At 38.1% G+C, this 215517-nt stretch overlaps 27 protein-coding genes and 1 long non-coding RNA gene across 56 annotated transcripts; 7 read left to right on the top strand and 21 right to left on the bottom strand.

Moving 5' to 3' along the window:
- Nucleotides 1–1086: 1086 nt before the first annotated feature.
- Nucleotides 1087–8102, bottom strand: LOC103982732 (cytochrome P450 86B1-like). 2 transcript variants are annotated; one of them, XM_018824572.2, is made up of 3 exons: nucleotides 7776–8102; nucleotides 2534–4257; nucleotides 1087–1659 (listed from the first exon to the last, which is right to left on the bottom strand). In XM_018824572.2, exons 2-3 carry the CDS (start codon nucleotides 3761–3763, stop codon nucleotides 1285–1287), a joined length of 1605 nt encoding a protein of 534 aa, XP_018680117.2. In that variant the 5' UTR covers nucleotides 3764–4257; nucleotides 7776–8102; the 3' UTR covers nucleotides 1087–1284. The 2 variants fall into 2 exon arrangements, with proteins under 2 accessions (XP_018680117.2, XP_064962323.1); XM_065106251.1 differs by having other exon boundaries at nucleotides 2534–4029; nucleotides 7776–7886.
- A 2724-nt stretch (nucleotides 8103–10826) lies between these two features.
- On the bottom strand, nucleotides 10827–15438 carry LOC135611018 (alcohol dehydrogenase-like 6). The gene is made up of 10 exons (XM_065106250.1): nucleotides 15300–15438; nucleotides 15053–15189; nucleotides 14930–14976; nucleotides 14516–14838; nucleotides 13041–13123; nucleotides 12868–12943; nucleotides 12739–12800; nucleotides 11672–11767; nucleotides 11436–11597; nucleotides 10827–11268 (listed from the first exon to the last, which is right to left on the bottom strand). Exons 1-10 carry the CDS (start codon nucleotides 15340–15342, stop codon nucleotides 11152–11154), a joined length of 1146 nt encoding a protein of 381 aa, XP_064962322.1. The 5' UTR covers nucleotides 15343–15438; the 3' UTR covers nucleotides 10827–11151.
- A 5187-nt stretch (nucleotides 15439–20625) lies between these two features.
- Nucleotides 20626–23018, top strand: LOC103982734 (pentatricopeptide repeat-containing protein At1g73400, mitochondrial). Of its 3 annotated transcripts, none has more exons than XM_065106247.1 (3): nucleotides 20626–20734; nucleotides 20970–22473; nucleotides 22635–23018. In XM_065106247.1, the coding sequence occupies exon 2, from the start codon at nucleotides 21019–21021 to the stop codon at nucleotides 22417–22419; it is 1401 nt and encodes a 466-aa protein (XP_064962319.1). In that variant the 5' UTR covers nucleotides 20626–20734; nucleotides 20970–21018; the 3' UTR covers nucleotides 22420–22473; nucleotides 22635–23018. The 3 variants fall into 3 exon arrangements, with proteins under 3 accessions (XP_064962319.1, XP_009398008.2, XP_018680654.1); XM_018825109.2 differs by having other exon boundaries at nucleotides 20680–20853; XM_009399733.3 differs by having other exon boundaries at nucleotides 20641–22473.
- A 1231-nt stretch (nucleotides 23019–24249) lies between these two features.
- LOC135611017 (thylakoid lumenal 17.4 kDa protein, chloroplastic-like) lies at nucleotides 24250–27537 on the bottom strand. Of its 2 annotated transcripts, none has more exons than XM_065106248.1 (4): nucleotides 27331–27537; nucleotides 26416–26540; nucleotides 24949–25195; nucleotides 24250–24618 (listed from the first exon to the last, which is right to left on the bottom strand). In XM_065106248.1, the coding sequence occupies exons 1-4, from the start codon at nucleotides 27440–27442 to the stop codon at nucleotides 24395–24397; spliced, it is 708 nt and encodes a 235-aa protein (XP_064962320.1). In that variant the 5' UTR covers nucleotides 27443–27537; the 3' UTR covers nucleotides 24250–24394. The 2 variants fall into 2 exon arrangements, with proteins under 2 accessions (XP_064962320.1, XP_064962321.1); XM_065106249.1 differs by having other exon boundaries at nucleotides 26416–26581; nucleotides 27331–27470.
- A 4627-nt stretch (nucleotides 27538–32164) lies between these two features.
- On the bottom strand, nucleotides 32165–39796 carry LOC135585889 (uncharacterized). 9 transcript variants are annotated; one of them, XM_065106236.1, is made up of 14 exons: nucleotides 39620–39796; nucleotides 38926–38985; nucleotides 38637–38838; nucleotides 38339–38413; nucleotides 38147–38248; nucleotides 37935–37975; nucleotides 37499–37612; nucleotides 36425–36539; nucleotides 36094–36284; nucleotides 35899–36015; nucleotides 34802–34882; nucleotides 34354–34589; nucleotides 34095–34134; nucleotides 32165–32912 (listed from the first exon to the last, which is right to left on the bottom strand). In XM_065106236.1, the coding sequence occupies exons 1-14, from the start codon at nucleotides 39782–39784 to the stop codon at nucleotides 32322–32324; spliced, it is 2130 nt and encodes a 709-aa protein (XP_064962308.1). In that variant the 5' UTR covers nucleotides 39785–39796; the 3' UTR covers nucleotides 32165–32321. The 9 variants fall into 9 exon arrangements, with proteins under 9 accessions (XP_064962308.1, XP_064962309.1, XP_064962312.1 ...); XM_065106237.1 differs by having other exon boundaries at nucleotides 38652–38838; XM_065106240.1 differs by having other exon boundaries at nucleotides 38926–38990; nucleotides 39620–39710.
- A 2979-nt stretch (nucleotides 39797–42775) lies between these two features.
- Nucleotides 42776–44391, top strand: LOC135609233 (transcription factor LAF1-like). The gene is made up of 3 exons (XM_065102337.1): nucleotides 42776–42911; nucleotides 43194–43323; nucleotides 43644–44391. The coding sequence occupies exons 1-3, from the start codon at nucleotides 42776–42778 to the stop codon at nucleotides 44224–44226; spliced, it is 849 nt and encodes a 282-aa protein (XP_064958409.1). The 3' UTR covers nucleotides 44227–44391.
- Nucleotides 44392–44982: 591 nt separating this feature from the next.
- Nucleotides 44983–47531, bottom strand: LOC103982737 (remorin). The gene is made up of 5 exons (XM_009399736.3): nucleotides 47336–47531; nucleotides 46873–46917; nucleotides 46681–46768; nucleotides 46066–46147; nucleotides 44983–45444 (listed from the first exon to the last, which is right to left on the bottom strand). The coding sequence occupies exons 1-5, from the start codon at nucleotides 47445–47447 to the stop codon at nucleotides 45235–45237; spliced, it is 537 nt and encodes a 178-aa protein (XP_009398011.2). The 5' UTR covers nucleotides 47448–47531; the 3' UTR covers nucleotides 44983–45234.
- Nucleotides 47532–51570: 4039 nt separating this feature from the next.
- On the bottom strand, nucleotides 51571–52891 carry LOC135611016 (heavy metal-associated isoprenylated plant protein 39-like). Of its 2 annotated transcripts, none has more exons than XM_065106234.1 (3): nucleotides 52581–52891; nucleotides 52418–52496; nucleotides 51571–51839 (listed from the first exon to the last, which is right to left on the bottom strand). In XM_065106234.1, the coding sequence occupies exons 1-3, from the start codon at nucleotides 52587–52589 to the stop codon at nucleotides 51670–51672; spliced, it is 258 nt and encodes an 85-aa protein (XP_064962306.1). In that variant the 5' UTR covers nucleotides 52590–52891; the 3' UTR covers nucleotides 51571–51669. The 2 variants fall into 2 exon arrangements, with proteins under 2 accessions (XP_064962306.1, XP_064962305.1); XM_065106233.1 differs by having other exon boundaries at nucleotides 52418–52499; nucleotides 52581–52878.
- A 927-nt stretch (nucleotides 52892–53818) lies between these two features.
- LOC103982740 (uncharacterized) lies at nucleotides 53819–58748 on the top strand. The gene is made up of 3 exons (XM_009399742.3): nucleotides 53819–54094; nucleotides 56619–56673; nucleotides 58191–58748. The coding sequence occupies exons 1-3, from the start codon at nucleotides 53903–53905 to the stop codon at nucleotides 58601–58603; spliced, it is 660 nt and encodes a 219-aa protein (XP_009398017.2). The 5' UTR covers nucleotides 53819–53902; the 3' UTR covers nucleotides 58604–58748.
- Nucleotides 58749–60185: 1437 nt separating this feature from the next.
- LOC135611015 (mitogen-activated protein kinase kinase kinase YODA-like) lies at nucleotides 60186–77515 on the bottom strand. 3 transcript variants are annotated; one of them, XM_065106231.1, is made up of 13 exons: nucleotides 77081–77515; nucleotides 75196–75900; nucleotides 74373–75080; nucleotides 73326–73413; nucleotides 73157–73219; nucleotides 70850–71010; nucleotides 70655–70730; nucleotides 69542–69601; nucleotides 69341–69448; nucleotides 67693–67932; nucleotides 64158–64267; nucleotides 61159–61878; nucleotides 60186–60632 (listed from the first exon to the last, which is right to left on the bottom strand). In XM_065106231.1, the coding sequence occupies exons 2-12, from the start codon at nucleotides 75741–75743 to the stop codon at nucleotides 61359–61361; spliced, it is 2682 nt and encodes an 893-aa protein (XP_064962303.1). In that variant the 5' UTR covers nucleotides 75744–75900; nucleotides 77081–77515; the 3' UTR covers nucleotides 60186–60632; nucleotides 61159–61358. The 3 variants fall into 3 exon arrangements, with proteins under 3 accessions (XP_064962303.1, XP_064962302.1, XP_064962304.1); XM_065106230.1 differs by having other exon boundaries at nucleotides 60186–60621; XM_065106232.1 differs by having other exon boundaries at nucleotides 60186–60621; nucleotides 64158–64249.
- Nucleotides 77516–80392: 2877 nt separating this feature from the next.
- On the bottom strand, nucleotides 80393–81734 carry LOC103982742 (probable xyloglucan endotransglucosylase/hydrolase protein 32). The gene is made up of 4 exons (XM_009399745.3): nucleotides 81511–81734; nucleotides 81314–81414; nucleotides 81013–81230; nucleotides 80393–80939 (listed from the first exon to the last, which is right to left on the bottom strand). Exons 1-4 carry the CDS (start codon nucleotides 81704–81706, stop codon nucleotides 80582–80584), a joined length of 873 nt encoding a protein of 290 aa, XP_009398020.2. The 5' UTR covers nucleotides 81707–81734; the 3' UTR covers nucleotides 80393–80581.
- Nucleotides 81735–87222: 5488 nt separating this feature from the next.
- Nucleotides 87223–92026, bottom strand: LOC103982743 (lysine-specific histone demethylase 1 homolog 3). Of its 2 annotated transcripts, none has more exons than XM_009399746.3 (3): nucleotides 90243–92026; nucleotides 87859–88718; nucleotides 87223–87728 (listed from the first exon to the last, which is right to left on the bottom strand). In XM_009399746.3, the coding sequence occupies exons 1-2, from the start codon at nucleotides 91951–91953 to the stop codon at nucleotides 87985–87987; spliced, it is 2445 nt and encodes an 814-aa protein (XP_009398021.2). In that variant the 5' UTR covers nucleotides 91954–92026; the 3' UTR covers nucleotides 87223–87728; nucleotides 87859–87984. The 2 variants fall into 2 exon arrangements, with proteins under 2 accessions (XP_009398021.2, XP_064962301.1); XM_065106229.1 differs by having other exon boundaries at nucleotides 87223–87716.
- A 321-nt stretch (nucleotides 92027–92347) lies between these two features.
- LOC103982744 (protein PTST homolog 3, chloroplastic) lies at nucleotides 92348–100797 on the bottom strand. Of its 7 annotated transcripts, none has more exons than XM_065106227.1 (12): nucleotides 100439–100797; nucleotides 100256–100375; nucleotides 98504–98646; nucleotides 98209–98415; nucleotides 96875–96912; nucleotides 96741–96791; nucleotides 96567–96620; nucleotides 95794–95913; nucleotides 95258–95382; nucleotides 93277–93328; nucleotides 92749–92848; nucleotides 92348–92611 (listed from the first exon to the last, which is right to left on the bottom strand). In XM_065106227.1, the coding sequence occupies exons 1-11, from the start codon at nucleotides 100645–100647 to the stop codon at nucleotides 92750–92752; spliced, it is 1218 nt and encodes a 405-aa protein (XP_064962299.1). In that variant the 5' UTR covers nucleotides 100648–100797; the 3' UTR covers nucleotides 92348–92611; nucleotide 92749. The 7 variants fall into 7 exon arrangements, with proteins under 7 accessions (XP_064962299.1, XP_064962297.1, XP_064962298.1 ...); XM_065106225.1 differs by having other exon boundaries at nucleotides 92754–92848; XM_065106226.1 differs by having other exon boundaries at nucleotides 92754–92848; nucleotides 95264–95382.
- Nucleotides 100798–101292: 495 nt separating this feature from the next.
- Nucleotides 101293–102748, bottom strand: LOC103983439 (transcription factor MYB8-like). The gene is made up of 3 exons (XM_009400652.3): nucleotides 102423–102748; nucleotides 102136–102265; nucleotides 101293–102012 (listed from the first exon to the last, which is right to left on the bottom strand). Exons 1-3 carry the CDS (start codon nucleotides 102556–102558, stop codon nucleotides 101439–101441), a joined length of 840 nt encoding a protein of 279 aa, XP_009398927.2. The 5' UTR covers nucleotides 102559–102748; the 3' UTR covers nucleotides 101293–101438.
- A 2618-nt stretch (nucleotides 102749–105366) lies between these two features.
- On the top strand, nucleotides 105367–107431 carry LOC135611014 (heavy metal-associated isoprenylated plant protein 3-like). 2 transcript variants are annotated; one of them, XM_065106224.1, is made up of 5 exons: nucleotides 105367–105504; nucleotides 105603–105774; nucleotides 106191–106429; nucleotides 106508–106595; nucleotides 106777–107431. In XM_065106224.1, the coding sequence occupies exons 1-5, from the start codon at nucleotides 105496–105498 to the stop codon at nucleotides 107214–107216; spliced, it is 948 nt and encodes a 315-aa protein (XP_064962296.1). In that variant the 5' UTR covers nucleotides 105367–105495; the 3' UTR covers nucleotides 107217–107431. The 2 variants fall into 2 exon arrangements, with proteins under 2 accessions (XP_064962296.1, XP_064962295.1); XM_065106223.1 differs by having other exon boundaries at nucleotides 106191–106595.
- An 8310-nt stretch (nucleotides 107432–115741) lies between these two features.
- On the bottom strand, nucleotides 115742–141069 carry LOC135611013 (vacuolar protein sorting-associated protein 54, chloroplastic-like). 2 transcript variants are annotated; one of them, XM_065106220.1, is made up of 19 exons: nucleotides 140043–141068; nucleotides 138007–138069; nucleotides 135991–136070; nucleotides 134481–134598; nucleotides 134045–134119; nucleotides 133239–133395; nucleotides 133062–133150; nucleotides 131324–131586; nucleotides 129000–129171; nucleotides 128848–128931; nucleotides 128343–128722; nucleotides 127992–128145; nucleotides 126771–126852; nucleotides 125616–125695; nucleotides 122242–122403; nucleotides 118472–118539; nucleotides 117931–118011; nucleotides 117578–117833; nucleotides 115742–116263 (listed from the first exon to the last, which is right to left on the bottom strand). In XM_065106220.1, exons 1-18 carry the CDS (start codon nucleotides 140871–140873, stop codon nucleotides 117698–117700), a joined length of 3075 nt encoding a protein of 1024 aa, XP_064962292.1. In that variant the 5' UTR covers nucleotides 140874–141068; the 3' UTR covers nucleotides 115742–116263; nucleotides 117578–117697. The 2 variants fall into 2 exon arrangements, with proteins under 2 accessions (XP_064962292.1, XP_064962293.1); XM_065106221.1 differs by lacking the exons at nucleotides 115742–116263; nucleotides 117578–117833; nucleotides 117931–118011; nucleotides 118472–118539 and adding an exon at nucleotides 124782–124832 and having other exon boundaries at nucleotides 122313–122403; nucleotides 140043–141069.
- A 5074-nt stretch (nucleotides 141070–146143) lies between these two features.
- Nucleotides 146144–147415, top strand: LOC135611012 (uncharacterized). Of its 2 annotated transcripts, none has more exons than XR_010486406.1 (4): nucleotides 146144–146276; nucleotides 146411–146502; nucleotides 146607–147168; nucleotides 147260–147415. It is a non-coding gene; the product is annotated as an uncharacterized LOC135611012 (long non-coding RNA). The 2 variants fall into 2 exon arrangements; XR_010486407.1 differs by having other exon boundaries at nucleotides 146160–146281.
- An 850-nt stretch (nucleotides 147416–148265) lies between these two features.
- LOC135580757 (serine/threonine-protein phosphatase PP1-like) lies at nucleotides 148266–156149 on the bottom strand. Its single transcript, XM_065106219.1, has 4 exons — nucleotides 155683–156149; nucleotides 149362–149921; nucleotides 149013–149267; nucleotides 148266–148530 (listed from the first exon to the last, which is right to left on the bottom strand). Exons 1-3 carry the CDS (start codon nucleotides 155858–155860, stop codon nucleotides 149046–149048), a joined length of 960 nt encoding a protein of 319 aa, XP_064962291.1. The 5' UTR covers nucleotides 155861–156149; the 3' UTR covers nucleotides 148266–148530; nucleotides 149013–149045.
- Nucleotides 156150–157289: 1140 nt separating this feature from the next.
- On the bottom strand, nucleotides 157290–159167 carry LOC103982750 (phenolic glucoside malonyltransferase 2-like). Its single transcript, XM_009399757.3, has one exon. It carries the CDS (start codon nucleotides 158828–158830, stop codon nucleotides 157499–157501), a length of 1332 nt encoding a protein of 443 aa, XP_009398032.2. The 5' UTR covers nucleotides 158831–159167; the 3' UTR covers nucleotides 157290–157498.
- Nucleotides 159168–163702: 4535 nt separating this feature from the next.
- On the top strand, nucleotides 163703–164654 carry LOC135609231 (LOB domain-containing protein CRL1-like). Its single transcript, XM_065102336.1, has 2 exons — nucleotides 163703–164074; nucleotides 164158–164654. The coding sequence occupies exons 1-2, from the start codon at nucleotides 163796–163798 to the stop codon at nucleotides 164521–164523; spliced, it is 645 nt and encodes a 214-aa protein (XP_064958408.1). The 5' UTR covers nucleotides 163703–163795; the 3' UTR covers nucleotides 164524–164654.
- Nucleotides 164655–166331: 1677 nt separating this feature from the next.
- On the bottom strand, nucleotides 166332–181030 carry LOC103982752 (poly [ADP-ribose] polymerase 1). Its single transcript, XM_009399759.3, has 20 exons — nucleotides 180803–181030; nucleotides 179681–179730; nucleotides 179305–179485; nucleotides 176977–177163; nucleotides 176494–176797; nucleotides 175334–175529; nucleotides 175099–175260; nucleotides 174857–174917; nucleotides 174654–174717; nucleotides 174288–174545; nucleotides 172133–172370; nucleotides 171933–172045; nucleotides 171776–171852; nucleotides 171499–171659; nucleotides 169308–169499; nucleotides 169111–169219; nucleotides 168289–168371; nucleotides 167279–167416; nucleotides 166938–167120; nucleotides 166332–166742 (listed from the first exon to the last, which is right to left on the bottom strand). Exons 1-20 carry the CDS (start codon nucleotides 180944–180946, stop codon nucleotides 166695–166697), a joined length of 2949 nt encoding a protein of 982 aa, XP_009398034.2. The 5' UTR covers nucleotides 180947–181030; the 3' UTR covers nucleotides 166332–166694.
- A 3599-nt stretch (nucleotides 181031–184629) lies between these two features.
- Nucleotides 184630–190220, top strand: LOC135611011 (protein RMD5 homolog). Of its 4 annotated transcripts, none has more exons than XM_065106214.1 (4): nucleotides 184630–184755; nucleotides 185154–185200; nucleotides 185347–185444; nucleotides 188799–190220. In XM_065106214.1, exon 4 carries the CDS (start codon nucleotides 188836–188838, stop codon nucleotides 189991–189993), a length of 1158 nt encoding a protein of 385 aa, XP_064962286.1. In that variant the 5' UTR covers nucleotides 184630–184755; nucleotides 185154–185200; nucleotides 185347–185444; nucleotides 188799–188835; the 3' UTR covers nucleotides 189994–190220. The 4 variants fall into 4 exon arrangements, with proteins under 4 accessions (XP_064962286.1, XP_064962290.1, XP_064962287.1 ...); XM_065106218.1 differs by having other exon boundaries at nucleotides 185154–185216; XM_065106215.1 differs by having other exon boundaries at nucleotides 185154–185263.
- A 2643-nt stretch (nucleotides 190221–192863) lies between these two features.
- On the bottom strand, nucleotides 192864–197142 carry LOC135611008 (pheophorbide a oxygenase, chloroplastic-like). Its single transcript, XM_065106212.1, has 7 exons — nucleotides 196673–197142; nucleotides 196366–196601; nucleotides 196149–196275; nucleotides 195623–195759; nucleotides 194822–194981; nucleotides 193890–194168; nucleotides 192864–193300 (listed from the first exon to the last, which is right to left on the bottom strand). Exons 1-7 carry the CDS (start codon nucleotides 197087–197089, stop codon nucleotides 193046–193048), a joined length of 1611 nt encoding a protein of 536 aa, XP_064962284.1. The 5' UTR covers nucleotides 197090–197142; the 3' UTR covers nucleotides 192864–193045.
- Nucleotides 197143–199147: 2005 nt separating this feature from the next.
- On the bottom strand, nucleotides 199148–200127 carry LOC135611010 (cyclin-dependent kinases regulatory subunit 1-like). The gene is made up of 4 exons (XM_065106213.1): nucleotides 200031–200127; nucleotides 199808–199873; nucleotides 199639–199699; nucleotides 199148–199525 (listed from the first exon to the last, which is right to left on the bottom strand). Exons 2-4 carry the CDS (start codon nucleotides 199858–199860, stop codon nucleotides 199361–199363), a joined length of 279 nt encoding a protein of 92 aa, XP_064962285.1. The 5' UTR covers nucleotides 199861–199873; nucleotides 200031–200127; the 3' UTR covers nucleotides 199148–199360.
- A 1447-nt stretch (nucleotides 200128–201574) lies between these two features.
- Nucleotides 201575–202162, bottom strand: LOC103983440 (thaumatin-like protein 1b). The gene has a single exon (XM_009400653.2). The coding sequence runs from the start codon at nucleotides 202160–202162 to the stop codon at nucleotides 201575–201577; it is 588 nt and encodes a 195-aa protein (XP_009398928.2).
- Nucleotides 202163–203456: 1294 nt separating this feature from the next.
- Nucleotides 203457–204005, bottom strand: LOC135608806 (thaumatin-like protein 1). The gene has a single exon (XM_065101850.1). The coding sequence runs from the start codon at nucleotides 204003–204005 to the stop codon at nucleotides 203457–203459; it is 549 nt and encodes a 182-aa protein (XP_064957922.1).
- A 686-nt stretch (nucleotides 204006–204691) lies between these two features.
- LOC135611007 (probable pectate lyase 5) lies at nucleotides 204692–209651 on the bottom strand. The gene is made up of 4 exons (XM_065106211.1): nucleotides 209279–209651; nucleotides 208292–209189; nucleotides 208000–208205; nucleotides 204692–205014 (listed from the first exon to the last, which is right to left on the bottom strand). The coding sequence occupies exons 1-4, from the start codon at nucleotides 209428–209430 to the stop codon at nucleotides 204804–204806; spliced, it is 1467 nt and encodes a 488-aa protein (XP_064962283.1). The 5' UTR covers nucleotides 209431–209651; the 3' UTR covers nucleotides 204692–204803.
- A 1768-nt stretch (nucleotides 209652–211419) lies between these two features.
- LOC103982758 (ATP synthase gamma chain 1, chloroplastic-like) lies at nucleotides 211420–213360 on the bottom strand. The gene is made up of 2 exons (XM_009399769.3): nucleotides 212025–213360; nucleotides 211420–211606 (listed from the first exon to the last, which is right to left on the bottom strand). The coding sequence occupies exon 1, from the start codon at nucleotides 213177–213179 to the stop codon at nucleotides 212055–212057; it is 1125 nt and encodes a 374-aa protein (XP_009398044.1). The 5' UTR covers nucleotides 213180–213360; the 3' UTR covers nucleotides 211420–211606; nucleotides 212025–212054.
- Between the last annotated feature and the right edge of the window lie 2157 nt (nucleotides 213361–215517).

Here is a 215517-nt window from a genome sequence, read left to right as displayed (position 1 = left end):
TCACACTTTAGTTGAATATGTTTTCCAAATAATATTATGTGTGGCAAAATTTCTAACCAAGAGTTAATTAAATTCACTATATCCATAATAGCTCACAGTCATTTATTTATATTTACAATAAATGTAAATATATTTATATTTATATTTATATTTACAATAAATGTCTATCCGCTAGTGTTTTTATATACATTTTGTCATATATTACTAATATAGTTAATATTTCAAGCCAATCAAAATCGAAAACAGCATGACCTAAAGAGAAAAACATTTCTCGAGATATTTCTTATTTCACGAATATTCCCTCGTCACTCGGTAGATAAGAGGTCACTAATGTAGGGATTTAGATTCAAAAATCTTAATTTCAATTCTTGCATAAGATCTCGAATCGACTTGAGTTTGGAGTGTTTGTTTATGATGTTGATGACAAAAAGGACTAATATCTATACTAATCTCGGAGTGTTTGTTTCAACTCTGGCCTAAGATGTGGTACCAATGACTAATCTTTATACTAACAATTATCGAAAACTATACACGCTTAGACCAGACATTTGGTGGGTACTCCAGTACATTGTAGAGAGAGAGAGAAAGAGAGAGAGAGAGAGAGAGAGGTGAGTGAAGTTAATGACTAGACAAACGCTAAAAGTGGAAAGGTATGCATGATTAATAGTGGGGGTGATGGTCATTAATTGGGATTTGTCACGATCACAGCTTCCATGCTTGCGTTTCTTTTGACCTACGGATGGCACACACCGAAGGGAACACACCATTTAAAGCCTTTGTTATTTGTTATGTCAACAGTTACCCATCCGTGCCATACAAAATTCTCTATTATCCATCCTCATAAGACTCTTAAGGTTGTGTTTATTTACCCTTCAAAAACCCTTCATTTAGACTATTATTTCGATCCAACGCATTAGCTCTGACTTCATATACTGAGAAATACTATGTGATTGTTTCTCTGTTTGACTGTGCTAAGCCTAAGAGATGCATGGTAGGTTTCAGTAAATAATTAATTAACCATTATGACCACCAAAGCCCTTTGTTTGAACGAGGATAGATAGATAGATATTAAATGGAGTACAGACATTAAAGATATGATATACTTCTTGCTATCACGGTCACTCCAATCTTGGGATACTACAGCATACTTTTCATACTTGCACGCGTCCAATATCGATCGCACAGAAACACACCAATACTACGACATACTTTTCACACTTGCACAGCTACTACGCCATTAGCTTGGCTTAATTCGTCTTCTCCACTCTTTTACTTCTCGGGGAGCTAAGCTTCGTCTCTCCGGCGGAGGGTGACCAGCAGGCCGTGCTTCATGTACAAGGTGAGCGCTATCTTGGGCTCCACGGGGTGGTCGGCCGCCACCTCCACCCGGTAGCGGTGCAGGATGGATGCGGCGACGAACTTCATCTGGTAGTAGGCGAAGTCCCGCCCCAGGCACAGCCGCAGCCCCCCGTTGAAGGCCGGGAACTTGTACGCTGACTCGCTCACCAAGCGCCCATTCCTGAGCCACCGCTCCGGCTTGTAGTCCCTGCAGTCCTTCCCCCATATACTCTCCAGTCTTCCCATGGCGTAGACCGCGTAGAGCACCTTTGTTCCTTTCTTCACCACCGTGCCATCAGGGAACACATCGTCTTCCACAACCTGTGCACACAACGCTGCATTACATGGACAGACAGACTGATAGATAGAGAGATCGATAGATAGAGAAGATGCAGCAGTTATTATGAGAGTGCAACAAACATAGAAGTGATAAGCATGGACTGTTTTGTTGACTTCTCCAAGTGTCATCATTCATGGTATATTTCACTGTCAATAAGTTCAGATTTAAAGGCCAACTCCTCATGTCTAATTTGTGGTTGGCCTCTATCAATCAGCATCTTAAATTATTTATGTCTTAAAAATTAAAATATTTTTACTAATTTTGATAAAAGAGAGAGAAAAAAAAACTCTACTATATTTCTCATTTTTTTTCATCTCTTGTATGTCCTTCTTTTTTTTTTACTATAATATATTTTCTTTAAAAATAATTTTTATGATTTATATTTTTTTTAAAAAAAAATAGATAATCATGTTTTATTTTAAAATTATCAAAAAAATAAAATAAAATTTTGATCTTGTCTGACCGGCTGATCTACTCGTCCAACCAGAGATCCAATGACTATGGCTGGCCTTTGACTTGACTTGACTTGACCAGCTTCAATTCTCGTGATAGACACGCGACTGTAATCTGTCACCAAAAACTTCTGAGAGTCAAAGATGGACACTAATTAGCTTTTAATCGCTTTCGTTCTTTTTCCTTATACGTTTCTTTTAAGCTAAAATGAGACGAGAAGTGAGACCGAGAGACGCAGAAATATATGTGCGTGTGTTGACGATCGACATAGCCGTCAGAGTCGATTTTTGGCTTCTTTTCTGTCGTCGATAGGTGTACGGAATTCTCTATTCTTTCAATGTATATCGTCTGTAAAATAAGACTTCATATATAGATTATAATGTCTTGTAGTAGTAGTCGTACCTCCTTGTGGTCCACTGGCACTGAAGGATACAGTCTGAGAGACTCCCTCAAGGCTGCATGCAGATACTCCATTTTCTTCACTTCCTCTGGCTTGAACACCAACTCACCTTCTCCTTCTCCTTCCCTCTCAGCTATTATCTCCCTTAGTTCTTTGAGGATTCTGTCCTCCACCTCCTGGTGCTGGCTCAGCAGCCAGAAGAACCAGGCCAAGGCCACCGACGAGGTGTCGCGGCCGGCGAGTATGAAGTTGACGCATATGTCTCTCAAGAACTTGTCGGAGTATGGGTTCCCGGTTTCGTCTCTTAGCTTCGTGAACGACGTCAGAATGTCGGATCTGGTTGATTTTTCTGGCTCGCCCGATGCGAGCTCCTTCTTCCTCCTCCGGATCACCTCGTAGGCGAACTCGTCTACGCGGTATATGGACTGCCGGAGGCATCGCTCGATCCCGAAGTCGAGGTAGCGGAAAGCTTTCCATATGGACGTCGGAGTCAGGAAGCGTATGGTGGCTGCCTCGGTGGCGTTCTCGAAGGCCTTGGCGAAAGGTATCTCCGGCAGCCCCGGGCGCAGGCAGCCCGGGTCGGTGCCGAAGGCGATCATGCACACATTGTCGAAGGTCAGTCGCAGGAGCACGTCCTGGAGATCGAAAGGCTTCCGGTGCTCGTGGGCCTCCGCCAGCACCGGGAGGAGCCTCGAGTGGACGAGCTCCAACAGGGATTGCACCGTCATGGACCGGAACGCCGCGGAGTGAAACTCGAGGCTGGCGGTCTTGCGCTGCCCGCGCCAGGTCTCGTCGTCGGCGTTGAAGATGCCGTCGCCCAGGAGATCCCGGAGCGTGTCGCGGAAGTACTCGCCCTTGGGATAGTTAGAGAACTTGGTCTTGAGCATGTGCTCCAAGTTTCGAGGGTCTGCGGTGATGACACAGTGAAGGTTGGTGAACCACGGGCCGCAGAAGATGAACGTGCCGCCCTGACGGTCGACCATGCCGGTGATCCACTCATATATGTCTTTGCGAAGGCCAAGGAGGAGGGACGGCGACATGCCGACCACCGGCCACACCGCAAGGCCACGAACCGTCCCTTGCCTCAGCGAGTGGATGGTCACAAATATGGAGATGGCAAAGAGGAGCTCCAAGACCTGGATCTCCGTCAAGATCCGAGCCATCTCCACATTAGCGGTGGTGGAAGCATTGAAGCTGTAGGAGAAGAGGGTGGTTTGGTTGCCGGAGTTCATGATGTCGACCTCTAGTTGAAGTCCGTTCGTTCTGATGGCACCACTGCCGAGATCAACGGTACATATAGGGGACGGGGGAGCAGGTAGGGAGTTCCTTGGCTTGCCTTCCTTCGTCTCCAGCCGTTCGATTGGTATGACTAAGAATCACCACAGATTAAATGTTGGTAGGAACCTGAAAAGCTCACATATCGGCCTTCTTTAAGGCCAATCGCTGGACACTGTACTTGGAAAAGGGAATCCTGATCTGACCAGTAGAGCGAAGAATCCTGTGGGGCAGCAAAGGAAGCGATGAAGATGGGGTGGGTGAGGCTGTCGCGGCATGAAAATGGTGTCGAGAGGATGGATACTTTATGTGGCATTGGGAAGGTTGTCAAACACAATTGAGAGTTCATGCATTGCCTTTCAAAGGTTGTAGTAGTTTCCTACAGCTCCAGTTCTTTAGCTTTAATTGAGAACCACCCATTTCCAAGTTTTCTTGGTAAGCCATGTAAATTCTGGAATCATGTAGATGATCAAGTTCACAATTTATGCACCTCATAATAAAACCATCTTTTCTTAAGAAATCAAGTTTTTTTTTTTCCTTTAGAAAATAGATAATCATATCGATGCGAGATGAGTCATCAAAATCGAATATCACCCTCAGGCTGACGTAGATGATGGTTGACACTGTCAAGTGAGTCAATGTTGCCTACGTGTGAGCAACCCTTTGCACATATCGAGAGAGATTAGATTGCTTACGCAACGCCAAGCTTCACATCTCAGCATTGATTCGAAGAAGATAGTCAAACCATAGCTACAGTATTGTTGGGAATGCTTCAGTTTAGAGAGGGTTTCTTGGTTGCGAGATGGTTGGGCAGTCACCATTGAAGTCTTGTTGTTAATTCTGGAGGTTGGGATGGTTTTGTGGAAGAGAGAAGGCTGTCGATGCATCCCAAACCGAGGCTATCAAATATCTTTAATAGAGAGAATGAGACCCGACTCCCTAACCAGGCAACAGCGGTTGAGGATGTTGATGTCTTTGGAGTATAGTTTTGGATGACATGTTTAGCCACACAACTTTCACACTGTCATCCATGAAAGTGTTACCTTAGCTGAATTTAGCAGAGATGCTAAATGCATACAAATTCGCCTTACACTCAATTATCAAATGAATGTGAGTAGAAGAAGTGCAATGCCATCTTATTATATATATATATATATATATATATATATATATATATATATATATATATATATATATTATGCATTAGGTATCTGGAACCTTGATCGGTCAAATCGTAAAGACGTAACGTTACCATTATACTAAGACTCGTCCTCTAAAAATTTCTACTATATCAAAGAATTATTAAGAGGTTCATTAGTCGATCGGCCTGCTATTTCTACTTCTAATAAAAAAGTTCGTTATAAAAAAAATCTCATGATTATAGTAGATATGCTCATGAGAATGAAATCAGAATCTTTCTACCTTTTTAGCTTCTAATTCTATACACTACTGAGACATTATGGTGGTTAGTTCACACACAATTAATAGATCACACATTCTGCAAAGATATTTTTCTCACAAACATGATGATAAAAAATCATTCCACATGAAAACTACGCATTTACAGCAGTAGATAAGACATAAGCTGCTATTCAAGTAAAGAATGCCTATATTTCAGACTGAAATATGATGATGATGATGATGATGATGATGATGATGACTTACCACAAACATTTAGGCTGCTAAGATGTTCGATTTGGTCAATTTGGATACTCTTATGAGCAAAAAGAAAAGCACAAGTAATGTTATAAACTACACACACAACAGATGCTTGTTGATACTGTCTTTTTTTATCGTCCTGAACAAATAACTGTTTCTTCCTCTTTTTCTTAGTGATTTCTGCAGAGCTGTGCTCAGGAGTTGACAATGAACAATGTTTCAACCTTTGGTATCACGATAAGATTACTTCTTTATTTATTTTTATATCGTTACTGAAATGATTGAGGCCAATCTTTTTTTTTTTTTAGCTTGCAGGGAAACAAACAATAGGAAAATAGTCAGGAAAAGGAAGTAATAATAAGAAGAAGTGTGCATCAAAAAACTGAAAGAGGATTGAATTGTAGGCAAGGAAAAATTAAGGATGCACAGACAAGATTGGATGTTAGATCTTCAATGACGACTCTCCTTTTCTCAAACCCGGAAGCATTTGAGAGTGGGTTAGCAATATAATTGGGGTGCAGTTTACATGACACCAGCCCTATTGCAGGCAGGAGAACATTGATGGACCAACCAATCCTACTGACTGGGGAGGTGGATAGGCCACATTGAGATGATAAGCTCCATGAAGAGGAAGGATGCCTAAATGTCGATGCTTAGTTTCGATTAGGCCCATCTACTCTCCTTAATACTGTTGGTTATTTCATGGTTCATGAGGCCTAAACAGAGCCACCAGGCTGATGTAGCAACATACATCTTGGATGTAATGGAAGCTCAAGATCAAGATCGCATGCAATATCCAGTCAATGACATTTATACCTTGTGGTTTTGAGCTATTGATGTCTCTGTGTTTCTACTTGGGAATTGATGACTAAGAGAGCACTTTTAACTTTTTTATCAGTATCATTCCATCTAAAAGCCTAAGCATTAGATGAGTCATAACCTATCCACTTGTATTCTTAAAACCTCTTCTCAAGAGAGGTTAGGCTTAAGCCACTTCCACTTGGTGATGCATGATCTATTGATTTTAGATGATATTTGATTCTATCAACTTGTATTCTTTTGATATTTTCAATTTTAGATGATATTTTAGTCATAATCTATCAACTTGTATTCTTTCGCTTTAGGTCTTCCTTAAATTCTTTATCTTCATCTTCTATCATCTAGCTTCAACGCCTACTTCTTGTGAGTGTGTTTTTGAACCAATATAACTCGGTTTTCGATTTGAAAAGAAAAAAAAAAGATTTGTTTGGAAAACTTTAAGAATAATGTATCACGATTAATTAGTTAAGCCAAAAATTTAGGTATAGAAAATTATGTGTTGGTAATTTTCTATTTTTTCCAAGTCACTCTTTCTTTACATAATCACACTATCCTCATATATCCATGCCTTTGTGCGAGCAAAATCAAATCTTCATTAAAATGCTATGCCAAGGTGGGTAGAATGAAAATCCGTAAAAAAAAATAAAAAATTACTAGATTGAAAAACAAATGACATGGAATTTTTTTAGCTTTCTCTCTATTTTTATAGCTTAATATTAGTTTTTATTTGTTTTTATTTGTGGCGGTAATTTTCTATTTTTTCCAATCACTTCTTTCTTTACATAATCACACTATCCTCGTATATCCATGTGCTAGCAAAATCAAATCTTCATTAAAATGCTATGCCAAGGTGGGTAGAATGAAAATCCGTACAAAAAAATAAAAAATTACTAGATTGAAAAACAAATGACATGGAATTTTTTTAGCTTTCTCTCTATTTTTATAGCTTAATATTAGTTTTTATTTGTTTCTAATACTTCAACTATCCACCATCAATCTCTCACTAATTATTACTAACATGCATATATCAAATTGATCCCTTCCTTATGGGTTAAGTATGCTACTATTCAAATGAAAATGGAGTTAATCCACATTAAAATTTGTGACACTAAAATCTTACTGTTTCAAACAAATAGAAGTAATCCCTTTCTAACATGTTCTACAAAGTATGTGATTTAGTGTGGATTCATCCCCTTTCTAATGCTTTCATTTTGGAAAGGATAGCTGGTGTTCTTGAGGGCTTTAGATTAAAATCTCATATCCTAGAAAAGCTGGTGTCTTCAAGAGTCTTCTTCTCCGAACAAGCTCTCATTATTTTTTGCTTAGTGAATAAGAAGAGACGCTAATGGATGTTCTTGAGGGCGAACACTAGTCCGATGGATGAAACATGAGGAGATGAGCTTGATGCCATGCTTCTGTATGATTAACGTAAGAGCCAAGATGACTTGCAATTGGCTAAACTAAGAGCAAGGGATAACTCGAGACGAAAACCTGATACTGACTGTGTGATTGGCATAGGAAAGGTTGTAAGCCACCACCTGCTCCTTGTAGTAGCAAACCCTCCCCAGTTCTTCTTCCTCCTTTAGCCCGAGTCTCATCTCCTTGATGCTGTACCTCGTCGATGCCACTGGCCCCCTCGTCGACTTGATTCATTTCACAGCCCACGCAAGTTGCTCAGCTGAATGCCTGCTTTCATGAGACATTCAATTTGGTGTTAGATGATCTGCATCTTCTTTTTAACAGGAGAACAGCCAGCTATCCATGTGTTAAAGAGACCAGAGATAATTAGGGTTTGGTGGTAGATGAAAGCAAGAAGACAGGGAGAGAAGTACTCGTTAGTAGAAAAAGAATGAAGTGACGCATACATAAAACCAATGTGACAAGGGAAGGAGAAGTTGGTGTTGGAGAACTCGACTGATTTCTGCATGATTGAAGATGATGTGCAGAGAAATGAATGCGTGACAAGATGCCATGAGATCCTGAGATCAGAAGGCCTCGTGTCTTCAATGTGTTTTCTGGAAACGAAATGAAAGAGATGGAGAAAAGGATCTGAACCTGCAAGAGAGTAGCGAGTAAGAGAGATGATGTGCGGAAGTTCTCTCTGTGGAAATTATTCTCCACGTACTCCTCCTTTGCATGTATCTTCTCTCCTCTGACGCCATGACTCCTGAATCAAACCCCAGAAGATAAATCTACTTATGGTTTGCTCGGCCTTCCCCCTTCCCCTTCTTGATTGAAGGACTTGATGCTTTACGCACCTCAAGGCTTTAAGCACTGCATTCTCAGCCTGCAGTAGTGAACGGAATCATTTCAAGCTTGCCGATTAATAGTACAAACCCAACTATGTACGAGAAGTTAGCAGTAATTAATGGCTCTATCGTTTTCTTTTTTATGTTCTTGGAGATAAGAATGAATAGATCTAAACGATCAGTATATATACGCATCAGTGTGTGAAGATATCAGATTACCACGTAGCTAGCGACCAACACCGGCAGGGAACAACAAAAGCCGTGCCTGAGAGTGCAATCTAGTCCTATGATATGCCCTTGAACAGTGATGGGAGGCATTAGGGTAGATCGGTAGCAACAGAGAGCAAAGAGGAAGACAGTCATATCCTCCTACCATCCTGCAATGAATAGATCTATATAATCAATATATATAGGCATTAGTCTTGATCACAACCGGTGCATGACTCTATCACTTCGACAAGTGGTGACTGATACCGGCCCGGATCACGAAATGCCATGGCCGAGAGGGGAATCCGGACTTCTGATGCCCTTAACGTTGATGGGAGGCATCAGGGCACATCAATCGATTAGCAACAAAGAACAAAGAGGAACACAGTACTCATATCCTCCTCAGCATCTGTATCATGATACAACTGCAGGATGTCATGGTAATTCCCAAGAGAATCTTGTCCAAGTGAACATCGGATCATATCATCTCCAAGTGCATTTTGATCTCGTTAAACAAGGTGATGATTTTTCTTTCTTTTTTTGTTGTTGCAAATGATAAAATAAATAGTGAATACAAGATTTGATCCTAATACTTTTTGAAGATGAAGATCTTAATAGCCGCTTATTTTTTGAAAATAATAATAATAATTATGTATTATTATAATTTTTAGAATTTATATATATGCCTTCTTCCATCTAACGAAACAAAAGAAAAGTAGAAAAAAAAGGCCAAAGGCTCCTTTGCTTTGATTTCAATTACATGACTAAAGTTAAAATTTAATGTTTTTGATGGGGAGCGCACAACTAATTAGAAGTTTTTTTATCGAAAGAAACTGAACCGATTTTAATCCCCTCAACTCATTTCCCCCATATTATTATTTTCCAACTTGGCATGCAGATCACGTGCCACATCAGCATTTTTTTTAAAATGGTACAGGTGGCGTGTCAGGAAGAGCAGTTGCCTTATTTCTAGGTGGCTTTGTCAGCACAAACAGGTGGCTCATTAATGTCGGGACTCCAACTACTTGCGATCCCCCGGAGACACTTCATGTCGTTCCGATAAAAGAAGTGACAGCTGCCTTGCCACAGAAAGGTACAGCAGCGTCGAAATCGTCCTATGGTGACTTAGGCCACGACTGCTTATCGCTCACCGTTGATATCCAGTTCACTTATTGCTCACCCGTGACAGCCATGTCAGGTTGTCGTAATTTTTACGTGACCAATCAGCTTAAGAGCCCCATTCGAGGGCTAATTAGTTGTTAACTATTGTCAGTATTTCGGTTTTTAAATTAAAAATTATATTGATATTTTTTAATTATAAAATAAAATATATAAATCTATTTACTTTAACGTCATCGATTTTATCAATAAAAATATAAAAACAAATAATAAAAAAATAACTTTAACATTTCAATTAGTGATAACGAACAATGTCGCTTTGCATCTATGTCGACGTCAACATAATTACATCGATGCAATTATTAAATGACGAAAAGACCACTCGACATATGTATCTACGACTCTTTCACGACTCGACAAATACGTTAGTGTTGACACAAATGATAATGACTATCACAACATCTACGACGAAGATGATGATTGCCTCACTACTAATCTATTAGATGGATTGCTTGACCTCAAGTTGAGGTGGCCAAAGCTCCTATTGCTCTTCTTGTTGGCATGTTAATTTCGACATGGATATATAAAAAAAGAGAGATGGAAGACTCGTTAAAGGAGAAGTTTTATTCACTGCCATTATCGTCAATCAGGAAGGGAAGTAAAGTCTTATCTTAGAGTAGGGAATAGAGAAGCAATACACGCAGTCTTATCTTGGAGCAGAGAATAGAGAAGCGAGACCAAAACCCACTCCTTTAACTAAAGAATGTGGAATTCACGGGAAATAAAAGGAAGAATCAGTGAGAAAAATGTGGAGGGCTTTCATCTCTTTGCACCATTCTCTGATGTACTTGCCATCAACACAGAGCACATACAAGATGAGGATGGACATCGATAGTCAACAGAGCTTAATCTACTGGTAGCTCAGAAGCTGTGTTTTCATAAACAATCTAAAAAAATTTACCAGAACTAAATCCACTGTGAAAGGCAGCAATTATTTCCCATTCCAGATTGGAGATGGGCATTACCAGTTTAATTTACAAATGACAAAACCAGGAGGCAGAATCAGGTTATGAGGATAATTTGAAGGGGAATCATTGAATAATGTTGCAACAAGAGATACTTTTTACCAGACAAGAACAACTTCAAGTAGAAAAGAGAAATATGATGAACAACAAGATGACTAGTTCATCAGCATATGAATCACACAGATCGATGACTTCGAGTTATTGGAAAATTAAAACAAATGGATACCTAAAGGATTGAGACATACCTGCATACTATCATACCGACAATTACTTTGGCATATGAATCACACAACGCAAGCATTTCCCTTCTCTCATCAGGCTGAATGCCTCATTAATATTTGCAAATGTTATATCATGTGTAACAAGTTCGTCCAATTGGATTTCCTGTAGTAAGTTATTTTAGCAACAAATTCAAACAATGAACACTTGCTACCAAAACTTTTAGAAGAAAAACAATGCCAAAGAAACTACCTTGGTAAAAGAAACACATTACCAACTAGTAAGATAACCTTGCTACCGAAACTTTTCCTTAAATGATATCAGAAACTTACGCCTTTCATATATTTGTCGACTAACAATGGAAGCTCAGACTTCGGTTTCCATCCTCCAAATAAAGAACCCTTCAAAGTTCTTCCCATGAGAAGAAAAGCATAATGAGTTGAAACCACAGGGTTGGTTTTTGGTACACCTAGAGTCACAGTCATTCCCCAACCCTGTAAGTTAAAACATGTCAAACATTTACAGCACAGAACATGTGTAACTTCAGACAATAAAGGATGAGAATTACATCACAGCATGATTGTAAGGCTGTTGATACTATACTAGTGTCGCCAACACATTCAAAAGAATAATCTGCCCCTCCATCAGTGATCTGTTTAATAACCTGAAAAAAAAAACATGGCTGTCAATGAATTCCCATTAACCTATCTCAGAATTATCTAAATCTGGGGTATTAAGGTACATATTGTTAGTATCAAATATTAGGTAGTCACAAGCAAACAGCACACCTATCTTACTAAGACAGTTAAATGCCATCAAGAATGTTATGCAGGAACTGTTTAGTAGTTGAAGTCAAGAGATTTAGTGGCTTCACTGCATGTTCCTGTGTGCAGTTCGACCTCTTTGAACTTTTGCATAAGTAGGAGCCTAATAAACTGACCATCTTTTTCTTATATATTAAATCCATAATCAAAAGAATAATAATTAATTTTTTAATAAACCATACAAAATCAGATCTCTTTACCAAATAATACACACAAATAAACAAAACGAACTTCTTTTGCCAGATACATGGAAAGAAGACTTTTCATACGATTACGTCATATCTTAACTTAAGGATGCTATTATGATTGAGGGTCAAAATCAAGCAGTGTCAGATAACTAACCGAATATATATATATATATATATAATATTTACTAAATATACGGTATAACTAAATAATTTACTTAAAAGATTTTCCTGGCACTGCAAAGTTCTGGTAATGAGAGGATATTTTTGGGCACTGTAAAGTAAATATCAGAGACCATCAACCACTTTAATATTGGAGAGAGCTAAATGACTTCTAGAGAACTATGATTAGGCACCAGGGGCAAAATAAAATAGTATGGATATCTAAGTTCCAGCTGGCTCATATGGTCTCTTTGTTTATTTTTCTACTTCCTTTCACTCACTTCAAACAACTCTTTATGTTTCTATTTCCTTGTCACTTGATCGTCTTTCTGCACCTTTATCAGTTGCAGTCATCATCAGAGAGTTCTTTCCATTCTTCGAAACAGATCAATGCATTAGCTGTATGATGAATCTGTATTCCCTTACAGAATCTGCAAATTTGTCACTTAGCTTGCAGATGATACCTGCTGAATAGGCTCTTTGCACTCATCCGGATTGATATATTCGGTTACACCAAAAGCCTTTCCTGCACCAAGAACAGAAGACATTTAACAACTGCAAGCAATACATTTAAGCCAGCAGCCATATAATACCTTTTTCATATTTTTCTGGATTTATGTCCACTCCGATTATCCGAGAAGCCCCTCTTGATTTGGCAGCTTGTGCTACCTGATGAAGGATGATATAATTGAATGCATTTGACTCGGAAAAGACTAATGTATTTGACAAGTCCAGAGACCAGTGCTGAATCTGTCATGGGACTTACTGAAAGGCCAACAGTGCCAAGACCAAAAATTACTACAGTTGAACCTTTTGATATATCAGCAACATTCCAAGCAGCTCCGATGCCTAAAATGTAATTATAGTTCAAATGACATCAAAATCAATTGGACGGAATTAGTATCAGCAAGATGAGACTCAGTAGTGACCAGAGAAAAAAACCATAAGCATTCATCATGACAACGAATGGACACATAAAAGAAAAAGACAAAAATGATATTCATATGATACATTGACTAATGGACGGAATCAGTATGAGCAAGATGAGACTCAGTAGTGACCAGAGAAAAAAACCATAAGCATTCATCATGACAATGAATGGACACACAAAAAAGGAAAAGACAAAAAATGATATTCATATGATACACTGACTAAAATATTAATTACAATTTACAGATGCAATTTCCAGATCAAGATTTTCTAAACGATGACAACTCATGTGAGAGAAATTATATGGGTCATGCGCAAAAAAGTTCCCAAGAAATCAGACAATTCTTGGCTATAATCAATAACTAATGATACTAAAAGCACAAGTAGTTGGATTTAAACTGAGATTAAATTTAAGACCTTTTTCAGCTTTTCTATATCATCATTTCCTTTACTCTGCTTTAGATTAAAAAGAGTCCTTTGCATCAGCTTTCTTTTAGCCAAATTTATAGTCTGTATAAGGTTCCATTGGTTTTAAGGGTCAGCAAGTCAGGTTTTGATTTAGTTATAAGTGACCTCAAGTGGTATCACTCAGACTGATGAGCTATTTCACTATTTCTGTCCATGTGACTGTTCATTTGCCACACTGGCACAGGCCTATGAGTGGCATGACCCAGAAGAGGTAAAGAAAGAGAAATGAAAAGGACATAAGAAGAGAAAAGCTTTTACCTGACATCCTAAACGAAATTTGTAAAAACTTAGTGCCTATTCAAAAGGAGAGCATTTGTGCCAATATCAGCACCCTAGTTCTTCTAGAGCAGTAATTTCTTTTCCTTTTTCTGCTTGCTTGAACAACCATCTATTAATTTGTTTTCTTTTAATCAGCAATAAAACCTTACAGTTTCCTGAAAAAAATGGTACTGGTTCTAGCCAATTTTCACATCTTCTAGTGTATATTTTTGAAGCTGGCATCCAATGTTTATATGTGGGTATCCGTATTGATACATATCATTCAGATCTATTTTATCTCTTTAATTTATGACACAGGGTTCCACTGCATAAACTGGTCTAAAGAAGAATGAACTGTGTTAAGTTAATGGTCATGCTAATGAAAACATTGTTGGTTTGTGAATCTTGCGACATGACATAGTGGAAAGATTTCAATAAAGGGAACAATTAGGCAAATTTAATGCAACCAAATCTTTCTATCAATTCAATATACAGCATCCGTGTTTTAGATTAGGTGCGACAATGAGAATATCACAGATGCAAACGAAGCCACAAGAAGAAACAGCACGGGATGCCGGAGTTTACCTGCAGCCACGCCGCAACTAAGAAGGCATGCCCTATCCATCCTCACGCTGGGGCTAATCTTGACAGCACAACCAGAGTGCACCACCGTGTACTCGCTGAAGCTCGACACGGCGCAGTAATGGTAAATAGGCCTCCCGTTCACCCGGAACCGAGTCTTCTGGTCGCTGTGCATGACGCCCCTCCTCTCTAACCCCAGCTTCTGGCACATGTTACTCTTCCCAGACGTGCAGTGTTTGCAGCTCTGGCATTCTCCGATGAACACCGTGAGCACATGATCCCCCTCCTTGAACTCCGTCACGCCCTCTCCTACACTCTCCACAATCCTGCCCAAGTTAAGCGTTCACAACCGAACATCACATCGTGCGATTCATGGTTGCTGAGCGAATAGGACTGAGATTGAGAGAGAATACGAACCCGGAAGCCTCGTGGCCGAAGATGCGAGGGAAAAGATCGGGCTGCGCCTGCAACCGGCACAAGCAAGAACATGAGCAGTGCTCGGAAGACACACACCAAGAACGATCGGGTGGATTTACCGACCTGAGATTGCCACTGGGTGAGGTCGCTGCGGCAGAGGGAAGTGCAGGCCACCTTCACGCGGATCTCCGACGCCTTCGGCGGGTCGACCTCCACCTCCTCCAGCACCAGTGGTTGCTCTGGTCCCCATGCCACCGCAGCTGACAATCCAAAGACCAGAACAGAGGAATCAAGGAAAAGGCGAGCGATCAAAGCGACAGAGGAGCGATCGAAGGCGTTTCGAAAGCATATTATCACGATGATGGTGAACCTTTGCACGTGATGACGCCAGCAGATTTGATCGAGGAGGACATTCTCGCAGCTTGGAGAGATCTCACCGAACCCAAAGGCTTGTCCTGATGAAGTCAAAGGTGGATCGTTTAAAGAGCGTCCCAAAGCTCGTTGCGGGGACGGTGAGGTGAGGGGGTTGGTGAGTAGGTGAGGGGCGGTAGGTGACGGAGCGAAATTGGACCCGGACCCGGACCCGGATCCGGATCACATCATTAGAATTGCGGGTCGGGTCTGGATCCAGGAGAAGGCCCTCGATCTCCTGGAGTTCACTGGGACCGTGACCAAGCCATTCCCGGCCCCAAGGTCGGACCGAGCAAACTTCCGTGCCTTCTCGCGGCGCCTGTGGCGTGGATGGGTTTGTCTTTCGTAATTGGCTTTGTGAAGGCCCTGAGGAAGTTCACTTCGCCTAGAGCACAGCGCAAGAGATTGGTACGCCTCCGTTCTTGCATTCCTTTTGATTCAGGAACCTTTTGGCTTGTGTTTCCCTTGCATTGTTTCAATCAGGTGTTTTATTGCAGGTAAATAAGAACGTTTTCTTGTTAAACTCGATAGATGAGTTCTTTCTGAAGGGCAAGGATGAAGTAAACAACTCCGCTCTCAAAGATCTTATGCAAAAGGTACTTGCTATATGTTTTTGCCTCTGTTTGATCAGATATACCTTGATGGTTATTTGCGGGAGTTAATTATCTGCTTAGATTACAGGGAGGTTAACTAGACAATATGATTGGATAGTTGAGAAAATTTTATCAGTGAAAGGCTTCAATTGATACCGATGGTTTGAGGCAGATAGCAGTAAAGTTTGCTGAGATATTTTTATACATGCAACCTACCCGGGCCGATAGTATTAATGTAGTTGCAGAAAGCGACTACGTTAATGTTGCCAGGTTGTATGTTGGCAATTGACTCGAGGAATCAGTACAATCGCTTTTGATCCTTTTCCCTTGTGTAACATGTATTTTTCGTTGTGTAATATGCTTTAAACCTTTCCTATCTAAATGTATGGCTTTTGTTCTTTGTTATATTACAATACATTCACAAATTTGAGAGATTCATCATATCTTGGATCTTCTTCCATTCAAATTAAGAAATTTTTGTCTATTTTATTATGCCTTTATTGTTGTCAAACCATTGTTGTGGCAATGAGGTATGTTAAATATGATGCAGAATCAAGTGTGATCATGTTTTCTAATGCCAATTAAGAATCCTTGCTGAAGTTTCTAATAGACAAGAAAATATGGAGTTATTTGCCATGTAATAACCATAAATCTTGTAATAGAATCTTCTGAATTCAGTGTTGCAACCAGGTCTCATTTGTCATGGTATCTAAGTATTTAGAGGATTTTGAGATTTAAGTCAAATTTCGCTGTTGCAGATCAGTAGCTTCTATTAAATTTTCAGAAGGAAATATGTTCAAAACACTAATTGTTGTTCAAGGGAATCATTGTAGATGCTAGATTAAGTGAAAATTTTTGATCAAGAATGCTATAGCCTTTAAATTTACTCCACTTTTCTCTTCTTCTTGAGTAAACGTGGTTTCTTCAATATATTTTCTTCCATGTGATGAACTAAGGACTATCTTTTAACATTCCTTCATGAATGAAAACACAAGCATCACTAGGAAAAGGTGTAAATTAAACCCAAGTGCTGTATTATAAGAGAATTCAATAAATAAAATCAAAACCATTCTTGGGAAGCGGTTAAACCTCCTACTAAGTTTTCAATTCTTGCTTCAGTGATGAAAATCTACTTAAGTGCAGCTATCAATTCACTAGAAATAACAACCAAAAGGAAAACTGTTTTTTACTATCTATATTAAGTTCTCCAATCTCACTTCAGTGATAAAATTTGGCACCTGAATACAGTAGACCAATGAAGAAGACACCTAGACCCATTTTTAATGCTCCATGATACATCAAACAAGAGACAACTCACTGTTGGTTTTGATAATTGAGATATTTATGCATTTAGAATGATGTACATCTACATCAAAACAAGTAATCCTGTACATCTCAGAGAAAAATTTACATTTTTTACTGTATATTTCTAAAATTCAATAATTTTTTAGTTTTCAAATTTCTATAGGATCTAACAGTAAAGTTGCCACTTTGCTGATCAATTATTTCAGCGCGCTGTTTAGTGTACATGAGGCTTTTTATTGTGTGACCACATCTCTTCTACTGTACTTGTCAATGTGATTGGTAATGTAAAAGAAAAGTAAAATGGTTTAGCAGATCATTTTCTTGAGTATGGTTTATCAAGTATGTAAAGTTTTGGATCATTGAAAGTTATTAAGTCCCCTTTATATCTGTATTCAGACGGGTTTCAGCATGGAAGATATTTTAAGAAAGTACATTCGATATGCTTTGAATGAAAAGCCCTTCAACACTGACCTGGTTGTAGATCTCATACATCTTAGAAAATCATCACTGTTGGAAGATGCTCAAGTTGCAGAAATTTTAAATGAGGTCTCAAGACGAACTGTTAAAGATAAAGGTGCTGTCACTACCTTAGTTCTTCTTTTGTGTGATTGTACCTGTATTGTTTCCTACTTGGTAGTGTTACCCACTTGAAGGATGCTTCCTATGGCAACTTCCTGAAATTTGGGTAACTTTGTACTGCATTGTTCTGTACTTTCTTTGTGTTTACTTGTCTTTTTTCCTTTGCAACTTGATCTTTTATTTCCTTTTTTTAAACCCTTTAAGAGTAAATAGGCAAGTTGGAATTCTTTAATCTTGCTATACTAACAAATAATATGGTGATAAATATGATTGACAATTCTGACATCTTTGTTGCAAATACCCAAACTTGGGTTTCATGCTGAATTCCTTCTATCATTTATCACATGATGAATTATGTGACTATTTGGTTACACATTCTGATGAATTATGGTAGAGGTCATAACACCATAGTAACTGGTTTTATATTTGTTTTCTTTGGAATTCCAAATAAATTATAGATATTTGTTTGTAGTCATTCAAGCATAGATTATGGTGCCTGATGTATTCTGTTTTACTTACCATACTTGTAATGAACAAACAAAAGTTCTTGCTGCTACCTGTGCTGGTATGTAGAATGTGGACTAATACTCATGCCAGTACATGGCACAATAATAACCGTGTCAGACCCCTATTCATACAATGCCAAAAGCCAGTTAGTATGCCATGTAACATGGCACCCAAGTCCATGATTTCGATTACTTAACCATAGACAATTTCAATCAGAACTAAATTGGGAAGTCCTTACTGTAGGCTATCCAACTCTCTTCTGTTCACCTATTTAGGTTGAGCGATATATAATCTTTAACAGTCCTAGTTCTCTTTGTTTGACTGTGTTGATATGTAGTTTATTTTATGGTTAATTTAATTTAATATCTCTATTTAGGTAGGTAAAATAATAACAGAGACATGCATCGATTTGAGTGTAAAACCTTTCTTAATATTTGGTTTTAATATTTAATTCTGTTAATGTGCTATTATCATAGTGCAAAATGCATCTATGAGGAAATCCCATGGAGTCGTAAAACTTATTTAACTAGCAAAAGAAGACTTTCTTTATGTTCTCAAATTTCAGTTATCCATGTTTATCCCTTCCGGGGCCTGCTGTAATGGACCTATCAGGTTTCACAGAGAATGGTTTCAAGTGAAAGCTCGCTGTTCAAGCATTATTTGGGAAAATTTTCTACCTGTCTACGGTTCGTTACTCATGAATATAATAGTGTGTTTGAGAATATCAAATTTCTCATCTGACCTAAAGGGGAAAAATTCTCAAACGTCTTTTACATTTACTTTTAATATATGAAATTGGTCATTTTTTATTTTCTTTTTCTCGCATCTTTTACATTCTTCGGTTTCTTCCAATTTGTGAGTTAGTCTTAGCTCTGTTGTTTAATAAGTCCATATTGGCCTTAACTGATGACTCACATGGATTCTTGCTAGAAACCTCAAGCACAAATTGATTTTCTTTTGTATGGTTTTAGTATACCGGTTTACCAGTTCTAAAAAGCTATGCTAACCTAAGCTGGTACCTAAATTTGCACCTTTGTCCAGCTTCCAGAGTTCTGCTCAAGAGACAGCTCACTTATTGTTAAGGAAATATTTGGTGTTACAGAGTATGGCTACTTCCCACATGCATATATGTGTTCCACTTCATTCACTTTCAAAGTTTTTGACATTATTTTGCTCCTTGCAGCGATGATGTAGACACTCTTCGCATGCACACACTTTCTGAGATTGATGACGTTGAATCAATGAAGAAGATGGTTGATGATTCTGTTTTGGAAGGTCACTGTGAAGAGTCACCATCTACTGCTTGAAGTATAAAAACAAGGCACCTGAAGTTTATGAAACAAGGACAGGACAGTTGCGCAACTTTTGCTTGATATAGCTGTTATCATTTCCTAGATAAACCTGTTTTGGGCATCCAAAAGAACATCTTGATGGTAAATAGGCGAAAAATGAAATAGAAAGATCCAAGAGATGAAATTTTGTAGAGTGATATCTTAGCTTTTCAGTACAAATTTACAATAGACATGCCTGTTGTACCAATAAATTTTCTCAAAGGAAGGTGTGATGAGGCCAATTGTGGATCCATCAAGTGTTAATTCTGCATATATCTGCTCCATTATTGTCACATGCCTCTGGTTCTCTTAAAATTGCTCAAAGAATGATAAGAGGAAGCTTCTTCTTGATGATTGGAGTGTTTATCTGCAGACATCTGCTTAACTGTTGCCATTTCTTGTCTTCTAATTCTTTTTTGTTTTTTTGTTCCATCCCAAATCACAATTGCTGTTTGTTTATCTTTTGATTCATCATTTTAAGGTTTTAAAAGCCAATTCGATGTTGATTTCAGTAATTTATCGATCTGTATCATCCATATCATTGAATAAGATAATAATAATAAAAAAATAATGTTGTATGGTTCAGTACTTAATCGGAACAGGAAATATTCAAAATCTCATATTAATATAACTATAAATTCTCAGAGAAAACTCAACTATACATTTCTCTGGATTTTTTACAAGATAACTAAAGAGAAAAATACCTATTCAAAATAAGGCATTATGTTGTGATCTTATGCTAAATAAAAGATTAATAAAAGAATATTAGCATCACAAACTATGCCCATCCATTGGATTGTTATCTGCATCATATGTAGCCATCCAAGCAGCCACAGCCGTTGATTTCGTGGTCCCACCTGTAGCGACTGTGAAACGATCGCGCCGAAACCGTTACACCGACGTCTTTCGTCCGAAACTGTCACAAAACAATCGTTAGTAGCGGCGACACCGGCCGGGTGTTCCTTCAAGCTCCATAAACCCTAGAGTTAATTGGGTTCCTGTGAAGCGGTGGCCGTAAATGAGATCGCACCGATCCATTCCGGCTTCGATTAGATGTTGGATCTTCCGTAAAAATCTTGGTACGAGACCGAATCCCTCAAATTCGATCCCTTTTGCTCGCATTTCCTCGTCACAGATTCATCACCAGCGTCATCTTGGGGAATCGAGTTGTTCCTGCCGTCGTAATTTGCTTGGCGATGTGATTCTTTCACCTAGAACTGATATTTATATCTCATTCAAGTCCCTCTATTCCTCATCTTCTACTGAATCGCTTGTTTCGGATGCATCCGGTAATCGCACATCAATCGATGGTAGTGGAGATGGCCGCGTGGGCTCTGCTTCGAGCAAAGTATACGAAGCCATAATGTCCGCCTCAGGCTCCGGCGAAAGCTTGGGAGCTGCTCTCGATGTGCTGGGCATCGAGCTGACCACCGAGCTGGTGAACGAGGTCTTGCACATGCTGCGCTACGACGAGAAGTTGGCCTTCGGGTTCTTCGCCTGGGCAGGCCATCAAGATGGGTACGCCCACGAGCCTCCGACATACAACTTCATGATCGACGTATTGTCCAGCACAAGATACAAGGACAAGCAATTTGGTGTCGTCTGCGATATCTTGGACCACATGAAGAGGAGCGGCAAGAAATCGGTGCCCATCGGTGCTTTGTTGACTATCTTGAGGGTGTACACGGAGAAGCACTTGACCCATCTCAGGAAATTCGCGAAGAAGAGGAGAATTAAGATGAAGACTCCACCCGAGACCGATGCACTTAACTTGCTATTGGATTCCCTCTGCAAGTGTAGCCTGGTTAAGGAAGCAGATACCATGTTTCACCGATTGAAGAGCAAGGTCGCACCAAATGCGGAGACGTATAACATTATGTTCTTTGGGTGGTGCAGAGTGAGGAACCCGAAAGCCGCAATAAAGGTGCTCGAGGAAATGATTCAGATGGGTCACACTCCTGAGAATTTTGCATATAATGCTGCAATTGATTCCTTCTGCAGTGCCGGGATGCTGTCAGAAGCAAGAGAGCTTTTCAGTTTTATGAGAACTAAAGGTTCGACCATATCTTCACCAACTGCCAAGACTTATGCTATTATGATCGTAGGTCTTGCAAAATTTGATCAGTTGGATGAGTGTTTTAGACTCCTCGCTGATATGAGAAAAATTGGTTGCCTTCCTGATGTTTCAACTTATAAACAAATGATTGAAGGCATGTGTTTGGCTGGAAAGGATGATGCAGCTCATAAGATCTTGGAGGAGATGGCCGAGACAGGTTTTAGACCTGACATTCTTACCTATAACTGCTTTCTCAAGGTACTTTGCAAGCTCAAGAAGGCTGAAGAAGCTTTAAGGCTATGTGAGAAGATGATAGATGCTGGTTGTGAGCCTAGCATTCACACTTATAATATGTTAATGACAATGTTCTTTGAGATGAATGAACCTGATAGGGCAATCCACATATGGGAGGAGATGGACAATAGAGGATGTGCTCGAGTTGCAGATACATATGGTATAATGATTGATGGGTTGCTTAGCTGTTGCAGAGCACAGGATGCATGTTTCCTCTTGGATGAGATTATAGACCGTGGGATTAAGCTGTCATATTCAAGGTTTGAAGCTATTTTGTTGCGGCTATCAGAAATAGGAAATCTTAATGCCATCCATCGGCTCTCAGAGCACATGAGGAAGTTCTATAATGTTGCCATGGCTAGGCGTTTTGCAGTAAGTCAGAAGAAGAAGAGAATCAGCATGAGGAGGATATGATTATGCAAATCTCAGGATCAATGACTTGTTCTTTTGCCTTGTGTCAATCTAAAGGTTCCACCATTTTCTATATTGTGTGCTTCTCCAATTCCTTTGGTTATACCGACTTACAAATTGCTAACAGTACTAATTAATGTTAATACACCAGCGTTATGTATTGGAAAGTCGAACATGGTCATGCCAGACTAATATTCACTCTCTTTTCTATCCTTCAGAATAGTACTGAACTAAGTGATGCTGTTGGTGAGGCCAATTTCAGCCACCGTTGCAAAACCAGACAAAGTGCAAATAAACATGAAGCAAACAAGCGATAAGGTTTGTGGATTTAAGGTTCGGGCATACTTGATGGGCAAATCTCCTATTGCTAGTTTTGTTCTTTAAAAAGACGAAGTGACTGTGTATTTAATACTAGCGAGGAAAAGTAAGAGTAAAATTAAGAGTCTTCATATCAAAATGTCTGTTTTTCAATTTTCTTGAATGGGAATGGGAAAATTAGCCCATTAAAGTAAAAACAATGGAGGTGCGGCAAAGGAAGAATGTAAATGTTTTATTTTCTCATGCTTATTGCTTTTGATAGAATGGTAAAACTATGTATACAATATGGTTTTCACAATTAATTGACGAATGCTCTGGAACAATTTCTATATCCATAGGAAAATAGGTCTTATGTAATTATTAATGATTCTCATACCGGTGACAGAATTTAAAGCATGTTGGTTTTTTACTTAGTACTCAGTAGCTGCATGATCGATATAATCTATTATGCTGAAATTTTATGGTGTTGTCAAGCTTATTGATGTCTGTAGTGATATCAAGGCCTACTTTACAAACTTGAACATAGATTGCTTGGCAAGTCTGGTTAGGTAAATACTAGTGGTGATTTAGGATGTAGTCTGAATTATCTTGTTTTCTACTACCAATAACAAGGGTTTGCATTCTTCATGGCTTGATTTATCTTGCTTTGACTTGTTCTCCTGAAGAATGATGAGGAAAGAAGGGGATAGATTCCTGGTTTTTCCATAGTTGATAACTAATGAATGATAACATTAGAAATGAGCTCCCAAAGGGAACTTTTAGATTTCATATATATTCAATTGGATTAAAGATATTTACTGGACTTTTGCAAGTAATTAGAAACCTATAATTTCTTGGTGTGAGATGTAACTAATGTAGTACAAAGATAAAGAGTGGGATTTGAAAGAGAACTTGTTCTTGTATATTAAATCAAATGGAATATGATAAATCACTAAAGAAAGAGAAAGAGATTACAACAATAAAAACTGTAATCAATACATTATGAATTTTGTTTTTGTGAAGTAAAAAGTATGTTAAGATTCTCCGGTGGTATTTCTTCCAAATGATATCAGAGCTTATGGTTTAGTTCGGGCAAGTGTTTAGATTTAAGAAACAAAGAATATATAGTAGTGGACTAACATTGTGTGGTTGAATGGATGGTTGTATATGGATTTACATGAACCATAAAAGTAAGTTGGTATCCAAAGATCTTGATGTGTTAATGTAGTTGGCACCTAACAATAGGCCACTTAGGCATCTAAAGGAATCTGTATCGTGGATAACCTATGATTAACAACTTCAATTTTGTGATGGATGTTGGAAAACATTCTTCAAATGAACCAATCCAACTCATACCCTTTTATACACACAAATATAAAGTACAGAAAGCAAAGTTGCGAATGAAATATTAGACACCATACATTTTTCCTCTAAGCATTTGATATCAAATCATGTCGATGTGAACTAGATGGTGAGTATTTTCTGAAGTTATGATCTTTTCTCTACATTTTTCCAGCTCTTAACTTTTAAATAATGTATACAAAACATATGTATTTTACCAGTAAGGAGTGCATGGATACATAAATTAGTTTGTTGGCACCTTCAGAAACAAGGCATGAGGAATTTGAACAAAGCAAGAATTAAGACAAGGGAAAACCAAAATGAGTCAAAGCTTTACACATCACTTGCAACCCAACTCAGCTCTTCCTTCTGCACTTATGGAGTTATTTGTGCAAAGCTTTTGGAGATCGATGTAGCCTATTATGGTGTCTTCAAAGTTTGCATCTTCTAGTTGAGCATCATTAAAGGTAGAGCCTGATAAGACGGTGTTCTTGAACACTGCTCCTTTTAGATTTGCCTTTTCGAAATTGACCCGGTCTAGAACCGCATTTGAAAAATCGACCCCTGTGATGATACAAAAATATTGATAAACCGTAGTCAGGTCATTTTTCTCAAGGCGCAAACAAAGAGTAATTCGGTGATGCTGCAAAAATTTGGATGTATTACATGCACAAACATGAAATTGGGAAACTCCAATAAATTCTCAAGAAATACAAGACATAGATAGTTTGTGAGCTGAGGTAATTTCAAATTAAACCATACTTAGATTCCTGATGTGCTACTACTATTATGTCTATGAATTTGCATTTTAGAGGACAAACTATGTAAGAAGGTTATAGATTGCAGTACATGGTACTATGCCAACTAATGCTAAAATAAATGACTTTTTCTCACCCTTGAAGCTTGCTCCAACAGCATAAGCCTTGGACATCACAACTTCTGTCATATCAGCACCATCAAACTTAGCATCAGACATGAGGGCAGCTGAAAGTGATTTCCCTTTGAGATGTGATTTATCATTTGTGTAGTCACAAAACCGCAGATCAAGTGGCTTGTCATATACACCATTTGCTTGACCTATTGTATTCCCAACAAATGCTCGCTCACAACGATCTGGCTCTGTTGAAAGTGGAGGCAGCCTCTACAAGAAGAAGAACATGATGTGACGAAGTTGGCTGACTTACTGCAACGGGTAGTGACCAAATGGACCTAAAAGATGAAGCACTTGGATGTTCCATCAAAGGTTTTAGAGGATCTCTCCTTTTGGCCATCGATTTTTTATCATCAACAAGAAGGAAGATCCATTTTCCCAAAGAAGAGTTCAGAAATGTATATCGAGAGAAACAACATTAGGATCTACACATGATTTTTGTAACACATCATGAAGAGTTAGGTTACCATCAAAACTCAATTAAGCATTTAGATGCATTTGTCTGACTATTGAAGATAAAGTGTACAACATGGCATTCATTTTGACAAATGTAAGAACATTCACGGAAGGGTATCAGTGTTTATGAAAGTATTTATATGGTCCTCTCAAATATGTAAATTAACCAATTACATACTGATGATTGAATACGTTCTATAGGTGCAGTCAATCTAAATGAATTAACTGCAATAATTGATCACGAAAAGCTTCAAATCGAATGATGAAGCCCAGATATTAAAAAGAGACAAAGCAAGACAATGTTTAAGGACAAACATAGCCTCAACTAATTTAGACAAAAATGAACTGGAATACTATAGCACACATGTAATTCAAATGCCTAGGTCTTAGTCTCAATTAAGTTTTAACTATTCAACACCTGGGGATCCCGTGAAATGCTTCTTAATCGGGTTGCCAATGTTAATATCAAAGAATTCATCAACTATTATTATATTTTAGAACTTGCAAAACATGCCACACCAGTGCTAAACAGCAAACTCAATCTCAAATTCCAACTGTATTAAACCCAACATGTCTGGAGGAATCTTCCTTTCAGTACATCCTGAGAACTAACAAACCAGCATGAATTGGAATCTTTATTATATGCCCGCTTCTTGAATCATTTGTGTATATTTGGGAGTTTTCAACCAATTTCTTATCGGGTGGTAGTCACCCTAAAACACCACTTGCAATAAAAGAACAAAGATTAGAATTTTGCCAACAGCCAGGTTCAGGGATATTTAATCACATTTATATAAAAGTTTGAGTTATATTGGCTAATGGAGTCTTTAAATCGACTAATTGTTCATGAAGTTTAGTATCTCATAGGAACATACTATATCATGAGAAGAAAGTTCTACAAGGAAAAGCAGCTGACAAAAGAATTAGTTCACAAAGTAATGTGGTATAAATGCAGCTAGTATCCAAGTCCGAACCTGACTTGCAGCAACAACAGGAGAGGCAGTGGTGATTGCCCAGGCAGCAAGCATACCGCAAGCAAGATTCTTCATTCCTTTTGGGGAGCAAGAAAACTCTAAGAAGATTGTCTGGTCCTCAATTGCTGAAGACAACTAGAATGCATTAGATGATGCATCCAATAATCTGAACCAAAAAAATTACAGCAAGATGAAAACTTTGACTTTGGGCTACATGAGACATTCATCTTAGATAAACATCTAAGAAGACAACTGTAGTCTACATAGTAATTGCTTTAGAAAGCTGAGGAATAAAAGTGGCTCAAGGATTCTTATTCGGAGATTATATTCTGCATTTATTTCTTTGTAGCTACTTGGATGGCATATATTTTTTATTTTATCTTATGCCGTGGAATGTCTCAAGGTAACTGAAAAGTATAATTGTATCTGACCAAATCGACAAATAAGCTTATTCTTAGGACTTTGTAATAACAACTCTCACAATGGTCCCTAAATTGATGCATTTTTTATCCTCTGATATCAACTCTGCAATGTCCACTGGTTCTCCAGAAATTTACCTATTTCAATCGATAAACCTAACAGGAGAGCATATCAAAAGAGCCAAAGAAGCTAAATTCGTCTATTAATGTGAGGCGCCCTTCATCAATAAGATAACATAAGAAAAAGATAACTTTTGGAGACAAATGCCACAACATATACTTTTATCGGATCGATTGAACGCCGTAAGTTGATTCCAAAGGCATGAGTAAGAAACGCAGCAGCCAACTTTATCGACCCAATCACATGCTGATTGATCTTCACAACGCTCTCTCCAAGAACGGATAGTAGTCATTATAGATAGATCCAGAACAAATCGACCACAAGAAGCGCAAGGGAGAAGACGCGAGAAGAGGGAATCGATTCGGCAGTACGCACCCGCGCATCGGATTCGGGCTTGGGAGGGAGGTGCCGGCGCGGCGGCCGGGCGCCGGGAGAAGCGCACGCGTGCTGGAGAAGAGCACGCCCCGGGAAGGCACACCGTCGCCATTCGACTTCCAAGTGCTCGCTCCCTTTCCCCTGATCTCTGCTGCCGCTGCTACGGCTTTGGGATTTCTTCCGCCTCGTTCTTATCCCATCGTCTTCTATCCATCACCCGCGTTTCTTGATACAGTGGGGTCCCCAGGAATAGGTTGATTTGGACCAATGAAGCCTGGTTTTGGGCCCTCATTGGGCCCAATAGCCACTATTTGGTTGCAGTGAAGTTCCTTGAAACCTAAATAAAGATGGAGATCTTTTCATGGCCCAAAATATCCGAGTAATCTTATCATAAGAACACTCTTTCTAAATACATTTATTAAATATATGTATATATTTTTATCATGCTGTCATCGAAAAGTAATTTTTGTGGTGTAATCCATGCATGCAAATGGAAATCTAAAAGTCCTTTCAAGGGGTTGATGAATCCAATTCTCCTCTGATGCATCACCTTTATTTCCTTTTGATTATGTTATAGAGCTTGGGTGTATCGTGTGTATCAAGTAAATAAAATTAAAAAGTTTAAATTAATTAAACAGGTGTATTTTATTAATTAATATGTTAATATTCTCAAAATAATAAAAACTAATTTAAGAATATTAAATTTTAATTAATTATTTTGAGTTTATTGGATAGATATTAACATGAGTGTTATTTCCAAGATCTAAAGATTAAAAAAGATGTATATAAATATACATATATTTATATATAATATAATATAATATAATATAAAAACTATTATGGGGAATGTATGATCGAGGGGGATTCAAGGTGGATTCGTGTAGGTGTCTTGTGAAGCGATTGAGGGGGAACTAAGGCGTTCGAGATAGATTTGAGATGACAGGTGGAGTATCAAGATTCGAGGTGGTCTTGAAGTCAAATTGAGATGGGATTCGGCTCCTTACTAAGTTCTTACCCAAGGTTAGTGTTAGGTGAGAGCTTCTCGACCTTACCCCTATGTCACTTAAATTAATTTTTTTGGAGTGAAATGAGAGGTAAGAGGTTAGTTACCGAAAGATCCGACCGATAGGCTAGTATCGAAGGTTGATTTTTATACTTGTCCAATGGAAGGAATCACTCGTAACAATAGTAATGCCTTTTCCTCTAACGTTTTGCCCAAGAAGGTGATAGCCCTATAACGATTGTAACGTCTTCCCTCTAATGTTTTTTTCATAAGGAAGTAGGCTTGAACCGCTTCCTGTGGACAACACTGAGGGGGTGCAGACCCAAACGGCTACCCTTAGATTGTTGTCCACGGAGGTCGATAGAGCCAACTCGAATGACTTTCACATCATTGTCTCATTGGGGGTGATCCGGCCTTCGTCGTTCACATCAACGCTTTCGTAGCCACGAGTTGTCGGGATGAGAAGGGCTGCTCGACTATTTTCTATTAAAATCTAAAATTTGAGGGGATAGGTGGAGCGGTAAATATGCTATTTCCAGATTTTGAAATGCTAGAAACATAAAACCTCCTTAATTATTTGGAGTATTATTTTTGAATGTGAACAGTGGCTGGCACACAGGTTGAAGAAACACATGCTATGAGATGACTATTCAATGAAAGAGTTCTCATAGTCCAATAGTCCATGATTTCCATCTATTATTTCCTCTAATTTCCCAGCTTCTGTCTTCTGCATCATCCATCTGCTGTTTTCTGGCGGATCAGCAGCTCTTCTTTCTTTCTTTGTGGCAGAAACCACAGTGGTGGTCCATTATCCAGATCTTATCAATATTATCAATATTAATTAATATTAGAAGGTCGGATGAGCAACCCTTGTGACCAATGTCCATTTTTAGTGCAACCAAACAAAGAGATTTAAGAATGTATTCTTCCCTGTTCCTTCTTGAGGAAGTGTTGTACTATGCTGTGCTTTAATCTTCTGCAGCAAAGTGGCACAGCAAGAACTCACCTGAAGAATATTTTGATGAGAGGAGGAACCTACACTAAAGGAGAGTTTAGTATCCAGTGAGTTGAGATATTGCAGATATGAACAGACCTAAAAGGGTAAAATCTAGTTCCACTTCATTGCATGTTTGACTTGTAACTCAAGGGGCTGAGGTTGATATTTCTCATGTTTGCATCATTTCTTGCAGTGGTAATGTTTGATTTGCTGCAGTACATTCTTCACCAAGATGTGTAAAGCTCTCAAGCTTTTCCGCTTGTTCAATGTCTGTTAAAAGTGTCTGGGAAAAATATCTCATGTGGGTTGATATCATCATCATGCTCTTGTGAAGGTGGTATCTGGGAAAAATAAGCCATGGATGGTGCTGAGGGCAAACCTCTCTGTCTTTGCACCTCTGTGTTGACCATTCTTCTGCCATGGTAGATCTCAGTGAGCTGCCCAACACTTAACAGTATTAGGAGGAACAATATCTCATGTGGTGGAAGAAAATTCTGGGAGCTCATGGTAGAATTGGTGCTCACAGGAGATGAGAAAGATTGAAAGAGGAAGGTAAGAGAGAGAGAGAGAGAGAGAGAGAGAGAGAGAGAGAGGGGGAATGAGCTTAAGCCGATCAGTATCATAGGCAGGTGAGGTCTACTTACATGGGTTAGTTCCTACGGTGAGGTAGTCATCTGGAGAAGAACGAGCTCTCAAATTGATACCCAAAAATCAATCGGTGAGATATATCGACAAACCGGTATGCATGTCCATACGAATCTCTTAATTGATAATATGTATCGTCCATATCGGACATTATATCGTGGTACGATGAATCTTATTAGATAATAGATTTTGTACATTTGTTTCAATGCCTTCTATATATGTTATTATGTACGATGAATCTTATAAGACGAGTTCGTGAACAATTTATATTATTATGCTCGTCTGTTTCAATGCCTTCAATATCAGATGCAAAAACAAGGAAAAGAAGAAGAAGGCTCTTAAGCCTTATGATGCTGTAACTATCAAAATGTTGCTATCAGACTTCAAAAATAGTTTGTCCTGTCTAAATTTATTTCTTCAGTTCATACTTTGTTGTTTTCTGGATGATGATCTATGTATGAGTCTTCTGCTCTCTAGCTTAGCTAGTCAAAAAGGTTTCTGTTCCTTTATTAAGCCTTATGATGTGGTAGCCTTTTCCAGGAGTGTCATCAGACATTGAAATTGATTTTGTCTTCGGGTCTAAAGTTTCTCTTCAATTCTGCATCAAATCGCTGGAAGCAGATATTTAGATTAATGCATGCTTAGCTTATCTTGTAAATAACTTAATATCCCCTCTAGTTTTATATTATATCTCTTATAATTAACTACCTTCAATAACTTTACGTATACACTTTAAAAAATTACATTAACATCTTTATAATTACGAAAGTGAAACATCTAGATCCATTTATCCTAATGTCATTAGTTTTACTAACGAAAATATGAAAATAAAAGATAAAAATATAATTTTAATACTTCAATTGATAATGACGGATGACGATATTACTAGGGGTCGCTCTGCATCTACATCGACGTCGACGCAATTATCGAATGGCCCCCCAATGACGTAGTCATCCGTTATCATCAATTGGAATATTAAGATTACATCTTTGTCTTTTGTTTTCATGTTTCTATTGGTAAAATAAATAACGTTATGATAAATGAATCTAGATGTTTCACTTTTATAACTATAGGAATATTAATATAATTTTTTAGAGTACAAAAACTGAAATACTAATTAATCCTTCCTAGAGGTTCACCAACATATTTCTTATAAGCTAAATATGGATTCACCTACTTGTTTCCTGCCCTTTCAGTTTATAACGAGGTAGTCTCACTGCCTTTCTCTGATTTTGACCTTAGTTTTATCTTATCTAAGTTGGGGACGAGAAAACTGATCCTCTCTAGAACATGATTTCATGTTCCCAAGGAAACTAAGAAAACAAAGGAAGATGACAAATGTTCAGTGGCCCAAACTTTCAACACCGATGCAAGTACGTCGTACATATGATATGTGCATGGATTCGACATCATTCTAACTTCCCTTTCTTATATTATAATGAATGCATAAGTTACTGTCATGGTTGTAATCCATCATGGCCAGTATGTTGAAGCAATAATCCATTGGAAATCGCATTATGTGTCCTTACAAAGAGGAACATGAAACAGTCTGTTAATTACAGCATCAACGAAGCAAATCAGGATGCAAGATTGATTTAGAGAGCAATTAAATGATTCTTTCTCGTGCTAATTCAGAGAATTCAGTCTTTAGCAATCAGATATGAGATTCTTAGCATGCTTGTCAATGATGGAGAGTATAAGTGACACAGTATCTCAATAAACTTATCCTATTTTCGAGGAAATAATCAACAAATCTCAGGTATAGGCAAAAAAATTATTCTAGCTAAAACGCCACAGAAGATGCCTCATTCGATTCATATTGATCGATGTGACAATAATGTAATTGAGATGAACTTTACGTAACTCAAGATATACTCATCTCTAGTTTCTGTTGATACATCCAACAATTGTATCATTCAGATGAACTTTTTGCAACTTTAATGTTCATCTTTTGTCATATTTCATATCTGGGCTCAACTATAATCTGAAGATAATGGGAGATTCCTACTCATGCATTACAATGCCCATGGACTCCAATTCAAGTAGGAATGTACTCGGATTCAAGTAGGAAAAAGAACACCACACATTGATTAACCATCCAGCAATGAAGCAACTAAGTTTGAAGGTCTCTTTTCACCAGATTAAGGCTTTCATTCTGCCTCACTTAAAACTCTTCAAGAAAAAAAGAATGCAGCAAGAAGTAGAAATGAGAATTACTTTCAAAGTCCACATAGTTATCATTCCACAAATTGCCATTTGATGCCAAGGATAGATTCAGATTGAATGATATGGGTCTGCTTTAATCTAGCATTTGCGAATACAGATTCAACAAGGCACACATGAAAACTATACATCATCAGTTGTTAACGGAGGCAAGATGACTTCCTGACACAGGATGAGGTCAGATATAGTTTTGCCATGCCGGTCTATCCTCCGGGAACAGTTAACGCCACCATCAAGAATATTCCGTGTGACAACATTGAGAGAGTGGATGCCTGGGACCTCATAAATTTCGACTGTCACCTGCTCCATCTTCTTGTTTCTCTGCTCAATAGCTTCAGCACTGGGGAAGGAGGAGAAATCAAGGAGGGATGAAACCACATCTTTGACCCAACTTTTTGTTATAACTTGTTTAAGCCTATTAATGTCTTTCGGACAATGAGGGATGATGGAGAAGTTCAAGTCATTTCCTTTGTCCCCAGCCCTGCTATGGGCGACTTGATAGAGACGAATCTTCTTGTTGGATGGAGCAGCAGCTGTGAGTGCTGAGGATATCGCACCACTGATAGAGGTGCTGGTTGAGATGAGCAGAACTTTATTTTCTTCTCTTACAGTGTTGATAGGATCTGATCCATCATGTATAGCTTCCTTCTTGGATGGATCTATAAGCTTTGATTTCTTTATTTCAAATCCCCAGAAAATGTTTTCGCGTTCAACCTGGACAACAATACAATCCTTGAGATGCATTGTGGTTACTCTAAAACCAAAATTATTGCCTCAAGAAGAAGATCGAATTCCACTTTATCCACAAGTAAACCAGTAGAAAAAGATTCCTAGAAAATATTAGACTTTGAATAAGAGATTAGTTCTTGCTGATTGGAGAGAAAAGAATCAGTTCAATGTGGGCCTGTTGTTGCAGGTGGGGATAGGGACTGAAAAATAGGTGGAGACAAACATATTTGCTACACATGCATGCACCACTCACCCTTAACAACAGATATAGGTTCGTACATCTATACACGCAATTCTACTGGGAAAATCTCTTGTACTATCAAATATTTTAACAGAAAAAACTTCTGCACCATTGTGTGGCTTAAAAATTTATCCTCAGCTGCAACTACTTATGCATTTAACAGTAGCCAACAGTGCCTGGAATAGGAGGTTTCCAATTATCAGCTAGAAAATGTTTAGAAAAGTACTATTAAATGGAATCATAATGAATCACAAATGCTCTAGAACTCATTCATTCTTGTCAACCAAGCGATGCTGTTTGAAGCCATTATGGAAACAGAGACATTTAGCCAGGAAATTGAGAATATTGCTTTGAGGACATACAACTGCATGCATGATGTGTCATTTATAAATCAGACCTTCATCCATTTTTATATCCCAGATAAAAAGAATTTAAAAAGTGCCTCAAACTTCAAAGTTCATGGCTGATAAAAGAAAATTCACTGAAGGTTGTAACTTACACCTACCTTTTCCCTTGTGCTCCTACCTCCACTGTATAATCATTTCCTTATTTTATCACTGCCTAATCAACACCATGAATCGTGTCTGTCATCTCGTGACCTAGCTATTAAGTATTCTCATCACAAAGAATAAAACATCAGGTTGACTTATTTTTCTTAATCATGGTTAAACATTTAAGCGTATAATTACCCTTTTATATTTATCCATCAAGTTGACTTATTATCTTAACTTCAGGGGTCGATTTTAAGGGAGGATTGATTTACAAATAACCACAATGTGTGAGGTTATATGCTTTTGAAAAACAAAAATTGTTACCTATAAGCAGTATTAGTGACAAACCATAATCCTTTTCCTAACTGTTACCAATATACAGAAGCTATTCAAAATAAGATATTGTACCAGTGCCTTAAACATAGAGAACCATACCAGTTGCTTCTGAAGAACTATTTCCTTCTTGTGCCCGGTGCTGCATTTCAAACAAAGCAACTCAGACATTAAGCTTTAAGCAATGACAGGTGCAAACTCATCAATTCAATTCCAATTAAGAAGAATACCATTTACAATATCCTATACACTGATATATATAATATCATAATAAAGTCAAGAAACCATCAAATTTAATTCATGTTGTCTTTTCAAAAGAACAGTTAACAAAAAAGGAAGAATTTTCATGAGTTAAATTTACCAAATACCACCACCAGCAGCTGGCCCATTTGTATAGAGAGCTGTAAACTCTTGAAGTAAGCAAACTGCATGCTCCTTCAACTTGAACAAACCATCCATGCGAAGCCTAATATCCATTTGCTCCATGGAGAAACTGCCCTCATGGGTTGCAGTTGCTTTCAGGCTATCATGTCCAACAATATATGATTTGATACAATCTCCAATTCCTGGATATACTTCTTCCACCCATGACCTAACCTAATACGGAATTATGAGATAGGCAGCATAGTCAAGTTTCTAGACGACAACAATATGCAATACCATGCAATTAAAAAAATATAAATATTTTGCAGCGATTGAGCAGACCTGGGTTCTGGATTGTTCTATGATCTTGCAATTTTTATTTAGAACCTTCTAACAGTTAATGAAACATGAACTAGAAGACTTATACATATTCTTCAGTAACAGACCAGATATTCTGCAGCCTCGGCGCGTCTTATACATCCAAATCCTCCATACGATATCTCTCCCCAGCCTTTCCATCCACAATCCTGAAAAACTAATAATTCTTTTACATTTTCAAAAATAATTTTAAAAACAAGCTATAAGCATACTAATAATGAACACATTGACACATAACAATGGTATCCTTCAAGAATGCTATTAATGATAAAATGCTTTCATTAACCTAGGTGAGAATGTGGCAACAAAAAGCGAAGTCAAGCACCATAATGTTAAGAGATATTAAATGCAATAATAAAGCACATATATTTGAGATGGCTTCATCTCACTCGTCTCTCTTCAATGCTTTTAAAGTGGTGGTGGTGCAATTTACCCCTCATATACATTTTAGATGGTCTCAATCATTCATGTTGTGCAGAATGTCGACAAGAATTAATTTAAAAAAAGAATGAAGAGTATGAAAAAACAACTGATTAAGTATATGACTTAGCATACTAAAATAATGATCCCTTATGGTACCTTGCATAAAATTTCATGGTGAATAGAGGTTCATCAAGCTGAACCCAGAAATCCTAGCAAGTCATTCTAGAGGTTGTGGTCAAGATTTCAAGTTTTGAACCAAGACCCATATGGATCCAGCGATTCCAGCCAGGCATATCAGTGTATTAATAGGCACAGACCTAAGAGAAAGGAGAGAAAGAAGAGGAGGAGGAGAGAGAAGGAGAAGGGAGGGGGAGGAGAAGAGGAGGAGAGGATGAGGAATAGAGGAGGAGGATATGAGGAGACGGGGAGCGTTGTTGACATTTAACAATTGTTGACAGTCAACAGATTTCACAATGTTTTGACTCTTGATTGTCAACAGCTGTACATATAAAATGATCAAAAAATCAGTTTCAGACCAAACTTCACAAACCTGGTTGCACCAGTAGGTATAATTTGACACAAACTAGTCCAACCAGATTTTTGAACCTTTGTTATATCTATAAGAGAGTAATTGAAACAGATCAATTAATGTCGTCTAGCATATAGCCTCTAGGCGAAAACCAAGCATATCAGATTAACATATTAGCTACATCTCATATAATTATACTGAAGAATCACTTACCACTGGAACCAATTGCAGAAGCTTATCAGGAAATTGAACACTAGAAGGCTTTGCCCCATAGCAGAGAACTTTATCATTCGATAATGGGCAGAAGTAGACATTTCTCAAATCTATAACCTGTTCTATGACATTAAGTTAATATTTGAGCCAGTAACTTTAACAATGAGGGTGGGGGGGACCGTCATAAATCCTTACCACATCAGGAGTTATATAGGAACTAGGATCTCCAACCTCATAAAGAAGCTGCTGGGCACATGTACTGTTGTCGAGAAGTCCTCCGCTACCTTCTGCCTTGGCTACACATACTTCTCCTTTATAACCAATCTCAGCATAAGGAAGTGACAAATTCAAAAGCTGTTCCAAAGAAAATTTTCGATACTTGTCTCCTGCATGAATAATACATAGAAACTATCACTTAACATTATTGACATGATAATATATTTTCATACACATTGAAAAGTTGGGTTTACCATGATCATCTATCTATTGTACCCACTTGTTAGGAAAGCTGTTATATAGGGCATACCTGGATGCATGAAATATCCACCAGTGAGTTGACAACCACACTCTAAAAGATGGCCAGCTAGGGTCCCTTGTGCTAGCAGACTGAAGTCATTCCAGTTCCAACCCAGTTCATACACCTAATCATAAAATTAAATTATTGCACAGGGCATACAACAAATATCCAAATACTCAAATATTGCTTGTTTGCATCTGCCTTGCTACTCTACTCATAGATTTGTGCTCACACTTATTGCAATTTAATGTAACTTATTTGTTAAAAAAATTGCAGGTTTACAGGGTTATACTTGTAGGAGGAAAGTCCTAGAAATTAATACGTGCATGCATAAGAAGAAATGAAATCTAACATAAAACCAACATCTCTAGATGAAATGATCCTTGAGCTGATCAATGAATAGTTAGCAGATACTACAATGTAAGAGTGGTTTCTTTTCCGTAGTACAGCAACTTGACCCACCCAATCAACCCCCCATTCCCCCACCTTCCTTTTCTCATTTCTAGCTTGATCATGCTAATTTGGTTAACAAGGTATATGTCAGTCATGATTTATATTTAAGCTTCTTTACTTGCATTTCCAGCATCTGTCTAGTTGAAGTACATGTTCAAGAATATCAATCCTTTTCATAGCTAATTTCATTAAATCAAGTTGCAATTACTAGCCAGAAAAATCAAATGATGACATAAGTGCACCAAAAAGTTCAGACTAGATCATCAAAATCTAAAAGAAAAAATTGCCCCATCTAAATGATAATACGGAACTCACAAATCATTTAAATCATTTTATTCTATAAAAGATTTTGAGCATGATATGATATACTTTTTCAGCAAAGTATCATATTGAAGATTAAAAAGTGACGAACACTATATTAGCAAAATCAGCAGCCAACAGAAAACATGATATTTCTGGAGGTCTAGAATAATGGATTAATAACCAAATTCATCTCCGCTAATCATAACACAATATTTAACCTAGCAGGATGACATTCACCATAGTAAAAGTCAAGTAGGTGAATTACTAGCTATTTATCAAAATTAGAAAAGGATTAACAAACATAACAATGAGATTAACGATTTATACCATTGGAGCTAAGAATAGTGCAGCATCAGCAATCCTGGAAGTAATGACAACGTGTGGTTTGTGCCTCTCCAAACACTGAACAATTGGAGAAGCGCCTAAGTATGTACTTATGCCCTTCACAAGTCAAATTTAAAGATATGAGGCTATGCATACAACATAATTAAAGAACAACATTTCTTGACAAATTGGATTACAATAGATGTAGAAGATAATCTGAAACAATGTTATAAGATAATATCCAAATATGATACATCTCGTCTGCTGCACTAATACATCAACACCATAGAGGCATCCGATCAACGTCATGACACATACTTGGCACTGACAACAATGGCTAAAGAAAATTGCAAGCATAACTAAGTCCATCATACCCTAATCAATTGTAATTTCAGCCACAATCTATGATGATCTCATATCAAGGCTATCAGGAACTTACCCCTTCCCACAGACCATATCCTTTTTTCGAAAGATGAGGCCCTGAAAAATATATGAGCAGATTGAAGATCATTATCTTAAAATACAGAGCATACAAACTGGGGAACCAGCCACACAAAGAACCCGTGGCTCATTTCAAATTTAATTACATGTTTAAAAAAATGATCATCTTGTCCAACTAGTAATACTAAGAGAACTATCAAAGTCTCAAACCTGATTTCTCCTGGCAAACTTCATATACGGCTGCAGTAGTAATACTTAGTCCAAGTTTACTTGCAATGTCCAGAACTTCTTGCTGTGCACCAAGTGGATCCACTTCCAATTGATTGTTTCAGACATAATGGGATACATTATTAGAGACACTAATTAAAGAACTTGCAGACTGATGATCAAGAAGATTGTTACCTGCACCCATATTAGTAATTAGACAAATTCCTCTTTCTACAGCCAAAGGTAGAAGCATAGACATCCAATCTGATACTGAAAATTATCATGTGTAGCAGCACATTATAAATGAAGAAAACACGTAAGAAGACATTCACAAAGCGGCTGCTGATAACGGATGTCAAACTTCTGACATGTAAAATATACGTTAACCATGTTTTGGCATAAAAAAATGCTTATATCATATTACATCCCTGAATGATTTAACAAATTCTAGAATAAATTGCCGAAAGATGCTAATATGTTGATAGCGTCATACTTCGAGAGTCATAACCTTTTCCCCCAGCCATCATATGTTGATAGCGTTCAGCAAGTGTCCTCTCTGCCAAACATTCAAGCACAAGATAATCAAGTTCTTTGACTGTTTGAAGCAATTTGAGAGCTGCCAGTGGTCTATCCCCGCCAAAGCCTGCTCCACAACCAACATAAACTTTGTCTTTTCTCTTCAGAGGATTCTCCCTCTACAATGCAATCTTAGAAGTCAATTAGTTTCTGCATTTGTTTGCAACTGAAAATGACTGAAGAAAAGGATATTTCATTTAACTGACCAATTTGAACTCACAGCTGTATACTTCCCTCTTCTCTTTTGTTTCCATTTGAAGCATCACCTTGACTTGTAACAAATACTAATAAAATTAGTATAATACAAGCGCCCCAAATGCATAACATGTCACCAACCAATACAATAAGACAACAGGGAATCACCTAATGTCTCAACTACCGAGGTAAAGAATTAAATAACCTGTCCATTTCTGAATAAAACAAAGATATTAAATGGAAAACAGATGCATTGTGTTGACACAGCAATACTGTCTTGCTTTTAGAAGATCAATAATATTAAAGCTAAAAACAAATAGTATATTTGAGATGATCACGTATTAGAATCGGATAAATACGATTAAATTTCAATGGAACAGAAAGCTATAATTCCAATAACTGGGTTGGCGTAACCGAATACTAGAATTCCAATACGAACTGAACCAAAAGAACAAAAACTCTTGTTTTGTTCCCAAATTCCGTGATTCACAAATCTCTACACCAGTATGGGAAAATTCTAGAGTTTCTGGTTGAACAACGCGAAAATTGTACCAAGAAACACTAAGATTCCTTCTTTTTCCTGAATCGTCAACTATCTATCGACAAGTGATTCCCCCTGGGCTGAACGATTGAGGATTCAAGAAGCCAAGGCACAAATCCAGGAAGAGAGATCTGAAGTTTCACTCGGAGAAAGAATATAGATACCCCGCGATTCAAGCACTTCCGGCGCTCGATGATCACTGCGGCGACAGCCCCACCCCTCGATAGTCTCTCCCCGTGTTCAGCCCCTCGCCGACGATTCCATATTTGGTTATTTGCATCCGTCCGATGTGATGCGGGCCACCACTTTGAAGGGGAGCAGCCCATCATCAACCGTCTATGACGGTGGGGATGGATCGGGTCGGATTGACATGCGATCACAAGGGCATTTGAGTCCGACAGAGTTGAGCAACGGATCATGACCTCATGATGGTTTGGTTCAACCCGATTACTAAGCGGGTCGGATCCAGTTATCCTTGTATCTAAAATTCTAATTTGACTAACAAGGCTTAATCATATTTTGTGAAATTAACTATTAAATGCATAAACCCTCCACTGATTTTTATATTTATCTCTTTAAATCTAAATTCAACTTATATAAGTTTCTTCAGGACTGTCTTTATCTATCCAATGAAATATAACTAAAATTATCAACTTATCAGATATATTATTTTCTTATTTATTTATTTAACTCAAATGAACTAATGTCAGTCTTAGCTAAAAGCTTCAACACACATACCTAATCTATCTGAGGTGGAGAGAAGATAGTGTAAAAGGTAAATCTTTTTGTCACAAAGGATGGGTTATGTTGAATTGGTCGAATGTGTATGATAAAAAAAAGAAAGATTTTCTTAAGTTCTCAGTTTTATGAAATATAATTTCTTCCTATTATCAACAAATTTTATTATTTTACAAATATCACCAAATCCAAAATGGATCATTTTGTTTAGGATTTGCTCTTTGATTATTTTGAGTTAAATAAGTTTTCATCCCCAAATGAGAAAAAAGAAATCCTAGAATTCTCAGTAATAATATGCATCAAATGTAGATTAGACATAGTCAACGAAATCTGTATCTGCAAAAGGGATTAGCTATCCATTTGTGTAGAATATCAGTCCATCTAGAATTTAGTTAGGTGAAGAAAAAGACATCAATTCCCCTCCATCTTTCTAAGGTCATGGGAATAAAAAAGTATATACAACAACAACAAAATCATAAAGAACAAAAAGAAAATTCTATAAAAAAGGGAAACAGCAAATGAGGTCTTAAGTCAACAAAGTATGATTTGTGCTAGAAGGTCACCAAGAAAAAATGTTACTAAATCTGCTTCAAGTGTAAAAAAGAATAGCTTGCTAGGCCACATTTTTCTCTATATTGTACAAAGAATGCTCATTATTCCAAGGGGTAGGTGCTTAGTTATTCTTAAATAAGTTAAAGTCATCATATGATTTATTTATAATATCTTCAAAGAGAGCATAGGACCACATGCTACTACAATTTCACAATATTTGGAACAAGTTCTAAATCTTGTGCCATTTGATTGTTGGTCAAACCAATGGATCAATCTATCAGACCATATGTTTACTATAAATATAATATGATTGTATAATATAAATATAAACTAGCAACTTAGTGCTTGATTCTAAGATCTCTTGATCTTTTAATTTTTTTTATTATTTATTACTCTGAAGAAGAGACATATCAATAATTATTAAAACCAGTTTGATTGGGATTGACAGATTCATTCTTCCATTTATATAAATGGGCAAATTGGACCCATTCAATTTTGATAACTATGTGTACTTTTGTGTCCATAAATTAATTCAATGTGTTAGAGACTTGTATGTCAGCTATATCTTATCTTCCTTTAGAAAGACAAACCCACAAGGAATAAGTCTAAAATGTTGGTTGTTGAATCTTTACATGCAACATATTCAAAGTTGAACAGTATGAAAGATCTGTTTGCTGTGTAAAGGAACAGTCATCTCTGAAGCCAATTGACAAAGATGATGAGTCTAAAATGTTAGTTGTTGAATCTTTACATGCAGCAACATATTCAAAGTTGAACAGCATGAGAGATTGGGGAATTAACAGTAATAAACCATCTTTTCTGTGCCTGAGTAAAACCTTGATGCTAATATGTACAAATAAAACTAAGATTAGTGCCCTTCTTAATCACCCAAAACTGGGAGTTCTTCATCTAGTTAGTTAGTAAAAAACTTATTTCCAATACTGAAAACATTGAAGGAAAATAAGAAAGGATTTATTTTCTACCTAATAACTCAGGTTCTTAATGTCACAGAATTTTTTTTTTATGTTTTGTTTTTTTTGTGGCAGGTGATGAGCATTTTTCAATCAGTCAAATCATAATGAATATATTAGTAGTGTACTGTGCACAAATTTATTTGTACTGTAAGTAATAAAGAATGTTTTGATCAAGAACAAATACTCTTTGAATAAACAATATGAAGTCTTACACATAGTTTTCTTGGATTTGCTGAAACTGCTTCTCATGTAATTAAAAAAGATGTTCTTCCTATTAGTCCAAATGTTTCTTTTATGGGCTATTTCCCATCTAATGGCAAATAAATGGTATAATGGAATAACAACACCTTATTAGCACTAAAATGGACTACTTTGCAAGTTCAAAACAATCAAAGGGTCTGAGGTTGGACCATCGCGTTCTTCATAGCCACATGTTGCATGGGTATTTGTGTGGAAAGCTTTTGCTAGATATATATATATAAATTCATTTGCTTCTTATTAATAGTAGTTGGGATTAATTGTACCAATCTGATTATTATTTCTTTCTGTTAAATGAAAAGAGCATTGTGTTTTATATTCTGAATGAGATGAGTTCCTAAAGAAAAGAAATATTTTGAATAATTCTTACCAACAAAGCTGACCACAAGTGCACGCTTGGCTTTGATCCCTTCCCTCTACTTTATTCTGTGTGCCAATGATCTGAAAAGACCATAAGAACATCAATATATGGCTTAAATCTATGGTTGAATGATGAGTCATCAGATATGTATGTTCTCACAATGAATGATTAATGATCACACAAATGCTTCCTGCACCATTAACCAATCAATGAGAAAATTGGCAGTGTTGATTCATTCCAAGCACACCACAAGCTAATCTTCATTACTGTTCTTAAGCCATGCTTCAATTCTGCACAAGTAGTTTAAATTTCAGATTTGTGGCACCCATTGGCATCACAGATTGCAAGAGAAGCCAACAAGCAGAGCTCTTCTGCAATCCCTGCACACTCTGGCAGAAACCAGCCAGTAGCAAGCGGCCTGTAAGGATTGCCTTGAAATGGGGCGCAAGACATGGGAGAAGCCGAAGACGAAGCATAGGAAAGGGTTGTGGTCGCCGGATGAGGACCAGAGGCTGAGGGAGCACATCCTTGAGCATGGCCATGGCTACTGGAGTTCAGTTCCTGCTAAAGCTGGTATCTCATTTCCAACTTCCACATGCCGACTCTTATCTGAAGAATAACTCTAGACTTTATCCCTTCTAAAGCACATTCTGCAACTAAATCACCATTCCGCATGCTCTTGTTGAATCCAAATATTCTTCTGAAACCATGTTTTGATTGTCCATGCACACCATTACCTTGTTTTTTTGTCTGTGTTCTTGTTCATAGGGTGATCATAGAACATTTTGATGATGTCTTCTTCCCTTGGGATGAACAAACAGCTGACAAATGTATCAACTCCTTTTTCTTCTGCAGGCTTGCATCGAAGTGGAAAGAGCTGCAGGTTGAGGTGGATCAATTACCTGAGGCCAGGACTCAAGCTGGGTGTTTTCTCTCAAGAGGAAGAGGAAACAGTGATGAAACTTCATGCCATTTTGGGCAACAAGTAAGCATTCAGTTCGTGCACATTCGATGTTATTGATCCCTGCAAAGATCTTAGAAGTATATGTTCAAAAGATTTATATGACAGTACACATACAATCATTTCATGATGATCAAGGAAGCACATTTATGTTGTATCCTAATTTAACAGCAAAATTTAGTAAGCAAGCAATGGTAAAGATCAAAATCATCTGACTTGAGTGCCATGAAGTGGATTAAGAGGAGTTCAGAGAAGTTAAATTACTGCAAATGATACCAATAGTGCCAAATCCTTTTTCTTCTCTTTGAGTGAGAGCGTAAGGCAATCTGAAATTGGTATTGCAGGTGGTCTCAGATAGCAATGCATCTACCAGGAAGAACTGACAATGAAGTGAAGAACCAGTGGAACACCTACCTCAAGAAGAAGGTGGCAAAGGCTGATGGATTATCTTCTCATGCCTCCATGAGCAAATCTCTGGACTCAGACATCCAGTTCTTGAAACCGAAACAATTATCGGGTGACAATAATAGCCAAATCTCACTCTCAGAATCATTTTCTGTGAGTCAGTGCCAATCAACAGTGGCCAGAGAGAAACTTCTACCTCCTTTTCCCAAAGTTCTATTTGCAGACTGGCTACTATTGTTCAATGACGGTGACCAGAGCTCATCATCTGTGGGTGGTGGGAGAAATTTCGAACATGATTCTACCTCAAATTCTGATGTCCTTAGTTCTGAATTTTTGCAATTTGGAATGGTATCGACTGGTTATTTTCCTCATGAATTTGAAGAAACAAGCATCCGTGGAGGATTTCAGCAGCAGTTTGAGCCTGTAGAACAGATTCCAGAAGTCAGTTTCCATGATCCCTTATCCTTCAGTGAAACTTACACTGATCTTGAGCTGAACTATGACATGTTTACTGACCTATAAGGAAGGTTATGTCTGTCTGTGAATTAGAGCAAGATATCACAGATAAGCATATACATGAATTAATGCATTATTCTGTACAGGTGCTCCTATGATGGGGAAGAACATTTCTTGTTTCACTTTCACTTGCTGTTATTTAAAGGAATCTTATGATTAAAATTGTGTTTTTGTTCCTTTCTTCCACTTGAGTCTTTCTCAGATGAGTCTTTTTCTTTACAGCAAAGGGAGGATCAGTCCAACTCCATATATTCTGTAGGTTTCCATGTTGCACTGTGATTTAACTCATCCTGTCTCACCCTCTCACTTCAAGAACAAAGATGATGTAATAAAATTGGAGGAAAAACATTTTAATATGGTCATGATCTGAGACTAATAGCCAATTTCCTGGTTTTGACTCAACCAAACCGACAACGCCTTCTAGAACACCTAAGCTGTCAAGTAATTTGACTTACTTTCGTTTACATCTACTGAGAGAATCGAATCCAACATGCCTCGTCAACAAATAGGTGCAGCGGTGAGGTTGAATTGAATAAAATTGATGATGTGAAAAGAGTTGGCAGTGGAATTTCTGTAAGGAAACTAACAAGTCATTCAGGACATTAATTGTTCTTGAATATGCCAATTTCTGGGATTGTATCATAGCATAAAACTTGGGAACTAAAGTGTTCTGATGCAAATCAACAAACTTACACCTGTTTGCAGACTTCAAAATGAATCTACACCAAAACCATGATGTTATCTTGACTGAATATAATGATATAAAGACACCAAGTAATTAAATGTTGATTTAAACACACAGGAGAATGTCCACATTGAAGAGTATAAGAGTTGAACACTTGTCTACATGAAACACACTTTACAGATCAAAACACCAGGATTCCAACCAAACCTCTCTAAACAATTAGCACAACTTTCTCATAAAAAGCTCTACCTAAAATTTTGATATAACACACTCAGAAAATACAAGTATCAGTTGAATAGCATCTTCAATTTGTCACGAAAGGTCAATTTTTAGGACTGGAAAAAATCAAAAAGCCTTCTTTGGAGAACTGGAACAAGCTCGGTGGCACGATATTTTGCAGCCTTTTTCTCAGTCTTGAGGACCTCTTCACCGCGCCTAGACTCAGCAACTGCTCTCTTCCCTTCTGCTTCCTTGTGAATCAATGCAATTTTATTCTTCACTTCCTCTGCATACTCTGCTTTCTTTTTCTCGAGTTCTTCCTGTTTTTCCATCAGGAGTATGAGGTTATTAATTCAAAAGGTGTTCTATGAGTTCTTCTCAACCAAGACAGTAGACCAATTTGAACATTTCATCTCCTCAAGAGACGCATTCGTTTAATGAACATGCCGGTCACAACTTTAGAGAACATTTCTGGTCCAGCAATATCTAATCCAACCATGTTATGCGCCACAGATAGTCATTTTTTGAATTCATGATCTTCTGTTCTATGTCTGAATTAAGTTATTTAGCTTTCTAGTTCTTCATATTCCAACTCCCCAAAGTTAATAATTTGTAGAATATATCAATAGTTTAAGCCTTATATTGGAGTTACATGATACAGATATGTTCTTGGAACTTTGTATACTTTTTCATTGAACAAATGCATTATTGCAACTTAGTATAATAAAATCAGCAAGATTTAATTAAACTACATGCATGAACATCATGGCAATTGGCATCTAATCTTACCAGTCAGCTAATTTGCAGCTAAAGTTAATCCTAACTTTTCTTTTGTCTGCTATATAATTGGTTGCTGATGCTTGTAAGAACCAACTAAAACTTGGATGGATGAACAACAAAAACTTACCATGCAGAAACTAATATTACAAGAAGTTACTGACCTCTTTCTTTTTCAGCTCAGCTTCCACCTCTGCCTTCTTTGAGTTCTCCCATGCATTAATAGATGATATTTTCTTGAGTGCCCTGTTTGACATTGCAGGAAGATATGATAAATCATGTATTGACTGATAAATGAAAGATGTCTCTTATTAGTACAAATTAAATAACACAAGTGCTTAGATAAATTCTACATGTTTGACTTTTTCTTTTTTTGAGCAAAAGCATGTTTGTTTATATCTACATCTAAAATTAAGATAAAAATTGATGATTGACTCACTGAATAGAAATAAAAAAACATAACATAATTGAATAAAAACATCCTGTGTCAGATTAAACTTCTCAAACACCAAGTACAATTACAAAAACATAGTATACAAAGCAGGATACAGCCACAGTTCTTCCACCATCATTCTCTTACCCAATGTTTTTTGCTATTCAACTAAGGACCATACCATGTTCTGTGCAAAATCTACTAATAAGCTATATCTCAAACATACACAGTTAGAGGATAAAAAGGAAAAAATAATAAGAATAAGAGAAACACCGAAGAGACACAATAGCCAGTTTGCTTAAAGATGTTCCTGAATTTGATGAATAGAAGCCTTCTGATGTCTTACTTGTTTTCTGCTTTAAACTTTTCATTTTCTTCCCATGCCTTGATCAATGACAATCTCTTCTCTGCTACAATCCTTGCAAGAACAGCATCTGGAAGAGCATTAAAAACATGTTCTTCATCTTACATTTGGAGGCTTATTATACAGAACAAAAGATTAGCAAGTCAGAGATAAAGTTTTTGTGAGACTACCAACCTCTGTCATCTGAATCCCCAGAGCTTTTCTCAGGATCCTCAACCTCTGTATAAAAGAATTCTTGTGCTTCATTAACAGTTTATGCTTGTAGCTTAAGCTTATAAATCCACATATAATACATGAATTTGCAATGGTTTCATACTTGCAAAAGAGGATGTTCTAAAGAAAGAAGAAGAAAATTATGCTTGTTATTGAAAGAAATTATATATCATAAACAAAAAGGATTTGAAATAAATGGCTCTTACAAACCAAAATAATGATCAGTATGAATTATTGCAAAAAAATCTTCTTGAAGTTTCAATAGACAAAGGCAGAATAGTTGTTCAAGAACTGAATTTTTTCTTCTTTTTTTTCCCACAAGAAATTTCATGCACGAAATACCAATCGATCGACCAACAAAATGACTCTTTTTGGAGGGAACCAAAAGAGAAGCTCAAGAGAGCAAAAGATATATGTATCTCACGCTCTACAACGGCGAGAGCCTTGAAGTCGTCAGGCTTCTTCTCCGACGCCGGCACGATGGCCGTCTTCTCCTCCTCCACGTCCTTCACCGCCTCCAGCTTCTCTTCCGCCATCTCCCACAGACTGAGCTACGCACCAAAGAGACCTGGAAAAGGATTCCAGCTCTTAAGTTCCACCACAGACATAATGAAAGAACTGAACTTTCATTACATTTTAAGAACTAGCGGTCTGGAATCTTTTGGCTTTGGGATCCGATGTTGTTGGCATCACACGATTGTAGCAGTGGCCCATACGCGCCGCACTTTTGCGTGGTCCACAACAGGAAAGAAGATTCACTGCATCGTGTGGAAGAGAATGCAGTTCAAAGGAATCCAACCATTCCGACTCTGATTCGATCTTCTCTGTCTTTATTGCACGAGGAATAAACTAAGACAAGGATTGCACTGATGGCAAGCAAGCCTTCTTGATCTCTCGTCAGCAGGAGATGGTGCTCTGCAATCTGCATGGCCCATTGAATCACATCAACGGAGGTCAGTGTTTCTCATTGCGTGCTTCAATGATTCACCTTTTGAATTATCTACAGAGGTAGGTCTTGACCATTGGTATATATATAAATTGAAAGTAATTTCTAGATCAAAGGTAAAGCGCCAAATTTGCACTTAACAATCATCCAAAACTGTTCTTCATGGCTGTTCCTGTGTTTGATGTACTTGATTCTTTACGACTGGGGTAATCAATCTGGACATGAAAGATGAATATAAGGATCTTAAAGTAATCATAAGAGTGGCTTTGTTAGATACGAAATATAATGCTGGTAGGAAACCCTCTGTCGGTAGCTCACCTTTCGCTTTTGTTTTGATTCAGCAGCTGTGTCCTCTCTGTGATCTTTGTTACTTTGCTGTCCCCATCCCTCGTGGATGAGCAGTCTTGGAGCTTAATGTGAGGTACGAGTTGTCTTCCAGCTGAGGCTAGTAATTGGCTTAAAGTTGCTCATTCACTGTGTCTACCAGTTGGTTGTTGATCGCCATTATTCCCTGAGTGTGCCCCAAGCTTCGCAGGTCAAAGAGTTAGGTTCAAGATTCCCTGCTCATCAAGATTGCACTATAGAATCTGATCATGCACAGAATTGTCAGCTGCTTCAAGCTGTGATGTTAGGAAAAAGAAAGAAACAGAGAGGGAGAGGAGAAAATGTTTAGGAAAAGGGAAAAAGACTGAAGAATGGAAATTAGAAAATAATTTTGGGAATTAAAAAAATGATAAAATTGTGTATGCATCTCACTGAAGTCAATGACTTTCATATTTATTCCTCTAAATCTATGTCTAACATTTTTATCACTAGAAATTCTTACTGACATCTGAATATGTGCAGTGATATTAAAATTATAATTGACACAAACAATTCTATTATAATAAAATGAATTAATAGTATTTAAATATTTTACTTTTATAGGTAGATTTTAAATAAATTAGTGACTATAACAATGCTTAGTGGTGTTATATATGTAAAATTTGTAGGGGTAAATATGCTATTTATAAACTTTTTGGGGACAGATATGTAAGAACATGTTTTAAAGCTGCTTTAGTGAAATGGAGATTTCTTGTTGCATGAGATATTATAATAGTATGAGGGAGATTAAATAATTATGTTTGGTCAAAAAGGCCCTTATAATTTAAAAAAAATCAAGATTTTTGACCACAAAAGCTACAAGGATTTGTGTAAATTATTCCAGCTAAGATGGATTCATCAAAAGCAGTGCATACTTGAGGGACCAAAGTGTTTGGCTTTTAATTTTCTATTGTTTCTTTTCTTTTCTTTTTCTTGGGTGCTTCTCCCCCTTTCTTTCTGATCAATATTAATTATTATACCATCAGATCAGTGAATGAACTGTAAAGGTTTCCATAATCTTACAAAATAGCAAATAGCAAAACCATGGTTGAGGTGACAGTATCTTCTCATTAGAAGAAATAAAACTAGATTTTTCCTCTTTGTATACTCGAGGGAAACAGTGAATTAAGAAGAGAATAGGGAAACACATGAGAGAGAGAGAGAGAGAGAGAGACTACTGAGCTGCCCAAAGGCCAAGCAGACCAGCATTCGTTGAGGGAAGCAAAAGGCAGAGAGAAAGCAGCAGCAACTAATCTCTAAATGACTTGACTAAGGGCATTACACTCCATGCAAGTAGAAGAAAATCTGCAGATGGAGAAAGAGATCCAACTTGGCTTAGTGAGGTTCTTCCTCCATCAGCATGCCAAATGAAGCAGATGCATTCATGAGGGCTGAAGATTTCCAGGGATGTTTAGAGTATCAGCAACCATTTCCAATTTCCCAGAAAGAACTCTAACAATAAGGGGCTTCTGATTCATGTTTCGAGCATGTAAACCCAATCCAAGTGCTCCCCTCATGATGATCAGAAGAGTTACAGTTCAAGTTGTTAGTATGATAGATGAAGCATCTAATCAAACATGAAATCCCATACATTTTTCTTTTCCCTACAAAGAGAAGGCTAGTAATCAGACAAGTAATCCCAGTTCAAGTTCATCTTTATGGTTCTACGAAGTAGAAATCCCATCCATAATCTTCAACATGGTCAAACATACATAGAGTTCTCCTAAGAAACCATCAAATAAAGTGGAACTCATTCTTCATATTCTGAAATTAACAACTGAACTTAGTACTGCTGCCCAGTGTTCTGCTTTCCAGCTAAAACAAAGCTCTACTGGTGTCCTCTCTTTATCATTAAGCCAGCTGACAAAGTATGAAGGGAAAAAGCTAAACTAAAACTAGTAGAAGAATGTTTATGTAAGCTTTACAAATGTTGTGTATATAAGTATAATGTCTCTGACATTGTGAGAACTATTGTGCAATTACAAGTCAGCAGAGCACTTTAGATTTCATGAAGTTTTGCAAGTGTAAATTACAATTTGACTGGATGGTGATTGATGTCATATTCGAATTTAGATTTATGGTTACTTTTGTCACATCATTCTTCATCCCCAATCTGATCCTTGGTAGATAGTGGGTGATGACATGACAAAACTGGTCATGTCCTTCTAATACACTCTATGCTTGCCCATTAATGACAAGGTAAAGACAACAATGTCTGACACATCCACACGCACCTTTGATAACAAAAAGTTCATGACATTAATTTGCATAACATTAATTCATTGGAATAATGGGCTTGTAATTCAATAACTTGTTCTTGGATATAATTAAAACATAATTAGCACAATCCATGGATGCATATATGAAGTCATGGCTTCTCTTATTGAGATATTATGACTCTGAACATGGTTGATGATGAGTCTTATGTTTAGTTTGCTTGAAATTTTATATGCTTCTTTTCTGGGCACTGGTGCTTCCTTTCTACTAATTTATGTTTATTAGCTATTTATTACTAATTCTTTGATATAACTCAATAACTTTATTGTATAGTGGTTTGTTGCATTTAATTTGTCATTATATCTCCAGTTCTTAGCTAAGTTCCTAATGAAGGCAAATCTGAGAGAACAGAGGCTCACAAGCTAGTGTTTATGGCCAAGGATATTAATGTGTTTCATTCATTTGATTTAAGAGGTTTATCTACAATAATAAAGTTAACCATACCTTAGTCAAATACTTGGATAATGTTTATTGGCGTGGTTAATGTTTTACCCTATTAAAAAAAGATATTCTACATCCAAGTTATGCCAAGTAAAAAAAGAACCAATTGCATTATATATGTTTATATGACCAGCTGATAGAAAGCAATGGATCTGCAGTAGCCCCCTTGATAGTTTTTGCTGATAATTTAATATATATGCATATGTATGCAGATGAGATGTATACATACATAATTCTTTTCATTCAACTTTTCAACTTGTTGTATTTGTATTTCAAGAAATGTAGTAAACATATAAAAAGATATAAAATCTACTCCTGTATTTATAGACAAAAGGAACTGCACATGTTGACATTTGGCTGATGTAAACTACAGTTTAAATATTGGAATGGATATCAAACTACTGTTCATGATGTTGTTCAAGGGATGAAATTGAACAAGCGTGCACTCAACTAATACATAAACTTGTCTCTGTCTTGCTTTTAGATCCATTGAGTTAATATACTATGTGAGGGTTGTCTGAAAGCTCCTTTTTCTCACAATATGATAATGTGCACAGTTGCTAGTAAATTGAAACATCAATCTCAAGACAGTTTTATTGTTTATTGGAAGAAAGAGCATGAAACTGATAACATTTAGATCAGTAAAACATGTTCTGAAATTTTATTGATGCTGCCAAAGTAAAATACAAAATCAGTTCTCAGTTTAGTATGAGCAGGAGATTTCTACTGAACTATTTCTTCCCTTCTTTCTTCTCCTCTTTCTTCTCTTCTTTGGCTGGTCCTACTGACACTATATCAACCTTTCCTATTTTCTTCAATTTGTTGGCGATTTTTACAGCGTCCATCTCACCAATAATGGTCATCTTCTGTTCTTTCAGGTCTGCAGCTATTGAATCGATTCCTGAGCACATAAACACACTTAAATGTTGAGGATAGATGTTATTACTAATCACCAAGTTTTCTTGAGAATTATATGAGGCAATTTTCCTTGATATCATACAGCTCACTCTTCATTTTTGTGCAAATTAGCAATTGATTAGTTGATGTGAATATGCTGAATATGAGTGAAATGATAATAACACAAACCAAAAGAGATTTAAATGCATTTGATCAATCATGTGCTTGAAGAAGTATCCAACCTGACAAGCAACCATGTTTATTATGAATGAGACTTTACAGCCCCAATATGTATTTGTTTCTTTTTATGCTGATTCATTAGCAGATAAATTTAAAGGAGGAAAAAAAAAAGGAAAAATGCAATGGTCCTCTTTCTGATGAAGCAAAATGACTACCATTTTAGAGCAATTAATTTTGAGTTGCGAAAACACACTAAAATTTTAACATGCTAAAAAACTTTCTTTCATTCATCAGTGAGTTCTGCAGGTATGTTAGATCACAGACTCTTCTTCTTCATTGATCAGAGTTACCACAAAAGTTGAGAGCAACAGATACAAGATCATCAAGTTAGAAAGAAAGTACCATAGATATCAGCAACAGCTTCCATGGCCTTTCGCTTTGCCCTCTCATCTGTCATGGCCAAGACCTTGAGCACCACCTTCTGCTGCAGAAACATTAGCAGATCCACTCGACAATAAGATACAAGAAGCTTTGGAAGTACGTATAACAGAGAAGAAATGAGTACCTGCGCCATCTGAAGAGGAAGGTCTGCGACTCTCTCGAACACTTGTCCACACGGCACGCACAAGGAGTCGGCATGCTTGCGCCTGATAAAGAGATGAGGTTCTGCTGCTCAGGCTGAACAGGTAGGACCTTTGTCATCCCTCAGTAATTCCACATCTCCTTGGACATGTAGGATCTTCTCATTGGAGGATGCAGACAAGCATGGATTGTCGTGGGGGTTGCTCAGGAACACATCACACAACTTCTGAATGATATGATACAGAAGTCCATTCTCAAAGTCCAATTCACACCTCTTCCAGAGGTTTCCCGTTGCCCAGCCTCCACCTGTGAAGATTCTCTTTTTCTAGTCCAAGAAAAGCCACTCAATTCGTACAAAATGTCAGAGCAGACGTTGAAATCTCTCTCTAAACTCTTCACTTTTACTGTTGACCAAAATCAAGGACATAGCCACATAGTCTTCATGGGCATATGGAGATCAGAAACAGGTTATTGTTGTGAATCTTAATGGATTGCTCGTAGACAAGCAGCTGTTTGATATCAATAAGATGATCGCCATGTAGATTCCATCTGATAGAGGTCCATGATATGGATGGAGAAGCCAGTTTCCAGAATCTCTCATCTTTATCTCATCTTGCTTTTTTCTTCCTCCATGACAAAAATAACTTGTTTGGTTTCTTTGTGTTTTCCTCGTTCATTTGGCACTTTGTGCAGATTGATGTGATCGAATGCCAAAGATTAGGAGTAATTAAAGATCCTTCCTTGGCTGGCACATCATGTCTTGATGGTATCACCACTATGAATCCATCCCTCCGATGCATTGAATTTCTAAAGAGCAACAGTTAAGATTGCATCATTGGCTCTTCCTATACCATAGAATAGTATTCATATGATATTTTTTTGGATTTCTTGTGTTTGCTAGTATTTACTATGCTATGTTTTAAAGAATTTGATTAATATACAGTTAATATTCACTAGAGGTCATTTTGATTAAAAGAATTATAAGATAAATTATGTGTTTGAATGGTTAAGAAGCAATATGTATAAAATGATTGTAATGTTGAGGTGGAATATGCGAAATTACTAAGCAATTAATAGAAAACATTATTCTGTTCCTATTGTGGTTCAATTCGAATCTGGATTCCGACGCAATCAAACCCGACCCATTCAGAGCTAGACCGGACCGGGCTCAATAATGAAAGCGTTGTTGGGCTTATCTCTCGATCCATGGCTTTACTATTTGGAGAACCCGCCTTCGTCGGACGCGGTCGAAACCTCTCTCACTCGATTCCTCGAACAGCTTCCCGGCGACCTCTTTCCCAGAAAATGGAGGAAGCAAATCCTCCTCCTTCGGCTCCTCAACCCCCCTCGGTTCCGGCCCCGGAGGCGGCGGCGGCGGCGGCGGAGGCGCCCGAGGCCAGGAGCAAGAAGAGGAAGCTGAACGCCGCTGAGTTCCGGGAATCCGATTACTACAAGCTGCGCCTCGCGGTCAAGAACCTTCGCCCTCTGTTTGTCGAGGTGATCCCGGGACTTGCGTCTTGGTTTGTCTCCAAAGAGCTTGGATTTTGTGTCGATCATTAGGTTTCTTCTTCCTCCACTTCCGGAGTAAAAAAAATCTTATTTTTCTGTTGGCAATTATAAACCCTAGATCACATTCCTAGCATATAGACAGACGTACAGATCTTTTGACATGCTTGATTAGTTTCCTAGTTTGTTTGAACTTGGTTTCACTGACTTCCTCAAATTTAAACCTTTTTTTTTTTTCCTTTTGAGAAATATGGTACAAATCTGTTCTATATTGTCAGATAGTTTCTCTTCCTCCTAGAACAGTGTTCAATGTTAATTGCTTAGTTCCCTTGTGATCTAATAGGAAAATAAGCACCAAATAAATTAATATTTATGCATGCCATGACCATTTCCACCTTGAAGCCGACGGTAGTAATCTATTGGACGTGCATAACTACCGCCTAAACTTAGGCACGGTGTGGATCTTGTCACTACCATAACATATCATATGATTAGGCCTCTTTCGGTTGGATCTCACATAATCAAAAGTGTTCTTTATTTTTGTTTCTTTTGTTTTGTTTTGGTCATTTACGTCAAAGACTCTTTTCTCCCATACTTATCACTTGTTCGGAAGCCATCAATTGCCTTTAGACCAAACGTTTAACATAGAAGCATTTTCTTTTTCCTCTCTTTTGCTTTTGCTTTGAAGGACCAGTTTCATGCCAGCTCCTTTATACTTGTGACCAATAATCTTGTTATTGTATTTTCTTTATTACTTATCTTCAGTCTCAAAAGTTCAGTTTTATACTTGTTATAGTTGTCGATTTGTAAATTCGGAGAAATATTATTCTGTCTCTTCATTGGTTAGGCATAAGGCTCCTCCACTGAAGAATTATAAAGCCTAGTATTCTGAGAGAGTAATAAAATTGATGATCCTTGGGCAACAAAAAGGAAACCTTTCAACAGTTAATAGCAATTATAAAAAGACAACATGAGCAATTTTCTCAGTTATAGCAGATTTCAGCATAATTCTGCATTTCATTCTTTACTTTAGTAATTATTTTCTCATCATCAACTTGACTTCCTGTGTGACCTTTGCACTGAACAAATGATATGGTTACTCCTATTGAAAATTTTCATTTCTGTTCCAAAAAATGTTAAAAGTATTTGATTTTCCACTTGAAATGTCAAAGTAAATTGTATGTTGTTTTAAATCTAGAGAATATACATAGGTACCCTATATAGGGGTATATATGAAAGAATCTAGGGTAAGAACCTTTTATATTTACCACTGAAAAATGATTTATGAGAGTTCATGAGCTTTAGCAGGATAGACAACATATTTAAATGTTTGAAGAGAGAAGTGAAATTAGTCAATTTTCAAGGGATATGGTTATGAAAAATTCCCTTTGAAGTTGAAAAGAAAAAAGTTTAATCTGATGGAGAGGCAGTTGTATCCTTGCAGATAAGGTAACATGGTACGGCCCATGAAACTTTTATATTTTAATGGCATGTGCTCATAAATGTGTGAGCATGACTTGAAATTGACATTAAGGTTTGAAAACCTATCATGACTTACCGGTTTCAGTATTTACCAGTCTGAATGTAAATCGGTTTGCAGACCACCTATATTTGCCCGGTTTTGATTCATTACTGGGCTCACGGTATGGTTGCGTTGCCGAACCTACTGCTTCGTTTTAATTGTTAAAACCAGAGGTACTGAGGTAGCTTTTGACAGCTCTCTCTTTCTCTCTCTCTCCCTCAAGCAATCTCCTTTTCCACTCCTCTGCCTCTTCCTCTTCCTTGTACAACTCCTTTGCCTCCTAGTGGTATGCCTATTCCCTGGTCTCGTCTTCCTCATCCTCCTTTACCTCATTGTTCTCCTCCTTCTCTCCCTCCTCTCTTCTCCTTCATTCTCTCAGATCCAGATAGTGCTAACTTGTCCTGAATATTGATATATTGATTCATTCTACAATCACACTGGTCCAACTGCCAACTGGTACTAGGACTGGATCGAGATTTTAAATCTTTTTTGAAACAGTGTACTACAAACAACTTGCCCTTCACCTTGTTCTTCTCCTCCTCCTCTCCATCCTCTCTTCTCCTTCATTCTCTCAGATCCAGATAGTGCCAACTTGTCCTGAATATTGATAAATTGATCAATTCTACGATCACACTGATCCAACTGCCAACTGGTACCAGGACTGGATTGAGATTTTAAATCTTGTTTGAAACAATATACTGTATCATTGTAGAACAAAGCTACATGTGGATGAGGAAATCAGATTGCGAAGTCAAGTCACAGAAACTACACATTCAAGAAGAGCATTTACACGTTATAAAGAATAATATAATCAGAAGATCATGTTCTATTATTTAATGGCTAACAGTCAAAGGTGAAAGGATTTATGTCACTGAACTTTGTTATCTGAATATAGGCATTAAGATTTTATTCCAAATGCAAATTTAGGTGCTGGAAACATTTTATTCCAAATCCTGTGAATTACTTTCAAATGCTTCTTGATGTGGTTTAAAGGTTCTTCGTACACCGGATTTTCGGAGCAGCAAAGTGGCTCATGATCTTCAAAATCGTAAGTTCTGGATATCTATGCTCTTATGTAGCATGATCATGTACTTATCATGTAGTGAACCTTTTTGCTCCAATCTATTTATTTGATCCAAACTATGTTTGCTATGAGTCATGACATGGCTACGTAATTTATTACAAGAACACAATTCGCCATTACCAGTTCAGTTTATTAAAGTGTGAATTAGGACTCTAATATGCTATCTCTGTTTCTTTCTCGTTCAGTGTAGATAACTTGTCGTGCACATAGGAGCTTCCCATGCATATAAGGAGAAAGATCTTGTTCCTTCTGTACGTTATATTCTCCTTCAAGTTAAAGGAATTATTCTTTAACTATGTTATAGTTATAGTGACGAGGAATTATATTCTCCTTCAAGTTATAGTCACGAGGAATTTCAGTCAGGACTAACGAAAAATGAATGCTGGAAGAGAAATTGCATGTTATATGAATCAAAGAGAAAGATACTCAGTTGTTACAGACATGCTATTTTTGCTATGCATATTTATATAAATTTGCCAAATCCAGGATTCTGGTTACTAAATGTTATTAACAATAATAAAACTATACAAGTACAAAACGTGGTATGTGAAAACAGAGGACCATTTAGAAATCTAAATTTCAAGAGGAAACTTGTAATATAGGAATAGGTGGTGATTTTTTCCTTGCTGCATTTGGTATGACTCCAGACACAAATTGATGCTTCATCTTTTTATTTATGATCATGTTTTTCGCAGAAATTTATTGAGCCCTAGGATGTATTTGTTGTTCTCTTCTTCTGTTTTTTTTTTTTTTTTTCTTTTTTTCACATTGACTTCTAGTCCATATCAGATACTAATATATATGAAATTTTAAGTGATTGTACAGAGGAAGATAACTCTTAAGTTGACATCAAAACATCAAATGCAGAAGACACGACTGTGAAGAATTAGTAAATGAGCTATTTCTATTCATTATCTGGAATCTGGATTAAAACTTTCTACAAGTATTTCCAGTTATCTGGATTGATCTCGAATACTCTGCCATTAAGAACTGCAAAAAGTTCCACAGAAACTTGTGTTCATTATATTCTCAATTGTAAAATTGAACCAACATTGCTGAATACAATTCTTTCATAATTAACTTGTGCTGCTGAGGGCACCACCATGCCCCATCGTGCTAATGTAGAGTCATGCATCATGACTATCCAACTAATAAAGCATTCACAATGCTTTAAGCGGCATTTTTATTATATTACAGATAGTTGGTTCCCTCTTCCTGATATAGCATGTTACATAGCCTATCATAAAATATCGCACTGGTCTTTCATCAGATAGTCATCTTGTCTGTTTGCTTAATTCACTTTTTGTATTTCTTATCAAAGCAGGGTGCTTGAACTTGTCTTTCGTGCACAACTAGCAAACATAATTTTACAGATAACTAATGCCATGCTTAACTTCCGTGTATGAAATTGCAGGTTATTGTCTAATGTTTGTATTCTATAGTCTTATGTGGGTTACTATTATCGTTATAATTTTGTTTAGAGATGAAGACAGTGCTAGAATTGACCCAGAAGCTGAGGGGTGATGTGACCTCATGCGAGAAGTGTAAGAAACCATCTGAGGCAGTACATTCTTTGAAAGTCGAGAATGAAGAACCATTGGAGAAGCCCCCAGAGAACGTAACACCGAATGCACATCCTCAAGCTGGTGATTTCCCGACTGCTCCCGAAAAAGCATCTCAACCTGAGAAAGCCACAAGCATATCAGACAGTTTTCAGGGGACAACAGCTCCAGAAATAAAGGAAAAGGCGAAGCAACTTGACGAAGCATTTCAAGGAACCTATGTGATTGGTGGATCCAAACTCGGTTGGAATTTTCTTGTTTACCCAGGAAGCGAACCAGTCTATTATGGGGTTACAAAAGCAAGTGTGCTGGCACGCAGAGCTGCCGAGTGATTGTTTTTGTTTGTATCTGAAAAGGACCAATGATGAGATAGTAAGACAATTGTTCAACTGACTTTTATGTTCCTAGAAGGTCAAATTCTCCTGTCAGAGATATTTTTGCATGGCCAAAAATTAATGTGGTTGGGTTTTCCATTAATACTTGTAGATCATCAGTTACAGAGCAATGATTTAGATATTCACAAAACAGGTAAAATTTTTCCTGTTTTTACCCATACGATCTCCTATTAAATGCTTCCTTTTCTTTGTTGTCACTCGTTACTCAACTTGTTATCAGTCTTCAACTCAAATGATTGCTTTCCATTATCGGCAAAATACTGGAATAATTGGTGTAGTGTGATGGTGCTCTGTAGGTACCCTATTGTACTTGTTATCAAGGCAATGCCATTACTGTCCAAAATTATTATTCGCTGCTTTACCTCGTTGGATTGGATGGGGAACGAAGAAACGAAGACAAAGCATTCCTTCCATATTTACCTTCCAACAGCGACGATAATTTATCATAATCAATCTCTTTTTCTCTCTCTCTTTTTTTTTTTTTTTTTTGGTTGCACGTTCCTTTCTCCTTTCTCCCTTCTCTCTCTTCTCGGCTTCCCCTTTCATTATAGTACTTATGCTCTCTCATCGTAATCATCTTTGCCCATGTCACGATCTTGCCTCATTAGTTGTTACATTTTTCGTTACCTCCCCTCATGTCTTTTTCCGATCGAACTTCATTTTCATCTTGTCTTTCTTGCCTCATCAATCGTCACGGTATTGCTCGCTCATCTTACCTTGTCAACCATCATAGCTCTTGTTAGCCTACCCCCTCGCCTCACATTTTTCCCATATCATTCCTTGATTTTCCCTCTTCATTATAGCCGCCAACCTCCTAGTCGCATTTACAAATGTCCTTGCCCATCCCACAACCTCACCTCATCAGTCATCGCAACCTCTATCGATCGTTTTGCATATGCTTTCATTTAGTTCTGTTTAAAATATATAAATTTTAATATTATTAATTAGATTTGATAATAGTTTTATTTTTAAAAAAAATTAGAAGGATATGAAAAACGCATAGATTCTTCACCCTCCACCCCATTAGGGATTCCCCCTCACCCCATAATGATCCCTACTTCTCACCATTCTGAAATTTATCTCCTCCAACTAAATTTGCTCAAAGATTTTTTCACCGCACAAGTATAAATTTTCCGTAACTGAGTTTTTGGATCATTCTACGCCATGTAACAAACACTACAGACTGGATGTTGATAAACTTGCCTAGATCTGGTTAAAAGGTTGACATGTCAATATATTCAGCCAAAGACAACACAGTATACGAAGCAAAGGTCCCAAATATTTGTTCCTGCGAGTAACTTGGATTTCACTCATTAAATTCTGCCTTGGATCAGACAGCTCCTGTGGTTCCTCAAATAAACAGTAGGCTTCACTGAAGTAATGGGTAAGAGTAAAATCCTTGAAAATTTAGGGTAAGAATATATGAAAGAAAACAGGCTAATCATAAATCCCGTAGCACCTGCAGAATACCTAATAAAATTTTAAAAAAGAAAGAAATAAAGAAACATGCAAAGGATAATAGAGACGAAGAACAATTAGAAGATGCTTTTTTTTTTCTCTCTTAATTTACTAACAAGTATACATACAGCATTGACAAGGCTCAAAGTGCCTCACCAACATTGCACATCCAATTTGAAAGAGTAACAGTAGATTAGGGTCGATGATTTACAACGTTGGAGCAAAATACAAACAGAATGGCAGAGGATCATTTGACGATCGTGGTGGCACAAAATGCAAACACGGAATCAATTTCCATATCATCTGTACCGGATGGCCTCGCAAAGAGTATACAGAAGTACAGATGGAGCAATTTTCCAGATTGTCTCTGGCTCTTCTAACATATTAAGGTGCTAATATATGGTTTCATCCTTCAACCATCAACCATCAACCATCTCAACTCTTCATGACAAGGAAGCTGCAAGATTTAGATGACTGTCAAAGTCATTCACCTGAATCTGCAATTCAACTTCAAATACAAAGTCAGCACACGAGTGTACTCATTACATACAAAAGAAATAATTTTTTACATAATATGACACCAAGTTTGTGTAAGAGATGCAGCAGTAGATTAAGAGAAAAAAATATAATTCTTTACAAAAAGTCTTGACTACTTGTAAGTGTCCAACATTTTTATTTAGATGAAATAGCAATCTTATAAGACATTAGAAACCATAAAATAAGAATCAGCAAAGATCCCATAATTCCAATAATTGGCAACCTCAACCATCGCTAGGCCCATACAAAATACATTTAATTCAAAAGGACTCTGATCAATGAGATGCATGAAATACAAGGACTTCAGACTGTTGGATTATTATGAGCAAACTGCATGGAGGTTATAAATGACAAATGATTAGACCAATTTCAGAAAAGAAATTGCAGTTCTTACACGCGCACACGCACATGCGCACACACACACACAAATATATATATATATATATATATATATATATATATATAATCATTTTGCGGCAAAACATAAGTCTACTTACCAGCATAAAACTCGATGGACCTTGCACATGAGAAACTTGCATCCACTTCTTATATCTCCAATGAACAAAGAATGATTGTACAGTTGCAACTTCCATTATTTACCATATAAAATTAGTTTTTTTTTATGTCGTTGGGGATGATATAACCATGCCAGAACCAACCAAAAAACAAACATAATCTGGCTGACTAATCCTGTAAGTCAACTAGCATTTGCATGGTTAGGAATTGAAGGACCAGAACTAAGATTTTGTGTTGGCCCAAACTTAATTTGATCTCTCAAGACCTGAAGAGGCATATCAGACAGCATAGGTTGCTTCTCATAAGGATCCCAAAGATTACCGTGTCTGAACCTGCCAAACTGTGAGCTGAGAATGTCAGCTTCAGATGCCATTCTTTCCCAAATTTTTGGTGAGCCTTGCTGTGTTCCAGGTAAATAATTGAGTTTTGATTCATGGTAGATGATCCCACTAGCACAGATATCATTTGTACATTTTGATAAGCAAGTGGATCCATCATGATCACGAGCCCCCTGTTTTGATTGACCAAATGGAATGGCACCATAGCCACCTGTCAGAGGTGTGGATGCACCTGAGGCAGTTCTAGGACTTGAAATTGGAGAAGGGGACATCCTTCCGTTGATATGCTGTGGAGATCTGGAACTCAATAGAGGGCTTCCAATTGGAGAGACTGGACAAGATATGTACCTTGCACGGGCATCGCTGCAATCAGAAGAAAGAAAAAGGAATCAGAAGAGTTATCTTATTTACTTAGAAAATACACAAGAAAATCATGATAAATACCAAGAATATTTTTAAATAACCAGACAAGATGTTTGGTGCAGAGAGCTGTAAATTTGAAAAAATCCCTAAACTATTACTTTCAGCCCTGAAAACAAACCTCATGTAAACCAGTGCTCTAAAGTGCAAAAAATAGTCATATCTCAATCTAATTTCTCCATTCATAAATTAGCTGATTACCAAATTTCACCAAATAGGAATCAAAATAATAATTCTTTAGTTGTAGGGAAAAAAATGAAAAGCATGAGATTGACTGAACTTTCTGAAATTCTGTGAAGACAACATATGCCACAAGTCAGAATGTCAGATCTCAATTTAGTTTCACCAATCATATATTAGTTATTAACAGATTTCTCAAAAAGAGTCTTGGGGATAATAACACATTCGGAGCAAATAAAATGACAACCATAAGATTAAACCAAGAATGTTTTTAAATAATCAGACAAGATGTTTGGTGCAGAGAGCTGTAAATTTGAAAATAAAACCCAAAACTATAATTTTAGCCCTGAAAACAAACCTCATGTGACCTATGCAAAAGCAGTGCTCTGAAGTGCAAAAAACAGTCATATCTCAATCTAATTTCTCCATTCATAAATTAGCTGATTACCAAAGTTCACAAAATAGGTAATAAAAATAATAATTCTTTAGCTATAGGGAAAAAAATTAAAAGCATAAGACTGAAGAACTTTCTGAAATTCTGCAAAGACAGCATGTGCTAATAGTCAGATCTCAATTTAGTTTCACCAATCATATATAAGTTCATTAACATATTTCTCAAAAGAGGTAATGGTGACAATAACACAATCGTATCAAACACAATGAAAAAGCATCAGATTAAACAAGGATTCTGAAGTCCCAAAAAGACAACATATGATTCCTGGATAGATTGCACAACTTCAGGAATTAGCATGTGAAAAAAAGCATAAACAAAATCATTATTTGACATGATTAAAAAGCAGTGCATTTCCTTTAGCTTAAAAAGAAACATCATGTCATCCTTGCAAAACATAGCTCAATGACAATAAAAAGCTGACACCAAATACTTGGGACAATACAGTTTCGTTGTTGTTGTTGTAGACATGTGCAATCAACGGACTATCCTCATTGCTACTAAAAAATTGGTATCAAAAGCATATTAGAACCAGGGATTTAAATAGGCGCTCAGGCGCGAGGCGAGGCGCCGCCTGGGTGCTCGCCCGAATGCAAGCGCTAGGCACTTCGGGCGAGCGCCCGATTCAATTAGGTGAACCGAACCGGTTTAAGGCTGGTTCGGTTTGTAGTTTCTTACCTCAAAAACCACGCTTCACACCCGTGCGACCCCGAGGAACCCTAGCGCTGCTTCTACCTCCGCTACCGACACTTTCTGCCACTATCTTCACCGCAGACGTAGTGGACCGAGCCTTCCTCTGTTGTCGACGGACGAGTCCGACGACCCCCGTAGCTTCTGCTGTCGCTTCCTTCCACTGTCGAGGGAGAGGACCCTAGGTTCCTCCGCCACCGACGGACGCCCTCTGGAACTTCCGTTTCTGCCACTGCTGCTATCTGCAGCTTCCGCCGTTACCACTGCTACTGTCCACAGCTTTCGCCGCTGTCACTGGTACTGTCCACAGCTTCCTTCGTTGTCGCTACTACTGTCCACAACTTCCCCCGCTGCAGGCTGCTGTCGTTCACAACACTGACGCAACTATCTTAAAATAATCCTCCGTCGCTACTGCTATCTCCCTTTGTTACTATTAAGGTTTTTTTCTCCTCTCTCTAACTTTAAGTAATATACTGTTAACAGTATATTTTTAATTTAAGCAACAATCATTGGTTTCCTTCACAATACGATTTAATCTGAGGCAAAAATGTCAACAACTTTTACCAGGAATAAAATGCACAAAAAAAAATGAAGCATGTCAGCTTTTTTACAATCAAGTGAAAACTTTCACCTTGAGAAGCTACAACAATATTCAGATTGCACTAGAATTACTAATTTATAAATTCAACCAAAACCCTTTTTGCATTTAGTTCTGGTAGTGCCGCAAAAACATACAGGGAATGCTTTTAGAAACTGAAATTAATTTTACATCTTATTTCCTGTCTGGAAGATCTCTTTATAAGAACAAACAGAAAAGAACAAGCGGAAAAGTGCATGGACAAATTTATTTGTCTTTTAAGTTAATAAAGAAGGCCAAAACAGAGCAAAAAAAGCAATTTACCTCATTGCTATGGTAGATATTCCAGCTCTTATACGATGTATTGACGTTCCTTCCACGTCCAGAGAAGACAAATTTCTTGCATGGCCAACAGTCTGGAATTTTAATAATAACTTCATGAAGATTGGTAGAGAAAACTTGATAAGGTTTCCGAGAATCATTTAAGATCAAAGCAGATGCAAAATGGAGCAAGAACAGAAACAATATGGAGAATAAAATTATATTCTACAAATCTAACACAAAACAATTCCATTATTACAACCCATGAAAATCATATAACAGGACCTAAATCCAAGATTCATAATGATTGAATCCTCTCATTGCTACCCAAAGAAAGATATAAAAAATAATTATGTAATAGTAATCAGATGAATTTTTTGTTGCATGCAACAAATGTGGACGTATTATCAGCTCTTAAAGGGATCTCCCAGGTTAGTCTAACTGAAAATGTTTAAATCCGGTAGCATACAAATTTGGTAAAACCTATCAATTTGGTGCATAGTCCCCTGTTGGAACAATGAACCATAAATAAACCTAATTGCTCCTGAAAGGCGGAGTATATAGCCTTGTAAAGCCACAGGAAGCTTGCAACTATAGAAGTACAGGCAGCTCTAAATTTTAGCAGATATATGATATTTAAATACTGATGTAATCAACATTCAAGAAATTGGTAGTTACATGTAAAACTCTTAGAATCATGGTAGCAAGTACCAAACATCACTTTTCACATCATCATGGTGGTTGTACATTCTGTTCAATTTGGGAGTGTCCAACAGCAAGCAGGCTCAGCAAAATCTATAATAGAAGAGTTTGGTATTTTCCATCTTATGCATATGCATTCGTGGCATATTTGACACACAAGATGGGGGAGGATATATGAGTCTCTGTAGAACTGCAAGCTGCCCTTTTAAGATCTGGCATCTACTCCTTTTGTATCATTGACATCATCAGATCTTAAAACTAGGAAAATAGTATCTTGTAAACATTTCTGCTTGAATAAAAATTCAACTAAAAAGCAATGATGATAATAGAAGAAAAGGGAATAAAAGCAAAAAGAAATGAAAGGAAAAAGACATTTGAAACAAGTGCATTCTAGTTCTATTTATTTGTTTCTCCAATTCATAGAAGTCTCACACAGTCACACCCCAGCTTTTCTTTATCGAAATGCTCAATCAAAACTCATTTGGCTAGGTAATACAGCTCTCCTATACACAGCGACATACATTAAGAAACACAATAAAATAATTGGCTCCAAATTCTACTAAATAGAGCTCAATGGGACAAATGTCCATGTAACTGGCCCTAAATGTGTGTTTTCTTTTTTTAGCTAAAAAAGTCAAAGGCCTACTTTGTATCCCCCATGCAACAATTTTCTTTTTAGAGTTTTTAAAAGAACTAAATAAACAACTTCATCCATCTAATGTGATAACCCATGTGGAAAACATACTGTACTTTGTCCTGATTTATAGGCAGAAGATCAAAGTTCAATTGAACAATGAAACCCCAATTTTGCAATGATTCATGGAGAAATGATTTGATGTTTGGGAGGAAATTGGTGGGAGATGAGATAGAGGTTTGTGATGTAGGTCAGCCTCAAAGACAGAGAAAGCCAATTAGGGTAAGTCTCAGGTCACTATTACTCCCGTTCCTACTTCCAACATTGATTGCACGCCAAGAGCTCAGAAATTGTTAAGGGAAAAGGAAAGCATGAGACTGAGACAAACGATAATCCGACCTAGCAAACCATGTGGGATGAGACTAACTAACATGGGCAATTCAATAAGACAAAATGGTTTCAATCACAGTTTCCCAACCATATATCTTGCTTTTCTTTTTCTTTTGAAAGACACCAAAAGCATGATCATCATAGAGTCAGTTGACCCAACCAGGATGTGTTTCAACAATGTACCTAAATCCTAAGAGATGAAAAGTACAGGGAAGAACAGCTAAAGCAAGGGTCAGTTCCAAAAATGAATCTTGAAGAAAATAAATTACAAACAATTGATAAATAGTTTCCCAACATCTTGCTTTCCTTTTTCTTTCGAAATATACCAAAAGCATGGTCATAATAGAGTAGGTTGGTTGGATGTGCTTCAAAAATGTACATAAATCCTAAGAGATGAGAAGTCCAGGGAAGAGCAGCTAAAACAAGGGTCAATTCCAAAAATGAATCTTGAAGAAAATAAATTACAACCCAGTGATAAATACTTAGTGTGTAAGAAGGGCAACATATTAAGATGCATACGACTCAATTTAATAAGAATAAGAAGCAAAAACATTTATATCAATCCTAAACTAGGCCAGAAACTTCTTGGGGTTCTTATAGAAAGTAGCAGCTTGCACATGTCGAATCTCAAACTCAGACTTCCTATGTATTATTAAAATTACATAAATTAGACAAAAAAAGGAAGTTCTTCACCTCCACCAGATGACAACTACCATCAGCACAGTGATTTAAAAAGCGTTAGGGTCAAAAGGCACCAAGGTCCCAAAACATCCGAGGCGCTAAGCGCTCATCCGAACGAAGCAAGACGTTCTGAAATATTAAAATATAAATATATATATAATATAATTAAAAATTTATTTAAATAAAAATATGACATTAAATTAAAAATCTACTATTAACAATATATTACTTACTATTAACAGTAGTTAGAGGGGGAGAAAAAAACTGTTAATAGTAACAGAAGGGTATAAAAGGGTCACTGACAGTGGAAACCAACAGTGGAAAGTGACAGCAATAGCGGTGAGAAGGCAGCGATGAAAAGCTAGCAACAACAATGGCGGAGGATTAGTTTAAGACATTTGTAGCAATATTGCGAACAGCAGCAACGGTAGCGGTAGAAGCTACGGGCAGCAATAGCGGCAGCGGTGGAAACTGTGGGCAGCAGCAGCAGCAGCGGTGGAAGCTGTGGGCAGCAGCGGCAGCAGCAGTAGAAGCTCCAGAGGGCGTCCGTCAGTGGCGGAGGAACCTGCGGTCCTCTCTCTCGACAATGGAAGGAACTGCACATCGAGCAACAATGGAAGGAAGCTACGGTCTCTTGTTAAGCCGTCGGACCCGTCCGTCAATGGCAGAGCAAGGCTCGATCTGTTGCGTCTACGGCGGAGGCAGAACCAGTGCTAGGGTTGGCTCAGGGTCGAGCGGGCATGAAGGTGGCTTTTGAGGATAAGAAACTGCATTACTAACTATTTTTGAACCAAACCAGACTTAAAAGTCTAGTTCGGTTGCCTTATTTGAACCGGGCGCTCGCCCAAAGCACCCGGCGCCTAGGTTCGAGTGAGCGCCCAGGCGGCGCCTCATTGAAGCACACCGCCTGGTCCACACACAAGGTGCTCGGGCCTCGCCTCACCTGAGGACCTATTTAAATCACTGCATCTGCATATATATAAATCATCAATCTCACATAGCAAGAGGCAGCTAACAAACTTATGTAACTTCAGTGAAGCCAAACCTTACAAGCATCAAAGCCATTATTTCCTACTCGCAAAGACATTAATAGATGTAATGAAGCACATGAAGGGCAGCGTATATTCATACCTTAGTATTTGCTCCACCTAAAACACCACTTGACAAATCTAAAGGTTCAGAATTAATAACAGATTTCTCCAGAGAAGCTGCATTTTTCACAAATGGGTGTTGTAAAAGCTCAGCTGCAGTAGGACGTTTGGATGGCTCACGCTGAAGACAACGCCTTATGAAATCCTTGCCATCATCAGATAGGTGATCAGGGATTGTTGGAAGCTCCTTACTGTTTCCAATTTTGAACATTGCTGCAATCTAGTGCCACCAGGTGACATGTAAGTTTCTCAAAGATTACAATCGCCAAGACAGAAGCACTGACATGACTATGCTTTATAAATGTTCAGTTTCTTCTTATATGAAATTCAATATGTAGGTAGCTTATATATGTGCAACTCATCTTGTAACTTCAGTTCCCAAGTGAAATAAATGCAGAGGCCATCTCATAAAATAAGTTAACATCATGTTCTGTCACTGGCTGACTGGGTTCACATGAGCCGGCTAGTGCAATCAGGTGAGATATGTTAAAGGTGATAACGTGTTGATCAAACAACCAAAACAGCTATTACCTCAAGAACATGTTGGGGAAAGGACTAACAAATATTTGTCACCAGCATAATACAATTACCAGTGAACATTGTTATGTCATTAATAAAGTTCTCTTGGTAAGTTTACTATCAAAAGCTCTCTAAAAAATTGACATATTGAGAGAGACAAAGGATCTAAAGTCCACATTAGAAGTATGCCCACAGCTTATCAGTTGCAGAGTTGCAGAGCACCCCATAAGAAGCTAAAAGATGTTCCAAAGGTTTCTACAGTGTTCTGGCACCTTAAAGATCCAAGAATTCTACCATACTCCATTATGTGGAGACTTTCATGTATTTTAGGATGAGTTATTCATGTGGACAAGCATCTCAACAATTCTGATGATGAAGCTACATACACCAAATGTGATAGTTCCATATTTTATTAAATGAATATCTCACTAAGCAAAGTTACCCTCTGCATTTTGGAAGAAAACAATATTGGGTAAAGAAGATAAAGGAAGCAACTACATCCAACTCTATTTTAATTGTAAGCACAGAAACCACAACGAGAAATGCTATTATTTGAGACTTCTATGGAACTGCTACTATTTAAGACTCACCATGCTACGAACAAAAAAGATTTTTTTTTTCTCTATTAGGAGATGCTTAATGAGGAAACTTCTTTGCCTGCTGGGGTATTTCTGCATAAATTGAACCTCCCTAGACTTAAAGCAAAAACTTTTAAGTATGTCTGATTCTTATATATAATAATAATATCATTTGCAACAACAGAAAAATCAACTAATATAAACTGAGGTCCCATAGTACATGAATTCAACTAATATAAAGTACAGCAACCGGCACGAAGAGAAAGATTATTAAGTTATGAATTCACTTGATTTACCACCACAAATTTTCAGACATGTACTAAAATGAGTGTTCCGTAGATAAAAGCAAATGATTATAAAAGATGAGTATCCTGCGTAAAACATATGTTCATACTTCATACTATTACTGTACATATGCTAGGTAGATATGACTACTAATACATAAAACCAAATGATGATTAGAGTTGTTGATCCTGCTTGAATGTCTCATCAGTAACTATATATCTTAAGCTCTAAAGATCAAGTACCAACCCCTTCATACTGGCTCCAAGGTGGTTTTGATGTAGCCATTTCCAAAACAGTACACCCTAGGCTCCAGATATCGACAGCAAGATTACATCCATTCAAATTCTTGATGACCTAACCGCACGAAGTCAGGAATCAACACTAGAGGAATCCGCTTGGCAAATCAAATATGAAAGGTAAAAGAACCACTTGTAGAGTATAACATACCTCAGGAGCCATCCAGTAAGGACTTCCCTTGAATGATAGCGGACATGATTGTCCAGTAATCTTAGAAGAAATAAAACATTAAGAGATAGTATAATGTTCAGTAAGTAAATAATATACTTCTTTCAGCATTTTCAAAAATCAATTCCATATAGAATAACTTTGAACTATGGCATGAAAGAATTTTCAAGATATTAGAAGAGTAGTTTAAACAAAATACTGGAAATTTTGATACCAATCATATTTATCCATGGAATGCTGGAATGCACTACAAGTATGGGGAAGAACATGCCCCAAACTGGCATGACATCTTAGGTTGATCCTGATTCTTAATTTACAGTCTGCATAACTATACTTCCCAATGAAGATATGGTTGCACAAGGTGCACAGACAGTTTAATTTACAATGTAATAAGCATTATTTTTTAGCATAGATTGATGTCTAGAGATACATCATTCACATTCAGGGCACTATAGCTGTGATAATCACACTAGACATGAATTCCTCACACTATCTCTTGCTTTCATCTTATGGTAACAACATCAGACAATAAAATAAATGGTACAAATAACATGTCAATCTTATGGATATTAGGAATATTTGCATTTGGAATGGTGATTCTCCACATAAAACATCCTATAAATCATGTAAAAGAACACAATTAGCTGCTACTGCTGCTGATACTGAAAGTAATATGCAGCTAAGATGCAGTAAGACAAAGCTATGGGGCCACTTTCCACAAAATGGTATCATTGTCAAAAATAAACACTTCAAAGAGTCATGCAGCACCAATTTAAATGACCAAGCAAGTTTTTCCTTAGGTTGTTGGAAGCAGACATGTGTCAAGTGAAAATATCACTAAATCTATTTAGCATAAAAAATCAAACAGGAAAATAGGAATATCTAGCATTCATCTCTATAGAAATAGATATATTTCATTTGATATAAGCTAAACAAAAATTGCTAAAAGCATTTTAGAGTTTTGCATGTCAATTACATAAACTTCCATGAAAAGAGAACATGCATAAGTGAGCTAAATATCGAATATTATCATATAACTACAAAATAAATTACTTAAATGATGTTTGCTTCAAGTTAATAATGTTAAAATCTTACATGTTTTGCCATCCCAAAATCTGCCAGCTTAACACGGCCATTTGGATCTACCAATATATTTGCACCTTTAATGTCCCTGAACAGTAATGACCACTATATCAGAAGCAGAAAGGTAATCTACGATTGTAACATCACTTTCTTTCGTTCATGAAATTAAATCGATCACTAAAATGAATAAGCAAATATTAATCATACCTATGGACTGTATTCTTAGCATGCAAATATGCTAGTCCTGAGAGAATTTGCTGCGTATAACTCCGAATTGCTGGCTCACCAAACTGACCATACTCCTGAAGAAGTTTATGTATGGAACCACCAGATACATACTCCAGGTAAATATAAAGTTTGTCTTCAATCTGTTCAAAGAAAAAAAAAAGGCTAAATCAAGCCACAGATATACACAGTAGACTGCTAGTTCTTACTATCTATAAGGTCAATGCCTTAAGAGGCCACCTCAAGTGAGATGTGAACACGGATTAGTAAACATAAAGTTATATCCTTCTCAACATCAGTAACAAGCCAAGAGATAAAAGAATAGTGGCATCATGTAGCTGCCTAGCTGGTAGCTGTAGAACAAGGTCAAAATGTATTCACCGATGAATCTTTACCTAATACAAACGTGGGCTAACAGTCTGAGAAGTTAGTGGCTAAAAGCATGATCTAGAAGAGCTAAATCACAGGAGAGGTAACAAATAGCGAACCCAGCATAAAGGCTTCTAGTTTTATACAATGTTCAATGATGAGATCCCCAATTCAGGGTTTTCAAGGCTAAAGGCCCAGTTAGGGAGACCATGACTATAGTTATTCTGTATATATATATATATATATATATATATATATATATATATATATACACACACACAAGGTATGTAATTTCGAATAATATCGCCCGGTACGGGCAGTACATACCGGTCCGTCAGCTGACCGGTACACGGACCGCCTATTACCGGACGGAACGATATATATATATATATATATATATATATATATATATATATATATATATATATATATATATATATATATATAAACGAGGCGATGTCGCCCTGCGTGGGAGAAGGAAAAGGCGACGTCGCTGAGGCGATGCAACGTCGCCTTTTATAAAAAACGTATATATAAATATATATATAATCTTTTATATATAAATATATTTATTAATTTATATATATATATATATATATATATATATATATAAATATAAACGAGGCGACGTCGCCCCGCCTGGGAGAAGAGAGAGGCGACATCGCTTCGGTGACGTCACCGAAATATATATATATACACACACACACACACACACACACACACATATATATATATATATATATATATGTATGTATGTATATGTATATGTATATATATACATATACATATACATATATATGTGTGTATATATGTATGTATGTATGCATGTATATGTGTATGAATATACATATACATATATATATATATATATATATACACACACACACACACATATATATATATATATATATATATATATATATATATATATATATGTATGTATATGTATATATATACATATACATATACATATATATGTGTGTGTATATATGTATGTATGTATGCATGTATATGTGTATGAATATACATATATATATGTATATATATGTACACACACACACACACACACACACATATATATATATATATATAACTTCAGAAATGTACAAGCTGAGATTGCAATTTCCATGATGTAATGCAATATCTGCTAATCTTGTATGGTTCTGTTTGACTGGAACAAATTGCCCACATTTAAACCAAAGAATAATGCCCAGTGACTATAGAGGACTAAATATATCTGCTGGCTGAGGTTGTAATAGTAATTCAAAGTGGCTACGAATCTACAGAGGCACTTCAGCATAAACATATCAAGATTCCCAGTGCTAAAATATTTCAAGAGTCTATAGATAACGTCTCAGTCTACTTATCAAACTTGTGTAGATTATACTTATAGGACTAAGGATAATGTGCTGATAAAAGTAAAATTAATTGGTAATATTACAAGCTCCAATGGTCTGTGTGTGCAGATGGGCAGTACTTGGTTCCCACAAGAAGTGTATTTATACATGAACTGTCCTTCATTTGATATATATGTCTACATGAGGAAAGATTTGAACATTAGAACAGGAATGATACAAGATAAAATCACAAAGTATCAATGCAAAATGACATGAAAAGGGAAATCTCCTGCTGAATTTCCTAAGGTATCATAACTTCTCATGACTTGTATATATTTCTATATAGCTTCAAGAAACACAATATTGACTACTGACAACTGACAACTGATATATAACACATTTACACCATTTTTTTGCTAAATACCCCATCATATAGGAGATAAAGAGTTTAAATAGACTTGTAGAATATGAAACCATTTAGATTTGATGGAAAACTATGTAGGTCAAAAGAATGACATGCAATAATGGATAAAGAAAATCAAGGATCGCATTAGTCTAGAAATTTCAAGAGAGTTGGTAATACCATCTCGCAGCCATAATACTGCACTATATTTGGATGCCGCAATCGACTCAAAAGAAATATTTCCTGCCGAAAAAAGACTACATTTGAAAAAAAAAATAATAATAATAATAAATCAACATATCATTCAGTGCTCATCATGCAGTACCCTTGGTAGGGTAATGATACTCACTTGTCCCAAGTGTTTCACACTTTCTTTTGACTTTGCGTCATCCATGAACAGGGTTACCTCCTTCATTGCACACATTTCACCACTCTCACTGCCACAAATGAAATAAAGATAGCTAGCACAAACAAAGCCTAAACAAGTTTGAGTACAGAGAATGACAATCACAAAGAAAAGATCAAGATAGTAAATAAAAATAAATACGACCAATATCAAATAAAGAGGCTCGGATCTACATAATAGAACATTAATTTTCCAGATCAATCAACTCATTCCCAGATGTCTATCTGATCCACATACTTCAGCTTTTCATTTAAGGTCACATCCTTCATTGGACTGGCAGTTGGTAATTATATATGGTCACCACCCAAATATCAAGACCAATGATTTACTAATTTCATGGTTCTCTCAAACAGTCTGTCTCCCTAGTAATTGCCTTAACATGGTAAATCACTGGACAAATCAACTAATAACATAAATCTACCTCTGATTCAAAACAAGACCAGTTATAATATGCTCAGATAGCTTTGATACAACTGATTCACATACAGGAGATAGCCAGTTAAGAAGAATGATATGTCATGGAAGGACACAAAAAGTGTTTTCTCAAGAGGCACATGGGGCATCACCGTCAACATACAGAGACAGGTGATATCCTTCCACTCTCAGCTTATCAACACAGATGTGCAACACAAGAATCATCATCCTTGGATTTCTTTTTCCACACAATTGTCCCACCAACTATGTTCATGCTAATCTCGACATTCCAGGAATCCTTAAAACTTTAGATGTTAACATTGACCTTGGCAGTAAAGAACAATTGTCACCTTCAATTCATTGCCCTTTATAGTTCCCATTCTAGATATAAACAAACTGCACATTATTACAATTGGTGGTCTTTTGTTAACACAAAAAAAATATTCTTTGGCAATGAATTTGTCAAGTCCAGACCTTGCCAACCTTATCCAGTTCAATGATACAGACAATTAGATAATCATTTATCCACAATATTCCTAGAACAGTAACACAACTTTATAATAGTAAGAGATGTACCTATTAAAACCAACATAAACATGTCCAAATGTGCCACGACCAATTAATTTTCCTTTCTTCCACCGTGATCCAGGGCTTGTTGGATTATCTGTCCTTCCAGGGCTACGAGATATGGGAGAAGTAGCTGTTGCTGAATTGTTTGGAAGAAAGGGAGAGCTGCGAGAAACATTTATTGGTGGTAGAGGCAATCTATGACTTGTAGGTGATTCTGGTGCTGTGCCTCCTGCCCGTGGATGCAATGGAGAGACAGTTCCACTATGTATCCTAGAACTAGGACCAGGACTTGTCATTCTTGGGCTAGGTATAGGAGAACATTCTGGGCTGCCCCTACTATGCTGCCAAAACTGTCCCAGCATATCTCCACCCATTGAATTATGTCCAGAAGTCTGTCCTGAACCTGGACTGGAGCACTGGCCAGATCCAACAAAAGTTACATCTGTATGAGGCTTTGTTGCCCAAAAAGCTGAAGTCGGCACCTGCTCAGGGCATAAAACTCTCATTGGACTTCTAGAAGGACTTGACATAGAACTATCTGGGGCACTTCCCAAAGCACCATTCCGAGGAATTTGTATATTGGATCGATAACTATTTGGAACACCCCATTTTGGTGATGCAGACGTAATTTGGTTTCCCAAAAACAAAGTTGTCGGCTTTGACATCTCCTTTGGGCTCCTCTGGGTAGCAGAGATACGATCCTTATGCACCGCACTTCAAACAGAAAAGAAAAACATGAGGTAGGTTAACCTCTAAATTTGACATGTCAATAAGGTAAGATGGAAAAATCAGCATCCAGATAGCATTCATTAGATTGTAAGGTACACACCTGTAATGATGATCTATAACAGTTCTGTTATTATTCTCAAAATCATTGCCCACAGGGCTGTGAAGTTGAGAATCGCCTGGGTCATCACTATCAATAGAGCAATTGCTGGAAACAGATGCAGTAGCCAAATCACCATCAAGATTAGCAGCATCTGGCCCTTTCATAATGCGATGAGGCTTTGGAAGGGGTAAATGCAGCTGTGGTTTGCCACGCTTTTCCAAAATTGGCTTTGATATACTGACTTCAGACGGTGTGCGTGTAATGCATGAAGGCATCTCAGGAAGAGGAAGTGGCTGGGCATTTGGTCTACCTGCAAAACTTTGACAGCGAGACACATGCTTGGAGGGTGACGTAGATCGTGATTCTGCTCTTGATGTGTAGCCCTTTTCTGTAGTTATGTCACTGCTACGTCTCTGAATCCTCCTTGATTTTGAACTGCCTTTCTGTTCAGTTGAACTTATGAATCGATGCAATGTGTCAATGAAATTTTCCTTCACTGTTTTCTTCTTTGCATCCTTAGATGAAGATTTTCCCCACAATGCAAGCATTTTGATTGATATCACTAAATTATTCCAGGTTTATCAACTACTAGCAGTCATAACAGATAACTTTAAAAGTCACCAAAAGAAACTTGGCTTGCTTCAAGTAAAAGCCTTAATCCTAAATGGTAGCATTCAGCAACAAAGGACTTCTCAATGAAGCAGCCTGCCAAAAGGAGGACCTTTACTGATTAGTAGTTCCTTTAAATTTAGTAGGAATGCATGATGGTAAAAGGGGAAAAAGCTCTGCAGCCTTTAGTTTCTAAAGGTGGCCAGAATGAGCTTCAAAGATTATCATCACCTATGATTTCTGCCATTACAATCTTTAGTACTGCAATGCTGTACTAACTATGCATAATCAAAATCCAAGTTGAGCATGACATTTGAAATGCTTCTGTCATTGTTGATTTTGTCTTTGGACAAAGACAAGTACAACTTCTTTCAAGTGCAGCAATGATAGAATCACATGAATTGGCTCCTAACATGTTTCCTGCTAACAATTTACCAAAGGCATATAACGAAACAAAAAATCTCGGTAGACAAGCAAAGTAACAGATTATTTATGATGCTCATATTTGAATATGGTCAGAATCAAGTAAAAGATATTGCTCGAGAAGCCTTAGGAAAAATAAGACCCAACATCCATAGTATTATTCACGCTGATCCAAAACTCCTTGTGTTGATCGCCGCAATAGTCCAAGAACAATGTTCCATCCCAACATAAGACCCACAAAGCCTTTCTTTTAACTTACTCAATGTTGACAGAAACCACAAAAACAATTTGAATAACTTTTATGGACCTATATTCACTTTCATTGAAACAGGTAACTATAAAAGAATATGTTTTCTCCAACTAAAGGCAACCTCAATCTAAGCAAGTGTCAAAATCGAAAGAAATATCCAATGACAACATCAAAGAACTGAATGCAACATTATCAACCCAAAAAATAAGCAACGACGACGTCAAGAACTCCACCATAATCTACAATTTAGGCGACTTCACACACAAACCAAAAGACACTAAGATAAGCCCTTATGTGACGATGGTTGAACACATGGTCGCATTTCAACCTAAGGCTACAATTATTTTCAGTTGAATCAACATCTTATAAAGCAGATGTGGTCAAATCTTGATCAGTCTTCCCCTTCCTCTACATTTCGTAATCAGCAAGCCATACGGATTCAATTTAAAAATACCACTACATTTTAAGCAGTCTCAATAAAAAAAAGAAATCGCACCGCCTCACATAGTCATAGATCCGAAAGCTAAGAGAAACCGGCCAAATCAAGAAAATAACTTGAAATAACACAAAATCCCTTAAATGCTCAGAAAGGAAAAGGATTACCCTCACTCGGGTGAACGAACGAACCACTCCCAGACGGCACTCACAGGAAGCCAAACTCAACGAGATTCACCCGCGAATCGGCGACAAAAACCCTCGCGAATCCCTTCAATTCGGACTCAACTAGGAAACTTCCTGACGCCAACACCTGCCGGTAGCGACTGGCCTTCTTCTCCCGCAATCCTTGCTGCGGATTGGCCGCTGGCGTCGCCCCCCGATCTCCCTCTCTCTGAGGTCGAGCACGCCCTGGAGGAAAGCGAAGATGGCGTGGAAAATGAAAACCCTAGAAAAGGAGCTGAGGTCGCACGGATCGAGAGGATGAGGACGGTTCGAAGAAGACCACAAAGACGCAGGAGGAGATTGAGATAGGAATCGAGAACGTAAAGCAAAGAGAAAAAGAGAAGGGTTTGTACTCTCTTTCTCTCTCTCTCTCTCTCTCTCTCTCTCTCGGGAACAAAGTGCTAAGAATAATGATGCTTTTCGTACTCGATTAAACAACGTAATAAGTCACCTTCACTATTATTCGATAGAGCATATGGGTCCCACACCGTGATGTGTTCCAACCAATTAAGAAATAGGTACATGACAGGGACCAAAGAAACCGTGTGAGAAAAGCTCCGCTCGTTCTAAGAAATGAAATGGCGGAAGGGAGTATAATAGGACGTAAGCGACGAAGAAATCCCTCTTCGGAGGACTCGAATAATTGACCCATCGTCTCGTGGCGTCAAAATACTACGTAATCCATAGGGGGCCCCACAAGAAATCCTGGGCAGTGAAAGGGAGAAGTAGGAAGCGCGAGTGAAAGACGCCGATGCTCGCAAGGGTTTCGATTAGGGGGGCTTCGATAAGACAGCACTGGTTTATGTGAGTGGGCTTTTTTTTCTTTTTTTTCTGCGGAAAATAAATTAGTTTATTTCCCAATAAAAGTCTCCCCTTTTTCTTATATTTTCTGTGGAAAATAATTAGTTTTATGTGAGAGTAATTGATTTGGACTCGTGATGTTATGGAAAGGCTTATGGAAATTGGTCTATCTCATATAGATCAATCTATAGTAACTCTATTAATAATAATTTTAAACAAAGAAAAAATAATATTAATTCGAGAAACTCTTTGAAATTAATTTTCCATGGACTAATATTTGTTTTATTAGCTATAAAAGGGTTGGTAATATTATAAAATGTTCATTTAGAGTGGGCTCAAACTATTTTGGATTTATTAATTTAATGAACTAATACTTGTATCATTATTAGATTAATATTTAGTTGAACTAATATTTAATGAACTATGTTGATTTCAAGATGCAAGACTATGCAACACAAAAAATTATAATTCGAGTATTTTATGTATGGATTAACGACAATGTCATGTTGCCACACTGATATGAATTGGAATATACCTCAATCCAGCAAATGTGAAATCATCCTCAATAGTCTTGCTTGTCTATAAAGGAATCTCTCATAGTTTGTTTATTCCTTCGTGTGATGTGTTCTAAGGTGCCAATGTTAGCGGAGTAGCAAAAGTCAACGCTCCAAATACATATCCAATTAAATAATATGATAGTGATGGAAGGGAAGATGAAGCTTTGGGATGTAGAATATTTCTACCTACTCTTCCACTTGACCTAAGTCACAAGCTAAAGGTAGAAACTAGCTGGAGTCTTGGCATCTTGATGCAGATTTGTCTATGGGAGTTGGCCTACTAGAGTATGGGTCAATGTCAAGGTCAACCACTTTGGAAAATTGAGAATTGAACTACTTCATTTTAAGTCAATGTCAATCGCTTTAGAAATTGGAATATATTAAGACGACTAATAATTATTGGATAGAAGAGGAAGATGACCTAACATTTATGTTACCGTCATGACATATATCGATGTAATATATACTATTCTTTTTTTAATAAATTATATTTTTATTACATAGATGCAAGGAAAATCCTATCGATCAGAGAATATTCTTATTTATTATTATAAAATATATATAATATTTTTATTTTTTATTTTTAATATATATATATATATATATCAATAAAACCACACATAAGGTTTTATGTCTCTTAAGGATAGATAATATGCTCTATTTCTATATCTCTGAGTGGTTTGAATTTTGCTCATTGTATTTTAATTTAGTCGGTAAAGACTCTCTCATATTATCTTCTCAAATCTTCGTAAGATCTTATATTTATCTCTAAGTTTGAACTAAATAATTATTATTTTTCCATTATACTCATCCAAACTTGATTAACAAATATCCTAACCCAACTTAAATAGACAATGATATCAGTATTTATTTTCAAACTCAATAAAGTACTATCAGCATATATTTCAAATCCAATTCAGATAAAATCCATCTCAAATGCTATAAAATAGATAGTCTACCAGCTATTTATTGTATAATTATCCTACTAATTAAGCTATCATCTCCTTCATGACAAAATTTGAGATCAATAGGCCCAACATTTAAAACCCAAAAATGACTTGAAGAGTGTGAAGTTTGGGTCTGCTCAACTTGTTTGCTTAAGTTGCCTATAACCATAAATGTTCCACAACACATTTGAGCTTTTAGTGATAGCATTGCTCAATCAAGATGAACATTGACAGAACATTTCCCCAAGTTCTTTTCATCAGAAAGCAAATGTGATTGTACAACAGTCAACTGGTGCTGCTATGTGGAATTTGTTATCCTTCACACTGCTCATTAGATTTGGTGTCACCAAAGTCAGTCTCTTACCAGCTTAGTTCAAGAAGATTCCTGTTTATACTTGCTCTGAAGCCAAAGCTAAACCATGAATGAGACCAAAATATGTGGGAACAACTTAGCATAGTCAAATTTGGTTGGCAAAAGTATTAGTCATATCCTAAAATCTAATAGAACTCATCATGAAAGAAAGATCTTTTATAATAAAAACCAAAGCAAACCCAATACTGTCACTTGAAGCTGATTAATTGGCAAACTATTTGAAATAGCTTATAAGAACTTGATGAATATATTATTATTAATTTTGTATTTTGAGACGATGATGATAGTGCTTTAATCTTAATAAATTAATGAATTAATCATCATATGAAATTTGATTATGATAACTGATATTATAACTCACATAATATAGAACGCGATGAAGATCATGAAAGAATTTATATGATATTAGACATGATGAAAAGTCTAAGTATCTAATGGGATCATAATAAATGGTATCAAAATGATAATTAATTCGCGGAAGAGTTACCATTCAGTTTAGTCTTATCTCGATATAAATTTTCTTTTCGGAGAAAAATATTCAGAATAAATTCTGCATAAACAAAGAAGAATGGAGAGCTGTGCAGGAAACAAAATGGATCATTCCACTTGCAGACCTCTTACAGTGCTACAGAGAGCAATACCTCAATACATTCCCACTCTTTCATCATGTAAAGAAAGTGAAAGACATGCACAAACGCCTCAAACTACCACCACACAGTACAGTAGCAGGGCAGCTGCCAAGAGCTCACAAAGCTCACCAGCCTCATCAGCACTCGGGAGTGAGGGAGTGATCCCTGCTGTAATCCTTGCAGTAGTTGTAGACCAGGTGGTTTCTCTGAACCCACTGCATCGCTGCGCGCTGCTGAGGGCTGAGGCCGTAGCCGGACGGGGAGGACGGCACCGGCCGGCACCCGGCCGGTGCGAAGGCCGAGCACCCTCTTATCTTGAAGCCGGTGAACGTTGAGACGAAGGGCTGGTACCTGTAGTCGGCCTTGTACTTGCCGTTCTCTGTTGCCCAGGACGATGCATCCCAAATGGAGCCGTACACCCACATTGGCCGATCAGGGAACGTTGCTTCCACCTTCCTCGCGTACCTCCTTATCGGCACATCATCGACAAAGAAGCTGCACACATGGTGGATGAAGATATGGATGTTCAGTAGCTGAATGAGCTCTGGCAGAACTAAACAAGTCTTACATGATCTCTTCAGGGTTCCAGAGAATGCCATAGTGGTGGAAGTCAGCCGCGGGGTCGAACCAGAGGTGGAACCTCATCTCCCTGCCAATGATCCGGCCGTCGCCGCTTCCCCTGACATACACATTGGTCTGCAGAGTGTATGGCTTACCGGGGATCGTGCCCAGGAACTCGATATCCACCTCGTCATGGAACCCCGGGTGAGCTTGATCGTTCGACAGCTACAAGTAGAGTCACCCATGCATGAGTTCAAGCGGATGCGTTGATGGATCGAATGAAGAAGAAAGTGATTGCTCTGACATACGTAGAAAGCTGTATTCACTCCGGCGGTGTAGCCACGTTGGAGCTTGATCGAAGCTCCGAAGTAGCCGTTTCGGTATGGGCGGGTCGACTTGAATCCACTTCCTACACAGATTCTTCCATTCTTAGTTTAGCAGAAAGAGCATTTGCTAGATCGAAAGAGAGACTGGTCATTTAGTAACAGTGGCAGCAGCATCAGACCTGAGCTTCTATCAAGCCAGATTGTTACAGAGGATTGATCCTGGGAGACTGATTGGTGCTGAGGTCCCCAGAGGTTACTGTAGCCTTGGGAGAATTTCAATGGCTTGATCCCAGAACTTGGGTAGTAGCCTGGAGAGGGCTGGGCATTAATGGAGTGGAACATGAGGAGGACAAGGAATTGGATAAGGAGAGCCATGCAAGCTTAAAGGGAGATGGCATAGGGGGGGGGGGGGGTTTAGTGGTGGAGAGAGTGTAAGCTAGTACACATGGTATATATAGGAATATTGTGGGTGTTCCACCCTACGGAGATGCATATGATTAATGAGCAGACTGGCTGGAGATTACAGAATAAAGATGAAGACAAAGTAGGGAATTAGATTGCAATCTTCAGGTGATGTTTGGTAAGATGGTAATGGAAGTTCCCAACTGAACTTTTCTGTAGCAGAATGTAGCATATATTAAGTTGGTTGATTTGGTACTGATGGAAGTCACTGTATAAAGTGTGATCATTTGAAGCAGGATTAACGATGGAGCATAAATTCTTGGACTAAAAGAATGTGTAGCTTTGATTCATAAAAAAATATGGGGATACTGTTTAAAATGATATCTATAATATGTTCAGAGTTTGGCAATTAATCACTTTTAGAGCACTTTTTTTGGGCCACACTGGAGCAAAATAAAGGATTTAAGATTTTGTTCAGTTCTTAGTCTAAACTTGAGTTTCAGAAGTTTATTATTCAATGTTGGATGTTGATACTGTAGATATATGCACATCAAATTTTGTCAGATTAATGCTTTTGTTTTGTTCTGATTTCTTTTAATGAGACATTGACCTAAAAAAGAACCAGTTAATTACTCCTGACACCATTTTTAACATATCGAATTGATTAAAATGCAGTTATTAGAAGTTGGCATTTAGCAGATTCCAATGAATCACAGACATTGTTATTCTTTATATTGGTACTTACTGGAGTATGTCTAAGGAGATTTCTTGGCTCAAGATAATGTCAAACTATGCTTTGGCATCACTTATGAATTGGCAAACAGATAAAAATGCAAATGGTAAGGAACTCTACAATATAAACATAAAATAAATAGTCCAAACATTTTGAGAGTTTACCCTCTTATGATTTTTTTCAATAAAATGCCTTTACAACTCCAAGAAGGTTAATTCACTGGGCCAAAATCCTCTTTTCCACCCTGTAAGAACAACATCATTCAGATCATTCTCACTGTTCTGGTGGGAACAGGCAACAAAATTTTGATTCTGACAACAGTTTAATCCTATTTAAGGTCAACCTTTGAAGCCATGATAAGTGTTCTGCATTGTGATACAGGTTATTACAATTCAAGTTTACAGAAACAAACTCTGCGATAACAAATAATTGATGCACCCAACTGCTCTTTTTTCTTTCTTTTAGATACAAGTCAACCCAAGCATTCAATTCAGCATCAACCCATCTGCATTCAGCTCCATAACCAACATTCAGAATCTAGCTAAACTACACTACATGACAATTGAGTATCGTGCCAACAGTTGCGAGTGGCGGTGCATACTGTATCAACATCGGTAGGTGAGTACAGCCGACATTGCCATTCATGATGCTGAATAAATGCTCCAAGGACCACAACAGCAGAATTGATCGTGGACCAGAGTTTACTTCGATGGATTGTTTCCTATGAAGCTCTCTTAACATTTGTGGCACCACCTTCTTCTGCACTAACCTCAGCTTTCACCATCAAAAGTCCTACAGATATAAGCTTTGAAACTTAAATGTCCAATTTAGTTGATCCCTTGAGCAAATGACACAGAGAGAGATGATCACAGAGTCAGCTGGTATGCCCCCATCAGAATGCTTGTTATAAGCCTGTCAATTGGACCTACTTTGGCTACTTTGTTCCAATACCCTCTGCTAGTTCAGCTGTCAACTTCATGTTATATTTGTTGCACATGAATGAATTGATAAGAGTCTTTCCTCACTTGTTTTCTTCTTTGTGTTTAGGTGAGACTGAGTTAAGCGCTAAGCAACTCGGAGACCATGAAACTGGTTGCTGCACAATTATTTATGTCACTCTGGATCAAATAGTGTCGAAAAAGCATTAATAGCAGTGTATCTGCAGTAAGATTATCTGCAATCTTCCCATGATGGCAGGCCACCAACATTGCTCTATGGAATTCATATATTTAATTCATCTGCCCTGTGCTTCTGCACCTACCGATATGAAGCATCTGAACATTTCAGGACAATGTGATCATGTGATAAGGCCACCTTCAAAGTGCATTCTATAGAAAATTATTGCACTTAAGAATTCCACGAAGTTTAGTCTCACCAGCCATGAAGAATTCTGATTGAGTAATATAGAAATCTCAAGTCTTAGCCTTGAGTGGTTGAGCTATAAATAACTGACTGACAAGTTAAAAAGTGAGAAAAAGATTTTTTTTTTTCACATAGTACAAAGAAGTTCAAAAATTTTAGCAATAAATAAAGATGAGGTGATTAAAGAGATAAGAACATACCAATGTGAGACAAATCTCAGTAACATCAGAAAAAGTTCATAATATTAATCTGTATTAACTCAAAAATTGTCATTATAAGACTAGGAATTGGAACTTTCTCATGGTTAGGAATTATGATTGAGCTCATTATTGCTTCATAGATTTGTCCTTCAATTGCCGAGGAAAAAGACATTTCAACAGAACCCATCAGAAATGAGAAGTTAACAACCACACCTTCACAGTAAGTTCACTTTGAAGGTTGTTTGAAAAGCTTTCAGCTTCTTAAGATGCTTTTGCGATACATACATGCTCTCTTAGTCTCTTACATAAGAAAACTTGTTATTGTGGTTGGTATCTGTACCAGGGTTTTGGTCTGGCACCGATTTTGGTTATCTACTGGATAGCTTGGTATCAGTCAAAAGATAGGATAAAAGTAATACTGGTCAATACAAACCTTACCGATGACCAGTATCCGAAACTTTGATATGTACCAACCAGCACTCGAATGAAACCAGTTCAATGCAATGTTTTCATCATTTTGGCACAGAATTCTGCCTCATGTTAACAAAATATGTTGTATGCTGTGTGCCAGTCCATATAAAGTTAGCATGGGTCAGTATGACAACACATATAATGATGTAGCAAATAGTAACAAAATATAAATACAAAGTATATCAATTTGTTTCGAGTTTTCCTAGATGTTTTACACATTAACATTGACATGATACAGATCATTCCAATATATGCTAATTTGTGATATTTAATATAACAAGTTTATGACAAAAAGGATTCTTCTCCTCATATAAGTCCATAGAAGTTTATCCATGCTAAACTTCTATAAGCAGATATGGTCCCATTCATTCACATCAATCAACAAGCATTAAGGTGTGGACAAATGAGAGTTGGGTTGGAAGTTGCCATCCATGACATAGGAGATATCATTTCTATTGGTTTTTAGGGAACAGTGTATGTCCTTCAGTGGCTGATGAACAAAGTGACTGAATTGCTGCTGCACATGCACACAGATGACAACACCACCAAATAATTGAGCCCCCTTTTTGCTTCACACGATAATTGGGAAGTTTAATCGCCTGATATGGATTCTTAGATCATAAAAAATGTGCAGGCACTAGAACATGATAAAGCATGATCCTTTTCTATTCTTCAATATCTGGTAAAGCATTATATTGGAGCTAACATGGTTGTTCTATCTAATGACAGGCTTCCATGATTCCAGTAGCAGATGGAGATCCTGAACCTAGTCATGCAAGAAACAAAATTTACTTGGAAGAAGCTTGTCTGCAGAACATGGCCATGAATGGTGGCTGGGTCACATCATGAGCAGCTGAAAAAGTTAACAGTAAAGATTAGGAAGTATTCAAAGTTTGGTCCTATCAAAGCTGATGATGTTCCAAGTTATCCATGAACTCTTTATGAAGATTTCAAATGGACAAGTCAGAGAGCTATTGTTCAAGTTGAAGATTACACTTCCTGTAGCAAATTATTTCTTGGAAATGCAGCTAATTACCACTTCAAACATCTACCAACTTGATGCGACTAGAATAACAGGGATTGCCTTCTATGATCAAACCAATGTTTAACCAAGTTGAATAGAGAAACAAAACAACAACCTAGTGAAGAATACATGCAATCAGTATGTCAGGTAACCTACTGAAATCCAACATGTTAAGAGGCAAGTGTTTGCCCTCAGAACGAATGGTCGGTCGGTTGGTTGCCATCCATGAACAGAGAAGTCATGGTCCTCAGATGGCATCAAGTTAATGTAGCACAAGGTCATGTACACAAATCTTTTGAAGATACTACAACATCAACAACAAAGCCATAAGTCCCAACTATTTAGAAGATCTAACTATTAAATCCCATAGGAACGAGCACAGAATAATCTGCACATTGTTGTAACTGAGGGATTGGACCATAACAAGTGACAGACAATACAAAGAAGGATATGCCTTCAGAAAACATGGAGGGAGGGTACCGCAGTGCAGGAGATATCATACAGAATAAAATACACCTTGCTGTAGCTAAGAAATTAGACCATAACAACTGATACAAAAGGGAAGAACATGTCATCAGAAGACATGGAAGGGGGACTGCTTTGTAGTGTCACTTACAGGTGGGTGGATGACATTTTCCAGAGCCTTGTCGGCTGCATCCATCTGTTTCTTGTAGTTTGGATCCTTTCTTTGTTTCCACTTCCCATTTTGCCATTTTGGTTTATTGTCTTTGTCTCTGTTTCAAGCCCTGATGTTTAGCAGTGAATCCAAGGAGAAACCTCACCTGTTTCTCTCTCTCTCTCTCTCTCTCTCTCTATATATATATATATATATATATATATATATATATATATATATATATATATATATATATATATATATAACTTAAAATTTTGTTCATCGTCACTATTAGCTACTGTAGATTTACAATTGAGTTGAACTCTAATTTAACTCTTCGGAAAAATTATGGCACCAAAAATATTTTATGCAAAATATATTTTTTATTTACTTACTTAGACATGATTAATATATGTTATATATTTCTGGTTAGATGTTAACGTCAATATATATATAGAGGATCTTAATATTTCGATGAGTATATATACTAAATTCATTTTGTAATAATTAATATATATGCTACTCATTGTGGTATATATATATATACATATATGTACAGAGATGTCACATATGACATGCATATAAAAGTGAGGGCTTGGGGCCGCCACACTGACAAATTGGAGCTTCTGGCCCAGCCATTGGATCACCAAATTGATCTTGTTTGGATGGATGTGACTACAAGAAGGGCCAAATACTGCACACACATGTGAAGGTGGAAACATGTATGCTGCTCATGCACATGTGTGGACTAAAGAGTTGGATTGATAAGATAGGCCTAACAATGCATTATATAAAACTATGCATTCTTGTCATTCAATCTTATCATACTTCACTCTTTATTATCATAGATGAGAGAAGAAAGGAATTTGAAACTATAGGAAATGCCTGAATTTTTTCTGGTTCTATGTAGCCTTCTATTGATGATTATAATGATTTGCTGTCCTTTGGTCTTCATCAATAGACAACATAGAGAATCGGTTCATGAGAAAACAGATGATACACATGAGCAGCAGGAGATGACATGATTTAAGCGCAAGAGAACATGCCTTGCTACCTAGTCAGAATTCAGATGACAAATGGGAGTGAGACATCACAGTGACTGATTGGAGAACAATTTGGTACATCTATTTGTTCTCATTACAAGGAGAGACAGTGCTTCTGAAAATGAAATCAAAGAGGGGTTACATCAATATGAATAAATAACAAATCATTCAACAGAACTCGTTCTACCCCTTAAAACCCTTGAATGACATGTTGATTTACTCAGCTCTGCCTTTTTGAGGTATATATACTTGGCAACCAAAACCAGAAAAATAATTGTACATAAAAGTAATCTCTCCCAAGTTGATTTCACTATAGAAAGGAAACAAGTGGCTCAGATTTTGAGACTTTCAGGAAATCGAACAAAAGCATAGCAGGTAACATGGAACAAAGACAACAAATGTTGCAATATTTAGCAAGCCTCAGCTATATGCAAATCCTGTCCAGGAGTTGGTCCACGGCTTCAATCTTAGGCTTCAATCTTATGCAATAGCTATAAACCAACCGAACTACGATATCCCATTGGTGCCGTCATCCTGTATCGGTAACTGCATGCATAAGAAGAATTATAAACGTGATAAAAAGAATTAAAAAGATGAACGAATAAGTAAATTGTTCTTGTCCTTGTTATTGCTCGAGAAACCAGTTTATGAAAGAATCAAGGTAAACTATACTTACCAGGTCAAGATGCAAAAACCAGCTTACTCCATGCAATGGTGACTATTCCACAAACCCATTCAAACATAACATCAATCATTGTTCTTTACATCAATGGATCATTAAATCTAAATAAATCAATTTGGCTCATCGGTTGCCTCTCTCAGCCTTAATGGAAGCAATAGCAGAATCAGCAGCAGGTCCCAGCCCTCTTCTACCAACCAACTTTACACCAAGTTTTTCAGTTAGGTAAAACAACCTCATATCATCCCCTCCTCTCACCTCTCTCAAATCTAGAGCTTGTTGTCGAGATAACAATGTGTAAACATGAAGCTGTTGTTGCTGATTGTAATGGGATTGAAGCTGCTGAAACAGCAACTTGTTTGAATGCTGTTGATCTGCCTTTGAGACCTCATTGGTATTCTTCTTTCGTGGACCACCCAATGACACTCGAATAATTGCTGGAGACTTTGGATCAGATGTTTTCCGGCCAAAAATAACAGAAAAACTTCCAAATTCCAAGTCAGGTTCCCTAAATAAATCTGCTAGAAGGGAAGCACAAGCCTGAGTGTTCTTAGAGGGGCTTCTTTCCACTTTTATTTGTAAAGCCCGTGCATTAGCATGGTGGGCCATATTAGCAGCCTCTCTTAGACCACTAATGAAAGCTCCATGCATAGTAGCAGGGTAGCGCCTTGTTGTAGCCTCTCCAGCAAAGAAAAGCCGCCCATCTCCGACACTTTCTGCCAGGATATCATAGTCATCCCCGGATGCCCCAACGGCAACATGTGAATAAGAACCCAAACTGAAGGAGTCAGTACCCCATCTAGTGCAGACACTTTGGAGAGGATCTGGAACTTCAATTCCTTGTGGCTCAAAGATACCTGTTTATAAAAACCCATAAAAAGATTATAAATTGCTTAATATGGCCAAAAGAGTATAACTTCAATTCATTGAGTCCAAGATGTCTCATCAACAGAAGTCCATAAGATGGTTGATTGCTTATGCCTCATCAACAGAAGTCCATAGTCAATGCTTATGCAAGATAACTAAGAATCTCAAGCATGAAGTACATGCAAACAAGCTGCTTGGATGTAACTACAGGTAAATATAGTTAGGTTATATTCCAAAGAAGTTCTCATTTTGATACTAACAATAACATGATGAACTAAGTTTTCTCATTTTTCTGAACTATGGCTGAAGCTTTCACGGCATTTTATTTCCTATGGCACTAAGTTATTAAGAAAACCTAACTGTAGAAGGTAAGGGGGAGTTATTAAGAACAGATGAATGCTAAACCTATGCACCGCTGAGCAACAATGTGCATTTAAGATGAATTTATCAGAATATGCAATGTCATCTGATCCTATAGGCAGTAAATGCTGACAAAAGCTCAAGATTGTTCTCTCATTGGAACTGCAGCACTGGACCAAATAATGTCATTACTGAAAGAATCATGGCAGCCCACACAACACTGAGAGATAAAGGAATTATGGATGGACATTCAAATAATTTTCCATTGCAGAGCCTCTACAATCTTTTCATATTTTTACAACAAATGGATACATTTTCTATGTAAAATCGTTCGCTTATCTCATTTAAACAAAATATTTCATTTTACAAACGTGGCTGCATCATTAATACTCATTAGTTTATTTGTCCTTTAGCTTGCGACCAATATATGGCTATCCAGATTTAATAAAGATGCACCAAAGATGAGACCAAACTTCTTTAGTTATATGTTCAGAAAAATAAATATACAACATGTTCAAAACATAGTTCTAGAGATAAGAACCTAGCATAAAGGGTGTGATGCATTTCAAGCACAAAGTCCTAGAGGAATATCTCCAAGAGGGCAAGAGTGGCATCAACAACAGACCATACTGATGCAAGATTAGTAACAAATCATCAAGATAAGCAGAAAAGACAAGTATTCACCTTAAATGACTTTGGCTTTGTGACCCTACGAATTCAACATGTTGAAACATCAGCAAGTCATCTTAACTATGATGCTAGTAATTTACAAAAGAAGATGCTAGTAATTTACAAGCATGTAAGTTTTTTAACTATGATTTGTTCAGAACAATTCTAACAGATGTTAACTAGGAAATGTGCCATGTTAAAAATAATAATATACAGAAAAATTCAGTAAAAATTCAGCAGCACTTATATGAACAATGATATCCACCACAAAGTTAGAACTTGGCAATATGAGATGATCAGTTACATCTCAGACTCTGATCCCCAAGCTGGAAAGGAAATTCACTGCACATTATGCAAAAGTGAATTTCAACAAAACAAACTTAGGAAATGAGAAGTTTTACCGTTATCTATAGAACAGAAACAATAGCTATGGTTTCACAAACACTGAGAGCAAACAATATAATGGTAGACACATACTAAATTACCTCTTAGAATCTGAAGAACTAGTGTCACAGCATCTGTGGGAGGCATCGTTTCAAAGTTATGTGCTGCTTCCCCTGCAACCAATGCAATCAAGAGGGGTCCACCAGCTACCGTTGCATAACTATAGAACAAAAAGAACTCCCCTCGATGACTTGGATTATCAGACAGATGCCCAAAGGTATCAATATCCATGTTCCAAAAGACATGAGGGAACAACATAGCAACCTTATTCAACAAGCCAAAACCCAACCGCTTAATCCCATCAAGCTTTCTCTGAGGTAGCTCTGGTACAAACTTTATACTCCCATTCTTCAAGACACCAAGGGGAACTGTACACAGTGCCATGTCCCCCTCATAAACCTGTGAGCCTGAGATTACTTGCACTCCGTCACCACCATACCGGATTGCATGGACTGTCTTCTCATAGATAATAGGAACATTCTCAGATAAAGCCTGAACCAACCTCCCATTCCCACCCGGCAAGAAACAATGATCGCCGCCCATGTCATATGGATCATCCTGATCCCAAAAGGCAAGCGAGAGCTTCGACAGTAAACCAGCATTAGCATACTCCAGATTTGCCAAGTGCCAATTAAATAGATTCATCTCCTCTTCAGTCACAGCATCACCATACACCTGCCTAAAAGTCTCCAGTGCAGCCCCGAGCGAGACATCCATCGCAACCTCTCCCATACACAGCCTCAGTCGGCTGGCCTTATCCAGAAGCTTGTTGAATGCATTTTCCACCTTAGTATCCAAGTCAGGATCCACCGGCTTCCCATCTGGCCTGTACAAGGGGCACTTATCTCTGACCTTATGAAGCGTTGAACCCAACTGTTTGGCGATGATACCAAGTGGGTTCCCCAGGGTGCCCGTCAACACACTCCCGCCCAAATCAGCTGCTGCAAACTTGTTAGCCCCCTCCATCCTCTTCGTATACACTCTGCCTCCACACCTCTTTCTTCCTTCCAAAACCACAACTTTGAACCCGAATGACATCAACTGCCTTGCTGCAGCCAGTCCCGCGAGGCCAGCGCCCACAATAACCACATTCGCCTTGGTTGGCTCCGCGGGGATCCTCTCCTTGATCGCTGGCGCAACTCCAAAGTTCACGTACCCGTGCGAGACCAGGAAGTTGTAGGCCGAATTTAGAAGGGGCTCGTAATGCGGCGGGATCACCGAGACGAAGGCCTCCTTGGTGAGCCAGTTGGAGACGTTCTCCCTCCATCTGGAGAGGATGTGGTTGCGGATGAGGATGTAGTTGACCTGCTCGATGCCGCCGATGGAGGAGACGACGCCGGCCTCGATCTCCTCCTCGGTGAGGGAGTCAGCCGGGAAGCCGGCGGTGAGGGCGGTGAGGGCTTCGGTGGTGGCCTCCTTGTTGATGACGATGATCTCCTCGGAGATGTCAGGATCAGGGTTCTGGGGGCCTGGGTCGGGGAGGGGGTTGGAGGGGGCCGGAGGCGGGGGCGCGAGGGAGGGAAGGTGCGGAGGAAGCGCGACGGACGAGGGAGGGGCGGCCGCGCGGCGGCGGACGCCGGTGCGCTTGCGCTTGGTCTGGAAGGGGACTTGGAGGTGGAAGTTCGGGCTGGGGTTAAGGTAAAAGTTAGGATGAAGGTTAGGGTTAGGGTTCTGAGGGACCAAAGGGGCGGAAAAGGGAGGACCGATGGTGAAAGGGGGAGGAGGAGGAGGGAGAGGGTTTTGGTCGGACATCTTTTACTTGGATCGGCTTCTTCTCCTGCTCTTGAACCAGCGGGTGACGGTATTCGGCGAACGCGACACGACCTCTTACTCGATCTATATGATTAAATAATTGGATTTGGACGGGATTAATCTTAATTAATCAATTAGTATTAACCTTAATTAACCAATTAGGAAGGATGCAGAAGCAATTCGAGTGCGTTTTGGAACGAAAACTCTAATTATTGATCAAATAGAACAAAGAAGCTTTGATCAAACTATTCCATTAGCTATGATTTGGGCTCCCAACATTTTTTCTTCGAAATAAATTTTGATATAAGACCATAGGATGATCTCAACTCTTGCAATGATCAGATGTTGTTTCTGCTTGTAAACAAAGTAACATATTTTTGAACATGTACTTAGATAATCCAACCAATCATTATTCTTGCTTCATATATGGGTCTAAAAACATATGAAATACCTGGCATTGGCTCACATAACTGGTATTCACAGTGTACCAACATAAGCTGTTCATGTCAAACAGGAAACTTCTTAAGATGATTTCATTTATACAACATATACCAACAGAAAGTTCAATGCATTTTCTGAAACCCTATCAGTCCACTTCCTCTACAATAGGTTGGGTCTCTGAATTCTTTCCTAGATCAGCTTCTTTTGAGCTTTTAGCCTGTATTCATGAAAAGAATATGGAATCAGTAAGCTGTACAAAATTGGATGAGATGGAAATAGATATTTTTCCTGAATACACTCATAGAATATGACTAATGGAATCAAAAAACATATAGTTGCAAAATTTTGGGTCACCTCACTTGTCTACTCTCAGAACATTATTGGTTATGCCTCCGCTGGTGATAATCTCCCATTGAGAGTCGATTCTCCACTCGCCATCAACAATGAATTTTATCTGAGGGTAACAAATTAAGAATGAAGTGATTAAGCTTGTTTAACCCTCTGAGGAAAGAGAATTAGATTAATCTTTTAAACTTGCGCTCGTTAATGTAACATGTGAGATCAGATTCTAACACCAAGCATCTCATTATGACTGAGGTTAAGACATTGCTATCATGACACCCAAAGCTAAAATCAAATATACAACAGAGCAACTAACGAAAAAGCTTTAGTAGGTTGTTTCCTACCTTAGAACATTGTAGTGATAGCAAGACGTAACACTCTACAAATAACCTACTTCAAAGTTCAAACACTAAACTATTTCATTGTTGGAAGAACAGTGGAAAGGCCTACAATTAGAATGAAAGATCGGACTAAAACTGCTCTATGCAATGGGATATCACTTTGAAATATATGAAATGCCAGTTTTGCAACTTTGCATACCTCATAAACTCCAGGATAGAGCCACAACACTGTTGACCAGAGCATTGGCTTCCTGCACAGTACATCATCAGATAAAATGACTAACAGTGTTCCAGTAGGCAAAAGTGAGCATTATTAGAGTAAGTAAAAGTTGTTCTGCAGCAGAGTCCAAAAGTGTCACTGATGACAATTAAAATTTGCGCTCTTCTAAGGCTACATTTTACACATCCCTAATTGGTAGGTCAGAATTTTTTATCATTTATAACTGCATCATTTAAAAACAAACTGCTTATAGTCTATTAATACATTTCTTTTAAAATGAAATGTTAAAATGCTGAAACCTCATCTTCTTCAAAGATCTTAAAATACATACAGTGACCCAGAACTTTACCTGAGTTATATGTATAGAATAATTTCAGGAATGTTTTCTATTAACTGAGAACACACCTGGCATCATTTTCATTTATGTGTATATAGACAATCAAGAAAACAATATTATCTTTTTTGTTTTTGTCTTTAATTTTTTCATGATTTTTTTATAATCACGGGTTTGTCCATCAAAGAAGAGGACTGGGAGTCTCAAATTCTCGAGTCCAACCATAATGGGTCTAGCGCCATTTCTAATATTTTCCCTATAATTTTTTAACCCAAACATTTTACACTCTTAAATAATTTCTTACAAAATAAAATATAGAAAAAAATACCAAACATGTTTGACACATTGTTTTTCATGTTTTAGCCTTTAGAGAACAAAAATCACAAAGAAAAAAACAAAATAAAATTGACATTAAGCTATAGATGATAACAACAACAACAACAAAACCATAAGTCACAATCACTAAGCTATAGGCAACTGTAAAAAAAATAATATGGAATGCAACAATTTAGAAAAATATTGCAACTTCTATATTGACTGGGTAGTTGATTGTGTCATAATTAAAACTGACCTGATTTAATAGGAGCAGATCAAATAGATAATTTTGCTTACTATTCATTATTATAAATTTAATTGAAAAGGGGCACAAAACCAAGTGCTTTTAACATCAATCAGAAGGATTAGGGTTGCTAAACAAACATTTAATCTATATGCAGCAGCTAAATAGCAACCAACACCTGGCCAAGCATTTAGAGCAGGCCACTGGCTCCTGGATACAGGCACTGGTCAGTCCCAAGAACTTGCTGATGTGTATAGCAATTGGAAATGGTCACTATTGCTATTGCCATGCCAAACAGCACCGGATGATGTAAATGTCCATTTTGTTGGCTGATCACTAATTGCTGCCCACCATGGCAGTGGCTCCTATTGGTAGCCATGAAACAAGTCATCTCTATTCTCCATTTATATTACCGGAATAAACCTGTAAGGTCCATAGTGGAGACTAGAGACTTTGTTTATCACATTAGATGATTTATTGAATTATTGGTGTCCAAACCAATTTAACCCACTTTGCAGAGCCAATACATAGATCAGACAACCATGAGATCCCCCTATAGGTGCCTGCCCACTCCATTTCCACAGACTACCTATCCAATTCATTGTAAAAATGTCAACACAGGCCTCCCACCCTGCCCACCTGAGATAAGGCCCTAAAACCACAATCAAAATTGTTATATAAAAATAGAAGAACATATCCTGAGTCTTGGTGATAACGAGGTTAAAAGCATCACATGACAATATCATATCAAAAAAATATGAGATTGACCATGCCATGGTTCGCCTTATCAGTCCGTACCGATGTACCGATCAATTGTTGGTATGGTATGTATCGAGTTGTACCGAGTCATACTGAGCGTATCGACACATGGTACATGAGAGTATACTAATGTACCACCCATACCAATCTCCTGTCGGACCGATATATATCACCCGTACCGAGTGATATGCTATGGTACAACGAACCTTGGACCATGGTATATGAAACTATGTAAGCTTAACACTCATCAGAGATTACAACAGGTCTCAAATGGTATAGGAAGAGGGTATAATAAATGCTGACTAAACCTGTACCCAGGTGGATTTATGTGTTTAGATGAAGGATGGTGATCCATTCTGACTCTATGCTGCCAACCATTAAAACTACCAGCAACTTCTATGATTTGACCGTTTGCCCAGTAGTCGATACGAACCTGTGTCAACAAGACCATGCTTCAATGCCAAATCTAATGCATTCTAAGTAAGCAAATTGCTTATATGTTAATGAAAATCCTAAGTTAAAAGAAAAAAGAATTAATAGCATGCACAGGATACTGCTGATTCACCACAGAGAATCAATGTAATATTTGGTAAGAAGTGAATGCTTTTTGGAATTAGATTTCCATCTTCTTTGATGTAATTCATTTCTGACTTTCATGAATACGAAGTTGCACTTGTAAATCTAAATGCTTTATTATTCCAAGCATTCAAGATTTCTTGCATGTTTAAAAGCAAACCAGGTTCACTAAGATGATATTCTGGTTGTTTACATTATGTATTAATGATACATATGGGACAAACAAGGGCACACAATGAAGACACAAGATTAAAAGGAGAATGCATACCTCTTTTAGTCCATTTAAGTTCCCCTCGGCAGCATGGAGTTCCGCATCTTTCTCTGCTACGATTCTTTTTATATCACCAAGCTCAACTGTGGCCCTAGCGTGAAGACTACTTAATGCAAGCTGAGGCAAGAAAGAGAATGATTACAGTTTCTTTCAGCATATGTTCATTCATCACTGAAATTTTGAAAACCCCTGCCAAGTACAATAATGATATTGAACTAGAATAGATCTTTGAGGAAACAGTTAAATTTATATTACATACAATCAGAAAAGTAGCTTGAAATAACAAAACTAATTCAGCTTTAAAAATTAGCCATCATTCTACTTTTAACAAATTATTAAAAATATCATGATATTCATAGTGTATAACAGTAACATGTAAGATGACAGGAGTGGACATATTGGTACAGAAATTTAATTTTAAAAATTTCTAAATAGAATCACTTTTGTGTCTTCTAAAGATGTATAATGCTTCTTAGAGAAAATAAATCATTTGGTTACATGATTTTAGTCGTTTCTATCACATAAGGAATCGAAAAGTAGCTTTTCTGAAAGCTACTAAAGCAAGTTTTGGCATATCTAAAAGAATCCATAATTCACATCAACAAATATCCTAGGCTCACATTTTAAAGTAATAAATATCATGAATGTGAAAATTCTGTACGAATAAAAGAATTTATATTTGAATGCTTCTTAGAAAAATACTGTCATGATTCTTATGGATATGCTTCTATATATAAATAGCTAATGAAAAAATAATAGATCTTTAGTACCTTCTCATCATCAATTTGTTGCTTTAGTTGGGAAAGTTCCATCTTCTTTTGATGCTAACACAATCCAGCATAAGGTGATCATTTTGACATGGTAACTTCACAATTAAAAATTACAATCTAAAAACAAATTTAATTAAAAATTCAGAGAAAGAAAATGAGACATGATATTGTTACCAGCAAGATCTTCAAACGATTGATTTCATTCTGATTGTCATGTTCATAAATCTTAACACAGAAACAATACACAATTGAAACAAGGATTAGACTTATTACAAGATTATTTAGATAATAATGTAAAAGGTTACAACCTCTGAAGCCAAATCGTGATATAACTCACAGTCTTCACCTGAGGAATCATTAAGTAAATAAACAAAATGAGGACTGACATGAGGTCTGAATTATACCACTAAAGCAATCAAAGCATGTGGCTAAGTATTAATTTCTCATATTTTAAATTATAGTAGATAAACACAATTATTCATTTATATATGAATTTGGAGTTTAGAAAAAATTATGTTTAAGAAAAAGGTATGAAGCACACCAAGCTTAAATATCACATCTACTACTAACTTCTTATTTACAATGTATTTCAATCAATATCCACTGATCAGTGAATAAGAACAGACTGAAAGAAAAAGGTTTTGTCATACATTTTGACAAAAAATTAGGGGAAAAAAGAATGCTGAAACTGCATTAGATGTTAAAAAAGCTTGTGAAGTTAATAAGTAATTATACAAAGATTGAAACTGAAAACTAAAAACTAATAGACAAAACTGCTGAGCATTTATGCCCATTAAGAGGTATGGTATGTGGAGTCATGTATTCAGACTCAGTCCCTTCTATGCTCAAACTGATGGTTAATTAGTTATAGAAAATAACCAATTACTTGACGTCTCTACAAGATCTTGAAGGCAATACAAATGCCACAACTGTATCTGATACATGTCACTAGGAATGCATCACGCAGAGGCAGAAAAGAAAAATATAGTTGAACAAAATGTCATAACCTTCCATGGGCACAAATAATTAGTTGATTAAGGAAACCAGAATTGGCTTCCATTAAAGATTACAGAGCAAAAATGTTATTCATGGTAAGACCAGTTCTGACTTCAGCTTTATTTTAATCCATTCCCTGACAAAAAGGCATACATGGAGCAAGATTTTCAATTGCTAGTACAATGTTGAAAATTTTCATAGGAAATGGATGATAAATACAACACATGAGGAAGCAAAGTACTACGCCTCATGTACAAGACAATTTTGATACTACAGTATGTGATGTGGACATTCTGATCCACAAAATTTGTCTTTGGGGCTCTCAGGATAGTTGATCTATAAAAGAGAAAAAAAAAAAAAACCTGTAGATTAATACAAGATCATATACTTAGCTAGTGTTCCATCAGTTTGCATGCCTAACCTGATGACAATAAAAAAGGAGAAAACAAAATTGATAATTGAACAATTCATATCAATACAGTTATGTATATAGGTTCCTTTTAATACCTTCAGCCATAACGATAGCCTTCACAGGACTTCTGGTGACAACAAGTTGTAAAAGAAACAATTCATATTCAACTTGAAATAATCAACAGAAAAGGTGAGCATAAAGAACAAAAGAGATAAATTTACATTACAAAATTACCTTCCATTGTATCCAGTTCTCCAGTCTGTCTAAACTTTACTGCCTTTATATGCAAGGAGTCCACTGAAGATTCTGAATTATCACATACTTGGACATGATTATCAGTTAATACCATTCCATTTGATTTAACCAAGTCTCTCTCCATAGAACGGTTGCTTCGCCGTAAGGTACAATAAGGAGACACATGTATCTTCGTCTCTTGACCTCCTAAGGTTACAATGCACTATGAATAAAATCAGCAGTAGTAGTGACTAGTGAGTAAGAAACCAATATGCAATCTGGAAAACTTGCAAACCTGCAGCTTTATATAATTCTGCATCTATAAATCTTTGTCTTCCTTCTGAAATTTTATCTGAATGGTTCTCTCCATTTGAATTAAAAAGAAGTTCTGTGACAACCTTGTATCCTCTCCGTCTCACAATATTTGCGAGGTCCTTCCTATGGCAATCGCAAGGTAGACATTTATCTAGCCAGAAATATATTCAAGTCAAACCTTGCTTCTACAAGCTTCTTAACATTGAAAAGAGGAAGCCATGGTACCACCATGTCATGCACAGGACAAGCAATCTAGATATAAAATATATATACTGGTTCCAACCCATAAAAAATACGAGAAAATAACAAAGCTTTTCAAATCATGTCCAGAAGGAGTTCAATCTCGGGTTACTGCAGTGTTTATAAGACTAAAGACAAAGTTATATTTTATTGTTATCAAATTGACTATGGTTACCACCAACACGATGCACCTTTGCAGTCATTTGTAGCTGCTGAGTGGCAGGTCCTCATGAGATCAACTGGACAAGGGAACCATTTAAAATAGTGCAAGTTTGACATTGACAATTACAGCTGTCAGAAACTGCTGCTTTGACATAAACTACAGTTCTGATTAAGTCAACAAATGCACTGAAAAGTATATTCTCTTGTCCACCATTGAACGACAAGTTCTAAAGAAACATCTAGGAAGTTTGGTGGGACTAATTACACCTGTGGTATACTGAAATAAATGCAAACTTGATATCGCCAACAACAGCTGTCCAAGAGCGATCCTTTGATTCAAAATCATACATATCATTTAAGTTATTTTCTTAATCTAAGAACATGATGGTTTTAGCATTACAAACTACACTAGCTAGAATTTCAGATAGACATGCTTACCTCTGCAGATGTCCATTCCATAAAAGTAATCAATGAACTGACATGATTTTGTTAACTTGGCATGTAAAAACTAAATGGTGAATAGAATCTATGTTGAGTTAATTATTCTCATGCCCTTCCATATACTGTGTATAACTGAACAAGTGAACAGATCATTGACTATACAAGGCATGCCAAATTCATGCTGTAGACCACAAATTCAGGAGGGCACATTATAGTTTCAGCTAATATAACCAAGTGTCTGGTGCATGACATAGAATCAAGCTTGAGTTATTTCCACCTACTGTAGGAAGAGAGAAATCCAAACTTGACAAAATTTGGAGTTGGAAATTATGCGGATTTTGTGCTCAATACAATCTACAATTATAAAAAATGAGCAGCAAAAGTTGAACATCAATCTGATTGGGTCTCTGAATAAGAGATACATTTTCCAGTTTGAGAACGAAGATGTAGGACATACTTGATAGTGCATGTTTCTTACTTGTGGACTAAGACAGACCATTGGTTCACCATTCACGACAGATGGACATCCAAATTCCAAACATCTTTAAGTTCATAGGATATCAACAGAAAGCACAATATTTTTATCAGGTAAGCCACCGTCAGAACTTCCGAAAAGAAACAACCCAAATAAGGTTCACATTCGCACAGAATCTCATATTTTAATCCCTCTAAATTTGCTTGGCTCTGATCAATGATGCAGAAAACGTAACTCTTTGAACGAAGTGTTGAGGTATAACAAAGAAAACATAAGAATGATAGCAAGCGCCATCTGATAATCCACATAATGCAATTCTTAAGGACTAACCAAACAAAGGAAAAAAAATAACAATTTTTTTTTAAGAAAGAAGGACGGAGAAGAAGGTAGAAGGGGAGACGTAAGCTAACGGACCTCCCGTTTTCGCAGAGCTCCTTCATGGAGGGCACGCGATTCTCAGCAAGCCCCGTCGCCGATATGAACTCCCGCAGTTCATGGCAGAGCTCCTCTTTGCGCTTCAACGCCCTCCCTCTCCTGCTACAACAGAAACAGCGATCAAGAACCCATCTCTAGCGAAGAAAACGTTAAATCACTCACCAAAGAACTTTGTAATCTCCAAGTGACCCAATGAAAGCCGCAGCGTACCTAAATTCCTCCCCAGAGCAACAGGGCACGAGGCTTCTGCGAACTAGGTACGGATTGGAGCTCCACAGCAGACGGAGTTCCTGGGACCGTCGGAAGGAAGGGAAGGATCGGCGATCACCGGCAAGGTGCGATAAAGAGGAGGGCCAAGGGGCGAGCGCCATGAGAGATCCCGAAGCATCTGGGGAGGGAGACCGGCGATCCAAGAGGACGGACGCGAGAACTACACGTGGAAAGCGGAAGGTGTTTGGTTTCGTACCGCTTCGCCATTGAAACAGAGCTCGATCTTGGCATTCGGCGGAGTGGTCGAAAAGGCCTTTGGCTTTATCTGCGCGCTCTCTCTCTATGCCTCGGCCCCACTTAAGGAGATAAGTTTTTCCCTTTTTATTTTTATTATTTTTTTTTCTAAAAAAAGAAAATATTTTTTTTATGTTTTTAAGAAAAGATAATTTTTTTCCTCTTTTGTCTTCCACTATATAATTTTTGAAATTCAAATTCTTAATATATATATGTATATATATATACATATATATTTACATATATATATATATATATATATATATAATATGCTCACGGTAAAGTTGATAGTAAAATCTTGCAATAGAGGATGAAAAGGTAACTACGGTAGGTCGCTGTTGCGAGGAATCAAGTGAATGAACGGTTCAGATGATGGAATTGGAAGTTTTCTATGCAAAGGATACTTGGAGAGGATCCTCCTCCGATGACTTGTGAGCCATGCCCTCAATTTATATCTTTAATTACGATGTTAAAACCAAACGTGTAATTACTAATTAGTCACCAACGCAACATAAGAAACTTAGTTTGACACCGTTAATCCTAAAGAAAAGCATGTTTAGGTAGCATTTGTGCAGACAGCATATGAGATTAACAAGCCTCACTCTCTCCAACCCACGGAGTTGTTCTCATGACCTTTTCCTCTATGGTCACGGATTGATCAGTAGTTCAGTGGGTCTTCGAGTTCTTCTCTTCCTGCATTGGCCGTAGGGTAATCCAGATAGAGATTGTTGCTGTTCGTGCCACCATTGCTGCACCCCAGGATGGAGATCAGAAGCTGGTTGATCTCCTCGGAGCTGTACTCCAGTTCAGTAGCACCATAAAGATATCCATCAATGTCCATACGATCTCCTCCTCCAACATAGCCAGCCTTAGTACTGCAGCTTCCGTCAGAAGAACTGCAGGTCTGGTCACTGCCCAACGTGATCATGGCACTACTCTCCTTTATCTGATGTTGGTCATATGGAACTTCCAGGAGGCCAAAAGTTGCAGTGGTGAAGGGAAAGCCATCGGTGGTGGTGGTGGTGGTTGTGGTGTGACTTCGACCTTGTAATGGTGGAGATGGGGATGGGAGGCAGTACTGTTGGTGATTTTGATGATGCTGCTTCTGCTGACGAGGTTTCCTATGGGAAGGATTAGTGATTCCCAGGAGCTTCTTCTTGAGCTTGGTGTTCCAGTGGTTCTTGATGTCGTTGTCCGTCCTGCCTGGGAGCTGGGCAGCTATGATTGACCACCTGTAGTTGCAGAGGAGGAGCGCAAACAGTTAATTCTTCTACGGCAGTTCTAAGAAGAGGGCGGTAATCAAAGCAAGAGGAAGACCCGTTAATCTTTTGTTCCCTTCGAGGGATGTCTCTCACCTGCTTCCAATGGTGGTGAAAAGACTGCATATGATCCTGTCTTCTTCTTCCGAGAACTCGCCATGTTTTATGTTGGGTCTCAAATAGTTGAGCCATCTTAGCCTGCAGCTCTTCCCACATCTCTTCAGGCCTGTCATAACACCAAACAGCCAATATCACCACCATCCTCACATCAAAGACTCTCTGTCTCTCTCTCTCTCTCTCTCTCAAAACTAAGCAAGATGATATCTATTCGAAATCAAATCATATGGTCTTGATGAAAGGGAAAGAAAGTGCGAGGGCGGTACCAGCTTTCTGAGGGAGAGAAATCCAGTTCCCACCAATCCCATACTTCTCTATGAACTCCTTCAGTTTGGTGTCCTCCTCAGGTGACCAAGGGCCTCTTTTCACGTTAGCCTTCTCACAGCATGGAGTCCTCCCCATTGAGACTCCTGATTGCAGCAAACTGGTGCTTCACCCCACTAAGAACAAGGCACTGCCTTTGAGGAGATATAGAAGAACACAGAAAGCAAGAGACCACAGAGCTGAAATATATGGACGTTGTGAAACAAAGTCAAAGACTGGCCCGCCTGGTTTCCATCAATTCCAACATCCTGCAGTCTCAGCGCCACAAAAACTTACCATCATTCAGATAAAGCCATCCCTGTGCCAGTGTGCATCTCGCTCTGGGTCTTTCCTGTTTCCTTTCCAAGGATCAAAAGTCTAACTAGAAGTGTAAGGAACAAGTGAAAGGATGGATGGAAGTTGGGTCATGAGTTCTTTTTCCTTTGTTTCTTTTCTGATGAAGGGAGCATGACAATGTTAGTGTGATAACATCCGAGCTCAAACAGTAGGTTAAGAGCATAGGTGATGAGGAAGAACTAGGCTGAGTGATGAGACCCAACCTTCACAGCTGCTTGTGTGCATGTGAACTATGTACCATTCTGAAGTCAATCCATTAGGTTATGTCATTTGTGTACTTCGAAGGATGGTGCTTACATTTAACTTCCAGACATGTAGTATGGGAATCAGAAATCACAGATCTTTTCAATAGATATCCTTCTATTCTAATGGAAGTAATTGAATTCAAGAACCCTACTGTATGATCATCTCCTAGTGATTTGTTCATGTGCTGCGGTTCCTTGCAACTTTCAGACATCAAAGCAGTTTATTGTCATTTTGTGCCATCTCTCTTTGGAGTCTCATTTCAAATCTGAGCCTTTGGAACTCCCTCTCCATGCCTTTCCTGCAATCTACCTGCATATATTTACTGGCCTTTCTGTTGGTTTCCTGTTGTTTTGTCAGGATGTGAGCAAATCACACCATCAAACAGTCTGAATCTAAGAACAGCAGTCACCCCATCAAAAGTCCTGCTTATTTTGATATCAAGACCATGTGTTGTTTTCCATCACAGGAACAGACTAGTGCCAAACCTTCTCTTTCAGCACAATTAATCAATCTGTTTCTTGGTGATTCAACGACTCTGTTCCTTGTACTGAGAAAAGGGTAAGAACCATGAAATAGAGTCAAACAGCAATGCAGGTTTTCCAGCTCTAGCAGGAACAATTAAAAAAGTTTGGTAGAACCAACTTTGGGAACACTGAAACTGGACTTGTTCTTGATTTCTTTCCTTTTCTTGCAGGCACAATTGTCTTTGATGAGGAAGACCTGATGCTACAGTTACTGACTATGTGCATCTGAAACAGAAGATTCGGAGAAGTTGCTGCTGTTGAAGATTCAGGTAGTCATTTATGATTCCGCAATACCACAAGGGTTTTCTTTCTGCAGATTTCCTGAGCTGTCAGTGACAACCAAGTAGACCAAGTCACGGGTTTTGAGGATCACAATGCATTCTCGTCTGCTTTCTCTATTTCCACTGCGAATTTTGAGCTTGCGCTCATCGAACTATATCAAGAAACATTCGGGTGTGCTGCCTTAATTGCTGTCACTCTCTCACGGAAAAGAAAGAAGGAAAGAAAAATCGATATGGCGGCCCTTAGATCTTCTATCTGCTTTAATTAAAATTCTACGTGATTTGGATATGAATTTGACATGTAAAGAAACGTGTTGGAATTCTCGCCATCGACCAACTTGTTTAATCTCAGCCCTTGGATATCATCTTATGATTGATGAACTGTTCTCAAAGTATATGTCATCATATCTTCTCCAAAATAAATAAATAAATAAATAAATAGTATGAGGAGTTGGCATGGGCCGGGCTTTCAAGGCCCACAACAAGCCTGCCATTTACATGACCAGTGCTTTAGACACCCATAAAAAGAGTCTTCGCATGTATAATATGTACAGGTGTGATACTAAACACGAAATTTCATGTACAAATCTTCATATGGGTTCATAAATTGATCGAATTCAAATTGGGATTGCAGAACTATTACATCTAATCTTCTATGTTTCCAAGAGATGAACAAAGATGGCTGATTCTATGTGTGTTTGCACGATACTCATGAGAGCAATGATCTGATCGGAAGCATAAATATGTAGCAAGTAATTGATTATAGTCGATCGAAGAGTTTGATTGCCGTTGGTGCAGAAATATATTCTTTTGATGCATAACAATAGTTTATAACGCGTTTCGGATATCCGATACTTTTGTTGTATATAACGCAGGGAGGTGCCGAGAAACTTCGTTTCGCGTCGGCGACACGTCGCCGTGAACAGATACTCTTCTTGTTACGTTTCTTTTTGTTGTCCCCGCTCGGCCACCAGTGTCATCATTGGTAATTCATACTGGGTCCCACATTTAGCTGATCTCCCAAAGAATCGCACACCAACCGCACACAATGGCAAACGTCCGTTGCGAAGGGTGCCGCTCCGTCGCGGTTGGTCAACACGATCCACGTCACGATAGTCCGACAGGGCGAATACGAAGGACGCCGAGAAGACGTTTGGGCTCCGTCCACATGCGCGCCGACTCAACATGCCCCGTTCCATGAGTCGTGGATAGAGTCGTGCGATATCGGATTTCCCGGAAGCTGCCCGCGGCCCCTCACGCACGCTTCCGGTCTCGTCAAAACCCGACGGCCGTCGACCTGCAAAATTTACCGGGCCCACGTACCAGCTTACCCTACCCTCCTCGTTGGATCCACGTAACCCGACATCCACACATGACACATCCATGATCCATTCCCATGCATGCCCGTTGGTGATGGTGCATGCATGGCAACATAGATCAAAGCCACCATGATCAACAGAAGGTTTGGATCCGAATCCGATATCACCTTCTTCCTCCGACTAATATCCCTCGCCTCCCGCTATATATGAACAGCCTGCGCAGCTATTGCCTCCTCCCATCCTGAAGAGGAGAGACTGATAGAGAGTGAGAGCCCGAGGGAGGGAGAGAGAGCAGAGGAGAAAAGCGCAATGGGTGAGGTGAGGCACTTCCATTGCTTGTATCAGCTTCATGCGTCTCGCTTACTGGATGTGGATTTTGGTTGCTTAATCGGTTTGGTTTGTGATGTTAATGGCAGGAGAAGAAGAAGAAGGGAGACGGGGAGAAGAAGGGAGACGATGAGAAGAAGGAAAAGGGAGGAGGAGGGGAGAAGAAGAAGGAGGAGGGACCGACGCCTGTGGAGGTGAAGCTCGACATGCACTGCGAGGGCTGCGCCCTCAAGGTCCGCAAGCTCGTCAAGGGCCTCGAAGGTACTACCCTTCTTCCCCTCCCCGCCTCTGTCGCTCGCTCTTTTTTCGTTCTAGGATTTGACGTTGATTCGATCCTCTCGTTTGTGTAGTTCACCTTCGTTCTCGTTTTCCAAAATTTGACCTTTGAAGCCTTTTAATCCAACTTTAGCCCATCAATTCCCGATGGCATGAATCACAAGTTGGATGAGGAAACAGGGTGGAGGAAAATTTAGGGTAATCGCAATTTTCCTTTTCTACGAAGCAAAACCGATTCTTTTTTGTTCTTTTCGGTAGAATCTACCAATTTGGGTTCGTCAAACATTCGATTTGAACTTCGATTCCTGAAGGAATTCCTCCCAGGTTCTTAGCATCAATCATGTTTGCTCTTTGAGGGGCAAGGACTGACCATCGATCACCTCATCGATCGCGTGCCACAGGGGTGGAAGGGGTCAGCGTGGACGCGGCGCACAACAAGCTGAAGGTGGTGGGCAAGGTGGACCCATGGAAGCTGAAGGAGTTTCTGGAGGTCAAGACCAAGAAGAAGGTCGACTTCATCTCCCCCAAGGACCCTCCCAAGAAGGCCAAGGACGACGGCGGCGACGCCAAGAAGAACAAGGACGCCGACGACAAAGGCAAAGACGCCAAGAAATCCTCCGACGACAAGAAGCCCAAACCAGTGAGCAATCCATCCATCCATCACCTCAACATTAAGTTCGATCAAACTTTTCTTGCATTAACTTCGAAGATCCATCAGCCTGCGGTCTCCACGGTCGTTCTGAAGATCCGCCTCCACTGCGACGGCTGCATTCAAAGAATCAAGCGACGAATCCACAAAATTAAAGGTAGAATTAGACGCTGCTCTCTCTATCCGTTCCTCCAAATTCTAACGCTCGCGGGTGGGTTGGTGATCCACCCTTTTCTGACCGTCGGATGACGGCGGCGGCCCTCATTTGACGGCAGAGATTGCCCACCGAGTTGGTCTAAATAATGTTTGATGCTGAGAATTGACCGAATTGCCCTCAGGTGTGGAGGAGGTGACGGTGGACGCCGCGAAGGATCTGGTCATGGTCAAGGGCACCATGGACGTGAAGAACCTGGCGGCCATGCTCAAGGACAAGCTGAGGCGCGCCGTCGAGATCGTACCGCCCAAGAAGGACGACGGCGGCGGCGAGAAGAAAGAGAAGGAGAAGGGCGGCGACGGAGGAGGCGAGAAGAAGGAAAAGGGCGGCGAAACCGGAGGAGAGAAGAAGGAGAAGGCCGGCGGAGGTGGGGAAGAGAAGAAAGATGACGGAAAGGCGGCGGCGGCGGCGACGGCGACGGCGACGACGACGACGACGGAAGCGAACAAGATGGAATACTACGCGCCGTATCCCGCTTACTCGGGGTATGGTTACCGCATCGAGATGGTCCACGCGCCGCAGATGTTTAGCGACGAGAACCCCAATGCCTGCTCCATCATGTGACGGTCATCTCACCGCGTCCTCTTGTAGCGGCCGTAGTTGCAGCTCAGCTTTAGTGTGTGTAAACGAGCTAAATGTAAATAAGCAAGAAAAAAAAATAGGGTTAAAAGCTAATTTTGTTGGTGTTTTAATTTTAATTTGTGTGTTGGTGTTGGTGTTGGTGTCCTATGTTGTTGTTCTCTTGATATTATTTTAATTAGGTGACTTATATTTTCATATGATGTGATGCATATGTCCTACCTTACAAATCAATTATTTTTCTTGTGACAAGGATTTGGTGATCCTTCCAGATTTTTCTGAGGTTTTTGAACCACTCTACTATCTGATCCTTATTCATAATAAAAGAAAATTAAAAGTCCAACAAATTTAAAGAGTCATGTTTGAATCAATGGTTAAAGTTTTTGAAATTTCATTCGATATATTTTTTTTAAATATTAACTGGCTTAATATCTTGTGATCGAATCATCGTAATTATCCTGGTACATATGATTATATTATGATTATAGTAATATGAATGAATGCTATGAATATAATCTAATTGGATATAACATATTATATACTTTATAGTATGATCGAAATTTGAATCATAAAAATAATTTTTTTATTTATAAAATAGAATTATAGTCTTAGGGTTATTTTATCATCATAAGGGCTCTTAATATGATCTACACATTAAATTTAGATTTGTTGTTATGTTGTACAAAATGCTACAAAAATAAACTTCAATCCTTTGAAGATGATGAGCATCCAATTCATGATTTGAACAAGAAAAAATATTGTGTTTTGCATCATTGTATCATATAATGGATGAACATCACTGATGATGATCATATCTCCATCCATCTCATAATTCATTCATATTGCTTTCGTCGGCGATTAATTCAAAGAGTTGTTGGCACAACATGCCAAGTTTTTTGTTTTGATTCACATGGAAGCTTCTCTTCGTTCCCAATCATTTAAATGCATACTTTGTGATTCTGCTGGCTTTGCTGTCTTAATATTCCACAGTAAATGATACCAAACAAAAGTAAAGAGAGTGACAATAGTTAACCACCACTAATATAATAAGTGTGATGATTACCTGTACGAGAAACAAGAAAACTCAAAAGAATTCATCTAAGGTTTGATTAGGTTAAATTACTAACCAATATTAGCATTGCCTACTTGCTTAATCCTCCTTTTTATTCTAATACATGGACAAAAGTTCACTTTTTTTTTTTATAGGGTCAAATTTGGTTGTTAAGCAATCGATTTAACGAAATTCATTCGATTTGATCTGTTTTTTGAGTTATCATATCTAAAAAAAAAATTTAAAAAAAATTCTTCTAAAGATCATATGATCATAAAGAATTTATCCATCTATCTCATATGTTATCTTTTACGAAAAGATAAGTTGGTATATTTGTTTGTTACTAGTGTTGAAAATATTTATTTATTCTTATTAAAAAATTATTTTTTAAACATAATTTAAAATTAGATCAAATCAAATCAATTTTATTAAGTTAGACTGACGATCATGATAGACCATATTAATTTTTAAGATAGTTTTTATAATTTCATATTACGGGACTAATTACATATTATCCCATGTAAATAGCTATCTTTAGCAATTAAATCTCTATACTTTCAAGAGTTATATTAAGATCATGTAATTACGAAAGTGAAATATTTAATCTTGCTCATCCTTACATTGTTAATTCTGTTGACGAAAATACTGCACATACTCAATGGTAAATCGAAGTGAGGTAAAGTCAACGCGTACTCATTAGTAAACCCTATTATGATATTTTTGTCAACATAGTTGACGATACGAGGAGAAACAGTATTAAATATTTCACTTTCATAAGTCTAGGGATCTTAATATAATTTTTAAAAATATAAAAACTAATATACTAAAGATAACTAATTAAAGTAAATAATCTATAATTAGTCTCATATGATATATATATATATATATATATATATATATATATATATATATATAGCATTATAGCAAAAAGCGTATCCGTAAGTAAAATGTATACACAATGAGGGAGAGAGAGAGAGAGAGAGTCTTATCGAGAAATCCACTCTTCATCAAAAAATATAGGCTTCTGAAGTGAATAGTTTGACCTTCATCATGTCCTCTCTCTCTCTCTCTCTCTCTCTCTCTCTCCCCTTTTGAGCTGCATGGAAGCCAACAATGCACATCTCACATTGTGAATGGCGCCAATAATAAAAGTTACTTAAAAGGGTGGAATATAATTTTGCTATCCATCCATCATTACAATGGTAAGGAGGAGCTCCTTTTTGAAGTCATTCTTTTAGGGTTTCAGAGCATATGATGTATTCTTTATCTCTTTTGCATAAGTTTCTTTTTTTTTTTGTTTTTCCGCCTTTTCCTTTCCTTTAGCCTTTACTTCTTTTCTTCCTCTTATCTTTTTCTTTTGCTCCTTTTCATGCTACATCCCATTCACCTTTCTCAGAGGCCTCCTGCCTTGTTGATGATCATATCACATTCCATTACTACCACTTTGTGGAAGTAGTGGTTTTAATATGCTAATCACACGCAAAGAAAGTCTTCAACTTTATATTCGTATCTAAAAAATATTATCTTCGCAACCGTACAAATTATAATATCATTGACCTTTTCCGTTTACATTTTACATCTACACTACTTTTAAGAATCTAAAAGATGATCAATAATGTTAAAAGGCTTAATCTGATGAAAAGGTTGATGTAGATTTGTCATGACTTGTGAATGAAACTCAAGTATACGATATAAGCATAAATAAAAAAGATAATCAATAAATATTCTTATGAGATTCAAAAAAATTAATTTATAATATATTTTTTTATTTTGAATATTTAAATTATTAGATTATATGATCTTATTTAATTAGGTAAAATATATTATAGAACTAAATAGATTCTGTTATCGATCAATAGAAAGGAATTTTAATTATAATAGAACTTCTTACAAGATGGTTTTAAAGGATTATCTTGATTACTCATTATATCCTTTATTTATTTATCACCTATAAATATATAAGATACTATAGAATTTCTCTTATCTCTATATCTCTAAATCATAGTCTAAGGATAGGAAAAAAAATAAAAAATCCTCTTATAAATCGATATTATTATGATTTTCGAATATGACGTCTTTACCGTTCAGATAATTTTCTAGATAGTTTTGAAAAATATGCATCATAAATCTAATATATTATTATTTAATTTTAAGTTTTATATTAATTTTTTTTTTTTTGTGTAATAGTTATATATTATGATTGTCGCATTAAAATAATTTATATTTTGTTTGATGGGGGGCGATTGTGTATATTCTTTTAGGTCAATTATTCCTTTGAATATTCTCGACAACACAGCCAAATCCAATAATTGCATGTTTATTTCTCATCGGTTCTTTTCATGCAGTGATGTTAGAGAGGTGGGGATGATGGATGATCCAATGCTTAGTAAAGACAAATAAGAACTCAGTCAATCATCTTATAACCAACAACAATTAATATTGCAGGAATAATAATATGCGCATGCCTTCCTACTACCTCATCATGCATGCATGCTCTGCCATGTGCTCAAACTCGATTGAGCTTTGTGGGTTTGGTTTATATGTCAACATGAGTTTGAGCCACATCTACTCCATGATCTGATTCATTAAAAGAAACACTACTAACTCCGTCTCTCGAAAGAATCAAATCCATGATAAATTATTTTACTTGCCAAATCCTTCCAATTAAAGAAAAATCAATTTTTGTCGGGTAAGGTAACATTTGAGTGGTTTTTCTTTCTTCAAAGACCAAAGAAAAAAATAAAAATTAGGAAGATTTTAACCATCCTAAATGAAATTATAAAATGATATTTCTCGCACGATTGATTTGACTAATCTTGAGTGATGAAAGTATCAACTCTTTCATTTGTAATTTTTTTTTTCTTCTTTTAGCTCTATATCAAGAGACTAAGCATAATAAAAAAAATCATATGTTAATGTTACATGAAAATTTTTTAATATCATAAATGAAATAAAAATAATAATAGAATAGATTTATGATGCAGATCTTTCGATGGTATCAAAAAAAAATCTTTATTTAATCTATAGAAACATTATTTTTGGATCTGAAAATCATAAACAGAGTCTAAGATAAATAATTAGAAGAGTTCCTCTCATCAACATCTCTCTTAAAGAATTCTATTATAATTAAACTTTCCTTTTATTTATCGATAACCATCGTTAAAATCTAATTAGATTTATAATATATTTTATTTAATTAGATAAGAACACATAATTTAACAACTAATACATAAAGAATTCTATGATGAGAAAATCTTTGGATTATATATATATATATATATATATATATATATATATATATATATATATATATATATATATTTGTGACTCATCATTACGAATTGTAGTTGAATTCTTATGAAAAGGACAAATAATAGAGTTTGCTTGAAGAACGCAACTTTGACTAAGACATACATTATTGACTGTTTCAATGTCTTATCGTGTACTTTTATTCTCCCCCAAGAAAAAAGTTATTTTCATTTGGTATAATAATGCCAAATCGTAGGAGGGAAAGGGAATAGTTGTTGTTGGTCCACTCCTCACGGTCGATCACTATGCACCATCCGGAGAATCATCTAATCAATCTTCAAATTCAAGTCTCGACTCGAGAATGATGCATGGCAAAGGTTACAAAACATCATTATCACACGCATGATAGAAAACAAAAGGAACGTTACATTTCATAAATGTGTTTGTAGCGTCTATTGATGTCCTTCAAAAGACAAAAAAAAATAATTGTCATATGTGTTATGCCTTTTATCTAATTTCATTTGAAGGGTCGAAGATATTAGCATCATACAAAAAGATTACGTAGAAGGTTTGTCCAACAAGACTTCTCTGACGATCAAATTAGTTTACGTCCATAAATATTCAAATCTAATAAGAATTTATTTAATTTATTTTTAACTTATTAAGAAACTTAATTTATATAATCATCGGATATCTTTTTAAATACTACAATGATAAGGCACGTCCAATTGATTGTTCATCGTAGTGCTTGATAGTTAATGTGGCATGTCTAGTGAAGATTGATTAGATTCTATTTATCTAGTTTCAATCTTGGATCAAAAATAATAATCATATTATTTATAAATATTTTTATGTTTATTTATAATATATAATTAAATCATCGAGATGGAGGAGTACTTTAAGAGTACCCCTAAACCCTAAATTACAGCAAGATCGATGCACGATGCATCCCACTTGAAATGATGATCATCTCTACGCTCGAGTCAGCGGAAAGTTCACCACGTGGTGGCCCCTAAGCTGACAGATGAGACATGATGGGCTGCCCAAGTCGACATTGCCGAGCTGGAAAGCGGAGACAAATCATTCTCCCCTTCCGCGGAGGATGCTTCCTAGAAGTTTGTATAAGGCAATCATGTGGATCAATCAACAGGGAATATTAACATCAACACGAGAGAGAGAGAGAGAGAGAGAGAGAGAGAGGTAATGTTGCTTCACTCATTCCTGTAAAGGTGTCGAGAAGCAAGTGCTCACAAATTTTAATGCTTGCCATGCCATGTCATGTCCAAAGTGCACAAGGAAAGTGCCTTTAGCTTTCCATCATGCCATGAGGATTGGATGGGATGGCGATGGCGATGATGATGGTGATGGTAACTTGGTGGTACAGTGTATATCGGCTTTACGTACCTACCAACCATGATGTGTGCACATCACCCTTTTACCTTCTCTTTCACCATTATATTCTCTCTCTCTCTCTCTCTCTCTCTCATCTTTCGATTATATTTTTCAGTCACTCAGGTAATAAAAGAGCAATCTTATAGGAAACAAATAAATGAGCAGTCGATGAGGGTATTGTGCACTCGATCACTAGAAGAAAACTCTACAGTGGTAACATTGTCTCTTCCTCGTTTGGTGGGAAACAATACATGTATGGTTCAGCCGCCAACTGAGAACCGCATGTTTCTGACCACAGTCGTCACTGCTTCCCTCAACAAAAGCATGCATTCATGCATACTTGCTTCCTCCAGGATAAGGGTCGGAAGAGTCGTAGAAGCATCAGCAAAGCTGATGGAGAGAGAAGGTTGACTCAGCTGAATCCTAACAGGACAAGTCGCAGTCACGACTCAGCTGTTTCACATGGCTTTCCCATGCAGTCATATCGACTTCTCGCCTTCTCGATCGACGCCGTGGGGCGGAATCCCATGAAGCCTTTTCGCTTCCTCGTCTACGTATGGGAATGCGAGGCCACAAATGGCATGAAGTCGTAGTAGTTGTTGTTGTTATTTAATGACTACAGTGATGCAAATGATCTCTTCGCATGCGTGCATTGTTCCTCACCAAATCATGCATAGGGATTCGAGTCTATCCTTTGGACAGATCATCTTAGCTACCGCAAGGCATCTCCTAAATTAGTCATCACGAATTTAAATTTATTTTTCATTGTATTACGAATCATGTCTAATATTGATGAAAGCTTTATGCATTATTAGATCATCGATCCCTATATTTAATATGAGATTCTATCATTTATGTAATAGTATACTAATCAAAGCGAATATCTTAAAATTTAATACATCATCGTAAGATCAATGTTAACTTCACTATATTTGCTATAAAGGATCGAAGATGGATTTCTCATTTCACGCAATTAAAATTGCAAGCTTTAGATTGCTCTAACAGTGATGCTTTATTCGGAAAAGACGGATCGGATCGGATCGGATCGGATCTAACATCTAAAGCAACATCATCGACCGTAACATGAACATGAAACATGATATATAGAACATGGAATCCGTGTGCATTGTGGTGTTGACGTTTGACCTCCATCTTGACCAAACCCGAAGCAGCTCCTCTGTCCTCGGTCAGCGATGATGAGCTACTGTTGTCCTTTCTATCGACCTTTCCTATTGATCTCTTTTGTTTTATTTGAATAATCTTATTTCGAGAAGTTTCAGATTTGATCTCATCCCATGGCATGATGTTGACGCTGCTAATAATTGACCCATCCCGAACAGATCCTGCGTAATGTTCTGATCCTCTTGCGCAGCCCAGGTTGTCGGGTCCCAATGTGGGGACCACCAAGTAAAAATGACCTTCCAAGTGGCGGGTTTCGGATGTGAGGCTTTAACCCGAAGACCGATATGATGGCATGATGATGGGCACGGTTAGGCATGCATGGATCCATCATCATCATCATGACGATGATTTAGAATGGGATGGGATGATGTCTCTATTCCGATACTTGGGCATCAATGATATCGATATAAGGTGGCAACAGCAAATTCTCTTGTTGTTTAATGTTGTCATGATGAAAGAAAACAGTTCATATCATCTTCCGTGCGATGGCAATTGCAGGATTTAGGATGATGGGAAACGCTAAGTGTGAATGGACATCGAGCTTGGCTATTGGGACGGACACTCCAACACGCCATCGTCACGTCGACATGCTTGGGGTTATGTCTCCATTCTCTCTCTCTGACTTTTGTCAACAAAGGAACAAGAATTCTTCGAGGATGATCGTATATTTTCATAATGTCAAACATCTTCAATTCAAACAAATTGATGACTTCCATATCCAGATTGACCCCACTTCTTAATGCTGTGGGTGGAACTCCATGATCTTTGAAAACATCCGTTGGACGGACTTAAGTCGCAATATGTAGCCAGCGGTTCTCAATGAAGATTTTATCTTCTCGTGTACAACTTAGGTCGCGACAACCGGGTGATGCTCATCCGTGCTTTCTTACTAGGGTACGGCCTCTTTTGACGTGCGTTGTTCACGTACCCACTGATATGGCAGCCGAACCGGCACTGCTGTGTCACGGACTTTGGAGTGGGTGAGTGATGATGATGCCAACCAAGCGAAGCGATTCAATTTTCACGCCTCCCTCTCCACTTACTTTTTTCACCTACTTATTACACATGTACAAAGAGGCATCGAAGAGGACGATTCCGTCCTCAAAAGCCACGGCAGCAGTGCTGCTCCCGGGCACGTACCTTCCGTGCATGGACGTAACCCGACAGCAGAGGCGGAGTGCATTCACGTGACAAGCCCCGACGGAGAACAGGCGAGGAAGCGAAAGCACCTTTCCAGTACAGATATCCAGTACCTGGGCATGGTGGCCGTCCACCGGAACCGGCCCTACCATAATATGCCCACCCGTGATAGGTGGGGAAATGTGGAGAAGCACCGCATAAACCCCAAATTATAAATAGAAGGAGAAGAACACCGCATCTGACTCTGGGACGACGAAACAAAATAAATGGTTAATACAAGCAAATACTGCAAGAGTGAATGGAACTAAAATAACCACATGATTTACATCGAGAGGTCAAGAAAAATCATAGGGAACGTGCTGATGGTTCCTGCAAGATGTATGACGGGCACATCTAGTAAGAATAAAGTACTAATCATCTAACATTCCACAAAAATATTTCAGAAATAGGTTGCAGTGGTCAACGGCAACATTAAAAATGTCATGAATTGATAGCATAGCCAGAAAAACTTGAGATTTATTGCTTATGACGAAAAATGTTGTTTCATAATGGAACGAAAACTAAAAATGACAACTAGAAGCATCATAAATTACAAGGGTTATACTACCAATAGGAAGCCACCAAGTGCAAACGCCAGCACAACTCTAGTGTCTGACATCCGTTTTGTACCTTTCAATTGTCTTTTACATAAGAGAGTACGCATAAAACACCTTTAGTCTACAAATGACTGCCACATTATAAACAGAAAGAGAAGATATTTCCAGCCTGAAAGAAGTAGCATAATACAGTCAATGATAAGAATACTGGGTTTTGCGACAAAGGGATCATTAAGCAAATAGCTCAAGAGAACAACTCGCTAAATCCAAACAGGAACCATGGGCTTTGATTCTCTCAAACTGTTTAGCCAGCAAATATATTTGATTGACATTTCTTCAGAAAAAAACTGAATCCAGCAGCTTTCAAGGTCACCGACAGCTTTCAATGTCAGAACCTTGTACTCTAAAGAATAGAGCAGCACCTGCACAAGTCCTCAAAAGACATTAGTGTTCTGAAGTTGTTTTTGGCAAAATCATTCTCCTGATGTTTGCAAAGACAAAAGAAATTTTAATCTAATATGATGCCATTTATTTTCATTCATATGGAACTGTTGAATAACCTATGCCATCAATGTCGTTTTTGACATGAACTGTTATGGAGAATTCTAATGACAACCTTGTGAGTGTCGTGAAGTAACAGATTTCTATGACTTAAAATAGTTGATCTCTTCCTCATATATGCACACCTCCATTAAGAGTAATGATGTTAGAAACTGGAGAAATCATTTATTTCAACAATGTACCCTGGAAATTCCTCATAGGCTAAGCCTACCATATGCTCCAACTTAAGAGTTTTGATATTGCATTAAACTTGTGACAAAAACAAATCCAAGTATGACAACTTTTGGATTGATTATATGGATTAATATAACATGGCATACCGAATATACCAGGAGGACCAGGTATTTATTTCAGAACTTTTTTAAAATAATCAATCCTTGTTTTCCTCCTAAGACACACCTATATCAGCACACCCAAACTGCAAGTACAATGGATGTACCTGTCTTTTAAATCATCCTCAAGTAATTTACATGGGCCTGACTAATTTGACTACAAGATTTAGCTTCATCGTGCAGCATTTAAGAGGTGACTAAACCTTAAAAATTAGGGCAGCCAAAATACTTCATCGAAAAATCAGTGTGATTTATTTCGCACCCTTTGCTTAATGATAAAAATGGACATCTCATAATAGCAATTGGACATCTAGAATATTCCTGTCCAAAAACAAAAGAAAAGGAATAATTTAACATGACAAGAATTACTTTGTCCAAAGTACTGTAGGCATGCACACATGACAACAAAACTTAAAACATAGTAACAAGATGGTGCAATCTTAATATCTTTAATGCACATATGGACAAGGGGATTGCATGCTCAAATTTCTACCAAGTTCCAAAATTTCTCTATGAAGAAAGGGATGACTTGTACCTATTGTGTCATTCCAAAAACTTGTTAACTGATATGCCCAAGGAACCTATTTCACTTTTGTGAGCTTGTGGATGTGCAGAAGAGAGCATTAAAAGCATACAGACCAGGATTATTATCACTACTCAGATGAGTAAAACAGCAAAGCTAAGCTCCATAAAACCGAAATGCAATCATGCCAAAAAGCATTCAATTGATAATGTTATAAAATATGACATTATTTAGTAGATATTAACCAGAACAGGATTTAGGTTGTAAAGGAACAACAAGTAAAAATTTAACAAAGTAGACGAAGCAGTCTCAGAAATTACCTGAATGCAATTTTACAACATAATGTTGATCAGAAGTGATTTACTTGAATCCAATAATAAACATCACTGCTGACAATCTCCTATCAGGTATGGTTAGCATGTATCTCACAAGGTCCTTCATTATCCTACTTTTGTCCCGTATTTCTCCTCCAAGAACTCATCGAGAAGACCATAATTCGGCACGCTTTCTTTGCTTGAATTATCAGAAGGCAACTTGCGGATGCACCCAAGAATGTGCTGAACATCACGGCAGAGTCTGGATTATGAAAAATAAACATCAGGAATGTAAAAATAATGTTTGTATCAACTATCAAGTACATTCAATCAATCAGCAGAAACTGAACAGTTATTACCTATTTTTGGCTTGGGGAGTGTTAAGCTCCAATTTTGAAAATGCTTCCGAAATATGGGAATGAAAAATGTGAACCACTTGCCTGCAAACAAAAACATGAAATAAAGCACAAGCCATCTATTATTGTTGGATAAAGAGCCAGAAGTTTCAAAATAGTGGTCTCATCAGCAGAAACAGTTACAAGTCCATTGTCAAAGAAAAATAGCTGTACAAATTATGCAACAGATACAAAAAGCGATTGCAGCTTCATTTACTCCAGATATCAAAATAAGTGTTGAGGACCTAATGCCACAGTAAGTTGGCATGTTACAACATGCAGCTAACAGAATGTAACATGCCAATAAATGTTGGACGATGTGTTGGTCAAGTTATGCTATTTTCCAATAGAAGAGACTGGTTTTATTTGCCCAAGCATAATCTTATTCCAAGATGTTCTTTAGCCAATCATCAAGATGGATATGCTAAAATAAACCAAATTTACTATATAGTTCAGTGTAATTTGCAATTTATAGATCTCTTCCCTGTCAATATGGAGATGTTACCTGAAAATAGCTTGAACGTCAGCCTCAAGAAGGATTTGAGATAAAATGCGATGAAGATAAGTAACTTCCTGAGGTAAAAATTTGAAACCATACATCCAATCAGATGAACCCCCAAAAACCATAAACAATTATGCCTACAAATGAAGCTTTCAACCACATCATGTATCTAACAGGCACCTTCAAAAAATGTTAACCACGGTGAACCAAAATTTGCAATTTTAATAGAGACATCAATATGACATGATAAAGTACAGATGCAAAAACAAATTGAATCAAAAAAGTAAATAATAACCTACAAAGAATCAGAACCATAAGCATTGATCTGAAGAAAAATGTATAAACCTTAGCCACAAGAAACAACCCAATAAAAATCTTAAAAATTAGATCTGTCACCAAGGTGTGCCCAAAAGTTCTCTGATACATCTCTAGCTGTCGCTGTCAATCCAGTATCCATTGCACTACCCAAGCATACACAAACTGTCACTATCAATTGGGTGTGAACCATTTTAATCCATCCATTTGTTCATTCTGATCAAGGGTGATCCTTGGTGTCATGGTAAAATTTCTCTTTTGCAATTTAAGGTGACCATAGCTAAAGTTATGAAAACAGTTCCCTTCCATCGATCCTTGACAATCCTGCATTGGCAGGTAGTCTTATGCACCAGACCATCCTTAGTTTGCTCGTTTTGTGAGTTTGAGATTAGATAACTGTAAGTTTTAGATTGTCGACCCAGGTAATTCGGCATGACATTATACAGTCTTATAATCAAACAGACAATAAATATCCCTTTTTTTGGAAAATGACTCACTCAAACATTAACAGTAAATTTTAAATACAGCATTGGGTTATCTGTGAAGGTACAGTCTACACCAGTTGAGGGCTATCTCATGGTATCAAGCAAAATTAGCCAGCTGGTGAGAACTTCCCTATCTACTGGTCCAACTATAACACCATTCAACTAAGTTTACAGTATTAGGAAGAAATGAAACATCTTTCAAGATTCTCCTATTTGACCATGACAACTCAGAAGAAGCGTTTGAGTATTTTTGTAAACTAACCTACTCATCAATGGTGTCTGATACATTTGTGCTTGAGAGAAAATCCAAGGACATATAACATAGAGCATAGCCAACCACTTAACAGAGTTTATGATATCTAGTGACCACTAGAACAAGCTCATTATAATGCAAGGGCACCAATGTGATCGAGTATGGAATAAGGACATGACACGATTAGGACACACTAATACGGTAATTTGAAAGACTAGGACACAACTTGTCATTATATAGAAAACTATCTGATAATTTTATATATGATATATTTTGCACAATTTAGGCAATCCACAATCATCATAAATGTGACATGAAAGATTTCAAGTTTTGGTCTGAGAACCAGAGGGGCCCAGGTTCGATATGTATTTGACAATACCGACACATGATAATTCGGTATACCAATCAACACGGATCAGAGAGGAGGAAGAGGAGAAGAAGGAGAGGAGGCTGTTGACAAGCTTTCCTGATTAAAATATAAAAAAACACTTTCTAACTGGACCAGGAAATTTTTGAACTTTGATAACATAGAAAAAGTGTAACAATTATTTACAAAGAACAAACATCAAAAAAGGTACTATAAAAGCAATCACAAGGCATCAGGGAAATTATTTAAATTCACAGAGGTGAGAATCACAAAAGTACAAAATGCAAACATATTACTAGTCTTTAACATATTGAGATAGCTTACTTAGAGATATCCACTAAAATATGCACTGGGGTTGAATTTTTCTATATATAGGATCGATGTGGGTCTTGTACCAGTTATGGTAACCTACCGGATCAGTATGATACTAGTATATCAGATGACAAACCTATCTGCACCACCCAGTACCATTGTATAAATTAATAAAAAAATGTATTTTACAGGTACCGACCTATATGTTTCAATTCTAGTACTTGGTTGGACCGGTGAATTTTAGTCCATACTGAACTGTATGGTCGAGATTCCAAATCTTGTAACATATATCATAAAAATTGCAATCATACACATCATGACATAGATTCATCAAGAGTTGGAAAAAATCTAACAAACGACCTTAATGTTTGTCCATGATGTATGCTTGGAATCAACAAACAAGTTATAACAGAGGGCCAGACAACCATACCTACCAGGTTGATGATTGGTCCTACCTTTGGCTTTGGCCTTCCCCACTAGGTCCAGATCCTTTGAGGCTCTTCGAATTTTCAAGATTTAATGGATTCTCGTCTTCTTTCAAACCCAAAGTTGCATATTGTGCTACCATTTGGCTCTACAGAGGGCAAGCCTTGAAGTTATGGCATGGATTGACTATATTGTCAAGGGCTCTAAATGATAGGACACAATTTGGTAGCACACCTCCAGGTAGCCGTCCACAACCACATCAGCGCCAATGAAGAGCTTCGAAGTCAATGTGGCGAAGCACGTCAACACACCGCCTCGCAAAGGTTGGGACGGCACCGCTCGGGTACGACATCGCCCCACAAAGAGTGGAACGGTGCCGCTTGGGTGCCACGCCGCCTCGCAAAGAGTGGAACGGTGCCGCTCGGGTACGTCACCGCCCCGCAAAGAGTGGAACGGCGTCGCTCGGGTACAACACCGCCCTGCAAAGAGTGGAACAACGTCGCCCCGCGAAGATGGGGACGGCGTAGTTTGGGTGCGACGCCGCCCAACAAAGATAGGGATGGCATCGCTCAGGTACAATGCCGCCCCGCAAAGATTGGGACAACGCTGCTCGGTGCCGATCCGCACAGGATGACCGGTATCAGCATGAAGGGTATTGGTTCGCCGCTTAAGGGGTCGGCGGCCATTAAGAGGCTAGGTACAGCCAACCCCCGTGGGTAGGCATAAAAACTCATCGCCTGGCCAACACGAAGGAAGGTTTTTTCCACTCAAGCACTCTACTCTCACTCATTCAACCAAAATTTAACTTAAAACTTCGAAGGGATCGAGTCGGGAAATCCCCCTCCCAACCTCGACCTGTGTGTAGGAGCCCAACGAAGGAGAAGCAAGCCCTCGGGGGACGAGGCCCGACACAACCTGACGCGTGAGCGTCAACGCGGGAGATCCTGCGCATCGAGGACTTAGAGACAAAGGGCTGCACCAGACATGGGACGGTTGATGCCAACCCCCGAGACCCGAGTGTCAGACCGGGCAACCTTGCGCATCTGAAGTCGAACCTAGCCGTGCTGACTCCCCAGCCACAGCGTAAAGAGACAACACTAGATAAGAAAAATAACATCTTTGCTTGCAAGGATAAAGATTTAGACCCTCCCCAAAACCTGCACTGACTGGGGTCCTCATACATTTGGCATCTCCTCCATTAGACTATTTACACGAACTTCTAGTCCAAATAACTTCAGTATTTAGGCTGTTCTACCAAGATGCCCGGACAATTTATCTAATGGGATTACCTTTTAGATCTATTCTATCGACTAGACCTGAAAGAATAGGCTTGTTGGAGAGGGACAAAACCTGGCTCATGAACGTATCTATGAGTAACCATTACTTGGATTGCATTATCTTGTAAACTATACAAAAAAATCTACAAATTGGAACCATGCAATTCCATCCAACAAGCATGTTCATTTCAGAATAAGAAAGCACAATAGTGAAAGAGAAATTTAATATATAGAATAATGCTTCCCTGTTAAAAGGCTGGCATCAAAGCATATCCATCAAGTGAAAAGAATTATCACATGATATACAGAAACAAAGAGCCAGTTTAAGAGCAATGGACCTTTGTGATGGATCGAGCAAACTGACTTGGCTGTGAGTCATTATCTTCAGGTGCATTCCAACTCTCGACAATTTGAGGCAGTTTGCGGAGATTTGCCAGCAACCTTTCCTTCATTATCTGAATCAGCTTCATATGAATCTCATCTCGGTGAATCTTGTAATCCTGCATTTAGGCAGAGTATTTGAAAAACAAACACATCCTAAACAAAGCATTTCAATAGTCGCATCATGTTCCAATAACAGAATCCAAATTTTATATCATAAATTACTTAGCAGACATTGACATTAGACCAAGGTTCGCAATATTGTACCGTACCGGTATTTCGATCTGGGCTCGGTACCGGTACGGTACGATATACCGAGCGGTACACTCAGGTGTGCCGAGTACTATAACACTACTACACTACTACAGTACTACAGTACACTTGGATCGGTAACAGGCGGTTCGTGTACCGACAATCGGTCGGACCGGTACATACCGCCCGTACCAAGCGGTACAGTTCGGTACTGCAGACCCTGCATCAAACACTTTTGCACATTCAGTTAATAAGGTTATCAATTTTGTTAAATTATACTCCTTGTCTAAGAAGCACGGACACGACACAGAAACGTCAACATGTCATTCTAAAAAAAATTAGGATACAAGAACGCGTGTGTGTGTGTGTATATATAGTATGAGTTGTATACAAATGTTATATATAAATGTTATAAAACTCATGTATATATGTTATATAAACATGAGTTTTATAACATTTATATTTAAATTTTGTAGACTTGAACAAATAAATATCATCACCCAAATTTAAATAATTAAAATAATCTAAATCTAATTATATTTCTGGTTGAATTTTCATATTTATATAGGCCTTATATGTGTTTTATATGTATTTTTGTAAATGCAAAAGTAAAATAAAAATTATATTGTAATAATCATTATATTTTCACAATGTAACATATATCATGGCTAAAATAGCATAATAAAAAGATCTAACCTATTATAAATAAGAGACAGTCATAAGAAAGCATAGTAAGACGTAACCTATTACTCTTGTTATACACTAAGTTATTATGAATAAGAGGCCGACATTATAAATTAGACATTATTGTAGACTTATTATATCTTATTCATAATTTAGGTTCATTATAGTAGGAAGACATTATAATAGCAAGACATTATATCTGTAACAGCAGAGATCAAAACACAAATATAAAAGATGATAAATTAATTAAAAAAATAAAAAAGATGTGTTCGTGTTTCCCAGTTCCTTTGTACAGCTAGGGTCTTCAAATTTAGACAGACAAAGAATAGGGACAAATTGACACGGCAAAAACACAACAATATTTCTAAGCATAAAAGACTAGGACAACATGGGTACAACCATACAACAACAATATTTCAAATCTCGACCATACCTGTAGGAAAAAAAGACATATTTCACCATGTACCGGTAATGAAACATAAGAGTTCAATACCAGGACAACATTGCTGGTCTTCACTTTTTATTATTTTATTCAATGTCACTAAGTGGTACGGTACGGCAATATACTGATTTTGTACCAGTTTGGTAGGTTATCGGAACTCATACCAGACCAAGATTTATATCCTTGATGAATAGTTTTCATATAAAAAAAGTTTGGAATAAAAGTTCAAAAAGGCTGTTAAGAATTTTTTTTAACTTCGAACTTCTTAAGATTCAAGATTTGCAATTCCATGTAAACGTACTGCACCGGTCAGTCAGGGCTCATACCAAGTGTCGGTATGAGTATCAGTACCAACACTCGTGGAATAATTTTCATATAAAAAAATAGAATAAAATTTCAAAAAGGACACTAAGAAGTATTTTATCTTCAATCTTCTTAAAATTCAAGGTTTGCAAGTCCATGTACAGGTACTGTACTGATTGGTTAGGGCTCATATCAAGTGTCAATACGTCAAGACATACCAAGTCTTGAAAAGAAAATCTAAAAAGGTTGAAAAGAATAAAAAACAGATATAATATTATATATATATATATATATATATATATATATATATATATATATATATATAGCCTGTTGGACTTATGTGTACCACCTTACCATATAGTACCGGGCAGTAATGCAAACCTTGTTAAAATGCATAATTTCCATAAAGAGATTTCAATCAAAATGCAACAGATATAAAAGGTATCGATATATTGATATTTCCTATCATAATCGAATGTCATGACCAAATGATGATATAAGATTTTAAAGAGTATATGTTGTAAAAGGAATAAAGTAAATAAACTAATCAGCTTGGGTATACTAGTAATATAAAGAGTAGTTCAAGAATTTGCAATGTGACCAACACCAAAAAAGGTTCTAACATGGATATTCATAGTGGCGAATTGTTCAGATGCAAACTAGCGTATCGCCCAATATTATGCCCTTAGCTAAAGTGGATCATGGTAATATCGACCAGTATAGGCTGGTACACGTTTAATACAAGTTGGCTAAAGACACAGTATGAGTTGGAGCACATTTAATACTGGCTTGATGCAGGCAGATATAAGTCCTTACCTTGTTTCAATAAGCCAATCCTAGACCTAGCTCATTCCTTGGGTGAAAACCCTAAATTCACATAAAGCATTGAGTAAATCTTGATTCACAGTATATAATCCAGTAAGCTTAATTTATTCAGCAATACAACACATCATAAAATAAGCCCAGTATTGACAATATATAAAACAATTTTTTCAAGTTCATTGTTGGTATTAGTACATCCTCCAGTCTCCAATGCCTGCCAGTGTCATTTTAGGTTTACTTGATGGGATTGTATTGCTGTTGGAACTTGAAACATAGTGTTTGGATCATTGGATAAGCACATGTTGGCTTTTTTCTAGTGAGTTTTAATGTAACATGTCTTTTATTAAAATACCATACTTGTCATGTGTTATTAAGGGTCTAGATGAAGTGGTGATCATGATTTGTATTATAAAATATAAATCATATGAAATCCATATAAAACCAAAAAGGTCCAGAAAATTTTTTTTTATTGATCTACCATCATACAGTGTGCACTGACACTCATTATGGTACAGTATTGAAATTATAACATTCAAAGAAAAATATGGTACAAGATGATATGCCATAGGACAATCCATGGTTTCAAATCTTATACCAATTTTAAATGCTAGGTATCGTTGTTGTGATATTCAGAAGTGCCTGAAGCATAATGATGTCCTACACAATAGTGTTATTTCGTTTTGTCTGGAGAATGAAGTCAAGATAGGACCATTTAACTAAATAGAGTTTCTTTCCACAAGATGGGAGTGCAATCATAGAATCAATAGGAACAATATCGCAATAAGATAGAGAAAGAAAAAAATCTCAATAAATATAAAATTATTATACCTGAGCCACTCGATCCATCTCTAATGTTAACAATGCTTTACGAGTCTCAGGCACTTTCAAGAAGAGAATTCGCTGAATCTCTTTATGTACGTGCATGGAACAATGTGAAAAAATTAGAACTACAACATCAGCAGTTATAACCAAGCAAATATGACGAAGACAATGAATTGATCACTTGATCATGTCCCTGAAGTTTTCATTCAGTTCCAGATGACACGTCATCAGATCTTAATTTTGTTTTGAGTTTTTTAAATGACAAGACCTCTTATTCTTTTTAAGAAAAGAGCCAAACTTCTGGCCAACTTCTCTGATTGAATCAAGCAGATTTAAGGAAACCAATCCTTTATACGCTAGTGGCCAGAACAGATGGCATTATAATATTGGAAATTAAAAGATACCATATTAACCATAATATATAGTGGAATACCGATTCACACAAATCTTGATAGAAACCATAAATAAAGTTTCTCATATTTGCACAAAATGTAATTAATCAACAAATATATACATTAGTAACAAATACAAACAGATGTAAGAAAAGCTTGAAGAATAATAATACTTCAACTACTATACATTAGAGATTGAACTTTCTAATTCAAGTGATCATCATTTTTTAATTCAAGTTGTCACCAAATTATCTTATCAAACTTCAGTCACAAAGATAGAGACAACACATCAATGTATGACCTGAGTCACTTCGAGCAAAGAAAAACCCACAAATTTCAGGTCCTAGAACTTTTCTACATTACCATTCAAATACCGACTTCAATTCAACGATTTAAATCTCAGACCAATACTTGTTCCAATAACTTGCTGAATTGGTATGGTACCAGTCTACCAAGTGACACAAAAATACTGCAAACTATCATTATGTAAAATAATTAATAACAAATATATTTTGTGGCATCATTAAATATGTTTCGATACCAATACTAGGTCAGATCAGTAAATATGGGTCTCCTACTGACCACAGTCGAGACTTGAAACTTTTTTTCAATTAACAGTAAAAATTTCAAAAACAAAAACAAAATCCAGCAAGTACACCAATGACAATGACAAGTTTGTATCACAGTATTGATCAACCAAAAAGGTTAATTAATGATATCCAGATAACTGCTTTGAATAAATGCTGTAATTGAGTAAGCAGAAGTTTACCTGGTATGATAGCATAAACAAAACTGACAATCTGACTTGCCAAAGCTAAATGCTTAGAAGTTATGGACTTCAAACCTGATACCTGAAACACATTATCAATAAAATGAAATGTATAATTTGTCACTGGAAGCATAGTGGAACAAAAGGGTACCTGAGACCAATATTGGATTGAATTGTAAAAACAAGAGAGAATAGAAAGATCGATTCTAATCCAGTCAAGAGCACAGTCTACATGACACCAACCACCAACTTGCTCAATGATGAAATTCTATCATTCTTCCTATTACTTGCATCGGCAAGATGGTCAACTAATAATATATTTATAGACAAGTTCATTAATAAGACAACATATGTAGCTACCAGCTGAGGAATAGGCAATCTCAATGATGTCAAAGGATTCATAGCCTTAAAAGAAGAATTGAGATGCAAGGTTTTACCAAAGCAAGCTAAGAACAAATTAAATGCAGCAATTTGAAAAGAAAGCAAACAAACAAGCAGATGCATCAAGCTATAACTATTTAATCTAAAATTGCAATATTGATTACCAACAACACTGCTAAAAGTTTATCCCACCAAAGCCTACAAGGTGAAGTGTGAACTGATACAGGTTGCGGAAGAAAACACAAGTTTACAGAACTAAAAAGTAAGTTGACAAACATTAACTAGCATCAGACCCCACCATCTAGCAGTATCAGTCAACAAAGATAAAAAAAAGGATGCAAAATTATTGGAAACAAAGATGTGAATCAATGTTGAAAACAGTTACAACCAGTTTTTGCTATCATAATGTATACAAACTGGACGACACATCAACCCACAGATAAACCAAGGGGGAGACAAATTTGAGAAGCAAGAACAAGAACCATACAGGAAAGGAATATTTTAAGCACTCAGGCAACTGCCGTTCGAAAATACAAGCACCATCCTGATGTCTATCAAGATTCTTATCATGGCAATGCAAAGCTCTCACTGTTGAGGATCATTTCATATACAATGGCCATGCAGTGCGAAATAGCATGCCCTCATGAGCAGCATGACATCAATTGAAACCAACCTATAACTGGTATGAACATGGACTTAATAATTGGATCCTTGAAAAGCAAACAAGATGCCCATAAACAGTTCTGTCAATATATTTGGAAGACCATTGACATTATTGTTGCAGCAAACAATCCTGATAATGACATAAACATTTAAAATAAAAATTAAACCATAGGATACCTGCATGGCACCAGCACCGAGAACAAGCTGACAAGTCCTCATGTTGAATAGTTTCAACATTTCCACAACACGATGAACCACTTCAGATGACAATGCTGGCAAGAACTTACTAATATCAACATACTCGGATAACATCTTTAACAATATCAAACCACTGCAGATGAACATTCAAAGTCGAAGTTCAGGAACATGGGTCAAAAACAACGTAAAGATTACGAACAAAAGCATAAAGACAAATAAATCTACAACGTTGAGCATCCTAATTATTTACTCTTTGTCAAGCAAAGGTGGTTTTGTAATGGATAGTTGAAAATGGATCAAAGAGGTAGTCTAATTGTATGGATAACTGACCAGTTTACCATGTGATAGCCAACACCCCGATACACAAGTGTTTGAGAAGATGCTCTTCCATGTTCATTCGTATTAGCATCACTATTCCGTTTAGAAGTTGCAGACGCTGCATTGGTTTCTTGGTTTGACCCAGCTGATGGAATGGGTTTAGCTTGATTGTCTCGATCTACAGTTTGGCCAGAATCACTCTCACTAATATGTTCTTGGCTAGCAGGAAAACCTGCTATAACAGTCCCAGAATCAGGATTGCTTGACGCTAGGTCACTATTGCTTAATAATGCATCACCAGAAGATAATGAGAGAACTATGGCCTGGAATTCATCAGGAACATCCATGGCAACCCAAGTTTCTTGATCAAGGACTGCCTTAATCTTTGTCATCTACAAAGGATCACCAAACAGGTCTAGCAATGGTCAAATGCAGCTTAATTACAACAAACAAGCTTTTACATTCAAACAACATAAAATCCAACTTATAAAAGATACACAGAGTTCATGTGACTCACTCGGGAATCATGTTGAAAATCAACAAACGCTTTTGACTGTGACTGAAGAGTTCCACGAATGCTATAGCCTAATCTTCCACCAATCTGCCAAAAATGAATTTTTATAGCCAATATATCAGTAAAAATAAATCACAGGAGAAGACCAAATATACCTTCTCTGTAGCTGCAATAAAGTCCTGAGTTATGTCATAAATGCTTAAGAACTCTTGGAGTCTTAATTTGGGGTGAAGAAGAGCACGAACACCAAGGAGTTTAGCCCATCTTCCATGCGCAGCATCACAAGCGGCAAATACGGCTTCTGTGTTTTCCCGCAGTACATCAGCACTGAAATTAATTACCATTATCAAAATGACCAACAAAATCAATTGCAAACTAGCAGAACAAAACCACATGATGACAGTTTAGAAACTGCAAATATTTTGCAATTTCTGAATGAACTTATAAAAAAGACAACCACCTTACAGCAAGAATTCCTGTACCTGATTACAAATGACAGAACACTATAGCAAAAAATTAAAGAAGAGCACTCTTTAAGCAAATAACCTAGTACATGCAGACAATGTAACACCATAGAGCATCTATACAAGTGAAAAAAAAATGTCAAAATGGTCTTGAACAAAATAAGTTATGCCGATCGACAAATGAATTAAAATCTGCAGTTTCCTATGATATTAACAATTTCGATGGCAAGAATTTACCAAGTCTCTAACAAGGAGGAGAGAGAGAAGCAACAAGAAAAATATCATGTTGCACCATGGTTTGCAGGATGAGGAATCCAGATTAAATTGGTTAGAAAACTTCTTGAAACTGTAAAAAAAACAGAGATAAACTAGTTTTGGAAATAACCAACCACAGCATAATTGAACTTCACCATTTACCAACTGGTATTGACTGAGTCCGCTAGATCCAACTGTTCATGGCAATTACGGATAGGTCTGACCAGTTTCAACTGGTTAAAAATCAAGTTCTAATGGTTTTGGCCAATCCAACCAGTTCAGACAGCTTCCCCATGGTTTAGACAAGTTCCATGACGTAGACAATGTCCACAGTTCCTGCTGAGTTCAGTTTCAAATTCTTTTACTGCCTTAACCTATCTTAGGAAAATCCAAGCCCATTTCAAACTTCTCTTATCAATTACCTCTAGTACCACCCAAAAAAGTACCTAATATGGTCCTTTCCTGTTCCCAAAAGTGAAATAGGACTTGGAAAACCATGGCCACCTGAACAAAAAAGAAGAAATAGAAACTAGTTTCTGTCTAAATTCGCTTAAATCAGAATAATGTCAAAACTAAATAATTAAATAACATCATTCATGAAATTTCTCATTATTGAAAAAGACTAGGAATTCGAAGCACCTAAACTCGAGAAGAGCATATCAGCAATGACATTTCACTCAAGTTCAATAATATCATAGACATAGGCAGTAAGCAACATATTTCACATTAGAGCAAAAGAGTCCCAGGCAACGATATTATATCCTCTAGTTCTGAGAACTAACCGAATTAACCCCGAACAACAAGTTTTACAAGTTCCTACCGAGTTGACTCTGAACAAGGCTAGCAAATACATGAATCTTCTTCCATTATTCCAAAGACCCTTCATGATCATCTCCTAGCCTTTTTTTATTTTGCAACTGTTCCAGGTAAACCTTATTTGACAGCATCAAAAGGATGCTTGAGCATCTACTTAGAACTATAAACAATGCAGGTGCTCAATCAACCATGAACACAAATAAGTTAGCTACAAACCATGTCATACTGAATGAATTCAAATCAATCCAGAATCCACTATGAAATTTAGCCTAATGCTGAATGGAATTCTTATCCAAATGCACATCTATGGAAGAGTGTTGACTGATAGGGACAACGATTTTTTGTGCCAATTGATAAATGTGGGCATAGCTAGAAACATATCATGACAAAAAAGGTAAAAAAAATATGTGCAGAAAAATTTTAATGGTTCTAAATGATAACTTGTCATACACAGTATGGAGAACTACAAGATCAGAGAATCATATAGACAATATTAAACAAATAGTTGATTTAAGCATTCTCACAAGTAGCATAAAGGCCTTACTCATCCAGCCAAGAAGAGGAAAATGATATTTACCTTCATCTTTTCCCATAAACAAATATAAAGGTCCATCAGATAAAACCAACCATATAATGGTTATTATGCATTAAATGAAGGTCCACGGTAAAAAGAATATTAATGGAACGTTCTCGAAGAAACAAGAGGAATGAGTACTTTTCAAGAGGTGATTATTAAACTCCATTATTGGAAACAGTAGAAAACAGAGAGGTGAGAGAACAGCAGCATTTAAACAGGTAATTATCAAAACACAGTATAAATATTGTCATTAGAGACAATATTGATTAGAACTCCTAAAAGTTGTTGAAAAATGAAATATTAAATAAAACAAGGAAAACTGTACTCAATACAATTTAAAATGAAATCACAATCTATGAGATCTCACCGGAAATTTTTGGATGTGCTCGGACTTGACACATCATTCACCTTTCCCTGAATCGTCGAGATTTTAGGTGGATTCCTGGAAAGGGAATGAGATACGTGTGAAATAATATGACCATTATTCTCCTGAACACCCTCTGCAGCAGCAGCTACAGCTGCACCATGCGCAACTGCAGCAGCAACAGAGTCAGCAACATAACATCCATCAAGGTTTCCCATAATCCACTCAATGACTCTTTTAACTTCTGAAGCCCGCATCAAATGTGCCTGTATTCACTAAAAGATCATAGATCATATTCAAGTAAACATAAATTATGTTGGAATAACCTACTATAAAAACTGAAAACATGCATTTGTAGACTAACATTTCTAACAACTGCCGGCATATCAAGGCACTTAATTGTGTTATCTTCAAAAATGAAATTCACATGCACCGGTTAACATAATAGAAACAAGAGGATCACAATTAATAAGAAGAAAATAAGCCTTGATCACACATACATATATGCCAATGGGCACATGCATATTTGTTCACACACACTAAACCTGCATTCACTCACATGCACAGACACAACATGTAATCTTAAACTTTCCATCTCCTACAATACAAGTTCCAACAAGACATCCTCGACAGCACGTGTAACAAAAAAAAAAGAGTTCTCTGTATATGTTTTTAAAAGAAAGTATATGATCTTTTCTTGTCAGGATTTATTGGGAGAAAAAAAAGAAGTGGAATCAGGGAAAAAGGATAAGCCATTCCATGAAAAGATGGAAGGAGGAAAGGGTGAAAGATAAAGGACAATGTATAGTAAAATAAGTGTAGAATATCTGTAAAAAAAAACCAAATGATCCAAATGTATTCCTATATTCCTATCAAAGAAACAAGGACCACATACCACCACCTTTAAGTCCAAAAACTTTAGGGAGAGAGAGTGTGTTAGTATGCCAGCATAAAAAACTTAAGGGACAAGCGCCCCCCCCCCCCCCACCCCCCTCCAAAACAAAAAAACATAAAAAACACCCCACTCATTATATCATGATGCATACTGGTGTAAAGTGTGTTAGTATGCCAGCATAAACCAGACCCATATTGGTCCAGCTATAGAGGAACAAATCTGATAAGTAAATGTAGAACATTTTTAAACAAAAAATTGAGGTGACAGTATCATTTTAGTCACGAATAGTGCAAATACTGGTGGGAGGGAAGTGAGGTTGACCACATCAAAAGGGTTAAAATTGTGTTGAAGATGATATTTGACCACGTCAGATGGTGGGTTTTCAATCGTCTGACATAACAAGTGTTTAAAAAATACATCTTTTTTGAACATCTATAAAAAAAATGGTAGATTTGACTGTCTTAGCAATTTTAGATCGTTTACTTCACTTAGTAGTTAGTATAATATGATTAGTTATCAAGAATGTGACCAATTGACATACAAGTTCACATATCAAATCCTAGCCCAGTTGACATGTTTAACTTGGAAAAGAAATGAACAAGTTGACTGGGGTTTCTACATTAAGTTCAAGATGGTTTGCCGACCTTTTTTTTTCTGAAAGAGGTTAACAACCAATCATAGAACCTAGAATATGTGTTTTTTTAGTAATTAAATGGGTTTAAAACAGTAAAGCAATTGTGTTTATGTCTGCTATAGGATTTGACATGGTAAATATGCAGCCAGGTATACAACTATGAAACAACTGATATTTGGGATGCAAATTGGAGAAGTTACAAATTGTTCTACCTGTACAACTTTGAAAATAGCATTCAAAAGATGAACAAAGCTTTCAGAGGATAGACTCCTCAACTTGCTTGCCAGTGACAAACCTCCACCTGAGTCATAATGCAAGATATAAGATGAATGCAGGAACAAAAGTTGTATGATAGATCTTAAGGCTCAAAGATAAAGACAAGGTCAAACCATCTGAATCACCAACACGATCTCCAGTAATCAGATCCGAATCTAGAGGTCGGGATAATAGAACTGGAAGCAAAGCTGCAACTGTAGCTTTTATTGCAGCTTTCATTTCAGTAATAAGTGTATCACGGTACAACCTCAGCACAGCTGGAAGCTTTGCCTGAAATAGAAACCACAATGTTCCTTCAATCATAGACAAGCAACAAAAGTATTTAGATTAATGTGCATATAAGCAGGAGTCAATCAGTAGCAGACAAAGGTGCCTTTAATATTATCATGTCATATTAATACCATCAAAAAATATAAATGTTTATCACTTTATTGATTATTTAGTAAGAAGTTACACAAATCCAAGAGTAAAAAAACAAACTTAAGTGTGAACAGCAGCAAAAGATAATTCTAGAAATACTTTTATAACACTCCTAGATCAACTAACATAAAGATTTACAACAAAGGTATACTGGGGCAGAATCAATGAAGTACATGATCAAATTATAATATAAAAAGGTACAATATTATTTAAATAATTGTTGTCAGAACATAAATATGGTAGAAAACTCTATAAGATGAGCTAGTCAGCGTCTGAACCTAGGCCACCTTTACTGATGCACAGCAACATAGTTATATTTTGTACACAAGCACTAAGCAAAGACAGATAGGGGCCAGCCACCTATGATCCAGCTAAATCAAGCAGAAGCAGCAGAATATATGTTTTCCATTATAGAACTCATGAATACAACAACAAAAGTTAGCATAACACAGTGTGGTTCATCTTTGATAAAAAAGTTATATGAATAAGAAGAACTGACTGTTCTCAATAGACCAATAATCAGAGGGAGAAGACGATCTTGGAGATTCGAGCTTTCATCATCATCTAACTTCACCTGCAGGCAAATGAAACACAGATACATCATATCACAAGGACAATTTATTGTCACCTTGGCATAGGGAAACATAAGGACCTTGAAAATGCTAAAATTTAGGCAAAATGATTTGGGTTATCGCAAGTCTCTGGTATCAGAAATAGTAATAAACAGAGAAAAAAGGTGGCATTTGGTTTTAAGAACAAACAGAAAAATGCACTGCACTGTACTTCTTGCTCTGTGAACAAGTACCACATCTATGTTAATATCAAGATATGCACATTGATTGCCCACGTATGTAGGCATAGTGTCTGTACTAAATAATAGATAAAGCAACTTTAAGAACAAAGATGAGATTCAGTAAAGCCAAGAACTGACATACTTCATCATCCACTCCATTCATGAGATCAGAAGCTTTTGTTCTTAATTTTGATAGAATCATGGAGTCAACACCCTTTGCATCACGTATTGCTGCACGCAAGAATTCTGCCGAAAGAATGCTACAAAATGATATATTATATACCATGTTAAACAACAAGCCCAAGATAATGAAACAAACAACTTTCAATAATTAGCAAATACTAAATGACAAGTAAAGCCCAGTATGACAAGTGGCCATGATGAAGACTCAAAACTTCATTATGACATTACAAAACAAGTCATTTGTTTAAACTTGCCAATAATGTGAAATCTACCCAACTAACGCTGTGATAAATGGCTTCAAGGATAAAACCGAATAGAAATGGTCTCAGATATAAGAATGATATAACTAGCAAAAGGTAATATAAGACAACAATTCATTATCCGTAGTTAGTGATATGAAATACCAGACATGATATAAATCCCAATGCTAAAAAGATTTACCAACTTTCTCATCTTGAAAACAAATCACACATAACAAATGAAAGTGATCATCTCCATAATAACTCATAAATTATCTCAAGATACATCAAAAAAATTGACACTAATTTCCTTCCATTCCAACCAAAATGTAAAATCAATTCTCTCAAGGATTATTAGACACACAACTAAATTCTGACACATGATTATTGCACAGGAAAGATGCTCCAATTGGAATTTAATGTGAACCCAAAAGGTTGACCATAAATTAATTATAAAACTAGTAATTCAGTTTCCACAAAAATTGTAAAATCCTGAAAAAAGCAAGAACAATTGTCAAAGATTTTCCATTTAGTGTTTGCAGTTGCGTGATAATTAGAATATTATCCCGTCATAATGCTGTCAAATGTGCTTGTCAATTTAGCTCATCAAAGAGGCTTATCACATGTGAAAAGCACATGTAATCTGTTCCATTTAGTTTACACTTTCCAATGCTGCCAAGTATTGAATGTCACATGGAGCATTTTGCTCATCATAGAGCATGCAAATTATAAGTGCACTGAAACTGTTATAATCTCAGTTTTTCTGAATTCAATGCTGGTTGAATAAAGCTATAATGAGCTACTAACTACTAAGCCTAAATAGTTTCTAGAAGTAACCAGAACATGTTCGAGGAAGTGGATTGGAAAGAAAATTGAAATTTAAGTTTTATCTGTTGGTAGAAATAGAAGAAATAACAAGTGACTAAGATGATGTCATACACTTTACCACTTATTTTTAATAGTATTTCTATGCAGTGAGATATAATAATTTCACTGTAGAGCTATTAGCATAAATAATTCTTCAAAAAATAACGAAAAACCCCATGAGGATGGAAACATAAAAACACCATTAAGTGAAAGTAAACCAAAAGAAATACAGTTAGTTCAGAAGATCTATCTTCAAAAATAAATTCATAAATACTGTAGCATTTCAACAAACAATTTTCCTTCAAGGACAAATGCATTCTAATTTCAAACTATTGCACACAAAATCAAAGTTTCAGGATATACCTATTTATTGAATCCAAGCCACCTGACAACTGTTCACGAAGATGACGGAAACAATGGAGACCAACAAGCTCATCGGTTTCCTGTTTTGTAAATGAATTACAGCATAAATCAAACAAGGCAAAGATAAAAATTCAATCAAGGTAGTCAGTCAAATGTTCACTACAAGATTTTGTAGGCCCAACACTTCAGCAAGTATTTAAAAAAGATCTAGTTTGCAATGTCAAAACAAATTCGCACATGGCCAGCATGCATGAATCATGTTGTACACGATACTCCCATGCCACTATTGAGGCACTAGCACAAAAAACCAAGATGCCACACTATTGGCCAGACCGACAAGGGCCTGGCAAATTACACATCGATATTACAGTGATCTACTTATACTTGCAACACTAGCAATATATTACAAGCACTCTTTTTTCACTAATATTTGTTTACCAGCAAATTACTGGCATACTTCGTAATGGAATCCTTTCTGGAGAGTACACTAAGAAAATTAAGATTATAATACCAGAGTGTTAACCACAGGAATCATAAAGAAATATATGGAAGGCATATTTCTTATAAGTCACAATCTTCACTATCTTATAAAACAATCCATCCATATTTTGAAAGGTTCAGTTGGGCAATAAAGAAAGGTGGCAGTTGTTCATTCTAAATTGGAGATCCAACTGCACTCAAGCTGAAAGGTCTGAAACTTAGGAAGAGAGCTGTTTCAAAACCTAATAATGGAAAATTAACTATTAGTCATCCACCTTCATGCTATAGCTGTATCTGTCCTTTGAAAAAGAAGGAAAGAGAAACCATACTTAGTCAAGAAGGCTTCTCGGAAGTTTTATAGAGTTTTACCTGTTGTTCATTCGACAATAAACCTAGTGCCAATTTTCGAGCCACAAAGTCAGGCAAAAGAGAAAATTGTCGTGACATCCAGAAGGATTAACCATTTACATGTTAGCTTCCTGTTAGACAGTTCTGGCTCATGCAATGAGATGCCTACCCATCACATTTACCCACCTAGCACAGAGTTCAAGTGGATAAGGAAGATGACGTATTACCATTTAGGTGAAATATCCCAATTTGGAAAAGGCACAAAGATATTGCAGACATCAAAATAAAAATCATCTATTTTTCCAAAACAAGTTGCCAAAAATGAAAATGTAACTAAGATAAAACACACAATTAAAGAACAAGAAACCAAATCTTACTCATTTACAACAATATGTCCTAGTGTTAAAACTTTGGTTCTATAAAGTAACTGAAACTCTAGCAAATCCCACCAAATATTTCTGGACTAAACCTATATCCTGCTGACATATCACGTCATGTTACACAGGCACACATGATATCTGTTTTAATAGAAAATCTAAAAGCCCACACAGTATCCTAAATGGTCTACGACTCTTTTCATGAGAATCTCACTGTAGATAATTTGTCAGATTAATCTAAACAACACAGAGTGGCAGTGTCAAGATTCATCTTCTCAATGGTATTGTACTTACAGGAGCTATCAAATATCAATTACCCATATTTGTTCTACTGCAGAACATTAGACCCTTCCAGCTACACACAAGGCTCCATCAATAGCACAATATTCAATATTAAATCCACGAGTCAACTTTAAATTTCAAAACCAAGGAAAAATTCATAGGATACTAGATGTAATTCAATAGTGCACATGAAGATAAATGACGAGCCAGATAATAGATATTTTGGAGACAAGTCCAATGAGACAGTGTTAGAGGGATGAATTAGCTCGTATTCCAATTTTTGGGCCCTGAAGTGTTAGATTAGTTAGTAGTAATTAATATCAAGTATCTGGATGCATATCCTGGCATATAGGCTGCAATTCAACGCATTAAAATGGAACCAAGTAGTCTGATACCAATATGTTTATTAGTTGAACTTGTATATATGCAGTAACAGACTGCAGTTAGATTATCTAATTAAGCATATCAGTATAACATAAGACTTCTAAAAGAGAAAGAAAAAAAATGTATCACTAAATCAAGAAGTTACCAGCAACTGCTGCAGGTCATCTATTACATCTAAAGCACCAGCACAATCTGCCGCTGCAACAAGCTGCATATGGCCAATTAAATTAAATCATATATTTTCCCATGGAAGATAACAAGTGTAAGATATTAGATTGATAAGAGATAAAAGATTGTCTGAATCCAGTTCCCAAAAATAAGTAAATATAGAAAAGCAGTATGCAAGTTTGAAGTAGAAATTATTCAGATATCACGGCTTGAACAAAAAATATTGTGGAAAATACAACAATAACAAAATCTTTGGTCAATTTAAAATCACTTAAATCCAAACTACGTGATACCATCAATCAGCACATGCTTGTGAGGTTTGCAATTTTAAGGCCCATGTGCAGTTATCATTCAGTAGTTTTTCACAAGGCTTGGAGAATCCATACAAAGAAAAAGCAATATGTGGTAATATTGATATAATCCATCCATTCCTTCCAAGTTAGGAAATAGTAGCCATCACAAAGTTTTCGAGGTTCCTAACTATAGTGGCACTGCTTATATAATTCACTCATATTCCCTAATATAGACAACAAAAAGACAGAGCAAAAGCTTTAATAAACTGATAGTAATTAATTTGCTTCGATCTCTTTTAAAGAGATTCATTTTTCATGCACCATAGCAGATGAAGTGATAATCTTCCCATATCTAAAGTAAACTAGGTGACTGAGGTACATTAGTTCCACAGCAACACATAAGTTTCAATTAGAGAGGATTTTTTTTCTCTTCTGTATTATTACATTTTGTTTAGATAGGAAACCCTTTATCTACCATGTTACCAGATATCACTGTCTGGAACAAATATCATAAGATTCATAGCTTGTCTTATACATAAATATCAACATTATACAGGTGCTCCCCAAAACACATACAATTATTAAATAATTTGCATATTGAGACATTTTGAAAGATGTTATGTATGTCATACCAAGTAGGCATCACCTATGCCTTAATAGGACATCAATCCACAAGCATAGAGACCACCAAAAAGCATATATGACTGAAATGTCAAGACCTTGTCTACCAACTAACTGATTTATTATTTATCTCACAAATGGCCAAACTTATCTTGTGTGACTGGTCAAATAAAACCTACACAAATGCTAAGGACCTTCCAACTCAAAAAAGAGCAGACACAAAGCAAAGAAAAAGGATGCAGCCAACAACTGTATTGGACTCCAAAATGTGGAGTACAAACCAAAATTTAATCGGAATGCAACACAATCATGGATGAGTATAATATAAAAAATGAGAGTCATCTTGTCTCTTTGGCTTATAGTTGAGTCTAGACTGTTTTGAATGTGTCAGCATTGACAACTTTAGTCTGACATTACATTTTCTGAACGAAGTTACTCCTTTGTTAGTTTAAAGGAGATCTAATCCACCATCATACAATTAAGACCAGCAAAGGAGTAAATCAAGGCATAATGAGATGTCAATAGTACTTACATTGTCTGTAGCTGGAAACAGGAATTTACATCAAACAAAATGTGTCCAAAGTCCTATCTCAAGAAAGAAATCAGCTGGATATGCTAAAAAAGGGGTCAGTCCATGAAGTGAAAAACGAATCAGGATGCTTCCGGTGTAATATTTATTCCTTTATCCCAGCTTGGCTGCTTTCCTCATTGGACTTGAGAACAATAATCTCAGTTATATGATGAGAAGGGTATCATGTGATTTCCTCTTTTTTAATGTTTTGAACGTTGTTACATCTCTTTCCTCGTATCTTCACTACTGCCAAAGAAAACCTTTCCTCGCAGTTTTTTATTTTACAATGCAAATTACCAGCTTTTATAATCCCAGAGCCGAAACAGCCGTCTTTGATTTTAGTTTAATTTTTATAGTGCATTTATGCATTTGCATTATAGAAGTGGTTTTAAGCAATTTATAGGAGAGAAAATATGCAGGAGGTGCAAAAAGCTGTTGAAAAGGGTTTCATTATCAGATATATGATATTTTGGTATATATCTATTTGATCATTTAACAGCAATTAAACAAGCACAAAGCAGGATGTACCAGTTTTAATGCGCCGAGTGCTTGGCTGACATAGAGTATGACAGTGAGCTTCTGCTGAAGTGCTACAAGGTTTCCTCGCGTGGCATTCAGCTCTTGCACTTTCCTCGCTGATCCCACAAGATCTCCTGTCAGAATCCGGATCGTCTCCTTTAACTCCCGTATCCTCACGCACGCCTCCACGATCTGCCCATTCAGCCCCTGAAGCTGCCCCTGGGCCTCGTAGAACGAATCTGACCGCAACGCGATCTCCCTCACCAGATGCATCTCCACCACATCCAGGTACTGCGTCAGCCTCTCCTGGAGCGCGGTGTTCTCCTCGGCCGAAGGCGAGAAGGGGCACGCAGCCTTGAACGTGGCCCCCTCCTCCAACGCGAAATCCTCCTTGAAGAATAGCGACGGCACCTCCCGAAGGCATGCCACCAGGGCCTCCCCCTGCCCCCGGATCTCTCCATCGCCGCTAGCAGCGGCGGCGGCGCTCTCCTTAGATCTATGGTTGAGAATGTCCTCGAACCGGGAGTACGCGTCCGAGACAGAGGCGAGGTATGGGAGAAAGTCGGCGCGGGCGACCTCGGGGAAGGATACGGAGGGGACGATGGGGGCGGCAAGGTCGGGGGCAGCTGCGGAAGCGGAGGGCCACCATAGGGTCCAAGAAACGTCGGAGCGGCCGGCGTGGGGGTTGTTGAGGATGGAGGCGAGGCTGTGGCTGACGGCACCGGCACCAGCCGAGGAAAAGGAAGGAGAATCGAGATCGTGCGATGATCTGCCGGAGGCGGAGCTGGAGCGTCCAAAGGAGGACGGATCGCGGAGACGGGCAGGCGGCGCTGCTTCCATCTCGGCAGCGTGCGGAGGGGATTAGGAGGGGAGGGGCATGGGAGATTGCAAACCCTAGGAATCGGAGCGGGGAAGGCCGCGAGATTTGGGCCGATCGGATCGAATTCGAGGATTCGAACGGTGAAGAGATCAGATCTGGAAACAGGGAGGGAGGGGGAGAGTTCTCTACTTCTCGGTTGTTATTCTTAAAAGATGGATGTGGCGACGGGAAGGGGAAGGAGAGACTAGAAGCGGGTGGGGTTCGACGCAGGACGCAGGACGCCGGTTCATGCCACGACTTACGCTACGACAAGCTAACATGGCGTGCGTGGGATGAACAAGCTCGATAACCAGCTTGGGCTGGAAGCGTTTCCGTGCGTCCAACTCACCCACTACTTAGTTCACGACTTAAGACGGATCAGACGTCAGGCGCGATGAGGTCGGCAACGGGGCTTCCAGACGTGGGTCATTCCCAAACCATTTTGTCATGAGCTCCGTCGTGCCTCAGGTCGTAGCCAGAAGAATAGCAGCTTGCACGCGGGTGCAAGTGCGATCGGGAAGAACCGATCGAGTGCCATTGGTCCAACTAAATTGGAATGATTGAAGCTGGAGACGATCGATTAAGCTTGTGAGAGAGAGGCGAGTGCTCGTGCCCGAACTCGTGGATTTGACTCAATATCGTAACAAAAGTTAAATCTTGGGGCTAATTATAGATTATTTTATGTAATTAATTATCTTTAATATCTCTATATTTTTAAGAGTTACATTCGTATACTTACGAAGTAAAACATTAAAATTCTTATATAAATTTTAAAAGATAATTTTTAAATTAATTTTTTTTAAAAAAAGATTTTATTATAACAACGAGGTTAAACTTTTCAGTTTGATAAATATAAGAATCTTAATATAATTTTTAAAAATATAAAGATCGAGATAATATGTAATTAGTTCTAAATTTTATTGTATTTGAAATTTAAAAGATTTCTATTATGGAGTAAAATATGATTCTTGTGAATGGGATGTAGAATGTTGATTGAATCTCAAAGAGTCCTAAAATACTATATTGAAAACATAGCTAATTCGATGCTAAAGTTAGCATTTATTTCTAATAAGGGAAGTTATTGTGTAACCATCATGTCATCGAATATAAAAGAGTAAATACCTTAATAAAAAAATATTAAATTTAAATATCATATTGATATGACACACCTAATCGACATATTATCCTTTTGAGTTGATTGGGTTCCATGTGTATCTAACAGCTTTGATTGGCAATAGATAATTATCGTTTAAAAAAGTCATAACTTGGAAGATATTTGAGAAAGCACCGCCTGCTCTTACCTTTTTGGCGATGCACTGTAACTCCATGCCTTATCTCCTGTCAGCTCCCATGCACGCACTCGTGCTCTCCTGCCCTTCGTCTTCCTCAAGGCAGCCATTAATGATCTCACCGAATGGAGGTCCCATGTTGCAGTTCAGTCCATCATTTCACCTTATGGATCGCGTTGTTCTTTTCTGTGGAATGGGTTTGTTTGTCTACCGCAGGTGGATGGAATCATCCGAACAGTATTGGCAAGAACTGGGATGCAGTGAGACCATGCATACTGCTGGGAAGCACATACAAAGGGCAGTCTTCAACTTCCATCTGTGAACTCATGGGATTCACACAGCTCTCACTAAGTTATGAATCGAATATTGGTCAACTCTTTCGGTCATTAGTAATGCGAGACTCACACCACGGCATGTTCTTCTCGAGATGTTTGGAATAATGGAAGACAATTAGTTCACGATCTCAGGAAAAAACAAAGAAGGTTCAGAAAAATGTGGAGTGATGAAGAGATCATAAGCACACAAGTCTATTAACTATTCATCATGATTAAACGATATTTCCCGACAAATTAGTCTCTGTAGATAATTCATTTGATTTAGGTTGTTAATTCCTTGGGAATAGAGACAAGAAAACTGTGTGGGTTATCCTTTCTCTTATCCAATCGAAGAGGATGTGACTGATGCTGATATGGTCATACTCACCATCTCAGGCAGGATCCATGAGCGGCTTCGGATGTAAGTCTCATGCTCGATGTGCTTGGACATATGTGAGTATATTTCCAGAAGAGAGCTGAGAGCACCTCTTCTTCCCACACACGGTCGCAGAAAACATAAGATAGCTAATTAGCTTCAAGAGAACAAGATGAGGAAGAAAAGAAGCACCAAAGACCACAAAAGTTGCTCAGGAGAAGCTGGAGATACATATCAGTACTAAACCCTGCACGATGGTTGTGGGCATGGATGGTCAAGCAGCGTGCAGGAAACCTAGCGAGCTGGGCGGTCATCGAGGATCACCGGGGATCGTTCCAGCACATGAGCATGACGACGCACCGCCGGAGAATGTAGAACCGAGCTCGCTGCTCCTTCACCAGCAATCGGCACCGCCGGGTGAACGATCGGCAAGGCAAGCTTCCCTCTCTCTTGGCCATCATCCCCAGCAGGTGGTGCCCTCTCTCTCTCTCTCTCTCGGTCTACGGCTTCGATGGGTGCATGGCTGCTCTTCGGTTGTGGACTGGTGAGAGCTCTCGCGCCTGGGAGGACATGGGAGCTGCTTTGCTTCCACCACAGTAGCCTTCTCATAATAGAGGGTGGGGGCAGTGGGTGCAGCCGATCACAGTCAGCTATCAGGTGGTGGTTTGGGACATGGATGGGCCCTCGGGCTTTGATTGCTACACACTGCCTTGTCTGACACTCCAGGTGAGGGCACATGGATGTTGCGAGAGAGAGAGAGAGAGAGAGAGAGAGAAGAGGTCCAAGCTGACTCCTGTGGAGAATGATGCATGAGGTGGTGGGAGTGGAGTCTTATGTTCGAAGAATCATGGTGGGCGAGCCTGAAAGCTTGTCTTGCTTGGCTCAGATCCTCATCATCTCAATCAATTTCAAGTTAATTGCTCAATTAGATTTGAATCGGGCATGAATTATAATGGTTTGGATTACAAATTTCACAGAAAAAATTATATGTATTCTTAAAAGAACCAATCACAGACTTAATATTTTTAATCGATAAATTAAAATAAAATAAAATCTTGAATTAATTTATAATAATATATAAATATATTATTATTAACTCCGAATTAAAATAAAATAAACTTTTAAATTAATGTATAATAATATATAAATATATTTTTATTAACTCTGACTTAAGCATCGATGCATATCGGTTAGTAGGTCGAAAAATATTTGAGTCTATAGAAAAATTATCATTTAGCACATAAAATATCATGGTTTGCCTAACCATGTCAAATGTGGTGTTCTAGCAAAGTCAAGTTCAAAACATGTACAAATATGAAAAAAAAGAAATGTAGGGTTGGGTGTGTTGCAAGAAAAGTCTAATTAGGCCCAATTTTAAGATTACATTCTCTCAAGTAAAAGAGATCCAAAGTTAATGTAATCACCCATAAAACAAGAAAAGAATGGTGGAGAGTTATTTTTAGAATTGGATGTGAAGCAGCTTATGAGAATGACAATTTAATTGGATCAGCAACCAATTTTTGGGGCAATAATTTATCTAATTTCATGTTTATTTTTTTAATTTTAATAAAATATATGATGTAAATCGATGATAATGAGGACAACGAAGAAATGGGATAACAATTTATCTAAAAAATGAGTACAAAAATTATATGTTTATTCTCTCTCGATTTTAGTAAAACATATTACGTAAATCAATGATGATGATGATAGACCATCGTCGATGATAGTGATGCCTATTAGCTCATGAAAATTTGATCAAAATAGATGCTAAATGCAAATTAAGTCACCAGATATGCTTGAAAGAAGACTCATATAATACGATAATCCAACTAAAAATCTTCTAAAAGTTATGAATTTATTTGAAGACACTAAATACAACATTAATTAGCTATGACGCAATACTATCATTAAAAAGATTAAGAAATATATTCTAGGCTCTATTTATTACACAAAATAAGAAAATACTTTATAAGATAAACTTAGTTAATAAATTACTATTGTAATTAGTTATCTTTAGCATCTCGATCTTTATATTTTCAAAAATTACATTAAAATCTTTATACTTACGAAAGTAAAATATTTAACTTCATTGCTCCGACAAAACTCTTCTCTTTTTATTTTTTAACCTTATAAATTTACCCTTTTAACCCTGTATAGGGATATCAATGTTTCACTTTCGTAAATATATAGATCATAATATAATTTATAAAAGTATAAGAATCAAGATACTAAAGTAACTAATTATATGGGACAATTTGTAATTAGCTTTGAAGAAACAATATCTCCTATGACTTAAAAAGGATGCGTGAAACATCCTTCTAGCCACCAATTCACCATTGGTCAGAGAAAATATACTTTAAGAAAAACATATGTCGGAGATAGTGAAAGCTGTGCTTATTTTTGTTCTTGGATGTCTTAACCCTAAATTATCAGTTAATTTAATCTTATGCTAAGTTAGTGCCATTAATGATGGTCCTATGTAGTAGATAGATATTCTCATCATTGTCTTCACACTCAAGTGATTTCTTCCCATCAAATCGATCGAGTCAAGTTGTGGACCATTAAAAGACTTGGTTTGATAGGTCAAGATCGACAAAACCAAGACGATATATATCTCTTCTGGCCAATATAGCATCCATCCAAAGAAGAGATTGCAGCTCGAAATCTACATGCAATCGAGTTATCTTTATGGGACCGTCAGCCAATTGTCTATGATCAGCTGGCTAATCGAGTTCAGATCTGGTGTTAAGTTGACTAAGATATGATAATTAAAGACTCGGATCAGAGTAATTCATAGAATATAGCGAAAAGAACTTTTTATTGTATTACTACTATATTTGGACGAAAAGGATTATGAATTATGTTGCAACTATCTTAGAATAATAATTATTTTGTTTTGATTCTTTAAATATTAGCTACATGAATATTTTTTATGGTACAATTACGAGGAAGGTTGATGAAGTAAAAGTTCATTAGGTTTTGTGTGTAATCTTGAGATAGAATTAGGAAGAAGCACAATGATTTGTTGATTGGAGAGAGGACAAAATTGGTTCTCATAGGCAGAAAAAAGACAGAAAAAACAATGGGAAAAAGGTAAACAAACCTACAAAGGGGCCAAATTAATCAGATTGTACTGCGGTGGGTCCTTCCTCAGGTGGATTGCAGAATCCACCTTTGAGTTATCTCCAAGCAATCATGCCGCTTCATGAGTGCAATTTGGATTCATGCATGGTCGACATGGAGAATATTCTTCTTCTTCTTTACTCCCACATCTTGTGATGATCTATCTACACAGAATCGAAGAAGGAAATGCCTCTCTCTCTCTCTCTCTCTCTCTCTCTCTCTCTCTCTCTCGCACACACGTCGATGGCCATGGGTGTTTCGAAAGATGTTGGAATGGAGGTCAGGTTATGGTCACCTGATGCCTACCCTTTCTATGCTGCTCCTTTTTTCTTTGCATTCAAGCATTCGAGTCCAAGTCATAAAAGGCTTAGCTTTTCTTCTTTTCTCTTTTTCATGTACTATGGAATCCTCAGTGGGAGAGAAGACTGTGTTCTTGGCATACTCCTCTCTCAAATCCTTAGCTGGATAAGTCGTTTTCACCCCTCCCCCAACAGAGAACAGTTTTGTAAGTGTTTGTTCTCGATAACCACGAGAGATCTGATCTCTCTCTCTCTCTCTCTCTCTCTCTCTCATGTTGTTTCGGTTCTCTAATATTCTCTGCGTTCTTAGGAACTCGTGGGATGGGGAATGGAGGGTTTGAGACAGGAGGGAGCCGAGTAGAGCCGAAAGCTTTGTTGGAGTTGGTGGGGACATACACGTCATATTCTACGGCGCCGGCCCCACGCCATATTCTACGGCGCCGGCCCCACGCCAGTAGGTGCTCGTCCTCGTGCTCAAGAGGATGGTGGATGATGCGTGCATGGATCTCGAGAGTCTTCTTCGTTTCTGTTGTAGTTTTGTTGCCTTCCCATCTTAAAGCTCACCGCTCTCTCTCTCTCACACACGCACTCTCTTTTTCTCTCTCTCTCTCTCTCTCCTCCTCCTCCTAAAGGAAGAAGAAGAAGAAGAAGAAGAAACGAGAACCCTATCAAATGGCTCTTAGCATTCCTTTTAACAGTCGATGTTTGCGAGTGCAGCATCATCAAGATTCACATAGGTTCAGCATCTTTGGCCTCTGATATCATATGAGAATCTTGATGATGCTGCACCGGCAATTGGCGACTACGCTCGTCGAGTCTTTTGCAGAAAGGTGGAAATTCCTTCAGGTCTGGAGAAGAAAGGAAAAAGAGAGGTAAGTTTGCTTTGATGCTTCTTTGTTGTTTATCCAGTAAGATCAGGCATCGCAACAAGTCTTATGCTTCTACTTTCTTGTGGCTTTATAGAGAGACGTGAGATCGAGCAAGGTTGTAAGGGACAATGACTTTTGGAGGAAGCTCTGTTTTGTTTTAGATTGCTACACCTAAGTGTTTGACTAGCAGCATGTAATGAAGAGCGAGATATGTGATTCCTCTATTATAAATCCTTGTTTTTTACATGCACATCTCCTCTCTTCCCCTTTCTTTATTACTGCTCATCTTCTATACCACTCCTCTTCTTACAATCCTTTGGTGTCTAAGAAAAAAGATGTGGTTGTGAGTCAAGGAATTCATGAACATGCAATGTTATACAATATAAAAAATATATAATTTTAATTCTAAAAATACTTTATATCGAATCTAAGGTCCGAACCAACCATCGGAGACTTGACCCGAGTTCAGGTCTGATAACCATGAGCTGTAGTTTTTGCATGCAGACTACACCCACACTGACCAGCCAAAGATAAGGGAACTTTTTAAGCATAGAACTTGTGTGTTATGTTTGATTCGAAGTATATGACAAAAAAACACTTATGGATTGTGTTAACATCAATAAACAACTTTACCAAAGTTGAATTCCATGAAATATTATCACATAAAAGACCTACGATTTTGATAAGACATGCAGCAGTATTTGGAATAGCCAAATAGATTGTTCCTATAGAGAAGATATGACAACTACAAAGCTGATGTACAAGCTCAAAGGCAAAACTGATAATGGCAACTATGGATTATGATCTGCTTAAAAGTAGACAATATTGTGGAAAGCACCAAAAAGAAGGTGAAGAACATCATCTGTGCTGTGCTGATGTAGCAGATATATTATTTTTTAGTATGTAGACACGCTAGATCGCCACATTGGACATATACAATTTGTATCATGCTACATGAGTGTCAGATGCATGCTATGTTTCATGGTTGCAACAGTAGTATAACCTTTTACCAATATTGTTTTCAGTGCATTTGGCTAAACTGATAACTAGATGCAAGATAAATGAAGACATGTCTAGGGAAAAAGAAGTACACGGATCTCTTGGGGAAATTAGAACAATCAATGATACATTTAATCTTAAAAAGAGAATAAACATTCTTCTACATCACAAACTCCAAATTTTATGCAGATCAACGAAATCCACAATTCACATGGTTACATCAGAACATGTACCAAGCAAAAAATCTGATAGGATAAAAGTACCTCGATGTTGCTTGGTACCTTTTCGAACAAGCCATCAGTGGACAGTACACCATGGCAGACACCCTAAGATTGCTTGTAATCACGCTCTTGAACCAAGAAAACACTGCTGACACAAAGGAAGCTCTTAGAGTTGATACACAATAATAAACTGAATGGTGCTTCATACTTGCCCTTTAGATTCTTTCCAATCTACATTCAAGACTCAGATGAAACATAAACCAAAAAACAGAATTGATTGAAGGATAAATGTAGATTATAAAGCTTTTCCAAGAAATCAAGATACAAATATATAACTCTGAAAACATTGAAAATAAAAAGAGGAAATTTGGAATGTTTACCACCTAAAAGGGACACATGAGATGTGTGTTTGACTGAGTTTACAAAAATATTCTCATTAAGAACATATGTCTCATAGAGTTTTCTTTTTTATTTATTTATGAAATGATATATTTGGAATGTTCATGTTTACTCGGACTTTACAAGGGTTGCAACTGAAAAAACTAACATTTTGCCACATATTATTGTCATCATACAGCATGAATTTGCTCAGGCAGCGAAGTTGAAAGAAAAGAAAATGCATGGTACCTTGACTCCTGGACATGAGTTTTGGATGTAGTACTACTGCCAAGCAGGGGTTCCAGTTCTAGATGCAGCTGTACCACCAAACCCAATTTTTTTCTTTTCTGAAGCTGCAGGCTTCAGAATTTGGAATGAACACATTAAGGTCTCATCGACGCTCATCATAGCACCTGCATTGTCAAATTCACCACAATAATTTGGAGCTGAGAATATTGTTACAAGTTGCCTGTCAGCGAAGAATTCATATCCATCCTCCACCACCTGATAACAAAGTCGTCGAGAGTGAGCATGAGATTTATAGGTGTGAGTTAAAGGGAGAGAAAAAAGAGGAAGGGGGAGGAATGGTCATCCATACCTGGTGAGCACGACAAATAAGGTCCAGATCCTGCTTCTGAAGAAAATCGCTGACCCTATCAGGGCCAAAAGTATATGAAACTCCCCTATCATTCATTCCCCATCCTTGAATTTCTTTACTAGGATCTGACCACAAAAGATCACAGAGCAATCCACTGTCTGGCACATCAGTAGGTCGTGCTAAGTTTCGTATTTGGTCCAAATTATGCAAGTCTGGTGAAAGACCTCCATGCATGCATAGGATCTTTTCATCAATAAGAGCTGCCACAGGCAGGCAGTTAAAACAATCAGTGAACACCTTCCAGAGTCTCACATTGAATCTGCGCTTACATTCATCATAGAACCCATAAATACGATTTATAGATGCACATTCATGATTGCCCCTCAAAAGAAAGAAGTTCTCTGGATACTTAATCTTGTAGGCTAAAAGAAGGCATATGGTTTCAAGGCTTTGTTTCCCTCTGTCCACATAATCCCCTAAGAACAAGTAATTGGCCTGGGGTGGCAATCCACCATATTCAAAAAGCCTCAACAGGTCAGAATATTGACCATGAATATCACCTGTTTACCATGGGAAATATGATGTTAGCTGCTGAAAGAATGAATGTCAACTCAATTTAACAGGACCATTTTACGCAGCTAGTGGTGGAGCAAACTCTGTTTCATAATGCTTGTGTTTGTTGTGTTTTCTAATTAGAAAAAAAACCAATTACAGAAGAAGCTGTTCGTTGAACATGTTATTATTTATTTTTTAAAACTATACTTGCATATTGCAACTTTTAATTAGAAATATTTTTACCATTTTACCTCTAAATTTTTCAAAAACACAAATACAACAATGTTCCTTATATACAATTTCTTCCCTATAAGGAAGTGGTTATCGCCACTTCTTTTTAACGAATAAGTTGCTATAACCAAACATTTTTTTTTAATTGTACTTTCACTTAATATGCTAGAATTATAAGTACAAAAAATAAAATTGCATCCAAGGACACCCCTAATATTTTTAATTTACTTTTCAATAACTATATTGAGAACAATGGTTTTAAGTACTGATTTCAGTGAACCAATTGGACTAGTATAATACTGGTATCAGGAGCAATAAGTTGACTCAAATCATCTGGTATCAATGAATAAAATAATAAAAAAATAATAACAAACTTAATATATAACATTAACAAGCTATGCATGTCCATATAGTACTTGGTTGGCTTAATAAATATTGGTTGATGATCAACATGTATGCTATGATATAACTACAAAAACTATTTGTTAACACAGCTTCAATTTCAAGAGAAGTGGTTATACGTATTAGAAACTACTTGTTAATGGAGTTACCAAACATGTGGCATTCAGATCTAATATTCCATTATCACATATGCAACTATGTTGAATCTTAGAAAACCGAAAAGGAAGGTAAAAAGAACTTTAAAACCAAGTCAAGATAATAAGCACTGAGATGAAAACACTAGAAACAAGCTGCAAAAAAAGAAAAACACAGGAAACCTTCTTGAATGAGACCATGGATTAACTAAAACTATATATGGTTACATTGATTAGAAAGTGTAAATTTAATTGATATGAGTAATCCTAGAGGTAAAAAGTATACATAGAAGAAAATTTAATTACTTACACAGTATTTTTTTTTAACCATAAAAGTGGATGAGAAAGGAAAAAAGCTAATCCACATGGAATATCAAGAGCATCATACCCAACAGTCAGGCAAACTAGGCATCTTCACTTAAATGTTTCTTACACAAGATGGCAAATTTATTCCTTTGTATGAAGAGATTCAGTACAATAGCAAACTGACAATAAGTCTTGATTTGAGATCAAATATGAAATCTACCATAATATAAATGTGGCAATAGAATGAAGAATGTAAAATATAGAGAGAAATAACATAATAAAGTACCACTAACATCACACTAACGGGCAACTGTAACAAGAAATGTCAATCAAACTAAGAAGTCGGGTGATGTGAAGTCCATTTCAAGGCTGAAGATATAAGAAAATAAAGCCACATTTGTTTATTTTTAGCAATCAGATGAAGTGGGAAACCACTAACAAGTTCAAAAGGCAAGATAAATGCTTTTCGTCTTTTATTATTGACTTCATTGTGGATAAACTTGGTAAGAGATGGGTCAAATAGAGATTGGTAAAAAGTTGATTATCCAAGTTCTGAGAGAAGTATTTACTATAATGAAACAAGAAATAGAAATGGTTATCAAGATGTAATGTTACAAAGGTACAGCACATCATCATTGTTTCACATGTTTGGACCTTGTTTTTAGCATTCCACAGGTTACTCTGACTTGAAAGTATTTACTCTCACTCAACGAAGAAAACACACCAAAGAATCTATCATCCTCTAGCAGAAGCACCCTACCAACAGATATTAGTGATATTAGATATATATATATATATATATATATATATATATATATATATATATAGCCAGCATAGAATCAAAGTAGCTTCTTGGAAATACCCACTTCACATTGTAGTCCTTGTTCAGTCAACTACCCAATGTTCCATCACATTAAATTATACGCCAGACTTCTCATTTCTAGTGGAAGCTTACACTACTCGCTCCATATAAACTAGACAATTTGCTTCTGCCCATGGCACAGAACCATCTCAATTCACTGAACTCACATGTTACCATGGGCATCACTGCATGGATTATTCTTTTATTGCTCAATGTAGCACCAAGCATAGCATACATAATTCCAACCGTTGATTACATAATGAATCCAAATGCTTCAATTTATATTACCACAGACCAACCCAGTCATGAGAAACGTTTGTTTCATTTATGGTAAGATCAACCTGTAACTTGCTCCATTTACAGCACTACTAGTCTGACCCATGTTTTACAAGAGCTACTTAATTATAAGAATGGACTCTTACATACTGTGAATGCATATTTCATCCCATGCCAAGTTTAACATACAAATCAAAAACAATGTTCCTATCCAAACAGAAACAGCCATGATCATTTTAGATTAAACATTTTTATTTATCAAAATGTTTGACTCCAATCCAATTTGTCAGATATTTATTATATATTCTTTCATGTGGATGACTTCATCTAAAAGAAAGCCATGATAGCATAATCATATGTCTAACATTTTGAAGATCACGATCATATACGTATACAGTAAAGGACCTTAGAGTGGATCTCGTCATTAACTAAGAAGCACAGACATGCCAATTTGGTGTGCATATTTGTGCCAGACATGGATACGACGCTGATATGTCGTCGACATGGCCGAACACGTCTGTTATTCTTTATTTTTTTATTCATGTGTATATTTTTATTTTATATTTTTATTTATGGACATGGCATATCCATGTCGGACACATACTTCTCCTGTGCCTTTCCTCACCACTCCCTCGCCCTTCCTCACATGATACTCATGTGCAGTGACGAACTCGCACCTCCGTCACCAAATGCAAGCAGGCCCATGCCTTCCTCCTCTGCATTGTCCGCCTCAACGACCCCCGATGCACTAGCAAAGCATCTCTCCTTCCTAGCCATTTCCCCCTTCGGCGACCTCAACTACGCCTGCATTGTTCTCGCCCAGATGTGGCGCCCTCCCAACCTCTTTCTATGGAATGCAATGATCCACGGCCCCAATCCACCCCCCGCACTCTCCTTTCAGCTTATGCTCCACCTCAGCTTCATGCTCGATCACACACATACCTCTTCGTGCATGCAACCTACACCTGCTTGAGTACGGGATCAAGTTCCACGAGGAGACCGTCAAGGCTGAGCTCAACACTAATGCCTACATGCTTAATGCATTGCATTAGATGTACGCCTGTTGCAGCTCCTTCGGAGCCGCTCACCAGTTGTTCAAGGGAAACCCTCATAGAGATGTCATGTCAAGTCATGATGAGAGGGTACATCCATGGAGGCTTTTTCGAGGGTGCATTGCATCAGTTAGAAGGGATGAAAGACATGGGTATCAGACCAAATAAGGCCACATTGATGTGTCTGGTGACAGTTTGCTTTAGCTCTGGTGATTTGGACAGATAGCAATCGCTGCATTTGTATGAAGATGAGCTCGATTTGTTAATGAAGAGCCTCAATTTGGGGATCGCTCCATATTAACAAATACACATGCCTCACCATGTCCATGTCCATGCATCTTAGGTCCTCAATAGACTTTGAACTTCATTTGAAACCCAAATGTTTCAGAAATTATAAAAACAAATGGGATTGGAGAAAGAAGCATCATGTCTAACAAAAGAATTGCATATATTCACCTCCCTTAGGTCTACTCTACTATAGCCATGGTCAAGAAGCATAATTTAGTCACTTTGAGCAATATCTTATTTCTAAAATGAGTCAATGCATGGTCTTATTTCACTAAAGTTTTTGGGAAGAAAACTCAAATGTGAAATCTATTATAATTTTAGCCTCGAAATGATAAGATTAAAATTTTTTCCTTACTAAATTATGCAATAAGATCTTTAGTATCTTATAAGCTAAATATCACAAATGACTCCCATGAAAAGATGCTAACTAATCACAAACACAATCATTAAATATAAATATAACTATGAGAATTGCATCTTATCAGCAATAAAGTGGCAGAAGTGGGACACAAATGAATCATGCAAGTGTTAGAAAATAAGAAAAAGAAGAAAAAAGGTAGTAGAAGGAAAAGAAAAAAAGAAATCATAATAAATTGGATAGTAACAACAGTAAAGGACTTCTTCGAGAGGTAAAAGGAAGAAAAAGGAGATAGGAAAAGTGAAAATTGGTATTAATAAAAGAAGTGTCTTATGTGTAACCAACCATCTGGTATAGTTCCCCAATCTGAGAAAAATGTATTTCCTTTTCTTTTTCTCTTTTCAAGTAAATAAGACTTTTAACTCCTCAAATAAATCTAGTCTGAAAAGTTTCATCAGATAGAACTACTATTTGAAAACAAAGAGAAAATGAATTTTTATCACTACAATTAGGCACTGTGCATTTTGAAAAGGAATACAAGGCCCATACACAAGGGATGTCTCAATGAAGCCTGCAAACTTCTATCTGTCTCATGCCTAGGCACCCATTCAATAACACTATAACCATAATTGCACAATTTCTAAAGAAGGTTGGCATAGACTGTGAAGATCCTACAAGTGGTTGGTTAGAAAATGAGAATGTCATAGCACTTGGTAAAACTGTAAGCAATATGAGTTGCCAAAAGTTTATAAATATAAGGTTAAAGAATAATGAGGCTAAAGAATGTAATGCAGTATGAAAAGGACATATCTAACTACGAGATAAAAGAAAACTCCCATTAGCCAATATTAAAAGGCCAACATGAGAAATTTAAAAGATCCTTGTAAGACATAATGAAGATCAAATCAAGGTGACAGCTTTTTCACAAATTATTTAATTAAAATGTTGCAAAGGCAGTTGTAAATATTTTTAAAAAAATTAGAACTATGAAACATAAGATTTTCTATAAGGTTAATAAGGGTTTCAGAGAGACAGAAATTCAAGATATAGATGTTGCTTACAAGATAATGGGCTATGTGCCTAACTAGCTTAGTTAAGGTGCCTTTCTCTTCTTATCTATATAAAAACAAAGAAATTTGTCTGATCAAACATTTCCTAATAATTTAGGAGTTATTGAATCATTAATACACAGAAAACTAAGAAAATAACTACTCAGATGTTAAAAAGAAGGGGTTAGAAGCAAAGACTATCAATGACTAAAGCAAGAGGGGATACACATTACACCATGATTTGGGCAAGAGATTTAAAAAATGGAAAACCTATTTACTCTATCAATAACCAAGGTGAATCTGATGCATAGGCGATTTGCCCTTTTCCTATATTAAAAAAAAAAATCGAGGTATTCGACTCATATAGCTGACTATCCAAATCTCGTTATGCCCTGTCCCACAGCAAATTATCAGATATGTATAACACCTAGAAATAATAATTTTCTGCATTATCATGATAATATATATTTAAAGAGAAAGAGCCCTTTCCATAAATTCAGCAACCTCTACACAGGAAAATTAAGCAATACTGGAAGCCACTTGGAACACAAAATCTATGCTGTTCAACTAACGAAAGCTACCAAACAAACCATGAAACCGAAATGAAAACAACAGCAATCCGTTCAAGTTTCAATCACCAGATTCCCATGGCGACGCAATAAATTGACGACTAGAGAAGGAGAACAATGACATCAAAACTCGAACCTTTTTCGTCTCCAAATTCAAGATGTGTGCAAAACCATTTCAACGCTGCCGAATCAACCCATACCAAGATGATAAAATCCGAAAAAAATTGGCCTGGGCTTACCGCAAATCTTGATGGGCGCCTCCAGCTCCAGGAGGTTGGGCTGCTGCAGAAAGATTTCCTTCGACACGACACACAGCTGCCGGATCTCCGCCTCCAGGAGTTGCACCTGCTTCCCCGGCCGTCCTCCCTTCACTTCCAGCAGCCGCGAAATGATGCCATCCAGCACCGTAGGATCCATCAAGAAGCTATCTTCCTCCCAGTGTGCCGAGCAGTACAAATTTCCAAGACGGTTCTGAAACGGCCCCTTGATTTCGCCTTGAATGATCTCCTCGCCGAAAGCGCCGCGATCGCTCCCCCGGACCGACTTCACGATGGAACAATTAGCCGATCGATTAGGGTTCTACTAATCCCTTCCTATTTGCGCCGGGGAGAGAAATCGCACAGAGGGTTCCGCCCGCTCTCCTCTCCCCCTTCCTCCCTCAGTGCAAAGGAGAGCGGGCGAGGAAAGAAAAAGACCACCATCGGCGATCCAATCGAGTTTCTATAGTGACGGAGAAAGGTCCTTCTTTTTCCCTTAAAGAACACATCGGGCCCAGCAATCTTAGGCGAAGGCCTAATTTTCTTCCCTGATCACTTTGCCCAAATGCATACCGGTCTCATGACTGGATAAATCCGTTTTCCTCTAATCACAAGGAAGGTAAAGCTAACCCGTGAACATTTGGCGTCATAAAAAATCGTCACCAAATGGACGGCCAAGATGACATCAGATTTGCTCTTAAAGATGTCTGCCACGTCATTCAGAGTCGCAAACGTTAGTGGCATCCGATCAACACCGTTTCGAGGCTTTTTTCACCGATCTACCCCTCCACCGAAGCTGGTCCCGCATGTGGGTCCATCCGGGCTCCACGAAACATCTAGGAAAAAAGCAGGTAAGCAGTGGGTGCGATACGTCTGCAACAAATGGGCAGGTGAATTATTAATTTAAATATTAAATTATTTTTTATTTTTTATTTTTTATTTTTATATTTATAAGATTTGGATACTAAATGATGAAGATAGTAATTATGTTAAGACTCGGTTGACGCTAGCCGACGCCTCACGTCTCGATCAGCGCGATTGTGCTCAGTCAACCGAACCGGAACATCGGCCGAGGCACATTAACGCCTACTCAGGCACGGTTCTTCACGCCACGCCAGTGTCATGTTATCAGCCTGCCTCCTACAGGCGGGCACACCAAACAACAGTAAGCTTCCCTATAAATACCCTCTCATTCATCAGAGAAGGGGGACGGGGGGAAGACAAAACGCAGACAAAAAATTTCACTCCACATCATCTAACTTGATCATCGGAAGGGTCGGGCCGAGCTTCCGACCCGACCTGTATGTAGGTACAAGGGCGAGGTTGCATCTTCCCGGCGTTGCGGAAAAGCTTTCCTCCCGATGTGATGTCCCGACCGGACCACCGTAATCGACCATCCGGACGATCTCGAGGGGGGCCGTGCCAGATCCCCATCATTCGGACCCCAACCAAGCCGCGTCGGCCCCGAGGCCACGGCATAAAGTTGTTTACACTAACACTAAAGATATCTACTAATTTGCCATTAAAGATATCTACTAATTTGCCATTCGTAATACTAAATATTTGCCATTGGCATCAGGAGACCAATAGAATCTTTAAAGACTTTGAACTTGGTTGGGTACTACGAAGAACAAGTCGATGCAATCAGTACATAGAATCGATCCCTATGCAGCAAGCAGGATCATCACACCAAAAACATATTATAAAGTTCGGAGAACCTAAATAAACTGAGACGTGCATCCTTATTGTCAACTAAGACGACGAAACGTTGGAAGGAAGAACACTTCTACGAATAGATTTATTCTGAGAGAAGTTTGAGGCCGTCAGAGAAATGCCGGTCAACTAAATCCATCTCGGTCCTGTCAAACGACAAGCCAATCTCGACACCGTCTCCTGATCTGCTTTCTGCCAGCGATATGGCTCCCGCCCTCTGGATCACCATCTCGACCTTCACCGGCCTTCCCCACCCGAAGTCAGCGTCGTAAACCCTGAACCTGGACGATCCCGCGACGGTCATGGCCTGCTGCGTCGCCGCAAATCGCCATCTCCCGCCCCACCCGTGCACGCCTTCTAAGGCTGCTCCATCTCTCAACCCCTGTACGGCTTTGCCGATTGCCTCAGCGGCCACCACGATTCCATCCTCCCCCACGAGATCGCTCACCTTCACCTCCACGAAGCACGGGACGATGCAGTTGCCGAAGTATGACATCGGCAGCGGCGGCTGCAGCCGAGCTCTGTAATCTGCGAGGAATATTAGATGAGCAATCTTATCGCCGGCGTAGCCGAAGGTCTTGACGAGGCAGATCCATGCGTAGGCGTACGTCACCACGGCGGTCGAGCAATGGAACGAGCCGTGGCGCTCGTCGAACTTGGCCGTCACCGATCTCTTGAGCCTCTGTAACTGATCCTGCGTGAGGCAGAAGGTCGCGCTGACGAAGTCGGACGCAAGGGTGGGAGATTCTTCGGTTCCGCAGCGGTCGAAACCGGGTAATATGTTGACGGAGCGGAGCTGAAGAGGGTTGGGGACGGCCGTCCTGTCGAAGGACGGCGCCGGTTCGGCGAGCTGGCCCGTTCGGCAGGCGGAAGCCCAAGCGTTCATGAACTGCACGTAGCTCGAGCCGTCGCATACGGTGTGTGGCACCGACGCCCCGACGGCGAAGCCGTGGTTAGGGAACACGGTCACCTGCACGGCCAGCAGTGGCTTGGCAGCGCCCGACCAAACCAGCTGAGGCGCCAACAGCCGCAGCTCAGCCACGCTGTGCGCACGTGTCCCGGAGAGCTCCCGGAAGTCCACCCCGACGCACTCGACCACGACGAAGGAGACCGAGTCGCCGTCGGCACAGCCGATCCCGGATCGGTCGTCAGGGCTGGAGGAGCACAACAGATTCCCCGCGAGGGGGTAGAACCGCTGGAGGGCGAGGGAGAGGGACGACCTGAGTCGGGGCAGCACCGAGTCAACGACGACGGCGGTGGGGTGGGGGAAGTCGTAGAAGAAGATGCGCCGAACGGGGCCGGCGGGCGACATGACTATGTCGAAGAAGGAGAGAGGGATGGAGGCGGGCGGCGCCGATCCATTCGTCGGGGAGACCTGCGACTGTTCCAGGACGCGGAAGGCTTCTACCGACACCATCGTCCGTTCAGCCACGACCAAGTCCAGGATCTGTAAGTAGAACAACTTCGTGGCCTGATTTCGACTGCGCTCGGCAACGTTTATCTCTTTGTATAATCTACACAGCTTCGAATCACCACACCAGTTGCGTAAGCGATGCCACGGGAGGTATAACTTCAAGTAATTCGCCCCGTTCGCTTTCTTCTCGTGCACGGTGCTTTGACGGAGCGGACGATGGCAGCAACGCCTTTAAGAGAGAGATCAAACGGGCAAGCCGGAAGCAGAAGCATTGGGTGGGAAAAAGAAAACCATGGAGCGCCCATCGGAAGCGAAGTCGGAACACTGGTAGCTTCGCACCGCTATGGTTGCGCAGATACACACGCTCTCTGACTATACTTTCTGATAAGGACATTGCGGGCCCCACGTAAACGAATCGATGATGTTTGCTTCGTTCATTTATACGGTCAATCATGGCAGGCGGATGTTTAAAGAATCGAACCGTCTAAATTCTGATTTGATTTGAAAGCGACAAACATATGCAGGTCAATTCGATTCCATCGAAACAAATCGACGAGTCAAGGGAGAGACTCGTCGATGGCCAAACGTCGGTCGAGCACCGCTCAAGCACTCTAATGGCTGGAATCGGTAACATCGGAGGAGCGGAGATCTGCTGCTGCGTCCTTGGAATCACCGACTACTGTTGATGGAGGACGCAGGCAACGTGGAACGCCATCGTCTACGTGTAAACACGACGGCAGAACGGTGCATGCGAAACGTGAGGCGAAATAAGAAACATCGTACGACAAGAGAGGACAGGTAATACCCAAATGCATGGTCGGCTCCGCATCTCCGCAATAGGATACGTAATGCATGACGACAGTTCCCGCCTCGCCAGGATGGGACCCACCTACCATCGCGGTACCATCAGCTGACGTTCTACATCTTAAAAGTCCGAAGGTGAGTTGACCTTCCCCTGATTCGACGACACCGTCACTTCCTTTGACCCCATTGGCCAGCGTCCATGGGGTCCCGAGTCTTCTTTCCAATCACCACACCGGTAAGAAAGCCGGTAGTTTCGTGTTGCAGAAGTCTCATTTCTGTGCGAAATTACCGTTTCGCCCCTCACTACGAGCCAGCCTCTAATGTGCGAAATTAGCTGATCTACTTATATCGGACCGGCCGACTCGGGTACACCTAATACGCGGCCCAAATCAATAATCCGGTCTAATAGCTAAATAAAGTTGGTTGAGCTCAATCAGTTTCGGGTCATAAAAATAGGGAATTGCAATGGCCTATTTCGGATCTAAGAATTCATGTTGGATGTAATTTAGGACGTTGGGTTAGATCCATGTTAGATGTTATAAACCAATAAATCAAACACCTCAGTTATAATCGGCTTAAGATTAATTTGCATTTGATAAATCTTTCTTTCCGAAAAAATAAAAGAAATAAATCTTATTCGATGACATAACTAATCGATAAATTCGACGAATCTAAATTACTGTTCCAATATATTAGAGTCTGATATGGAACTAAACTGTGGTATTACACTGGCGATTAACTTCAATCATCTATAATGTTCTTTGCTAATCGCGATTGAGCCGAAACAATAATTATTATGCATAATTCCTTTCTTAATGTAGTAGATCAGATCCAAATTGAGCTTTAGATGCTGATACAGTAAGATGTTTGTCTCCTCCCTAACCATACTTTTTATTTTTGTCTAAATCACACACTATCTTCCCCTGTGGTTAGAAGACTATTTATTTGATGAGATGACAACATCGCTTGTCCCAGATGAGTCTTTTCTTTATGTTGAACTTGGAAGATCTGCCTCCTTATCGAACAACACCAGTTTCATCTAACCCAACCTTAATCCACAAAACAATTCACAGCAGAAAGATTTGTAATTTAGCTTGAAAGCGAGAGGATCATGTTGTGTCTCATGACCATGGAGCAGGTCAGCTGGTTTGGGTTTCACTGTCTGCACAACTTTGAGGGAGGAGGGCTTCAGTTCTTGTCCATTGAGCAACTGCTGCAATCAAGGCAGTCTCTGAGCAAGCTAGAAAAGGACTCAACACCTAAAATGAGATATCTAAGGATCCATAACTCTATCCCCACATCTTGTTTGAATGTATCATGAGAATGAAGAACCTCTGCAATGATATGATCTTATTGCTGGGTTTTGTCTGCTTTGATGTTGCCTACAGTATCAGACAAACATACTGAGCATCTGAACAGAAGTTTGACACATTATGCCGATGATGAGTTCCTGTTCATCCTTGTTATCTGATGGACACAAAAGCATGAAAACAAGGAAGAGTTTCTCAAAAGCTTAGCTGTGCATGGCAATGGCTACGGTTAGTTTATGCAAGTCAGTCTTCTTCTCTGATCTCAGCCCTATGGTGATAGTGTCAGTGTGGCAGAGGCAGCAACCTTGGCAGGATAAACAATGAGCTCGAGTAAGAATGTAGGCATGTGAAAGATAATGAATGCTGAGCTGAGATGCAGTTTCTTAAGATTATAATGATACCATTGAAGTTTCTTGAGATAATACCAGCCTGATGCGATCAAAATCACCATGGAGGAGTCATTTCACTTTGTGATAGGGAAACAGAAGGGTCTTGGAATACACATGCTTCCATTGATTTGATCAAACACCTATGAAATCATTGAGGAGTTTGGCAATCACATTTATGATTTGGTGGAATGATGTTGGAAAGAAAAGTTCAAGTGGGCATAAAACTAGTCAGTCTATTACAAAGACAAGGTGAAGAAAATATTTCTGATAGACCATATCATGGATTTTTTTTCTGTTGGATATGATATATCAGAATTTAATTGTATGGGATGCTGGAAGCTATGACTGCAAATTTGTTGGCTTCCTCAAGTTAACCATTATCTTTTAATCAATTTTCACACCATCAATCTTAAGTATCTAAATTAATTCTTGACTGCAACTTTGTTCAATAGCAAGTTGGCACTTTATCAAATCATTAGAACAAGATGAAACTTCTTAGACATCAACTTCATTGACTCAGTTCCAAAAGATTGTTAGACTTTGATCTTTGTGGTATCTGAAACTGAGTAAACTCTAGCTATAACTGAATCCATCTCTATAACCTAATTTCAGCTGAACAATCTCATTGATTCCATCAATGTGACCCCAAGTATTCTTTCAGTAAGCATATCAACAGGAATGCTCCCTTGAGTTCAGTAAGCCTTAAGATACATCTTATTTTAGCAACAAAAGAAAATTATAGAGAGATACAAACAGAAACAAGTTAATATCCCAGTATGAGTTCTGATACCTGAGGAAATGATCGACGTTTACTCGAACAATTAACAACTGAATTAAAGAAGAAATGAGATTAATTTTCTGTTTTTTTTTTTTTGGGTTCATTTGAAGTCTTGTTTTCATTGAAAGAATTGATTGGTCTTGCAGGTTATATCTGAGGTTAATATTTTCTATCTGATCACAAACATGAGTTTTTGAGTATGTCTGAGGAATTCTTGATTAGATCTTCCTTTTTTTTTGTTTTTTATCAGCTACATGTATGATTGAAGAATATCATATCATTTCTTATGATGTTAATTATGATATTATTAGTTAGTATGATGTACTTAATGTTGTTTGATTTTGTCAGGTCCAAACACAAATAAGAACTAGGAAAGTGGTTCTTATCCCTAATCTGATCATATGCTCAAAATTTGATCTTGGATCTGCACTCCTACTTGCAAATCTCTGATCGAATCCTGCATCATCTACATAGAGTGGCATAATTTCTAATCTCATATGAAGTACTAAGATCAATTGCAGCATTATTTTTAGACTTCACTCACAACAACAAGATCTCCTCTTGGGCAGAGTAGTTCTTCTTCTTCAAGAACATAATTGATCAGTTCATAAAATATGATATGACCATCAAAGCTTGGTGTAATTTAGGGTTTCTAATCTGGACACCATGATGCAGATCCCTAGGAGGAAGGACAAGAAAAACTAAGTGACAAAGATGAAGAGAAAGCTGAGTTAGTGGTCTGTGTAGGACCCTTCACCATTTTTATGGAGGAGAAGATGATCCGTACTGCTCATGCCTTGTACAGATCATGCTGCATTACTAAACACCATGAGATGAACCTGACACAACTTTCCAGTGGATTGGAACTCATGATTACTGAATGGGTGGGATGTTTTAGTGCCTTAAATTACATACTTAGGTCATGATAAACTATGCTAAGTTGGTTTTATTGCTCTCCGGAGACCATAATGATGTGCTGGAAGCTGCAACTGCTGAGAAAAAGCTACTGGTGGGCGCAGTTAAGGTGTTTGATAATTTGTTTCCTCATCCATCAGTGTTGCTAATAATCCAGGGCTGCACGCTGTTCAAGAACACATTAGTTTTTGAGGTCTGTGAGGCAGCTTTTTACCTCACTGTGCGGCCATGAACCATCTGTTCTTCGGTTCTCAGTGGCAAGCAAGCACATTATGGATGGAGCAATGGCAGGTGGATCTAATGGCGTCCGGTTCAAATGGCAAGCATGCTCACTCTCTGCACCCTCGTGCATCTCATCTCTGCTTCCATGCTGCAAGATGGATCCATTATGTACTCTCTCACCCCATTCCTAACTAATAATTGCAATTACTCTCCATAAACCTTCAACCAGGGTTTAACTCATCCTGCAACACACAGCACCATGGGCCAACATATCAGCAATCACACATGAATCATTGAGCAAGCAGAACTCAAGAACTGGTTTGCACTTTGTGTCAACTTCTTTGTCCCTTTTGAGTCTTCTTGAAAGGACTGTTAATATAATAGGAGATGAGTTTAAATGCAGGAGTCTGCCAATAAATAACGACGAGAGCTGTCGGCCATTGAGAAGACCGGGCCACCTTAATTATTCCTCATCCCAGTGTTCATAAGCCGTGCAGCTGCTGCAGCACTCCTCCGTAAGCCACGAGAAGCATTGCTTGCAGAGACGACGATGACGGGGTTTGGCTCTCCCTGCGGGGCTTGCAAGTTCCTGAGGAGGAAGTGCGTGAGGGGCTGCGTCTTCGCCCCTTACTTCTGCCATGAACAGGGAGCGGCCCACTTCGCGGCGATCCACAAGGTGTTCGGCGCCAGCAACTTCTCCAAGATCCTCATGCACCTCCCCGTGGCCGATCGATCCGAGGCGGCCATCACCGTCTCCTACGAGGCCCAGGCGAGGCTCCAAGATCCCGTCTACGGTTGCGTCGCCCACATCTTCGCCCTCCAACAACAAGTAAGCAACCCTGTCGATCCCATGCGTTGGATTCGCCGTCGACAGCTTTGGACTCACCGGCTTTTGCTTCCCTCGATCCGCAGGTCGTCAATCTGCAAGCGCAACTGGCCTCTCTTAGAGCTCAGGCAACCCAAGGGCTCGGAAGCAGCACCGAAGCCGATCGAACTCCTCGAGAAGACAAGCCACCCCCTTACCAGCAAGATAACCAAAGCTTCTTTCGGACTGCAGATGGAAGAACACCGCCTCCTTTCTCTTCGACTCCCTCAATGGATTTAGATAACGTCGTGAACAGCCGCCATTACGACGTCGGCAGTGAGCATATCTCCTTCGACGATGGCTCGTTCGCAATGGCCTCTCCCGGCATGCAAGCCAGCAGTTGGAGCTCAGCTTACCATCATGACATGGAAGACCTTCAGTCAGTGGCATTAGCTTATCTGGGTCGCTCATGAGGAAGTCGATCGATGCATCCGTGCATGCAGCTTCTTTGCATGGAGAAGAGTATGCGACGCGATCATGTAGCAGCAGCTGATACATGAGGTGTGTGTGTGTGTGTGTTAGAACACAGATAGGGAGATGAGAACCAGACCCTTGTTCAGGTTCTTTACAGAATCTATGAACTCATCTTACCCCTTCTTCTTCATTGCATTGGGATTAGGCACATTCGGGAATGACATGCACCTCGAAGAAATAGAAAGGTCGATCAATTATGTTGCAGAATTTAGGGTTCATGCTACTACCCAACAGCTAGTAGACAAAGAGCCCACATTAACTACCTCATCATTTTAACACTCTGCATGTACTGTTGATGTATAATTTCAAGAACAATAACCATGAATTATGGAACAAACTTGTCCTACAGAATTAGAAGTAATGCAGTGTGGGGGATTTGCTGAGAGTAGATTTTGCTCTCTCTTGGCTTCTGCATTCTTTCAGAAGATGGAAAAGGCTTTCTTGAAGAACATGAGAGTGTAAATTTACTTGTTATGTAATCCTTAGGAGTATAACCTCCACTAACTCAAATGAAGAACATCAAACTCAACCAATCTCTCCTCTTGAATTTGTATTTTATGTTCTAAAGAAGAATGAGTGCAGATAATTCCATGTCACATTATAACCATGCAAACCATATCAGATGAAAAAATTATTGCCTTGTGTAAAATGTCATGTCAGTTGTCTTTTCCTGCTTCACTCAATATTCTTCCAAACCAATTACTCTATGCAACTCCAAAGTTTAATATGTTGTTTTTATGAAGAAACAGTACATTAACAATCATGAACCATTCTTTTATTTTAGCATCACAAGCTAATCATGCTAGCATATGGTACTTCCTGACTGCAAATGATAGTACTATGAGACAAACTTTTCAATAATTGACTTCTATTGGGGAAGATGAAAGATTGATTGATAGATAGATATAAGAATAAAATAGTCAAGATGTTTACTCTTTTGGTTGGTGGGAGTATTTTAGGCATCCAAGGACAGCTGTGGTAGGCAAGTAGAAGCTTAAGTTCTTGGAAAGGACAAACAGGCCACTGTTTCTACATTAGAGAGAAAATAATATTATGTTTAAGTTTATTGATGGAATAAAAAAAGACTATGAGTTAATTAGTCAATAAATCAATTTTTTTCAAAGTATCTTTTCTTTTTGTGAAGAAACAGAATTCATCACTTAATTGTCACTATTAGTTCTGTAAAAGTTTATTCAGCAAATCATAGAATGTAAGAATTTAAGCTATAAGACGTCGGCATAATGACTTATAGTGTATGATGATATTACCAAAAATAAATAAAACATCAAAACAAAATGCCAATCGATAAAAGTCGATTGGTACATACGGATGAAATATGAACATCATTAAGATGAAATACGAACATCATTAAGATGAACATCATACGGATGAAATATGAACATCGAAAGGAGAGATGCTCATTTATAAACATCATTAAGAAATCATCTGCAATGTTGTCATCAACTCTTCAACTATCCATCTATTTTGAACAAAGATATATATATATCAAAATGACTAATTCGATCAAATCAGATGTGCCGTTGAACAGAACAGCCGAACTATCAGATCGATCCATCATCAAAACAAGCCAACAAACCTAATTTTCCACATCTATAACAAAATTGTGAAGCACGAGTAATAATCCTTGCATTACATGAAGAAGTGTGTCGAAATGAAATGAGTCCGCGTTCAAATGACTAGTACAAAACATCCAATCCGAAACATCCAAGTCTGATGCTGTTCGAGGGAAGGCAAAAAAGAAACTGTCTAGCATAAGTAGGAGGCATGATCGCAAAATTATGCTCATCGGCAACTACAAGAGTGCTGGTATGTGCAGGATCTGCGGCAGCAAGAGTGGAATATTAACATACGACAGCCAATTTACAAATAGGAACTTGGGGATGCATGCTGGACTTTCGAGAGGAACCAGCTGCTGCAAAACTCGCGTCAACGTTGACTCGCAATTTACAAAATAGAGCTTAGGGAACTAAAAGTGTTGATTGTATCAACATATTGATGCTTGCAACAGATGAAGCACCTAATACAAGGGGCCAATATCCTCCAACAAAAAGCTGATCCATATCCCCAAAGCATAGAACCCTCTTCATCCTCACCTCTTGTGATGGAACCTTACTTTCAACAAGAACTGCATCTTGACCTGTCAAATACCAAAATTCAAATTCTCAACAAAGGACTTGTGCACAATCCACCAGAAGAGAACTCAAATAAGCAGCTATTGGGTACCTTCGTTTGCAATAACAAGATTATTTGATTCAGTGTAAACAGCTACAATATATAATGGAAGACAAAGGATGTCTAATAATGCGAAATGGGAAGAGAAATGAAAACAAACCTGAGCAGTATCATAAACAATATACTCGTTGTAGAGTAATTCTGATGCACGAACCGATGATGGAACTGGCCTGCCACAAGGCACGACGACTTCGTCCTTCCACTTCACATGCTCCGACTCCAGAGGCACAGTCTTACCCAATCCTTTGGTCGAAAGTTTTCCTTTCGGTGGCTTATCCATGTACTATGTAGAAGGGTGCATTTCTTGTTAATACAACAACAAAACACGCTAGCACCACACTCAATCAGTACTTATGCAGTATGATTGAGATTAAGTTGATTGTCAAATTATGCAATTATACAACAGAGAAAATGGTGGCCAGAAAGAGTTCAAGCAATCACCGTAGCTTTCTTGAGCTCATAGATCTCTCCTAGAGCAACCTCACTAAGAAGCATCAGACCTACAGGGTCTTTCTTGTCCACATAGCAATATTGTGCACTCTTACTTACTAGGTCAGCAAAGTAAATACCCTTGCCAAACTGTCACCAAAAAATGGAGAAAATATATTAATAAACAGCACATGACCATCACTAACAAATACATGTTATCATGCTTGCTAGCTCAACAGTACATACACATACACGTCTATACAAAATAAAAACACACATAATTAGTAGACAAACACGAATAACAACACCCATGTATATCCAACACGACAAATCAGAACAGACTGCCAAGCCAAATACAAAATCATTTTCTCTCCAACTGATTTGTTTGCAAGGTGTTCAGAATTGGATAGAGGCCGAACTGGATTCGAGTTGCAACAAATTAGAATAAGCATAGTTTCAGGGACATACATGATTTAGCTTCAACATTTCAGTCAATTACTTAGTCATATATATAGGGAAGTGAATAGACCAGCTAATTGGTTAGCAAATTTTGTCAGGACTTCCAAGTCCACCTTTTTTGTGGAAGGGCAGCTTTCATTTTGAGTTTTGTAAGCTTGTATCCTCAGATAAGGAGGGTGCTTTTTGTAGCCTTGCTTTTGTGTGAATAAATATTTTCTTCTTTCACAAAAAAAACACAGTTTCCAAGCTGTGCCAGGCTTCCAAATGGAATTGGTAGAAACTTTTGCTCAACCTTGGAACCAAGCCCAGAAACCAAGCTCAAGTTTGACTTGCTTTCTGAACTGTACAGCATATTGCTACCTTGCAGACCCCTCATGACCACCGAGATAGCACATGTATATACAACATGCACATGCATACGTCTGCACAAGCACATGCGCCACACATGCATGAACACACACAGATGAGATGTATTATATATACACACAAATTCAGATCTATATATATATATATATAGAGAGAGAGAGAGAGAGAGAGAGAGAGAGAGAGAGAGAGAGAGAGACCATGTAACCAGTTGCTGGAGCTTCTGGAGGTGCAATCCTCAAACCTTGGCTGAGAATGCCCACAAAGTTTGTCAACCTTGAACCTGTCATCAAGTAAACATATTCATGAAGCAGTGTTGCATGCATATAAACACAAGTATCAACAAGTACCCAAAGGTGACACACATCAAGCAGACAAAAGATGTGAGACAAAGAAGAGTGATAATTTCCATGAAATTATGTTTTAATGTTTTCATAATCTAGGATAGGATATATCATAATTTTGTTTCTAAAGAAGCCTGTTTAATGTTTTCATAATGTAGAATAATGAAGCCACACATCTAAAGGTTTGACTTTTCATGTCACCATATTAGTTGAAATATAACTTATAATAAAGAATATAAGCACCTGTATGCGATGAAGGAACTAATGCATGGATGCATATGGTAAAATTTGTGAAGTGGATGCAGGAGACCACCTAAGACACCTGTCAAGTTACAGAAAGGATGTATGCAAAAAAAACATAACCAAGACAAATATCAGGTACTGTGTGATCCAACTCTCTATCCCTGTCACAGAACATCTACAGTCAAACATACATGGAACACATAGTTGTCGTTACTTAACAACATGAAGGTATGCCCAGGGGTTATCTTGTTGAAATATATTGAGAGGAAATTTCTGTTCAGATAATTTCAAACAAGTCATGAATGCATCATTTAACCAACATCAAGGATATATATTGAATCATCCAATATTTATTTAAACAAGGTTTCACAAGTTGATAATAGCTATAATATTAAAGCATATGGGCAAACATAACCTTGAATAACTTTAACATACCATGCCACAGGAGCATCTTATTTTGTAATGTATCTCTGCGTGGTGCAAACTTATCAAATTCTCCTTCTCTTTCAAGAGCAAAAACTTCTTCAAGTTCAAGGGTCCAATCCTTGAATCAAGGAAAAGAAACACAAAGAAGAGTGTAAAAGTTCCATACAACTGAGGAAAATTAATAGTTAGAGGGAAAAGCAACACACCTTGTGCGTAGGAGCATGTGTATTAAGAAGGTATTTCTCAACTAGCTGGTAATCTTCACTATCATGAAGCAGAGGAGTAATATCACATCGAAGCTTCTTGTACTTGTCATCAAGAGACTCATCGTCATCTCCATCAAAACAAACCAGTCTGGAAGCTATTTCTATGTCTTGAAGAGCTTCAAGCATTTTCACCTACACGTGTAGAAATATCATTTTTCACTACAATATATTTTAATCAAACTTTCCCAATTGGTATTGTAGTCATAGTTTAAATAACTCAAAGAGGATATTGCAAGACCACAGGTTTCAATAAATTGAACAAAACTATTATCACCTTAACTTTCTCAGGTGGGAACCTCACCTAAAATTTCCGGTTACTTGTTATGATCAGTAGAACTTTCATGGTTCAAATTTACAAAACCTATAGAAGAGGGGGAACAAATTGTTGGAGGGAACACTGTTTATGTTCAGACAACAAGAGGAGATTTTAATAATCTCTTTTCTTCTCAAATCCAAATCCTAAAGTAATTCAATTCATGAATAATGTGCTCCAAGTACTGATTTGATAAGTATGGACTGTGTTGATGTTGGTCTTCCAGTTCCTCTTTTCTACATTGTTTGTTAATTAAATTCTACCTTCATAGTATATGACTTTATACAATATATGTGACATTTATACATTCAACATTGCAGACATCTTGAGATGCTATTGGATTTCTTAATTTCTCATGGTCTGTGTACTATCTTTGATCTTTATCTTAACAAAAATAACTCTTGTGATCTTAACTATTATAGTCTTCCCTTTCCAATTAGTAATAAGCAGGCCCAAACCAATCCTGGCTTCACCTCTTCTGCTAGTAGCCTGTCTCAGATGCCCACTACAAAGGACTTGCAATACCATAGGCATAATCCATTAGGCATTACTGCTATCAAGAAAAAAACCCAAGTCAAAAGGACTCAAATGTGTGACATCAACTCATTTTTCATTCAGAAATTTCTACAAATTACTTTCAAAATTTCCACAAATTACTCATTTTGTCTAGTCATCGATCAGTTATACCAAGTAAAATAACTTGTATCTCTCTTTTACTATTGAATATTATTGCACTATGATGAAATATTGTTATCAAAGAAAGGTTTCAAATCTCACTGAGTGAAAAACACACAAGCAATTAAAGAAAAGCACCCACACAGGCTTAGCTTTGATTGGGTTCAGGTTAACCCAACAAAAAAATTATAATTGGTTGACTCAACAGTAAAATAAAAGAATCAAGGCCAACAAACAAAAGTAGATGAAATGAGAAAAGATCAGTCATAAGATTTTCCAGAATCTTGTTCTATTTACAACAGTCACAGATACATAGATATAAATCAAAATTGATAGATTGTGAAATTAACTCAACAGACCAATAAAATGAGAAAGATCTTAAAAAATGTAAAAATATAATTGGCTATTAGGAACAAAGAAAAGAATTCTAAGATTTAACTAAAACTTCTGATCGTTCATACCATGGGTAGGCGTATGCAAATAACTATGACCTTTTTATATAAAGTTGTCTTTATTCGAGCTAAGAATGAATAGTAAGAATGTTACGTAAATTATAAGGCAACATGAATTAGGTTGCCCAATATATCTCAAGCTCTAAGTCATCAAATAACCTGATTATTTACTCCCATTACGTTCAATTTTCACTACCTTCACTTAGTTTCAACTCCCCATCCTCCTTGGTCTTCACTTTATTCCTTTTCATTTCCTAGATATCCAAGTCCCTTCGTACTCCTGCAATCTCTTCCCTTCTCCTTTTCTCACTATATGCCCACGGGGACCAAGGAAGTTGACACAAGCTGGAACTTATCCTAAACCCTAGCTGCTCATTGACCAGGCCAGGTTTCGTGGTCAGAATGGTAGATCCAGAAATAAAATCTGTACCTTATAGATCAAAATTATACAAATATATCCTGGTTCACAATGGCCAGTTATGGGTACAGCATAGGTGTGTATGCCTCAAACCAGGCCACAAGTAGTCAGGTGTCTCTATCAATCTATGACAAATATGAATAACAGATCAATAGCTCTACACCTATTAATGAAGTTTACAGCCGAATATGGAGACTAGAGATACAAAAAATATATAAAGGTAAGCTACTAAACTGCAATTGCTGATGATAGCATTTAAACTTGCTGGCTTACCTTTGCCTTGACATCATCTTCATGTCGTATGACATGAGGATGTATGGAAGGGATAAGAGTGAAAAAACGGTTGCTAGCATCAATGATCAAGCTCTCTTTGATAGCTGGATCATAGTCAGAATTACAAACCAAATTTTGTATCTCCGTTAATGCTTCAAATCCTGCAAAGGAAAAAGAATTCTAATATTACCTTAACGGCACCATTGTTCTAGAAAGAATATCTGGACTTCCAAACAACAGTATGGGTCATATTGCAGAAGCACATAAGAATATTTACCTTTTTGAATATTCTTCTTGGTTAGCTTTCCAAGCGGCATTTCAGACATATTTATCTCAAACTCCAACATAGCAGCCCTGAATGGTAATATATACACAGCATCTTAGGCATCTGACAAAATAAAAAACATTTGAAAAATTAAAAGAGCAACAATTGCCTGTATGTTTCAACATTGAAAAGCATTTTCATTAAATCCATCAACTGAGGTGCAAGTTGGCTTTTCTTGTTGGTCAGATCTTTCTTTTTTGGAACTTGCTTGATGCCATAATCCTATTATAAGCAAGATTAACAGATCAAGAATAAAACAGGATATGTAGAGAAAACTTTGTAAAAAAGAATCATCCATAAGCAACGCACAATATCGAGTGGATAAAATCTACCAGGTTGCTTCTCGAAATTGCGCTTCTGCTCCCATGCTTCCCATGGATTTCCTGTCTTTTCTAGAAATAAACGTTTAAATTCCTGAATAGCATCAGATTTTGACATCCCATCTAATTTGGTCCCTCCAATTTTATTATTACCAACTCGTCCCCACTTGCGAAAAACATAACAGCCCGATCCTTTATCTTCTTGGATAATCTGAAGGATGTAATAACTTCCAGCACCCGAAAGACAATAACAGTTCATTTAGAAGCAAAATAAGTACAAGAATAGGCAAAGCAGAAGAACTATAGGAATATCACAGGCTCTTTTATGATATACATATGGCAATAATCCCGCAACGCAAAACCATCAACAGATTTTGACATCACAAACATATCTCTTACAATTTCATCATCTGTGCAAATCCTATGAAGCCAAAATAAAGAACTGAAGAATGTAATAGCTTCCCCTTCAGTAATAACTTCCCAGATACTTTGAAAATTGGTGCTAGCATAAAGCTAAAATGCATGGATATGAACACAAACAGTGGAATGTTGACAAGAATACCTGAAGAAAATAAATGCTAAACCAACAAATCTCTGAAAACTAGGACACAATATGGCTAGTCATATATATTACTATCATATTATATGCTAGTGTGCACCACTTAGAATTAGATACTCTATGGTAGTAATATATGTTTTATATCAACCAAGGTTTCTAGTCCGGTTCGCCCAGTATTTAGGAGTATGACTGTCAACTGTAATGCAGAATACTTCAAACCAGGCGGTCTGGTCCGCTTAAAACTGTTTTTGTTTTTTCTTTAAATGCCCGATGCTCTAGGGCTCATGAGGAGGCATGACTCTTGGCGAGGGTTTCCTTCCCATTGCTGCCCATGCACCCTCCGCCAGCCAATGCTACTATTGTACATCTCTTCTCGTTCTTCTACTCTTCTTCCTTCTTTTTCTTCCTCTTCCTTCCTCACATCAGTTTGCCGAAAGGGACTGGACCTATACCGGTCCAGCCATGGAACGCCATGGATCTAGTACCCGAAATAGGAACCTTGATGTCAACCATTCAAAAAAATCATATACTCCAAAGTCCAACCCATCTACACCCAAAAACCTATATTTAACACATTTAAAAGTCACAAGTTGATGATTCAGAAATCCTATTTTCCTATATAATCACTCAACATGTGTTGGTCACACATGTATCCTAGCACGTTTTGAGGTCTCCGATTTGTTTCCCCAAAGTATTCGATAAATGGCCATGTCCCTCAAACATTTCAAAGTATCAACACATTATAGGGATAAAAAGTCTCTATATTCTTAATGCAAGCATTAATTTAGCACTTGCTCCCTGGGCGTTGACCTTCATCTAAGATCTGATACTCATATTTTATGTGGCTTTAGCTGTGGAAAATAGAATATCGTCATTTATCTCATGGTTTCCCAATACTTAATAGCTCCACTTGCTTTCTTGGCTGTATTAGCAAGCTGCCTCTCAGCACTTGTATGCACTTCCCTTTCCTCTCTTAGCAGTATTCTTTAGATTGACGAGGAAAATGATTTTTGATTGAGTTGAATGCATAAAATAGTTTACAATGTCAAAATATTTGGACATGTGGCTCTACTTCAATCATTAGCTTTACTGTTTATTTTTCCTATGTATATGGAGTACTGCAGCTTAGGTAGTGTTTGGTCAAAGGGCAAAGTGACTACGTTAAATTATTGTAACCCAGCTAACTAAATTTAGCTCTGCCCCTTCTCTTTGTTTGGTTGCTAATCTAGCTAACTGAATTAATCTGAGACAGAAAAGAACAAGAGAGACAAATTTTAGGTTAGTTTTATCATCCCAAGTAATTTGGGTTAAACTCTTCTGACCAGCTTAAATTAGAATTTTAATGGGCTAAACAAATATGATGCACCACTTTAAGATCTCAACCTGAACCATATGCAGCTCTAATGTTTTAAACAAAGGGGTGTATATTATGCTTACTCCCAATATGGTGCTCGTAATGCTGGCGTATAGCAACCTCTCACACACACACATTGCATGATACTGAAATAGCAAAAGCCTTGTTCGGGAAAAATCAAGCTAAGTAGTAGGTGATCCAACTACAACAAGGTCTATACAAACAAATTACCTGTTTATACCAGTAGAAAGATCAGACATATTCAAAGTTGTATTATAGATGCTTTTTCCATCCTCCAAAATGTGACCAGTATCCTGCATACCAGAAGCCTCATGCACAGCACTTTTACCTTTCACTCTCACAGTGATGATGCCACTTCTAGATGTTTCTGCAAAATTCTCAATTTTGTATAGATCGAAGGGAAGCTTCTTCTGCTTTCTCATACATTCCTGAAGGTAGTCTACTCTAACAATAGGCAATTTCATCCTCCTGCAAAGTGGTAAACAACCATTGTGCACTTCAGATTGTATCATACCCCATAAAGGTTAAAATGAATAGAGAGAGAGAGAGAGAGAGAGAGAGAGATCCACGGCTAACCTAGCTTTTCTCATTTCAGAGTCATCATTATCCACCTCGCCAACCCATATCAAACAACTAGTGTCTGCACAGATGAAACAAGTTCCAATAAGACAATCTACTGTTTGTTTTAGATATACTTTATGAACATCAATAAAGGTAACCGACTATAAAGGATAAGAGATGACATGGATAATTCAGTTCAAACTGCAGAAAGAAAGAACCTTTGGCAATCTTCATATGAAATTTTACCCCAGCTGCCTCAAGTTTTGTCTTCAAATCTGCCTAAATACTCATTAACAAAAACAAAAGTATTTTTGATAAGGTATAATATTATTTAATGAAGCTGGAACAATCTCCACTTTTACAATATAAATAAATATATATATATATATTTATTTATTTTTCTATAAAAGAAGGATTCAGCAAAAGGATCTAAAATCATAAACATGAGGAAAGAACTTACAAAATCTTCAGCCGATCCACCAGCAATAGCAACTTTTAAGTTTTCTAACTTTTCATCATTAGAAGGCTGAGATAGATTAGTTGCATGTCTACCTGAAGATTTACTTGTAGATGGAGGAGGAAGCACCCTTCCAGGTTTATTTGCCTTTTGAGACTTAAACCACTGCAAAGGTAGAATAAACTTGAGTTATAAGTAGCTAGAAGGTTGTGATTTACTATGCATCAAATATGCATACCTTTATTAGGTATCCATTACTTGTTTCTTTTGGAATTTTCCACTTCGCTTTAAGACGAACAGGTTCAGTTGTTGTGTATGAACACTTGCTCCATGCTGACAAATAGCCATGACAACGATACTGACCACCAGAGTAACACAGAGAACCAGAACAAATTGGGCAAGTACCCAGCGCTCCAAAAAGCATCCCATCAGCACTTTACAGGAAAGGAATGAAGTTCGTCAGGACTACATACCGGAAGTGAAATTAACAAAAAAATTATTCTATCAGACCATAGAACCAGAAACCCTGCCAATAGCATAAGAAACCTAAAATCTGCAGAAAACAATAGCAGATTTCCAGCCAGGATTTGTACCCATGAGGAGAGAGAGAGACAGAATGAGCGAAGAGGCCGAATCCTCAACTCTAGGAGTGTACATGCCGCCAGCAGCCTGCCATTGCAACATGCAAGACAATGAAAATAGTGTATTTGTGTGTTTATTTTGGGAAGAGAGAAAGAAATGTGTCCACAATCTGCTATAATAGCAGTTCTATGTCTCCCATGGCAGTCCTCTACTTCAGTCTGGCAGGCGGGAGCAAGAAGGGAAGAGAGAAACAAGAGAGAAGAGAAATGGAGGAGAGAGAGAGAGAGGAGTGAAAGCTGTGGGAAAGGGACAAAAAGAGGGAGGGGAAAACAAGTTGTGGAAGAGACAATGAGGGATGGAAGGGATCAGGAGTTTTACACAATCGAGATGTAACCAAACTAATCATCGTTCTTGTTCCTAAGAGCAAGAAAATAGACTTGAGAGCACTGTGCCTTTTGACCAAGATACCATGTCAGATAACCGTAATTGAAATGTTATCTTTTTTGTCAGTTATACAGAGCCTATCTAGGGATACCATTGTACTTCAATGTCAGTCATGACACCACATGAGACCTATATTCTGTAATTCAAAAAGATTAAAAAAACAAGATGGATTAAAAGCTAAAGGCAGATCATTTGAACATCCAAGATAATGCAGTTAATCACATTATGAATTAACTCAGTAGAGTAGACAAATATTCAAAATATATTGACATTAACCCAGATGCATTCCATGTTTATTTCAAAACACTAACATAGAAAGAAACACTTCCAACGAAATATGAAGAAATGGCTGACAAACTAATGAAAACTAACCAACGGTCTCGCAGATCATATTCTGATCCTGTTGAATCTTGTCCATTAGCTTCAAGCATCTCCCTTAGCTCTGCTGTCGTCACATGTATCTTAAGCTGATCTTTAATATCCCACAACAGCTTGCTCTGCTCTTCCAATTTCTTCTCCAATCCAATGGTACTAAAATCACCATGATTAGGCTCATCTTTACTTCCATTGGTTGATGTTTTACCTGCCGAATTGCGTTTTTCAGATTTAGAAACTTTTGCTTTCTGCTCATCACTCCCCACTGCCTTCCTTTTTGCACTTCTGGAAGTTACTTGATCTGAAAAAATTCAAAGATCATTTAATGATGAGAAACAAGTGGTGAAAATAAAAAGGACAGATAAGTGATTTTTTGTCAAAATGAAGGAAGATGACTTAGTAATGATAGTTTAACTTGTTTTTCTACTTTTTTTTCAAAAACATAAGAAGATCGCAAGGTAATGATGATAGCTCAAATACCTTCTGTCTTTTTAGATGTATCTTTTCTTGAAAATGCAGAAAGAGATTCTTTATCTTGAGGGGAAAGGCTGTCCCATCCTGAAATTTTTTCTAAACTGGTTGATGGAGACATCGTGGTAAAACAGTTGACATGGTGCCATGATATACCTCTGGCACCTTGGCCTTCAGCCTTAGTTGAAACACGAACCTGCCATGACAATACCAAAGGAAATCCTTGTGGGACCATCTTAATTTAATGAAAAAAGAAATAGGACCTGATTAAAATTCTGAGACATGCCAGATAAGCAGAAAGATGCATCTTTAGTGAATAAACTTTAGATGACTCTTTCAAAACCAAAATATGGCATCTTATGATAAACAAAGATACTAATTTCAGAATTATTCTCAGAAACAGACTGAAGTGGAAGTTGTGTTGCATGAAGATGATAACAGATTGCTTCAACTTCTTCAAGATCTAAACATTTCCCCCACACCTAATGTTTCATTTAATTTTTGTGCCCTTCACCACTTACTGGTTCAGCATTGACTTCTTGTTTGAGAAGGATATATTATTGTAAAAATTTCCGGCAATTGCTGCTATCAAAAACCGATATACTAAATAAAAATCAAAGAGCAAGGCAAAATTTAAGTTGTTTAAAATGTTATTTATATAGAAGAAGTCCTGATAATGATGCCATCAAATAAAATACAACATGAGGTATACAGTCAAGTAGTTACTGTAATAAGCATTTTGCTATTGACTATTATCCGAAAAAAAATTTGTCAGTCCTTCAAAGGAAACTATTTTGAAGGTCACTCCCATGCAAACGACAATTATATTCATATGCACATCTCTCACATCAAGGATATTCAACTATGGGCATTTCTTCTTTAAATTTGTCAATTCATTATCCTTTTCTCTCCCATGACTGCTTGTACATCTTTTATCTTGTATGGACCGAAATTTACCAATCTAATGGCTGACCGGTTCACAGACCAAGCAATTTCAAACAGTTCAGTCTGGTAACAGGTGATAAGAACCAGACTTACTGATCAATAAGCTCACCAGTGGAGTTGTAGTGGATGCTAACTGGATGACTTATTTTTCCCTCCTCACCCTCCGCCACCACAGATCCCCCACCCTCGCCAACCCTCCGGTCATAACCACTCATCCACCACTACCACCACCCAACCATCGCTGACTGCCCTCACCGCTGTTGCCCTGCTCTGCTCGCCTGCCCTCTGTTGTGCTCTTTCCCACAATCACTGTTGTTCTACTCTACCTTAAAAAGCGAGTAGCTCTTTCTTTGTCATTGCCTCTCTTCTTGTCTGTGCTTGCAGTGCTCTGACAGATACCAACTCAAAACTTTACAATAACAATTCCACGCATCCCAATTCCCAATAGCAATATTTTTGTGCTGTCCTTTAGGAACACCCTCACTAGATGTAATTCGTCAATTTCTTGTATTTCGCTTGAAATCACAACTCAAACCTTTTATATAAGCATATTGGGTTCTAAATCAAAAGGCTCAGAAACCAATTGACGAACCATGATGGCAAAATAAGGAAAAAAAAGTGGATGAACTGGGACGACAATTAAGGAACAAAAGAAAGGATAATAAAAAAAAAGAGAAAAAATAGATAGAATGACAACCTAGAACGAGCAGCTCTACAGCAATGTACAAGGACCGAGAAACAAAAGTAAGTACACAAGAAGTGGAGGGAACTGAGAATCCTGGGAGTAGAGGAAAATCCTTGTAGTAGAGGACATCCTAGCTCTTCCCGGGTAAACGAACTGCCTAAAACAAGACCTATACTGTCATGGTCATCATAACATCCTCTTTTCCTATCCAAATCACTGAAGGAAGGCCTTCATGCATTAACATTATGAACCAGCATAATTCTGATCTAAAATCAGTATTATAGTCTGCCTTTTAAAAACAATGTACTGTGAAAACCCCATTATTTTGCAAATTTAAAAAAAAAATCACATGAGATAAATGGCCCACTTAGGCAATGAACATATGCAAATTGCATATGCCCACGTCACAAATGATCATCTTTGAGAAACCATTGACAAAAAGTGACTTCAGACCATAGAGATGTAAAACAAATTCAATTAGGCACATACACGAAGGAAGATGAACTCTTGACACAGGTTACTTTAAGCACAGTCCAGGCATTCATTCCCATCATATACAACAAATTTGTCCCACTGTACAAATAGTACGAAGCATGCTCAGCAGCAAAAGTTTGAATGTTGTTTCTAACTTGGATATACGATATTATTATAAGAAAGCAACTCGAAAGGCAATATGAAAATTAAATAATTCATTCAAAATTACCAACCGTTCCTTTTGTAATCTTCTGGCTGCAATGCCTACAAGTAGCACGAGATGTTTGAGAAACTTCAATGGCACATTCACTGTTGGCAACTGTAGTAGAAGTTGAGGATCCATCCTCAACATACTTTCTTATGCCTTTCTGATCCTCCCATCGAAGCAAGTCTACACCCTCGACATCATCAAGGCTGGTGATGGTAATCAAGATCCACAGTCAATTCCGAAGTATAAACTGAATTTCCAAACTAGTATGATACTAATATAAAATGCATTGGAGGAAAATCAGAATTCAAGGGCAATTAAATCACAAATCAAGAGCTAACTTATAATTAACCAAGCATTATAATGTGTTGACCAATAAAAATCAAAATCATAATACATACGATTTTATCTGGTTTTGTTTCTTGAAGATACAACCAGCATGATTCCACATCTGAACCAAAACAAAACTCCGTCAGTGTTTCAAGAAAACCTGTAATGAGCATAAATACATGTGGATGCTCGATAAAATTTTCCTTTAATGGCAACTAAAAGCTTATCATAATCACAGAATGCATACATTTCATTGTCATTGTCGATTTGCAAATTACAATCATGAAAGCAACCAATCATGCATCCAGTGTAGCAAAGCGGGATTCAGAATTACTGACATACTAGCAAATAAACAAAGCTGTTACTGTGATGTTTAAGCACAGGAGCAGTGGTCAACCTTGATCTATTAAAGGTTGTCTCCATTTCTTCAACTAAATTTTATAGATGTATAAAATGAATAGTGTCGATACATATAATTGACAAGATAAACAATGCAAGTTTATGGAAACCATACAGTGAAATGGAGTTGAAATGTATAATCAACACAGAAAATTGTAGTTTTACAGTTTTTATCTCGAGTACAAACGGGAATCGATTGTATCTGTCTAGAAGTTCAAAACACATTAGTATGAACCCAAACAACTCGTGATAAATGGACAACAATCACCATTAACATCAGGTATATTTGCATCAGGCGCTAACTCCACTAGCCTTTTTACATTTTGTGTGTGTGTGTGTGTGTGTGTGTTGAGTTAGAAGAAAGAGTCCAGCAAGCCCTCGCTCTTCAAGTAAAGTCGCAGTAATGACTACGATCTCCATAAGGAAAGTGAAAGGCAATATATAGAAGTATCTACTGCAAAATCATCATAAGAAAAGACACAAAGATCAAAGGTTTTTTTCTATAACGCACGACATAAAGAAGCTAATGAGTTTTCCATAAAAGAAAAAAATGAAAAATGCAACAAAAAGACCTGAAGAAAAGTGACCAAAAACAGCGTTATATAAAAAAGAATATTTCAGAAAATACATAAATCCAACAAAAAAACAATTTTCCCGATGAGAAAACAGGCGAAAGCAGAACAAACAAGAACAAGAAACTGCAGGCCAGGGTTAGCAAAGATTCAAGTTTTCGCAGCAGGAAACCATAATGACGACCAAAACTCCCATAAAAAAGCCAGGACGGTCGTCGTTACTGGCATGTATCCATCGAACTGGGTGGCAGCGACCATCTTGCCGAGGCGGAGCTGGTCCCTGCCGATAGGGCTCTTGCAGGTCTTGCACGACGACCGCCCAGACTTGGCGTACTCGGCCTTCCATGGCTTCGGGGGGTTCGCCATCGCCGGCGATTCGATCCAGCGCTCGTCACGGGCCGAGGCACCGAAGGGTTTGCGAAGTGTCTCTTCCTTTCGAGGGTTTGTTTCATTCATTGCGCGAAATCCCCGATATGTCCTCTTTCATCCGGGAGAGGCCATCTGAACCGGCGGCACGTGTCGGTGGGAAGTGGTCTCCCACACGTGTGTAGTTCACATTAAACACCTTTGTTATGCTAAACACACATTATACGTACGCTACGTACATCACGAATATTAATGTCCACGTGGCGTTCCAGAGGTCACTACTTATCACCCTGATGTGCGATTTATTGATCAATTGCCACTGAATTATTTGGAATAGTAGAGAGACTTCGTTGCATGTAAAGAAGATGGTAATAAAGAGTGTATTTTAATGGTCTTCTACTCTCCAACATTTCAATCCGACCAAATTCATCGAATCATTAATAATTAGTTAGACCAACCGATCAATTGATAGAATTACATGTCCGATGATATATATATATATAGTTTGAAATCATTTTTTTTGTTTGATTTAGATTTGATTATTTTAAATTAAGTCAAGTTCATTTAGAATTATCTCGAACCAATTTAAACGGATCAAATCCATCTAATTTAATTAACTACAAGTTCAATCCAATAAAGTGAGAGAAAATTTGACTATACCAAATAGTATTAGTCTATACTAAATCAACTTACTTAGCGTGGGACAAGTCACATGTGTCGTACTTGAGTAGCAAGTTGGGTTGAGATATAATGAACTAAACAAAAGGGTGATAATATGTATAGCACTAGTCGTATAGCTCAATAGTCTTTGTTTCATGGGTTGGGCAGAGTCTCGCCCACGAGTTAGGCTAAGCATTACTATTGAATTAAGATATGCCTTGGCTCGTAAGTTCGGTTGTGTTTAGCCAAAGGTATACTTAATTATATAGGTTGTATTATACCTAAGCATATAGATTTGATCATACATGGCCACATAAATTGAGTTATGCTTAATCACATGAGTTATGTCGTATCGGGCTATATGGGTTGGGTCATGCATGACACATAAACTGGATCGTGTCTCACCATACGAGCTGGACCATTACATAGGCTGGATTATGCCTAACTATATATACTAAATTATATCTGGTCATATGCGCTAGGTCATGCCTAACCACATGAATTAAGTTATACATAGTCATATGAGGTTATGCTTAACCACATATGTTAGGTAATACCTAACTATTGTTGGGAAATCTTTGGGCGACATCACATATGCAGTGGAAGAACATAAAATAAAATACTATATTTTCAAAAAAAAAGTTTCATTGTCGTGCGAAATTAGTGCACAAAAATCTACTATCAAAAAATTATATGTATAAGAAAGATGTGTTACTTAGAGATGTCATATATCTCTAAAATCTTGTATATTTGTGGGATATGATGAAAGAGGTCAAGTGTTCTCCTCTCTAGTGGTGATCCACATGGCAAAGGCTACAAAGATGCTCCTCAAATCGCTACTCAAATCTTTTCACTATGTGCACCATGCAATCAAGAAGGGATCGAACCTTCTTGTTATCCGCACGCCTCAAACATGGACTGCTAGCTGAGGAGGAGAATAGGAGGTGGCAGCCAAAAGGAGTCTAGTTTATGGCTCTTTGGTTCTCTCATATTTACAAAGTTCCTCTATCGACTTAACCATGATGAATCCTACATTTTCGGATATTAGATCTTCATCCAACTATCCAAGCCTCTTAGATTAGTATATCTCTATCCAATAATCTCTCATTGGCTCTTATTAGATCTCATCTATAGGATCTAATAATTCAAGGGCTTATTGGATATCTAATAAGATATGTGTTCCAACGAATATCTCATATTTGAACCTCTAATCGTCGTAACACCTACCATATATATGTGACCCTTTAGGCACAATATCGAGCTGGTCATGAGTCATACTTATCAGAACTCATTATAGCTCAATGAATTATTATCTCCATAACAATTCACTCGACTCATCGACTACGGACGTACTAAACCACTATATCGCAGTCCTCAAACGATATAGAGGAATCTAATCTATTAAACATGTCTGTCCTTAGTTATCGTATATTTATGGTCCCTCGTTCATCGAATATCCCAAAGATCGTATTATGGGTATAGTGTTGTTAGGTCTATATGGTTTCTACTCAAGTCTCGCTTTAATCAGATTCTCTTGAAGAACTATTTCTCTCTCAATCCGAATGGCCCTAATCGAAGATTTGCTTGAACAAAAACACATGAGATATTCCTCTCATGACACCGAGAGTGGATGATATTCTATCGATACTTAATTTCCCTTGTAATGTTGGCTACCACTCTCGATAACTGGTTATACTAAATCTGAAATTTTCATACCTATAAGTCCGGTATTAAAAAGTTAAGTACTTATACATGACATCATTGGTGTCTCAAGTCTAAGAATCAGATATACCATTGGGATGACATAATCGTTGTTTGACAATGAGGTATCATCAACCATCCAACATTTTTTTGAGCGGATAAATTAGTGAACTTATTCTCCAATGAGCATCTACATTATATCCTTAGTGTCTCCACATAAGCAGCTATGATACCAATTGTCTCCATGATCAGAATTATTTAGGATCTGTATTTAATTATGAATCAATATCATTATCGTGATCTCATCACGATCGATTCTTATTGCATAGATCCATAAACATCACAATACATACAATAGACATTATAAAGTGAAAAAAAATATCAAATAAATAATAAACAAAAAGAGTATGTGTCATGTCACACGTGTTATCACTCACGTGATTAGTTTGTAGGATACTTATGACTAGCAATCATATGAATTGAGTTATACTTGACTACATGGGCTAAGCTAGTCAATCAACTCAACTCAAGTCAAACTTTGATTTGACCCCACTTATTAAATTAGATTTTATTATTTTAAAAAATATTTTAAAATATTATAAAAAATTAATCTCAAATCCATTCTTTTTTATTCATGATTTTAAATTTAAAATTAATTAAAACATAAATATGTCATATTAAATGAATTAGCACTAATACTAAATTAATTAATCATTTTAACATCATAATTTAATAATAATAATTATTATAAAATCTTAAAAGTAATATATTATTATGAATAAAAATTTTAATATAAAAATTAAAATATGAATAAAAATTGATAAGAAAATAATAAGGGATCATATCTAAGATTCTCTTATTCGAGAATCTTCTTCTCAATTCTCATATGTAATAATTTAATTTTTATTTTTAGTTTCTTTTTATTTTACTTTCATATATAAAATAGAATTATAATATTTATTTCTTATGATTCACATATAAAAATAAATTCTAAATTATTTACTTTCTAAAAATCACATCATTCATTAGAAAATAAATCAATTAATAATTTAATTAAATAATAAAAATTATATTATCTATATTATTAAGACAATTAATTTTAATTATTTCCTTAATTATATTATTCAAATAAAAAAGTTAATAATTTAAATAAAGTAATATATTATTTATGATAATTTGAGTTATACTAAGGGAGAAAAAAGTATCGATGATTATATATATATATATATATATATATATATATATATATATATATATATAAGGATAAATTTGAAATTTGCGATATATATTTCTTCATCACCTTCTTTTTAAATATACACACTCTTACATCCCAAGAGCATACCTATCCTCTCACGCAACACCTGTTCTCCCCATTGTGCCCCCTCTTCCCTTCTCGCTTCTTCCTCCTCCGGACGCCTTTTTCATCGTCGCCGACCTCCAAGCCAAGCGTAACCTCCTTCCTCCCCCCTCTCTTTGCCCATTATTTTTCTTTACCTGTTCCTTCTTTAATCCATCTATTGAGATCAAGAACCGAATTCTTGATGTCGGATTGATGGGTTTTGTTACTGCTCGTTTCTTGACGCTGGGTGTAGGGAGATCGATCAAGGATTTCTTCCTTCTTTGACTTCTATCCCTGTTTGTTTGATCGATTTCCTCTTGGTTTTATTCTCCATCTAATTTGGTTCAGTAGATTCTGTCAGTGTTTGCATTGTTTCGTTTCTTGTTGCTTTTCTTCTCAATGCCGATTATTACTTTGGCTTTAGATGGTTGTGGGTCTTTTGTTAGGTTGATGGTAATTAGGCTCGTTGGATGTAAAAATGAAAGAAATTTGCTTAATGTATTGCAGTACTTTTTGAAGCCTGTGCAAGTTGAGCGGTCTGTTGTCACCGAAGGGTCTGTTGGAATTTACGTGAAGATCCTCTTTGTAGCTCGATGACATCTGAATTCATCCATTTTGTATAAACTAGTTATATGGTTGTCTAGGTTAGTAATTTATCATTCTTATTACTTATTTTAGCTGCACATTTTCTCATATGCAGGCCGGTTTAGTTTCTTGAGTTTTATCCTAGCGATTCAGATATAACATTTGGCATTTGGCAACCCAGTGCGCTTCATCGTAGAGAGGGTTTTCTTGGTGGTATGTTTCACATTGCATATCTTATCCAGCCTCTATATTTCTTTCGTTTACCACTGGAACTGATTCTCGCTATGTCCTTCTGCTCCTTAATTAGTGATGCTGACAACTGAGGCAACTATATGTTACACCTTGAGCTGATAAGCAGTTATGTTATTTAAGAGTCAGTATAGATGGAACACGAGCTGTATTGGAACCCATTATACCTGCACCTTATGTTTGCATATGCCTTTTCATTTCTTGGTAGCTTGAACTTGTCTGTGATGATGACATTTTGCGGCATTGTGGTTATGGTTGGTAATATCGATTGGGGTCATTGTGAGATATCTTTTCGGGATGGTTGCATCTCCTCCTTGGATTGCTTCAGTTTTACGTTATGGCACCATATTGTTCTTAAAAGAGCCCCTTCAGCTGCTCTGCTAGCATGTCATTAGCATTGTTTCTGCAGCAGATTTCTCTCTTTGTGAATTATGTATTTGTTTCTGCTCTTATGTCAGTTTCTGCTGCTTCTTCAAGTATTTTCTCAGTTCAGTTTACTTCATTTCTAGTAAAATCCATGCATATGTCATCCCTCTCTTCTACTTAGCCTGTTATCTCTAGTTGTATGTTGCTCTCTGTTTTTCTCTTTCCTGTGACATGTACTATCCTATAATAATCGGGTAAGTTGCAATGAACTCGCAACTCATATTGTATGAATTTTTCATTGATTATACATTGTGTACATGGATTATCATAAGCAACTCTAAAACTGCCAAATTTGATCATATCTAGAGATGTACTGATGTGCATGGAATTAAGTTACATTATGGAAATTAGAGGTATAAACTGCCAAATTTGATCATATCTAGAGATACTAGAAGACATTTTATCTACATGAGAGCTAAATATTCACAAGTTAAGCAGTCGTGAAAAGTGCTTGCTGAAATAAGACTTGAGAATTCATCTCAAGTATGTTGAAACTGGGAATTTTGAATTTACGAACATAGTTTGACTTCTTGTTGATTTATTTTAAACTTAATTAATAATGGATTTTGATATGCTAAATCACGTTTGTATGGTCCAGATATTTGAATACTTTTTTATCATCCTAGGAAGCCATTGCATCTACTTTTATTATCATCAATTAGTCATATGTTGATTCCTTATTTGTAAAGAAATGGATTTCTTTTATATACATGACATTAATACTTTTTTTTAAAATAGATGTTGTTGATCTTGTTGTTGCAACTCCATTCTTTTTGTATGTGTAATTCTTAACCCTATCATGCTTCACATCATTGCATACCAAGTAGCCAAATTAAATATGAGAAGAAAGAGACAGATGGAAGGAGAAGGGGTTATAAGTTTCAACTAAAGAAAATGTTGTAGTCCTTGTTTGTATTCATTTATGAAGATTTTGACTCAGCTACAGAAACAGGGGTGGCCAAAATAGAATCTCAGTCAAAGAAAACTACTAAAACTTTTATTATAGAATTTATCCTCGAAGAAAAGATGTAACATGTGCATACAGCAAAAGTCACTAATAATTACACATTTCACAGGATAAACCAAAAATAGAGAAAAATATGCAAATTTAGTTTATATATTAAAATTAATTGATTATGGAGAAAAATGTTGGTAGAGGTAAAAGTTAGATGGATAATCAAATATAATCCAGGAATTAATTGGTCTAAGCACATATGTAAACTTTGATTTGTACCTGTTCTTGATTGTCAATCATGGATGCAAACTCATGTGAATTGGCTCTTATACTCCCAGCAAATATTCTAGCATACCAAGTCAGTCATGTTCAGTCCAAATCTTAGACTTTTTTGGGCTTGTGATTAGCTTGGTGTTTAGATTTTTCTAGCCCCACTGATTTTTCTATGTAAAGAGCATTTCTATATCCATTAATATTTACAGTCCCCAGTGATAAGCAGATCCTTCAAAATCATTTTGATAATCAAGTACCTTTAAAGGCAGCCATTAACAAACATCACCAGACCTGTTTATGTGCTTTTGGTGTCAGCCCTGCAGACATTGACTCTGCTAAAACTCTTATCCACCTCACAGGGTTCTAAGAATAAAATGGACTTCTTCTTTAACATAACTTCTTCTTTGCTTATTTTTGACATTGTTTGCCCTCCATGTAAATCTCATACTTATTTCTTCTGCACATCAAAGCTTGATTTTCAATTTGTATTTATCAGTCTTTTCTAAAATCTAGAGGTAGGCTATGCATCAGTCAGCTTTCCCTGTTCATTCTGCCCTAATCTTACTTAGTTACTGGAGTTTCTCTAGAACGCAATGTAGTCAAAGGCGCTAGATACCAAGGTGCCAAAATGCCTAATGCACTAGGTGCTTGCCTGAGCAAAACGAGATGTTCTCGAATACTATAATTTTAAAATTATATATCATGATTGATAAAAAAACTGTATTAATACTAACAGATACAAAATTCACATGTTATATTAATAACAATATTAAAGTATTAGCACAGAAGGAGAAGGAAGATGAGAGGAGCTTGGTTGGATGGCTGTGGAAGACTCCCAATTTTTTGGTGGTGAGACATCTGGTTCAATTGAACCATTGATGAAATTGGGGATACTCACGCTTGGCACAGCTGGAGACTCACGTTATTGGTATTCTATTTAGAAGTTTTTTTCTTGGCTGCTTAGTGGTAGATAAATGAGTTGCAGGAGAAGTCTCAGGGTTACAAAATGAGAGAACATGATTTTGGATAAGGTTGGGGTCTGATTTATTGGTGTCGGTGACTGCAGATTTTCATCTGAATTGTGAATCACATCAGCCGAATTTCAAAATCTTGTTCGAAGGGATCAATCCAATTTAGACTGGGATTGGCTAATATTTTAAAGGTCCATTCGATATATTGGGCAACACAAGGTGAGGCTTATGTGTACTCCTTGCATGATCAAGGCTGGAAGTTTATCATACTCATTTTATAGGAGAATTTGGAAAGCGTAGGATTCTTCTTGTGTGCAGCATTTATGGGATGTCTCATAAAAGCTAGTTCGTAGTTACAGCATTGTTAAACGCATTGCAAAGGGATGTGTGGCTTGGTTCCAACATGTATGATGCATTTCCAAATCAACAACAAATGGTTTCAGGTCTAGCTTTGTGAAAAGTAGAACTGGTGTAAGGACTTCTCTGGCCATGCGCTTTAACTAGTGGTATTTGCTGAAAAAAAAAGTTCTGTATTTGTGTTGTATAGTTTTATTATTCATTGTCCCATCCCAAAGCCATAAAGATATTCTCAAGACGATTGTATTAATTACACAATCCTTTTATCAAAATATTGCTCGTTTTTTTGAATTGTGCATCTGCTGAAGTGGTTGATAGATGATTGCTATGATGCAGGTGCTGAACTGGAGGATTTATTCACTGCTAGGAATAAATGGAGTTAAATATGGTACATGATGTATTTGACCGAGTTGCTAAGAAGCAGAAACTTTTGTCTTCTAGAACTCAAGAACTCATTGACCAAGTTGGATGGGAGATTGAGCAGGCAAAGTTGAAGATGCAGCCGATTGAGAGTACTACTGGCTGTACTGATCCAAAATCTATACTGGTTGATCTGCAGACCAAACTGAATGAGATAGCACCACTAAACCAATTAGAAGGACTCCAGAAGGAGCTGAACTTTGGACTTGGAAAATATGTCAAAACACTTGAGAAGTGTTTCAATTCAGATATATCAAAAGCACATCGAAAAGTTGACTTTGATGTCCACATAGTAAATCAGATTATTGCGACCCACCTCTACCGCCATGGCATGTTCAATATCGGTGACTGCTTCATAAGAGAAGCAAACGAGCCAGAAGCTGCAGCCATTAAATCTGCTTTCCTGGAGATGCATGAAATAGTCGAGGCTATGAGGTGTAGGAACCTTGAACCTGCTCTTTGCTGGGCTTCCAAGCAGAGTGAATGGTTATTGCAGAATGGTTCTAGTCTTGAACTGAAGCTTCACCAACTGCAGTTTGTAGAGATACTACAGAACGGAAGCAGAAATGAGGCTCTCACTTATGCAAGGACTCGTCTGGCCCCTTTTGCTCCGGTGCACATGGTCACATTCCAAAAGTTGATGGCCTGTCTGTTATGGGCTGGTAAGATCCACCAGTCCCCATACGCTGACTTCATGTTGCCTAGTCACTGGGAGACGGTAGCTGAGGAGTTCATGCAACGGTTCTGCAGCCTGCTGGGCCAGTCTTATCAAAGCCCACTTGGTGTGACAATAGCAGCAGGCATTCAAGGACTGCCGGTGCTGCTGAAGATAGAAAGTGTGATGGCTACCAAGAAGCAGGAGTGGCTGACGATGACAGAGCTCCCTGTTCCAGTGGACCTGGGAAGGGAGTTCCATTTTCACTCAATCTTCATTTGCCCAGTGCTGAAAGAGCAGGGGAGTGATGAGAACCCTCCGATGATGATTCCATGTGGGCATGTGCTCTCCAAGCAGTCGATAGTGAAGCTCTCCAAGAACAGTACACGAGCTTTCAAGTGTCCTTACTGTCCATCGGAGGCGACCGTGGCCCAATCTAGGCAACTTTACTTTTAGGTGTTGGGCAGGCTTCTTGTGGCTGTCGTGCAGCTCGGGTGTAATCTGCTGTTGTATCTTGTCTCAGGATTGGTTGTGCTGTAATGTGGGGAAAATGGCTATGACCTTTTGATACCTTTGGTTCGAAATCTCCTGATATTTGATCGAGATCTTCGGAAATTTCTGTTCATCCCGAGATATCATTATCCTGATTCTGGATGTTGTATACATGTGCTTCTTCAGGTTTATTGTGTCTCATTGATCTCCTCTTGTTCCTTTCTGTTTGACAGCTTTGGTTGCCTGGCTTGTTTGACATGGTTATGTGCAGAAGCTTCATTTTCCGACCTCTGTTTCTGTTTCCATTTAGGTAATCATTTCGACTGCCACCGTGATGCAAATGAATCAACAACTTGGGTCGTGTTCCAACTGCGAACTGGAGGCAACGGTGTTAACAGATCCTGAATCGACCTTCTCTGAATCGTTATTGAAGGCGTCCACAATCGTCAACGGTGTTACACCCCAACGGAGGACACAAGTTTGAGTCATTAATGTTCTTGCTAACTCCCAGGGCGATTTGGAGATCGAGAATCCTCATATCTTTCGACACCCGATCGCTCGAGGATTTAAGGTAAAACAAGAAAGGAGATATTTTTGGTCTCTTCCTGTTGTAGTTTTTGGTTATCGCGTAGCTAACATGATTCAGATTGATTTGATTTCATTGCAAGTTCAATGTTAAGCCACTGGATGGATATTCGATAATGACTCTTTGATACTTCAAACAAAGATAATGAGGATTTATGTAAGATTGTGTGGCGTCATAGAGTCGTCAACTATTGCCTTCATGTTGGCATTCGAGTGAGTGTCGTTTTGACGTTGGGCATTTGAGTGAGTGAGTGAGTGTCGATTTGATGTCGGGATATCCGTGTGTCAGTTTTCTGTCACTTTCAATTTTTCTTTTTCCTCCATTTGCTTTTTATTGAAATCAGTGGATGTTCTTAGGGTTTTCGTCAATGGCTCGAGATCCTAATCGGTAGCAGCGGATATCGTGTACGTGTTGCTTTAGTTTTGTTATCACCTTCGAGTGCTTCTGATAGGATGGAACTATATCAGATGATTTAAGTCCTGTTTTGGTTCCATCGTTTTAAGATGGTATCCATCATCGGTGGACAAATTATGTGAGGTATTAATGCAGATAACATTGGTGATTCAGTTTAGAGGAATAATCTGCTATGTTCTTCGTATAAGGCTTTATGCAGATAACATTTGGACAACGCTCTCTTTTGGACACTGGTTATGCTGCATCATGGAAACCATTTCTAGGACTGTAAGGACAAGATGGCAACCGAATGGCTCAAACGAATCATCAACATCAGACAACACAAAGACATGGCACAGAGGCTGTGAATTCAACAAAGCCATCCATTTCCAAGAAACAGCAACCGAATCAGCTTGCGTTCGTTGCATCTTATTATGCATTCATAGGGAGAATAGTAGTGGAGAAGGAAACACACAAGAAGCATGCTTTACCTTCTTCCCATGAGTGCCCCACGAAGAGCTTCTACATCACCGGGAAAGTTGGAATTCATATGCCAAAGGTTTCAAGTTGCCCTACAAACTTGCTATTGCATAGCTTCCACCTCTCGTCAAGAAGTCAGTGAAGACCTTATTAGAAGAGGAAAAGGCAACGATATCATTATCGTTACTACTACGATTACCATTGCCACTGCAACTGGCTTCCGCGGAACTCCGCGTCGGCGGAGGACGGCGAGGCCGTCGCGTCACATGACTGGATGATGAATCACGTGGGGGTGGCTTACAGAGGAGGATCGAGACGTCTCTTCGGGTGGACATATATAAACGTGAGGGATGGCATCTTCCGGGGGATATGCTGGGCGTGAATGACACCACCTTCCTTGGCTTTTGCTTTGTCTTCATTCCTCCTCTGCTTTTGTGCGGCATATGCTAAGTAGGTTCCTTCGCCTTTTCCTTCCGCTTTTGCTTTGTCCTTTAGGAAAGAGGTGGATGTCACGGCCGTCCACCAATGTGCAGTTCAGGTTGAGTGGGAGCCTTTGCCCATTGGCCTTCAAGTCGAGCTTCGTTCTTGCAGCAAGTGGTCGATCACGTTGTCGTTAGATTTGGGAACACATGTGAACCACGTATTGTTTTTCCTTTTTTCCTTTAAATTTCCTTTTGATAAGGGAGTGATAGTATCCGCCTAGAGAATTTTTGGGTAATACTAAGCTAAATCTGAGAATCTATCAAGACGAAGAGAGAAACCAACAACTACTCGTTAATGCCAATATTTTAGAGGTATTATTTTTGTATCTCGGATCTTGATTTTTTTTTTTATTTTTTTTATTGCGAAGAAGTAATCTTATCATTGTACTAAGTGTCGTAAAAGATTTCATTAGATTATTTCGTTACAAAATTAGTATAGTTCCAAAATGCCTCGATTCTGTTCATTCTAGCAGTCTAGTGTGCTATTTAATTGTCTTCTCTAAAACAATAGAGTGCGAAGCAGAAGTTGAGGGCACCAGCAAAGATGATGGATGGTTCATAAAGTAGAGATCTTCCATAAGAGAGAGCACCAACTCCGGACTTCTGTAGTCATAGTGAGAGATGACTTCATAACAGGGAAAACAAGATGCGTTTATTTTCTCTTTTCAGATCTCGTATGGTCAACTTGTCAACCTGTCATTCTCAATAGCCAATGTATATAGGCAGCTGCACTTCAGCAAATCTACATGATAATGTTGAGGTGGATGAAATTTAGTGGAAAAAATAGTAAGAACACATTCATTCTTGAACAAGTGGACTATGTTTACAAGAACCAAAGATTATTGATACTTCATTCGACCACGATCCCACATCGATACATTAAAGCATCACCAAATAGAAAGTGAGAGATTCACACTTCATCAAGAGAGAATGTTTAACATCTACAACTGTGCTACTCTGGCTATACAAGTAACTTACAGAAGCTTCATACATCTCACAGTTCTTATTAGATCTAACAAGTACACAGAAACCAGCTCTAGCAAATCTCGTTTGAAGGTCCCTCCCTTGTGATGGGTTAATCAATATTAGCATGTATGTAATCCACATAGACAAAGTTCTTCTGGAGTTCACGCAAAGCATAAGCCACGGCTGCGCTGGCAATGGCAGCTGCAGCTAACAGAAGTCGAATTGAGAATTCTGAAGGAATTCCAGCAGTAGCACAGAAAACTATTGTTGTGCCTATAAATAGCTTCTGCAACATCTGAAAGGCCTCGTAGGCACCTTTGCACGATGAGCATTTGAGAGTATGTTGCTCGTATCTGTCGAGCATCTGTGGTAGAAAAGAACATTCAGTCTGCTTATAATTGTAAGCTCTGATGCCAATAAGACAAAGCAAAGATGAGCAATGGCATATTTCAAGTGGTCAAATTTAAATGTACCAACTCTCAGTATAAATGGTAAATCGACCAAGAATGATAAAAAATGCATATGATTTTTTCTCTTCTACTAATTGGAAATATTATGAGGTTATTTTCAGCTAATCACTAAAACATTTGTATTTCTATGTGATAACCAGTAGCAATTAAATATTTAAAATTCACAGGGGAGCCAATAGAAATTAATGGATATTTTTTATGGAAAGAAGGATGTTAAAAAGCAAAATATTTTCAAGAAGTATCAGGTTCAAATGCCAAAGCTGTAACTTTGGGAACTAAACAGATCATCTTAAATCCCAAACATGATGCCTTCTCTCCCTAAATGTTACTTGATACTAAATTATCTTTGCACTTTATAATAGAGTTCCAAAGATCCCACTACTCGGAGGGAGACTTAAAGGTAATTTCAGAAGCAATGGGACAATTAAATATTTTCATGATCAACTAAAATGTGAAGATTTAGGAAATTAATGAAAGTCATACCTGACGTTTGGACAGGACCGTTGAAGGTAAAGGCTGATGGCTAGCATGGCCAAACCAGTTTGGCTGGCCATTGCCATATCTCCTCAACCAATTCCGAAATGCTAGAACCAAACGATCAGCCTGGGTCGGTGTGAATGTTATCTTCGTATACTGCTGATTGACATCAGTAGAAGACTCCATCATTTTAGAAAGAAATATCTTTTCTTGACCCTGGAGGACAATCATATCACCATCATAGACCTTGTTTGAAGTCCAATGCTCATACCAGCGGGGTACCAGCTGTACCAAAAAAGCACAGACATCTGAAGTTACTTTTCACATCTCAACATCAGAAAGAAATATTTTATATTATAAATCACATTAAAAGTCCAACCAGAAAAACAGCCAATATGTAACTCTATTTAATTTGCAATGTGATTCCTGAGTTCCAAATGTTCAGTAAGATAACATGGAACTATGCCACAATAAGAGATGGGCTGACAGTGCCACAATAAATGACCAGATGTGGATGAAATCATCAAAGTACATAGATCACCAATTTACCATGCCCCAGTTAGCCTAAAAGAGTTGTATTCAGGCCTTACATTAACCCATTAATAAAGATAGAAGGGTCTATTTAAAACAATAAAAGTAGATAGTAGAAACTGATTACAACCATAACGGCCCAAGATATGCTTGAACCATAAATTAGATCCAAACACATCACCTTCTGGATCTATAAGCAGATTTCAGCCTGGCAAATGCAGTATATGGACTTCAAAGATCAAAAACATGTGTGCAACTAGCCAGAAAATTAATTCTTAAAACCATAGCCAAAAAAAAGAACATGAAATATTTTTCCACGTCAAATGGCTGAATGGAAATCGATATTTTTATCACTTCAGAAAAAAGAAATGTACTAAATTACAAGTTTATGAGCATATCTAATATACCTGCCACCAGGCAGGACCTGGCATTGAGAATTGGAAAAAGTTACGAGCACTACACACGATCGAACGAGTCTTTCCTGGGGCCATAGGAATGTTAAAGGAACAGATCCATATAATCCATTTTTGGTCACCAAGAAATGGCAGTTTTGTGTCAATCTCTATCCTGTAAAATAATGCACGAAATCAAGCAAGTGGATATACTTTTCACAAGCACTATTTGAAAGAATTGTGTTATAAATTAAAAATGTTTTAACAGAACTTGCCATGTAAAAAATCAAAAGGAGAGATACGGCAACATGATCCACAAATGTGCAAGAGAATAGGCCTGACGCTGTTTGCTTAATTATTAAATCAATGTGCACTATAAAAAAACTCATCTAGCATCCAGCTTCTGCTTTTATCTATGTCAATCATAAGAAACAAAGCAACTGTTCCTATTCACAGTTACATAAGTTCCTGAATGGATGTTCTTTTTTTTTTTCTCCCTTGACACTCTAATTTCCTGTTGTTCAATCTACTGTTTCAAAAATCTCTACTAGACAAGAAAAGCTGAATCATACTTGGTAGTTGGAGAAGAAAGGGCAAAGAAGTAAATGTATTTGATGCATTAGCAGGAGTACATGGACTATGAAAAAGTAGACAACTAAGATTGTTTCACAATGCTCCTAGAAACAGCATTAAAGAAAATATGACTATAAGTAACAACTTTTTATCATTGTCAAATTCTCCACCACCACCCCAACCCTCTTATTCATAACATAACATAACTAAGTTTGACAAAAGAATACCTAAATTGAAACTCACTTATTCATAACATAACAAGGGGCAACAAATTTAGCACTGATACGTGGATTCCCAGCATCTGAACCAGCATATCCCCAAGCGCCACTAGACTCCAACTTAAATGGCAAAGGCCTAGCTCTGTCCCTTCTTCCAGTGACCTGTAAAAGGCACTAGGTTAGGAAGCCAAAATATACCTACTAGTAATCAGTATAAAACAAATTCATTGATCTGGCTTCAGACAATAGTGGAGGTTAAGTGACTTCTACAAAACATGTCCATGGTCAGAAAGCAAACTTGAGCCACAAAACCACTTTCAGGAAAGAACTTGAATATATGAGTATGATTCTCTACTAGTCCTTCTTTTTGGTTAGAAATGAAAAGAGCACAAAATAATATTTGAGAGCAACAACATGGATTAAGATATGTCTTGGAAGTACTGTTCTGGTGCAAGAGTAGGGGTTGTAGAGCATCTGAGGATAAGCATATTTGAGAAGCACTGGCTGCCGTCTACATCAATACAATGTATTACATGTAAAAGAGGTCATACCTTGTGGTGTGCAAAATCTATATGCGACGGATCTGAGACATTCTCCATCAGCGTATCGTACCCATAGAACAGGTCACGCTGTATAGTCACCGTCGAGAAATTGGGATCATCAAATTCTGCTGGCAACCTAAGTCAAAGCGATCCAACGTATAAATGATAATTCCGCCTCATTATATCAAAGATTGAATCTTTTTTCTGGTCCTGAAACGTAACATACATGGGGGGATTGGTGGCAGCCGCCTTCTCCCACCCGTTCTCATCGGGCCACACAAACAGCATACCCTGCGAGACAAGTGTGGGGAATTTGACCGCGCAAGATCTCGGCGATCGAACAGCTCGCGCCTCAGGCCCCTCGCTCGAGGCCTGTGGGATCCGGACGCACGAGCCGCTCCCATCAAAGGACCACCCGTGATACGAGCACTGCAAGCAACCGGTCTCGTCGATCCTCCCCTCCTACGCAAACACATCGAAAATCCAAATTAGCAGAAACAAAAAAGGGATCTTGGACAGAAAAAGTAATTTACCGAGAGTGGGGCGAGACGGTGGGGGCAGCGGTCGTCTAAAGCGACCCAATCGCCGGAGTTGGGGTCCTTCCAGAGGACGAGGTCGCGGTTGAGGAGCTGGAAGGGGGTGGGGACCCGAGGGTCGAGATCCTCGATGAGGGAGACGGGGTACCAGTGATCCCTCCACGAGAACGAAGACTCCGACGGCGAAGACGACGAGCCCTCCTCGGCTTCTTGGCTCTCTTCCACGGCGGGAGTCGGCGCGGCAGGAGAAGAGGGGGTCGCTACACAGAGGCGCGACCGCCGCCGGCGCCGGGGGTGAAGGGGTTTATAAGAAGAAGAAGAAGAAGAAGGCGAGATGGCCGAAGCAGGGAAGAGGGAGGGAGGAGGTCTCTGGAAGAGGCAGTTGGAAGTAGAGAGGTAGAGAAAAGATGCCATTTTTTCGGGGGGTTTGGAACAGAAAAAGAAGTTGTTTATTATTATGTTTTGTAGGTTTTATAAATATTGGGATTTATATACAACAAAAACTTAATATAATTGTAACTCAATAACTGGACACGTAAACTTGTGCATGCATGCTTCAATCCTGTATTCGATGAGGCGCCCACGGTTTCGGCCTTGGGAACTCAATTACTACATGTCCTCCGGGATGCCAAGTCAAAGTTGTTAGGGTCTCTATAACTCCACACTACATACAATGCAAACGCAGCCGTTCTTCCCACACTAGCATACATCCAAAACAGCGGGGAAAGAGAGGCACGGCGTAAGGGGAAACATGTCTTCGACCACTAGGCGTGACGAAGGAAGCAACCATTTTGATCCACAAAGATGAGGCTTGGAAGTATCTTAACTTTGTGTCCCACCCGAGCCCGGTGGACGAATCTGAACAAAGTGGCATCGATTTCTTCGTGCCATGACGTTGCATCCCAATAGCCTTTCTCGATAGTGTCTGACTTGAAATAATTGCAATTCATTTGGGATGATCTTATATGCTAAATGATTTTGCAACATCAAATAATAGTATTTTAATAAAATAATAACTCTCCCTCAAAGTCAAAAAATTTTGGATTTCTTCAAAAACCAAAGAACTTACAGAACACTTCACAATTCAACTATTAGTTAAATTTCAACCTCATAAAACTCATTTGGATGTAAAAATAATTAGGACCAATAAGGTATATCGGCAATTGATATTAACTCGAGATAAATGATTTCATCTTAAATGAAGGTTCATGACAATGACACAAGCGAATGGTATAGAAATATGAACACTATATTAAGATTTACAATAACAAATATATCTTTCCAAAATTTACAAGACTAAGTAAAGCCTCCTACTTCTTTGTGGTCAGACCAAAAGTAGCATCAACTATTAGTTTGATAGTGTATCATTCTAATTCCTCCAATATAAGAACCTCAATTACAGCTTCAAGCGAAATAATCTAATCCCTACATCATGGGTAATAGAGGCTAGAGCAGTTAATATAGCTTGATAGTGTATCAATCAAATTCCTCCAATTTTAGAACTCCTATTGTAACTTCACTGGAACAATCTAATTCCCTACATCTAAACTGCCCTTGCAATGGAGTCTACAGCTGTTGATATCAGACACAAACTTATACACAGCAGTATAAATAAATGTGACATTTTCCATGGCAATGCGGTCTGAATAGTCCTATAATTTTTTCAGTGAACAATAAATCGATCTTATTAACATATCATCACCAGACAAGACTGGAACAATCTAATTCCCTACATCCAAACTGCCCATGCAATGGAGTCTACAGCTGTTGATATCAGACACAAACATATACACAGCAGTATAAAATAAATGTGACCTTTTTCATGGCAATGCAGTCTGAATAGTCCTACAAGCCTTTCAGTGAACAATAAATCAATCTTATTAACATAACATCACCAAACAAGACTGGAACAATCTAATTCCCTACAGCCTAACTGCGCTCGCAATGGTGACTACAGCAGCTGATATCAGACACAAACTTATACACAGCAGTATATATGTGACCTTTTCCATGACAATGCAGTCAGAATAGTCCTATAATCCTTTAAGTGAACAATAAATCAATTTTATTAACATCACATCACCAAACAAGAGACTGAAGACAACAAACCTTCTTTACCATTTAAAGGGCACAGATCAAGTTGGAAACCAATTCTGAAATAATCCCTGACCAAAACAAGATAGTGGATGCTTTACATGAGTAAACAATAAAATTAATGTTCTTTGCACAATATCATCAAGCAAAGTATTAAACAAGACAAAGCTTGCTTACCAATGAAAAGGGCACAGATAAAATGTCATCCAATCTAATACATAAGAGTCCCTGCACCAAAACTTTTCCACAAAGTTTGAAGTACCACAAAGCCAGCAAGGGGTAAAACCATGCTTTTACACCACATAATTCACATCTTAAATTAAATAGAACCTCTAATATAAGAATTTTCAAGCGCAGGAAAGAAAAGGAGAGGAGGGATTAAGAAGACCGGCCATATTAAAGTTCCATGTTCACAAGCATCCACAGTGACCTTCTTCGTATCATAGACATATTGATACTACTAATAGAAAGATAGAGAATTACTCTTTAGGCAGACTAACGAACGACCGAGAAAGCCATAAAACGAGGAAAGGAAATGGCAACATGTGAAAAAGGCATCTTCTTCCTTCTTTCGCTGTTACTACAGCAACATCATTTCGCAAGCATTTGGGTGGCTTGGACAGCGGCGGCGTGATTCACCTGCTGCTGCTGGTAGTTGAGCGGCCGCCGGAAGAGCATGATGTGCGGCTCCGGGCGATGGATCGCATAGTGCACCCAACCCCTGCTCTGCTGCACCCCGATCGCCCGCCACTCGTTCTAATGCACCCACCACAAGTCACTCGATCAGGACAACCACAATCAAAGACCACAAGAAAGTTCATACAGGATGATCGAGGGAACCCCCGGGCGCAAGGACGGATTTGGGTTACCTCGGAGAGGAGACGGTTCTTGGGGAGCAGTTTGGCGACCTCCGGAGGGAGCACCACATGCCTGCGCTCGAGAAACAGTAATCGCGAACATTAGAGATTAAATCGAGAAGAGTTCTTGTCGAAACAGGGATTTCGTAATCTCCAAAGGGAAGGGGAAGGCGAGGGACACCTATACTCGTATGTGTCGTCGAAGTACTTCTCCGAATACTGGATCTGACCCATGTCGATGTCACGCCTGCTCGACCGATCGATTTCACGGCAAAAACAGCAAAAAAAGCGAAAAAGAGCAACAAAATCACCACGCTCGAGTCAGAATACGAGGCATTAAAAGGAAGAATCACAGGAAAAATAACCCTAAGTATTTGGAGAGGGAGGAAAGAGGGGGAGCAAACCGTAAGAAGGGGAACGGCGAGAGGGTTCTCAGGACACGAGATAACGATGGAGACGAGGAGCGAGCGAGAAGAACGGCCACTCCTGAGGATCGAGGTGGAGTCTGATATAGAGCGGCGATGAGAAGTTTGACGGTTGTGATTTGATCTGGATGTGAGAAAGGATTACAGGCGAAGGCAGGGATTCACTTGTCAGTTTGAAGAGGAGCGCAGTTTGAAATTTGAAAAACACCGGCATAATGATGAGCATGATTAGGATTAGAATAATAATAATAATAATAATAATAATAATAATAATAATAAATTTTGAAGGAATTTTGCCCAAGAAACCATTATTTTAGCTTTTTCCATAATAATGTCATATTTTTATTTTTCTCCCGCAGATCATATTTTTTATAGTTTTACACTTAAAAAATATGAAGGTTTTTTTTCCATCCTTTTTAATATTTTTTCTTGGTTAATTTGTTTTGATTTAGGCTTAACTCAATAAATATATTTAATTGTAGCATCTATGTTAATATCATTAATATTTGCTCTAAAAAAAGGTTAACCAATTCTAACAATGGTTAAGATTTGTTTATATATATATATATATATATATATATATATATATACATATACATATTTTAGATATTAAATGAGCTCTTAAAGATATATTAATTTATATTTACTAGGAAACTCTTTCGGGTCCAATGCTGATAATAATATTGTTAGTGAAGTGTTTCATATGCATACTTGCAATATTTGGAGATTTGATTATTAGTGGTATATACTTTTTAACAGGGTCTGCAGTACCGAACTATATCGCCTGGTACGTATCGGTCCGATCGGTTGCCGGTACACGGACCGCTTGTTACCGGTCCGAGTGCACTGTAGTACTGTAGTAGTACTATAGTGCTCGGCACACCTGAGTGTACCGCTCGGTATACCATATCGTACCGGTACCGAGCCCAGATCAAAATACCGATACGATACGATATTGTGAACCTTGCTTTTTAACATGAAATGTGTTATATCGATAAACATTCATTAAGAAAATATAGGTTAATTAATTCTACCGGTGGCTAAAATTAATTTATTTAAGTTAAGAATTATAATATCCTTACGTTAAACACCAAATGAATTTTCAAGAAATTAGATAAGAATATCAATTATATTTACGTGGCTCGCCCCTAATAAGATGGAGATAAAAAATATATATACAAAGATGAGAGCAAATATTGGGGGCATTTTATATTACATGATGATGATAGAGAGAGCACTCTACTAAGTCCAAACATGATTAATTAAGTAAATAATTTATTAGTGAAATCATATCGTAATCCTACTTTGTTATTGAAATCACAGGGAAATTAGGAAAAACACAAGAGAATCCGTAGACACTATATTAGGATTATGTTAGGAATTTGAAGAACAAAAGGAAATCAAGAAACATAATTTTATTATCTTGTACTTGGATTCAGGTTGATACCAAAGATCTTAAGTGGCTCTCATTGCAGAGAATAATAATATCTATGAAACCGGAAAAATGGCTTCCTCCTGCCCTCCTAAGCCGTGGGGCACAGTGTGATGTTGAAGTCCGACCCCGAGCAAGCGAAGGCCCTGCCGTCGTAAGTCCAAGTGTGCGCCAAAGGGCATGCCTGCATGAACACCTTCGCCTGCGACGAAGGCTGGCACTTGGCGCGGCTCCCGTACTCGTTGATGCAGCACAGCTTCGGGTCTTGGTATGCGTCGCACGCGCTCTTGCAGGCGATGGTTTTCCCCGCGGAGTCCTTCACACGGAGATCGTCGGGGCAGATGGCGTTGATGTCGCCCGGGCACCCCGTCGGCTGGCACGATGAGTTCTGCGGGTACACCATGGCGGGCACGTTGAAGCCGTGCATGAGGCTGATGTCGTAGGTGTACTGGGTGTCGTTGCCGCTGAAGTTGAGGAAGTCGAGGAGGGTGACGGGCGCCTTGGCCGCCTTCCCCTCGCACGACTGCTCGCCGGAGCCGCAGTCGGCGGTGAGGCACGAGACGATTCCGTGGTTGTCGGTGGTGCAGTAGGTGCGGAAGTACACCCGGCCACGCCAACTGTCGTCGGCGGTGTTGAACATGACCTCATTGGGACCGATCTCGAACATCCCGAGGCCCATGGAGGGGATGGAACTCATCAACACTGTGTAGCTACATCGATTCTCCACCGTGAACTGCCTCGCGTTTGCTCCTGGCAAGCACAAAAGAAAGCTTCCATGGTCACCACAAACTAAGATCAGCAGCAAAGAGGTCGCAGCGACATGCATGCAGTGTTTGACTATGCATGTAGAATAGACTGACAAAGGATTTAACTGATACTAACCAGAAGAAAAGAGAAGAAGAAGAAGAAGAAGATAGCTTGACAGTAGCCGACTTCCTCCTGACATTGTTTTGATGTGTGATGGACAAAGAGACCGTATGCAGCAGATGGAAGAGGGTAGAAAGTTATATAGAAGACGAGATGACTGTTCTTCGCGGAGAAGGTCTCAAAAACGGCAATCAGAATAATTTGTCGTAATTATTGGAGTTATAACAAATTCTTGACATGTTTGAAGAGCAAATTTAATGTATGCATGTCAATAAATTTTTATATATGTCAATCAAATAGTATATATCTTATTAGTGCGATGTTTATGGCATTTGTATTTAACATGTATATTCCTTTAAAACCTTAAAACACACATATATACCATATTCAGTGAGTTAATTACTATTTAGAATTAAATTAACATCAGAATAAATTATTTTTTCCCCTAATTTTATTTTCTCTCGATAACACCCTTATTTCAATCAAATCACCCTTCTTCCTTTTTGGAACCTCATTTATTTTTTATATGCTTGACTAATTTAAGAAATTAATATCAACTATATGATAATGTTAATGCTTTCATGACAAAATTTGTTTAGTTATATTTCAATAAATTACATATATATATCTCCTCAAGGCTAGTAAATTTTATATTTATCCCTCAAATTTTGGGTTTAGTATGTATATTCCTCCAAAGCTTTAAAGCATGCATATAAAATATCATACAATAAGTGGACTATTGATTAAAATTTTGGTTTACATAAAATTTCTTTTAAAAACTGATTATGTTGTTAAAATTTAATGAATATTTAATGAATATTTATTTATTTAATTCATTAATCAAATGAATTATTTGGTGTTTGGGATGGATATTAAAGTCAATGAAGGATTTTAATATTGAAGGGATATATTATATTGTATTTTATAAGGACAAGTTTACATTATATACAGTCATAATAAAATCAAAGTGACACTTTTGGGTAGAAATTGAGTCAATATTGCAAAAAAAAATTCCAACAAAATTGACAGGAAAATTTTCATGCTTTAATTAAATATTAATCCCAATAATTGAACCAATATGATAGGGTGATCAATCCAATATAACCCTAAACTTTGGGGCATAAGGTGATGTTGAAGTCCGACCCCCAGCAAGCGAAGGCCCTGCCGTCGTACGTCCATGTGTGCGCCAAAGGACACGCCTGCATGAAGACCTTCGCCTGCGACGAAGGTTGGCACTTGGCGCGGCTGCCGTACTCGTTGATGCAGCACAGCTTCGGGTCTCGGTAGGCGTCGCACGCGCTGTTGCAGGCGATGGTGTTCCCGAAGGAGTCCTTCACCCGGAGGTCGTTGGGGCAGATGGCGATGATGTCGGCCGGGCACCCCGTCGGCTCGCACGAGGAGTTCTGCGGGTACACCATGGCGGGCACGTTGAAGCCGTGCATGAGGCTGACGTCGTAGGTGTACTGGGTGTCGTTGCCGCTGAAGTTGAGGAAGTCGAGGAGGGTGACGGGCTCCTTGGCCGGCTTCCCCTCGCACGACTGCACCTCGGAACCGCAGTCTCCGGTGAGGCACGAGAAGATGCCGTGGTTGTCGGTGGTGCAGTGGGTGCGGAGCCACAGCCGGCCGCGCCACCCGTCGTCGGCGAAGTTGTACATGACGGTGCCTGGCTCGACTTGGAAATCTCCCAGGCCGATGGAGGGGATGGAGCCGAGCCAGATTGAGTAGCTACATTGATTGTCCACGATGAATCGCCTCGCGTTTGCTCCTCCAGACGAGAAACGCAAGAGAAAAGGTGAGCTTTTATTGGAAACTACCAGTTCAGGTTTCAATGGGAGAAGAGACTTGCATCAAATAGATTGACGTAGCATTTAAATGACACTAACCAGAGGCAAACAGAAGGAGGAGGAGGAGGAGGAGGTAGCTTGACAATGATCGTCTCCCCCCTGACATGGTTTTGTTGGATGATGGATATAAAGAGACCATAAGCAGTCGATCGAATAGGAGAGAGGGGATGACCCTATCGAAAGCGTCAAGTAATTTCGGCGTGAAACCTTGAAGATTATTTTTGTTTGGTAGGCATGCAAAATATGGATGTCGATCAGCAAACACGATAAATTTATACACGGAAATCCATAATATTTCACCTTTGATTTTGGAGCAAACGCGTTGTGGATAGCTTTAGGCAGATTTGATGTCAATACATCTCCCATGTGTAGACAAAAATGTGCAATGTTAGTGGGTTTATAATTCTTCAAAATCTATCTTATAGATTTGTTAATACCAAATATTATAATCCATTTCTAATTGACCTATCAATTTAAGCTGTATATGGATTAATCCCTTGAAAGATATATGTAGAGACCTGTGCTGGTAATTAGATCAAACTACAAGAGAATCATTTACATCTGCATTTTTTTGATCTTCCGAAACAACAACGCTTTTCTATTTCAGCTTCAGGGTCTACAAAGAGAGAAGAGAGCTGCGACAATTAAATAGAAAGACAAGAAGATACTGACGGAGGAGAAGATTGGAGGAGCAGATGGCGGTGGCGCGACGCTTGCAAACACCATACCAAGGGACCCATATCCGCCTTCGCCACCGTCTTGAGTGGTGGCGGACCCAACATAGTTGACTCCGGAGTTCCCCGGCCCCACGCTGTTGTCCCTGTCCCATCAGAAGCACACATTATTATCCTCTATCATCTCTCGCTGCAGCACAAGTGCAATCATTATATAAGCAGCATGTTAGTTTAGATTCTCTTCAGACAAGAGCTCGTTTCTCAGTTTCGCAATGCACCAGGGTAGATAAATATATTTGGAGTTTACTGTTCTAATCATGTTCCTTTCCATGTGATTGAAGCTTAGAAACTAGGCTATTGGTCATTGTCTTCTTCCGCCTATTAATCCCACCTAAGAAGGCTGAATGAGCTATGATCATAGGACAAGTTACAGTACCAGTTAACTCAAGGCTTTACATGTTCATTTTTTTATACACAGATCCAACCATGCAACAGAGACTAATTAACTTGAATCATAATGAGTAATAATTCTAACAATATTAATACTTGAAAACATTTCAAACAAGCAAGATAAATTGCAAATCGCCTGCGGAAAGCAAAACACTAGATCAACGAGTGCTAAATTAAGTCATTGAGGCAAGCACAGTTTGGTAATTTTCTGGATGAGTTGTTGTTATAACTCACAACAAGATGGGATCGTAACTAGAAACACACCACAGGTTTCAAAACAACTTGACAAATGAATGTGGAATTCTGCAACCTTTCATGTAATTCCACTGCACTTACCAGATTGATCTAATTTATTATTAATCTAGCTTTGTGTAGTGCATATAAGATAAAAAAGCAACGTTTAGCTTAGTAAAGACTTCAACCACGAATCCCGCTTCGCTACTTATCCTTTGCAAAAAAAGAAAAGCAATGCTTTTACAACTTACATAGTGAATGTGGAGGTTTGAAGTATAGTGTGGCTACACCGAACCAAAGGATTCTGGATATGGAAACTTAATCTACAACAAAATTTATATTGGCTAGGATTTGTACCTAAGCATGGATTACATGATATGTGAATACACTATATAAGCTTTTTACAGAGATCTAGCTTAGAAACACCAATAAAAATATACAGTTAAATAATGCAATCAAGTAACTGAAAATTACTTAAATCATTATGGCGAATACTCACTTGAAATAGACAGAGAAACAAACAAGATCCTTAGTGAGTTAGTGCCTTTTCTATTCGCTTTTCTAAAGGCTTCCAAGTCAAGACATACCATCTATTTAATCAATTAACTCTACACTTTGTTCAAAGTTGCAATTTTTGTCGGTTTCGCCTATAATAAACGAGACATTGAGAATGGAAGCAGAAAAGGCCTCCATCTAAAGAAAACGGATGCTCTACTTGGATAAACTGTGAGGAGTGCTGTTAGCCTCACAGATAGCTCTTATGTGCGGATCCCACACATCAGATATATAAGTGACAATATAATCTCCACAATGATTTAGTCCAAGTAGCATTTTCCAAGAGAAACAAGTGCTTAGCTTCTTCTGTCGACTTCTTGTTAAACATGAGAAGTACATCTCACATAAGATTAGGCAAACTACACCACAAGACCCCCACCTCTATCCCTCGAAACCCATGTAGAAGGAAAACAAAAAGATTCATTTCCCAACAAGAGTCAAAGATGGGAGACATATTTTTTCCCTCCTAGCAAAACTGGTTAAGCATTCAGCTTTTGCAAAAACTAATCAGTCTATATCTTTTGACAATGGGAAACTAACAACTTCCATCAACACTTGCTGCATTGAAAACTCCACCAGACAACATTTTTCCCACCCTGAGGACAAGTTCGTGTTATTCGGACCAACATGCGCGGACCATGTGGTCCCTAAAAAGATTCTTAAAGGAAACCATGCTCACATGCATCGATGGAGCCTGAAGACCTCAACGTCTCAGAGAAAAGAACACTTTCTTGTGGAACGTTACTGAGACATTTGTCTTCTTTTCATTTTTTTTTATAATATGCAAACCTTGTAGCTACAGTGAGTGCTCCATTTTATCAAACTATAAATTAGTGCCAATAAATTTAAGCCCTTCTCACCCCTCTGTATTCTATTCTTTCTGGGACGATCCATTTTTTCCTGGACACTGCAGCCTTACCTGTCTTAGAGGCAGAGATGGTCCCACAGGCAACACTGTTTTATGTTCTTTAATAAGTTATCCATAGACTTATAAGCTAATATAGGTCACTATCGTTTATAGTTACTCAAGATTATTTACCTAACACAAATAATCTCAAACTAATTCTAGTTTATCTTTGTTCATCATGTTTTATCATACAACTATTATGTTTTTAAATATGGTACAAATCGTAGAACTCATAGGCTGATCTGTTTCTAAGTAACATACAAGCTTAAGAATTCAGTACTCGTTTCTTTACCTGATACATAAATTTTAGTATTGATCTATAATGTAAAATATACTTATGGTATATGTATACCATAATACAGAATGTAAGCCTAAAGCGTCAGAGCGCGTGGGAAAATATACAGCTTTTCCCCCTAAATCTCAGAAGACTTTATGGGCTTACCGTCGATGCTTTAAATAAAGAGCAAAAGCATACCCTAAAGGACACTTGATTCGATTATTCTGTCTCGCCGAGAGGACATTTCCCTCCCTCGACAGCACGCAGAAGATGAGAGCGGGCGGGTGGACTAAAGTACACTGGGAAGTGTGAAGTTACCGATGACCGATTGGTCCCGAGTCCAAAGCAGTGAGGCTAAAAGGCGGAGTAAGGCTGATGTGAGATAAGCACAGGACAAAACTGGGGCACCACAAGCCCAGAGGTTTTTCTGGTTCTTGACCGGACCACCGAACAGCTGTGTGTCGTGTCCGAATTGGAGGCTAAAGAGTTGTGTGTTTGGGTAGCAACGGCTGATTCGCCCATCCCATTTACCCTCGCTAATCGTGTTCTATGCCGTCCAGCTGGCCAAGAGGGATGGGTACGAGACGCTATGTGCACCCACACATACAAGAGAAAAGAAGCCCCAGGAAAGGGAGGACCCGAAGGGGATGGATGAGCCGAAGGGCAAGGTATAGAAGCCAATGCCGGGAGAGAGGGGGGTGTTGTTACCTGGGCCCACCGAGGACGCCCGCGTTGCCGGTGAGCTGGTCGATGAGGGCCGCGGACTTGGGTTCGACGCTCCAGGCCTTGGCGTACTTGGCCTCAAGCCCCTGCCCGGACGCCACGAAGAACGCTCCGTTCACCATCACGTCCCCCTCCGTCCGCCAGTTCCACCCGCTCCAGTCGCTTTCCTCCGTGTCCACCCTCTTCGTCACCTGTTCGACGTTGTTCCTCCATCAAGATTTTAACTACGAAGCAGAGATGCAGGGAGGAGGAGGAGGCAAGACTTGGATTGACTTGCCTCTTTGGCGCCGGGGTTGGTGGGGGCGATGTAGCGGTTGCCCTGGCTGTTGATGGTGGGGTTGGCACTGCCGCCGATGGCGTACATCTGCCACGCCGTGAAGTCGTTGTTCACAACGTGGAAGTAACCGCGCCGGCAACGAGGCATCCGCTGCACCAGCTCCTCCCCGAACCGGTTGAACGCGATGGTCACCTGCATCCCCGAGTCCGGCAGGTAGTCATCGCTGTGACCCAGCAGCATCACCTCATTGTGGTGCGAGAAGTGATTGTTGGAGATGGTAATCCCGGTGGAGCCCATGACGGCGTCGATGAGCCCGTCGGCGCAGTAGGACAGCGCGCAGTGGTCCACCCAGATCTTGCGCCCGCTGTAGATGGAAATGCCGTCGCCGTCGGACCGGGTGCGCCAGCCGTAGTGGGTGGGGGAGGAGCGCACGTTGGCCTCGCCCGCGGGGACGCAGTGGTGGACGTGCACGTTGTGGATGATGATATTGGAGACGTACTGAAGGGTGATGCAGGCGCCGCCGGCGATGTGGACCACGGCGCCACGGCCGTCGATGGTCTTGAAGCTGTTCACCAGCAGCTCCTCGTTGAGGCGGATGGTCATGTCGCGGGCGAAGGTGATCCACAGGGGCCCCTCCTGGATGGCGCCGTACCGGAGGGTGCCCGCGGCGGGATTCACCGGGTCGCGATCCGACGGGTCCGTCACCACGTAGATCGGCCCGCCCTTCCCCCCCAGGGCATCGCGGCCGAAGCCGATGCCGCAGTCCGCGAGTCGCTGCCGGTCCTGCCGCCAGTCCGAGCCGGAGCACCGCCAGCAGTCATCAACGGGGTTGCCGGTGACGCACTGGTCCTTGGCGCCCGCGGCCAGGAGGGCACGCCGGTGGGAGAACTCCACCTTCCTGAAACAGCGTCGAAACGGCCATGACAATGCCCGCAACCGAGAGCAAGGAGACAGTGAAGAGAGCAGGCATTCTGAGGAAAGGGTTACCTCTGGACCTCGCGGGCGACGGAATCGGGGTCGCGGTGAGCGTCGAGATGCAGGGAGGAGTTGGGAAAGGGCGATGCGGCCGTCAAGAGTGGGAATGAGAGCAAGAAAAGGAGAATGTGGGCGGGAAGGCGATGGCGGTGGTGGAGGAGCATGGTTGGTGGTGGTGGTGGTGGTGGTGGGAAGAGGGAGCGATAGCGAAGCGAGCTGAAAGAGGCGGATTTGGGCGGAGTGGGGGTGGGGTTATTTATAATAAAAAAAATGGATATGGGAAATCTTTAATTAATTATGAGAAAGGGAAAAAAAATAAGAATAATGATTTTGATGCGATGAGGGACGACGGCTTGGGAGTGTAATGCTTCATCTCACCCGCATTCACTGAAGAGAAAAGATCTCAGGCATATCTCATGGACAATCGATGTAACACAGTTTCTGATACTTCGTCAGCTGCTCTCTATTTTAGCTTTTACTCCTCTTGCTGTGTCACAAAAGACTTGGCTAAACCATTTATGATGGCTGGCTCGTTGATTTATTTAACTTATTTTTAAGTGAGTTCGATATGATCTTCATAACCTCTGTGTGTGTTTTCCGAAACCAATGTTAATTTTCACATGACATCACTAGGCATGCCACCTTCACTTTATAGCTTAGCAGATGATTGCCCAAAGCTAATTTGATATAGTGGTTGTACATGAAATGTTAAATCTATGTCTAGGAGATGAATGATTTATGTCACTATATAAAATGTGTGCTTCAGGAGAAAAATTAGAGTAGCTATACAGATTGACTCTACATTAAAATGTCATTCACTTCTCTTCATGTTCTCAACCAGCATCATTTGCTTGCTTTGTGTAACTCATCTTAGTCTTGCTTTGCTCATAAATGTCTTGGCCTATGTCTGCCTTCTTAACTAGAAGCATATGGTTCAAACACAGACCTGGACATGCCATTGCTTCATCCACAACTCAGAACAGAAGAAAAAGCTATATCTGACCATAACTCACCACAACTCATAATTATAGAACAATAAGATTCATAAAATATGTTTTCAGACAGCTAAGGTAAGTACACTGGAATGCACCTTTCTTCTGTGGAGTTCATGGTTTCAGCTTCCTTTTCTACACAGGTAACATGGGCTTTGGAGAAATGAACTGTATGCAGCTTTGTATGACTTGGTAGGAGGTCTTAGAACTTGCACTAGAAAGGAGTTCCTACAAAGTTGGATTCATATGAGGCAGAACATATTCTCCTTCCTCTCAAAACCCTGATCTTTTTTTCTTTCTCCTCTACATCCAATCAAACTTTGGCTATGAATCATTAGAGTCTCATGGAAGTATGGCAACCAGTTCACAAGTGGTGGCCATGATCTACTGTCCCCTGTGCAAGGATTCTTTTCTTCCAGGTGGATAATTGTGGGGTGATGGATCAACTGTGGATGTCATGTTTGCAACTCTGCATGCACTAAGATGATCTAAATCAGATGTACTATTCTGGTAAAAAAGACTGGGAGAGTTTGGGGGCTGGTGTTCAAACAAAGAGTACCTGATTAAGACTAGTGGATTACAGATCTATCTATTATTATTCGGTTAACTCTCTCAGCACTGATTACCAGATTGATACCAGTGGAATAAGGAATCATTTTGAAAAGTATTTCTCTCTTGCTCATATTGACAGGACAAATCTGTCTGGGCTCTGTTGTGTTGCATGAGATAGTGACAATATCAATGCTGATGGATTGATCAATAATGGTTCAGGAGAAAGAGTTCATGCATTTCCATAAATTACAAGGAACTGGTTTGGAAAAGCAATTGTGTGCAGGAACAACACAATATAAGCTCTTCTTGGCAGTTCCAGGGCAATTTGTGCAGTTCATTTCAGAACTGATGCAAAAAGAAGGTCCAATGTGATCATGAATATACATTTGACTGGTTAGTGTTTAGGCTTATTGTAGTGTGCCACAAGTTAATTCAGTAGAAGCCCAAAATCACCAGTGACAACTCAAAATGCAGATGATCTACTTCAGACCTTTTTTTGTTGACATTGCATCCTATCCTGGCTTCCCTCCATTGTTTTCAATAGGTGCAAGAAATATTATTTCGCATGAACTACAGATAGATGTCATTCTCACATATAAAAGTTGTCGATACAGGGGACAACACAACCTACAGTCATTTATTTTTTTTCCAGCACAATCAGATGTTAGGTTTCTTGAACAACATGATGAACGAAATCATTACAAAATATCGAAGAAACCAGAACACAAATAATGACACACAGCATACCTTTTGAGAAAGAACCACATGCCTGTGTAGCTCCAATTGAGGGTTTGCCCTGGGGAAGCACAGCATGCTAACTTCATCCCAAGTACTAAGGTCCAATAATAGAGCTAACATATCAGTGGTATCATTACTACAAGATGTTGTATGATTCTTTTAGTCCAAATGGCAATTTTTTTGGGTCTTGTTTTCAGTAATCTTTAGTAGATCTCATATGCAAGTTTAGTTGTCCAAACTTGTTGATCCTCAAAATTATCAGAACTAAATGATGAATTTAATCAGAAAAAGATGAAAAATTAATAACAATGTCGATGAAATATATTTATCTTTCGTGATCTCATAGTTGCATTGACATCTTCTATCATAGAATCATATTATTAGAATACCAACATTTGGGAATGAATAATCATGCAGCACACCGTCAAATGTATCAAAAACATGACTTGCAACAGAAGAAGAAGAAGGAGCAACACCTGAGGCAACGAAGTCCTGGAACAGATGGATCATGTGAGGGCTTCAGCGCCGGCGACGATCTCCAATATCTCCCCGGTGATCTTGGCCTGCCGCTCCCGGTTGTAGAGTGTCGAGAGGGTCCTCTTCAGCTCCATGGCGTTGTCAGTGGCGTTGCTCATGGCGGTCATTCTGGCGGCGAGCTCGCTCGCCAGCGACTCCTGCAGTGCCCTAAGTATCTGGCTGTTGAGGTACAGGGGCAGCAGCGCGTCCAGGATCTGTACCGGGTCCTGCTCGAACTGCAGGATGGGCGAGAAGGCAGGGGTCGGGGTGCGCACCGTCTCCCGTTCGACCGTGAGCTTCCCCTCCTTGGTGGTGAGGCGGAAGAGCTCGTCCTCGGCGGCGTCGACGCAGACACCGTTGACGTCGCAGATCTCGCCCTTGGGGGAGAGGGGGAGAAGGGTGTGGATGACGGGGTCGGACTTGACGAGGGAGACGAACTTGGTGTAGAGGAGCTCCACCTTGTCGACATCCTCGCTGACGAAGAGGGAGAAGACGTCGTCGGCGATGGCCTGCGCCTCTTTGGTGGTGGGCAGGCTGCCGACCTCGAGGAATCGGTCAACGGGGATGTAGGGGCGGCGCTGAAAGTAGGTGTTGCCCTTCTTCCCCACGCTGATGACAGTGGAGGCGATGCCGAGGGCGGAGAGCTCCGCCCTGCGCTGCTCTGCCTTCTTGATGATATAGTTGTTGAAGCCTCCGCAGAGGCCGCGGTCGCCGGTGACCACCACGAGGGCGATCTTGCGGACGGGGCGGACGCGGGTGAGGGGCACGTCCACGTCCTCCGTCTGCAGCTGCTCGTTAATGTTGTAGAGTACCTCGACAAGGGACTCGGAGAAGGGGCGGCCACTGACGACGGCCTCCTGGGCGCGGCGGACCTTGGCGGCCGCCACCAGCTTCATGGCCTCCGTGATCTTCTGAGTGTTCTTCACGGAGTCGATGCGGCCGCGGAGCTCGCGGAGGCCGCAGTAGACGGCGGTGGAGGGCGGCGGGCGCGGGGAGGACGCCGAGGCCGGGGCGAAGAGGAGGCGGGAGGGGGCAAGGAAGGCGCGCGAGGAGAGGTGGGTGTGGTCTGACGGCTTAGGGGAAGCCCACGTTGTGGCAAGATTGGAGCAAGCCATGCTTGTTGATGACAGTAAGAAGATGAGTGGTCGAGGAAGAGGAAGAGGAGGAGGAGGAGAAGGGGTAGAGGAAGCCTCCTCGCTTCTTTGTTCGGTAATCTCTCGTTGGATGGGTGGATGGTGAGGAAGAAATGAGAGGTGGGAGGGAAGGGGGTTTGGATTGGGTGGGAGATAAGGGGAGAATTTGATTGATGGAAAGCTCGTGCTCGAGGAACAATCCCCATCTTTTTTTCTTTATTTTTTTTGGAAGCTTTTAATGTGGTGTTGTGAGAGAGTAGGGTATGTGGTGTGCGGTGGTTGTCCTTTGGTCATGGATTTTTGTTGATTTTGTTCTTTGATTTTTTGTTCTTGATTTTTAATATATTATAATAATAAGGGCATTGTTGTTTAATTAGACTAATTATATATTATTTTTATAATTAATTATATTATTTCGATCTTTATATTTTTTTTTAAATATTATATTGAAATCCTTATATATATAAAAGTGAAATATTTAATTTTCGTTAACTCTAACAATAAAAATATTACATTGGTAATAAATCGAAGTGAGGTAAAGTTAATATATACTCAATGAAAAACTTTATAATATTTTCAATATTTTACTTTCATAAATACAGATATCTATCTTAATATAATTTTTAAAATTATAAAAAATAAGATGCTAAATATCTCTAACTATATAGATAATATGTAATTAATCATATTTAATTGGTAAGTCTTTTGGAGTCCTAATTCACAATAGAAGAAAAATGAAATTGACTTATTATTATTATTATGTTGTGTCTAACAACCATAGTAGCTTCTCTAATTTTTATATTTTATAAAATAATAACTTATTATTATGACTCAATTTTAAAAGATCTAATTATACCGAAAAAATTGACTTCACACATGTAGACTTTTACTTTGGACTCAACCAACTCAAATCATCTAATCATATGCTTAAAATTGAATCTTTAGTTCTATCTGATTAATATGCAATCTGATAAGTTGTTCCTCGTATGATCATTTTACGATAATGTCAATGAAAAGTGAATTTTATCTATTAATGTCCTTTTCAACGATAAAGATCACTCTAATTATTTCTTTCAATCCTTAAATTCTCTTGAGTGATTTTAGTATATATCATTTTTTGTTTTGAATCATCTACTATGCTAACTTCAGTATAAAGAATTTTATGAGCATATTCCCCATATAGTTGTCTTACGGAGACTTGTTATTGACGATTGAGTTAGTATGACTCAATCTTGACCCAAAAGTGAAGAAATATTCGGAAAAACCCTTGTGGCTGCCTTGGCGTGATTGAGGTGGCTCCGGTCTTTGCAACCTCGACTTATATGAGATAGTATCAAGATCAAGTTGAGGTTGAATTTGGCTTCTTAATAGATTCTTACATAAATGTTAATGTTGGGGGAAGTTTCCCAACTTGACTCATCCAACCTACAAGTTAGTTTGAAGGGTTGCATAGAGTGTGAGATGTTTTTGAAAAAAGATCTGACCCCTAGGTCGACGTCAGGGGGGGTCAATTTTTATATTGATTGGCTTGGGAGGATCTTGTATAGTGGCCTCAATATCCCCCTTAGGCATTTTGTCCATGAGGGCGTTAAGTTCGAATGAATTCCCATCAATTGCTATCCCTAGAAACCGATAAAAGAGATGATAGACTCAAATGATATCTTATGGATCGTTGTCCAGCTCATGGGGTCGGTTCGAATGACATCTCATGGATTATTATTCATGAGGGTCGACATATCGTAACCATCCCCACGTTATTGTTCAATGGGAGATGACTCGATCATTTTCCTTTATGCCAGTGCTTTTATAGTGACTAATTCACCGAGGTTGATTATCAAAATACTTCCTGCCACTCTATTGTATATGTTGTTTTTTGAATTCATATGCCTCTTAACATCTAGACTTGTGATAAACTATATTAGCTTCAAATTATTAACATGTGAAACAATCGATCTAACTGGTATAATTAATTATAAAATTAGTTTTATTTATGTCATAAATCATAAATAATATTACAACCAATCATAAATTGGATTTTCTATATACTCCCAATCTTAAATACCTAATTCCAATCTCTTGAATTGTTTTCATATGAGATATTGGATAATTTTTTATTTGAATGTTTTCATCATTCCCTAAATTTGACTAGCTCCTTGTTATATATATATATATATAATTAATTAATTAATTATAATTGGAAGTTAAAAAATATGAAAACAAAAATAAAAACAATTAAATGTTATGACATTTAATTATGCTATCACATGATTATCTCCCATCAAGATATTTGCTAGAAATGTTTTTTTCTAAAAAATAAATA

This window comes from Musa acuminata, chromosome BXJ2-4, assembly GCF_036884655.1.
Source record: "Musa acuminata AAA Group cultivar baxijiao chromosome BXJ2-4, Cavendish_Baxijiao_AAA, whole genome shotgun sequence".
NCBI lineage: Eukaryota > Viridiplantae > Streptophyta > Magnoliopsida > Zingiberales > Musaceae > Musa > Musa acuminata.
The sequence above is the reverse complement of the archived record's forward strand: the minus strand, read 5'-3'. Positions and strand labels throughout refer to the sequence as shown.

Bases quoted from the DNA above. Each gene is read 5' to 3' on its own strand.
- LOC103982758 (XM_009399769.3), bottom strand. From the start codon at position 213,179: ATGGCTTGCTCCAATCTTGCCACAACGTGGGCTTCCCCTAAGCCGTCA.
- LOC103982734 (XM_009399733.3), top strand. From the start codon at position 20,674: ATGAGATCGCACCGATCCATTCCGGCTTCGATTAGATGTTGGATCTTC.
- LOC103982750 (XM_009399757.3), bottom strand. From the start codon at position 158,830: ATGGTGTCGGTAGAAGCCTTCCGCGTCCTGGAACAGTCGCAGGTCTCC.
- LOC135611007 (XM_065106211.1), bottom strand. From the start codon at position 209,430: ATGCTCCTCCACCACCGCCATCGCCTTCCCGCCCACATTCTCCTTTTC. The intron at 209,190-209,278 runs GTAACCCTTTCC...ACGCTGTTTCAG, and splicing joins GTCGCCCGCGAGGTCCAGAG to GAAGGTGGAGTTCTCCCACC. The intron at 205,015-207,999 runs GTAACAACACCC...CTGATGGGACAG, and splicing joins GGCGTCCTCGGTGGGCCCAG to GGACAACAGCGTGGGGCCGG.
- LOC103982744 (XM_065106225.1), bottom strand. From the start codon at position 100,647: ATGGCGCTCGCCCCTTGGCCCTCCTCTTTATCGCACCTTGCCGGTGAT. The intron at 100,376-100,438 runs GTGAGTGATTTA...CTGTTGTAGCAG, and splicing joins GGAGATTACAAAGTTCTTTG to GAGAGGGAGGGCGTTGAAGC. The intron at 98,647-100,255 runs GTCCGTTAGCTT...CGATTGCCATAG, and splicing joins GAGCTCTGCGAAAACGGGAG to GAAGGACCTCGCAAATATTG.
- LOC103982732 (XM_018824572.2), bottom strand. From the start codon at position 3,763: ATGAACTCCGGCAACCAAACCACCCTCTTCTCCTACAGCTTCAATGCT. The intron at 1,660-2,533 runs GTACGACTACTA...TTGTGTGCACAG, and splicing joins TGCCAGTGGACCACAAGGAG to GTTGTGGAAGACGATGTGTT.
- LOC103982743 (XM_009399746.3), bottom strand. From the start codon at position 91,953: ATGTCCGACCAAAACCCTCTCCCTCCTCCTCCTCCCCCTTTCACCATC. The intron at 88,719-90,242 runs GTAATTTAGTAT...TTTTATAAACAG, and splicing joins AGTTCTTCAGATTCTAAGAG to GTATCTTTGAGCCACAAGGA.
- LOC135585889 (XM_065106236.1), bottom strand. From the start codon at position 39,784: ATGATGGGCTGCTCCCCTTCAAAGTGGTGGCCCGCATCACATCGGACG. The intron at 38,986-39,619 runs GTATCTATATTC...TTACAAGTCAAG, and splicing joins GGAAGTGCTTGAATCGCGGG to GTGATGCTTCAAATGGAAAC. The intron at 32,913-34,094 runs GTATGGTTCTCT...ATTGTTGTCCAG, and splicing joins TAGTTCTTCAGAAGCAACTG to GTTGAACGCGAAAACATTTT.
- LOC135611016 (XM_065106233.1), bottom strand. The intron at 51,840-52,417 runs GTACTTTCTTTC...TTATGTGCTCAG, and splicing joins AGCTGTTGCTGATATCTATG to GAATCGATTCAATAGCTGCA.
- LOC135611018 (XM_065106250.1), bottom strand. From the start codon at position 15,342: ATGTCCTCCTCGATCAAATCTGCTGGCGTCATCACGTGCAAAG. The intron at 12,944-13,040 runs GTAAGTCCCATG...ATCCTTCATCAG, and splicing joins TTGGCACTGTTGGCCTTTCA to GTAGCACAAGCTGCCAAATC. The intron at 12,801-12,867 runs GTATTATATGGC...TTCTTGGTGCAG, and splicing joins TCCAGAAAAATATGAAAAAG to GAAAGGCTTTTGGTGTAACC.
- LOC135608806 (XM_065101850.1), bottom strand. From the start codon at position 204,005: ATGTACAACTTCGCCGACGACGGGTGGCGCGGCCGGCTGTGGCTCCGC.
- LOC135611010 (XM_065106213.1), bottom strand. From the start codon at position 199,860: ATGGGTCAGATCCAGTATTCGGAGAAGTACTTCGACGACACATACGAG. The intron at 199,700-199,807 runs GTGTCCCTCGCC...TCTCGAGCGCAG, and splicing joins GACGACACATACGAGTATAG to GCATGTGGTGCTCCCTCCGG. The intron at 199,526-199,638 runs GTAACCCAAATC...TGGGTGCATTAG, and splicing joins AGAACCGTCTCCTCTCCGAG to AACGAGTGGCGGGCGATCGG.
- LOC103982740 (XM_009399742.3), top strand. From the start codon at position 53,903: ATGGAGGAAGCAAATCCTCCTCCTTCGGCTCCTCAACCCCCCTCGGTT. The intron at 54,095-56,618 runs GTGATCCCGGGA...TGTGGTTTAAAG, and splicing joins TTCGCCCTCTGTTTGTCGAG to GTTCTTCGTACACCGGATTT. The intron at 56,674-58,190 runs GTAAGTTCTGGA...AATTTTGTTTAG, and splicing joins GGCTCATGATCTTCAAAATC to AGATGAAGACAGTGCTAGAA.
- LOC135611013 (XM_065106220.1), bottom strand. From the start codon at position 140,873: ATGGAAGCAGCGCCGCCTGCCCGTCTCCGCGATCCGTCCTCCTTTGGA. The intron at 133,151-133,238 runs GTTTGACCTTGT...ATTATGACTCAG, and splicing joins TCGTGTTGGTGATTCAGATG to GTGGAGGTTTGTCACTGGCA. The intron at 118,540-122,241 runs GTCCATTGCTCT...TTTTTACCTCAG, and splicing joins TTGCTCGATCCATCACAAAG to GAAGTTACTTATCTTCATCG.
- LOC103983440 (XM_009400653.2), bottom strand. From the start codon at position 202,162: ATGGGCCTCGGGATGTTCGAGATCGGTCCCAATGAGGTCATGTTCAAC.
- LOC103982737 (XM_009399736.3), bottom strand. From the start codon at position 47,447: ATGGCGGAAGAGAAGCTGGAGGCGGTGAAGGACGTGGAGGAGGAGAAG. The intron at 46,769-46,872 runs GTTGGTAGTCTC...ATGCTCTTCCAG, and splicing joins TGGGGATTCAGATGACAGAG to ATGCTGTTCTTGCAAGGATT. The intron at 45,445-46,065 runs GTCAGTAACTTC...ATGGAAAAACAG, and splicing joins CTGAGCTGAAAAAGAAAGAG to GAAGAACTCGAGAAAAAGAA.
- LOC135611011 (XM_065106214.1), top strand. From the start codon at position 188,836: ATGGAGTTAAATATGGTACATGATGTATTTGACCGAGTTGCTAAGAAG.
- LOC103982742 (XM_009399745.3), bottom strand. From the start codon at position 81,706: ATGGCTCTCCTTATCCAATTCCTTGTCCTCCTCATGTTCCACTCCATT. The intron at 81,415-81,510 runs GTCTGATGCTGC...GAATCTGTGTAG, and splicing joins CTGGCTTGATAGAAGCTCAG to GAAGTGGATTCAAGTCGACC. The intron at 81,231-81,313 runs GTATGTCAGAGC...CTCTACTTGTAG, and splicing joins GAGTGAATACAGCTTTCTAC to CTGTCGAACGATCAAGCTCA.
- LOC135611015 (XM_065106231.1), bottom strand. From the start codon at position 75,743: ATGCTTGCATTGTGGGGAAAATCTTCATCTAAGGATGCAAAGAAGAAA. The intron at 69,602-70,654 runs GTAAGATTTTAA...ATTTCTTCTAAG, and splicing joins ATTTTGGGATGGCAAAACAT to ATTACTGGACAATCATGTCC. The intron at 64,268-67,692 runs GTATGAATATAC...ATCTTCATGAAG, and splicing joins TAGGTGGAGCAAATACTAAG to TTATTATTAAAATTCCAGAC.
- LOC103983439 (XM_009400652.3), bottom strand. From the start codon at position 102,558: ATGGGGAGGACTCCATGCTGTGAGAAGGCTAACGTGAAAAGAGGCCCT. The intron at 102,266-102,422 runs GTACCGCCCTCG...GTGTTATGACAG, and splicing joins TTCTCTCCCTCAGAAAGCTG to GCCTGAAGAGATGTGGGAAG. The intron at 102,013-102,135 runs GTGAGAGACATC...CTGCAACTACAG, and splicing joins TTCACCACCATTGGAAGCAG to GTGGTCAATCATAGCTGCCC.
- LOC135611008 (XM_065106212.1), bottom strand. From the start codon at position 197,089: ATGGCATCTTTTCTCTACCTCTCTACTTCCAACTGCCTCTTCCAGAGA. The intron at 195,760-196,148 runs GTATGACCTCTT...TGCCTTTTACAG, and splicing joins TAGATTTTGCACACCACAAG to GTCACTGGAAGAAGGGACAG. The intron at 194,982-195,622 runs GTGAGTTTCAAT...ATTATTTTACAG, and splicing joins CCTTGTTATGTTATGAATAA to GATAGAGATTGACACAAAAC.
- LOC135611014 (XM_065106223.1), top strand. The intron at 105,775-106,190 runs GTACTACCCTTC...CGCGTGCCACAG, and splicing joins GCTCGTCAAGGGCCTCGAAG to GGGTGGAAGGGGTCAGCGTG. The intron at 106,596-106,776 runs GTAGAATTAGAC...AATTGCCCTCAG, and splicing joins ACGAATCCACAAAATTAAAG to GTGTGGAGGAGGTGACGGTG.
- LOC135580757 (XM_065106219.1), bottom strand. From the start codon at position 155,860: ATGGATCCTACGGTGCTGGATGGCATCATTTCGCGGCTGCTGGAAGTG. The intron at 149,922-155,682 runs GTAAGCCCAGGC...CATGGTAAACAG, and splicing joins GGCGCCCATCAAGATTTGCG to GTGATATTCATGGTCAATAT. The intron at 149,268-149,361 runs GTATGGATGACC...CTTTGTTATCAG, and splicing joins TTATTTGTCGTGCTCACCAG to GTGGTGGAGGATGGATATGA.
- LOC135609231 (XM_065102336.1), top strand. From the start codon at position 163,796: ATGACGGGGTTTGGCTCTCCCTGCGGGGCTTGCAAGTTCCTGAGGAGG. The intron at 164,075-164,157 runs GTAAGCAACCCT...CTCGATCCGCAG, and splicing joins TCTTCGCCCTCCAACAACAA to GTCGTCAATCTGCAAGCGCA.
- LOC135609233 (XM_065102337.1), top strand. From the start codon at position 42,776: ATGGGGCGCAAGACATGGGAGAAGCCGAAGACGAAGCATAGGAAAGGG. The intron at 42,912-43,193 runs GTATCTCATTTC...TTTCTTCTGCAG, and splicing joins TTCAGTTCCTGCTAAAGCTG to GCTTGCATCGAAGTGGAAAG. The intron at 43,324-43,643 runs GTAAGCATTCAG...TTGGTATTGCAG, and splicing joins CATGCCATTTTGGGCAACAA to GTGGTCTCAGATAGCAATGC.
- LOC135611017 (XM_065106248.1), bottom strand. From the start codon at position 27,442: ATGGCGACGGTGTGCCTTCCCGGGGCGTGCTCTTCTCCAGCACGCGTG. The intron at 25,196-26,415 runs GTTCGGACTTGG...TTCTTCTTGTAG, and splicing joins CTGTTGTTGCTGCAAGTCAG to AGGCTGCCTCCACTTTCAAC. The intron at 24,619-24,948 runs GTGAGAAAAAGT...GTATCATCACAG, and splicing joins TGTTGGAGCAAGCTTCAAGG to GGGTCGATTTTTCAAATGCG.
- LOC103982752 (XM_009399759.3), bottom strand. From the start codon at position 180,946: ATGGCGAACCCCCCGAAGCCATGGAAGGCCGAGTACGCCAAGTCTGGG. The intron at 174,718-174,856 runs GTTCTTTCTTTC...TCATCTGTGCAG, and splicing joins TCATATGAAGATTGCCAAAG to ACACTAGTTGTTTGATATGG. The intron at 171,660-171,775 runs GTAAATATTCTT...TTTCCTTTGCAG, and splicing joins CAAGAAGAATATTCAAAAAG to GATTTGAAGCATTAACGGAG.